General features: G+C 42.7%; 5 protein-coding genes and 1 non-coding gene across 30 annotated transcripts; 3 read left to right on the top strand and 3 right to left on the bottom strand.

The window, feature by feature from the left end:
• The first annotated feature begins 23,571 nt into the window (after positions 1-23,571).
• On the top strand, positions 23,572-124,527 carry REEP1 (receptor accessory protein 1). Of its 6 annotated transcripts, none has more exons than XM_072767107.1 (9): positions 23,666-23,827; positions 70,237-70,309; positions 82,556-82,632; positions 89,891-90,011; positions 92,888-93,001; positions 109,688-109,865; positions 113,926-113,961; positions 119,047-119,198; positions 121,459-124,527. In XM_072767107.1, the coding sequence occupies exons 1-9, from the start codon at positions 23,784-23,786 to the stop codon at positions 121,528-121,530; spliced, it is 867 nt and encodes a 288-aa protein (XP_072623208.1). In that variant the 5' UTR covers positions 23,666-23,783; the 3' UTR covers positions 121,531-124,527. The 6 variants fall into 6 exon arrangements, 5 of the variants coding, with proteins under 5 accessions (XP_072623211.1, XP_072623208.1, XP_072623209.1 ...); XM_072767108.1 differs by lacking the exon at positions 23,666-23,827 and adding an exon at positions 24,183-24,348; XR_012003134.1 differs by lacking the exon at positions 23,666-23,827 and adding an exon at positions 24,196-24,348 and having other exon boundaries at positions 113,926-116,896; positions 119,028-119,198.
• A 4,540-nt stretch (positions 124,528-129,067) lies between these two features.
• Positions 129,068-139,564, bottom strand: MRPL35 (mitochondrial ribosomal protein L35). Its single transcript, XM_025994402.2, has 4 exons — positions 139,476-139,564; positions 133,569-133,749; positions 132,775-132,919; positions 129,068-129,409 (listed from the first exon to the last, which is right to left on the bottom strand). The coding sequence occupies exons 1-4, from the start codon at positions 139,516-139,518 to the stop codon at positions 129,221-129,223; spliced, it is 558 nt and encodes a 185-aa protein (XP_025850187.1). The 5' UTR covers positions 139,519-139,564; the 3' UTR covers positions 129,068-129,220.
• A 3,319-nt stretch (positions 139,565-142,883) lies between these two features.
• On the top strand, positions 142,884-180,302 carry IMMT (inner membrane mitochondrial protein). Of its 15 annotated transcripts, none has more exons than XM_072767091.1 (15): positions 142,934-143,137; positions 152,273-152,346; positions 153,307-153,496; positions 158,114-158,228; positions 160,050-160,154; positions 160,507-160,602; positions 163,832-163,968; positions 166,950-167,053; positions 168,500-168,635; positions 169,375-169,504; positions 173,192-173,206; positions 174,647-174,870; positions 176,935-177,066; positions 178,013-178,142; positions 179,357-180,302. In XM_072767091.1, the coding sequence occupies exons 1-15, from the start codon at positions 143,093-143,095 to the stop codon at positions 179,968-179,970; spliced, it is 2,247 nt and encodes a 748-aa protein (XP_072623192.1). In that variant the 5' UTR covers positions 142,934-143,092; the 3' UTR covers positions 179,971-180,302. The 15 variants fall into 15 exon arrangements, with proteins under 15 accessions (XP_072623191.1, XP_072623197.1, XP_072623202.1 ...); XM_072767089.1 differs by having other exon boundaries at positions 160,017-160,154; XM_072767099.1 differs by having other exon boundaries at positions 142,962-143,137; positions 160,017-160,154; positions 166,950-167,077.
• Positions 180,303-185,916: 5,614 nt separating this feature from the next.
• On the bottom strand, positions 185,917-216,487 carry PTCD3 (pentatricopeptide repeat domain 3). 6 transcript variants are annotated; one of them, XM_072767104.1, is made up of 24 exons: positions 216,358-216,487; positions 213,900-213,952; positions 213,749-213,785; positions 208,971-209,016; positions 204,715-204,783; positions 203,894-203,998; positions 202,179-202,302; positions 200,225-200,340; positions 199,181-199,245; positions 197,937-198,024; positions 197,482-197,542; positions 197,109-197,194; positions 196,081-196,225; positions 195,334-195,384; positions 193,372-193,461; positions 193,051-193,079; positions 192,089-192,195; positions 191,040-191,118; positions 190,859-190,949; positions 189,655-189,740; positions 189,017-189,165; positions 187,505-187,546; positions 186,794-186,952; positions 185,917-186,518 (listed from the first exon to the last, which is right to left on the bottom strand). In XM_072767104.1, exons 5-24 carry the CDS (start codon positions 204,721-204,723, stop codon positions 186,440-186,442), a joined length of 1,761 nt encoding a protein of 586 aa, XP_072623205.1. In that variant the 5' UTR covers positions 204,724-204,783; positions 208,971-209,016; positions 213,749-213,785; positions 213,900-213,952; positions 216,358-216,487; the 3' UTR covers positions 185,917-186,439. The 6 variants fall into 6 exon arrangements, with proteins under 6 accessions (XP_072623205.1, XP_025850189.2, XP_025850191.2 ...); XM_025994404.2 differs by lacking the exon at positions 216,358-216,487 and adding an exon at positions 215,809-216,000; XM_025994406.2 differs by lacking the exon at positions 216,358-216,487 and adding an exon at positions 215,720-215,937.
• LOC112916917 (small nucleolar RNA SNORD94) lies at positions 187,841-187,977 on the bottom strand. Its single transcript, XR_003234375.1, has one exon. It is a non-coding gene; the product is annotated as a small nucleolar RNA SNORD94 (small nucleolar RNA).
• Positions 216,241-287,844, top strand: POLR1A (RNA polymerase I subunit A). The gene is made up of 34 exons (XM_025994403.2): positions 216,241-216,441; positions 219,096-219,300; positions 220,613-220,762; positions 223,659-223,766; positions 224,740-224,825; positions 224,946-225,049; positions 231,128-231,214; positions 232,355-232,460; positions 232,752-232,914; positions 235,966-236,136; positions 236,276-236,398; positions 238,683-238,913; positions 244,425-244,679; positions 248,398-248,589; positions 259,885-260,034; positions 261,219-261,402; positions 263,883-263,965; positions 264,082-264,240; positions 265,860-265,958; positions 266,842-266,994; positions 268,336-268,418; positions 269,572-269,737; positions 270,630-270,851; positions 271,711-271,925; positions 274,207-274,374; positions 275,317-275,452; positions 275,921-276,078; positions 280,819-280,945; positions 282,299-282,409; positions 283,271-283,567; positions 284,467-284,667; positions 285,850-285,967; positions 286,498-286,662; positions 287,001-287,844. The coding sequence occupies exons 1-34, from the start codon at positions 216,365-216,367 to the stop codon at positions 287,099-287,101; spliced, it is 5,154 nt and encodes a 1,717-aa protein (XP_025850188.2). The 5' UTR covers positions 216,241-216,364; the 3' UTR covers positions 287,102-287,844.
• The last annotated feature ends 514 nt before the right edge of the window (positions 287,845-288,358 follow it).

Here is a 288,358-nt window from a genome sequence, read left to right as displayed (position 1 = left end):
AATGCTTTCTCTCAACTTATCAGTAAGAAGGAATCCCCTTTCTCCTTGGTGCCCTTATTATGTTTATCTCTTGGCTATAGAGCAGATCACAGTTTGTCTGGGCTACATTCAAGTTTCTCATCAGATTGTAAATTCCTACTAAGAAAGTACCATGTCTTGTTCGTTTTTGTGTTGACTCACCAGCGCCTAATTAAGGAATACTATATTCTTATAGTACTAGTAATAAAATTAATACCATATGATAAATATGCAGAAAACAAAAACAACCCAAATAAGATGAACTCAGAGAAGTGGTTCTCAAACTTACATCAGAATTTGGAGGTGGGGGCAGGTAGGGGGTGCTGGGAGAGGAGTGCTTGTTAAAACAGATTCCTGAGCCCCATCCATAGAGTTTCTAATGTAGCAGGTCTGGGGTGGGATCCCCAAATCTGCACTTTTGAACAAGTTCCCAGGTGATGCTGCAGCTCCGGCCAGGGACAACGTTTTGAGAACCACTAAGCTAGTTCACCCTCCTCTTTCTCAATATTTCCTCCAAATGTGCTTCTGAAATCCTCAGATTCCCCCCCCCCCCCAGGGGGAAAGGTTCCCAAGGTGCACTTTTCTCTAGAGAGGTGTCCGTCAGAGAATCACTGATTCTTGGCACAGAAACTTTAATCAGAGAATCTTCAGAGTTTTCTCGTAATTCCAACTTTGTGTCCAAAGTAGAAATCCCTTTGATCATCAAGTGGTCCTCTACACCTGCAATTTCCTCCTCTCCAATAGTCCATTGTCCTATGCCTCTCATTGACACCCCCTGACTTGGACATGAACAGCTTTCAGCTCACCTGGCTGCTTCCGATCAGCCCAGGACTGAAGGTGGGGTCATGGGATGAACGCCTGGAACTGCCTGCGGCCTGTGAAGCGGGCTCCTCAGAGAAACTCTCTGGTGTTGAAATTCTCATCCACCTGTTCCTGATTCATGCTAGCCCCCACCCGCACGCACCCCCTGGGCCTAAGTATACTAAAAGTCCGGGTTTGAACTTGGGATTAATTTAGGGACCTCACTCAATTGCCGTCTCTCGCGAAGAGCCGAACCCTACTGACCACTGTGGGGTGGGGTGGGGTGGGGGGGCTTCCAAGACTCCGCTTCCTCCACCTGCCCTTGCTCTTCTCGGGCTCTCCCCGCCGGCTCCCCCAGGGGGCGCACCAGCCCCAGGCCAGTCCCCCGGGGGAGTCCGCTCCCCTGGGCCGCGCACCGCCGGCCTCTTGGCTACAGTGTCCTAGTAGGAGGAGCAATCTGGGCGCCAGGGCTCGCTTCTCAGTGGGACGGACCATGGGGCGCAGGCCCTGGGGAGGGACCTTCCGCCTGGGTTGGGGGTCGGATTGCTGGGTCCTGCTCTGACCCTATATTCCTGCATGACCTCAGGCAAGTTACTCACGACTCTGAAACCTCGGGAAATTGCAGAATTCGGGTGACGATTTAACCAGAAAATGCATTTAAAGCACTCACCACCAGCTTGGTACCTAACAGTATTCTAAATGTTAGTTGCTGTTACTAAGTTTGGATCCATTAACTTCCATTTGAGTTGAGTATTTTCTCATCTGATGGAGAGATGTTTGCAGGAAAGAGCCCGGGCACAGGATTCTGCAATTAGAAGGAAGGTGTAGGTGGATGAGGAGGGGCTTAGCAGGATGAGGCTAGGGGAGAAGCAACAAGAATTCGGGGAATACTATATGCCACTTGCTTTAGACACTTTTGTCTGTAAGCAATAAAGGAAAAGAAAAGAAAAGAGGAAAAGAAAAGAAAAGAAAAGAAGAAAAGAAAAAAAGAAAAGAAAAGAAGAAAAGAAAGAAAAGAAAAGAAAGAAAAGAAAAGAAAAGAAAAGAAAAGAAAAAGAAAAGAAAAGAAAAGAAAAGAAAAGGAGCCATCCCTATTTTAGAGATAGTGAGTGGGGTGTAGGGAGGTTAAATAACCTGCCCACAGCACGCAGAGCTTGGGTTTGGACTCAGGAGTCGAAAAGCCGTGCTTATCTTCATCCCGCGGAAGCCAGGACACCCAGAGAAGGGCAAAGGAGTCTCAGCACAGCATGTGGGTCTCAGAGGACCCTGTCCTCCGTGGGCTGCTTCACGAAGACAGCCCCAAGTCAGCCTGTGCCACAAACAGCCCAGCAAGCCACATCCCTCTGCCCTGAATTTATATTTTAGCCCTCCTAATAACAAATAGCTGCATCCCATTTGATTGAGGCAAAGTTTAACAGTCTGGTACCAGCCTGCCTCAGTTTGCATCCCACCAACCCACTCTGATCCCTCCCGCAAGTGACTTAATTGTTCTGGGCTTCAGTATCCTTGTCTGTAAAACGGGAGAATAACAATCCTCCCTTCTTCCAACTGCCAGGAGCATAAGTGAATTCTTTTTTTTTTTTTTATGATAGTCACAGACAGAGAGAGAGAGGCAAAGACACAGGCGGAGGAAGAAGCAGGCTCCCTGCACCGGGAGCCCGATGTGGGATTCGATCCCGGGTCTCCAGGATCGCGCCCTGGGCCAAAGGCAGGCGCCAAACCGCTGCGCCACCCAGGGATCCCGCATAAGTGAATTCTATTTGTCAGGCCCTTAGCACAGTGTCTGGCATAGAGGAAGTGTGGGTCGACGTTTATGGGAGTGGATCTGACTTGTCAAAGATTGATTTGGCTTGGCTTTGCTAGAGCCAGCATGGCAACCTCAAGGAGTCATCTCCTGTCTCTGATCAGCAGCTTCCTCTGTAAGGTGGCAGCAGAATCCTTTTGCTAGTACTAGGTGTCAGTAGTGTTGTACCCTCTTGACATGTTGAATCACTCACTGCTCCTGACTACCCTGGGAGATGATCACTAATATTATCCCCATCTCACAATGGGGACACTGGGGCTCAGAGAAGTGGTACGCCCAACATCACGGGGCTAGGACAGCCAAAGCTAGGAATCAGAGTCCTGTTTTTCAGACATAATTCCATAATGAAGTCCTGTGGGTGAAACAGCTCAGTACAGTTTGGCCTAGAGAGGGAGGAGTCGAGAAGGGCCTAGAACATTCACCTCCTACCTACCTCTCTCCCAGCAACTCTGCAGACCCCCTGGCTCAGAACATCACAAATCACTTTCCCAGTGCCTGTTATTTAACCACACATGTCTGCTTTCCTCATCTCCATGCAAAGTGTAGACCTCTGGCTCCAGAATAAAATATACCCACTCTAGAATCTGCTTTTCTTGAGATAGTTTTTCCATCTGGAAGGCTCTGGCTCTCTGCTTCATCTATATGACTAATAATTAGATTATCTAATACTCATTGAGATCTTACTGTCTGCTAGACACTCAAGGAAAAAAACCTTTGAAACATTAGCTCATTTAGGCTTCAGGACAACTCTATGAGGTTGGAACTATTTTTGTCTGTATTTTACAGATTTTTCTCCTGCTAAGCCATGTCCTAAGTATATACTATCTCCAGTTCTGTTATTTCTTCTTTTTCAAAAAGATTTTATTTATTTATTCATGAGAGACACAGATAGAGGCAGAGACATAGAAAGAGGGAGGAGAAGCAGTCTCCATGCAGCGAGCCCGAAGTGGGACTTGATCCCGGAAGCCCGGGATCACACCCTGAGCCAAAGGCAGATGCTCAACCACTGAGCCACCCAGGTATCCTTATTTCTTCTTTCTTTTAACGTGCACGTGTCTTATCTGCCCTTTTCTGTTATGTACTAACTTTCTGAACTTGGACACATTATTTATGTCAAAAGGCCTGAAGTGCTGCTAAACTGAGACCTGTAAAGTCATGGTGCTTGTCATGCTACATGCCCAATAAATGCTATAATTCTTATCATTACATTATTAATAAGAAACTGGATCATAACCTCCAAATGCTTTTGCTTCCTTGTTCTCTCCCTAGCACCCAGCCTTGCCTATTGTTTAGTAAAATCCTGCTCATTCACTGAAATCACCTGTACACTGAGGCCATATTATCATCTCTCCTGTAGAGAGGGGGCAACTGAGGTGTACAGTGCATCCTGTCCCTAGGCCTATGATTGGACTTTGGATAGAGTTATTTTCAGAGGGTTGCCCTGTGGCTAGCTGTCATAAACCCATGGCCCTGTATGCTTTGCTTATATGACTGTGATTCCCACCCTGGGCCCGGCAGGTGGTGCAGGCAGAGCCCAGACCACAGAGAACATGGAGACACCAAGGCAGTTCCCCAGGGATTCTCAAGGCAACTACTCATATTAGTTTCCTAGAGCTGCTATAAAAAATTAGCACAAACTGGGTAGCTTTAAAAAACAGAAATCTGGAGCCCCTGGGTGGCTCAGTGGTTGAGTATCTGCCTTGGCTCAGGTAGTGATCCCGGGGTCCCTGTGGGGAGCCCGCTTCTCCCTCTGCCTATGTCTTTGCCTCTCTCTGTGTGTGTCTCATGAATAAATGAATAAACTCTTAAAAAAAAAAAACAGAAACTAATTCTCTTACAGTTCTGGAGACCAGAAGTCTGAAATAAGGTGTTGGCTGAGTTGGTTCCTTCTGGAAACTCTTCAAGGAGAACCTGTCCTAGTTTCTGGTGGTGGTAGGCAGTTCTTGATGTTCCTTGGCTTCTGGGTGCCTCACTCCAATCCCTGTCTCCATCATCACCTGAACCTTCTTCCTGTGTGTCCCTATGTGTCTTATCTTCTTCTAAGGACAGCAGTCATTGGTCCTAAGTCCTAAGAATGGCCTAATCTAGTATGACCTCATCCTAACTACTTATATCTATAAGACTCTATTTCCAAGTAATGCTGCATTCTGAAATCTGGATATATATGAATTCTGGGGGACATTGTTCATGCCACTCCCCATCCCTACCTCCCCATCCCACCGGTGGGGTGGCTACCAGTTCTACAAGGTGGTCCTGGTCTCTCACAGAGAGAGAGATACATGATTTGCAAAGCTGAGACTATGCTTAGATTCAAAGACACACACAGAGATGCTCTTTTAATCGGGGAATCTTTGTTAGGCTAGAATATTTGAATTGATCTAATTCTATCATTCACTGATGGATTGGAGAGTGGTATTAGGGATGAAATGGAAAAAACAAACAGTATAGTGTGACAAATTTGGCTCTCATTTCAGATATTTCTGCACAAATCTCACACACTGACAGAAAGGTCTTCCAATGACCTTTAAGAAAATGCCAGATAGTGTTTAGGGATATTTGTAGAAGTTTGCCAAAGTCAGAGATAGAGGGAATTTGGATAAGATGTAAAGAGGGCTGTCTTGGCTTGAAAGATTTTCAAATGCTGGGTGTTTGAGTTGCTGCTAAATGCTTGTGGTTTATAACTAATGCCTCGTTGCCTTCTGTATTCTCTGAGACAATCCCCTTTTTAAATATTCTTCTCGTTATCCAAAACAATATATATACATTTGTCAGACTGCTGTCCCATTTTGGGGGCATGAAAAGAAAAGTTTCTCAGCCCTTAGCACATAGTCAGTCTTTCATTCAACAAATGGCCACTTACTGTGTGCAGGCACCAGAGAGCCAGTGCAGCTGTTTGGAATACAAAGTGTCGCCACCCCCGGGAGCTCATGAATATCACAGAAGCATAATCATCAGTGGGGGGTAGTGGGCAATGAAGGAAACTTCTGGGAGCTCAGAGGATGTATGAGGGACAGGAGCACTATTCTCATCTGGAGGTCGGGAGAAGCTTTCCTAAAAAGAAAAGATTCTGTCCACGAAGAAGAAACAACATGAATGGACATGGTATGTGGACAGTCCTACAGACTAACACAGCTCCTCACTAACCATGAACTGGCAGGAGTGTGGCACAGTTAACTCTACAACATTCCACGATGAAGGTGGGGGCAGGTAGGGGCTGGTGGAGTTATCAATGGCATCTCTGACTCACAAGCAAGTTTTGAATCCACTCTCTGGAACAATGTCAATATGCACACATAAACCAATGTTTACACAAACTTTTTGAGGTCCACAAAGTGTTTGTGGGTCCCAGGTTAACACTCTGTTCCAGGGTAGCAACCTGTACTCTGGAAAAGAACAGCCATGTCCTAGGACCATCTCCCGTCCACACCACAGACTCCCTGCTCCTGGCTTCCAGAATTCAGGCTGGAAACACTCAGCAGCTTTGTGGGTTAATCAGAAGGCGGTGCTGATCCGAACCCAACCACTTACTGGGCAGCACAGTTTCCATGGGGAAATGCAAGCTTGCTTCCACAACAGACTCTAAAGGGCTCTTGCAGCACAACAGAGTTTGTGATTTGGGGGTTGGTTGTCCTGATGGTAATCCACTTTAATGAGCTCAACAGTAAGAACAGACAAAGCAGCCTTTTCTGGGCCTTTTCTTGTGGCCCTGGCTTTGAGTTTAAATGCTTCCCACCGCCAAATCCAAGTGTTCTGCAAGCACTGCTCTCGTGTACCATGGCTAGCCAGCGCTCATCACAATAACTGGACTCCGGGTGGATTAATTAGAGTTTATGGTAGTAATTCACCCAGCTTCCACAGAACCTGCTTTTGCCTGGAAAGAAAAAGAAATGGCTTTAATTAATTCTGAATTAAAATAACTAGAAAAAAGTCTCTCCAGGCTACCAATCAGAAAAAGCAAACTGAAAATGAAGCTAGCCATAGAAGCCAGAATTTCAAGTTTTACACACTCAGCTGGCTCAAATGATTAATGTTGATCTTATACTTGAGTTAACCATTTTAAACTAAATCAATTAAAATAAAAAGGCAAAAGATTATGTTAAAATAATAGTACCTGATCATTGAATGAAAAAAATATAAATATACAGAATAAATATGTTTATATTCATTTCAACTACTGTTCATGAACTTCTCTTCCCCACTGTGGTGGGATAGAGGCTGATTATGCAGCAAAGTAGCTGAAATTTAGAGAATGTCTCCTGTGTGTCACTCTGATACTTGCTACTTGATTCTATATGTTATTTTATTTAATTTTATTTTATGTTATAAACAACTCTGTGAGAGATATCCATCTTTTGGGCAAGAAACTGGGGTTTCCAAAAGCTGTAGTTTATTATTATGATTTCTAGTGTGACTCTTCTTTCCTGGATCGCCTAAATTTTTTTACTGGTTCCTGAAGGTGGGGGATGAACCAGGTTTCTTTCGGTCTAGCAATTTTCCACTTGTATATAATCCACATAGTTCTCACGTTTGCAATGAGAACTACTTGTTTTTCCGGACTTGTCAGCCAGGTCTTCTGGAACAATAGCTTTGCGGGGAAGCATGAACTTCCTTCACATTTCTCAGTGGGACATTACCATGAAATCTAATCAACTGTCTCTAGGCCCTCACCCAGAGGACCTTGGCCATTGGGAAAGGAAGTATGTGCAGCGAGCTCTGCTCAGTATTTGTTCACCCAGCAGTCTTAGTCTGCTCAGGCTGCCATGACAAAATGTCATGGACTGGATGGCTTAAAAGACAAAACTTTAATTCTCACAGTTCTGGAGGTTGGGAAGCCTAAGATCAAGAGGCAGGCAGATTCCATGTCTAGTGAGAGCCCACTTCCTAGTTCACAGTAGGCTGTCTTTTTGTTATGGCTCCAATGGCAGAAGGTGTGGGGAATCTGTCTGGGGTTTCTTTTATAAAGGCAATAATCCTATTTATGAGGGCTCCACTCTCTTGACCCACTCACCTCCAAAAGATCCCATTTCAAGTACCATCACATTGAGGATTAGGTATCGACATGAATTTGGCGGAGGGTGGGGACCCACAAACATTCAATCTGTAGCATCAATTTTGTGGAATAATAAATGAACTCCTTAGGTGGTTACCCATGAGAGTGTAGACACAGGTAAAAGACATCAGAAAGCTGAAAGAGGTTGGGTAGAAGGTGGACATGGGAAGAGAAGATCAATAAGCTTCTCCTCTGTGTTCAATATGTGTACCTGGAGGAATAGATGTTCTTTCTTCTGGGACTGCCAGTCTGGGGGGATGTAAGACTGGGGCTGCTAGGGCCATCTGTCTTTGGCTGTTTTTTGTGGCCACCACTTCCATGCAGGCACAGATATCAGAGAGGCAGAGGAAGACAGAGCTCTATAGGGATGATCTGAGTAGAGAAATCCCGCTCTGGTAAAGAAGGCATAGTTTGGGAGTTTGTTTTTTTTCATGCATTTGTTAATTCATTCATACAACACATGTATATATAACAACTGCCACATACTTACCATAGGTCCATGAACCAAGGAACCAAAATTTAGAGATGAATAAGCCATGCCCATGCTTTCTTAGATCTTCCCACCTACTGGGATTGAAAGGTATGTAATAAAATACAAACCATCTCAATACCACCTGATAGGTGTGCAAAGTAGGAAGTAATTAGATTTATTCCAGACAGGATTGTACAAGATACATAAGAGGTCAGGGAGATGAGGAAAGGCTCTTTCTGACACTAAGCACAGCCAGGATAAATACTAGGCAGCTGCTGCTGTTGTGTGTGTCATTGGGAGAAAGCCAGTGACAGGGAAAGCAGTAATAAAATCTACTCACCGGAGGGATGTGCTGTAGATTTGAGTCCCACTTCTTCCTTCCCACTTACTCATTCCACAAGTATTCACCGAGTACCTGCTCTGTGCTTGGTACAAGTACCAGGGGCGTGCAGCTAGGCGCATAGCAGATTGAATAGAAGAAGACATGAGATCCCTGGGTGGTGCAGCGGTTTAGTGCCTGCCTTTGGCCCAGGGTGCAATCCTGGAGACCTGGGATCGAGTCCCATGTCGGGCTCCCGGTGCATGGAGCCTGCTTCTCCCTCTGCCTGTGTCTCTGCCTCTCTCTCTCTCTCTCTGTGTGTGTGACTATCATAAATGAATAAACATTTTTTAAAAAAAAGAAGAAGAAGACAAAAATCTCTGTCCTCATGGGTTTATAGTTAGTAGGGAAGACAGCAAATAAGTTAACAAAGTATAATCTGTTTTCTTTATTTGTGGTAGTTCTATAAAGTCACCACAAACACTGAATTAGCAAATACTGAACAGCTGCTTCTAGGGGAAATATGGGCTAGGTTCTTGGGAGTCCTTTCACAACACTTTCATCCACCAATCAATATATACCTTGTTTTATGTGTATTTCTGTTGAAAGACATCCTTTTTAATATATATTACTGATTTGTTGACCTTGAATGCACAGCCAACAACATTAGAATTTATGCCCTAATTAAGCTTATCCAACACACATATCTTCTCTGCAAAGCTCATCACAGCCTCTTGCATTTAGGAACACCAGGAAACACTTTAGCACTACTCTTGGGGCCATTTTAAACAATGAAATCACCAACACAAATCACAAAAACTCAGTAAATAAAACAGCACTAAGTAGATCACAGAGGGAAACTTGTATATAGAAGGAGGACAAAAACAAGGGCAAAGCATTGCTTTGCTTGACCTCAGTTGGTGATGTGTGCTCTGGGTGACTCAATTTTTCAGAACTCTGTGCATGTCCACAAATGACTTGTAACCACCAAATCAATGCTGCATGTGTTGATTGGGGAGCTACAAATTTTTAGCAAGTAGGCGAATTTGCAAATACGGGATCTGCAAATAATGAGAATCAACTGTGTAGTATACTAAAAGGTGATAAATTATGAAGGCAGGGGATCCCTGGGTGGCTCAGTGGTTTGGCGCGTGCCTTTGGCCCAGGGCACGATCCTGGAGTCCTGGAATCAAGTCCCGCGTCAGGATCCCGGCATGGAGCCTGCTTCTCCCTCCTCCTGTCTCTCTCTCTCTCTCATGAATAAATTTTTAAAAATGAAGGCAAATAAAGTCCTTTTGTAGGGCTGTCTGAGCTGGGGTGAGTTGGGGGGTGCCTAGGCTGAGGGTGTGGGCATCAGTGTTCCAGTCCCAGAGAACTGGCACTACAGGCTTGTTATGCCTATAGTCGACTGTTGGTGAATATCCCTTAGCCTCCAGGGGTCCCCAGTGGTCAGAAAACCTTTGATGGGAATAATTGGCCCCTTGCATGTCCACCTGCGATCCTGTTTATGTCCATCTGTGATCCAGTTTTCTTTTCTATTCCCAGAATGAATAAACATCATACGGGAATAATGAGGTTCTATTCAGGACTTTTCAAAACATCTCATTTGAGCCTCCCAATTACCTCACAGGAAAGCAGGGCAAAGGCAATTTTCCCTACTTTACAGGTGGGTAATAAAAACCTGAAGCTCAGGCAGGTTGTGATCTGTTCCCAGGTCAACAGCTCTATTGTGGAGGTAGAAATCTAAAAATGCTGATTCCCAGGACAACCTCCACTGCTTAATCCTTATTGCTTCTCTGGCGTATAACTTTCCATGCATGCATTAGTAGCCGAGCTTGTTTGGGATGAGTTCTGAGGCCTCAGAGGACCCATGGACCCTGAGGTTATCCCCAAAGAGCTTCCCTCCATGGCTGAGTTGAAGTTTTTGTCTCCAAATAGCCCTTCTTAAAGTTTAGGGTTTCTACCCTAGAGACCCTGAAGCTTGGACTGCTATAATAAAAGTACCATAAATGGGGTGCTTAAACAACAAGAACTTATTTCTCACAGTTCTGGAGGCTGGGAAGTCCAAGATTGAGGTGCCAGCCCATTTGGTTCCTGGTGAGGGCTCTCTTCTTGGTTTGCACTGGCCACCTTGTCATTGTGCCCTCACAATGTGGAAAGAAAGAGGGAGCAAGGTCTCTGGTGTCTCTTCGTATTAATTCCATATGATGATCTCATGTAAACCTAACTATCTCTTAGCCCATCTCCAAATACCATCACATTGAGGGTTTGGACTTCAACATATTAATTTGGGGGGAACACAATTCAGGCCACAGCAACCTAATCTGTGAAATACTAGCACTTACTAACACAACCTGAATTAGTGGATCAATTTAGTCAAATGTCACTATGGAGAGTAGAGCAGAGGATCCTGAGAGAATGGACACACGGCAGGTCAGTTTTGCCTTTTAATAGATAAGAGGAGAATAGGAGAAGCCTGGACATTATCAGGGAGGGGGAAATGAAATAGGTTATGGTAGGTGGAGAGTCCTGATATGGTGGTGATTATTATTTCTGGCTTCTTGCTTGGACCATATGATAGGATTGTACTTCTTAGCTCCTCCGTGGTAAGGTGGAAGTATATGAGTTGGTCTGTTCAATGAGATATGAGCTCAATGGTCACCAGTGTGAGACTCTTTAGAGTACTCTTTCCTGAGCAATATTCCAGTGGTGGCTGTTTTGTCAGCCTCACTCCCAGAGAAAGACACATGGAGCAGAGCCCCCAGCCAACCTGTAATTGTCATATAGTGACCAGTGAGAAGTAAATTTGTGTGACTAGCCATGGAGAGTTTTGAGTTGTTAGATACTGTGGCAAAATCTAACCTCTCTTGATGTACATCTGGATCCATAAAAGGGTAGGAGGCTGCTCTAGGTGTCCTAGTGGAAGGAGGCAATAGGGGCTGTATCATGCTCAGTAGTTGAGCGCCACTGGAATCACATCATTCAGGCATACAACTTAGTCCTGCTGACTCAGTCTTCAGGATATGGGGCCATTCTCAGTGATGCTAGTGAATTCCTTAGGCTCTGTTCTTCTTTTATGAAAAGGACCAGAATTCAAGATTTCCATACAGCACTTGCCATTTCCTTTACTTCCTGTTCCAAACACCTGAGGGAGTATCACCATGGCCACTGCTAATGGTGACCCTGGAGACCACGAGCATCCTACCAAAAATGCTGCCTCCCTGGCTCCCTGCTCATTCATCCATATGCCAAAGCAGATTTGGGCTCTGTCTGAAGAGGTCAAGGATGCCCTTTCTTCCCTCTTAGTACCACACAATCTTTACCTTGGTCCCAAAGCAGTCCAGCTGTGTCTAGTGTCCCACATTAAATAGTCTCATTAAATCAGGCCCTTTCTCTTGTCCCACCCATCCCTCAGATCCTGGAAGGAACATTCTTTCCCTCACAAAACCAAAACTAGACTCCACCATCATCACCACAGCAAGAGGCAACTTCTCAAGGAGAGTGTCTTACATTCATTCACAGTCAAATAACATTTACCCACACCCATACCTTAAAATAAAAGATGTACAGAGAGATGGAGAGAAGGGTAGATACTTCCCACAGTTACAGGGTATAAGGGCACACTATTTCACATTCCTAGCCAGCATATGGATCCTAAAAGCCTCGATCCATATGACAGTAGTGCCTGCATCTTTCCCAAGAATAGTGTGTGCACACTTGCTATACCTTTAGGAAATTTAAAAGTCTATCTTGGTCTTTTATCAAGTCAAAGAAACAATATGTCACAAAGGTTTGTTTATTCAATACATGTTAATAGAGTTCATACTAATTGATGGGTGCTTAGGTTCCATTGCAGAGAAAAACCAACCAGGAGCCCTGCCTTTGTGTGGTTTCCATTCTAGAATAGAGCTCTAGAGACAGACAACTTCTTGCACATATTAAATGGTAGTTCATTCTTCCGCCACATTTGTGTTTTCCCTTCCAAATTCCAGATATGTTTTTTAGCTTAGAAGGTTTTTTTTTTTTTTTTGAGATTCATGCATGTAGTTGCATGTATCAATAGTTTGGCCCTTCTTAGTACTAAATAGTATTCCACTGCTGAATCCACCACATTTTGTTTACCCGTTCACCTGTTGATGACCATTTGAGTTGTTTACTTTTTTAGCTGTTACAAATAATGCTGATACAAACATTTGTGTACAAGTCTTCTGTGATCATATATTTTTATCTCTCTTAGTAGCATTGTTGGGCCACACAGTAAGTACACATTTCTTTTTTGTAAAGATGTGTATTTTTCATACTTATGCATGTTGTGTATATATGTCATTTTATGAGAAATTACCAGCCTGTTTTCCAAAGTGTTATATCATTCTGCATTCCCATCAATGATGTATAAGAGTACCAGTTGTTCCTCATGCTTGTTTGCCTTGATATGATCAGTCTGTTAAAATTTAGCCATTCTCGGGCAGCCCCGGGTGGCTCAGCGGTTTAGCGCCACCTTCAGCCCAGGGTGTGATCTTGGAGACCCAGGATCAAGTCCCAAGTTGGATTCCCTGCATGAAGCCTGCTTCTCCCTCTGCCTGTGTCTCTGCCTCTCTCTCTCTCTCCCTCTCTCTCTCTCTCTCTCTCTCTCTGTGTGTGTGTGTGTGTGTGTGTGTGTGTGTGTGTCTCATGAATAAATAAATAAAATCTTTTAAAAAATTTAGCCATTCTCATTGGTGGGAATATCCAATGATGGTTTTAAGGCACCGAGGCATTGTTTTAAGTGCTTCATTAACCTACTTATCACAACAACCTTATAAAATATGTGCTATTATTATTATGATTATGATTATCCCCATTTTACATATGGGGAGACAGAGGCACAGAAAGGTAAAATAGTTTGCCCAAGGTCACGACATACCTAGTACGTAGCAGAGCCAGAATTCAAAGCAGGCACTCTTAAGGTCAGACTCTTAACTTTTCTGCTGCACTAACCTACCCAAGAAGTTCTTGGTCTCTACCATGGGTGGTCTTTCATAAGAAGGCCTGGAAACAGCAGCCAGTCACCTGAAGAAAAGAGGTGTTGCCTAAGATAAAGCTTTATAGCCTAAAGGTATATGTCTGAAGAGCCACACAACAGGAAACAGAAGAAACTGCCCCTACCAGCCCACATGTGGGGGTTGGGCCAGAATAAGGGTCAAGAGCCCCTGGTCTCAATCTCTTGCCTTTCCCTGCTGAGCCCTGCCAAAGGGCAACATGGCAGCTCTGCCTTCAACAGATAGTATAGTATAGTATAGTATAGTATAGTATAGTATAGTATAGTATATCCTCCATCCACCCCCCTCTGCTGTTTGAATCCTGTTGGTGCCTGGGGAAGGGCCCTGTCTGACTCCGTAACAGTTATAGGGATCTGGGGTATGACAGAGGAAAGATTATCCTACTGCTTTGAATCCTTTCTGGAAACATGTGGAGTATAAATTATAAATGAACACATGTGCTATTCCTATAAGGGAATAGGGAACAGCCAAAAAAAGATAAAACCTGTAGCACCTGGGTGACTCAGTCGGTCAAGCATCTGCCTTTAGTTCAGGTCATGATCTCAGGGTCCTGGAACCAAGCCCTGCATTGGGCTCTGCACTCAGCTGGGAGTCTGCCTGTCCCTCTCCCTCTGTCCCTTCCCATCAGTCTGTCTGTCTGTCTGTCTGTCTCTCTCTCTCTCAAATAAATAAATAAAATCTTAAAAAAAAGAAAAACAAAACAAAATTCGACAAGTTTCCAGCGTATCTACCTCTGATTCTCTGACACTCAAGGAATAGGACAGAGCATTGGCTCCTGGACTTTTGAATTTCAAATACCAGCGAGGCTTAAAAAAAAACCCAAAAACCCAAACTGAAAGGAGTGACATAAGTTTAGTAGCTTTTTACTTTGCCAAGAAAGACATTAATAAAACAACAATCACTAATCACTATCACCGTTATAAAAGAAAGGACATATTAATCACCCCCAAAGGTTTCTAGAAAGGCTGATCTCTGAATAAAAGATGGTCTTTTAAATGGGATACATTAGCTTTATGGAAAATTCACTACATCCTCCTGATTTTTCTTAATGAAAATGCTATCACTGCCAGGTGCTTGTTCTCAAGATCTACTAGTGAAAAAAAAAAAAAAAAAGATCCACTAGTGAAGTAGAAAGTCCATGGTCTGAAGAAATCAGAGAGATAAGTTCAAATCCCAACTCTGTTACTCTATCTGGAACTTTACATAGCATTCCGGTTAGCTGTCTATTGCTGTGTAACAAACTATCTCAAAACTTAGTGGCAAAAAACAACCATCATTTTATTACACTTATATATTCTGTGAGTCAGGAATTTAGACAGGGCACAGGATGGCTTACCTCTGCTCCATTACATACAGAAACTCAGCTGGGAAGACTCAAATTGCTGAGGTGATCTAATAACTAGGGGCTAGAATCATCTGGAGGCTTCTTCACTCACATCTCTGGTGACTGGGCTGGGATGACTTGAAGGACTGCCAATTGGAGCACCTACATATGGCGTCTTCATGTGACTTGGGCTTCCTCACAGCATGGTGACTTCAGGATAGTCACACTTCTTTTATGAGGCCAGTACCTCAGTGCCCCAAGAATGAGTAGTAGTAAAGCAAAAAACAAATGGACTTTTATGACCTGGACTTGGAAGTCATATGTTGTCATTTCCTCTGTAAAATATCGGTCAAATCATTCACATCATCACTCAAATCCAACAGGATTGGACACAGACCTCACTTCTTGATGATAGACATGCCAAATAATTTGTAAGTAGTTTTTGAAACCAACTCATGGAAGTTACTGCATTTAATTTTCATAACAACATAAGTTATGTATCATTATCCCCATTTTATAGATGAAAAAAAATGAGGATCATAAGAGCCAAGAAACTCACCCCAAATTGGTAAAGTACTGAAGTAATATCTGATTCCCTGACCTTTCTTGTTCTCATGGCCTCTCAACCTGAACCTTTAACCAATAGACACACTCTTTCACCTAGCAGGTAAAGGAGCTGTTGGTGCCCAACATTGCTTAAAGAAAGGCCAGAGACCCACCTTTAGTCTTCATTGATCTATTCCCATAAATTGGCTTCCCAGGCTCCCAGCTCTGCCTCCCATTCTTGGGCTCCAATGCAGCTCTTTGGGCTTGGTATTGGGTTTTGCCCCTCTGAGTTTTCACTAACTGTTTGCCTTCAGAGACTTTCTGCTGACTTGTCCATCTACCTTCAGTAGGTTGGTGCATGGGATTGACCCACTTTTCTGGGTCACCCACTTATGCTGGCCTGGCCTGTAACCAGGGGATTTGAATAATTGAGACATTCAATAGCCATGACACAGGTATGATTAGAGTTAGCAGTGACTTCTGGGCCATTCTTCATGGAGATCCCTGAGGAGGTGGACTGGCCTGGGACCTGAGGCCTTAGAGTCGGGATAATACATTTATTTCTCAAGACTTACCTGCAGGTGCCAAGAGCCCACCCTGTGCCCAAAATGAGATTTGTGGTAAGGATGCTTACATAACATATGAAGGGCAGGGATAAATCTGGGCTCAGAGCTCTAGAACCAAGGTTTTAAATGATGCAGACATTTCTTCTTTACTCTTGTTTCTATATGTCAGGTTAAATTCCTCCTAATTCTGATGGTTTTCTTCCATGCAAAGAGAAAAATGAGGAGAGTAGTTCCTGATGCATCATTTGTCAGAGCAGGATTATTACATTTCCCTTATTCCAGCTTGAAAAATCTCAAGGAAATGTTCTGATTGGCCTGTCTTCAGTCAAGTATCCACCTCTAGACCAATCAGCTATAACCAGAGAGGAGGGCTCAACAGCCCAGAGTTGACCTCTTGGACCTTACTCTCCCATATTTGACTATTTCCCCATGAGTCAGATAGCCACCTATGTGCTGTGTGCTTCATTATTATATGACTAAAATCTGTGGGTGTCCTTAGGCACAGACCGCTGACCTTGACTAATAATATCAGGCTGAGCACTAAAGAAATGTTGACCATTTCTCAATTCATACTATAGTCATCTTCTTCGTGTCCAGGGCTCCTAGATACAACCTCAGAACAGTGTAAATGGAATGTGAATGTAGTTAGTGACCCTATGGTCTGCACCTTACATGGGCCTCTGTTCTACTCAGTCATTTCAGCAGAAATCCATTAATAGAATGGAGAAAAAGTCCCACAGTGTTTTTGGTGTGATAGAGACAGCTCCATCTATTGGCTGCTTTGAGATATTCCCACTTTCTAATCCACTAGAAAGAGACTCCAAATTGTCTGAAGTGCTGAAAGGAACTTGTTGCCCACATTCACAAGGGTGACCTGTAAGCAACTGTTTTATTGTTGTGGCTGCCTCATTCTCTGAGCTCAGTATCAAGGAGGGTCCATATGCTAGATAGTGCTGAACTTGCTACAGTCTCCTGGACCCAGTGGGTCCATATTTTCCCCTGTTAGAACATGATGACAAAGGCTAGTATTGACTCTGAGGGTAACTGAGGCACATTCAAGACTGAGCTCTTTATATACTCAGTCAGGATACTGGGAAGATGAGATGTGGATCAAGTAGGCCAGGTGGATTTCAGGGATGTCTCAGCCAGACTAGGGCTCAGGATTAAGTTTGTTTCGCCTTTCCTTTCCCACCACACTCCTGCGATTGCCCCTGTGGTCAGTGCTTTGATGTGGGTCCTTTTAGGTATATCTAAGAATCCCATTGTTGGAAACCATTGACAATCTCCTTTGGCGTCACTCCCTTTTTATTATATCTTTCTTCCATTTTTCTTTCTTTCTTTCTTTTTCTTTCATCTCTTTCTTCCTTCCTTCCTTCTCTTCTTCATGCTCACCCAAGCCATTTATTTTTTTTAATTTTTATTTATTTTTTATTTTTTATGATAGTCACAGAGAGAGAGAGAGAGAGAGAGAGAGGCAGAGACATAGGCAGAGGGAGAAGCAGGCTCCATGCAGGGAGCCCGACGTGGGATTCGATCCCGGGTCTCCAGGATCGCGCCCTGGGCCAAAGGCAGGCGCCAAACTGCTGCGCCACCCAGGGATCCCTCACCCAAGCCATTTAATTTGCCCTTCTTCCTTTCCCTCCTAACCTCCTTCCTTCATTTCTTCTGTCTAAAGGTGCCAGTAGCTCTTAAAGAATTTACTTTAATGTAGTAGGTTTTCTGAACTTGGAGGTGTGAATTGACAGATAAGAGTGGGGTTGTTATTTCAAGAAAATTTAAGAATTGCCATTGGGTGAGGAAGTTGACAGGAGCTAAGCTATGTAACACATGGGTGATTCAAATGCTCTAGAGTGGGCTCCAGGAGAGGCTGGAGGCGAGAAGACTGGCAATAGCAGAGCTTCTTTTGGGAAGCAGGGAGAGTTTTTAGAACTTAAATTATTAAGACTGCCATAATGTGGATTAAGGTACCTGACTGTTAAAGCTGAGGTCACTGGCAGTGTGTGCTGAGGTGTATCCTACAGTTCTCTTAGCATTGTGTCAGAGATTTGGATATAAGCATAGAGATAGTGATTGTTGGGGTTTGAACTATGTTCCCCAAAAGATGTTTTGAAGTTCTAACCTTCAGTTCCTAAGAATGTGACCTGATTTGAAAATAAGGTCTTTGCAGATATAATTAGTTAAGTTAAAATGAGATCATACTAGATCAGAGTGGGCCTTAAATTCAATAACTGGTTTCCTTGTAAGAAGGCCATATGAAGACAATCATGAAGGGAAGATGATCACATAAAGATAGAAGAAGAAATTGGAATGATACAGTGACAAGCCAAGAAATAGCAGAGACTGCCAGCAACCATCAGAAGCTAGGAAGAGGTAAGGGAGGATTGTGCCCTGCAAAGAAGGTATATGGCCTTGCAAACACCCTGGTTTTGGACTTTCAGCTTCCATAACTGTGAGAGAGTAAAACTTTGTTGTTTTAGGCCATCTAGTCTGTGGTAATTTGTTATGGCAGTTCAAGCAAACTAATATAGTAATCTTATTAATCGTGTAGATAAGACATTGTTGGTTGCCCACCCAAATGCCAGTTCACCATTTTTTCTAACTATCCTAACCCCAATTTTGCTTAATATCGGAGAGCAAGGTACTCAAGGAAGATGGCCAAACTCTGGAGAAAAAGATCATGAATGAGTCAAAGCAGAGTACATTCATTCCCCTTTTGCCAGGGACTGGATGGAGTGACCAGTTGGCCCTGTTCTGGCCTCTGAAATATAAGGGGAATTCAGGGTCGGCAGGGCTCCTTCTATGAAATATTTCCTCCTTATTAAAGATGTGAGAAACCTCTGTACTTTCTTTCCTGCTTTTGGGCATGTTTGCCTGAGGGCATATTACTTGATGCTGCTTGTAGCCCTCTCCTAGCCATGAGAGAAAGCCAAGTGTATTGCAGAGAAGCTGACCTAAGGCTCTCATGTCACTGAGCTGTTAAATCCCTAATCTCTGCTGTACTTCTTGTTATGTGAGAAAAATGAACTCCTATTGTTTGGTTGGGTGTTCTATTTGCAGTTGAAAACAAACTAATAGATACCCTAGGAATAATAGTGAGCACCACTGATAACAGGATTAAAAATAATTTGATTTGACTGGAACACTTGCCCCAAATAAAAAAAGACAAAATAAAACAAAGATACAGTTTCTGCATTAGCGATAAAGATTAATTGTTGTATTAGCATAAAATAAAAATGAATACATATGTTAAAAATTACATTTGTCAGAGATATAATAGATTTACTTTTTAAAATTTATTTATGATAGTGACACAGAGAGAGAGAGAGAGAGGCAGAGACATAGGCAGAGGGAGAAGCAGGCTCCATGCACCAGGAGCCCGACGTGGGACTCGATTCCGGGTCTCCAGGATCGCGCCCTGGGCGAAAGGCAGGCGCTAAACCGCTGCACTACCCAGGGATCCCGATGTAATAGATTTAAAAGGCAATTGGTAGAGTGGGAAAATTCTAGCATACATGACAGACAAGAGGTTGGTATACTCATACAAATAACTTTTACAAATGAGTAAGAAAATGGCAAAAGCACTCCAATAGAAAAATGGCCAGGAATAAGAAAAGGCAATTCTCAAAAGAAGAAACATAAATAGCTGACTAATAGATAAAATTCAATCTCACTGTCCACACTAGGGAATGCAAATTAAATACAATAAAACATTCAGGGGCATATTCAAGCCTAAAACTTAAAGAATTTGGGTCCTTAAAACTATACATGCAAAATTAAGTATGAATGTGAATTATAAATAAAGCTACAATGAACAAGTCTTTATATGGGCACATGTATGCAGTACTCTTGGCTGAATAAAAAGTGGAATCTCTGAGTCATATATAAAGTACATGTTTAACTTTGAGACTACCAAATCATTCTGGAAAAACCATTTGACATTCTCACTGTCAGTGTATGAGAGTTCTAGTTTCTCCACATCCTCATCAGAAGTGGGTATGGTCAGTCTTTAATTTTAGTCATTGTTGTAGATGGGTAGTGGTATCTCATTGTGGTTTCAAGTTGTATTTCCCTAATGATCTTAAGCATATTTTCATGTCTTTGTTTTTCCTTTTTCTGTCATTTGTATATTTTCTTTGGTGAATGTCTCTTCAATATTACATATATTTGAAGATCTTGGCCAATTCCATCATTTTTGTCATTTCTTGGTCTGTTTCTAATGATCTTTTTTCCCCTGCTAATTAGTCATGTTTTTTCTTTTTTTTTTTTTTTTTAAGATTTTATTTGTTAATCTGAAAGAGTGAGAGAGAGCACAAGCAATGGGTGGGGGATGAGCCAGGAGCCTGATGTGGGGCTGGATCCCAGGACCCTGAGATCACGACCTGAGCCCAAGGCAGACGCTTAACCAACTGAGCCACCTAAGTGCCCCAGTCATGTTCTTTTTCAAGCCTGATAATTTTTGTTTGTATGTTGGGCATTATACATTTTACTGTACTGAGTATTGGATTTTTCTATTTTTCTCTAGTGTTGAACTCTGTTTTTCTGGGGAACAGTTAAGTTACTTGGGATAAATTTGATATTTTTGCTCTTGCTTTTAAGCTGTGTTAGGGAAGATCCAGCTCAGTTTTTAGTCTAGAGCTAATTTTCTCCCAATATCAAGTTCCCTTCTGAGAGCTCTAGCCAGTGCTTCATGTATTAAGAGGTCTCTCCATTTTGGCTTGTATGAAGATAAAATATTCCCAGCTCTGTGTGAGCTCCAGGAATTGTTTGGCACACTGTTTTCTGGTGGTTCTTCACCTGGCCTCCTGAAATTTCACCCGTGTGTGATCTGAACAGTATTCAGCTAAAGACTTGAGGGGCTCCCTCTGCAGATCTCTGGAATATTCTCTCTCTCTCTCTCTCTCTCTCTCTCTCTCTCTCTCTCTCTCCCCCCCCCTCTCTCTCTCCCTCTCTCTCTCTTTCTCTCTGCAGCTCCCTCCTCTGATCCTCTGCTCCACAAACTCTAGCTGCTACAGCCTTCTTGAACTCCAATCTCTGTCTTCTGAACTCTTTGAGGTTACTGGGCTCTGTTTCGGTTCCCACTCCTGCAACAATACCTGGAAACTACCTTGAGACAGCCAACAACTGGGGTAGTTGCAGGACTCATTGAAGGTTCCGTTTTCATAGCTGTCACAATCCGTGGCTGCCTGGGATTAAACTGTCCAATTTGTAAACAGTTGCTTACAAACAGTTGCTTGATATATTTTTTTTTCTAGTTTTCTAGGTGTTTACAATATAAGAACCATTCCCATGACAGTTAATGCTTCATGGATGAGAGTGGAAGTCCCTTTTTTCTATTTTCAACTTTAAAAATCCTGGGGAAGTGATGTCTGGGTGGCTCAGTGGTTGAGCATCTGCCTTTGGCTCAGGTAGTGATCCCAGGGTCCTGGGATCCAGTACCGCATCAGGCTCCCCGCAGAGAGCCTGTTTCTCCCTCTGCCTGTGTCTCTGCCTCTCTCTTTGTGTCTCTCATGAATAAATAAATAAAATCTTTTTAAAACATCCTGAGGGAGAACTTTGGACCAGCTTACATTCAGTGATCACCCATGAACCAATCATAGTAGTAAGGACGTGTGAGAAAATGATGCTTTTTAAGACTGGAGCATGGGAAAAATCATTTTTCAATCCAAAAAGGAGAGGTCTTCTCAGAAGAAAGGGCAAGGGTGTGGGGCAAAGACAGAGAATAAGCATCCACTATAACAGCTGTTCATGTGAAAAAGTACATAAAGTGAAATGACTGATAAGGCTGTAAGAGTTCCAACGTTGAGAAGGCTGTGTCCATTCCCTGGCCTCGTGTTTTCCGGGGCAAGGACAAACTGGAGGGAGTCTAAGGTGGAGAGATATAGTACGCGTTAACAGTTGCCCTGAGATAGAACGAAGTAAAAATGCAACTTTCTTCTTTCTCTAATCTTTTCCCTTCTCTGCCTGTTGAAATTTGCTGCGTGGAACATTTTTTCCCAAACCTTGACTGAAATCTCAGGTTTGTCCCATTACTTTTCTGGTGTTCTTCAGACAATAGAGGGATCTCCAGATATTTTAACACCGTGAATGGTCTCATTTCATGAATTAAACTGTCCAGTTCTGGGTAATAGTAAAATTCCATTCATAGGAGAATTCCATTTATAGGAATAGGGGACATGCTCCAGGGGAGAAACAATATGCAGAAAGATTCTTCTGTTTTTCCATCAAAAGGACATCTTTGAGCCATAGTATTCCACTCCCCAAGATTGCTAATAGTATATTCTGACCTCTCCAGGGAGTGGCGATAGGGGGCAGGAGGGCATGGATGGAAGGAGGTGGGTCTCAGGAAGAGATTGCTTAGTACTGTTCTGATCTACCTAGTAGGTATTCTCCAAGCTTTTTCTTGTGGGGTATTATTTTAACGGTGTTACCTTGGGTAAGGCATCACGAAGCTAGACACAGATCAAGAGAGAAACTAGAAAGTTTTACAGTTTTGTTACACTCACAGTTCCCCGAACAGAACACAGCATGCCTTTAGGGCCTCACAGGGCCAACATGGGAGTTGGTTACAAGGCAGAGGGAGAGAGAGAGAGGAACAGTGGCTTCTGCAGGAAGGAAAGAGCAAGGAAGAACAAGCAGGTTTAGCATTGGCTTATTTGAATAATTTCAGTGGGCTCTAGGGCAAAGTTGCTGTCTGGGGTTGTCTGGTACCTGACCCTGGAGCGATTAAGTCTAAAGTGTGAGAGCCTGATAAGGAGGTGGTTGGGGGAGGGGTGTGGGCTTAATTGGCTGCCCAAGAAGGGGAACTGACCAGCTTTTAGCCAGGGCCTCAAAACTGGGTCAAGACAGCACTAAACAACAATAACCAAACTAAGCTAAATTACGAATATTTTATGGTCCTTTGGAGGCCCGTTGTCATAGATGTCTCACCTCTGTCCCCTTATTGTGGGCAAGGTCTTTCTTCTTCCTGTATCTTTTCCTGCCTCTCTCTCTCTCTCTCTCTCTCTCACACACACACACACACACACACACACACACACATTGCTAGTACATTTCCAGCCTCCTGTCAAGGCCTGAGGTCTCCTTGCCTCTGCAAGGAAGCAAGCCATGTTGGGCAGGGCTCCTTTAAAGAAAGCTTCAAGCTAGCTCCTCTCTGGTGCCTCTCACATCTGACATTGAATTACACATGACATGAGCGTCAGTAAGGGGAGAGGCTGGGAGAGTACCATGGAGGGGGGTGAGGGAAGCCGAGGCAGAACAGAGGAACAGTGGACAAAGGTTTTCTAAGCACAAGGGAATACTGTATCGGAACTTATATAATAAAGGCCAGAATCAGGGTGAGGAAGGTGAGGCATTTGTCACAGGGGCAATATTTAAGGGGGTACCATCAAATGCAGTTATCAAGATAAAAAATACTTAATGCAATTAAAAAATATATGTTAGGATGTGTGTATAGTATACACATTTTTCCTTTTGCTTAAGGCACCAAACTGGTTCAGCAGGGCAGTGGTGTTATGCCCTAGGAGCTCCTAGGTTCCTCCTGGCCAGATTGTACCCCTGAACCAATTCCACACAGAAATGCTGGAGCAGCCCCCTGGGAAAGGCCTTCCTCAGGAGATAAGCTTTTATCTGAGCCTTGAAGAAGGAGGTGAGGCATGGAGTGTATGACCCCGAGAGACGGAACGGCTCACATGTACATCCAAAATGCCTGAGTTGGAAAGAGCTAGACGGCTAATTGGGGAAGGGTGGTGGCACTGAGTTTGCAGGCGGGGACCAGATCCTGCAGAAACCCTTCCGTCCTTTAACTAGGGGAGGCGCAGGGCCCAGACTTGGTTCTCACGTAGATAATGCCCTGTGGGCGACAGATTGGAGGGGTCAGGCCTGGATGCAGGTAAGTCCCTCGGGGGCCGGCCCGGGGTCCAAGCGAGGGATGACCGCACCCCAACCCGAGCAGGTGGAGGAGACCAACACACCTCCAAGGGCCGGGGCGGCACCGAGGGGGCGCGGCACCCGGGTCTCCGCCCCGCCAACCGGTCCGCCTCAGGGTTCCCCCGGAGCAGCGGGTGCCAGGGCGCGCGGAGGCGCCGCCCGAATGCGGCCGCGGGCTGGGGCGACGCGGCCGGGGCGGGTCCCGCTGGTGCCCGACCGACTCGCCGCCCAATCGCCGCGGGCCCGCCGAGCCCCGGGGGGCTGGGGCCGCCGCCGCCGCCGCCGCCGCGGGAACGTGCCGCGGCTGCGCTGACGCGCGAGCGCCGGGCAGGGCGGCGGGCGCGCTCAGTCTGCTGGCGGCGGCGGCCGTGCGCGGACGGACGTGCCCGGAGCGCCGCAGCCGCCCGCGCCGCCCGCAGCCGAGCCGCGCCCGCCCGCCCGCGCGCCCGCCATGGTGTCATGGATCATCTCCAGGCTGGTGGTGTAAGTGGCCTTCCCCGCGCCCCTTCCCTCCCCTCCTCCGCCCCTCGCCCCGGGCTGCGCGCGCCGCGGCAGCGCCCGGCCGGGCTCGCTCCGGCTATTAATACGCGGCGGCCGCTAAATTTAGCAGGTACAGTAGCTGCCGAGGACGCCTGCGGGCGGGCGGCGGGGCCGGGCGCTCGGGGGCCGCGCGCCGGCCGCTTTGTTCCCCGGGCTGGGGGGCGGTTTGCGAAGGCCCCGATCGGGCGCCGCGGAGCCACGCGTCTCCTCGGGGAGCGCCGCGGGCGGGGGTCTCGCGTCCTCGCGCCGCCGCCGCGCTTTTGTCGGGGGAAGGCGGCGAGCCCGGCCGAGCCTGGGCGCCGCCCGGAGGGGTCGGCGCGGAGACGGCGGCGCGCCGGGGGGGCTGCTGGTGGCCGCGGAGGAGCACGCCTCGTCCTGGGTGCGCAAACTGACAGGTTAAGGCGGGTAGGGCACAACGGGACGTGTCCGAATCGTGGGTGGGCACCTCGCGGCCCCCGCGTCGGGTTCCTTGGGCGGGGGCTTGGGACAGATCGGGGTGGGCGTCTCCAGGAACTCACGGGAGATTTCGAAGTGACAGCCGGCCACCCGGGGTGGGGGTGGGGTGGGGTGGGGTGGGGGTGGGGGTGGGGGTGGCGGTGACACCTCCCAGGCCTCGTAGGAGAGCGCACAGTCATCTGGGGTGAGGCCTGCGTGAAGTCATGGGGGGGGTGGGGGGCACTTTGCTCTGTCAAGCCCCAGGGCCGAGTAGACGTTTGAGGAGCTCCTTCCCTCGTGGATTCATTTCTCTTTGGAGATGCACGAGGCTGGTGTTTGCCTGAGTCAGGACAGACTTGCCACCTGCTCAGGGGAGCTGGGGCTGAAATTGGGCTGGAGGGGAAGGTGGGAGGTGCAGCTCGGGCTTTTTCTTTGTCTGGGAAAGCGGGGCCTCGGGACTCTGCTTGATTGTGCGCGGTCACTCCCATCTCCTGCCCTTCTCTACTGATTCCCAAAGAAGCAGCCAGAAGCAGCCTTCTGAGGTCATTCTCAGCATTCTGTCTATCGTATCGACACTCGGCCACCATTCTGGGCTTTCTTCCCAAAGCCAGAAGGCCGGAGTGGATGTGCCTCTCGGACCCCCCTCCCCCCCCCCAAGTCATCCCTTCCCTGCAGGCCTCTCCACAGCTGTTGCGGACTGCTGGGGCTTGGTGCTGTACCTCGAGGCGGCATGTTAAATATTTAGAAGATTTCTGAGGGCAGAGCTGGCATGAATAATACAGGGAAGCGACTGGAACGCCTTGCCCCACCTCATGCCTTACCAAGGCCTGTCTTGCCTTCAGGGTGGTATTTTTTTCTCCTGAACTAATGTGTGATCTTCCTATTTGGCAGTGGCTTGTTGGGGGGGGCGGTGGGGGAGGCAGGGAAGGGCAGGGTGTGGCCGGAGACTTTCATGGGCCTGCCTGGAGAGCTCATTTTCTTTAGGTCCTACTGGGCTGGGGCTGGCCCACCGGAGAGTGAAGGCTTCCAGTCTGGGGTCCATGTGACCATCTTTAATTTTATTAGCATTCCCCCTCCTCAACTACACAAGGTAGCTGAGGGAGAGGTAGAGAAAAGACGTGTATATTTGGAAGGGGTCTCGGTGTTGCTGTTACTTTCTAAAACCACACTCCCCAGAAGTGAAGCTTCGGAGTACTGAAATGACCATGAGAACTGCCATGTCATCCAGGACCCTCTGCCCCAAGGGAGAATTTGTAGGATTTGGGGTTGTTATTTCCATGGTCAACTCCACCTATCCCTGATCACTGTCTGTACCCAACATGGAAGTGTCAGTTGTCAATTATTAAAACCAATTTAATAAGCAGTACCAGTTTCACATAAATAATAATCTCATAATAGGAAATTCAGGAAGTATAGGTAAATAGATTGAAAATCATCCACATTATTACCGCACAGAGATAGCTAACGGTAATCTTGAAAAGTATGTTCTTCAAGATGTTTTTTCCAATGCATATACACACATATATTTATAATTCAATGAATTTATTGATTCAGCCCAAATTTCCACATACCTCTTAGCAAGTAGTAGGAATACCAAATTTAGAATCAGAAAACCCTTGGTTCAGATCTGTTGGGCGATCAGATTCCAGCTCACAAGAGATCCTAGTTCAGGAACTAGTTAACCTCATGTTGCTGTTGCAAAGATTTCAGGAACACGTGATACATGAATTGCCGAGCATCTTCTGCTCTCCCCATCCCCGCCCCAGGTTAGGGAACTAAGGGAGGGTGCAGTTAGAGCTCTGGAAGAGGCTCTTAATCTACTCCTGTGTTTTGCAAACTGGCTTCCCGGAGGGTCACCCAGCCTGATCAATAAGGAGTAACTCCCTTTTGTTTGGTTTGTATATTCGGGTTCTAAATAAAAAATAATTTGGAAAATACATGGGTTTTAGCATTAATAAAAACTACTCATCAGTTCTCCTCTCTCATCTGTAAAACACTGCAAGAGGAAATATGCCTTGCCCAAGGACACAAGGTAAGCTTGTGAAGAAAGCAGGCTCTGGATTTTTGGTCCAATGCCCTTTCCACCTCTGCTTGTCCTTAACAGTTGTCTGAAATTGATCTCTTTCAAGCTCCCAAGACCTCTGCTATGGCATCCTGTGATTTTGTTCATCAGTCCCGTTTCCTATAAGAAACTTTTTCAAGGCTATGTAAGCCTCTGTGACATCAAAGAACATTTAAGGAAGACCTATCACTGTGTTCTGAGGATGGAGAGGGAGTGTCTTCCTTCCACCCAGAGGCCTCAGAACAATCTGATGGCATCCAGGCGGATGGTGCTTGTAGATATCTGTCCTGCCATTGGCTCTGAGTGTTTCTAGGACAGTAACCATGGCTTATTTCCCTCTCTGACCCCTCCCAAACCTCTTTTTTGAAGTACCTGGTATTTGAGTACGCTCAGTAAAGGCTGGTTATGTGGAAGGAGATCAAGGCCTTGGGATAAGCAGGGGAGCCAGCCAGTATTATCTCCTAGGAATGCTGGTTAATGGGCATCAGGACAGGCTTGTGCCCAAAGTTCTTAGAGTGAGGACCGATTTGAGATGCTGCTTTTGTGCTAGTTGTCTTTCTTCCAACTCTATTGACTCAGCCTAAGAAGAGGTAAAGAAGAAATAATCAGTGTAGTGTCAGGGTTGGCCTTGTTAGAACCTAGTTGATATCTGCATGGAACACAGGAGTTCTTTTATGCCTGGCTTGCTTGCCTCCTTTACAATATTTTCTTTTCTTTACAAAGAACTCAAGTTGGGGATCCCTGGGTGGCTCAGAGGTTTAGTGCCTGCCTTCGGCCCAGGGCGTGATCCTGGAGTCCCAGGATCGAGTCCCACATCAGGCTCCCTGCATGGAGCCTGCTTCTCCCTCTGCCTGTGTCTCTGCCTCTCTCTCTCTCTCTCTCTCTCTCTCTCTCTCTCTCTGTCTCTAATGAGTAAATAAATAAATATAAAAAAAACCAAAAACAAACCCCCCCCAAAACAACCCCCAAAGAACTCAAGTCTTAGGCATCAATGAATTTTAAACTGGGGAGAGTATGTTTATGTGCCTTGGAGGATTCACACAGAGATTGCTCATAGCCTTCTTGGGAGAATGCACTATCTTGAAGCATTTATTCCAAGGAGCAGGGGTTGCCTCATTGTCTTTGGACAGAATTTTGGCTAAGGTCTAGAATGTTGGCTAAATAAATCCAGAGCTTCTTCCCCTTTGGTTATTAGACCCAAACTCCAATTACTGTGTGGGGGAAAAGAGAGTTCTAATTTAAAAATTTTTTCAAATAACTAAAAGCTGTACAGAAGAAACCCTTATTTCCACATTGCACATGTTTTAAAAAAAAAAGTTAGTTTTTAGGAGGTCAAGTCTGATATTTAAGACAGTCTTAGTTTAATGGCTGTAGATCTGGCTATGTCCCAGGATTGTGATTTGGAGCATGAAGTCTATTTGTCCCGGTGAAGGATGTACAAATAGAGAAGACTGGAAGGAATGTGAGTTGTCCCCAAGATATTCTCCAACTGTTGCAAAACAAATGGAAATAAATGAAAAGGATCCTTAAACATAGGCTTGCCTTTCTTTGAGGGTTGCTTTTAAAAAACAGAATGCAGAAAAAATCCCATTAATTGGAGGTTTAGATCGGTTGAAGATTTATTTCCTGGCACTCTGGGATGGTATAGGGTAGGAGCTGGGTAAATCTTTCAATTGTATGAGGGGAAATATTGAACTGGAAGTCAGAGGATTTGGGATCTAGTCCTAGCACTGGGCTGACCCACTGTTACAGTCCTAAGGGCACCTGCCACCACCATAGAGCCCTGCCCCTGGTCTGTGAGACAAGGCTGTTGACCAGCATCACCTAGGGGGGTCCTGGCACAACTCTAGACCCCTTGGTTGTCCCCTTCTCCCCCAGCAGGCCCACATGCACCATGTTTATTTATAAACAAGAGGAATATCCTCAAGGAAGCGAAAAATACCAGCTTTGATTTCACTGCTGCTCTGCTGCCTTGTTCTTTATTAATCCTGCCTGCCTGCTGGGAAGTCACTTCTGTGTACTTTTCCCAACCGTGTCTTCTTTGAAGGTTAGCTGACTAGTGAAGGTCTTACCTGGTTATTACTGGCTCAGTTTTCCTCTTCCTTTTCAAGTGAGCTATCTTTTTTGGAGGATGTATTATTTGGAGGAGGCAGAGCCCTGGGAAGAATGACAAAAGAGGGAGTCAGGCCCTCAGTGGTCACCTAGTGAGGCTGTTGTTTTGTAGTGTGTGTGTGTGTGTGTGTGTGTTCTGAGGAGGTTCCAGAGGCTGGGAGGATAGGAAGACAATAGTCACAGTATATGGCACATTTGGATTTTCATTGTCAGAGATGAGCCATGCCCATGTCCAACTGGTTACCAGGATTCTTGGTGTCTGTGAGAATTTTTCCAAGGATGAAGCCCAGGGGATTTGCATTTGGACTCTGAGGGTGTTTTCCTCTCACTTCTGGGCCTTGGGTGGATTGGCCCTGATGGATTGGAAGATGGATAGTTCTGTATGTTTGTTTTGAAATTTTAGATCTCATCTGTCTTCACATAGAAGCACATTGTTTTCCTTTTGGGTTTTTCTTTAGTTGCACCCAGGGGCTTTTCTGGGATTACAGAAAAAAAAAAAAGGAAATATTGATAAAGAACCAAGTATTTGGCACCCAGTAGGGATGTCTAAAGGAATCTTGACAGGTAATCTGATACAGGTTTTCAAGTATGAGTATGGCACATGTACCTAGACCAGGGATTGCAAGTGAGTTTCATCTCATGGTCGATAGGAAGTTGCCTGGGACACTATCTTGACAAGTACGACTCTGGGTTGGACTCCATGGGAAAGGGATCCCATGAATGTTTCATGCAGGGAAGAGGATAATGGGAGCACAGCTGTTGGTTCAGTATTTTCTCTCCCAGACCTAACCCATTCCGGATCAGAGAACTCCACCATCAGAATTTTATACACTTCCCTCAATTAGTGGACAGAAAGCTGCATTCTTTACCTAAGTTAACACCTCCTCCCATGCCCCCCAGCATCCCACCTACAGTAGGCCTTGTTAGTCACCTGGCAATTCTAAGCCAAAGGTGCCTCCTTCTTGCCAGGATAGGGGCAGTCCAGCCTTGTGGCTCTCTCGTCTGCCTCTTTCCTGTAAGGACCATCACTCCTATACCTACATTTTCCCTTTTTCAATTTGTATTTCACCAATCATAGCTTAGTTAAATTCGACCTTGGGCTTCTCTGGTGTGGTTACGCATTCACATCCTTTCTACCTCCTTGTAGGGTCTATGGATGATACTCCGAGCTTCAAAATGAATTTTCCCTTGCCTTCTTGGCAACGTACCCCATCCCACTTCCCTCCACTCAGCCGCAGGATTGGGCATGTGAGTGGGCCCAGCTACACATTTCCCTGGGCACAGAGATTGATCCAGAGGTGGGTATGTGATCTAAAGTGAGCCATCATATCCTTCCCCAGGGCTTGTTGATTTTGGAGCTAAACGAAAGCAACCTTGCCTATAAGGTCCAGAGCTATTAAGATGTAAAGTTGGGGCTGTTGGCAGTTAAATTCCCTGGCACATGGAGAAGGCCTGTAGGCAAAAGGGGAGAATATGGCAATGCAGAGGTAAATGGAGATGAGCTTTGGTTTGTGCATTTACTTCTCCTTAAGGATCACATGTGTTTTTTTGTCTGCCTCACAGCTCTTCATGTGTAGAGTGAGTTAGGACCTTGCTACTCAAAGAGTAATCTGTGTACCAGCAACATTGGCACCACTGGGAACTAGTTAGGAATGCAGAATCCCAGGCCCCACAACAGCTAGTGAATCTGCATTTCAGCAAGATTCCCATGGAGCTTGAGAAGCGCTGAGTCAGATATCATCATCTCCCCTGTGAAATGAAGAGAAATTGACTTGTCTAAGGTTCCTGTCATTGGCTGTAGAATCAGAAATGAGCCATTTGTGCTGAACTGGTTCATCCTTCCTGGTGCTAAGAGGTCACAACCCTGACTTTTTATGTGTTCTGAATGGCATTACTGGATTCCTTTAACCCAGTGCCCAACCATGAACCTTTTACGATGGGCTGCCTAGTTGTGACCTGTGTAAAATTTAGTTTTGCCCTACTTGGGGTTTAGATTGCCAAGACAATGTCTGTCAGACATAGTGTTATGCTGAGAAGATCATGCTACTCAGAGGAGAGTGGGATACAGCCTACCTTGAGAAAGAGGTATGGTAAAATACAATCAGCTGATGGTGGGGACTTGCAGTGGGTTTTCAGGAACATCCAGGGGCTTTTTCTCCTTATGAGAAAAAAAAATCACTGGTCCCCATGTGTCCCTCTTGAGGAAGTTGAAAGAATCCAGAGAAATCTGTAACCTCTTCAGCCAGGCCCTGTGTGCTGTGGAATCCAGTTTTATCAGGGAGTCCTCTTGGCTCTATCTTCAGAATATTCCCCCATCCAACTGACTCCTAACTCCACTGCCACCATCATGTTCCAACCCCATTATTGCTCTCCCAGACTATTTCAGAACTATCCTAATTGTTTTTCCTGTTTCTACTGCTGTCCCTCCAATGATTTGTTTAAAATTTAAGAAAGGTCATAGCTTTCCTCTGCTGTTTAAAAGTTGTCCAAAGAACATGAATTTGCGCTCCAAAATTACAAAACACTTTAGGTAAAAAACAACTTTAAGCAGGATTTATATACCACCAGGAGCAGGCTTAGCCCTCTAGATATAAATAAATAATACAATATATTACTTTTATGTATTATTTATCTACAGTAACTATTACTTAGAGTCCTTAGAATAAGTCTAAGTGAAAAAATGAAGAATTGAAAATACAAGGAAACAACAGATCTTGGGGCTGAGTGGGGAGAAGAATGGGCCCATTGGAAAAGAAGCAGTTCTAAAAGTAGAAAATGAAGGATTGAAATAAAAACTCAATGGAGTTTAAAATGAGAGATCTTAGAGGTAGAATGCATTTTAGTTATATTAGGCTCTTGTTTGATTGAGAAAGAAGACAGGACCAGAGGGGTTAGGTCATTTATCAAGGTCAGTAGCCTGATTGGCTAGGCCAAGACTTGAGGCCAGGTCTTAGTTTCTCAAAGTGCTTAGTTTTAGTTGTTGACAGGGATTGAACTAGGACTAGTGGTGACTAGAAGAAAAACTTTTGACTTGAGAGAAGGACGGGATTTCTAGTAATTGGTGCTAATGTAAGATAGTGAGTTCTTTTTGGCTTCCAACTCAAAAACTATGATTTTAATATTTCCCCTTACAGCGTTCGAGGAAGAGATAAGAGTTATTGGAAAGATTCTCTTTTTCAGTGGGTAGGCCTTCTGTCCTTGTATGAGATTGACTGATTCATTCATTGATTCACTGACTATTTATTGACCATTTGCTTTGTGCCAAGCACTACTCTGGGTACCAGGAATATAAAGATGAATGTATTTCATTTTCATCTTTGAGAAGTTGATAATGTCGCATAGCCAGTCAGTGGGGAACTTGGACTTGGATTCAGTTGTCCCTCCTTCCCAGCCAGTGCTCTTTCCACCTAGGGGGCGGGGAGGTTTGTGGGCATATGTGAATGACTTTTCTGGCTTTGGTTGGGAATTATAGTGAGCAGCCCTTTGAGCAGAAAAAGTGGTGCATCTGATATGTGAAGGCATTGAACCACTGCTGCATCTGTCTGACTGAGGAACACTGTGGCATCCAGAGTTGGGAGAGGAGAGGCAGATGAGAGGGTGCACTGAGTGAAAATGGTCTGGGACAAACAGATAGGTGAGGTTGAGCATCCTCACCCACTATATTAGTCTATAATTGCTGCTGTAAAAGCTGTAAACTTGGTGGCTTAAAACAGCATAAATAAGTCTCTGATAGTTTTGGAGGCCTGAATTCTGAAATGAGTCTTTTGGCACTAAAATCCAGATGTTGGCAGGACTTCTAGAAGCTCCAGGGGAAAATCCATTCCTTGCTTCTTTCAGCTTCTGGTGGCTGTTGGCATTCTTTGTGACCACATCACTCCAGTCTCTGCTTCCGTCATCGCTTTGCCTTCTCTCTGTCTTCATACCCCCTACAAGGACCCTTGTGATTACATTTAGAGCCCACTTGGGCAATCCAGGATACTCTCCCCATCTCAAAATCCTTAACTTAACCACACTTGCAATGTCTCGTTTGGCTTATAAGGTCACATTCATAGGTTCCAGGGACTAAGCTCTGGATATTCTTTGGGTGAGAGGATTAGTCATTATTCAGCCTCCCATAGCTTCTGGTTCTGCTGCAGAAAGGTCCTAAGCTGAAGAAAGTTCATCTAAAAACAGACTAAAGAAAGGTGAGTACTGTGGTGTTCTAATATCTTATTTTGTCTCAATTTACAGACTTTTCTTGATTTGGTAAAACTCAACAAAAAAGACTACAAATAAATGGTGAGGGTATAATGGATAATGACACAATAAACACTCCTTTACTCATTGCCTGTTTAAGAAATAGAACATTACCTTCATTGTATCAGTATACCGCCACTGTTGATGGACATTAGGGTTCTTTCTAGATTTTTGTTTTTCTCTTTCATTCTTGCAAAGAACTCTGCAATGAACTTTCTCTCTTTCTTTTTTTGCAATGAACTTTCTGGTATGTGTTTCCAGGTACACCTGTTTCTTTAGGAACAGAATAGCTGAGGCATAGGATATAGGCTTTTTTCACTTGGCCCAATAAACATAAATTAAGTTTTCTATAGATGTTTAGGTCTATTTCTGGGCTCTTGGTTGTGTCCCATTAACCAATTTGTCTGACCCTGCACCAGGACCACACTGTATTAATTGTCATAACTTTATGAAAATTCTTGATATCTGGCCTGGCAAGGCCCCTTCCACATCTTGTTTTTCAGAAAAGGTTTTCCAAAATGGTTTCCTTTCAGCGGTATGTATATAATTTCAGTTGCACCAAGGTTTTACTGTCACTTGATATTGTCACACGTTAGAATTTTTGCCAGTCTGGTGGGTACCAAATGGAATCTCATTATGGTTTTAATTTGCATTTCCCTGAATACTAATGAGATTGAACATCCTTTCATATGTTTATTGCCCATTCATGTTCTCTCTCCTGTGAAGGGTCTGTTCAAGTCTTGCCAAATTTTCTCTTGTCCTTACCATTTTAATTTGTAGGAGTTCTTTAAATATTCTGGACACTAATCCTCTTTCATTTAGGTGAGCCACCCGGACTGCCCTGCTCCCAGCAGTTTCATTGTTTTGCCATTCACATTTAATTTCTTACTCCAGGGCAGCCCAGTGGCCCAGCAGTTTAGTATCTGCCTTCAGCCCAAGGCATGAGCCTGGAGACCCGGGAGTCCCAAGTTGGGCTCCCTGCATGGAGCCTGCTTCTCCCTCTGCCTGTGTCTCTGCCTCTCTCTCTCTCTCTCTCTCTCTCTGTGCCTCTCATGAATAAATAAATAAAATCTTAAGAAAATAATAATAATTTCTTACTCCATCTTGAGTTGATTTTTATGTATGAAGTAGAACTCTAGAATTTTTTCTTTTTTTTTTAATAAACAAAATGTTATCCGAGCACCATTTATTTTAAAGTTCATCCTTTCTCTTCAGATCTGCAACGCCCAGCCGTGTTATAAATCAAGTTCTCGTAGATGTATAGATTTGTTTCTGGGCCCTTTCTTTTGTTGCATTGAACAGTTTTGACCCTCCAGCAGTACCGCTGTCTTAATGACCACAGCTTTGTGAAAAGTCTTAATGTCTGGAATGGCAAGACCCCCACCTTCAAGGGTATCTTAGCATTTTCCTCTTTTATATACGTGGTTAGAATTATCTTAGAATTATGTGTTATAAAAAAAAAGAATTATTACACACACATATACACTCACAGTCACTCAAAAATCTGTTGGGAGTTTGATTGGAGTACCGTTGAATATATGGGCGAATGGAAAACTGATGTTCTTAAGATAATGAGTGTTCCAATCCATAAACATGGTATCTAGTTCTTTACTTAGGTTTTGAATTATTTTCAATAAAATTTTGTGAGCTTTGCTGTTTTGCATGTCACTTGTTAGATTTATTCCCAGGTATCTGATATTTGTTGATGCCAATATATTTAGTATTTTAATAAAATTTTCATCTTGCAGCTACTTGTTAGAAGAATGAAATCTTGCTAAACTGTAGATTCTTTCGGGATTTCCATATAAATAGTCATGTTATCTGAGAATATAACACAATGTTGTGTCTTTCCAGGAATTAGTACTTTTTTCTCTTCCCCTTACTGCAGGGGTAAAAATCTCTAATTGAAAATGACTAAAAGTAGTGAAGGCAGGCATACTTGCTTTTTTGTTCCTGATTTTAAAAGGAATGCTTCAACATTTTCCCAAAAAGTACTGTGCTTGCTGTAGGAGTTTCAGAAATAAACTTTATCACCCTAAGATTCTTTCTATTCCTAGTTTTGCTCAGAGTTTTTGTAATGAGTGATACTATATTTTCTCTAATGCTTCCATTAAGATAATATATTTTTCTGGCCCTTAATCTGTTAAGTGACTTGTTAATATTTAGTTTAGTTTTTTTTGAGTTAGGTTTGTGAGTGGTGTTGGCTATATTGTCCTTGTCTGATTTTGGTGTTAATATTGTGTTAACCTCATAAATGAAGTTGAGGGTGTATCCTCTTTTTCTATACTCTGGAATACCCTATGTAATTTTGGATTTCTTTTTGGAATAATAGGTGGAATGTGCCAGTGAAACCACTGGGGCTGGGTGCTTTTTATGTACGAAGATTTTAAACTAGTTATTTCATTTCTTTAATGGTTATAGATTCTCTCTATTTTCTTGAATCAATTTTAGGTGAGGACTTCATTCATTTAAAATTTTTTTCTGGGGATCCCTGGGTGGCGCAGCGGTTTGGCGCCTGCCTTTGGCCCAGGGCGCGATCCTGGAGACCCGGGATTGAATCCCACGTCGGGCTCCCGGTGCATGGAGCCTGCTTCTCCCTCTGCCTGTGTCTCTGCCTCTCTCTCTCTCTCTGTGTGACTATCATTTAAAAAAAAAAAAATTTTTTTTTTAAAATTTAAAATTTTTTTCCAAGTTATTGTTAACATTGCCTCTCCATCCCATTACTTTTGACCTTTCCTTCTAGCACACTTCATTAGACCTAGTTAGATATTCTTACTCTATCCCCATAACTGTTAATTTCTTATTTCTGATTCCCTTTTCTGTTACTGTTGCATTATGAGTAACTTCCTTCATGTCTGCCTCTTCAGCCATACACTCAGCTGCTGGATATTCATTGATTGTTAAATTTCAGTTATTGTATTTTCAAAATGTTACTTGGTTGTTTCAGAATGGTTTGGACATGTTTCATGGTCTGTTTCTTCCATCTTTTAAATTCAAGTTTATTCCTTTAAACATATTTATTTTATGTTCTAAGCCTGATAATTCTGGCATCGAAATTCTTTCTGAAGGTCTAACTCAACTTTTGTTTCTGTTGACTACGTTGTATGAGGTACATTGTATGTTTTCCAATTTAAAATCTTTCTTTCTTTCTCTTTTTCTTTTCTTTTCTTTTCTTTTCTTTTCTTTTCTTTTCTTTTCTTTTCTTTTCTTTCTTTTCTTTTCTTTCTTTTTTCTTTTCTTCCATAAGCTTGTATTCTTTGTCTATAGGAATACTTTGAGGCCTGGGTTAACAGTAGGTTCCTCCAGAGATTTGCATTTGCTTCTGCTGGGTGTCTAGAGGCACTACCAATATTAGACCCCTAGAAAGTAAATCCTTGAGACTTTTGTATTTGACCACTTGGTTGGTGTAAATTTGGGCTGCAAATGGGTGAGGGCAAGCTGTGGTTACAGATTCCCAGGGGGAAATCCTGTTTTCTCTCCCCCTACTATCAGGAGTAAACAGTGGGCATTTTGCTTCTGTGTACCATCAGACTTGGTAGCAGGCCGTCTCTGGTCTACTCTTTCACTGATGGTGTACTTCTTTGGGGTCTTTGTTTCCCAGGACTGCTGTACCAAAGTACCACAAACTGGATAGCTTAAAACAGCAGAAATGTATTCTTTCACAATTTCGGAGGCTAAAAGTCTGACCTCAATGCAATGTCAGGGTCATGTTGTCACAGGGGGCTCCACAGGAGAATCTGGTTCATGCCTTTCTCTTAGCTTTGGGCAGTTATTAGTGGTCCTTGGCCTTCCTCTGCCTCAGTTGTCTCACATGATTTTCTACCTGTGTGTCTCTTTTCTTCTTTTTGTAAGGACACTAGTCATATTACATTAGGGCCCACACTGATGATCTCATCTTAGCTTGATTTCAGATGCAAAAACTACTTCCAAGTAAGGTCTCATACACAGGCACTGGGGTTAGCGCTTCCTTATATCTTCTCCAGGGACACAATTCAATCCATAACAGAGTCCACACTTCATAGAGGGATGTCCTGGGGCAGTGTTACTCAAAATGTGATCTGATGGTCCTAGCGTCACCTCATCTGGAATTTATTAGAACCATATATTTTTTGGGCCCCTCCAGACCTACTGAATGAAAATACCTGTAGGGCAGGGCCCAGGAATCTGTATATTCATAAGCTCTCCAGGCTTTATTATGCAGGCTGAAGTTTCACAAGCATTGCCCTAGAGTTTGTCTGTAATCTATAATCTTTTATAATCTAACACTCAATGCCTTAGTTCAACAAGTGCCCTGAATTTACCTTTTTGGGGCACTCATTTGGCTTGGTGTTTGGCCTATAAGACATCCTTACATTGATATAGTATGTCAGTATGTTTTAATAGATTCTTTAAATTGATTACTTTTTTATTTCTAAAGCTGGGAAACCCGTAGAAAAGTTGAAAGAACAACACAATGAATACCTATGTTAGTTTGACCTTGGCATACCCACTCCATCTCTTTCTCCATAAATACACATATTTCCCAATGCTTAACCATCTGAAAACAGGCTGTGGACATCATGCCACTTCATTCCCTAATACTTCAGTGTGTCACTTAAGGACAAGATTATTCTCCTACACTAGTGGTTCTCAAACTTGTTGGTTTCAGGACCCCTTTACACTCAAGAAAACTGGGGAACCCAAAAAACTTTTCTGTGCCTTACATTTTTCAATATTTATCCTATTATAAACTTCAATAGATACATTTTGAAATATGTATTCATTACTTTTAAAAGAACAATAAAACCCATTACATGTTAAAATAAATAACATATTTTTTACTAGAAATAACTCCATTTTCCAGAACAAAAACAAATGCTGAGAAGAGGGCATTGTACATTTTTGCAAGTCTCTTTCATGTCAAAGTTAATTGCAATGTGTAAGCGGTAGCCTTATTAATAAAGGTTGATGATCTGTCTTACACTTTGAATGGATCTCTTTTTCATGCATGATTTGTAACATCATGCATTTGTTTTGGAAACTCTTGGTTTACCAAATTAAATGCAGATCTTCTAAATGATGACACATTGCATTTATACAGTATTCAGAAATCACTTTAATTAATAATACCATCAAGCTCATTAGAAAAGTCCTTAAATGTTGCGATGCTTGTGATGGTGGATACAAATTCCAAAATTCTAATTTTAGCTTGAATTTCAAATTTTTTCATTGGCAACAAACACTATTTGTTTTTCTTGAAATAGTACGCTCATTTTATTCATTTTCTAGAAAATGCTTGCCAGATACCCAAGTCTAAAAAACCATCATTTGTCCATCTTTCAAGTAGCAGTGGTGTTTCATGAACAAAAGTAGACAGTTGGCACACAACTCAACAATACATGTCCTTTTTCTTCAGTTGTCATACTTTGCAGCAGTACTTTATGTGTACTTCTCATTTTACCATAAAACATTAAAAATACCTGTACTTGAGTCAAGGTTTAATAAGACTGATGATTTTTACTGCATTATCAATGACATTCTTAAATGAAATGAGCATTTTTCCCCCTATTGTGAGTCATGGTGACTGCTGGTAGAGATTGGTGTTTCTGCCTTGATTTATCCAAAGGTGGACCTTATAGACCCTCTGGAAAGGTCCTAGAAACCCCCTGAAAGGGTTCTGGAGTCTCCCAGGAGTCTGTGGATTATACGTGGAGCACCACTCACTGTGTGTACAAGCAAAAACCATTACCATGCCTAAGAAAATCAACTCTAATTTTGCGGCGGCATCCAACATGTATGTGGTCCATACTCAAACTAACCCTAATTTTAAAAACTCCTTTATGTATTTTTTTTCTTGTTACTATTTGGATCCAGTTAAAGTTCACACATTGAATTTGGCTAGTATGTCTTTTGACCAATCTAGAACAGTTCTCTCTGCCCGGCTCCCACCGACTTTATGAAGAGTCTAGGCCAGCTATGGTATGGAGTGTTCTGGATTTGTCAGACTTGCCCTCTTGATGAGATTCAGGTCAAACATTGTGCAGATGATGAGGTACACCTCCCACTGCCTTCTATCAGGAGGACAGAATGTCAGACTGTCCCATAATTAGTGGATCCTAAACTTGACCACGTGGTAAAAAGATTTACAACTTATTTAAATCCAGAATTTTTAGTTCTTTTCAGTGGGAGGGTATGTCAGAATATCTTGTCTGATACTGTTATATTTCCTCTTGGCTCTTCATTTTTGAAGTTTGAAGGTTCTATCAGAATTCTTTTGGTTCTAAGGGGAAAAATACAATTCATGCTGGCTTATATAACTTAAAGTCTAGAGTGGCACTGACTTCAAGGTAGATTTGATCCAGTGGCACAAGATTAGCACCAGGGCAGCAGGTTCTCTTGGTCTCTTGCCTGCACCCATGGTTAAGGCTGGCTCCTCTCATGGACCCACGCTTGTTGCCAACAGCTTCCAGGGGCTTTGAGTTTCTCATTGATGTTCAGTGGAGGAGAGCATCTTCTGTGGGACACAAGGAAGTTTCTTCCCCAGAAACTCCTAACAAGCATCTTGCTCTCCTGCTTTTGGTCACACGACTGAGCCAGTCCCTGTGGCAAGAGGATGCGATGTGCTGACGTACTGAAACCAGCCAGGACCCACCCTGGACCTCGGGCTGTGGTCAGCTTCTCCAAAGCATAGGGGCTGCAAAGAACTGGGGAAAGGACACAGGCAAATATCCTCCAATGTTTAGTTGATAATGTAAGGCTTTACTGAGTACCTGCTTTGTGACAGATATTGTGCCAAACCATTCTTCATTCATTCAGCAAGTGGGCTCAGTCACCTGGTATTTAATGAGATGCTACTGTGGGCTGAATGTTGGGCCACCACAAGGGAAAATAGAGTCATTGCCATCACAGCATTTTCACATAAAGTTTGTGATATCATTAACACAGCAGTCATATAAGGTGAGCATTGCTATCTCTTTTCCAAATGATAAAATTGAAGCCCAGAGAGTGAAATAGGCTGCCCCAGGTTCCCCAGCAAATTAGTGGTGGAGCTGCATCTGGAGAAACATGGTATGGCCAGCAGCACTGCCTGGCCCAGGCCTGGATGGGACTCAAGGTATAGATTCTGGTCCTGGTTCTACTTGGATGGGTTGTATGATCATGGATCATTCTGTTTCTCTTTGTGGCATTGGGTTGAACCTCCCGGCATGTAGGTTCCCTGGTTGTTCACACTACCCCACCATCTGCATCTCCTAAAAGTGTCGACTGCTCAAAGCAAGGTAGACTTTCGAACACCCATTCACTTTCTCCCCAGAGTTTCAGGAGCCCTGCAGGATCTTTGATGTTATGATGAGGAATTGTTGGATAAAAAACTAAGGAGGACCTTTAGGACCTGCTTCCTCCCACTCCTGTGTGGAGGGGGGGGGTGGTAGGAAGTGGAGTTGAGCAGTGGATTGGCTGGTGAGTTGTTAGTGTGGCTTCTGCCCATCAAGACCCAAGAGAATCAATTTAAGGAGCTGCTGGTTATGCTTTTGTCCTTGCTAGCAGATTAGCCTAGTTGCTGTGTTTCCTGGCCAGGCTGGCATGGCCCTGCCTGCCTGCTCACCACACCTGTGCCTGCCTCATCTCAGGAGAGGCTGGGATCCAAACTCTGAGGTCAGCCTGGGCTAGTCCAGCCCCGCAGTGTCCTCTTAGGCATGATAGAGGCTCAGCACTTCCCCGGAGATAGCTCATCCAGATTAATGAGGCTCTGGGCGGGCAGGTGGTTTCCCTCCAGGGCATGGGCACATTCCCTGGCTAACAAGGATGCCTAGGTAGCCGAGCTGCCACTGCTGGGCTTGCAAGCTGGCAGCAAGATGAGGTCAGCTGTGGTTGCAGCATGCCTGTTACCAGGCAAGGGGCTCTGGGGCTGGGTGAAGTCACTTGGGGTGGGAGCTCTGATCTCAGGGTTGAGGGGTACAATGGGAGAATTTGAAGACAGCTTCCTGTGTAGAGGAGCTATACCAGTCACTGAGGGTCAGTCCTTCCTTTACATGAGTGTGCTACTTGATGGTTTTCAAACTGCTTTCATGTCTGTTGTTAAATACAGACAGATATGGTGGCTTCCAAGTTGAGAGCAGCCTGCATGTGCTTGTTTGATTTGTAGTGTTTTGTTTTATTTTTTGCCTTGCAATGTTTTATATTTGAATCCATTACCAACATTCAACATTGAGAGATGTGTCACTTAAATCTAGATTTTTGTCTTCTGTTGGAAGAATCAGAAGATCTAGCACCCCAGCATGATTCCAGCAAGGCAACATCAGCTGAGCTGAACAGTAGGGGTACCCATAGGGTACATGCTTCCAGATCTGTTCAGCCTTCCACCTGGCTCCGTCGCTGCAGGCTCCTGGTGGTTACCATTTCTCATCTTACACCTGGTTATTTCCATCACCAGTATTTCCAGAGCCTAAGCTGGGGAAGTGGGCATTAGGATCCCCATTTTGCCAGTGAGGTAACCAAGGCCCAAACTGGTTTCAACATGTGATGCGGGAAAATAGTCATGACCCATTTCAGTCATGCCTCTAACACTTAATAGTTCTGTGACCTTGAGTGAATCACTTGCCCTGCCTGGGTCTCAGTCTCTCCATTCATAAAATGCAGTATATGAGAGGGAGGGGAGCAGGTAGCTAAATGCTCAAGAGGGTCCTACCTGCATTGACATCTGTAACTCAGAGTAGTCATTGACAGTGTGTTGCTGAGTGCTGGAGGGACAAAGATCTGTGCCTTGTTCCCTGAATCTAAAGGCAACACTTAAATCCCTTTTACCATAATACAAATAAGCCTATATATTTTTTTATTGAAATGCCTATACTCTATATCAGCTGTTGCATTAGCAGTGTGCATACACTGTTTCACTTACTCCTGACAGTAGTCCTGCAGGGTAGGGAGTATTGTTTCCATTTTACAGATGAGCCATCTGAGGTTCTGAAAGGAATTAAGGAATTTGCCCAGCTCTTAAATGTTAGAGCCTTGGATCTGTCATATATTACAGCCTTTGCTTTGTCTTGGCCTGAGTGTTGCTGTATCCCTGTATGTGTGAAAGGATCATGAATAGTGGAAGGCAGTGAGAGTTAAGGGTCCAGTGCTTTTGTAAGCAGTAAGACTCAGGGAAATTCTTAGGTCCTATGGGCTGGACTGGCTGGTCTGGGGAGGCTGTGTGAAAGAGGAGTAAATGGTCATCCAAATGTACTTTGGATATCCTTCTGCAAGGAGGGAGGCATGGTTCAGGTGGTATGAGGTTAGGTGTAGGGGTGAGAATGTGCTAGTTGTGTTTAAAGGACCAGACTGGCTTGAGTTGAGAATTAGCATAGTGACATCTTGGGAGCTCAAATCGGAAAGGTATATACGAGGCCAAAATACAAAATTTTGCCTTTAAGCAGTTGTGAGCCAAGGAGGGTTTTTGTAAGGGGGAGTGATGTGAGAGCAATGTCAAGCTTGAAGCAACAAGGTTTGAACCAGGGTCTTGGCAGTGGGAATGGAAAGAAGAGGGCTGAATCTATGAGTCAGGAGAACAGAAGTAATTGACAGGACCTTGAACTATGTAGAATCAGAAGGAGTTTTGGAAGCCAGCTAGTCCTATCTTGTTCTGGTGCAAGGACTACTTTGGTGACATCTGTGACAGCTGTACAGCAAGTCACTTCCAGTGCATGATGGTAGGACAGTTTCTTACGTGGCTGTTAGCTTCTAGAGCCAGCACATAAGGGTGAGGGTTGCTCACTGTCTGCACTGGGGTAAATTGTGTCCCTCCCAAAATTCATGTCCACCTGAGACCTCAAAATAGGACTTTATTTGGGAATAGGGCCTTTGCCAATATAATCAAGTTCAGATGAGTTCATACTGGCTTAGGATTGGCTTTAATCCAATGACTGGTGTCCTTTTAAGGAGAAGAAAATTTGGACACAGACTGAAATGCAGGCAGAATTCCATATGACAATTGAAGCATTTTGGAGTGATGTCTCCACAGGCCAAGGGATACCAGGGATTGCTGGCAATTGCTGGAAACTGGGAGAAGGCAAGGATTCTCCCTCAGAGCCTTTGGAGGAAGCCTGGCTGTACCAACACTTTGGTTTTAGACTTCTAGTCTCCAGAACTGTGAGAGAATAAATTTCTGTTGTTTTAAGCCATCAAGTTTGGGGAACTTCGTTACAGCAGCCCTAGGACACTAATGCAGTGCTCCTTACCTTGGAAAACCCTATAGTCCCTTGCTGGCCTCCCTATCATAAGAGGAAACAATAGCTACCCAGCATGATTTGTCCTTAGAAAACCCATGCCGTCTCCAGGTTCTCCTCTCTTTTTTTCTAGTACTCACCATCGTTTTTAATAATCTAGTGTAGAATTTTGCTCTGATGTTTGGGCCCTCCATAATGTAGTTCTAAATGACCTTATTTTTCACTGCTCCCCATGATGATCCCTGCCTGTGCCATGAACTTTCCATGCTCTGACTTGAGTCATTGCTACCTCTCTTCTGAGTGGTACTCCCCCAGCCCCCAGCTGTATCCTGTCTGTCTTTAAGGCCCACTTTTTCTTTCTAGACCCATTCTAAAGTAGATCCTTGGCCCTGCAAGCTCAAAGCACACACCACTAGCTATCACCAGTCATTGGACAACATCCTACCCAGCTGTCCTGAGACATGTTTTAGTATTGCTTAGCTCATAAATTTGTTTTTTTTAGCATCACCAGTATTGATGGCTTGTTTCTTGGGCCCAAGTCTCAGTCCCTTGAAGGCAGACAGCCTGTCTTTTGCTTCCTTTTCTCCTCTATACTCTTTGTACATTTTTTAAACTCAAGATACATATAGTGGAGTTTCTAAACAATGATAGATGACAACTTTGTTTGGGAAAGCTTAAAAAGAAGGAAGGTTGACTTGAAGGGGAATCTTGACCTTTAGAGTAGAAAGCCTAATGCGGCTCCTAGAAGGTGATGATATGTCTGTGTATATCCCTGGAGCACAAATTCTTTATCCTTCTCTCAGCAAGTCCAGCCTCATGTAGCCAAAAAGCAACAACAGAGTCATTGAACCTCTCCTGTGTGCCTGGTTATGTGATAAGCCATGGCAAGGTGGCAGTGAATAAGACAGATATAACCTTTATATTCAACGGCTGTTTAGGTTTTTTGTTTTGTGGGAATACTGACAAAAAGGCAAAGAATATTTCTTAACCTGCTGTTAGGAGCTTTTCAGTGGGTGGCAAGGTACAGTTAGGCATGGAGGTCATGCTAGGCTCTGGCAGCCATGTTTGTTTTGCGTGACCTGCCCCTCTCCACTTAGCTATGGCTGATTGAACCAAAGTGGACATCTGACTCAGACTGAGCCAATTATATTTTTCCTTCCCTGGCAACCCAGAAGTCAGATTTCCACTCAGTCCATAGTCAGTTGCTATAGACTGAGTCGCATTCCCCTAAAATTCATGTTAAAACTTTAACCCCAATGTGATAGTATTTGGACGTGTGGCCTTTGGGAGGTTTAGATGAGCTCATGAGGGTAGAGCCTTCCATGATGGGAGCAGTGCCTTTACAAGAAGAGATACCACAGAGCTCTCTCTCTGCCACATGAGGACATAGGGAGAAGGCAGGTATTCATAAGTCCTCACCAGAACCAAGCCATGCCAGCACCCCAGTCTTGACTTCCAGCTCTAGAATTGTGGAAGAATGAATTTCCCATGTTTAAGCCACATAATCTGTAGTATTTTATTATGGTAGCCTGAGCTAAGACACCAGTTATTCAAGAGGCAGAAGTGGTAAGAGTAAGAGTGAGGAGGTCTAGAGGCTTTGTCCTGCCATGAAGGCCATGTGGAAGGTGGGCCAGCAGAGGAGGAAAAAGACAGAGATGTTCAGAGAACTGAGGTGGCAGAGATGCTGCATGGCTTCCCGGGACTCTGTAGTCCCCGGTTCCAGACACTTGCAAGGCCCAGCTGCCCTGGGGGTCTTGCAATACCCCAGGGCCCTCCCCACAAATTCCGTTTATTGCTTAGGCCAGATTGAGTCAGTTCCTGTTAGTTACAACCAAAAGAACCTCTACCTTCTCATTTTGCAGATGAGCTAAACGAGAGCTCAGAGCCCAGGGCTACACTGGTGAGTGACAAGAGTTTAGGCTGCAGTTGAGGTCTTCAGACCAGTTGTCTGCCTCTCGCCTTCTCCCAGGCTAACAGTGACCTTGTGAGACAGACCCTGGGAGGTTCTGAAACGATAAGGAGAGATGCTGTTATTCCTCTGCTATCAACCTTCTAAAATGAGGCCTGTGTTCTGTCATATTGGAAAGTGTCTTTCCAACATCACATGTGTTTGGCCTTTTTTTTCTGTAATTCCAAAGGGCTGTCACCACTTGCATGTTTGCCTTTGAACCTTGCATCTAGGAGATTCTTAGTAGTGTATATTGGCTGACAACAGGGGTCTTCCCAGTCCTTTGTGTGTTCGTTACATTTGTCTTCCTTGTGTTCTTGTAATCTGACACACATGTATATCACAAGCTGGTGATCTTCTCTGAGCTGTATGACAGGGAATGCCTGATACCTGTGCCCTGTTTGGTTTCTATATTTATTTTATGATATAATTTTAAAATGAGCTCACCATTAATTGAGAAATAGGTACAAATAGAAAGAACAAGTTACTACTCTCTGTACCATTTTAGCACAACTGCCAAGAACTAATAGTTTTCTACTTATGCACTTAATTTGGAAAGCTATATAGCTGCAGTTATAGATATTAACAATTTTGTATTCACCTTTTCCCCTGTGATAACGTAAACAGTTTTGTACTGTTTCACACATTTTATAAGTGTCATTTTTATTGGCTGTGTCTTTTCTAGTTAGTTGAACACAATTCATTTTAGTGTATAGCAAATACTTTTTGGCACAAACATAATAAATGCAAGATGCCTCTTTGTGAGACACTTCGTTTGTTTCTGATTTGGTGTGTGTGTGTATGTGTGTGTGTGTGTGACCATAGGTAATAGTATAGTCTTTACTTTTGTTTTCCAGATGTTTTCCTTATGCTAGATGTCATACAGTGGAATTATGGATAAACAGGTGCAACTCTTTGAAAGGCAATCTTGGGAGTGTCTCAGCGAGACTCCTTTGTTGAAAGTAACAGAAATCCACTTCAGATTAGCTTAAGCAAGAAAGGACATTTATGGGAACGATACTGGGGCAGGTCCTGGAATATGAGGGTACAGAGTCCATTAGGACTCATGAAGGACCAAAACCAAGATCTGAACAGTAGCAAGAACGTGGACTCTCTTAATTCATAGAACCAGTGTCTATCCAACTCCTACCTATGTGCGGGTTTTAAGTTCTAATGATGAACCAACCAAACAAACAAGCAAACAAAAACAAAGATGCAGCTCATGCCCTCATAGAGCATGTATGTCTGTCTATCTGTCTGTCTCTCTTAGAATGAAATGTTGTCTCTGCTTCTCTGTGTTCTGTTCCTCTCTCTGTCTCTGCAGACTTCCATTTTTGCTTTGGTGAGCATTTGGCCAGCTGTGGCCACCTGGCAGCTGTGCCTTTATAGTCTTCATTTTAAGTAACCTAGAAACCTCTCAGCCCTGGTTATAAATTCCTGGGGGAAAAGTCTGAGAGGTCCAGCTTGGGCCCAGTGTTGGGGGAATCCACTCTGGCTGGAGGCAAGGTCCTTGGTATATGCCCTGGTAGGGGCTGAGTGATCCTTATAAGAGGGGGGAAGAGGCAGCACAGCTGTGCCAAACAGTATCTGTTCCACAGTGCCCTGTTTTCATCTTAACTAATGTGACCTATGGGGGGGGGTGGTTTTTGTTTTCTTTCATAATGAACTTCTTAACAGAGCACTTTGGTGATGATGTGGCTGCTTCCAGAGGGATGATGGGAAGGCCCATTGTGGATTTGTTTGCAATAATTATCAGAAACCTTTTTGGGGGAGGAGTTTGTTGGTACAGAGGGCATTGAGATACTGCTTTTGTTCTTTTGGAGGTGGGTCGATAGTGAGTCTCTGATTTGGTGGGTCTGAGTTAGGGCCTGGGAGGGAGCCTGCATTTCTAACAATTTCTCAGGTGGTGCTGTTGCTGCTGGCCCAGAGACTGTGCTTTGAAGACTGCTGCCCTATTTCCTTCCATGATACCACCATCTGCCACTCATTCAGATTTCTCTTTCTCCCTTGACACCTACATTGAGCAGGCTCCAAGTATTGTATTATCCTCTAAAGTGTCCTATTCGGTCCTTCCTTTTAAAAAAATAAAATATGTATTTGAGAGAGTGAACACACTGGAGAGACAGAGCAAGCACAAGTGCGGGCAGAGAGAGAGGGAGGAGCAGTCTCCCAACTGAGCAGGAAGCCTGATTTAGGGCTCCATCCCAGGACTCTGGGATTATGACCTGAGCCGAAGGCAGACACTTAACCAACTGAGCCACCAAATGCCCCCTGTTAAGCCCTTTCTTATTCCTCTGTCCACACTAGCTCTCCTCATCACATCTGAGGGACTTTGGGAACCTTCTAACCATCTCTTCTTCCCTCTGCTGTGACCACAGCAGCCCACCTTGTACATCACAATCTGACTTATTTGCCTGGGGCACAGTTCTCCTCAGGCTATTTTCCTGCTCCTAATCTCTGGCTATTATGAATAAAGCTGCTGTAAATGGTCAAGTAAAGTCTTTGTATGGACATAAGTTTTCATTTCTCCTGGGTAAACGCTTAGGAATGGAACTGCTATGGGGGTGGGTACATAGCCTGTACTTGTTCCTCCCACCCTGAGAGTCTGTGTTTGAAACAATAGAGTTTGGACATCCATATCTGATGGACGGGTTCTTGGCTCAGAGAGTAGAGAAGGGCATCACAGTGGCTTCTGTGTTCCTTCCTCTTAGCCAGAGTGAACTTATCTTTCATCTAGTTAGTGCTGTCGGTGGTGAGCTTGAATGCATTCATCTTTCTTTGCCATGAGATCTAGGGCTTGGTTGCTGATGGTTTTACAGAAATCATCCCTTTGTTATATTGGAATCTATTATATATTTATGACCCAGAGCATATGTGTGAATAGATCCTTACTCACTTTCCTTAGAAGGAGAACTTCTACTCACTGGTTTCTTTCCATCTTATAAACTACTTCTCTAACCTCCTGTCTGCCCCTGAGCCATTCAATCATTCATTCATTCATATTTAGTGTACATGCATTCTGTGCCAAGCACTGTACTAGGAGGTGGAGTTCTTCCTACTTTGCATGTTCAATCACTCAGGCTTGCCACTGCTCATTTTAGTTTTCCCTCCTCTCATCCCCCAGCCTTTGGATAGATGCTGACAGAATGTGCTCTGGAGAGAGATAGCTCCCCTAGCTGTACTGAGACATTTATAGCCCCCAACCCATGTCTCCTGTTTCTGGGATTTGCTCATGCGGCTCTCCCTTTCTGGAATGCCTCCCCACCCCACCTCCCTTCCCCATCTCCTTTTTCAGGATCTGCTGGAGCATCCCCTACCTGGGGACGTTGCTGATTTAAAAGCTAAGCCTTGGCTCATAGAGCATCATTGTGGGTGTTATAGTCTGCTTGTGAGTTGTCCAGCTATACTTGAACTTGGTGATGTTTAGGACCGTCCCAGTCGTCTTTATATGATGACACTAATGGATAAGGGATCAAATGCTACTGTGGGCAGTAGGATGGGAGAGAAAAGGAAAAGATAAAGAAGAGAATAAAAACCACTCATAATTCCACTACCAGAGATACATTCTGGAGGGATCCTTAAGACTTTTAGAATGCAAAGATTGTAAGTGAGGGGTGCCAGGGCAACTCAATTGGTTAATCATCTGACTCTTGATTTTGGCTCAGGTTGTGATCCCAGGATCTTGAGATTGAGCCCCCCCCCCCCCCGCCGTCAGGCTCTGCACTTAGCAGGGAGTTTGCTTGGATTTCTCCCTCTCACTGCTCCTCCTCCCACCATGCTCAGTCTCTTTCTAAAATAAATAAATAAACCTTAAAAAAAGATTTTATGCAGTTACTATGTATCTTGCTTTTCCATGAACATTAGTATGTTAATATTTTCTTGTGTCCAGAAGATTTCTAAACAGGATTTTAATGACCTTTTAAAATCTTATAATCAATTCCCCTTTTTTATTGTTGGACATTTATATTATTATCATTTTTTGACATAATAAAAAAAAACATGTAATGCATTTGTGCCTTAATCTGTTTGCCTCTGATGATTTCTTCTGGGTGGATTCCCAGGAGTACAATTACTGGGTCAGAGGGTAGCAATAGCTGTTACAATTTGAGCAATGATGGCAACTTGCCTCCCAGAAAGATTGTAGCAATCTCTGCTCCCATCCACAGTTTTTGATGGCTAGGCTTTAAATTCTTAAAGAAGATGGAGGCAAAACACAGGGCCCTGATGGCCTTGTAATTGTCTGTGGCTTCAGTTTGGAAGGAGTGGCAGCTTTTCCTGCGTCAGGAGCCACGCTGGTGGAGAAAGGCCTGTTGCTCAGCAGCCCTTGGCTGGGAGCTTGGCCTTTTGTGTTAAGGACCAATGCTGTCAGCACAACTGCTCCTTGCCAGGTGGGATGCTGGCATCAAGGAGCCTCCTAGGAGGGACTGCACAGGTTTCTGAAACAGAGGGGGGAAAAGCTGCTTGATGACCTTTGGGTGTGAGGCTCCAGGCAGCACTCCATTAGCTGCACATCCATTAATGAGCAGCTGAAGCTTCGGGAAGCACATCAGGTTTTATAAAGTCTATCAGGAATGAAAGGACAGTGGAGTGTGGATGAAGCATTTCTTGCCCATCACAGTGTAGAGAGGTGACTGTTTCATGTTCATCTGCAGGGAGCCCCCCCCTGGCCAGTGAAGCCAAGCAGCAAATGTGGGTTCTAAGAGATCAGTCACTTGCCTGACAGGAAACTGGGCCCACCTGGAAACTGAACTTGCAAGCCTCTTGGATGTGTACATCTGTTGAAGTATGACACATGCTCTGTTAGTATCGCTTATTTCTGCTGACATACTTCTGGCATTGATGCCATGTAGAGAGCACTTAGAAATAAAGCCAAATGAACCCTAATCAAGTTCGTATTTTTCCAGCTGATTGTATATAATGAGGATGATCTCTCATAAATTATGTTTTAAGATTGTATGTTGTAAAACTAAATGACATTATATTGTCACTTAGTAAATTGAAAAATGAATAAAGATACTTAATGAGACAAAATGGGAGATAGTAAACTAGTACCTGATAAGTATAAAACTCTCTTGTGTTAATCCTCTGGGCTCTTTAAAACTCTCTTGTTCATTTAATCCCTAAAGTGGAAACTTTTATTTTGTACTTCTGTAGATAAGGAAATGGAAGACTTCGAAAAGTTAAGTAACTAGATCAAAATCATACATTCAGTAAATGGTAGGAATGAGATGAGAATCTCTCTCTGATCCAGAGCCCCTGCCCTTCTTAGTATTAGGGGGGGTTATTGTACATCTGGCTTCAATGGGAACTGGAAGAAAGGGCAGTGTAAGCCAGCTACTGTTATACACCCCCAGGGAAGGTAGGGCTACACACCCCTGGGAAACCCAGCATAGCTTCTGCTGGGGCTGGGATGTCCTCTGAGAGGTGCTTAGAGCCTGCTGCAAAGGGAAGACAGATGGAGAAGTGGAACGGCTCTCAGCTTCTCTGGCCTTAGACCCTCCCTGTGCGTGCTGGCATTTCACTGGGGTGATGTGAATTTTCGCACAAACATATGCTTTTGGGCCACCATATTCAGTCCTGAATACTGTGGGATGGGATTTCTGGCTTCCTCAACTCAGTAATTATATCCTCACCTTTTGGTACCATTGTAAATTGGGTTTGTTGGCGGTCCTGAGGTATGAAGGGCTTTGTGCACATAGATACATAGTCAGCCAACAGAGAGGTCATGGTCAGTTCCAGGGGAGGTGCATTCAGGCTGGAGGAGTGAGCTTTCTGGGCATCAGTTGTCAGAGGTCTCATAGGTTGTGTGTTAGTCAAAGCCTCTTTCCATTTTTGTTTTTGTTACATGAACTGGATAAGACAACGCCAAGTGGACTAAGGGGAATTCTTCATTATGAAGAGTCAGAGTTGTGGCTGAACTACATAGTGTCCTAGAACCCAGGCTGGGTGTTCTTACTTCCTCTCCCTGCCCCTGGACCCTTGGTCCCAGACCCCAGACCCACCACTCTACCTCTCTAGCCACATTGGCTTTATTTTCCGTGCATGTGTGCCTATGTGTGTGTGTGTTGCTTTCACTGACTCTCTTTCTCCAGACTTCTACTTTTCTTGCACACCCACTGTGGCAGTCAGTCCCCCCTCCAAGTATCTAGCAACTACTAAGTCAAGTTTTTCAGCCCTAATGCCAACCCATGGGAGATAGCACCTGACCGCTCAGGATCAGAGGAGGCAGATACTGTGGACCTGGGTGCCAGAGCCCATGCCAGCAGTTGGGAGGGGAAGTTCTTAGAGGGAGAAGAAGGCAGGCTAGATGACACCCTGTCAATGGAAAATAGACTGAGTAGACCAGTTTGGCTAAAGAGGTAGAATTTGGATTGGATCAAGGAATGGATGCTTCTGGGTAACAGATTTCAGGTCAGTAGGTGAAAGAGCTCTAGAGTGGTCCCAGGTGGACCAGGCTGCTTTGGGTGATAGCAAGTCAGGAGTAGCATCCTGAAGGGGATCTAAGTGCATGCTAGGGGTGGGCCAGAAGGCCCTCAGGCTCCCCTGTGGTTACGACAGTCTGGCTCTGAGCTGTCATCTCTACTTCAGGTACTTACTTCCCTTGTACACTCTGTGCACAGAAGATTGGAGGGACACACACACAAGTATTTTTTTTTTTTAACACACAAGTATTTTATCTGTATACAGGTATTGGAGAGACTTACCCAGTAAAGCAGTATTTTGGCTACTGTGACTGCTAGTGGTAGGATTGTGGGTGATTTTGGTTTTGATTTTATTCTTTTCTGTAGTTAATTTTTTTTCTACAGTAGACATAAACAAGTAGCACAAGCAAGTTAAGTTTATGTTAACGGTAAGCGAGTTAAACCCAGTGGTTGAATTTCCTTAGACCAGTATGTATTATCTACTCTAAATGACATCGTTGCTTGTGTAAGGTGAACAAAACGTGCTCCTTGCCCTTAAGAAATTTATGGTTTGATGGGGAAAGACTAATATAAGCACATACAAATCCAGCTGACAGGAGACCAGGTTAAATGCTGGTAGAATATAACAATGTGAAGTGATAGAACTCTCCTTCTAAAAAGCTCAGAGGAGGATTTCTTGAAAAGAGTAGCACTGGATCTGGGTGTAGAGCAGTGGTTCTCAACCAGAGGCTGAGACTGCGGGACATTTGGCAGGATCTGGCGACATTTTTGATGGTCACATCTGGGATGGAGGGAATGTTACTGGTATCTAGAGCTACTGGCATTCAGAGCCTAGGGATACTGTTGTACATCCCACAGTGCTCAGGACAACTCCCCACCACAAAGAGTTACCTGGCCCCAAAGGTCAGTAGTGCTAAGGCTTCCGATCCAATGTGTCAGAAACATGTATAGGATTTTGGCAGACAGAGACGGGAAGAGCATTCCAGGCAAAGATGATGATGGCAGAGCTCGGTGGCAGGAGCTCACGAGGTGTGCACAGAAATTAGCGGAGGATAGTGAAGCTGGTGGCTTGGCTGTGGCCCTCAGTTCCAAGGTAAGCAGTTGGAGGTTTTCCTGAGGGCAGCAGGGAGCCATGTGATGGAATTGATCCGTCAAGGATGGAGTCAGTTCTTGTCACCCCCACCTTGTTTCTTTGTTTCATTGCTTGCTCGTCTGCATATTTAGTTTTAGACACTAAAACACACCTCTATTTTCCTGTTTTCCACCCCATTCCATCCATTTTTTGTTTTCCTCCCATCTGAAGCAGAGCTCTGTCAGCACTCTGCCTTGATGACCATTGATTCCCATCTGCTGGTGACAAAGGGATTAAAAAAAATCCCCCTTGGACTACACTACTTCTTACTGCAATTTCCAGGAATATACCACAGTGAGAGGTGACTGTCCAGGTCTGTCCTGGTGGCCTTGTAGCTGCTTTGGTTTTTGGCTTATCAGCATGATTTGGGTGTTTGCTAACCTCCTCACACTATCTCAGGATGCAGAGTTGGGGTGCAGGAGACCGTTCATGCTCAACGGTGTCTGTACTGTGCAACCAGCCAAGCAGAGGCCAGGACTTGGACCTGGGTCAGACTGCAGTCATGGGATGAAAGAATGCCTGATCTGGGGGAGGGGGCGCCCCAGAACTCAACAGCATGCTCTCCCCATCTGTTCACTGCTGGCTTGCCAGCAATAGAACAGTGCTGGACATCTATTGTACTAGGTCAGTATGATGTGTACCAGGGCAGTAGGTCAGTGTTTTCTGAATGAAAGAATGAGGAGCCTGAGGTCTGGGAGACAGGGGTAGGGAATTGTGATGGCTCCAGATTACTCTGCCATTTAGGATCAGAGCTGAACTTAGAACCAGGGTTCCTGACCCCTAGTTGGGAGCCCTTATCCTATGCCACTTCTCCTTTCAGTGCACAGGGACCCAACTGTCATCCTGAGGCCTACTGGATATGGGTGTATGCTCCAAACCCCTCCTATTCCTTGAGTTCCAAACCTCCCCAAACTAACCAACTAGCCAACTAACCCACCCTAAGAAACAATCGTCTTCTCTACCCACTGCGCGGCAAAGAAGCTGGGGAACTATTCTATGCTGAAGGGCCAGAGACTGCCAGTTACTTAGTTATACCTCCAGGGACACCTCTGTCCAGGCATTTCTTTACAGTCCAGTTGGGGTGGGGGTCTGAGGTAATACCCTGTAAGTGCTGAAGTTCTGGCCATCTGTACCATTTACAGTAAAGCCTTCTTGGTTCTCCCTTGGGAAAGGAAATGGGGTGGATTTGTGAATTATTTTCTCTCTTTATTCTGGGAGGGACCCAGACTGGTGTCCTCTGAGATCCCCCAGAACCTTTTGGGAAGAGGCTTCCCTGATGTCACGCACCGAGAACCAAGCAATGAATTGAGGAGTAGGATACGCTAAGGATATACAGCCTCTAAAAATATCTGTGTTGAAGTGTCAGTGTTCTTTTCCCCACACCAACCCTAGGGAGAATCTGCCTTGTGGGCAGTGTCTATCCTTGGCCTTCCAAAACTGGGCATTCCTGGATCTCATAGTTAAATATAGGGATTAGTTAAATAACTCACATCTTTGTGGGCAGGTTAGGGTGCAGGCAGATTTACAGCCAGGCCACATCTCCTGGTCAGCACCTTCAGAGGTGCTGACCAGCTCTGTGGTCAGGGAGAGTCACTGGGTATTATTAGTATGGAAGAACAAGTGAGTGGTTTGTAGCACAGTGCACAGCCTAGAGTAGGCACTAGAGCTGCATGTCCAACAGGCTCCGGCATAGACCCCCATGGGACATCCTGAGGGAGATGTGGCTGTCCCTGACACAGCCCCTCACTGTTGTTTGTTTGCAGCAAAAACCAAGTCATGTTACAGTTGGCACGAGCCTTGGTACGTGGGCCTCTGCATTGGATGATCTCATTTAATTTAATTAAATTCATTCATTCATTTGAGACACAGAGGCAGAGACATAGAGAGGGAGAAGCAGGCTCCCTGAGGGGAGCCCAGTGTGGGACTCAATCCCGGGACCCCAGGACCATGACCTGAGCCAAAGGCAGACACTCAACCACTGAGTCACCCAAGTGCCCCTGGACGATCGCATTTTAAAATGTTATTTTAGTCCTCATGATAACTTAAAAAGATTTCCTCAGCAAAGCTCACAAATCATGTGATACAAGTAATATGTGAACTAAATATTTCATTGATTTTTGTGCCATCAAAAAAGTGGGGACATCAGTGGCTTCAGCACCCAAGCTTTGAAATCGCACACTTACTGTCCAGCCCTATCACAGCCTCACTGGTGACCTCAGCCCAATTATGATTTAACTTCTTTGATCCTTATTTCCAGTCTGTGGGGATTGTCAGCATGCCTGCCTCATGAGTTTTTGTACAGTGCCTAAACCAATGCCCAGCACACTGCCAGCATTCAGTAGGGCCCTGGTTACTCTGTGAGGTTAACTTTTTTCTTCTAACTGTGAAGCCTTCCTGCTCAGTGTTGGTTTCCTGGATAACAAGATTTCCGTCACTAGAAGCTCCCGTATGCCCATCCTATGATTGGGGGCTCACAAATGGAAAGAGCACACATTTTTTTCATTCTGAAGCAAACAAGATTTCTTGTATTTCCAGCCTCAAAGCCAATTCTTTCTATCTGGGAATCTTTCTCTCCTTCTCAGTGACCTAGTTTTATCCATTCTTTTCAAATCTGTAGAGACAAATGGCACTGTCGTTGAATAGTAGTTCTCAGGGCACCTGGCTGGCTCCGTCGGTGGATCAGGCGACTCTTGATCTCAGTGTTGTGGGTTCAGGCCCCACCTTGGGCATGGATCTTACTTATAAACAAAACAACAAAACAACAGTAGTTCTCATTCTTTGGTTAGGAGGAATATCTTTATTTTCTAAACAAAGCAAACTGTTTCTTATATTTCAACTTTTTTTTTTAAGATTTTATTTATTTATTCATGAGAGACACAGAGAGAGAGGCAGAGAAAGAAGCAGAGAGAGAGAAGCAGGCTCCATGCAATGTGGGACTCGACCCCGGGACTCCAGGATCATGTCCTGAGCCAAAGGCAGATGCTCAACCGCTGAGCCACCCAGGTGTCCCTCCACCTTTTGGAGCTGTACCAAGGATTATCTTTAGAAGTATCAAAAACAGTTATTACCCAGACAGGGACCTTCCTCTCTCAGGGCTGGTTTATGCTTAGTGGTGGCCAGAGCCCCTCGAACTGTGTAGCCACAGTGCACACAGTGAGGTCCACAGTTGCTGGCGATCTCCCAGGGAAGCAGTAGTGCTGAACTTCTGGCTTACATCATCTGCAGGGCATGTGTTCCCTGTGTGGGGTGCAGGCTGGCCAGCTCTGGAGGTACTCCAGGAGAACGCCCAGGTGGGACCTTTCTTTAGCAGCCATCAGTTGTGTTTGTTCCCTACCTGTCCCTCATATTAACATAACTCCTTCATAATTAAGACACTTGTTGGAGATTCTCCCCTTAAAACTTAAATTTCTCTCCCCAAAGGAAACCTGGCTGTTTTCCACCTTGCTTTCTTTTCTTGGACTGTTGAGGTCTAATCAGGGAAGGCATTTTGGGCATGAGCCAAACATCCCTGTTTCAGTCCATTTTTGTTCTTCCATGAGCAAAGGAGTCAGGTGTAGACAATGACTTCCTCTAGTTCCTCCCTTCCCTTTGGGTGGGGTGACAGCAGTGACTGTATTAGCTGCCCCCAACCTTTCTGGAGACCAGCCCAGGGGCCTGGAATTGTAGTTTCTTATGAGCCACACGATTATTTATAACTGAGCCTCCTCAGATCCTTTCTGGAACTAATTAAGGTATAAAAAAATAAATATTTAAAATATCAACAGGAGGAACATGTTTAGTGGTGTAACTTCTGGATAGAACATAAGATATAGCATTTTCTTTCTTTCTCTACAACCAGACCATTTTAAAAAGATATTTGCATTGCTTGTTAATTTTTACTCATTTTATGTCATGATATCCTCTGTAATGAATTGAAATGGCAGTGCCTTCTAGAATTGGTGAATTTTCTTTTGTTTGGCAATTTCAGTAAATTAAATAAATAGCATTGTACCATGAAATAGAACAGGTGTAAACTGAAAGATTATATACTTTATTTTTTCTAAATTTGTTAGAATTTGTTAGGATGAACCATTTGCAGATTAAATGAACTAATGATTTATACAAAGTAAATTCTTTTATTTTAAATTTTCAAGTATGTATCATTTTAACAAATATTCATGTCAAAATGTTTTTGGTTCATAAACATTTTACATTTATTTTATTTTAATTGTGGTAAAAAAATAACAAAATTTATCATCTTAACCACTTTTAAGTGTATTGTTTAGTGGTGTTAGGTATATTTGCATTATGGTGCAACCAATCTTCAGAATTTTTTAATCTTATAAAATTAAAAATTGATACTCTATACCTGTTAAACACCTCCCTATTTCTTTTCCCCCCACTAACTCCTGGCAAGTACCATTTTACTTTCTGTTTCTATGAATTTCTACTACGTAAATATGTAATAGTAGATTTATCAGAGATAGTCTACTCATATAAATGAAATCTAGAATATTTGTCTTTTTAATGGTTGGCTTATTTTACTTAGTATAATGTCCTCAAAATTCATCCATCTTGTAGTATGTGTCATGATTTCCTTTATTTTTAAGGCTGAATAATATTCCATCATATATATAGTTATATTTATTTATATCACACATGAAATCACATTTTGTTTCCTTTGCATTTCTTGGCTGTTGTAAATAATGCTATGAACATGGGTGTGCAAATAACTCTTAGAGACAGGACCATTTTTAAATCTTAGCTACATTCTACTCTGTTGACTTATTTTAACCATCAAAAACTCAGTAACTTGACATACAGGACCAGCCTTTTTCGACAGTCTGTGTTCACTTGGTACCACGGGATTGTAAGCTTGAGGAATGCAGCTTCAGTATAGCTGAGTGAGAGAGTTGGAAGGACCTGGTTCATACCTGAGCAGGTGTGTCTGCCACAGGCCCACATCCCTGCTGCAGGGGAAGATAGAAAAGTGAGCATTAACCATTTTCAGCTTCAGGTATGTTAAGGCGAGAACCTCACTACAAGGGGGTCATTACTATTCAGGGAGCCAGAAGAATGCTTGTTACACCAGCTTACCAGTATCTAGAATTTTCACATCACAGTGAGCCACAACTTTCCTACTTGCCTAGAATGGCTTGATGTGATGATACATGGGTTTGGGGTAGTGAACATATGATGTAGGACCTCCAAACTCCAGCTGCTTGTGTGATCTCTGGAAACCCTGGAAAGCCTGTGCACTTTGGTCCTTGCTGGTTCCTGTCTATGGGATGTCTACCTCTGCTAGAACCATGTCATTCCTTTCTCTAGGGTTCCACTGGAGACCAGTGCCTTGGGAACCTGCCATTCTTCCTCTCTTGACCTTTTCTTGCACTTGTTTAAGGGGTGGATCAAGTTTTCTTGGGACCTGAAGCTTTTACATTGGAGGGCAGGAGCTTTTTCAGAAAAGGTAATAAAAAATTTGATGAACACATTGCTAGGGCCCCACCCAGAGCCCATGCAGTTGAGGAATTCTGAAGCTTTAACTTCATTAGCTTCACTTTAAGTCTACTTCTGTTTGTATTCATTCATTTTTTTTTTCCCTTTCTCTTTTTCTCCTATTTTAAAAATTAGAGGGGACACCTGGGTGGCTCAATCAGTAGAGCACACAGCTCTTGATCTCGAGGTCACGAGTTTGAGCCTCACATTGGGTTTAGAGATTGCTTAAATAAATAAACCTTTAAAAATTAGAGTATAATTTGCATACAGTAAAATACACCATTTTTATTGTATGGTTCTATGAGCTTTGACAAGTGCATATAGTTGTGTAGCCACTGCCACAACATAAATTTGGAACAATTACATCACCTCCAAAATATTACCCATGCCCTTTTGTAGTCATCTTCCCCTCCTTCTGCAGCCTCTGGCAACTCACATGTTTTCTATCTGTTTTATCTTTTTTCAGAGTGACGTATAAATGGAGTCATGTAGCATGTAGCCTTGTGAGTCTGGCTTCTTTCACTTAGGCTAGTGCATTTGAATGTCACCTGTGTTTTTGTGCCCACCACCAGAGATGCTTAAACAGGGAAGGCCCAGTCCTTGCCCTTCGAGAGCTCTTAGTCTAATGGAGGAGGCAGAGGCCCATCATCATAGGCTTTTCCTTTGATACTTAGTGTACACAGCTTTGCCCTACTACCTATCTTGTTCTGATATACCTGGCACCCCAGTCATTTTGTGATCATCCTGAGGATAAAATCTCTGACCTTCTTGAGGTATTCTATTGGATGGGGAAGAGCAAGGACTTTGAAGCTAGGTGGACTTTGAATCCAGTTCTCCCATTTAGCAGCTCTGGGACCTTGTGTTGGACTCAGAATATGACACAGAATATACTGAATAAACATTTGTTGAATGAATGAATGAATGAATGAATGAATGAATGACCTCCTTATTCCCGGTCCCTTCTGCATATAAAGGGAATAATAGTCGCAGCTTCACCTGATTGCTATGGGGATCAGTGCCTGGTACAGCACCTGGTGGGCCTCACTAAGGGCTTGTTACCCTTTCCTTCCTTAGAGCCCTATAATATCCTTCCCCAGACAGGCACACGCACATTGTACAGACCTCCAAGTGATTAGGCAGGATGATACCAGCATCTGCTGTGCAGGAGCCAAGAAGAGCATGAGTTGAGCATATAGAAACTTCACACAGGTACCAGCCCCACAAGTCTAGCTCAAAAAGCCCCTCCCACTAATTCCTGGACCCTGTCAGCCCTCTCCTCTCACCAAATATATTCCTTGTAAGGGGCTTCATAGGAAGGTCACTGCGAGGAGAAAACCATAACCCTTTCGCAGGGGACCCTCCAGCTGAGTCAGGTCTCTGGCTCTCAGACCCAGGGTGGGGAAGGGGCATAAGCTGGGAGATGAGTGGCCATAGAGTGGTCATTGTAAAGAAATCTGTTCTCTCCTTCAGAACACTCTCAGCAACACTCAACCCAATGATTATTATCAATCAGTTTTTTGTATAATTACCTGTGTGCTGGCTGCCTTCCCTACCGGAGGACTCAGGGCATGTACTAGGTGCTCAACAAATATTTAATATTGAATGAAAAATATTTTTGTTAAGAATTGGCATTTGAAGTTACTATTTCTATAGAAAGGAAGGGAATTAATATTTGTCATTCATCTGTGGTGTTTCTGGCATGTTAAATCTTTACCTACAGTCTCATTTCATCTGTATAGTGGCTGTTGAAAGTAGCTATTTTGATCTGTACACTCAAGGATTAACTGACTCAGAGTTATTAAGAAACACATCCACAGGGGCACCTGGATGGCTAAGCGGTTAAGCATCTGCCTTTGGCTCAGGTCATGATCCCAGAGTTCTGGGATCAAGTCCTGCATCAGGCTCCCTGCTTCTCCCTCTGCCTCTGCTTCTCTCCCTCTCTCCCTCCTTTTCTCCCTCCCTCTCTCATAATAAATAAATAAATAAGTAAGTAAGTAAATAAATAAATAAATAAATAAATAAATAAATAAATAAATATATTTTTAAAAAAAGAAAGAAAAAAAGAAATGCATCCAAGTCAGTGATGGAGCTGGATTCAATCTTAGGTCTGATGCCAAAGCTCAGCCTCTAGATTTCTTAAGAATGGAAATCTCTACAAGTTAGACTTAAAAAAAATATTCTGACTGATACTCGAGCAGGATTTGAGTGGGTTGGATTGCAAAGTTAAAGCTTAACAGCATGATTTGAAAATCTGCAGTGTTTGTTCCGTTTTGTGCTTTTCTAAATTGGTTTTGGGAGTATTTCTGTAATCCAATTTAAATTGGGGTTTTTATCATGCTGATTACAAACAGCTCCAAATAAGCAATAAAACCCACTCTCTGTGCTAAGAAAGGCAGTATGGGATGGGAAATGATTGTGGACTTGGAGGCAGGAAGCCTGGGTTTGAATCTTTTTGGATGGGGAGGGCCTTCTGCAGACCCTGAAGCACTTTAACCCTCAGTGTCATTGTTTTGTTGTCTTCATGTTCACTGGGAAAGTAACCCTGGTCATCCCAGAGAATCGTGGTGTGCATCAAATGAGCAATTAAGCAAATGAGATGTTTGTGAGGGCTATCACCCCAGGAGGAGTTTTGTGTGTGTCAGTTATTCCTAATCTGGACACAAGTAAAGGTATGGAGCACCATGGGAAAGAAAGAAGAGTGCAGAGAGAGGTCAGCAGAATCACATGTCAAGGTGAGAAAGATGTGGCTTGTTTCTGTTCTGCCTAGATCAGCTTGGGTTGAGAGAACCTCGTTTGTATGAACAGTTTATGCCCTTGGAACCCTGCAGTTATATTGTCACCTGTGTCAATAAATATATAATACAGGGCCAGAAAGCAAGAAACATTCTCTCTCTCTCTCTCTCTCTCTCTCTCTCTGGCCCTCATCTGTCCATCTGTTTATTCATTCATTCATTCATTCATTCATTCAGGGATCACTGTAGGCTTTGAGCTGTGCATTGTGGTCAAGTCAATAAAGCAGCAAATCATGAGCAGTGGAATCAGATAGACCTGATTTTGAGTCTGGCCTTCTCCCTTGACTAATGTTAAACTTAGTAATTCAATTTCACTAAACCTCAGTTTCCTCATCTACAATATAAGGAGAATATTACTTGGCTTGTAGGGTTATACAAAGATTAAAAGTGATAATACCTATAATGAAGTTTGCACAGTTCTTGGCACATAATGAACATTCAATAAGTAAATAGTAGCTTATACATCTTAATACTATAACTGCCAAGAAGCCAAAATGTATAATGGGCCAATTCTGCTGTTTTCGTATTTTCTCTTCTATCCTCTTAGAAGGTCACAGTGGGTAAGCAGAAACTGAGGCCCGAGGGTTGGGACCCATGGTAACCAAAGCCCAGGTGGTTTGTTGTGCTATGGGAACCTTGAGCTGTGTGCCCAGCCTGAGCAACTCTGCCCAAGGAGGCTTCTGGGTAATCACTGTGAGCGAGGATGTTCTTGCAGCAGCATGCTAAAGATCAGGCTTGCTCAGTTGTGTTTAGAACCCGGGCCCATGGTACATCTTTCAGGGCTACAGTACTAACAGTATTATGGTTTTTTCAAGTCCTTGTTTCATTCCATTTGGACCCTTGGCTATTAGGAAATTGTCTCAGAGCTTGGAGGCTGATGCCCAGGTTGACTTTATCCATTTTTAGAGACACACCAATACACTCACACTTATATGAGTGTGAATTCCTCCAAATGCTTTATTTTAGAGGCCATGTTTATTGAGATAAAATTAGTAAAAGTCACTCTTTAGTGTGATTTTTCTTTTAATCATAAGTTTGAATTCTGAAGTTTTAATAAATGCATGTAATTTGCAACCACCACCACGATTGAGATGTAGGACGGTTCCATCATTTCCCTCATTCCTTCACTCTCCTTTGTAGTCAACCCCTCCCACTCTTAGCCCCAACAACCACTGATCTGCTTTTTTGTCTCTATACATTTTCCTTTTTCAGAATAGCATATAAATGGAATCATATAACATGTTGATGTTTCCTGAGTTTGGCTGCCTTCACGTAGTGTAATGCATTTGAGATTCCAAGTGCTTTTGATTGCAGCAAGATTAGTGGTTCTGAGATCAACATGTAAAATCAATAACATTCCTGCATGCCATTAGTAACCAATAGAAAATCTAATTCAGAAATTCACAATAGCATCCAAAATCCCTGAAGGACTTAGGAATAGATAAAACAAAACACGTCCAAGATCTTTATGGAAAAATTTACAACATATCATGAAAAGACATTAAAGATGACATGAGTAGATGGAAAAGATGATGTTTATAAGAGGAAACCCTGATAACATAGACATGGTGCTTTTTTTTCCCGAGCAAATCTATAAATTCAGTGCAATTCCAACCAAAATCTGAGTAAAGTTTTTCATGGAATTTGCAAGCTGTCATGAAATTCATATAGAAAAAAAGCTCAGGATAGGCCAGACAGTTTTTAAGAATATCAGAATTTATTATCAAGCTCTGAGAATTAAGATACTGTGATATAGGTGCATAGTTAGATGGTAGGCTAATAGAAGAGAATGGAGAGCCAAAATAACACCTGAACACGTTGGAAAACTTCACATGTGATGGGTAGAACAAACCCAGTGGGAAAGGATTCAGTAAATGTTACTAGGACAATTGGTATTCATACAGAATAGAATAAAATTGAATCCTGAACTCACAGCATACATAAATATAAATCCATAAATTTATAAATACATAAAGGTAAATTAAAACCTAACAATGAAAAAGCAAAAGTTAAACACATTTGTGGGGGGAAAAAAATGTGACCAGGATTTCCTTAACAAGATATAAAATCAGGCTATAAAATAAAAGATTGATATATTTGTCCACATGAAATTTAAAACTTCTACAAAGAGGGTGCCACAAACCAAGTTAAAGGAGTTTTTTATTGGAGGAAGATGTTTGCAATGCCCATGTCCAAGGGAGGATATATACCCAGAAGTCACAAAGAAGTCCTAAAAATCAGTAAGAAAATGATGAGCTAATGGGGGATAGAAATAGGCTAGTTCAACAGGCCAAGGGGCCAGTAGGCATAAAATGCTGCTCTACCTCACTTGTAATTGAGGAAATACAAATTAAGCCAGGCATGAGATAACCATTTCTCATGTATCAGACTGGCAAAAATTTTGAATCTATATCAGTTTGGCAAGAATGGGGAGCATTGGAAATCTCCTATGCTACAAAAAGAAGTCAAAACTGGAAGAATCTCTATCGCTAGTAGATTTGCACTGTATAGTGGACAGTGCTGACCCCATGATTCACGCTATGTCTCTACCCTAGAGAAAATCTCACATGTGCACAGGAGACATGTATTAGAATGTTCATTACAGCCCTGTTTGAAATAGTAAAAAATTGGAAAGTACCTAAATATCCACGAATAGGTACATCTTTATATATGGATGGACAAATTGTGATATATTCACTTGGTGAAATACCACATAGTCTAGAAAGACTTCTATCAACATGGATCAAATTTCAAACACACAAAGTTGAATTTACATATTTCAGTGGACTGCATGGAGTGTGATTCCATTTATATAAATTTTAAGCAGGTATAATTTTTTTCATTTATGCATGGCTTATGTAGTTAATAAAAACATGGTAGGAATGATAAACACCAAATTCAAGACAATGGTTATTTTGGGGAAGGGGGGAGTGGAATGTATCAGGAAAGAATATATAGGAGACTTCACATATATGTTATGTCTTAAAGTTTTTTCATATTAAAAATTATATTTATTTGAATGCCAATAGGAGCTCAAAAATCAAGGAGCATCCTTTTATTAGAGTAGACAGCAAAAATGGTCTTGGGGATAAATTCTCATAGAGAGTAATAAAAATTGATCCATAAGCTTTTGAAAAAACCCTCAGGGAACAGCAATTAGAAATTATATTTTTTTCATAAGAACAGAAAACAAAGTATAATCAGTGTAAAATTTAATAGCCTTATAATACTCAAAGGAAACAGTGTATCTTCATAACTTGGAAGACTTTTTGTGCAAATTCATTTTTTTTGGATATGGGACACCACTTTTAAAAATTATAAAATGTAGGGGATCCTTGGGTGGCGCAGCGGTTTGGTGCCTGCCTTTGGTCCAGGGTGTGATCCTGGAGACCCGGGATCGAATCCCACATCGGGCTCCTGGTGCATGGAGCCTGCTTCTCCCTCTGCCTGTGTCTCTGCCTCTCTCTCTCTCTGTGACTATCATAAAATAAAATAAAAAATCTTTAAAAAAAATTATAAAATGTAACATTCACATATAGAAAAGTGCATAGAACACATGTGTATGTGTTTAATATACATTTGTAAGTACACAGCAAAACTCTGCATAACTGCTGGCCAGGTCAAGAGATTCAGCATTCCAGGAGCCCTGTGTGGTGTACCATTCCTTAAATTTAATTTAATTTGTTTTATCATAATACAAACAATTGTACAGTGGACCTGTTATTTTTCTTACATTAAAAATTAATTTTAGAAAAAATGTTTCTGACATTGATTTCTAAAATTTTCAACACAATTTGTGGGGGGCACCTGGGTGGTACAGTCAGTTGAGCATCTGACTCATGGTTTTGGCCTGGGTTGTGATCTCAGGGTCATGAGATAGAGCCCCATGTTGGACTCCATGCTGAGTATGGAGTTGGCTTCGGATTCTCTCTGCCTCTCCCTCTGCTTCTCCCGCTCATACTCTGTCTCTCTCTGTCTAAAATAAATAAATAAATAAATCTTAAAAAAATTTCATCATAATTTGGGATTGGAAAATGTCAGTCTAATACTAGGATGCCTGAGAAAATTGTGGAAAATACTGTGCTTCATTGTTTGCAGACATCTGGGCCAAAGTTAGCAACTGCCTGTGTCATAGCTTGTACTTGAGCTGCCTGCCAGTGGTTGCTCCCCTGTGGGCTCCGAGAATGGCAAGCCCTCCTTGGTGACTGTCACTGGCATCACAGTTATGATTTATTCATGTGAGGAATATCTCTCTTCTGTTGGCCAGAGCTCCAGGAAGTTGATAAGTAGCTTCAGAGTTGTATTTTCCCCTGAGCACTGACCAATGGGATAGGTATGTGGTCTTTGCCATTCTGAATTGTCTCCTATCTGAACCTCAGATGCTGGGCATTTAAAAAAAAAAAAAAAAAAAAAACTCTTGGGGGCAGATTGTCCTTGATGACTGAGTGAAGAATCCATGGACAAGGACTGGGGTTTTTCCACTCTAGCACTTTTGACTTTTGGGGGTAGATAATTCTTTGTTGCAATGTGTGTGTTTGGGGGGGAGGGGTGTCCTGTGCATTGTAGGATGTTTAGCTGCATCCCTGGCCTCCACCCACCACATGCCCGTGACACTCTCTCAGCGTGGCAAACAAAATATTTCCAGACATCACCCAGATGTCTGGGGAAATGAAATCACTCTGGTTGGGAAACATTGCCGTAGAAGATGAGACTCATGGTCCCTTGTAGATACTACAGCTGTGAAATGGGTAGTGGAGGCAACCCCTGGATGAAGGCTCCTAATTTGGAGCAAGAGAAAGAATGAAAGGCAAAGAAAGGAGAAATGTGTCAGGCAGATAAATGGAGCCATTAAGTTAGGGGAGGGAGCTTCAGGGTAGCTGTAAATGACAGTGGCGAGAAGTGGGGGGTGGGGGGGGTGCAGGGCTCTGAGGCTGTAGAGTACAGTGTGAGGTTTTGTCTAGTAATAACTGGGAGGAGTGTTAGCCAGAGCCTGGTGTCCTCTTCAGAGGGAGGCACTCACGCCTTCCACCTTCCCTCTGCTGAGGCCAGCCTTGAGCAATTAAGCACTTTAGATCCTCCTAAGTATTTTACTGCTTTCCTCCTGACCTTGTGGGGAGAGTTATGTGAATCTATCAAGTGGGTTAAGCTCCTTGGAGAGAGATTGCAATTCTTTGATCTTCATACACTCCAACAGACATTTCTCAGTCACCCACCTGGGCACAGGCTGTGCCAGGCACTGGGGACCCCACTCATCCAATTTTAGTATATGTGCTGCCGAAGCGAGCACAGGACCCTACTCATCCGACCAGAACTGCATGGTCTGGGCAGGGAGACGATTCAGCCGACACAGGCCACCCTGGGAGGAGAAAGAAGGCAGGCTCTGTTGTCAAGTGGCCCAGGTCCACGTCCCACTCTGCTCCTGGCCGTTCGGTCTCCTTTGGCCTCGGTGTCCTAGTCTGTAAAATGGAGTAGTGAGAATTCTTATCCCAAATGGGTGTGGAGAGGATTAAGTGAGAGAACGCGTGCAGCCTGTGCAGCAGTGCCTGGCATTAGTGAGCACTCGGTGATACTACTATCATTATTGTTAATGATTTATTAAAACTACTACATAAAGGCTGTAAATAGAGTGCCAAGAAAATTCTGAGGGACAAGTGATCAAAGATTCACAGAAGTGGCTTTTTTGAGATGGTCTTAAAGGATTAGTGGGACTTTATCAGGAAAAAGAGCTGTGGCGTTGTGGAAAGATCATGCACTAAAATGTGGGCAGGAAGTCACAGATTGTGAGCAAGTGAGCATGGCTTATAGGGGACAGCTGCTGGCTCTGAGATCCGGAGGCTCAGTCAGGGGTGGGCCATCAGGCTGGAAAGGAAGGCGGGTGGAGCTGCCAGAGAAGGGACTTGGTCTGAATCAACACGAGTACCCAAATCCTTCAGCTTGGATGTGCTTCATTTGTTATTTCATTTCTACAGAACAGAGTGGGAAGGACTTGCCATTTTAATCCCATTCTCCTTTCCCTGAGCAACGAAGTGCTAAGTTTGCTCCCTTACCTGGAGGCATTAGTGAGCCTTGGGAGACTGAAAAGCAAATCGTCTTGCTGTCCCTGTGCTGTCAAATATGGGGCAGGGTGGCATGCAGGGGGACACTGGCAGCCACTTTACACTGGAGTCCAGCAGATGGAGTATGCCTTCTCTTGTCTGGGTGCTCTTGAGGCTTATCCAGCTCTGTGACCACTCAGATGGTATTGGTATTGCTGCTCTACTTGCTGGAGTTCACAGAGGAGCAAATCAATCAACCAGTCATGGAGTTCTGATGCGTTTTCCACCTCTCTTTTTTCTGTGGCTCACACGCTGCCACAGGGCAGGGGCTGGAAGGCATCCTGGCAGACGTGGCTAATAACCCAGGGAATTTGTGCCAAAGGAGCGGTGTGTTTATTTCTCCGGAACCCTTGGCACTGTGCCCGAGGCTTTGCTGAATCAGCCTGGTGCTGTCTGGCATCCCCCCCTGAATGCTGAGACCTCAGTCCCAAGGTCATGAGTGTCCCCTGCATGGCTCTGGCTTTTGCTTCGCCACTCTCTGAAACTTCACACAGTGACACTGTATTTATTGAGCATGTGCCAGGCCCAGCGGGGAGTGGTTATGAATGAGAAAGATGCCATCCTTGCCTTTGGGAAACGTATAGTCTTATAGGAGAGACAGGTGGTGTGAGTATGGGTTAAGGAAGAGGAATGTCAGGATCCCTGGGTGGCGCAGCGGTTTGGTGCCTGCCTTTGGTCCAGGGCGCGATCCTGGAGACCCGGGATCGAATCCCACATCGGGTTCCCGGTACATGGAGCCTGCTTCTCCCTCTGCCTGTGTCTCTGCCTCTCTCTCTCTCTCTCTGTGACTATCATAAATAAATAAAAATTAAAAAAAAAAGAAAGAAAGAGGAATGTCTGGAGTCATGATGGTATGGGATGGTGAGAAAAACCTAATCTTGGGCATGGGGCTTGAGAAGTCCGGAATGCCACCCCCTTTCCCGAGAGAAAGTAGGACTCCCTGATATCTGAGAATGCTTGGGGGTGGGGCAGGGACCGCCCTCACCAAGCTGGCTCATGGTTGAACCCAGCAGGCTCCTCCAGGAGGCATCCTCCTCAGCCTGTCCAGCACCTTTGACACTGTTGCCTTCTTTCTCTTTCTTTAAATTCCTTTCCTCCCTCCTCCAGGCCTACTGTTTTCCCTTCCATTCAGGCTACTCTTAGGCCCCTTTGCTGGCTGCTCTTGCTCCCCATGTGCAATTCCAGCCTTCCCAGAGGATGGCCTTGCTCTCCAGAGAAGTAGACAGTGGTGGTGAGAAGCCAGGCCTGGGGGAGGCCAACCTGGCTGGGTCCTAGCCCCTGCTTTACTCCTATGGCCCTTCAACCCTAGACAAGCAAGTGACTAACTGCCTCATTAAAAGTGGTTCCTTTTACCAGGGCATTAATGATTACTTAATGATTACCAGGGCAGTCTGAGGACTGAGGTGATACCTTTAGAGCTCTTAGTGCTTAGTGTAAGACCCGTGTGAGTCAAGGTTACAACACCCTTTCTCTTTCAGCATCAGAAACTGACTCAGTTCCATTCACTTTCTATTTCTTCCTGAAAACCTGGTGAATATGGAAGGTCAAGGTGTTACCTGGCCACAGTGCTTACGGTAAAACTGACCCCTGCTTGGTACATTGAATCTGGACTGAAGTTCTCTGTGCAACCTCTAAGTAACCTGATGAAGAAGCCATGGTTTTGGGCTTTCTGAGTCTGGTGTCTCCTTCAGGGACCCTAGAAGCTCTGTGTGTGGGGCTGTTACAGGACATGTTGGCTCCTAAGGGGCCTGGGACCAAGGGGGCTCCAATCCCAGTCAGCTTACACCTGAATTGACCTTTGGAGGTGACCTCATCTGTCAGATGAAAGGATTAAACCCTTCCAGATCTAACATTCTGTCAGTTCATTCACTTAAAAATATCCATTGAGAGCCTTCTATTTGGTAGGTGCAGAGAACACATTGTTGATCAAAACAGATGCGTTCTGTGCTCTGAAGACCCTCATGGTTCAGTTGGGAGATGTCAATCAAAGCATCACAAATTGTAGTTAAAAGAGCATTTGATCATATATACATTGTGTAGTAGGAGATTTGACCTAGTTGGGGAGGTTAGAGAAGTCTTCCATGAAGAAGTCATGATGGAGTTGGGATCTGGTGGCTAAACAGGCATTTACCAGCAAAGAAGGGCAAAGAATGATTTCAGAAAGCGAGAACAGCAGAGGCAAAGGTTTTGAGAGGGGATGGGTGCAAGGTGGAGAGAACGAAGGCTGGGAGAGCTCGGGGACCGGGGGCTGAGAGTCAAATTATTTAATGATCTCATGCAGCCCTGGGTTTGGATCAGTGAGAGCTGATACCCAGCTAGTCATGCTGCTGTCATTATTTCTCTTTCTTCTTCTTAAGAGCAATGAGAAGCGGGTTAAGGCAGAGTGGGGATATATGTCTCGGGAAGATTGCATTTACAATTTGAAGAGCTGATTCTGGCTGCAGGATGCTGGAATCCTGTGTGTGTGTGTGTGTGTGTGTGTGTGTGTGACAGGGAGTGAAATTCGGAACTTTAAGTGATAAGGTTTTTTTGAAGAAGGAAGCCTCAGGTGTGGGTGGGCTTTGTAGAGCATCAGTGGGGATTAGCAGCAGGAGAGGAGAGTTTGACCTTTAATTTCAGGGGTCATGGCTGCTCAGCTTGGCTTCCCACCCCCACATTTTACTCCCAGTTTTGGCTTCTGTGATCCCGAAGCACTCTTTTATGTTGCCAAATCACAGACTGAAGGAAGGTGGGTGTGCAGCTGTAACAGGAGATGGAGGCTCCTAAGCACATCCCAGCCACGAGAAGAAGCCTTCAGGGCATTCATAAAACTAGATCAAGCCACACAGCAGCATTTTCTGTAGCTTGGAGAACTGCTTTTGGCATTGAAGACAGACATTTTCCATCAAATAGGATGAATGAAAATCACATTTCTCTCTTCTCTCTCTTTTTCCTCCAGGCTTATATTTGGCACCCTTTACCCTGCATATTATTCCTACAAGGCTGTGAAATCAAAGGACATTAAAGAATATGTAAGTAGCACTTTTTGATGGTTGTGGAGGAGTTGGGTGTAAAGTCGTGGGAGAAGGAGGATACCCTCTTTGGTGTAGGCACTGGTAGCAGGGCAAAGGAACCCCTCCTTTACTCTTCTTCTCATGAGGCTTGCCGGGTGTGGTCCAGGAGTCCTCCCCAAGTCTAGACCCCTGTAGAAACAGAGAATGGAATGGCAGTATGGCAAGGGGAAATGGAATCAGGGATCAGAGGTGACCCAGGCTGCCGCATATCACTGCCTTGGTCAAGTGACTTTACCTCTCTGAGCCTCAGTTTCCTTGTCTGGAAAACACTATAGACCAGCATTACTGGGAGATAGTCCACATTAAGAAGCAGGAGCTCAGGTCCTCCTGCCTCTGTGACTCTGGCTATGATCCTCATTCAAGTTGTGTGATTTGAGTACCCCACAATTTAAACCCCGTTGCTTTATAAGCTTTTTGAGAACAGGGTTTTTCATCTTACATCTGATTCCCCAGCACCTAGCAGAGGGCTGAGCATGTGGGAAGGGAATCCAGAGTACTTATTGGTTGGAGGATTGTATTATTGCTGGGTGGCACCATCACAGCCCTAAATGTGCTGGGCACCTCTAGGCAGGAGAATCCTGAGACCACCCCTGATTGACAAAGACCTACATCGGGTAGGTGATGAGGAAAGGGCACCCCATCCCACGTAGGACAGAAACCCAGATCAAGTTACAAAGAATGTGAATTTGGGCATCAAGAGTCTGAAGTCAGATCCTGGCTCTGACATTTGATTGATGCACTGCTGGACAAGAAGCTTAACTTCCAAGAGCCTTGGTTTTCTAATCTGAGGGGTGATATGAACAATCCTGGCCTGTAGTGTTCTGAGGAACAAAGGGTTTTTGCTCTACATCTTTTACTCAGATGTCACGTTGGAAGTTTGGCACAGATAAAGAAATAAAGTGGATTTGAAAGTCACTCTCCTTCTCAGATTTTCCAGGATGTCTTCATGATGAAAATCAGCCACTTCCAGGTGAACTGCAAGCAGGACCAACCCTCCTCCTTCCCACCACCGCCTGGCCCCGTTTCCTCAGTTTCCCTGAACTGCTTGCCTGGGCTTGTATCTGCTACTAAGCAGAGGATCCAGACAGGGGTGTGTTCCCTGGTGACTGGGTCGCTGGTATATTTGAGAGAATCTCAGAGTGTTAACTATAAATAGCTCTCCTAAGATCTGTCTCCGGACCCCTTCCAGCCACGGGTGCAGGGAAGCTGTGCTAGGTAAGGAGGCATAATTAGTGTCACTGTGGTTCAGGGTCTGATGCTCCGTTTTGCAGGGGCAGAAACTTAATTTTGCTAGCTCATCTGGGAGAGATCAGATCCTGTAAGTTGTTTTGCTCTGACCAAACTCACAGGAGCCTGGTTTATGACTAAAATGGCAATTCATTAATTTAGAGTAAAAAATATAACTGACAAACAGTGCAGCTGTTTGTGTTGGCTAGTGAGCATGAGGCTTTTCCCAGTAGGGAAAGCTTGGGAGTTAAGATTAGAAGGTTTCTTCATAAAAATGGAACTGAAAGAAAGGAGCTGAGTGTATTAGAAGAGATCTGCCTGCTTTTCCCGCACTTGCTCATGTGCACGCACTCTCTCATACATGCTCTCAGAGGTGCTCTTGTACATGCCCTCACACACACCCTCACACTCATACACACTTACATGTTCTCCAACACTTTCTCACACTCTCACACATGTTAACTCACTCTCACACACCCATACACTCACATGCACTCTCACACTCTCACACATGCTCTCTTGTGCTCTCACATACACTCTCACATGCTCTCACTCATACATTCTTCATACATGTTCTACTTACACACCCACACATCTCTCACACTTCCACACACTCACTCACACACACATACTCTCACATGTTCTCCCACTCATACCCACACACACTTCTTACACTCACATGCTCTCTCACTCACTCTTATATACTCTCATACAAATATGCTCTCTCACTCTCACTATCACACTCACATAGTCTTGTGCTCTCATACACTTCCACATGCTCACACTCACTCTCACACTTGTTCTCTCACTCTCATACCCTCACACTCTCACATGGTCTCTCTCACACTCTCACACACTCTCTCAATCACTTACACATGCTCTCTCTCACACTTTCACATGCATTCATACTCACCATTAGAAAGAGGGGACTCTTTCCTCTGTTTTGACCAATAAACCCATTTGTCCAAGAGAGAAACCTGGAATTGCTTTCAAGTTCTGCCTCCTCACCACCCGACCCTATCTACACACCTGGTTGGTGACTCTATCCTTCGTCTCTATCCCCCTAATGGTCCTTCAAACCAGGCCTCTCCTCCTGTGCTGCCACCCTCTTAAATGCAGTTCTCATCATGTTTTCTCTGGAATGTTACAGTGGCCTACTGTAGTCATTTTTTATTGCCACTGTAACAAATTACCATGAACTTCGTGCCCTAAAACAACACAAAGATGCTATCTCCCAGTTCTAGAGGTCAGAAGTCTAATGGGTCTTACTGGGCTAAAATCAAGCAGAGCTATATTCCTTTTGGAGACTCTAGGGGAGAATCCATGTCTTTGTTTTTTCCAGTTCCTAGAGGCCACCTGCGTTCCTTGGCTCATGCCCTTCCTCCATCTTCAGAGCCAGCAGGTAGCATCTCTGATCATTCTTTCAAAGTCACATTTCACTTAAATGACAGCCTCTTGGTGACAGCCAAGTTCACATCACAGGAAGGCTCTGGTTAGGAAGCTGCTGCTGATGTCACCACCAGGGACACTGACTGCCAGCTCTCTGTGCCTTTGGAACATTCCCTGAAGATTCAAAATTCTAAGTATGAGCATTTAACTTTTCTAAGCCTATGTAACAGGCCTTACCTCCTACCATGATCCTCATGTTGGGAGACTTTCCCCAAATTAGAGGACATTGGATGTTGGTTGTAAAAACAAATAAATATAGGTATTGATATAGATGTATCTCCATCAGTGTCACTTCTTTGGCTGCTCAACACCCATATTCACTCCTTTGTCCATATTTTGGCTTTAAAAAAGCTTTCCAACAAGAATTCTATATAATTTATGTACTTGGCAAACTTGGTATTTTTTAGCTGAGTCCAGCACCAATCCAGTATCTCTGGAAAAATCCTCTCCTCCTCTGGCTCTGACTTCAATATTCAGCACTCTAAAAATTAAATTGTCAAGTGAACCATCACTGATATATCCCATATACTATATTAGAGGGAGAAAGAGAATACATAAAAATAAAACTAGTTAAAATATTTAAATTTATACATAACTCAAAAATGAGAAAATATGGATAGGAGCCATAGTTCTTAGTCATGCAAATAGTCATGATTTCATAGCTGGTGTTCATGTCTTTTGTTATAAGTTAATTTTTTTAAACCATAAAATCATGACTTTTGTACAAAAATAAGTTGATCCATGTTTAAACTTTTACTTAACTCATTAATTAATAAGGGAACCAGGAAGATGTTTAAAAAAAAAAACAAAAACAGCTCAAAGGAGACTCCAGAGAACAGACATATATAAGGAATCAGGAATGATTAAATGAATGTGTTAATAGGTACTCAACTGATTTTGGAGGATGATGGGGAAATCAATTGTACCTCCACTGGACAAAATTTATTTGCACCTCTATAGACAAAATCATTTGCATTGCAGTCAGTTTTCTATAACTTAAAAAGTTGTAAAAGAGGTCAAAGATATTGAAAAACAAGATACATATAGAATCAAGGTAATTCAGAAGGATGCTCTGGAGAACATCTAGCATTCTGTAGAACACCCGTTCCAAACTCTTTCACATTTTTTCCTATTACTTCCCTCTTCTACTATCTAATTGCTGTTCACTTTGTCTTCAGGTAGAGCTTTAGTGAGTGGGGTTCCTTATTCAGGGGTGTGGCCTAAACCTTCATTCTTGGAGACACTCAGGCAAGTAATCTTGCCTCTATAAGGTTGTAATGATGATCCATTGATTCTTACCTCCAAACAAGGCAGTACTTGCTCAGACAAGTGATCACACTCAGATCCTTAACATCTATCCATCCTCCTACCTGTCACATTATGTAGCAGCGAACACTGGTTCCTCCTGGTAATCAAGATCAGCCACTCCATCAAAGCTTGTGAATCCCTCTACTGTCTATTTCCTAGAGGCATCATGGTCCTGAAATAGCCAGGTGAGAGTGTAGTTTCTGCTTCCACTTCTTTGGAATCATTTTGTATGCCTGGTGAAAGCACCCAACCCTCAGGTACCATAATATTAAAAAGCAGAATTCAGAGGTTTGAGAGTGAAAAGCATAAATATTGTGAATGAGTTAGAACGGTGATTCTCAAACGTCAATGTGCATATTGAATGAACAGAGAATTTTATTAAAATGCAGATGCTGATCTGTTAGGTCTGGGGCAGGTCCTTAGATCCTGCATCTCTAAAAAGCTCCCCGATGATTCTGATGATACCAGTCTATGAACTACAATTTGAGTTACAAGAAGCTGGCAAATGGCTGAATCATAAGAAACACCACTCTCATTTCCTTGGTCCCTGAATCTTTAGATTCTGGCTAAGCTGTAGAAGCATTTGTTGGTTACCGGTTCATGGAAGAATCTGCAGCCTCCAGGGCAGCACATCAACTGGACGGAATGCTGACTCTTACCTGATTCTCTTTCAGAACTCTCTTAAAGCTGTTGCAGCACTCTTTAAAGCTGGCTGCCTTAGGCAGTGTGGGGGGGGGGCATGGTAAGATCAGAGACTCCCCAAAGTGCCAGCTTATTGTCTTGGATTTCTTTTGCTATAAAAGAGGGTCCTTAGTTAGAATGAGTGTTGTACAGCATGCATTAAAATGAAAAGGGCTCTGAGTTCCCAGCTTACTCTATAGTTGCTAGAAACATGGCAGTAGGAAAAGCAAGTCCACATGCAGAAGAAATGCATACTCCAGAAAAGACTCTGCTGCCCTTTCTGTGAGGGAAGGGGCCTGGTACGAGGAGCCTGCTCCTAGAAGTTTGACTGGGGCCATGAGATATGGTACCATCACAGAGCTGCTGTGCTGCTGCTGGCAGCTTGGTCTCTGAGTGGTGGTTGTGGCCAGGTCAGCCTTGGGGAGCCCACATTGCCAAGCCCATCTGCTCCCTCTGTCACTTCCACAAGGTCATTGGTACATGAGTGCGTTCCTCATTATGAGGAAAGTGTCTAGCTGACATCCACATGTCTGGCTGGTCATCTCATCCACTTGATTACCAAAAGCTTCCTCTGCCATGGGGACCTTTTGGTGAGCAGGAGCAGGAGCCACAATTATCTAAATTCTGTGGGCCTATTTACATCATTCCTGAACCACTTCAACACTAGTCTCTCACTTAGTCTTGTCCTTTCCAAGTAATCCTTATACAGTTTTCCCAGAAGAAGGAGGCACAGCATGCCATGGGGGGCCCCATGGGGGAACACCAGGGTCTGTCAGGAGTCAGAAGGAGCAACACCCTTTATTGTGGTGTCTGTAGGAAAGTACTGAGTGTGAGCAGGTTTAGGATTGGCTCGTTTGAATAATTTCAGTAGGCTCTAGGGTAATTAGGGCTGGGGAATACTGGCTCAACCTGTGAGAGCTCTAGAAAAGAGGTAGTTTGGAGTATGGGCTCTGGACTGGTCAGTTTGCATTTGAAAGGTGTGCTCCAGGGCAAGTCCTTTGATATCTCTAAGACTTGGTTAGTCCTAGGAGGGGCAGTCTCTCCCCAGCCAGTGAAGCCACAGATGCCAGAGCATCAAGAATACAGAAAATAAGAAAGTATAGTCAATATACCTGATGACAGTGTAAAGACATTACCTCAGACATTTCTTCCAGCCTAAGTGTACTGTTCAAAGTTCTGCCTGCAGGGGACTGTCACTTTTGCTACTTTATCTGGGCTACCCCTGACTGTACAGCTCTCTACTGTGAGCTCATAGCAGCAGATGGCGCAGAGTCATCCATAAACCAGGCTCATATTTTTTTCTTTCCCAGTCAAAGGCATAGGTAATACTCTGAGGCTGAAGCAGGGCTCAGATATGAAAGAGAGTGTGTGGAGCTGGCATAAGAGAAGGTCCAAATAGGAGGTGAGGCTACAGAAGTGACTAAGCCTGCTACCTTCCCATACCACAGGGGAGGCTTTTTGCAGGCTGCTAGGAGCCCTCTGGGCAGAGTGTGATAAACTATGGGATTTCATCCTGTCTCTGTGGTTCGTGAAAAGTCTCCAGGCTCTGCTTCCGACCCTTTTGCCATGGTTTAGGATTTCACCTTCTCTCTATCTCCTCACTCCTGAATTCTGCCCCTGACTAGTTGAGAGGGACTTCCCAATCATGCTTTCAACTATCCACTCTGGAGTAGCTCCTTGACATTATTCCTCAAATCAGCCATAGCTTCCTTTATTCTGGATGCTGGCCTACTCGGGCTCCCTCTCATCTTATAGGAAGTATTACATAGAATCCCTCAAACATGGCAAGTTCTATCTATTTCAAACTTTGGAAAAAATAGGCATTATTTGGTTTCTCTGCAGCATGATGGGGAACACCATTTCCTGGTAATTTATTTATGATTTTCATTTCTGAGTCACATATTCCATTTGACCTGTTAGGCTCAAATCATTCTCTGATCTTTGTGCATTACAGTAAAGTAAAGGAGTGCAAAATAGAAACTTCTTTAGGTTAGCACTTCAAGCCTCCTCTACCATGGCTCCCTTATCTTTGTCCATAGTTTCAACCTCCTTTCTGCGATTTGGCCTTATCTTTTCAATGACCTGTTAGACATTCTTCATGGATGTCCTGAACCCTCAGACTCCCCTCAGCCTTATGGCACTCAGCCTCTTCTCCATAAATCACCTCTTTCTTTACTCTCTGGTATGAGTGGCTCCATATCACAGTATGCCTCAACTTGAGTAAGCCCCTTTCCTCCTGTGTATACCCAGTCATCCACTCAGCAGACACTTGTGGGAAACATCTATTGCCTTGCAAGCTGCCTAATTTTGTCTTTTCTTCTCACAAAGCCACCTAAACCAGTATTTCCCAAAGTATATTTTTTCTCAACATTTAAAAACCATCCTTTCTTTCCCATTCACAATGTCGACATTCTAATTGAGTCATTCAAAACATATCCTTTGAGTACCTACTGTGTGCCAATAATTGTTTTAGGTATTAGAGATATGGTGATGTGCAAGAATAACTTGTCTCCACTCTCAGGGAGCTTACAATATAGTGAGAAAAGCATAGAAATAAACAAGTACTGTCAAAGTAGATGGATAAGTATTATGACAGGGAGCATGTATGACATTGTGGGAGGAAAAAAAGAGATGATACTTACCCAAACTTTGTGTAAGAAGGAAATGACTTTTAGGCTGAGATCTGAGGCCTGAATTCTGGAGGCAAAAGATGTACTGTTTAGAAAACTAAAAAGCGTTCATTATAACTGGAATGAAAAATTCAAGAAAGTATTAGTGTCAAGGAGGGATTTTATGGAGATAATTAGAGTATCATTCATGCAAGGACTTGCAAGTCAATTTAAGGAATTTGGGCTTCATCTTAATAACAGTAAGGAACGGTTGAAGACTTTAAATTAGGAAGGAATATCATCAAATTTGGATTTAAGAAGATCATTCTGAATTGAATATGGAGGAAAGATTAGTAAGGGGTCAGAGGTTTAGAAACCAGGCAAAAGACTGTAGTTCTATTCTAGATGGGAGATGTTGGTGATCTGAAGTAAGCATATTGCAGAAGGGATGGAGAGAAGAAGATAGGTTCAACAGGAATAAGAGGGTGGAAGCAACAGAACTTGGTGATTATTGGCTGTGTTAGGTGAGGAATGCAGAGTTTTCCCAGGGAGAATGTCTTATATAGAGTTAGAAGAGAATGTCTAGAACAAACCCATGTGGAGGAATTGATAAACCTTAGAAGTAGACAAAGTCAAGAAGCAAACAGGACAGTTGTGTTGGGGGAGCTTTTCAGGAAGTGGATAGTTTCACATCCATCTGAAAGTCAAGCAAATCAAGGAAAAAATAAAAAGGGTCCATTACTCTCCCTTGAAGTATGTTACAAAGTGGAATCCCCAATGTGAGCAATGTTAATGTAATGAATGCAGTGCACTGAGCACGTGGAGGATGAGGAAGTAGACATTGCATGTATAGATGACTCACTAGAAAAGTTTATAGCTAAGGATTGTGTTAAGGAAAGGGATTTTTTTAAATTGTTGTCATTGTCTTTGTTTTTTTGTTTGTTTTAAAACTTTAAAAGATTTATTTATTAGAGAGAGCACACACTTGAGCACCTGAATGGGGGAGGGGCAAACGGAGAGAATCTTCAAGCAGAATCCCCACTGAGCACAGAGCCCAACCATCATGGAGCTCGATCTCCTGACCCATGAGATCATGCATGACCTGAGCTGAAACCAAGAGTCCAACACTCAACCAACTGAGCCACCTGAGCTCTCCATCATTTTCCTTGGTTTTTAATTGAAGATATTAGAGCATGGTTTAAATACTAAAAGGAAAAAGACAGTATACTGGGAATTTAGGCTCCTGGCTGTGTTTCTGGATACCAGTGTTGGGAATTCCTGGATTCTGGGCCCCAGAATGTCATGAAACATACAGTTGGAAAGACCTTCTTTGCCCTCTGCTGAGGAGCCTGTGCAGCATGTGGTCTCTCAGATAGCAGTTACTTTTGATGAATGAAGACAAGGTGGTTTGCAGGGGACAGTCTTGTTTTTCTGAATAAAGAAGACCTCTAAGTAATCTGTTGAGCCACATGTTTCAGAGTTACAAAGACAATGGGCATTCACCAGAACTGCCTTTATTTTTTGAAAGATATTTTTGCTGGGAATAGAATTCTAGGTTGACATTTTTTTTCTTTCAACATTTTAAATATGTTATCCATTTTCTTCTGGTATTCATCATTTCTGATAGAAAGTCATCTCTTGTCATTCCCTTGAATGTAATATGTCTATTCCCCCTTGCTCTTAAGATTTTCTTTCTTTTTTTTTTTTCCGGCAGTTTTACTGTGATGTGTCTGGGTATGGTTTTCTTTTTTCTTTTTTAAGATTTTATTTATTTATTCATGAGAATATACAGAGAGAGGCAGAGACACAGGCAGAGGGAGAAGCAGGCTCCACGCAGGGAACCCGACGTGGGACTCGATCCTGGGTCTACCAGGATCATGCTCTGGGCCAAAGGCTGAGCCACCCAGGCTGCCCTGGGTATGATTGTCTTGTATTTGTATTGTATTGATCTTGTTTGAGGTTTTCTGAGCCCCCTGGTTCTGTGGATTTGCTAATTTTGATAAATCCTGGAAAATTTCAGTCATTATTCAAATAATTTTTCTGTCCCATTCTTTTTCTTCTTCTCTGAAATTCCTATTCTGTATATGTTAGATTGCTTAATGTTATTCCACAGGTATTGAGTCTCCATTTTTTTCCAATATAGACTTCCATCTTATTGACTTTATTGTCTTGTCTTCAAGTTCACAGATTTTATTTTTCTTATTGTATCCAGTCTGCTCAAATCCATTCAATAATTTAAAATTTTTTAATATTTAAAATTTTTAAAATTTCAAATACTGTGTTTTTTAGTTTAGGATATCATTTGGTTCAAAAGAGTTTCCTTCTTCCTCTTGAAATCTCTAGTCTCTTCAACTCAATATGTCTACTTTTTCCTGTAGATTCTTTAACATGGTTTTACTTTTTCAAGAAAAATATCAAACATGCCGTTGTCTTCCTAGAATGTCTTAAGTGATAACAAAAGAAAAATTAGCTTTTGTAAAAAAAAAAAGCTTTGTTGATAAATTGTTAAATATCTGTATGTTTTTGGTGAGGGGTCTGTTTGGATCTTTTGCCAAGTTTTTAATTGGGTTGTTTATTTTTTATTACTGAGTTTAAGAGCTCTCTCTATATTTTGAGTATGAGTTATTTATTAGATATATATAAGTATTGAAATATTTTCTCTCATTCTGTAACTTACCTTTTCATTCTCTTAACAGTGTCTTATAGAGCAAAAGTTTTTCATTTTAATGAAGTCCAACTTACCAATTTTTTTCTTCCATGGGTCATGCTATTGCTGTTGTGTTAAAAAAAAAACTCACTGCCAAGTCCAAGGCCATGTTAATCCTCTAGAAGTTTTATAGTTTTGCATATTCTTTTAAGGCCTGTGATCATTTTGAGTTAATTTCTGTAAAGGATAAAAGAGCAGTGCCTGGATTCATTCATTCATTCACTCATTTTCTTATTCATTTATTGATTTACTTACTTATCTATGTACTTATTTATTTCACGTGATCTCCAGTTATTCTAGCACTGTTTGTTGAAAAACTATCCTTTCTCCATTGAATTGCCTTTGCTTCTTTGTCAGAGATCAGTTAACTGTACTTATGGGGTCTATTTCTGGGCTATGTATTCTATTTGTCTATTCTTCCTTTTTTATTTTTTATTTTTTATTTTTATTTTTTTTTTATTCTTCCTTTTTTAAAAGATGTATTTATTTAATAGAGCAGGGGGAGGGGCGGAGGAAGATGGAGAGAGAGAATCTGGAGCAGATTCCCCACTGAGTGCAGAGCCTAATGCAAGGCTTGATCCCTGGACCCTGATATCATAGCCTGAGCCAAAATCAAGAGTCATACACTTAAAATGACTGAGCCACACAGGCACCCCTTCTGTTCATCCATTCTAAGGATATATCTATTTATTCCCTTAGCATGAACTCTGTCTTAATTATTGTAGCTTTGTAGTAAGTCTTGAAGTCAGTGTCAGGCCTACAACTTTATTCTTCTTCAGTATTGTGTTGGCTTGGTCTTTCACCTTTTGATATAAACTTTAGAATCAGTTTGTTGGCATCCACAAAAGAATTTGCTTGCATTTTGATTTTGATTTTATCAAATCTATAGATTCATTTGGGAATAAATTACTGATATGTTGACAATATTGAATCTTCCTATCCATGAACATGGATTATCTATTTGTTTAGATCTTTTTTGATTTCTTTCATCAGAGTTTATAGTTTTCCTTACATAGACCTTTTACATGTTTTGTTAGATATATCCCAGAATAATTTTTTTTTACTGCTAATGTAAATGGTATTGTTTTTTTTTAATTTCAAGTTCCAATTGTCTAGAAACATAGGAAAGCAATTGACTTTTACATATATTTTTTAAAGATTTTATTTATTTATTTTAAAGATTTATTTTTTTGAGAGAGAGAGGTGAGGGATAGATGGTGAGGGACAGAAGGAGAAGGAGAGAGGGAGAGAATCCTAAGAAGACTCCTCCCTGAGCATGGGGCCCAACCCTGAGCTTAATCTCATGACCCTGGGGCTGGAGATCATGACCTGAGCAAAAACCAAGAGTTGGACACTCAACCAACTGAGCCGCTCAGGCACCCCAAGATTTTATATTTATTTATTTATTTATTCATTCATTAATATTTTATTTATTTATTCATGAGAGACACATTTTATTTATTTATTTATTTATTTATTTATTTATTTATTTTTAAACATTTTATTTATTTATTCATGAGAGACACAGAGAGAGAGAGAGGCAGAGGGAGAAGCAGGCTCCACACAGGGAGCCCTATGTGGGACTTGATCCTGGAACTCCAGGATCACGCCCTGAGTCGAAGGGAGGCACTCAACCACTGAGCCACCCAGGTGTCCCCCAAGATTTTATTTTTAAGTAATCTCTAACCCAGTGTGGGACTTAGATTCACAACCTCATGATCAAGAGTCATATGTTCTACAGACTGAGCCAGCCGGATCCAATTTCTGTGAGGGACTGTGAGACTTTTCTATAGGAAAGCATTCTTAAGTGACCACCATTTCATTCTTGAAAGTCTGATCTGGTTAAAGTTCATTCCAAGATATATCTCTGTTAAGACCTGAACAGTTTACTAACCTGGTATTAGTCTTGGTAAAATGACCTACCTGAATCCTGAGTCACTCCTGGTCTACAGTTTCACTTGAGGGCTAGAAGATCACCCAGGATCTACTTTGACATTGTATCTGGATCATTTGTGGAAACAGCGTATTTGCCTCTAGCCCCAAGGTCTGGAGTGGAAATGGACACGAGTAGTGGAAGGATAGGGAGGAAGGGTTACAAATGAAGGATATGCTGCCTGCACATGCCTCAGCATCCACTGTCTGAATCTCTTGTTCTTGGTGTTGAGCAGTCAGCCATTTATCCTTGACCTTTCCTATTAGCTTTGTTGCTTTCTCTTTCAACAGGTCAAATGGATGATGTACTGGATTATATTTGCCCTTTTCACCACAGCAGAGACATTCACCGACATCTTCCTTTGTTGGTAAGTACTCCAGGAATTGGGACTTTTCAAGGGAAGATGTTTCCTAGTGTCAGTGGAGAGGTGGAAAAGGTCTAGAAGCAGTTCCAAACCTTCAGAACAGAGAAGCAAGTTCAGAGATGTTAACTGGCATAGTTTTAATAAGTTAATCTATAAAATTGCTCTTCAAGTAAATATTTGTTCAATGACCTTATAAGAGCAGATATTGTTCTTATAGTATAATGATATAATGATGGACAAAATAAATGCAGTTCCTTGATTAATGTAGTTGGTAAGGAATCATTAATATATCAAAAAACAAAAAGGAAGGAAACAATACACACAAGGTTTCCTTTAACTAATAAGGTTAAGTTTCTCTGAAACACCATTCACTCTCATCATAACTACTATTCACAATTGTATGTACTTTAAAAATATTTATGTGTGTATATATACACACATTTTTATTTTTATTTTTTTAATTTATTCATGAGAGAGAGAGAGAATGAGAGAGAGAGAGAGAGAGAGAGAGAGAGAGGCAGAGACAGGCAGAGGGAGAAGCAAGCTCCATGTAGGGAGCCTGATGTGGGACCAGATCCCGGGACTCCAGGATCATGCCCCGGGCTGAAGGCAGGCGCCAAACCACCAAGCCAACCAGGGACCCCCTATACACACATTTTTAAAAAAGATTTTATTTATCAGAGGGAGAGAGAGAGCAAGCGAGCATGAGCAGAGTGGGGGAGCAGAGGGAGAAGCAGACTCCCTGCTGAGCAGGGAGCCTATTACAGGGCTCAGTCCCAGGATCCTGGGATCATGACCTGAGCCAAAGGTGACACTTAACCAACTGAACCACCCAAGTGCCCCTTTTTTCTTTCTTTTTTTAACAGTGGTATTATAGTATACATAACAGTTTGAATTTTGTTTATTAAATTTATGTTTTAAATACTTTCAGGTAAGAAAAAATAGATCTACCTATTTTTTCAGTGGCCACATGGAATTTCATGGTATAGATGGACCATAATTTATTTAATAAATCCCCTTTCAATGGAAATTTTTTTGCCTTACCAACGGTGCAGCTATTATAGCAATGGAGCAAGTAAAAATCATAAACTAGGTCTATGTATTGATATATTGCATTTTCTGTGTTGTATGAATGTTTTACCATGGTCAGTTATCATCAGAGACAATAACAAAAATATATGTATTTTGGAGAAAGTCCTTCTCCAAAGAGGATCAGTATGAACTTACCCTCCAGGGTGTCATAGGCCAAGGACCAGACCTGAACACCACTTCTGTGAATCCTGTTTTGTATCAGTGGTTTTAATGACCTTAGTATGTAGATTTCCCCCCTGAAGGGGCCTAGCTTTTATCTCCACTGGGAGAAATAGATGTCTCAGCCATTGTAGCCTCAAGCTGTAGGGAAGAAATGTGGGTTACCTAATTTAATGTATTTGTGCCATTCTGCACTTCCCTGTGCCCAAATAAACAATAGACTCAGGATGGGGCTAAGTCTCCAGATGCCTCCAGGAGTGGAGATGGAACTCTGTGGAGCCATCCCTCATTTAACCCATGCTGCAGGGGCTGGCACTAGGGGTCAGGCCCTGTATTGTGCAGAGCTGCATTGGGGAGGCTCTCGTGCCCCCACGGAGATGAGGGAAACAGGCCAGGTCCAGTAGGACTGTGTAATCAGTTAAATGTCATGGCCAGCACCACATGTCCTGCAGGTTCCTTCTGAACAATGTCCTGTGTGTGGTGCCGGGGCCTCCTCCTATCCCTCCTGTTTCTCCTATCCCTTCTAGAGAACGTCATGGGGGAATAGAGTTAGTCTTATGAGCTCTTTCCCAGGGATATCGGCATTTCTATCTCACTGCTTTTGGCTAAGTGGAAATCAGGTCTAATGATGGATGCACCCCTCCCTCGTAGCTGGAGTATGTTTTTACCCAGTCCTGGAACTTCAGAGTTTCATACTTAATAAGTGCTTATCAACTATTTCTGGAGTTTATTTGATTTTTATTTTTGGGACATGAATTAGCTTTCCATTGCTGCTGTAACAAATTGTCACAAATTTAGGTGCTTTAAAACAACAGAAATTTATTATTTCAGTCTCTGCAGGTCAGAAATCCAGGTAGAATCAACTGAGTCCTCTGCTTGGGGACCCATAAGGCCAAAATCAGAGCGTGGGCCAGGCTGGGCTCTTATCTGGAGACTCTGGGGGGAGACTCCACTTCAGGTTCCTTTAGATTGTTGGCAGAATTCAGTTCCTTGTGGCTGTAGGACTGAGGTCCCCATTTCCTTGATGTGAACTTCCTACTTCATCTTCAAGCCAACAATAGCATGTCAGATCCTTCTCATGCTTCAAATATCTGCTGTCTGCTACCAGCCAGAGAAAGATCTCTGCGTCTGCTTTTAAGGGATCCTGTTAGTAGTTTAGGTCTACCCCAATAATCCAATATAATTTCCCTGTTTTAAAGTTAGCTGATTGACCATCTCAATAATGTTCTCATAATCCCTTTTGCCATGTTAAGGGAACATATTTGTGGGAATAACATCAGGATGAGAATGAGAAGGTCATGGGATCAAAATTCTGCCCACCACAGGAGGGCCTCTGATACCTGATATTCTGGTGCTTGTGCACAGGGGCGGATAGAATCCTCCTTCTCCTAATCCACGTGGAGGCCTCTGCTGGCCAGTTTTAGTGGGAGCTGTCCAGGCGTTTTATGTATGGGAAGTGAGGGTCTTGTCCATCTTCTGCAGGGAAGAGGTTGGGAACCTTCCCTGCCTGCTTTAGCCCACAGTCTGGTCATGCCCTCAGCCTGCTTTCTCTCTCTCTCTCTCTCTCTCTCTCTCTCTCTTTTTTTTTTTTTTTTGCAAACCTGCAGGTATTACAGGGCAAAGTCTTCTCACTTCCTCTGGGAATGGCACAGAACAGGCTGATCAGACAGAGCCCTTTTTCCCTTGCAGGGACATGGACACCAGCTCAGCAGCTCTGCACTCTCTTTATATTGAGAAAGAGGGGAGAGAGACAGAGAGATTGAAGCTTTTGTTCTTCCTGGAAGCACGTCCTGGCTTCCTGGGAAGCATCCTTAATTCTGGTTCACTTCCAGGATTGGAGATTGCCCCTCACCTTTATATTCTCTTCCTAACTCCTCGATCATCCCCACTACCCTCTTTCCACCACTCTCCTAGGGCAGTTCTCTCTTCATAATTACCTTTTTTTTAATTTTAAGATTTTATTTATTTATTTGACAGAGAGAGAGAGAGAGAGCATGCACACAAGTAGGCAGAGCAGCAGGCAGAGGGAGAAGGAGAAGCAGATTCCTCACTGATGAGGGAGCCCAACTCAGAACTCAACCCCAGGACCCTGGAATCATGACCCAACCTGAAGGCAGATGTTTACGAACTGAGCCACCCAAATGCCCCTTAACTTTCTATCTTGATGTAAACAGCAATTGTCTGTGGTCGCAGGAGAGATAGGATGGTGTCCTGTTTCACAATTTCTGTAGGCAATTTCATTTAATTTTTTAACATATACAAAATAATGTATCACATGGCACAATGAAATTGAAGCAATACACTAATTAGTAAATCTCTCCTCTCTTGGGCCTTCATTCTCTCTCCCCAGAGATATGACTGTTAAAAGTTACTTGTGTTTTCTTCCAGAAATTTTCTGTACACATTAATTGCATGTATGTTGACAATTTAATCACTTGTCCGGTCCTCTTAGGAAACATTTACCCCTCAGGAATGTGAAGGTATAACATCAGAAGAGTGGGAGCCTGCACCTCCCCCATGTACCCCAGTGCTGTTTACTTGCACCTGGGGAGGCAAATACATGCTAGAGCTTATCATCAAGGAATGAGCAGGATCCTTCTCTGCTTCTTGGGTGAAGGCTGAGATGATGGTAGGTCAGATGGAAGATGAGTTGGTTGGTGGTAATTGTGTGGCCAAATGAGCCCAGTGACCCTTATGATACCTGACAAGGGCCTGGTCTTGGGGTGATGATTCCAGGGGCAGTTTGAGATAATCCCCAAAGTATACTGTTAAGTGTGTGTGTGAGAGTATGTATGTGTGTGTATGTGTGTGGTGGAGAAGTGTGGTGTGGGAAAGAAATTATAGAATATTACCATGTGTGTATGGGGGATTGCTAAAGGAGTCATGTATAACCACATGATTTTATATTCTAGGCATCGGAAGTCTACTACTGAAAATGTTTTTGCTTTTGAAAAGAGACTAAAGGTCTGGATGGGAGACTGTTATATACTCTTTTGGACATTTGAATTTTTAAAACCATATGCATGTACTACCTATTTAAAAAAAAAACACATCTTTTACATAAGCAACAAAAGTGCTGCTGTGTGACAGACCCCTTGGGATTCTGTGTGTATCCTGTGTTGATGCCTGAGCTTGCTACATTCATTTGCTTTCCCCTGGGGGCTGGCAAATAGTTGTTTTCAAGACAAAATTTCTTCCATTATTAACCACTGGAGGGTTCAAATGTGGAAGAATCACACCTCTCTTCCTTTGGCCTCTTCTCTCTTATGGCTGTGAAACATTAAACAATCTTGAAGTGACAGTATCCTGGAGTTGCTGAGGGAATATTCGGGAAAAGCCTGCCAGAGGCAGAAGGCAGCAGATCCAGGACCTCGATGAGGAAAGCAGAGTGGGTGGAGCTGCTGATTTTGGGAGTCTGTGTGAGAGTTGAAGTCAGTCTCTGAACTGACTTGCCGGAAATTGCTCTTTATTTTCAGCTGCTTTATGGCGGGGAGGCAGGTGCGTGGGAAGGATCTACTTGTTTGATTCTTCAGACTAGCACAGGTGTCCTTTTCCCTCAGGGCATCTTGTTTTAAGCGTACTCAGGATTTGTTTTCATCAAGTATGGTAATATTCATAGACTCAGAAATGACTGTCATGAAGGAAGAAGTTCATTAAAGTTGCAGATCCCACATAGAATAAATATTGCTAAAGAAAATATTTTAATTGCTTACTTATTATTCATTGGCAGTAAATTGAGCAGGAATCACTTTTTTTCTTTAAATGCTGCCCTGTTATTGAAATACAAAATAGTGGGATAAGCACTGGGTGTTATGCTATACGTTGGCAAATTGAACTCCAATAAGTAAATAAGTAAATAAGTAAGTAAGTAAGTAAGTAAATAAATAAATAAATAAAATGTAGCTCTAAAAAAAAAACGAAATACAAAATAAAACATTTAGAATTTGAAAAAAAAAGTTGCAGTCCCTAGAAACAGGAGACACTGCATGTGGTGAGGTCAGTCAAGAGGCAGAGGTTGAAAGCGTGGGCAAGAACCTATATTGTGGTTTCCATGGAACGAACAGGCAAGGTAGGGTAAACATGTTTAGGATTAGCTAGTCTGAATACTTTCCGTGGGCTCTGGGGTGTAGGGGCTGTCCCTTGGTGGCTGGTACCTGGCCCTGGGGTGATAAGAGCAGCTGGAGAATGGCCCAGACTGCAAGAGCTCCTAAAGGAGGTGATTGGTGTTAGGGCTGTGGATTGTTTGGTTTGTTTATGAGAGGCTTGCTTGTGGAGGAGTTGTTTTCCTACCTTTAGGAATGGGCTGACCCAGGAGGGGCAGGCTCTCCAGAGTCAGGAAGGTCCCAAGACATCAAAGCATCAGAATACAGAAAATTAAAAAACATAGTATTAGTACACATCAGGACAGCCAAATATTGTTCCACAGGTTGTATCTAGCACAAGATATCTGGCCAGGATGGTAAGTAGGGCTAAAATTCAAATGAAGCCCTGTTCACTAGTTGTGGACCTGCAGGACTGCATCCAGTTGAAGGGGCTGACTTTTTCTTATTCATACAAAGGCACCACGACAGAGGCCCATTATGGCATTTGTCTCAGGTTACTGTTCTGAATCATTTGTGATTATTTGATCAATCTCTGTTTTCGTGACTGAGCCATCAGTTCCAAGGATGCAAGATAGTCCTTATCTGTTACCCACTAGAGTGAAAGCTCCAAGAGAGCAAGGATCAGGTTTGCTTTGTTCACCACTGACACATCTTGGTGCTGGTAAATGTATATGTGATGACTAAATGGACAGTGTGCAGGATTTCCGACTCCAGATTTTTTTTTAATTTTATTTATTCATTCATGAGAGACAGAGAGAGAAAGAGAGGCAGAGACACAGGCAAAGACACAGGCAGAGGGAGAAGTAGGCTCCATGCAGGGAGCCTGACGTGGGACTGGATCCCTGGTCTCCAGGATCAGGCCCTGGGCCGAAGGTGGCGCTAAACTGTTGAGCCACCCGGGCTGCCCCCAACTCCAGAATTATATGTTACCTGTACCCTGAACTCTTCTTTTGACAACAAAAAGATCATCCTCTGTTCACCTGCCATAGAATTGATTAGGGTGAGTAGCATCCTCTTTGCTGGCTAGAGTTTGGCTCCTGTCCTTGACTCTTCTGGGGCCAAAAAGGCAGCCAAGCAGGGGAGGCTTTTTATTCTCAATCTGGAGATTCTTTGTCAGCTTCTCCCTGTTACAAATCCTCTAGTGGTTCATGCCTTCGCGGCTGCCAGTGAAAAATAAGCGACTGAATGTAGGGCACAGAGGGATATGGCTTTCTGAACCCACCAGCTGTGGCTGGAGCCCTGGCTCCAACCTAAAAAAATAAAACCCTGTAGGAAGACCCAGAGGCTGCTAGGCATGGCAGTAGGGTGATTGCTGAAGAGAACCTGGATTCCTGGCTTGCTTTGACAAAAAAAAAGAAAATAAGAACCAACTTTCTTTTTTTAATTTTTTTTAAGATTTTATTTATTTACTCATGAGAGAAAGAGAGAGAGAGGCAGAGACACAGGCAGAAGGAGAAGCAGGCTCTATGCAGGGAGCCCGATGTGGGACTTGATCCCGGGACTCCAGGATCACACCCTGAGCAGAAGGCAGAAGCTCAACCACTGAACCACCCAGGCATCCCAGCTTTCAAAAGAAGCCTTGTAGGGGGTGCCCCTAGCTGGCTCAGTCTGTAAAGCATATGACTCTTGATCTTGGGAATGTGATTTCAAGCCCTATGTTGGGTGTAAAGATTACTTAAAAAAATAAAATCTGAAAAGAAGAAGAAGAAGAAAAAAGGAGGCCCTGGGGTTTTGCTCTGTGTTTACAAGTGTACACATACACCATGGGTGGAAAGAGGAGGGATCCTGGGGCCTGCAGCCATGTGCAGGCAGGGGAGGTGTCTGTGTTGCTGGGTCTCATCCTTCATAGGCCCCGGGCAGTGTTGCTGAGACCCTAACAGAATGTGTATTTTCTCATCTCTCTCCAGGTTTCCATTCTATTATGAACTAAAAATAGCGTTTGTAGCCTGGCTGCTGTCTCCCTACACAAAAGGCTCCAGCCTCCTATACAGGAAGTTTGTACATCCCACACTGTCTTCAAAAGAAAAGGTAATTTATGCTGCTCAGCCTTTGACTCCTAGCAAGTAAAAAATCTAAAAAGCAGTAAGTAAAAAAGACAGAGTGTTTTATTGTAGGAGACCTTAGATCGTCTCTTATCTGGCTCCAACAATTTGTTCCTTCTAATCTTTTTTTTTAATCTATTTTTCTGACATGTTTAGGAATAGTGGTGAAATCCTCAAGAAGATATTATGTATCATTACTTATTGAAAAACATTTCCATAAATTGAAACAAAGGCAACAAAAGATTCACTCATAATTCAACTCGCCAAACTGAATTTTCTTCCTTTTGTCCTGCTCAGCCCCTGTCCTTTTATAGATAATGGGTTTTTTTCATAGACTATTAAAAAATACTTTTAAAACTTAACATAGGAAAGTGGAAGCATAAAGTGATTAAATGACTTGAACTTGTACCCAGATAGCTACAGATAGACACTGGAAGATATGACATCTCTTGTGCAGTGTTCGGTGATAAATACATGCCTACCAGTGGAATCCCTGCTATTTTGGTACTTATCAGTTGATAAGTACTAATGAGAGTAGTCATAATAATTTGTTTCCTACTATTTACCTTTTGTGTTTATTTTGCTTCAAAGTACTTCCCAAACATCTTTGCAATGAAAATAATAGATTTGTCTCATGTCATTGATGGGAAAAATCACAGGAAAGGGTCAGCAATAACTAAGCATTCAAGTAAGGATTACATCTCTTGAAAATAATTTTAATTGTAAGCTGCTTATAAGATAATAGAACTGTATAAAATGATTTTTTGTTTAACATCTCCGCTGAACTTAATTTGCTGTATTTACTTTCAATAGATTGTTCTATTGGGTTTTTTTTAAGATTTTGTACAATAATAAATGCATTACCTCTGTCTTACTGATTTGTTTTGATAACTTCTTTTCTATATGCATACCAGTCTATTTAAACCTTTCTTTGAAATAAAATCCTAAGTATACCAAAAAAAACCCTCAATACCAAAAAAATACTTAACATAAACACAATATTTAAATTCTAAGATCTTCAGCATGTGTGCACATAACCCATTTGTACTTGATCTTCATAGTGATTCATGAACACCACAGTACATAGAAATTCATTTCTTCTTTTTTGACTTATTGTCTTAAATTGCCAAAAGTGGGATTATTGAGTCCAAAATTATATAATCCATTAATCAGATTACATGATCTTCTAAACTGATTGGGATATGAACACTTAACAAAATAGGAGCACCAGAGGTGGCTTTTTATATAAATTTCTATTGTTTCTGAAAGTTGAGTACTTAGGACTTCTAGGGGGAGTCTTTAGGGGAAGGTATTAATTGGATGAGCAGATTACTACAGACATTTCCGAGAACTCTTTTAGGAACTAGGATACAGCACTGGCTGTCTCAGAAGGGTGGATTTTGAGGAATGGGATCTCTCTCTTGCCCTGGTTGTCACATCCCTACTCTTTGCACTTACCTTTCTCCAGATGCTGGGTTTACCCTGAAGCCATCAGTGTCATTTCCATTGAAGTGAAGGAGACTGGCTCTTAAGAGCTGCCAAGAATCCCACCAGAGTCAGTCACGGGTCACAATGAAAACTTAGTGTGGTGACTTCCTGTGGAAGCCTTAAACAAGGAATGCACGGGAGTCGACTGTCCCACTTGATTCCTCAAAAAGGAAATGCACTGATATGCCGAACTTCAAATGAGACCAAGACCAAGTGTCATTGTATTACTAAACTCTGAAATGAGCTACTATGATGTACAAAACAGCTATTCTTTAAAAGAGAGAGAGAGAGAACATGAACAGGGGGAGCGGCAGAGGGAGAGGGAGAAGCAGACTCCCTACTGATCAGGGAGCCTGATGTGGGACTTGATTCCAGGACCCTGGGATCATGACCTGAGCCAAAGGCAGATCCTTTACCAACTGAGCCACCCAGACACCCCAAAACAGCTGTTCCTAAAATGGTGACAACAAAACAAACCAAATCAGACAAATGAAAAAATAAGCCAGAGTTGATGCAAATTTGAAGTAAACCACTATTTTTGTCCCTGGGGGGGAGACTTCAACCCTCTTTCCAACCTTCCCCTGACCCTGGAGATGATTCTGGATGACTTCTCATTTTGCTTTTATTTCATTATCTGTAAAATGATCTTCCTTATCAACAAAAATAGCACTCATCTCTTTCTGTGTCCTCATTTCTCCCGCTTGATACCTACATGGGGAGGTATTTGGATATAGTATGAAAAAGCTACAGAATAGAAGAATTTCAGAGCTGCAAGGACCTGACCCCTTTGAGATAAGAAGGTGGCAGTGGTTCTCACTTATTGAAACTAGCCACTGTGTTAGATGCTTTACTGGAATGATCTCATGTAATCCTCACTGTGCTCCATGAGTTAAGTACTGTCACAGTCCTCATTTTGCAGAAGGCTAAACACTTGCCGAGACCTGACAGCCAGTCTGAGGTCTGAGGTTAGATGTTCCATTCTTGGCATTCTCTCCCCCTTCAGTTCCTTCATTGTCTTATAGAGTGGCTGTGTGTAGAATGGCAGGATGGTCCACATTCAGGACCCTTGGAGCCTTCCTGGAAGGCTAGAGGACTTTAGGAACAATCCTAGGGTATTGCTCGGAAAAACCTTCTTGGATCAGTAAGTTGCTGTTTTTTCAAAATTCCTCTTTCACTTCCGTCTATCTCTTCTGTTTTTTCCCCTCCTCCTGGCTACCTTCCCCTCAAACACACCCCCCAAAGTGCCTATGACTTTTCAGTCCCAGTGAGAATCCATGATTGGGCAAGCTGCCAAGCCCAGTGCTCTGGAGGGAGAAAGAACAGAGATTTATTTGAGCCTTCCAACTCAGTGTGTCTCTGTTTTACCTTCAACAGGAAATCGATGATTGCCTGGTCCAAGCAAAAGACCGAAGTTACGATGCCCTTGTGCACTTCGGGAAGCGGGGCTTGAATGTGGCAGCCACGGCAGCAGTGATGGCTGCTTCCAAGGTACTGTTCGGGACCCTGAGCACCACAGCCACTTGAGCATCTCCCCTTCAGCCTGCCCTGCTTCTTCGTCACCCATGCAACTAGCACAGGACAGTCTCAGGACCAGTCAGGGGTTCCTCATTTGGGGGAGGTTCCCTTTGAAAATTGGATGGAGAAATTGGTGACTCTTGCCCCCAGGAAATCGTGCACATGCACACACATGCATATATGCACAAACAATGTGTGCAATATTTAAAAGGTTCCCAGAGCTCCTGAAACTCATTATATATCCCAGATTAAGAACCTCTGAATTACTTGAAGCTTAAACTTGGGAGAAAGAGGAAAGAAAAGGGAGAAAGAATTGCTCTTCTCTGCAATTTCCCAGGGTGCACTGGGAAAGACACCAGAACTCAAAATAATCAGGTGGGGAGACTACCTGAGTGAGTGGGTGGCCCCACGCTCATGTGGTCCAGCAGACCCGGGTGGGGGAACCCAGGGTACCAGAAGAGGTGAGTGGTTCAGACACGGAGGAGGAGGATGTGTATAGCAGTGGCAACGAGACCTGGAGGAGGTTTGAAGTAAACACTGGTCGTGCAGGACATGGTGATGTAGACATCACTTCCTTCTCTTTTCCATCCAGCCCCATTCACGTCCTCTGTAGTCCTTCCTAGCTTCTTCTCACATCACATTCACCTTATTGCTTCAGTTTCTCATTATGTGCTCAGCCCTGAAATATTAAATTGGTAGTATTTCCCCCTGGAGTAAATTCAGCAAAAAACAGTAAATTGTGTTTCCTGCTTACATCCTTTGCCCTCAGCCCAAATGTAGAGGAGGGGTCTATATTCAGCAAGGGGTGGAGGAGAGGCAGTTATGCCAATGTTTGGGCAGATAAACTGTCTGGGAGGTGAGTTGTATGATCAAAGGGAAGCCTTATGTCCCTAGGTGATGACTGAGGGCAAGGGAGGCAGAGTTGTGAAAGGCTTTGGAAGAGGATACTGACCTTGGTGCTCCATGAGCTCTGAGTGGTTGGTGGGATGGAGCATGTTCACAGCCAGCTAGGTCAGGGGACCGAGCTGAGTTTCTGTGTCCTGAACCAAGAGAAGCACATTAGGAGCATTTCTGGAAGAAAGACTTACCACTTGGGGCTGAGTGTTTGTTTGAAAAGTACTGTCCACCAGAAGTCAAGGAGTTCTACATACAAAGGCTGGGAGAGAGAGAAGGAAAACCAAAAGGGAATGATTCCTAATCATATTATAGAAGGACCAGCTCCTTCTATAATACAGAACTGTAATGAGGTGTCCGCCTTAGTCCAATAGCTGCTGGCAAAATGATAGATCCCAGTGAGTATCTTTAGAGGAGACATTCCACTTTGGTATCCCAAGGAGATGTATCAGGATTTACAAAGAGCAGTGAATATCAAGATCCTTTTATTTGAGATGTAACCATTTTGTGCTTTTATTTTTAAGGTGAAAGATAGGAGAACTCAAACTTGCTAAATTGTTAATTCATCAGGTGAAGTTTGCAACATAGAGCTACAGAAACCTCCTCTCTGCCCCTCTCTCTACCCCATCTCCTCTGCTTCTGAAGCCTGAAGGAAGATGGGTATATATCAGGGTGGCTCAGTGTGGGTCTCCTGGCCATACAGCAGCATGTGTGTAAATGTTATTCTGACAGTAATTCTTTAGGGCCATCCTTTTCCAGGTCTGCCTCAAGCTGGAGCCTCCAGAGTCTTGATACCATCTTGGCCAGCCACCGCCAGCCCCTCAGACCACCCGGGGAAGCCTGTGAGCCTAGGCCTCTAGCCAGGCACCCTACAACAACCAAACATGAAGGAAGCTCTAGACAGTCTGAAACTTTGCCTCAGGAAATAACCGCTCATTAGTTCTTTCTAGTTGTGCTACAATAGTGAGGGGTGCCCGCTTCCTGTTGAATCTGGTTTCAAATGAGAAAACTTTTTGCCTTTTGGGGGCTTTGCTTTCCCTCTCTTGATATAAATATCTTGAGAGAGAAACACAGCTTCTCTTCCAAAAATAATGCCCTCTATTTTTGAAACAGATGTGTATTAAAAAAAAAAAAAAAAAAAAAAGGAAGAAGTAAAATCCAGTCTGGCTGAGGGGTAAATCAGTGGTTTCCACAGCAACAGCAGATCACTTCAGGCAGGGGTCAAGGGATAATGACTCACCAGTGAGTCCAAATCTGGCTTTCATGTCCAAACCACCTGGGAAGCTTTGTTTTCATTTTTTAATAGATTCTCAGATGTGCTGATTCAGAATCTCAGGCAGTAGGCCCAATCTCTATTTTTAACAAGTTCTCCAGATGATTCTTAAGCAGCCAGCTCTGTACAGGTCATTGCCTCAGGCCCCATCCAGAACCAGAAGTGCCCAGGTGATTAGGGTTAGAGCACTTCACTTACATTCCTGGGATGCAGACTTAGCTTCTTAGAAGCATTAACCTTGAGAATGAGAAAGTGAGGTGTGTGTGTGTGTTTCATTTCCTTAAAACTTCATGCCAGTTGGGGAATACTACGGTGGGAATACAAATTTTTCTCCCTCTCTGTAATGCTCCAAAGAACCTAGCACAGTGCACTGCACCCAGCCGAGCCCTGAACAACCTTGGTGATTCCCCCGGGGGAATAGAGCAGTTTTGTAGGGGGGAAAAAAACCCAGCATCCTGGCAAATCCCCCATGACTATACTTTAATGTCCAAACCAGAACATCTGAGAGTGAAAGGGGTGCTGGAATAATTATACCAGGAATAGGTATGAGGCCTGTCCCAAGCAAACCAGGAATTAGGATCACCCTACTCATAGCTCCATTTTACAACTCTTGTACCTTGCCTCTCTCCTCCCAAAAAACACCCTCAACTCACAAATTGGTTCTAACTCTAAATATCTACTGCATTTAGCTAAATGGACCCACAAGAGAGTGTGAGGCAACTGAGAGACTATCTCTTACTTCAGACATATTAGGGGTCAGGTGCTTGGATGAGGGGTCACTGCTCCCCTGTCTTCTGTTCTTTTTTCCATCCTTTAAAGCCTCCCAGAAGGGAAGTATAGAATTTAAGAGATCTCTTGGTTATATTTTTTCTTTTCTTTTTTTTTATTGAAGTATAATCGACATGTAAAATTATGTTAGTTTCAGGTGTACAACCTAATGCAGCCACACTTTGAGTTAATCCTTTATTTTCTTGTAATATTGAGTCCTGAGCCCTGTCCCTAAAAACAACACAAAACAAAAAAACAACAACCAAAATTGAAGGTTTGCAGGATTTTTGCATCATCAAGAAAAGTGAAGAAACTTTGTGCGCCATATTGTACCAATGTAAGTTGTTATTAATGTTAACGTTGTTTTATCTTAGAACTAGAGAAACAAAAACAACACAATTACACATGGGAAATTCCTCCCCAGGCCTACTAACCTCCATCCCACTCCCACTTTTCCCCAAGGTCTAATCCTTCTCTCTGGAAGTGTCGATGCATCTTTTCTTTCTATGAAAACTGCTCTGTCTCCTTCCTGAGGACACCCTTCTCTAGGACCATCTGTCTAAATGTCCCTTGTCTCCGAGTTGGCTCTGCGCCTGGATATTGGATGTTTCCTAGCCAGTAATTCCACCTAGCGGGAAAGTTTTTTGAAGACTAGAATTGGAAGTCTCTCTTTTTAAAAATAATGCTCTAGAATAAGTGAAGCACATCCTCACACAAAAGAAACCATGTGAGAAAAACAATTGATCAAAAGTTTGAAAACTGAAGTGTCCATGGCACCCTATGGCTCTTGAGCTTGGAAGCATGTATTAGGTCTCTTCCACCTGCCCAGTTCTTAGGCCTGGTAAACCAACCTTTTTACTTGTCTCATAATTTGGAAAATAATGTTATTTTACTCCCTCTAGAGATCCTATCCCTAGAACAGTTCCACTGGAACCAATATTATTGGTAAAGTCATCTGGTTAATACACTGCTCCAAGTAGTGTTGGCATTCTATGGATTTGGGATTCTTCTGCCCCAGATTGTGTATGGGCTTTTCTCCCTCAAATCTAATATTTCCTATTATATTGTTAGCTTCTGGAGGTGAGGGTCTCTAGATTCTTTTCCTTTGTTTCTTGCTTAGAAAAAAAAAAAACACAGAATAAAGAACCTAACAATACCTACTTGTTTAGTATTCTACACTCATAGCTACTCATCAAACCTTGTTGATTGATCCGAAGAATAAACTTTTTTGATTCTCTAGTCCTGCTCTGTTCAAGTGGTTATTTATATGAATTGGTTAAAAGTAAGTTAGTGTAAAATTCAGTTCCTCAGTCATACCAGTTGCATTTCCAGTACTCAGCAGCCATAGTATAGCAGGTGGCTAGCACAGATACAGAACATTTCCAACATCACAGAGGTTTTTTTTTTTTTTTTTTTGGCAGCACTGCCCAAGTCCTCTCTGAAACCTCTTGGGTTATCTTTGCCTTATTTTCACCCCTTCACCTGCAGTGCCCTAGCTTTGACAGGACCCCTCCTTTACCCACTCAGCACTTTGGGGCCTCTGTATGCGAGGTTGATCAGCAAAAATAGGGAAATAGAAATGCAGCTTATAGTGTTACCCATGGTGTCGCTTTCTTTTCTCCATCTTCTTCCCTGGTCCAGCCCCACTTTCACACCATGACTCCATTTCCCCAATTTGCCAGTCAAAACTCAGGCACTCTATCTTATGGTGTGGTCAGCACCCACCAGAGTATAGCCAAACCTTGGTTATAGCCCTAGCATTTTAACAGCTGGGAACAAGCCACAGAGAGACAAATCCTGGTGTTTTCCCACTCATTATTTAAATTCTCACTCAATTTTGCCTTAAAAATAAAACTCTACAAAACAGTTTGCATAGTTTTTAAAAAATTCCTCTGTCTTTAATTCCTTATCTTTATCTTTTATCCATCACTGCTTTATCTAAACTTCTTGCTTGAAATAAATTCTGCTTTCAAACCACTGTGAAACTATTTTTGGAATCAGAAGCTCATTCCCAGAAGTTTGTAAGACTAGTGACTTGGGGCTTCTGGCCAGACTGGAGTTGTTTGCCTTTGCCTTTGGTTTGTTGTTTTTCTAGCTGCCTATTGTGTACTGATTAGTTGTAAACAATGTGTTTATAATTCATCAGAGGGAAGGTATTAATTTCCCTTTTATAAAACTTCCCTGTATGGACTCATGCTCAGAAAGTATTTCTAAGGAAGAAGAAAAGACTGCTTTCCCTTCCACGTCCCTGTGTCTCACTTCACAGTCACACCTCATGTCTCCTCCATCCAAGTAGCTGAGGAACATTAACCAACCATTGTGCTAGGTTAGGTGAAGTTAGCCTTCTTTCTTCCATTTTAGCCAAGGAGCGTGTGACATAAAATTAATATTTAGAATTCACTACAGCAAACAGTTTTACACACCAAGATTATCTAAACTATTATGGACAACCTGCTGAAAAAGTTTGGAAGTATTGCCTACCCTCTACGTCTCCCAAACAAATCGACTTGCACCCAAGCTAAGCTTTCTGCAACTTGTTGATGCAGAATCACCCAAGACTTCCTGCCAGTGCAGGTCTGCCATGTTCACCTTTGTCTGCAACACTCCATCTTTCTGGATTCCTTTTCTCCTGTGTTTCTACCAGGACAGCTACCTCACCTCTGTGCACCTGGTAGATGTTTAGGCAGAGGAAAACAAACAAGCTGCAGAGCCACCAGTCAGCCGATAAAGAAGAACTGGGAGCTCACGCAGATGTCTCTTGCCCCTTCTGTTCCAAGTTTACCTGTGGAGGTTATATGTAGCTGGATGCATCAAGGGTCTAAGTGAGAAGAGAGAAGCCCACCTGCTTACCTGGTCTCTGAAAGGAGCCTGGTGGAACCTAGGAGGTTTGAGAAGGCATTTTTTAAGATTACCTGTGAGCAGAAAGAGCTGTTTCTTGGCTGTGGCAATGTGGCACCTTCTTGGTCACCTCCTCCTCCCTTACTCTCCTCTCCTGCTTGCTCCCTTCCTTCTCCCCTCACCCACCACCCTCCCTGCAGTGTTGGGTGGAATTTCTCCAGAGCCCCACCTCATTCCCCTTTCCTTCCCAGGATCATTTCATCCTTTCCTTCACCTTCAGCTGTCCTCTGATGCCCTGGTTCTCAGATCGGCTTCTCTGCCTTCCACTGAACTTCTCCTCCTCTTGTTTCCTTGGTACAGTTAATGTTTCCTAACTCTGAATCTGCCCCTCGTCTTGTGTCCCATCTGTCTGATGACAATGAAATCACCATTCACCCCCTCAGGCCTCCAGGCATCAGATCTCAGTCATCTTTGAGGTTCTTCCTCTTCTTGCTTACTCTTCAAGTTGTGCCCATTTGACATTCTTTCCCTTTTTCCAGGCCTTCTTCCCCACCCCCTTCCTTTCAGCTAGGACTAGTGCAGTAGCCACTCATGTATTCACTGCTCCTCTCTCATCCAGTTTGAGCTGTGTCCCAGCTTTTCAGCCTTGTCTTGTCTCTCCTTACCTTTCTGGCTCTTCTTGTACTACAGTCACAGCACCACCTTCTGTGCTGTTCTAGAAATAGCAACTCTGTGTGCTATTTCTAGACTTTTCTCTTTTCCTGCCTCAGCTTCTGTTGGTCCTTCATCTGCCCCTGTTGCCACCTGTTTGAAATCCTGTCCACCTTTCAATGTCAAATGCCACCTTCTCCATGGAAACCTCTTCTGATTCCAGGTGGAACTGTTCTCCTGCTTCTTGGGTCCCACATGGCAGTCTGCTGTGATCGTTATATTTCATGTCTTATCTGCATCCCTAGTAGGTGCTCAGTCAATATTAAAGGAATGAAGGACTGCCGTGCATATTTTTAGCTGTGTCAGCTAATAGAGCAACATTTAGCATCACAGGTGGGCTTTGGAGGTAAGCAGAGGTAGATTAAAAACCCCAGCTCTGGGGATCCATGGGTGGCTCAGCAGTTTAGCGCCTGCCTTTGGCCCAGGGCACGATCCTGGAGTCCTGGGATCAAGTCCCGTGTGGGGCTCCCAGCATGGAGCTTGCTTCTCCCTCTGCCTGTGTCTCTCCCTCTCTCTCTCTCTCTCATAAATAAAAAATATATAAATAATCTCCATTTAAAAAAAAAACGGCTCCCACACTTAACTGCTGCACCCCTGTGAACTTCAGCTTCTTCACCTGCAAAGTGGACATGACCATAGTGCCTGTCACAAAACACTCATGAGATGGTGTACCTAAAGACTACACAGAATGCAGAAGTCATACTAAATGCTTAATAAAGGTTGCCTATTACTCACTTCTCCTGTATGTTGGTTTGATCTCTGAGGCTGATCATTATTCTGTTGAGCAGAATAAAAGAAATGCCAGATGCTGACTTTGGGAAGCTATTTACAGTTCAGACTCTTCCGGATAGGAAGCTGAGTTTCCCTCTCACGTGGATCTAGACTCTCTTCTCTTCTTTTCTCTGTGATGTGGTAGTGTGAGGACAGTACCTAGTGCTGCCTGTGCTCTGGTCCCAGTCCGCTTTGCCTGTACTGGGTCTCCCTGGGAAGGCCACCCTCCAGCCCTCAGGTTCAGGTCCCTCATTGCTCTCTGCCTGACTTTCCATACAGTTGTTTCCTCCTCCTTTTCAGCCCCTGGGTGGGTGGATCCCTGGGGTCAGCTTGTAACTGTGAGCACCTGCCCTCCCCCAAGAGAGAAGGAATGTCAAACTTGTGGGTCCCAGAGCAGGCAGGAGCCTTAGAAGCCGTCTTTGTAACCCCTTACTTCACAGGAGTGGACACTGAGACCCAGAAGTTGAGTGGCTCACCCAGGGTTATGCAGCTGTTAGTTGTCAAGTTGGGTTCAGAGTGAACTTGCTGGTTCCCAGTCCTGTGTACCCTGCATCACTCCAAGCAACCCCAGGCCCTCTCCCCAAACCACCATCACCCCATGCTGGGCTGACACTTGACACTTCCTGACCATTATGTGCTTGGGTTACATCACCAGGCCCTGAGAAGCCAGGCCTAGTACCTGAGAGATGATTGTCTGCTTCAGAGAATTTTAGGGCCAGTCACAGCCCCAGGTACTTCTAAGGTTGTCTGCTTGCTCTTGTGACCATTTTACATCAGATGTCCCTTGGAATTAAGAAAGTGCATTAATATGCAAAAGGCAGCCAGCACAGGGCACCAAGGCAGGTTCCTTCTTTGCCCTGAGGCAAGGCTGGGCCAACACATAAATGCAGGATGTGGTACACACTAAGTTGAAGGAGTATGCATCACAAATACATGTTACCGTAAGATCTAGTTCCTTTAAAGCTTCATCACATGTGATAATGGGGGCATATTTGCAAATATAACTGTAGCTCCACTGCTCACTAACAGCAAAACAAATCTGTCTTGTGGATGCCTGCCCCCCCACCCTAGTCCTTTCTCCCTCTCACAGTCTGTTAGCAACGTCCCTCCCCACCCAGGAAGATGGATTCCCTACCATATTAACCTCCCCACAGGGCCTTTGCTCTCCACGGAGAAAGCTTGGACAAGGGGCAAAGTTTCACATCTGGGACTCGGTGGTGGACTTCTACATAAGAGGACAGAGACGACAGCTGTGTGTGGAGAGTCCTTCCTGGTGACCCCGAAACCCTATCCCCAGGGTGCAGGCTTGACTCAGAAGGCCAAGCCACAGTATTTTCCCTTTTCTATTTGATGATGCAGCCCTGGCTTCACTCAAGTTTGAGCTCTTGCATGATACCTCCCCCAGATGAGAGGGCAGCTGGCTGACGTCTCTCCCTCCTCTGAAGATCAGCCCCACGTTGTGTCATCTTTGTCATTTGCTGCCTTGTGTGCATTTGTGTCCAGATGCCGCTGACTGTGAGCTCCTTGGGAGTAGGAATTGGGTATCGTGTTTCATATTCATCTTTGTTCCCCTGTGAGGCTTCACACAGAGCTTTGTAAACACTCCCTCTGCACCCACTGCGAATGGAGGAAGGAAGAAAGGAGTGAGTGAGTGAGCAAGTGAGTGAGGAGTGTCCTAGGTAAAGACAGCATGGCTCCCTTCAACCCTGTTTTATAGGCTTGGTGCCCATGGCTTTTTTTTTTCTTTTCCCCTTTGTCAGGTGGCTCGACTCTTTCATTTTGTCTCCTCTTTGGACCTCAGAGAAGGGCAGGTAACCCCACTGAGAGGTGTGACTAACTCCAAACTGATCCAGTCGGGTAGAGAGGCCAGCCCCCATCTCTGCCCACCAGCCTGTGGTCTGGATCCGAACCAGGTGTTTCTCCTACCGACACCTGTGTGTGTACGTGTGTGTTAATCCCAGAGCCAGTCCCACTTCAGTGTCCTTCCAGAGCCTCTTTTTTGTGTTAATTCGGTAGCATCTAACATGTGATTAACTTACTTGAGTTTTTCTTTGTTTAATGCCTGGAGAATGAGTTGAATTTGATGATTGATGCTGTTTTGGGAGAAATCGTCTTTCTTTCTTCTTTGTTTGTTAATTTAATGTTATGTCAAAATCAAGGCCCCTCATCTTTATCCAGCATGATTATTATCCTGCTTGCCATTGATGTGGAGCATGTGTAGCTATAGAGGTTAACTTTGTTAGCGAGTGGGTACCCTTCTAGAAGGAAGCATTAACTCTTTTTGAATTACCAGTGGGAAATGTGGTTATGCTGGTGGCTTTGTTATCAATTGCTTGACTCACTAAAACCTGCTGTCTTTATTCTCTTTGTCATTAGTTATAGGCATTCGGTACCTGGGAAGGCTCTGCTGGAGCCTTCCCCTGTGACTTGGTGTGTTCCTCTGGAAAAGAGGACCTCATCAAGGGCTTGCAGCCAAGCTTAGCTGCTATGCTGAATCTGGGCTCTGTGGGCCCTAATGGCAGGCATCCTATTAGTGGTAAATTGTTTTGTTTGGAATACCAGATTATTAAAGGTCTGGATTTTCCAAGAACATACCCCCGCCCCTAAGAAAAACATCAAAAGGAGTACTTGGCTGGCTCAGTCAGTAGAGCATGTAACTCTTGATCTCAGAGTCGAGAGTTTGAGCCCCACCACGTTAGGGATAGAGTTTACTTAAACAAAGTAATAATTTTAGAAAAGAAAAACATCAAAACATACAGAATTTGGTGTGTGTTGGCTGAGTGGCTTTCTCATTTCTTACCAGTTGAGGGAGAAATTAAAGATCTCAGATTGATAGGTCAGTGATACAGCTTATTTCTTGAAGTCTAATTTTCTGAGTTTTAGCTAGAAAAAAAAAGGATTAAATAATCAGAAATGGATTACCCTCCCTTGTTCCAAGGCACTTCTGTGGGATTTCTGGGGCTTCTAGGAGCACCCCTGGAAGAACCACCAGGACATGTTGTGTTGATGTATACAGAAAGCAGCGAGGTGGGTTTGTTAAATAACATATAAACAAGCAACAATAACAAAACTAGACAGACATACTTATCACAGCATAGGGAATGAAGAGCTAAAGAGTACAACAGATTATAAGTAAGAGATTTGTTGTCATGGAAGGCCGAGTATATCTCCCTTTCCAATGCCATGATGATAGGCTATGGAGAGGGTCTTCCAGAGGTGGGCTGGTAAGAATGGTACTGACATGTGGTATGACAGGCCCAGGGACTGGCTCAGATGTACCTGAAGTAGGCTGACCTTGGTTCATGAAAGGGCCCCAGCATTTTTAGCTTTTCTTATGTCTCACATTCCAAGCTGAGTGTTGGCTGGGGAGGACATCAATGCAGGAATTTAAACACACACACACATGCTGGAAACTACTCCGTCAGAGTTACCATGGGAGACCCAACATTTATTCTAGAGATTTTCAAATAATTCTAGAAACCCTTATTTTGGTATTGTAGTCAGAGCCAGATAATGGGCCACAGAAAAGGGTCATAGATTCTTGAACTCAGAATTTTCCACTTGGAAGGGAATCTTGTTCAAATACTTTAATTTGCAAGGCTGAGAAAGACCAAGGCGACTTAGTCAAGGCCCTTCATAGCAGAGTTGAGACTAGGCTCTCTGAGTGGACAGTGACTAAATATGCTGCCTCTTCCTTCTCTTTTCTCATTTGTTTATTATTATTATTATTATTTTTAAGATTTTATTTATTCATGAGAGACACAGAGAGAGAGGCAGCAACATAGGCAGAGGGAGAAGCAGGCTCCTTGTGGGGAGCCCGATACAGGACTTGATCCCAGGACCCTGGGATCACGTCCTGAGCCAAAGGCAGATGTTCAACCACTGAGCCACCCAGGTGTCCCTATTATTATTATTTTTTTTAATTTTTTATTTATTTATGATAGTCACAGAGAGAGAGGCAGAGACACAGGCGGAGGGAGAAGCAGGCTCCATGCACCGGGAGCCTGATGTGGGATTCGATCCCGGGTCTCCAGGATCGCGCCCTGGGCCAAAGGCAGGCGCCAAACCGCTGCGCCACCCAGGGATCCCTATTATTATTATTTAAAATAGTTTCCATGTCATTCTTTTTTGATCTAGATGGCATTTTTCAGCATCATGCAAGCCCTGTATTTACAAAATGGGATCCTCAAGGTGATCTTGGGAAAGTGCTGTGTTTGTAAAAATGAAACGGTAATGATTTCTTAAAGGTAATATACGTTTATGGTATAAAATTCTAAAAGCACAAAAGAGAGCGTGCAGTGAAGAGTAGGTCTCACTCCTGTCCCTGTCCTCCATTGGTCCAGCTGATTTAAAAGAAACCTGTGACCTTCTGGCAGGCACTTTCAAAGATGTGTTCATTTGTCCATTAACATGGTATAATTGACACTCCCATCTCCTTAGCAGACAAAACTGCAAAGACCTCCTCTGTCATGGAATGAAGTGGCAGCTCTGAGTGACAGGTGACTAAGAAATACACTTCTTTTTCCACCTGGTCCCCATCTTCACCTACCCACGTCCTCCCAGGCTAGGTCATATGTAGTTTCCTGTGTATGCCTGGCCTCTCAGATGTGCACCCTCTGTCCTTGGCACCCTTCAACTCTCTGGCATTTCTCATACACTCCTTGAAGGCAGAGCTCAAGTTCCTGCTCAACAAGATACTCCTTCAGGTCTGGGCCCCTAGCCGGTACACTGGGGAGGAGGTACGGATTTCTGGTTGTGGCACTTTACTGAAGAGATTGCTCAGGAAATGGCCACCAGTTCATTTATTCAACTCCTTGACCCCCAGCATATATCAGATAGAGTGGCAGACACCAAGGCTGCACTAGTAAATAAAACAAGCAATCCAGGGGGAAAGACAAACCAACAAACAACATTAAAGTTAAATACAATCGTGTGAAGTGCTACAAAGAAATACAGACTGTACTGAGAGCATATGTCAGGGAGCAGAGATGGTCAGAGAAAACTTCCCTGGAAGTGCAAGCATATTCCATTGAATCTAAAGTGCTGTGGTTTCTAAGATACATTGTTATCCTCTATACCACTAAGGAAGAAAATATTGCCAATTAAATTAGAACATAATGCTTTTGCACTTAGAATGTTTACTTGTACTTATTGAAAGGACTCTTTTAGAATTGTGTAGACATAGAATCTTTATGCATCACTTTTGTACATACATTAAAGGGAACATATAAGTGCAATAAACTGAGGTCATCCTAACCTCAGTTCTTGACTTTCTGTGTCTGACTCTTCAGAATCACTTTGCAGTGGAGCTCATCAGTAGCCATTTGACCACGCTGTATCACTCTCTGCCTTCCAGAGCACTGGTGATACAGAGCTATTGTCTCTGGGATTTTCATCTGTGCTGCTGATACCCACTCAGAAATGCTGTCACTTTATTTATTTATTTATTTATTTATTTATTTATTTATTTATTTATTTATTTATTTATGATAGTCACACAGAGAGAGAGAGAGGCAGAGACACAGGCAGAGGGAGAAGCAGGCTCCATGCACCGGGAGCCCGACGTGGGATTCAATCCCGAGTCTCCAGGATCGCGCCCTGGGCCAAAGGCAGGTGCTAAACCGCTGCGCCAGCCAGGGATCCCCGAAATGCTGTCACTTTCTTGATCTTACCAGAGGTGTCAGTGGAATGTGTTTCAGACAACCTGGACTCACATTTCTTCTTCAGGTGGTTCCTAATGGTTTCTGAATGGAACACTCAGTTCAGCTAAGTTGTCCAGTCCATGCCATGGCAATAACAACTAAATGCATTCATATGTAGGCAGTAACAGTGATGTCAAGGCAACAATAATTGTAAAACACATCCCATTTCAGAGATGAAAAAATATATGTCTTGAAATTGATGAAAATCATTTACAAGGAATCTAGGTATGAGTGCTGTTGTTATTCTAGTGAGTGATGTCAAGGCTCTGGGTGGGTGTTTCTGTGAGTCTCCTAGTCATGAGAATGGCAGTTCCACCACACTCAGAGGCAGAAAACAGGGAGCAGGATCAGGCCTTTCTTCTCTTAAGAAGAGAAAAACACCTTTCCCAGAAATCCCTTAGCAGATTTCCCCTTATCTTCCATTGGGCAGAGTTGCATCCCATAGCTATCCATCACTACAAGGGAGATTGGGAAATTTGTTTTTTTCCTATCATGTCAAGAATGGGATTGGGATGACTTTTGGATGGCCAACTAACAGTATATACCCCTGTGGGAAAATTCTTTTGAGATATAGCAAATTAACCTGAAACACTGTAGGACTTCTCAAAGGCTTTAATATAGTAATGTGGCTCATTGAATTATGGAGAAGATGGTATTAAGCTTTAACAGACTTAGGGGATCTGAATTTATTTTCCCAAAACAGGGGACCCAACTTTGTGAGTACCAGTGAACAACTCTTGGTTGTACCCAGAATAATAAAATGGAGGTTCTCCAGAGCAGAGCCAAAGTGGCAGGGTGGATTTGGGGTTTGTGGAACATGAATGGGAATGAGGTTTTGAGAGGAGACTAAGCATGGGCTAAGAAGTTTACAAATGAGAGCCATATCAATTATAACCATCTCAGAATGTTTTGACAGATAAAGGCTAATTTGTTTTCAATATCCTTGTATCCATGCCACTATGATTACCCCTGAGTCAGGACTGTGTTGATACAGAGCTATTATTTTCCTTTTTTCTTTCCTAACCTCTGCCACTTCCAGCTTCATGATGCTAGTGATATTGGAGCTAGGCTGGCTAGCTTCTGTGAGTGGAATTGAGTGCTTTGCCGAAAAGCACATGTATGGTGCCTGCTGCTGCTTGCTCTCAGATACATTGCTGAGCATTTGCAAGGGCTGGCAGACACATTGATGGAATTAGTCCTTGACCATTTATTTGGGTTTGAGGTCATGAAGCCCCCTCCTTGTCCTGCTGGCCGGATGTGGTCTTATGATTTTTTATTTCAACAGCAACTGTGTGTCTCAGGCAGTAATATCATCACCACCATTATCACTATACGAATTCATCACCATCCTCATCATCCTCACCATCATCATAATTGGCATTTCTTGAATGCTTGCTACACACTGGGCTTTATAATGGATATTATATGGGCATAATCTCATGTAATTCTCACCTTAATCTTACCATGTGGATGCTCCTTGGCAGAGATGAATATTGAGGCAGAGAGAGGTTGAGGTCATCCAGCTATTAGTACTAGGACTGTAATTTGACTCTGGGTCTGACTCTAGAACCCTTAATCTTCACTTTCTGTAGTTTCTGATATGGCACCTTTGTGTGGTTATTTGTGCATTTGTCTATTTACATTCTGTCCAAAATTGAGCTGTATTTTTGGTGTTTCCTAATAACACCTAGCCCAGTGTCTTGCCCAGAGAATGTCCTTGATAAATAATTCTTAAAAGTGACCAAACGAGAGGTTGATGGAAAGCGAACCAGTAAGTGGTTTTCCTGGGTGTGAACCTAACACTGAATTACTTTTTTTCAGAATCCATTTTTGTTCTGTGGTCCTCTCATTTCTCTTAAGTCCCTATGAAATAATCGTGGGTCATTGGCTGATAGATTTTGGAGGGGATTATACTGGGCAGCTAGTCCCACCTGGCTTTGGTGGCACGACACCCCCCCACACACACACCACACACACACACAGTTGTTAATGTCTAGAAAGTAAGCTCTCCAACCCCTTGGCCACCATCGTGCAGAGTGGTGTCTGAGGCCACCAGGGCAATTATCTCTTACTTAAAATTCTAATTGTATATATTTGTTTATTTAAATAATTTTCTTTTTTGCTGTTAGTTTCCTAGAGATGTTCTTTATCTTTGGTGGGTTGAGCACTGATCTTTTTCATACTTTAATGCATCTTTGTTTTTATTCTGACATTTCTTCTAGACCTGTCTGCAAGCTCCTTTTGTTTTCCCCCTTCCCTCTAATGAACTCATTCTGCATTTACTCCTTTATCTAACTGGCTTTTTGACTAGTCACTTCTGTGAACTGCTGTGCTTTGCTTTGCTGGCCATTTTCGTTGCTTTTTTCCTCCCCCTTAAGTAAAATGAAAAAAGTCCTCCAAACCCTCTATCATGTCGAAGGCATCCTACTAAGCTGTTGTGCTCCTTGTTTGTTTCATCAATTCCACTCCTAACCCAGAGCCCTCCTGTTAGCTGTTCCCACTGATTTTGTGCTGCTTTGTCGGTTCTGTTCTATCTGTTGTGCCTTATTGTCCCTAAGACCTCCAGCCCTGTAGGACTACTCTTGCCTTCATTATCCAAATAAAATACCTCCTCCCTCATCCCATGTACCTGTGAGAAGTCTGCACACCCTCCAGTATTTCTGATGATGCCCAACTTCATCTATTTGCTTGGTGGTTATTTACTTGCCTGTCTCCTTGTGCTCAAATCCCAACCCAGTTCTCAGTAACCCCAGTCTATGACCAGCCCCTAGCCCCCTCTCAGAGTCCTTCTCCCCCAAACACTAGCTCCCTCTCTAGCCCCTGAGGCGCCCCTGAGGCGCCCCTGAGGCAATGCGGCTCTCCCTGAGCCTGCACTCTGATCCTTTTCACTCTGACACAGATTCTCTCATCCAGACAGCAAGGACCTTCCCTTTCATAAGTATAATGGATTGGTCTTGCTTTCCTAAACAAAAGAACAATTTTCCCCTGAGATGAATTCTGTGGCTCTCTCAGAATATGAAATGGTTATAGTCAGCAGGGTTTTTTTTTTTTTTCTTAGTATCATTTTTTTCCTTCCTGATTCATTACCTTTTGGGTATTTTATGAAGCTCAAATGTGAGAGTGGAAGTAAATGTGCCTCATAAACAGTAACATGAACAGATAAGAGAAATTGCTGTTGTCATACATTTTAAAATATACTGGCTGAATTTTATTTCTTTTGAAAAGAGTAAGGACTGAACACATAGATTATTAGGTTTTGATCTTTCTGACCAGATTCTTGTATACTGGGAATTGAGCAAAATGTGGCTATGTAGGGATTTTTATTTATGTAAAGCCAGAGAAGCAGCAAACAACCCCTCAAGAGCAGGAACTGCAGGCAGTAGTCATTTCCTTGGCCCTGGGTCTGTCTCTGGCTCTAGTTTATCATGTGATGTGGGCATCTGAAGGAGACGAAGGAACTAGGAGCCAGAGGAACAATTGTTGAGACCCACAGGAAGCCCTGGAATATTCCAGACCTTGACCCTCTCAGTGCTTCCAGCAAGTACACCAGGCATCTGCCCTTCTGCAGAGTCCTTCCAGGTCTTGAGTTCCACCTTGCTGACTGTAGAACCCCTCTTGGCCTTTGTTGTGTCTGTTGCCGACAACTGCCTGTGGTCTGTGGGGCAGGCCTCTGATGTGTGCCCCCTCCTGTGTTGTATCCAGGGACAGGGTGCCTTATCGGAGAGACTCCGGAGCTTCAGCATGCAGGACCTCACCACCATCAGGGGTGATGGTACCCCTGCCCCCTCCAGCCCCCCACCACCGGGGTCTGGGCGCGCCAGTGGCAAACACGGCCAGCCGAAGATGTCCAGAAGTGCTTCTGAGAGTGCTGGCAGCTCAGGTAGGTGTCATTTCACTTTTCCCCCTTTCCAGTTTCCAGGCCTTGCTTTTGCTGAGAGCGGCCCAGTCTACCACATGGCATGTCAACCTGGAGTTGCCCTCAACACAGATGTCCATCAGATCACGCCAGGCCAGCTAAGAAGCAGAGCACCACTCAGGCCCAGATGGGAGGCTTGGCCTGGGGACTCTGACCAAGGGCAGGATTAGGCCACCCACACCAAAGGGCCTTGTCTACTCCATCTGATTATCTGAGGGTTTGGGGATAGTTGGGGTGCCTGAACCAAGCCTGGAGGCAACAGGCACAGCTGGACCTGGACCAAGGCAGCTTTCTTTGTTCTCTTCTTGTCTGACCCTATACTCCCAGGAGGGCTTCCCTGTCTTGAGCACCTGAATGTCTCCTCCTACCCACCCAGGACTTATGGCTCTTGTGATCCCTGTGCCCTACATAAATGTTTCCTGTCCTCTCTCCCCACTCTACCATTTCTTCCCATCCTTGAGTCCCCATTCACCATGCTAACCCTCAGCTGCTATGTGCCATGGGCCATACTAGCTCTGAGGTCTGATTCCTGCGGAGGCCATGGCTTTATGGAAACCACACCTCTATCACCAATGTCTACCTCTGGTTGTCAAATGCCTTGCATAAGGTTGCTTGCATGAGGATCGGCCTGGGGACCCTGTTAAACATGCAGAGTCCTGAGCCCATCCCCAGAGGATCTGGTAAGTCTGGGATGAGACCCAGATATGTGGTGGTGTGGAGGTGCAGTCATGTTTGTGACCCACTGGTGTCTGATCCATTGGTGGGTTTCAGGCTTACAGAGGGCACGGGTATGGAATGGGGGGGTAGGGACCTGGGCTAGGACTCACATCTTCCCAGACCATTCCTTGGAAAGATTCGGAGACCTTGGCTCTCAGGAGCTGAGCACTGCTGGGTTCATGGTGAAGGGGGGAAGGAGATAGCTCTGGATTGCCACTTCTGTTGCTCACCCTTGGTGGAAAAGTGAGCCTCATGGATGGGAATTGGACCACCTTCTTGAAGCTTGTGGCTGTGATATGTGTCTGGTGGCTACCCTGCTCTTAAACATAGAAACAGGGCCATGCCAGCCACCTGGACTCTGACCCTGTGCCATGAGGTGTACCCTGCAGGGGGCATCTTGGCCCCAAGCCTCAAGGACCCCAGCTGAATTTGGGGGGTCATGGACAGGAGTGGGAAAGAAGAGGCCCCATGGCTGCCCTAGGAATGATGACTCACATGCCCCGCCAGGGAGAGAACAGCACACACCCAGGGCAGATGTCCATCAGTTTCCTCCCTTCTGACAAATATCCCACTTTATCCTGGCCCCAGGTTTGAATATCGTGGCTTTTTTTGTAGGAAGGGAAATGTTTTAACTCTGGCAGGGTTGGGAAGGTAGAAGTTTGGCTGTAGGGGTGAGGTTATCTCCTGAATGAACCCTCCCCCAGGTGAATTTAGAATGGACTCCCAGAAGGCCAGGCAGGAAGGAACCTCAGGGATCATTCAGTCTAACCCTCAGGTTTTACCAATGAAGAGACAGAGCCACAGCAAAGGGAATGGTCACCAGGGTCACCCACTGATTGGCATTCTCCTGGGGCCTCTTGACTCCTGGGCCAGTGCCCCCTGGGTCTCACCCATTGACCGACTAGGTTTCCTGGAGCATCTACAGCTTCTGACTTACTGGGCACTGTCTCAGAAATATGAATAGGAACTGGAATTAGGTATTACCTCTACCTTTGCCCGGCTTATTGGCTATAGAGCCTCAAATGAAAAATGTTATTTGGAAGAAAAACAGGTCCCAGTTCTGTGAGGCTCAGAGGCAGAGCGGGAACCAATGGGATAAAGTTGGGTAAAGTTCCAAGGGGGCAGCTGCTTACTAGCTGTGTGACCTGGGCTAGCTCTTACCCTCTCTGAACCTCAGATTCTGTATCTGTATACAAGGAATAATAATACCCTTTTGTAGGGTCATCTTAAGGATTTGAGTGTAAGCTAATCCTGTAAAAGTGCTTAGGATCATGTCTGGCACTCTATATAATAGCTGCTATTATTGTTCCTGTTATAATCTTATTCACCTTTGAAAGCACTTTGTAATAGGAAAATGTCCAAGAGGGAAATGGGCTGCCTTGCGAGGTGCCTGACACTGGAAAGGCCCAAACCAAAGTTGAATGATTCTATGTTGTCATAGATTCTATGTTGTCATTATAAAGTGAGCCAGGTGGAGGAAGTTATGAGAGACTCAGAGAGGTCGTGGACTGTGCTAAGTCCACACAGGACCAGATCCAGGCCTTCTGCCTAGACCCCTCCTTGGTGTATTATTTAGGGCAGCCTCAGAATTTGGGGAGGGGAGAATTCTGGTAAGGTCTGAAGGCAATGGGAAGCATCTCCTGGGCTTTGACCATTTTCCCAGACCAGCACTAGATAGAAATGGGTTTGGGATGCTTTGTTTTGGTGCTGGCCTGCTGCCTTACATTAGCAGCGATGCCCGCTGCCCTCCGCCACACCCCAGGAGGCAGGAGGGTCACTCTGGATGCCAGCTGGGGGAGTTCATGGAGAACCAGAGAACCCGCCACCGTGCTGCAACAGGCTGCAACCCACCTGTGCTCCCCACTGCTCGCCCTTGACCACAGCACCTGTGATTCTCAGGACTGGGAAGGGAGATGCTGACCCAGCAGGGAGGGCAGGGATTATGTGGCACTCCCTCCAGCTGTTCTGGGGCCTAAAATAAAAGTTTTCTCAGGAAAACAGATAGGTGAAAGATGACCCAGGGCCAGGGTTTGGGGCAGAAGCACTCAAAATAGAGGCTCTGGAGCATTTGGGGATCGAGGTGCCTGGAAGGAAGTCTGGCAAAGAGGCCCAGTTACAAAGGGCTCGTGTCCCCTCCCTCACTGGCTGTGTGGGCCTTAGACACTGGGCATGGTCAGGTGGGGCCCGAGTCTGGGCTTCCATCCTGGCAGGGTGACCGTGGGCCTCTGCAGAGCAGCAGATGCTGTGCTAGCAAGGCAGACATTGCCAGGCAGTTGCCAGATTTGCTCCCACTGGGTGTAGGTTCATCCTCTGACCCTCTCTCAGAATGATACCCCAGGTGATCACTACCAGAGAATTTGAGCTCGGCACAGAAGATGAGCACAGTTCCCTTCAGCTTTCTCCTCTGAGAAGAAGGTACGGTTATCCCTACTCAGCCTAGATCTTAGGGTTGTAAGGAGAGAAAACAAGAATTTGCAAACCCTGGACAGGTGGCAGTTGTTGAAGGCAGCCTGGCAGCGGACAGGTAAGAAGTGGTGGCTAGACCCCATGGAGTTGTATTCGTAGTTGGGCAGAGGCAACAGTTTCAATGTACATACAGGCAGATCTTGAGAACATGATGCCTAGTGAGAAAAGTACAAAGCCAACTGAGATATTATGTAACAGTGTATATAAAACAAAAAGACATGGCCTATGGTGTAAAATAACAATATGGAGTTTCCAGGAACACATTGCCCTCCCTCCCTCATAGAATTTTGTTAGACACCATTTATTGAAAGCTTGGCATTGAACCCAGGAACGGTGCAGAGGATGTTAAAAGAATGATCCTTGCCTTCCATGAATTTGGAGATACTCGGTCACCATGTATTTAGTAAGCACCTGCTGTATACCAAGGCCCAGTTGTTCACCCAGACCAGTGGAATTTGCAAGGCAACAGCCAATTAGGTCTTTGACCAAATGACTGACACTAAGCACTCTGGGGCGGCAGTGAGAAGGTTTCCTGGAGGTCATTTGGAACTGGAAGGCATAGAGAGGAGGGCTGTGTGGGCAGGTGTGGTTGGATTTATTTCTCAGAGGACACAAGGACTGACCTCTGTGGGCCAGGCAAGGGCATTTTCTAGCACCTGAGAGGAAGCTGAAGCTGGAATGATCTCATCCTCTACCTTGGTGTCTCTACAGAGACCCACATCCCTGGGACCCCTATATTGAACACACTGGAATCCCACACCTCACTGGGTCCTCCCTTTTTGTCTGGGGCTAGCTCCTGTCAAGTGAGGGATATCACTGATGATGTCCCCCATCCCCACAGTGTGTACCTGCTGCTCTACCTGCAGGACCCGGAAAGGTGAGTAAGCAGCCAGCCTCTGTGCGGTGCGCTGGACTCTTGCCTCAGGAGGAGGTTCTAACCATAAGCTGGTACCTGACCTTGGGGCTCCCTTTCGGCTGCATAGTCTGGGGGGAGTCAGGAGGTTAACCACCTAAAATGACAAACCTGTATTCTCTTACAGCATCTGCAGGCTAAGAATTCAGGAGCAGCTTAAATAGGTGGTTCTGGGTCAGAGTCTGCTAAGAGTTATAGTCAAGATGTCAGCCAGGGCTGTAGTCATCTGAAGGCTTGACTGAACCTTGAGGATCCACTCCTAAGATGCTTCTCTTGTGGCTACTGGCTGCAGGCTCAGGTTCTTCCCACATGGGTGTCTCTGGGGCTGCTTGAGAGTCCTTACAACATGGTGACTGGCTTCACCAAAAGTGGGTGATCCAATAGAGAGGACATGCAGGAAGCCACAGTGTGTTTTAGGATAGGACCTAGACTTTGAAGTCACACACCACCACTTCTGTCTTCTTCTGTTTGTTGGAAGTGAGCCATTAGGTTCACCCCACACTCAAGGGGAGGGGGATCCATCTCCACCTCTTGAAGAGAGGAATATCAAAGAACCACCACAGGGTCATATTTCCTTGTGCTCTGGTGATGAGGACGTGGGAACCTACCCAGGTCCTCTGAAGCGACAGAGGACGATAGTTCCTCCCTATAGTTCAGAGTTTTTGGTCCAGGTGCAGCCAAGGGAGCCCTGGTTCTGCTTTGCCACTCACTAGCTATGGAATTGTGTGTGAACCACCTAACCATGCTGAGCTTTGATTTCCTCATCTTAAAATAGACCTAAAGATCCCGCTTCCTCACCTCACTAAGTGGTTGTGAAAAATGTCTGTGAAAAGGCTTTTTATTATAGCCGGAAGCAGCCAGGAAACCTCAGGGAAAGGGGAGGAGCCTGGCATTTCCCAGGCCTGGATGGGGACTCCTGCTGCTGCCCTTCCTGAGAGGAAGGTGTAGCCATGGCCACCCCGCCTTGGCTATGTTCTCTCCTGACCTGCTCCTGCTGTTGCCCTAACCTTGACTAGGCACATTCTGACAGGGGGATGGTGCTGGACTGGCCCACCTCCCCTTTCACCTGCCATGGGGAGTGCCCCCCATGGCAGAGCTGCCTCTGACTCCAAGGGCAGAAGGACACCCCTCCAACTGCCAGTCGGCATGAGGGAAGGAGAGAGAGGGGGGAGGCAAGGTCCTCGCTACTGCGCTACTGCCCGTGTCCCCAGCACCCGGGCCACTGAGGCATGGCCGTCCATCTCTCCCACAGTGGTAAGAGCAGGGGGCATGAGCTGTGTTTTCAGAATTGTCCTGGTTTCCCTTCATTTCTTCATTTATGAGACTTCTCTAAGGCTTTTGAAAGTCTATATAAGACCTGGGGGTCTGGGAGACCATAAACCCAAAGTGAACTGACAGTCAAAAGAGTGAAGCAAGTGGACAGTGGGTGGGGGGTGTCTAACTGATCAGCCCTGTGTGCCTCAGAGGCCTCCCAGTCCACATGAGAGACAGATATACAGATACACATACTGGTCTATATAATGTGTGTGTGTGTGTATATATATCTCAAGTGATTCTGTTGTACACCTAAAACTAACATGTTACATGTCAATCATATCTCGATTTTAAAAAGAAAGGAATGGAGGGGTTGCATTGCTGCGCTAGAGGCTAGTATTTGGACTTGGTTCACAGGGACCAACCTTGAGCTCCCAGCCACCTCAGGCGACTGTGATTATTTCTCACAATTCACCAATTTTGAGTTTGTAAATTCTGTGAGCCATTCTGAAAGCCTCTAATTCTGTGATATTATCCCTTGGGGAACCAGGGAAAATAAAGCTGCCCTCTCCTCCATTCCTTCCTCATTCATTCCTGTGCTGTCTGGTGACCTCCGAGGGTTTCCAGATTAGAGGCTGCATTTCCAGTGCATTTCAATAGAATTGCAGTTGACTGTAGGGATTGAGTACACTTTGCCTCTCCCACGCCCCCAGGGAAGCTGTGGGGATGGAGACATTGGCGAGTGAGCAGCAGGCTGGTGGGGTGAGGCCTCCAGCTAGGGTGGCCTTGTTCAGAGCTGTGATCTGGGAGTCTTTGCCCCAGCCCTCCCTTTCTCGGGCCTTCTAACACCCAGTGTCCCAGAGTTCTCCCCATACTTCCCAGTTTCCCTCAGGTCTACTTGCAAGGAACTGGGTTCATCTATACTAGGTCCCTCTGTGATGGTGAGAAAGTCCCCAGGCCTCAGTCCCCTCCATAAAGTATGGCGATCTCTGCAAATGAAGGGTGCTGGGTGGGAGAGGATTTCAGGGGGTCACAGACACTTTGGTCAGAGGGTACTCCTGGTCCCTTGAGATGATTTTCATCTGTACATCTCAGACCCCAGAAGAACATTCTCTCCCCCTTCGGCTCCATTCCTGTCCCTCTGTCAGTGGATTCCCTGTTGTTTCAGGCATGGGTCTCTTTGTTATTCTCTCTCCTTCCTGCCCAGCTGCCCTTTCTCCTCCCTCTTCTCTCTACCTGCCTTGATGTAATGTAGAACTGAAGTCTGTATTACTGCTCAGAGTTAAGTCATAGAGATGCACATTTTTCCTTTTTAAAAAAAAGTGTGTGGGACATCATATTAAAAAGCAAAGTCATGCTTTTTACTCATCCCAGTGAAAGAGCGAGAGAGAGGGAGAGAGCGAGAGAGCGAGCGAGAGAGGCGGGGAGAATTGGCCTTGAGTGTGGTCCAGGGCAGCCCAAGTTTCCTCCAATAGCAGCAGGAGCCGTCCTAGCGTGAGGAGTGAGGGCGGTGTGTCTGGGTGTGGACCTGGGCGTGGTCCCACAAGCTCACACGTGCCTACAAGTTTCATCGTTTCATCCGGAAAGACCTTTCCCTAACAGAATATTGTTTTCTTTCTCCTCGGCGGCTGTCGGCGACGCGGACGTAAGTGTTCCAGATGGGCGTGCTCTCCTTCAACACGTTTGCTGACTTCCGTGAATGGCTCCCACTAATGTGTGCTGTGTGGGATGTGTTGGCTAACCTGGGGGTTTGTTTGGCACGACGGGGGTAGAGCGGCCTGGGCTCGGTGCAGACTCATCTACTCAGGCCTCCCAGGGCTCTGAGACTTGTCCAGTTTCTTCCTCCTGCCCTCCCCACCACACAGAGAAGAGGTAGAGCCACCTGCCAGCCTACTTTAGTCCTGCTGACACACTTGCTAATAGGAATGTCGGAATGTCGGCCAAGGCTGCGGCAGAGAGCAGGGACTCCTGCTTTCCTAGAGGCCACCCCACCTTGGGCACTAGGGTGGCAGCTCTGCAGGCCCAAGGCCTTGGCTGCCATCACCTGAGGCTTGGAGGTGATGGCTATGGCCATGAGCTTGCACGAGAGTTGTCTCTGGGAGTGATCAGAGTATTAAGGAGTGGATAGCAACAGCGCAGGGAAAACCCTGGACCAAGATTTGGAGGGAACCACGTGTGCAGAGGCACTCAAACCAGTCCCCGAGTCTGCTCCTAGGATGCAGTTTCGTGCTGGGGCAGAGCTGGCCAGGCTGCTTCTGTGGTTTCTGCCCTAGGCTGAGGCCTTTTGGCTCTACGCAGGCTTGTTTCTTTTTCCTCCTGTTAGGCAGGAGGTATCTGTGTCCAGAAGGAATTTCTCTGTGGACGGTGTCAAGGTCTGACTTGAGAACTAAACTCAACGATGATGTCAGTATTCTGCCTAGGACAGGGCCAGAGATAAGCTAACCTCATCCCACCACCCAGGTTGGGGGATGCACGGAGCAAAAATAAATAAAAATAAAAATAAAAAATAAAAAAATAAAAAATAAATAAAAAATCAAAGGAAGATTAATGGTCTAAGTCTTGGCCCTTACCCAGGCGCTGTCAGAGCCCGTGCTCCCAGACTACAAGTCAGCTTTGCAGTTTGTGGTTCAGACAACCTAGCGCTCGTGCTGCCTCCTGCTGGCTGTTGGGGAGTACAGCAGCAGTACCTGGAAAAGCTGCTCAAGATTAGAGGGTCTCCTGTTAGTTTACTTAACCTAACCCACACCTGGTTAAGTCTGGAGCTGTGTTATAGTCTAGCGAGTCCCCTGGTGGTGGAGGAAACACATTTGGTGACTGACTTTTTAGGAGCAGTAGCAGGGTGTTCCAGAAAGAGTTCTACTTTCTTTCTGCAGGCCTTGGGGTTGGTTAACCAGATGATCTGAGGGCCCCCTATAGTCTGTGATTCTAGGTAAACACAATTATATGAAACATAATGAAACATAGAATGCTATCTCTTTGAGTGTCAGATAAGCTGGGTACGTGCAGGAAATATTTTATATCTCGACTAAAATAGGACCACCTGGCCAGACGACATGGAATATACGCTTAAGCATGGAACGTTTTAAAAAATACCGTGCATTCAACGACATGAATTAATTCTGGAGTTTTCCCTGTGGATTTAATCAAGGTCTTGCTGTCATCTGGGGGAAAGGGTATTCCCAGATCCTCTTTCCACTAGGTTTCTTTGCTTCTCTGGGATTTGACCTTGGAAATGAAAAATCTACATAGCTTTGCTTAAGGTTCTCTCTTAAGGCTTCCTGGCATTTGACATCCTATCTCAAAAAGCACTTGGAGCTAAATATGCAAGTGTAAGGCACTGTCAACATAGCGTGTCTGTGGAATAGAGGAAACTGCCAGGCCCCTCTGAAATCACTGCATATCCATTCTAGAAGAGATTCTTTCCCTGAGCATTCTTGAGTGTGGTGTCACAGGTCTCAGCTGCAGGGCTTGACACCTCTCAGCTAAGACAGCGTCTTCCTTCTCCTGGGGCTGCAGTACCCCCACCTCCCTTGGTAGCTTATCAGTAGGTTCTGGAACCTCCTGTGCCCAGTGCCTGCCCACTTCCAGTTGCACCCTCACAGCCTGGGACCACCCTGCAGGGAGGCCCAGAGGATGCTGGCTGCTTCTTCAGATGCAGGGACCTTGGCTTTCCTAACAGGCTTGTGGTGCTGTGTACCTAACCTTGACCTTGCCTGCCCTTCCTTGCTCCTTTCTACATTGATCCCTCCCTGCTGTACTTTGTCTCCTTTGTATAGATTTTAAATGGACATTAAGTGGTTGAGGGAGATGTGAATGAGGGTGGTGTGAAGGCTTGGGAGACCCACCAGGTCCAAAACCCATTGGCATTTTCCGATGAGGAGGAGGAAGACCTGCTGGATTTCATGTACAAGTATAAGGCGCCTCGAAAGACGGAGTTTCCCCTGGAGGTACACAATGTCTGGGGCCACGGGTTGGAGTATGTGTTCCCACAAGGGCTTTGCACTGGAGATTTGGGGGTCCTAGGATTGGCAGCTCTTGGGACATCCAGCATCTCCCAAGGGCCTGGGGTAGGAAGACCTCTCTCCATCAAACAAACAGGACAGACCACTAGATAGCATCCAGATACCTGCCAAGAGGCAAAAAAGGACTCTGCTCATTTTATTTAGAAATAAGAGAGGTGATATAGTACCTAAAATAAAAATGAAAAATCTGCAACCACTAACCTGAGATGGTATGTGAATGAAAAGCACCCCAAATGTGTGTCTTAGGGGCAGGAAATGTGTTACTTGACAGGTTTCTATAAATAAAGCTGATTGTCACTATATCTCCAAGACACAGTGATGGTGTCTGGTACAAAGCAGATCCTGATGACATGTTAGTGAAAGGGCACAGCCCTCCAAAATGACCCGAACCAGTTATACTAGATACATGTACTCTGGCCAGTTGAGGATGTGGATGGGAGGCCCAAACCTAAAGCCTCTGGGGCCTTGCTTTGTGATGTGGACAGGGAGTCACCAGGCTCGGGTCCAGGTGTGGAGCTGGCTGAACTGGGGACCCCCGAGTCTTCCTCTCTGCCCCTCGCGTCTCCTCTCCTGTGGCCCATCTGCTGAATACTGTGGCCTGAGAGTCCATCTGAGGCAAGTTCCCCTATCCTCAACATAGAGACCTTTGGGAGACTTAGATGAGGGAATGCACCGAAATGTTTGCCTACTCAAGCACCATGGCCTATCGGTCCCTTTCAGACTCAGATCGTGGTTATCACCACTGAGTGTACGTGAGTTCATCAGATTCATTTCCAGGGTGGGGCCCCTATGGGTCAGTTTTGAAGTTAGAGGTTTTGGTAAAAGATGTTCTGGGTGTGCCCTGTCCATCACAGCCTGGAAGGCCTGTGCTGGGGGTAGGGGCTCAGCTCTCACAAGGAAAGTGCCCAAAACATCGTAGAGTCTGAGCCTTTGTACCATTCTGGTTTTGTTTTGTTAAAGCTGCACAACCTGCTTTACTGTTTCATTAGCCTGAGACAGGTTACCAAAAGTTAGATTTCTCTGATTCTTCTTTTACTGTATCCAGAGGTGGCTGGTAGACATTTCCTAATCAGAAAAGTGTCCTGAGGACTCAGGATGTGGAAGGCCAGAGCTTTGTATTTCCTGCTTTGTTCTCTCACTTTCCTCCTCCCTCCCGTCTGTGTGCCTTCCAGGCACTGAACTACTTACTGGGAAGCAGCAAAGGTGGGCCTGGCCCCTGGGGAGTTCACAGTGTAGAGGGAGAAACAGGGAGCAGATCAAGCACACTCCACCATGGGTGCAAAGTCCTGATGTCCTCTCATGTGCAAAACCCTATGAGAAGGTGACTCTGGGTATGTGTGTCAAGGCTGTGGCCAGAGGGGCTCAGGAGTGACTTTTGAGCTGGGTCCTAAATAGGAAGATGGAGAAGGGAGGGAAGGGCTTTGGGTCCAAAGGAACAGAGGTATAGAAGGGTACCACAGAAAAAGTTAGTGGAGAGAGACAGGGGTTGAGAGTAGTTTGGGGCCAGCTGTGTCACTGCCCCCACCCTGCCCTGCCCCTACCCCCAGCCTAGAGTGCTGTGCCAGGACAGAGGTTTCCTTTTCTTTCATTGCAGAAGTAACTTCTGTGATTTGTGTGTTCCCTGGAAGGAGGGCTCCCCATCCTTGGTAGCCATTTGTAGGGGAGATGGGGTGGAACCCTTTATACTTAAGGACAGTCAGTGTCTCCCTTTGCTGTGCAGCCTGCTGTACATTAAAGGATTTCACATCCAGGAAGAGGACTGGGAACTTGGTGATAGAAATTTCAGGCATGTACCTGGAAACAGAAGGCTGCTTTCCAAAGGAAATGATGAGAACAAGGGAAGAGATTGGGGGGTCAGGGGGATTTATCTGCTGAGTCACTTGTTAGGATCATTTTGCTCCCAAGGCAGAAACAAGAAAGTTGTGTCATCCTTCTGTGCAACCATTCACCAGGAAGACCCCGGAACTTGGGAGAGCATAAAGACAGAGGGAGGCACCTGTCTTCTCAGCTGGCTCAGCATGGGATGCTTGGGGTGTGACCCTGATTCCCAGCCAGCTGCCTCACACATATGTGGGTGTGGCCAAAGGAGCTGTGTGTCTCAACACAAACCCACACAGGTGCTCACCACAAAAGGCTCCATGCTTACACCAAATTGAGGAATGCCTTTTTCTATTTTCTCTGCCAGGCACCGCCTAGAGTTCTTCGATCCCGCTTTAGGAAGAAAAGTACCTCATCCTCAGCCACTGAAACCACGTGAGTGAGATGAGCCAACAGCACCGGACCCACAGAATGTTTCTTCTCTGCCTTAAAGAGCTAGTCACTAATAACATAGAAATCTGCAAGCTGGTGTGTTTTGAGTGTGCAGCCTCACAGACATAGCCTTTTCTCTCTCCCCTCTTACACTTTTAAGATCTTTATTTTCCTTTATTTTGCTGGGGAGAGGCTAAAGGGAAAGGTAGTGTGGGGGTGGGGAGGTGTGACCTTTAAGACTTCTAAGGTTAGTAATTTCCCACAATTGGATTGCCAGTAGTGTGTTTTTAGAAATAGAAGAGATCACCCTCACACTGCTGAGATGTACATTTGTAATTTATTTGTTGCATACTTCGTTTTTAGTCCTGTAAATGCAGACAAAGCAATTTTTTTAAACTTTTTTTTTGTTCTTGGTACTAATACTTTGGACTACGATGTACATATTTATGGCTTTTGGCTTAATCTGATGGACTTGCAAGGGCTGCCAGGGGTTCTGACATGTAAGAAAACTGCAAGATATGTAAAAAAATTATTTTGATTCTAGAGAATGTCTCAGATGTGCTTCTAAAGCTTCTAAATGCAACTCCAGTGGAACATCCCTTTCCCTGCAGGACGATGGTCCATCTTCTTCAGACAGATGTTTAGTCAATAGACCAGAGATGTTTGGAATGAAGAGACAAAATCGTAATGACAGAGATGAGTGTAATGAGACCAGGGGAGCAGCCCAGAATAAGAGAAATCACAAGAAGCTTGTCTCCCCCTGGATTCTGGATTAAGAGCTTCTGAATCTTTTCAAGGGATTTACCAAAGCCTGAGGCAGGTGGCTCACCCTTGGTAAAACTGCCTGGGGATGTGAATTCACAGGGCTGTTGAGAGGAATCATTTGAGTGTTCCAAAAGTGTTGGACGAATGACTGTTTCTCCTTCATAGTAACCAGTTCTGTGACTTGTTTCCCCAGGTAGAGGAGTCTATAATCTGAGCAACCTGATTAAGAGAATACTAAGCAAAAACCAATCAGTCAACCCAACCCAACCCAAACCTAAAACTATGTTTCAAATACATCATTAAATATTCTGAGACACTTGTCCAAACTCTGGGTTCTAGAAAGGTTTCAGAGGTTGAGATGTTTACTGACTGGCTTACTGCTCAGCTTCCTGGGCAGCTGTGGCTCACATCCTTCTGTTCCCTTCCTGGCTTGTGCAGAATGTGAGCGAGAGACGTCGCGCCCTCACAGGCACTCCATGTCTCACTGGACATCGTATGCAAGCAGGGATTGCTTGGTAGAATAGAGCGCTAGCTGAAGGGATTCTCTGTTTAGACCGAGAACTTTACCTGAAAAGAGGAATCTGGTTTAGATAGCATTGTGATCTGAGGTAGCTCCCCCCCTCTCGGAGAGCTGAGCCTAAATGTAGGACTTGTATATTCGTGCTTAAAGTTGGTGTTTTCTTTCAGTGTAATGCATGCAGTGGTCACAACCCAGTCACTTATAATAATTCGATTGTGTTTGTTCATAGATATGCCCTGAAGATTAGAGAATTAGTGTTATGTACCACTTAGAACTTACTGTCAACCAGATTTAAACTGGCCCAGTTAAAGACCGTTTCATGACTGAGCTGCATGAACATATATAAGTAGTCTTTGCTGATGACACACTGGCTGGATCTCTGCCACCTGAGAAAGGGTTTTACCTGAAGTTGATTGTTGCCAGATATGCATATTTAAGTCCCTTCTTCCCACAATTCCTCTGAGGGTGACTTTGTGATTTACAACAGGATTTAGGAAAATAAACCTAAGAGCAAATTTGTGGTTCAGAGGGCTCTTCACTGTCTGTGCCCCACACCCACCAATACCTAAACCCTTTAGAGAAGACAGAACATCTGTTTCTTCACGCTCACTGAATGGTTTCAGAGGAAATATATCTGCTTTAAATGTATTTACCTGTTAGTTGGGAGTACCCAGAATTACCAGAAGCAGCTTAACTTTAAGCAATTTTTTTTTTTTTTGCCAAAAAAACAAATGCCTTTAGCAGCAGAGATCCTTTGTGAACAAACTATATTTTCACCATTTTACGATGTAAAGTTTTAACAAGTACAAGCTATCAAGTTTGCACTCAACTATGCCAAAAACAAGTTTGAAGCACTCTACTCTCAGACATGCTGTATTACTTCTCATTTAAGATTTAAAAAAATATAAAGGTATCCAAACTGCTGTCTTAATGTAAATGTAACTATTGTTCCTTCAAGTGTTGATTAGGGAGTTGGTTTCTCTCTTAAAAACACTCACTGTACAAATGAGAGCAGCTGTCATATTTCTGGCAAAATGTGTTTACTTATCCAACAAGCTGTATATTTGTGTATGGACTGATATAAAATGTGAATGCCTCAAAGTGTACATGTAGTGGTGTGGTGTTCTGTCTAGAGGATATAACTGAACATTTTTAATTTGCTGATTTACAGACACAGGCTGTTTACAAAATGCTAGCTCAAAAGTCTGTAATTTTCATGTAATAACTTTTAGTTATTTGCCATTGGGCACCTGTTGTGTTTCTGAGGAGGGGAGATGTGGTGGTGTACTTAGACACTGGGGAACTTCGTCATAATCCCTCCTGGCTTTGTGTGAATAGCTTGCTCACTTCACTGGCCTCTGAAATGTGTGTTCTCTACAGTAAACTGTCTGTGTGTTTGTGATAACAGTGCTCGTCCACCATGATCACTGCTGAGTATCTCCTAGTCCTCACCTTGCACAGTATTTGACATGGCAGAGGATGGGCTTCATTCTCCAACAGCACACACTCAGAGAGTTGACCTTCTGGATGGTGACCGTGCAATTTCTCTAGTTTATTTCCTGTAGTCCCTATAGAATGATCTGTAATAAAATAGTATACTGGACTGTGCATCAAAGGGTGTAAAATTACAGTATTCCAAAGGTTGAAGTTCTGCTGTTTTGTTATAATGCCTGATATATATCTTGAATAAAGTCTTAACATTTTTCTTTTAAAAAAAAATCTTTGTAATGTTGATCTTACGAGAAAAGAGAAAATACTTTTTTTTAAAAAATGTGGAAGGTAGCTAGAATTAGAAGCTGAGTAGTCAGTCCCTAACTTGCCTGGTACCTTGGCCCCGTGTCTACTGCATAGAAATGTTGCACGGGGTAGGGGGAATCAAATGAGTGTTTTGAAAACCAGTTGATTACATAAGTTTAAACCTGGTACTATGTTTTACACTTGAAAAGTCCCCAGAGGAAACTGTAGCTGAAAAAAAAAAAAAAAAAAGTTCATGAGGTAGGCAGTTTTAATTCTGCAAACAGAAAATTAGGTCTGTTTTCCCTTCATGGTAAGAGGGTGGTAGGTATAGAGGCACACTGGGGGGTGTGGATGTCCTTTACATCACTGCAACCCTTGACTACAGACTGAGTGCCTGGCTGGTTCAGTTGGTAGAGCATGCGATTCTTGATCTCCCCGGGTGCAGAATTTACTTGAAAAATACATATATGGGGGTGCCTGGCTGGCTCAGTCAGTTAAGCGTCTGCAGCTCAGGTCATGATCTCAGGCTCCTGGGATGGAGCTCCACATTGGGGTCCCTGCTCAGCAGAGAATCTACTTCTCCCTCTCCCTCCTCTACCCCCTGCTCATGTGCTCTCTCTCTCTAAAATAGAATCTTAAAAAAAAAAAAAAAATATATATATATATATATATATATATATATATATATACACACACACACATATATAAACAGGCACATATAATATATATATATATACACACACATATATATAAACAGGCACATATAATCTTCATTGGGTGGCCACAAAGACTTGGGCATTTAAAATTTGAAACATCAAAACGAAACCCTCATTTTCTTTGCCTTTATAGTCATATTCTGTATGCTTGACATGAGGGCTATAAAATACAGCAGCAGCTGGTAAGGAAGCACATTCAGAAGGCTGAAAGGAAGATGAAGAGATGGAAAGGCTGAAAATCCATTCATTTATTCATTTACTGAGCCAAGTCCAATGGCAACAGAACTGAGACTACCAAGTTAAGAGCTGAGAACAGAAAAGCAAAGCTATGATTTAAAGGCTGACTTGGTATAGTGTCATGAAAAAGTATTTAGTATTATGGTGCTAGATTATAGTCACTTATTGATTTAGATATTAATTTTCATGTGGAAAGGCTCTGGGAAATGCACAGGATTCCAAGATGTTAGACTTAGGTTCTGTGACTTATTAGCTATATTTCGGGTAATTTATTTAACCCTGTATAAACTGCAGTTTCCTTAAATATAAAACAGGGATAAATAGTATCTTCCTGGGCATCTGACAGGCTTAGTTGGAAGAGTGAGACTCTTGATCTCGGGATCATGGGTCTGAGCCCCATGTTGAGTATATAGATTACTAAAAAATAAATAAATTCAAAAATATAGTATCTCCCCTGCAAGGCTGATATGAGGATAAGTTATATATATATATATATATATATATATATCCATCCTCATGCTGGGACATGGTTGATACTCAATAAATTAGACTTTTACATAAATTTCAATGTAATTTAGGTAGACTCTTTAATGATGTTTGGTTGTCAAACTATAAAATCAGTGTCGATGGTAAGCCGTGCTACCCATAAGACAAAAATTATATATATGAAAAGTCCCTTTCTCCGAAATCATTTCCTGTCAGCCCTTCCACTTTAGTCCATGTCTGGATGCTGAGGCCTGGTTGCCAGTCCTTGTGTCTACGTCTCCTACCCCTGGCCTCCAGGAGAAACCAAGGTGCTCTGAGGCCCCTGTAACAGAGATCTTTGTTGTCCATATTTGCACTGCCAGTCATGGAGGCAGTGGAAAGTGGCTTCCTCCTCAACTTCACGCACCAGTTCCATTCCACTGGGGGTGGGTAGGAGAGGCAGGGACCAGGCAGGTAAGAAATGTGGGAGCACCTGGGTGGCGGCTCAATTGGTTAAGCATCCGACTCTTGGTTTTAGCTCAGGTCATGGTCTCAGGGTCATGAGATGGAGCCCCACAACGGGCTCCGTGCTCAGCACGGAGTCTGTTTGTCCCTCTCTCTTTGCTCCTCCCACTACTTGCTCTCTCAAATAAATAAATAAATAAATTAATTAATTAAAAAAATCTTTAAGAATGATATAGAAACCTTGTAAGTGATTGGCTTCTGCCATCTCAGAAGTTATGAGGAAATGAAAACCAATCAAAACAGAATGCAAATGCATACTTCACTCTTACCTCATCTCAAATCCGATGACTGTTGTTTATTCATTGGTCGCATACAGAGACATACAGATGGCCTTCTAGTTTTAGAACCCTCTATAGTCACCTCTTTTCCTTTTAAGGAACATGCACTGCACTGGTTCCTCTAAGAAAATCCTCTAATGATCCTAGCCTGACTTGCCACAGAATTTCAATTTGGTTATCTTTAACTTATCCTATTAACAACAGAACTTCATCTTATCATCACCAAATACTTTATTAAAGAAAGGGTTTGAAGTAGCAAGTGAGGGATAATTCTATTTAATACAGATAGTCCTCAACTCAGGATGGTTTGACTTAGGTTTTCCGACTTTACAATGGTGTGAAAGTGACATACATTGGTAGAAACTGTACTTTAAATTTTGATCTTTTCCTGGGCTAGCAATATGCAGTAGAGTACTGTCTCCTGATGCTGGGCAGTGGCAACGAGCTGAGGCTCCCAGTTAGCCACGTAATCACAAGGGTAAACCACTGACTTAACAATCATTCTGCACACATACAACCTTTCTGGTTTTCACTTTTGGTATAGTATTCAATGAACACGATAGCCAACACTTTATGATAAAACAGGCTTTGTGTTAATTTTGCCCAACTGTAAGCTAATGTAAACATTCTGAGCATATTTAAGGTAGGCTAGGCTCAGCTATGATGTTAGATAGCTTAGGTGTATTAAATGCATTTTCGACTTAATGATATTTTCAACTTACAACAGGTTTACTGGGATGTAACCCCGTTGTAATTTGGTTAAGGACTGTAATGGTTTTTCAACCAGGCAAAATGCTGTTGTTTGAAAATGCTTCCTACAGGACTCTGATGGGATAGCTGAGAACTACCACCCTAGACTTTAACCACACTGCGAACAGAATTTTCTTCAATGCCTCTTACCCAACCCTCTTCAAGTGAACAATGCTTAACTCTTGCATCATTTCCAAAATGACTGATTTGCCTTAGTTTTTACAATGTGTCTTTGGAAAATGTTTATTTTCACAATTAAAAATATGAAATCTCAGGTGGGTAAACGAACATTTAGAAAATAATGCCTTGGGGTGCCTGGGTGGCATAGTGGGTTAAGTGTCTGACTCTTGATTTCAGCTCTGGTCATGATCTCAGGGTTGAGATGGAGCCCCACATCAGGTTCTGTGCTCAGCATGGAGTCTGCTTGTCCCTCTCCCTCTGTTCCTCCCCACTTCTTGCACACTCTCTTAAATAAATAGATAAATAAATAAATAAATAAATAAATAAATAAATAAATAAATAAATCTTAAAAAAAAAAAAAAACAGTGCGTTTCAACTCTTGGATAATTAATGTTTGTCTTCACCTATAAAGCCTCTTCTGTTTCATGAATAGGACATACTGAAAGGCTGTTTCATTTACTCTTCTCTCCATAAAAATCCTGTCTCAATATACTGAGAACTGTTATGAACACAATAAATCTAGAATACTAGACCTGTGTTGCCACCCCATGCTCATCTCTAAGTGAAACTGCCCACATAACTATTTTTTGCTCCATGTGAACCTGCTTATTAACACAGCCAAGTGAGCCAGGGTGGGCTCCTGACTTCTGAGCCAGGGTGGGTCAGTGACTTCTGAGGAGACCTGGTATAAAGAGACAGCTGGCCCAGTTAGTCTGTTAGACTGGAGATAGGGGCTGAGGGTTAGGATGCAGAAAACAACCTGAGAGAGGTACAAGCCAGAGTTATTATGGGGGCAGAAATTGAGTCACACACAAAGGCAGACCCCAAGCCTAAGTCTACCATTGTCCGCTGCTGAGGCCTTAAGAGGTGCCTTGGATTCGGGAATGCCCTATAATTTCTATTCTTTCTGAGGCCTGGGGGTTAAGATGTGGGTGGGGAGTGCGGTTGGTGAGGTGGCTCCTGAGTTTCCAGGCATGCATACTTAAAATAATGTCAGGGACGCCTGGGTGGCTCAGTGGTTGAGTGTCTGCCTTTGGCTTAGATTGTGGTCCTGGAAACCCAGATCAAGTCCTGCATCAGGCTCCCTGCATGGAGCCTGCTTCTCCCTCTGCCTATGTCTCTGCCTCTCTCTCCTCCTGTCTCTCATGAATAAATAAATAAAATCTTTAAAATAACAGTAGTAATAATAATAATGTCACACTGCTGGAGCTCACTTGTTAGCTTTATAGTCTTCTTATGCCTGCCTTAACCTGAAATTCCTTGCAACAAAATAAGCCTAATTGGAAACAGTTAAACCATTACCATTTGTTTAAAATAATCAACAATTTTAAATTGTTATTTCCCTGAACAAATTTGAAAATGTTTAATACATTAAATGTTGAAACTTTAGTAAGTTTAATGTTGGAGCTCTGTGTTTCCATACCAATTGGCACAACTTCAAGTTTTGTATTTATTCCATTTTGCAAAGACATCATATACATAAAGATGCATATTCAATAACTGGGAAGTCATAAAACTTCTGATCTATACTTTCAGGTTTGTCCGATCATGATACTTCTGATAAGGATCGTCAGCATACCAGTTTCGCCTCTTCCAGAAGGACGTTGTCATTTTATCTAAGAGCTTACTCTGGGTTTTATTGCAGAACACAAATTCTCTCAAGCGCCTTTTTCTTGCAGTCGTCTTTTTCCATAATTTTTTCTTGTAACCGGCCTGTTAGATATTATAAAGACATTCAAAACATGGTGTTATATAGGAAACAGCAGATAACTTCACGGTTTATGGCTTATAGGCCCAATGGGAACAAAGATGAGACTTTCACTGGGGCTGGTACATTTTTCAGAAAGATGTAATTCTCAGTGAGGGGTGTGCAATTTGAAAAAGTATTAAAATTTAATACTTTGAAAAAAGATTAAATTAAAAAAAGATTAAATTAAAACAACAGAAAATAAAGCTAAATGACTGTGGTAGGCAAAGTACAGAATAATGATATATAAATATAATCACTAACTTTATATGCATACCTTATTATCTATCTCTTCAACAATTTTTTTTTCCTCTTCAACAATCTTTAACAACAAACTTATTATTCTTATTTTGCAGATTAAAGAGAAACAACCACTGATTAGAGAAGTTTTCCTAGCAGACTGAGGTCACAGAACTAGTAAGAGTTCTTAACCACTATTCTACTATTTTCCAATGTGGAGGATGAACAAGGGCATTACTGGCTAGTTGATAACATTTGTGCTCATTTAGGGGACTAAGTATTACAAAAGCTGACAAAACACAGTTCTCAAGTATATTGTTTGGTTTCTTCCTTTCACACTAAGACCAATTTCTGTAGCAAGTACTTTTCTAAGGAATAACAAATGAATACAGTCAAACTACTATTGGGAGTGGTGAAGGAATGGTTAACTCGTATGTTTGACCCAGAACTACCATATACACTATCCAAGCATTATTAATTTTGAAGAATTTTTGAATTAGAAAGAAAAAAATTAATTTTTAAAGAAAAATTAAATTGAATATAAAATCTACAATCATAGTCTGTTTAGACTAGAAGAGACCTTAGGTGCCACCCAGGTTAATATGTGGCTAAAACCACACAGAAAGTTACAGGGGAAGAGAGATTAGAACTTAAGGTATTGCTAAGAGCCCTTCACCCTTTCAAGCCAAGGGGTCCCTAGGGCACTACACTAATGGGTTTCCGACATGTCTTGGTGTCATCACTGTGACCAGCAACTTCTACAGTACAGTTAAACTCAGAAATAAGGAAACATTATTTAAGAGTTCTGGTTTTAAAATTCCAAGGATTAGATTTTTTTCTACTCATTGCTTACAATTTAATTCAAAAGATTTGGGGATCCCTGGGTGGCTCAGTGGTTTAACACCTGCCTTTGGCCTAGGGCATGGTCCTGGAGTCCCAGGATGGAGTCTTGCATCGGGCTTCCTGCAGGGGAGCCTGCTTCTCCCTCTGCCTATGTCTCTGCCTCTCTCTCTCTCTCTGTGTCTCTCATGAATAAATAAAAGTCTTAAAAAATAAAAGATTCAAACCCAAATCCCTCTATTTGTGTAATAATTTTCTAATTTGTAAGCCGAGCTGGGTTACTGTGGAACTCTTACAGCTAATTTGCTCTTCTGCCTATTACCACTAGTATCCTCTGATCATTACTCTATGGAATGCAACTACTGTGAAAATGCTTCAAGCTTTTTAGATACTCTCTAGGTTCAGAAATGGAAGGGAAATGCGTAAGTATGTTTTCCTCACATGAATTCATTTACTTTCTACTGCTGCAGAAAGTATTTTCAGTTTTTATACACTGGTATAAATTAACCCACTCAGCTTTTTTGTTTTCCTCTTAATATTACATTTTGATGAAGAAGGGCATTCCACACATAGAATACTTTTTGGGGCCATGAATGGGGACTAGGTATTATGATTAGAAAATTTGATTAGGGGATCCCTGGGTGGCGCAGCGGTTTGGCGCCTGCCTTTGGCCCAGGGCGTGATCCTGGAGACCCGGGATCGAATCCCACATCGGGCTCCCGGTGCATGGAGCCTGCTTCTTCCTCCGCCTGTGTCTCTGCCTCTCTCTCTCTCTCTGTGACTATCATAAATAAATAAAAATTAAAAAAAAAAAAAAGAAAATTTGATTAGGTCTTTTATATTAACAGGAGGGTTAACAGGGCCCAACAAAAGGGATGTAGAAGGAAGGCAAAAAACAAAACAAAACAAAAATCCACCTAGCTTATTTTATCTAGGGCCAGATGAAGACCTGGAAGTAATCAGTATGACAACAAAGGGGAGGAAATTGTCCAATGGTCCAAAATTCACAAAACTTAAAACTATTATGTGAATGACGGAGTTCAGCTACTTAGGGATTACATGAGCTTCTATTTATTAATGTAACAAATGAACTACCACAGTATTGTTCTGAAGGGGAAATGAGCCGAGAGTTCCAATTAACCCATTTACCTTAAACTTAGGATTTTTTAAAAGATAGGAGACAATCCTTTCAACCTTTCACCTAGTGAAAATCCTACCAATTAAGTATTTTATTTTTAGGGGGAAACAAATTTTGATCTTTAAAGAATTGTTAACTTCTGAGTAGTGAAAGGGAATTAAAATTTGAATAGTTATCAAAACTCAAAGGTGGTTTTGCAAAACTCTAGTCTTCAGAATCTTTCTAATTATCAGCTATCTGCTTCTGAGAATAAAGACACTAGTGAAAAAGCCCACATGCATGCTCTTGACGTGCTGTGGGAGAGGACAGAATAGGAATAATTTGTCAGAGGCCCTCTGAGAGGCAGTGGTCCCAAGTCAGAGGAGGCATTAGGGTTCGTCTGCTATGAACCTCAATCATACACACTGCCAGAGAGAAAAACATAGTTAAAAAAGTGTATGTGGGGTTAATGTTCTGCCAAAAAGACCAAACCATGGGACGCCTGGATGGCTCAGCGGTTGAGTGCCTGCCTTCCGCCCAGCGCATGGTCCTGAAGACCCAGGATCGAGTCCCACATCGGGCTCCTTGCATGGAGCCTGCTTCTCCCATTGCCTGTGTCTCTACCTCTCTCTCTCTCTCTGTCTCTCATGAATAAATAAATAAATCTTAAAAAATGTATATTAAAAAAAAAAAAAGACCAAGCCCTAGAGAATCTAATCCAAAGGAGGTGGAAAAGCTCTTTAGCCCCCAATCTGAGCCACACCACGAAGTCCCTGCTGAAGGCGACTCTGCTGCTCTAACACTCTAGGCTTAAAGATGGTCTCTCCACAGGCTATTACACCTGGGGGCTATCATAGAGCTTCTGGTGATCACTAGATACACCAGACATGTGGAAGACCGGAGATGAACCCATCCTACAGTGAAGACTTTTACCATTATGAATGCGTAAATATGTTTTCCTCACATGGATTCATTTACATTAAGGGATGCCTGCCAAGCTGGTACTTAAGCACAGCACTATAAAAGCTACTGGTAAATGGGAGGAAGATATGTCAATGAATAGGCTCACTGAATTCCGCTTTATTTTCATGTGCTCCCACTCCTTTTCAATCAAATAACAGTGTGAGGACTCACCTTCCTCCTTAGCCAAAGGCCAGAGTGAAGTCGAAGAAACCTATAGATGACAGCTTTCACAGTTTTTCTCTTCCCTTTCCTTGAACTGAAGTATGTTACAGTTCTCACTGGTAACTTCAGGACATTTGAAAGCAAGGGGGCCACTCTAAAATATATTTTTAAAAATTATAACTTATCAATAAGACTCATTAAAGGATAACATCCATTTCTATACTCAAAAATGAGCAAAGGAGTTTCACTGGATAAAGCTGACTTTAATAGACACTGTTACTTCAAATGATCCATGGCACTAAGCATAAATAAGAATAGCATCTATTGTCAGCTTGTAAGTCTTCCATCAACTACCCCCTCAATCCCTATGAGAGAATTTATCCATATATTTTAGTCACCTGACTTCTTATCTGCTTGCTAGATTATAAAGTCTTTGAGGACTTCAGTGTATCTTAGTATCCTTTCTGCTGAGAACTGGGTACCCAGGGGTCCTTAGCTGAATATTTGTTGACTAAATGAATGCCAGCCTTGCATGCTGAGCATCTCATTCACCCTCTGCTTTGGCTGACAGATTCCATCTAGGAAATTACATCTAGAACACTGGAGGTGTGCTCTGTTCAGTAGTCCCAGCTGCTGCCACGTAGGTATATGGCTATCAATCATGTTCTCCCCACTCCAGCAGCCAAAGGCTACAAAATAAACTGCAGGTAGGCAAAGAGTACCATCTGCTTTGAAATGTCTTTGCAGACATGAATGTTTTACAATTTTTGTCTAAGCATAACGTTTACTGAGACATACTCCACCTGCTGAGGATTGCTGCAGTATGCCCACATGTCAGGTTTCCAACACATGTGCTAAGTCTGGGAGCAGAGGAAACAATTGGTGTCTGAAGAGAACTAAAATGTCGGGTGGACTGTGCAGAACTAAGACAGGCATTCTTGACATAGTTTTGATAGGCTGAAGACACCAGGGGCCGTAAGACTCCTATAAAGAGAGAGGAGTATACTTGTTTAATACGATACTCCAAAAATATGCATCCAGATATTTAAATTAAAACAAGGTAAGCATCAGATTCAACTTTACTAAGGTAAGACTTACATACCACAAATTTACCCATTTGTGTAATTCAGTGGTTTTTAATAAATTTACAAAGTTGTACAACCATCACTACAATCTACTCTGATATGTCCTAGTTCTGTGTTCAGCAACAGAGGGCAAAAATGTTTGTAACATGAAGTCCCACCTGCCAGATCTTATACTCCGATGAGACAGGGCTCCCTAGCACACAGTGCAATGGTGAGGCAGAGATGAGAAAGCCTGGCCATTCCCTGGAGAGGCAACAGAGTGGCAAAAGGGGTCATAAAGAAAACAAAAGAGGTGCTTGAGCGCTCCTCTAGAAAATGAATAGGCCACAAGAGGAGGAGGTAGAGAGTCCAGGTAGGATGAACATACACAAAGGCAAGGGGGCTGAAACATGACTCATGCGGGGACTGGACCTGCCAGAGGCTGAGCGCTGCTTGCCTGACAGTATGGCTATGCCTGGGTGCAGATCAGAAGGCACTTCATGGGGTAGGGGTTGGGGAGGCTAGATGCATGGAGTGAATGTAGTCCTCCTTACCTATTCTTCACGCCGTTGCCAAAGTAAGAGTCCAGGGCTACAAAGCAGAATCACTCACAGGGCACTGACTCCACTCAGATTCTGAGTCTAGTGTGGGGCTCATGAATGTGTACACTGGAAAAGCTCACAGGATGATGGAAATGCCCCCAAAACTGGATTGTGGTGATGGTTGCACATCCTATTAAATATATTAAAAATCATCAAATTGTGTTCATAGAACAGGTAATTTTATGGTCTGTAAAGTATACCTCAACAGTTGATTAAACAATAAAGTTCCCCAAACTGCTATTCAGCCAGGACTTAGAACCACTCACTGCCTTTTTGTCCACTACACTGATTTTACCTAACAAATGAGAGGCAGTATAGTGTGGACCTGGAGTGCTGGTGTTGGAGTCAGATGATTTGTATTCATATTCTAGCTCTACTACTAACTAGCTTTGTGACCAAGGGCAAGTTACTTAACCCTTCTACACCCCAGTTTCCCCAAATTTAAGTAAGGTTAGTCATGGGGGGGCAGCCCAGGTGGCTTAGCAGTTTAGCGCCTGCCTTCAGCCCAGGGTGTGATCCTGGAGACCTGGGATCGAGTCCCACGTGGGGCTCCCTACATGGAGCCTGTTTCTCCCTCTGCCTTGGTCTCTGCCTCTCTCTCTTTCTCTGTGTCTCTCATGAATAAATAAATAAAATCTTTAAAAAAAAAAAAAAAGGTTAGTCATGGGGAGGTAATTAAATGAGATAAAACATGAAAAGTGCTAGGAAGAGCACTTGGCACAGAGATTTAATGAATGATAATAGCAGATAATAAGCAGGAAAATGCTTAGCAAAAATGGTATAATATTAACAGATGGCAGGAGAAGGATTGAATACTTACAACTCATTATTTTGCTATTCTGTTTTCCATCTAAGATAGCAATTTTCAAACTAAAAAGGGTAGCATAAACATTAATGAGTTAGCTGAAATCCACGATTCAGGAGACTGAGAGAGCCCCTCTGGGAACTTAGAAGTGAAATTCTCTACTCAGTGCAAGGCATTCAAGTCTCCAGGTATAATGACTTATATTTCAAAGAACTGTAAATATTTGCAGGCATGACTATAAGCTAAGAGGTAATCTTTGAAATATTAAGTGAATTGAAGAGGAGGACTGCAGACAAGAAAAGGTCCCAATTTTCACAGGTCATCAGAACTTGGGTGTCTTGGTTAAAACAAAACAAAACAAAAACTCTCAGAAATTCTTAGAAACCACCTCTGAAGAAAGTGAGCAGGTAAGAGTCTAGATCATATAAATGTGTAAATGGGTAAATTACAGACACATTCGTAAGAAAAAAAAAGTTAGAATGGATAAACAGAAAGTGCACAGAAAAAACAAAACTACATTGTGAACTAGAAGTGAACTGTTCCTTAAAAAGAACTTCATTTTTTTAAAAAAGATTTTATTTATTTATTCATGAGAGAGAGAGAGGCAGAGACATAGGCATAGGGAGAAGGCTCCCTGCAAGGAGCCCGATGTGGGACTCGATCCCAGGTCCTGGGATCAAGCTCTGAGCCAAAGGCAGATGCTCAACCGCTGAGCCACCCAAGCATCCCTCATTTCATTTTGTGATGTAGTCACTAACCTGGGAAATCATGAGAATGTCTAGACACAGTGTATCCTGATTTTAGGAAGGCATGTGAAAAGGTTTCTTTATATTCTAAAGAAATAAATGTGGGCTGGATAACAGTACAGTTAGGTAAATTCCAAGCTGACCAGAAACTATCTCCAAATTAGCTGATTGCTGTTCTGATGAACATCTTTTCCTATATCCCTAATTGACTGTATTTTCCTCAATTTTTATGGAGGCCCTAAAGCTGCATAAAATATGTTCGTCAAATCTGCGTAAAAGCAAAGTCCCAAGACTATCAGGACTCAAAGTGATCTTGGTAAAATGGATCAAAATTAACAAGACAAAATCTGTGATAAATACATTGAAATTAGAAAAAATTAAGGAAGGGTGAACCTTGCTTGATAGCAGTTCCTGGGAAAATTACTTGGGGGGCCTTATCCATCATACCATTGGGTGGACCAACACCATGATTTAGCTTGTAAAAACTGAATACAGTCTAACAGAATGTGTTAACAAAAGGGTAGCACACAAATCAATGGCAGTAATTAACTGTTCCTCCAGTTTTCTGCCCTGTTTGAACATTTTAATTAATTAATTTATTTATTATTATTATTTTTTAAATTTGAGCATTTTAATACACACTGGCTTTCTCTAAACACATTCTTATATGGAGAACACAGACACTTTAACAAAGAAGGTGACACAAAACCAGAGTTCTGAAGGAATAAGAAAAGGCAGAGGGAACAGGGAGTGCACCGGTGAAGAGTCAAAAAACAGTGTGGTAGGTTTGGGGACTTACAAATAGCCCTGTGTGGCAGGAATCAAAACAATGGAGAGTGGGGAGTGAAGTGAGTATGACTGTCTAAAGTAGTGGTCTTCAAGATTTTTTGACCCTATAACTTTTGAAAGAATTCTGAAAAATTATGTACCCTTTCACAAAATTTTAAGGAACATCTAAAATTTTAAATAGTTTAAGTTGTTATAAAGGATATAATTTCCAGAATATTTAGAATACTGACATTTAAAAATAAGCTGTTAAATCACTTTTAATGAAATCTTTCAATGAAATCTAAATATCATAGTGAGTCGATACCCACCCACATAATCTATCTAAAAAACACAAGGAAAATAAATTCCAGTCACTGAAGATAAGAACTTCTTTTCATCAAAAGATACTTTAAATAAACTAAAAGGGCTGGCCAGAATGGGAAGAGATACTGGAAACACACTCAAGTGAGAAAAGATACATATTCAGAATACATAAAGAACTAGTATGGGGATGCCTATGTGGCTCAGTGGTTGAGCGTCTGCCTTTGGCTTAGAGTGTGATCCCGGGGTTCTGGGATTGAGTCCCACATCGGGCTCCCTACGTGGAGCCTGCTTCTCCCTCTGCCTGTATCTCTGCCTCTCTATGTCTCTCATGAATAAATAAATAAAATCTTTAAAAAAAAAAAAAAAAAAGAACTACTATGGATCAATAAGACAACTCAATAGAAGAATGGGCAAAATATTTAAGTAGATATTTCATAAAATTCATATGTAGCCAATATACATGTAAAAGTATTCAAGCTCATTACTAAGCAGGAGAATGCTAGTTAAATCACAATGAGACATCACTAAATACCCACAAGACTGACAAAAATTTGCTTGTCTAACAATACCAACTGTTGGTGAGGATGTGGCACATGCAGTGCTGGGGTGACTTTATTATTTTTTAAAGGTTTATTTATTTATTTATTTGGAAAGAGGACTGCACAAGTTGGGGGTGGGGCAGAGGGAGCCAGAGAATGCAGAGCTCCACGAGGGGCTCAATCCCATCATCCTGAGATCATGATCTGAGCTAAAATCAAGAATTGGCTGCTTAATCAAATAGGCCACACAGGCGCCCTATTTTTTTTTTTTTTAAGATTTATTTATTATCTTAGAGAGGGAGAAGGAGAGAATCTCAAGCAGTCTTCTCACTGAACTTAGAGCCCCACTCGGACTTAATCCTACAACCCTGAGATCATGACCTGAGCCGAAATCTAGTCTGATGCTTAACCGTCTGAGCCAGGCAGGTGAGCCTGGGGTGACTTTAAAGAAGCACATCACTTTCACAGTATCAGGCAATGTTGAATATACACATATTCTGATTCAGCAATTCCACAGCCCGTTTTATAAGTGTACACACACACACACACACACACACACACAATAGAGAAACGTTTGCCCTCATGTACCTGGACACAAGGAAAATCAGCTTTGGATCTCTAATCACCCCAAACTGAAAACACTGAAATGCCCAGCGTTCGTAAAATGGAGAATTGTAGGGTGGTTGAATAAGAAACTATTATATAGGAACAAGAAACCACTACAGCTACACCCAAAATGAACGAATTTCACAAATTAAAAGACACAAGAGTACATACTGTATGATTCCATTCATGTAAAGTACAAAAAAACAGGAAAAACTAAACAATACTAAAACTAAAACTAAACAAAACTAAACTTAGAGATGCATATATAGATGTTAAAACTATTAACAGAAAAAAAAAAAGGCAAGGTTAACAATCAAATGAGGTTACTATTTACAATTAGCAGAAAGAGGGAATTTTGATGAGGAGAAGCACAGAGATGGAGAAGAGGTTCCTGGTAGTGTTCTGTGTCCTGCCTTGGGTGTTTGCTTTAGAATTATTTGTTAAGCCACTTGTGTATGTCACATACATTTTTCTTTATATGTTATTTTCACAACTTAAAAATACCCCACATAAACATACTCTTCCGTAACAGGTGGAAATTTTTACATTGTAGTGTTTTCCTTTATTTCTATTCTTCTTCCACAGGATTTTATCCTAATTTATTTTGCCTTTAAGTGATTTACTGACAATCTTACCATACTTAAATAATATTTTTGCAAAACTCCTTAGAGCGAAGACAATTTAATTGCCTTCACTCCGGAAGTTAAGAAAGAAATCCTCCGGACCGACTGCCCCTGTGCCGGGGGCTGAGAGGCCAAACAATCGCCGGTTTCCCGCACCTCGTGTGAATCTCCCACACGCCCGCTTGCGGTGTGCCAGGCACTACGCAGAGCTCTCTACACGCTCCAGCTCGTTTAGTTCTCAGGTACACGGTATCGTCCTCACTGTAGAGCTGCAGAACCTGAGATTGAGAAATTACTTCGAGGCCAAAGGTCATGAGTGGCGACTCCTAGCCTCTCAATCACTCACCCCCCTCCGCCCCAGTCCGTCGGGTCCTTTTTCTGGCTAAGGCAGAAGGACCAGGAGCCACTAAAAAAGCGGAAACCTGGGGACACACGTAGGTCCGCGAGGGTCCAAGAGCGTCCGCAATGTCCGATGCGACCGGCCGAACACGGGCAGCCCTGTAGAAAATTCATTACAATCCTCTGGCCTTTATTCCCCGGTTAACCTCCACGCTCACGCTAAACGCCTACTCCATCCTACACCAGTCCCGCCTTCTGTGAGGGGCTAAATCGAGGGCGCATCTTTCTACTGACCTGAGGCGGCCTTCACGGCACGAGCAAAGACAGGGGCCGCCATCTTGCCACCCCGCCCTACGGCAGCCGCATTGGGTCTAAAACTCCAGGGCGAAAGGAAATTAAGGAAAAGGTATGGGTGGAGTCGAAGACAAAAAGGAAAAAAAAAAAAAAAAAAAAAACCCGAAAAAGTAACGGTCAAGGCAACTTTTATTGAATGTCTTCTATATGCCAAGCAGTTCTTCACCGCCTATGAAGAACAAGTACCTATGTACTGTGTCTGGCATTGGGTAGGCTCTTAAATTTTCAGTGAGCATTTGACATCTAAAGTACACAATTTCAAAAAATAAATAAATAAATAAATAAAGGTTACACAATTTCATTTTGCTCATTTTATTAACTTTCAAAAAATAACTTATATTCCTTTCAAAGCTGCTAGATGTTAGGCTGCATGAATGGGACATAGCAATATTATTAAAATTTTTTTAAAAATTGAATGCCAATCATAATTAAATGAATGTACATGTCCTAAGGATATCACACACACATAGTTTCTTCTAATCATTAACACTGTCATTTGGTAGAACAGCATCTCAATCCTTCCTAAACAATTCTGTTCCTTATTTTATTGATAATTAGTGATCATACATTTTTCCAATGTTCACTCAAACAGAAAACAAATCTCTAACCTATCCTTGTTGGTTAAGATTCCATGCATATACAATAAATGACACCATATACTGATTGAAATAAATAAGGATCAACACTGGTCTCAAGGAGTTCACCTTTAATGAGACAAGTGCAGAACATAAATACAAGACAGATGATTCACAGGAGCAGTTCGAAGTTAAGGAGAGAAGGCATTCTGATTGAGATGATGAGGGAAGAGAATGTAACACAAGTCTTAAAGAATGGGATGGATTTTAACAAGAGCAAGGTCATTCTTGGCAATAAGAACAGGAAGAGCTAAGATGAGAAGACAGGGAGCCAGGACAGAAAGATACAGGATTTTATATAGCAGTGATTCTCAAACCTTTTGGTCTTAGTACCTCTTTACATACCTAAAAACTGAGGACTCCAAAGAGCTTTTAATTATATTTCCAATTGCTGCTATAACAAAGTACCCCAAACCTAGTGGCTTAACACAACACAAATTATCTTACAGTTCTGTAGGTCATAAATCTAAAATGAGTTTCACAAGGCTAAATCAAAATATCCAGGGCTCTGTTCCTTCTGGAAGCTGTAGAGAAGAACCTGTTTCCTTGCCTTGTCTAGCTTCTAGAGGCTGCCTGTATTCCTTGGCTTATGCCTCCTTCAATCTTCAGAGTCAGTAATCACATTCCTCTGACTTCTGCTTCCATTGTCACATGTCCTTTTCTGACTCTGCCTCTCCTGTCCTCATCTTTTACTCAAAAGGACCCTTGTCATTACATTGGCCCTGTGCAGATAATCCAGGATCATCTCCTCGTTGCAAGAGGCTTAATTACATCTGCAAGGTTCTTTTGTCATGTGAGGTAACATTTATAGGTTCCAGGGATTAGGAAAATATGCTATGTTCAGGGATAATTATTCTGCCTACCATACTTAGTAAAAAACTATGATTTTCATAACAAAAATACACTCATGAAAAGTAACTCTCCCAAAATAAAAAAAATACTGAGAACAGTATCATTTCTTAACTTTTTCTGCAAATCTCTTTAAAGTATGGTTTAATAGCTGGATTCTGAAATTTGCTTATGCATTGTCTGTTGTAATTTCACTTGTCACCTAGCTTCTGGAAAAATTCTACTGTAAAATTATGAGAAATGAGTGAAAACAGCTAATAATATCTTAATATTATGAAGGTAGTTTTGATTTTTATGGATGTTCTGAAAAGGTCTCAGACTCCCTAGTGGTCCCCGTTCACATTCTGAGAACCAACTGAGGAGTGTCATATCCTTTAATTCTTCTGGGTTTTAGGATATGTAAGTGGGTGATGAGCTTTGATTACTATCATTGCTTTATTTATATTTATTATCTCCCACCTAAGATGGCTAAATTGAGCCTTAAACATATTCTCGTGTACTGAAAAAGTACTGAGACATTTCACAAATACTCTTTGAATTGATAATGGAAGTCCTTGCACATTTTTGAACAGAGGAATGATTTAAATTTGTATGTTACTTTGGGGGAGTCCACTTCAAAGCAAAAAAAAAAAAATCCATAAATTGCACATGGAGGATGAAGATTAAGGATTTGGTTAAATGGGAGATGAGGAAACAACAAAAATTAATTTTGGAGTTTGAGATTTGGAAGCTGAAGTTGGTAATGATGTTCAGGCCCAGGATGTGGCTGGGCCACACACAGTTAGGGTAGATTTAAATTGCTTATTTGGTATTGAGAGGTTTATGGCCAAGATATTAGAAAACTCATTACACTGGCATCACCCCGTATAACAGCAGAGGGCAGGGACGGGGGTGGGGGGTGGGAGGGGTTGGGGAGACTGCAATTTAATTGCTAAAACTACTTTTAAAAATGGGAGACTGCTTTGGGGGCTGTTAGGTGATGGGGATATGAAATTAGAGAGAGTAATGTAATTTTTAAAGTACCCTGAAAAGCAATGAATATATACGGACTTAAGTATTTGATTTTAGGTAATTTTCAAATTCCTTTCTCCATTTTACAAGTGGGATTAGTATCATACTGTGATACCACCATATTGTAAAACACCGTATCTCTAGGAACACCATGCTGTGATAAATAGCCTAGTTAAGACCTAAAAGCACTTTGCAAATGCAACGGATATACACGTTATTCAGTTTCTTTTGATATTGTGATGGTGAGTTCATTATTAGTAGTAACAGTATTGAATACTGTGTTCAATATTTAACATACTAAATATTGGTTACAGACTCCGTGGAATACTTTGAAGAGTTCTTCTACACTGATCTCCTTAACTTCCGACCCATTCCATCAAAATTATCTTTGTAAAAGGAAAAAGTAGTGGGAAAATAAGTGTGGTTTAAATCTAGGAGTAGAAGCGGTGGAACCCGAAGGATGTGGGTTTCTATCCCTGCTCTGCCATTTATTAGATGAGCGAACAACGCGTTCCGCACAAAGGTCTCTCCAGTGTTCTTCCTCCCAATCTCCCATAATCAGGATGACTCCCTGAAGAAAGGCTGTCAAAGCAAATAAACACGCAAACCAAAACACCATTGTTTACGTAACTTTCGCCAAACCGTCTGCTTTCTACGAAATACCCAGCTGACAAATGCGGCTGGGATGTTTTTTTCCTTGAATTCTTCGACGAATAACATCTTCTTTCCGCACTGATCAAAGCCCGAGTTTCGCGCTTCCTCTCACCCTCCCGGTTCACCTACTAACCCCTTCTAGCGGATACAGACCAGAACTCCGAAAGCGACCCGGAAGGAGAAAAAGCCTTTTCCGCCCGGGGTCGGGGGAGGGGGGGGCGCCTCTCAGGGCGGCCTGGGCGGGGTCGAGAAAGGAGGCTGCGCGTGCGCAGCGGCGTTTGTTGCCCTTCCGGTACGACCGGCGCGGAGAGGCGGCACGGACGCAGGGACGCACTCACGCACGCTCTCCCTTACTAACGCCTCCGCGGCAGCTCCCTCGTACACCAGCTGTGCCCAAGCCCGGCCGAAATGCTGCGGGCCTGTCAGTTATCGGGTGTGACCGCCGCCGCCCAGGTGAGCGCGGGGGCGCTGGGAGAGCGCGTGGTGAGGCGGACTCCGGCCAACCAACGGAAAATGGGAGAGGCTCTCGCTCTGACTAGGCCCCGGGAGAGAGGCGTGTTTCGCGGCCGCCCTCATCGCGGGAGTCCTGGGCCGACCCGTGAAGCAGTTAATCAGGGGGTTCGCCCGACTGGGATGATTTGAGGGTTATTGCTCTAAGCGGGATGGGGTGTGGAGAGAAGGTGGTGGGGAGGCGGGCGCAGGACGGTCAGCACGGCTTCGGGGACGCGTCGTCCAATCAGCGGCGCGCTGCCCCAGGCAGGGACCAATAGTGGCTGCTGGCGCTCGGGTTGCCGGTTGGGCTCGTGATAGGTTTCGCGCAGCCAGTGGTTGAAGGTCGCGGGGAGAACTACAGTTCCCAGCAGGAAACGCCTATAGCCTTGGCTTGTTGCATCTTTAATAAGGAGGCGTTGGGACTGTTAGAGTCCACATTTTTAGGGGTCAAGGTTGTAATTACTCGGGAAGGACCTTCTTTTTTGTAGCTTAGAGAGCCTCTGAGGTATTCTTACTCTAAACAAAAACGAGAGATTGTAGTTTATGAAGTAAAAACTCTGGGTACTGTGGAAGAACAGGAGTCATGACCTTGTGCTCATTTCTGAGGTTAGCTTGGGGATGTATTTCTCCAGGTGCTGGGACAACTTTGGCAGACATCCAGTGACTTATATCTGCATGCTTGTCAAAGTACTTTTCTAAAGTTGGAAATAAACTTCTATTTCTATTGTTCACAGTTTTCAGAATTACTGATATGTTGGAAGATGTATTGCACACCAAGCAGCAATTGAACAAAATCTCTAGTCAGAGTGAGTGAGAAATCATGTCAGGCTTTTTTTTTTTTTTTCCCCTTCAAGTTTGCCTGTCTCCCTACTTGTTGCCAGGATAGAAGCAGCTTTTGTAGGCAAGTAGGGTCTGTATTAGTTCTTTTTTGATGCATAACAGGTGTCACAAACTTAACAGCTTAAAACCGCACCCATTTATTCTTAGACTTTCTGGTTATAAATGGTCTGGATTCTTTGTTCAGTGTCACACAAGGTTGCAGTTGAGGCATTGACTGTGCTGTGGTTCTCATCTGGACCTCAGAGTCCTCTTCCAAGTTCATTTTGGCAGAATTCAGTCCCTTGCACCTGAGGAACCGAAGTCCCTGTTTTCTTTCCTGCTGTCACCTAACTCTCTTAGAGTCTGCTCCAAGTGTGTTGCTCAGTGACATGGATGTTTGCTTTCTTGTAGGGTACCAGGAACTTATCTCTTTGACTTCAGAAGTCTCTCTTAACTTTCCTGTTTTTGATCTCTAGATCAGCATGTAAAAGGCTTTAAGATTAGCCTGGCCCACCTGGAAAACCTCCCTCTTGATTAACTCAGAGTTACCTGATGAGTTACACACCTGCACAATCCCTTTTGTCTTGCAACCCTAATCATGGGCTTAACAGGGTGGAAATTGTGTGGGCCATCTTAGAATCCCTCCTAATGTAGTACCCAAGTGGGACTAGAAGAACTCTTTGAGTGCAGAACTCTTGGTTTGTCTTCAGAGCTCTTCTTTCATGGAACACTCTTGTTCTGCCCTCAGATTATGTCATGGCTGTCACCAATCTCCTTGTCTGCCATAAAGTCTAAAATTTTTCTTTTTCCTTCCTTGTCTTGATGAAAATGCTTTCTACTTATTGGGATTCCAATTAGGAAGTTAGAAGAAAACAGATTAAAGCTTCACACTAAAATATGAACCCTTTTCTAGCTTGCATCCGCATTTTCTTAGGGTCTCGAAATTGCGATCTTGTAAAAATTCATTGGTTTCTTCTCATTTTGTAGCATTTGATATTGTTGCTTTGTGAAGCTGTTTTTGCTTTCTGGCTTTTCTTATGTAGTATCTAGGGGCTCTTTATCTTTCTCCTTTTTCCTTTGTTGAATCTGCTACTTGTACCTCGAAATATATCCCCAAGGTCCGACCTCTCTACCCATCTCTCTTTTTTAAATTAAGACTTTTTATTTTTTGAAGATTTTATTTATTCATGAGAGACAGAGAGAGAGAGAGGGGCAGAACCTAGGCAGAGGGAGAAGCAGGCTCCATGCAGGGAGCCCAATGTGGGACTCGGTCCCGGGACTCCAGGATCAGGCCCTGGGCCGAGGGCAGGCGCTAAACCGCTGAGCCCCCTAGAGAGCAGTTTTAGCTTTGCTGCAAAATTTGGGGGGAAGGTAGAGATGTTCTGCCCCCACACATGCTTGCTTACCTTCCACCATTATCAACATCCCCCACCAGAGTGGTGCATTTATTACAGTTGATGAACTTACATGGGCATGTCATAATCACCCAAAGCCCATAGTTTACATTGGGGCTCACTTTTGGTGTACATTGTCTGGGTTTGGACAAATGTATGATGACATATGTCAGTCGTTACTGGTATCTTACAGAGTATTTTCACTGCCTTAAAAATCCTCTATTCTCCACTTATCACTTTCTTTCCTCTCCTCGCAACCACTGATCTTTTTATTAACTCTTTAGTTTTGCCTTTCCAAAACATCATATAGATGGAATCATACAGTGTGTAGCCTTCTCACATTGGCTTCAGTCGCTTCATAATGTGCATTTAACTTTCTTCCACGTCTCTTCGTGGCTTGACAGCCTTCTTTTTTTTCTTTTCTTTAAGCATTGACTAATATTCCATTGTCTGGATGTACCACAATTTACCCGTTCACCTACTGAAGGATGTCTTTGTTGCTTCCAAGTTTTAGCAGTTATGAGTGAAGCTGGTCTAAATATTCATGTGTAGGGTTTTGTGTGAACATGTTTTCAGCTCTTGGGTAAATACTGAGGTGCATGATTGCTGTATTATATGTTTAGTTTTTGTAAAAAAGTGTCAAACTGTCTTTCAGAGTGGCTGTACCTTTTGCATTCCTAGCAGTGATGAATGGGAGTTCTTGTTGTTCTACATCCTCATCAGCATTTGGTGTTGTCAGTTTTAAGGATTTTGGCCATTCTGATGTATGTGATAATCTCATTGTTGCCCCATCTCTTTATATACTGTTACTTGGGATTATATCAATTCTCAGAACTTTCATTCCCAGCAGATGGTTCTTTAGATTCTTTTGAGCTTTCTAGTCAAATTTTCTTTTCCTTGTTTGATTTTGTCAACTTTATCCAGAATATTCTACTTGCCAAAATCTTTTCCATTCTGTCAAGCTTCATCTTCTTTGATGTTTTCCTGCTTTGCTATTGCCCTTTTAGAGTCTTCTGGACTTTTTTTTCATTAGGATTGTAAAAACTATGTTACTCAGCAGTAATGTCTGCCAAGTATACATGGTAGAAAGTACTTTAATATATCATTGCTCTTTGCTTTTATTGGTGTTAGATCATTTTTTATTCCTTATTTTCATCTTTTTAGGCCAGTGGCTTTCAAGCCATTTTGGAATATTTACATCGTAACTTAAGACCTGCAAGTGGGAATATATGAGTAATATATATTCATACATGTATGGAGGGAAAACTAAAGTATTAAGTTCCTTCTTTTGCCGTATTTTTTTTTAAAGATTATTATTTTTTTTAATTTTTATTTATTTATGATAGTCACAGAGAGAGAGAGAGAGGCAGAGATACAGGCAGAGGGAGAAGCAGGCTCCATGCACCGGGAGCCTGACGTGGGAGTCGATCCCGGGTCTCCAGGATCGCGCCCTGGGCCAAAGGCAGGCGCCAAACCGCTGCGCCACCCAGGGATCCCTCTTTTGCCGTATTTAATACTTGCCATTTGCTTGTTGTAACTGAAGGGTACGTTTTCTAAGATAGAGATCTGTGTCTTTCTTAAGAGATAATACTGCTTCAATGCCAAACTTCCTGGATTTTTTTTTTTTGTGTGTGTGTATGTGTGTGTGTATATATATATATTGTTTTTTAAAGACTTATTTATTCATGAGAGACACAGAGAAAGAGAGAGAGAGGCAGAGACACAGGCAGACGGAGAAGCAGGCTCCATGCAGGGAGCCCGACGTGGGACTCGATCCTGGCTCTCCAGGATCACGCCCTGGGTCAAAGGCGGCGCTAAACCACTAAGCCACCCGGGCTGCCCTTTGTGATATATTTTTAACTTTAATTCATAATTCTTTTATTTTCTTTTATTTTTTAAAAAAGATTTTGAGAGAGAGCGTGCACTTGCACACATAAGTGGTGGGGAGGCGCAGACTCCCCACTGAGCAGGGGGCCTGACTCCCGTCTTCATCCCAGGACTCTGAGATCATGACCTTAGCCAAAGGCAGACGCTTAACTGACTGAGCCACCCAAGTGTCCTTTAATTCATGATTCTTATATTTTAAATTAGCCTTTGAAAAAGTTGCTATGTGTATTTCATGCATGCTAATGTGTATTTCAAATGTAGAAGTAGGTGTTAACTTCTAGGTGTCTTTTGTTTGTGTGGGAGGAGTCCTTGTGTCAAAACCCACCAAAACATGGTCAGTTATAGTCATTGGCAAAGTCTATAGGGGAAACCTGGAACCTCCAGAATGGGGTTCATGTGAGGAGATATTTATTATAGTCTCTTGTTTCCAGGTTGTAATGCTAGAGTTTGCTTGCTTGCTTGCTTGCTTGCTTCCTAAAGATTTTATTTATTTATTTGACGAGAGAGAGAACTGGGGGAGTGGCAGGCAGAGGGAGAGAGAGAAGCAGGTGCACGCCCCACCCCCCCCCCCCGCCCCGAGCCGGGAACTTGATGTGGGGTTCAGTCTCAGGACTCTGGGATCATGGTCTGAGCCAAAGGCAGACACTTAACCATCTTAGCCACCCAGGCACCCCTAGAATTTGGTTTCTTTTTGTATGTTTACCTTAGTTTGGAGCTAAGGAATAGATGGTTTGTGCAAGAACATAACATGGGTGTTGTATTTTTATCTTTTTTGTTTTTATTTTTATTTATTTTAAAAAATATTTGATAGAGAAAGCACAAGTGAGGGAAGGGACAGAGGTATAGAGAGAGGGATAAGCTGACTCCTTGCCCAGTAGGTAGCCTGACGTGGGGCTCTATCCCAGCACCATGACATGAACCGAAGGTAGACCCTTAACCAACTGAGCCACCCAGGCACCCTCTTTTTTTTTCAAAAATCATGTTTCTATAGGTTAGAAGCAGTAATCCTAACCTTGCAACATTGATTATAAAGTTATGTCAAGGCAAATTGCTTTGAAACAGTATAGTTCTTTCTACATGATAGGTTATTATTAATTAAAAGGTATTCCAGAATGAAGAAGTATGTTAAAGTAGGATATTTAGTTTATATAAACAAAGAGATTAGCTTGGTGCATAAGAAAGAGAGCTCTAGGGGACGACTTAGATTTGGCAGTGGTTTCTTAGATATGACTCCAAAAGAAGTAAAAGATAAATTGGATTTCATCAAAATTAAAATTTTTTTGTTCTATCAAAGGACACTGAAGTGAGTGAAAAGAATGGGAGAAAATATTTTCATATCATATATCTGATAAGGATCTAGAGTCAGAATATGTAAAGAACTATAGCTTAACAATAAAAAGACAACCTTAATAAGACATGGGCAAAGGACTTGAATAGACGTTTATCCAAAGAAGATGTAAAAGTGGTCAGAAAGCACATGAAAACATAATAAACATCCATTGGCATTAGGGAGATGCAAATCAGAACCACAATAAAATAGCTATTTCATATTAAGATGCCTATAATGAAAACATAAAATTATAGGTGATAGGATGTGGAGAAAATGGAACCCTCATTCATTACCAGTGGGAACGTAAAATAATGCAAAGTTAAACATAGAATTACCATGTGACCCTACAATTCCACCCCCAAAAATTGAAAACAGGTGTTTAAACAAAGTTTCCCGAGGAATATAGCACTATTTACAATAGCCAAACGATGGAGACATCCCAAATGTCCATCAACTAATGTTTGGATAAACAAAATATAGTATATCCATAGATGAAATATTCTGGTCAGCCCCCAAAAGAAACCACATAATACGTACATGATACATGCTACAACATGGATGAACTTTGAAAACATCATACCAAGTGAAAGAAGCTGGGCTCAAAAGACCACATATTGTAGAATTTCATTTGTATCAGATATCCAGAATAGACAAGTCTGTAGAGCCAGAAAGTAGATAGTGTTTGCAGGGACTGGGGGGAGGGGAGAACGGAGAGACTGCCTAGTTGGTACAGGGATCTCCTTTTGTAGTGATGAAAATGTTCTAGAACTAAATAGTGGTGACGGTTGTTGTACAGCACTGAAGATGTACTAATGTCACTGAATTGTACACTTTAACATGGTTGAATTTTATTACAGACAGGAAAAAAAAATTTGAAAACTTGACACCAGGTATTTGAGATGGCCTGAAGTATAGAGACAGATTATATATACACACAGACACATAGACACACAAACAATGTAACAAAATGATATGCTATAAATTTGAAGTCAGGTCCATTGGCCAAGTATTAGAGAAAAAAACCTATAGATTAAGAGACTTAGAAGATATCCTCTTTTTTTTTTTTTTTTTTTATAAATAAAACTGCACTATGGTGTCTGGGGACTCATACTTGGGTGATAAAACCATAAAAACCCATAAATTTCTGACTTTTAAAATTACTTAGGATATTATGTGCAATGTAGAATATGAGAGTAGGCTAATGAATGGGATACTTAAATTTTTAAAAATCTAGAGCCACTTGTTCAGATAAAAACCCTATAAATTTGAGTCATGCTACAATCCTTATTTCTACTTTTTTCTCATACAGAAGTAGGAAACTTTACTGCTATCAATTTTTCGCCATGATTCCCCCCACACACACATTTTATTCTCTCTTAAATTAGGGTCTGTCTTTTTTTTTTTAAGATTTCATTTATTTGAGAGACAGTGAAAGCGAGCATGAGAGGGGTGGCAGAAGGGCAGAGGGAGAAGGAAAAGCAGACTCCTCCCCACTGATCAGGGAGCCTGAGGTGGGGCTTGATCCCAGGACCCTGAGATCTTGTTCTTGACCTGAGCCAAAAGCAGATGCTTAACTGACTGAGCCACCCAGGTATCCCCAGAGTGCATTTTATAATTAATGGTATGTTGTTTAATTGAAAGCATTTTGATAACTCAGCTTAAAAAAAAAAAAAAACCAAAAAAATTGTGAAAAATAATAGTTCTCAGAGAGGACAAGTCCTACCAGATTAAAAGCTATTTCTAAGATGCGGTAGTTAAAACACTGCAGTATTAGTATAGATCATTGGAGCAAAGTAGGAAATCTAAATGCATCAAGGCATTTGATGTATTTTAAAGGTAGCATTTCAAGTCACTAGAAAAAATTGTTGGGTCTATGATTTAGGGACACCTGAGTAGATATTTGGAAAAAAATAAAGTTGGATCTGTATCTCAGACTAATTTCAAAGAATTATACGTAAAAGGAAGAAAACTATGATAGTAGAAGGCACGTGGAAGAATTACTTTATAACCTGATGGGGACTTTCTAAGAATATGAGAAAACCCAGGCGCCATAAAATATTGACAGTTTGGACTACAAAAAAAAAGTAATTGCATCATATATATTCTGTTGAGGGAGGATAGAGGGTCAAGATAAAGTATAAGGTGGAAAAAGATACAGGTTCAAAAATAAATATTGATGTGAAATGAGGCATTCATTCTAGTGTTAATTTGGTTTTGTACTCCCCAGATTCAGATTTTCACTATTATGTTTGCTGCTTGATGTTCCAGTTAGCTAATTATCCACTGTGACCAGTGTCTTAGTTTTTGACCTGAATACTTCTTTGTATCTATGAAAGTATAGAATCTTAAATACAACTTTAATGGTTTCCTAATATTTCTTTTGGCATAGAAGTAGATGTGGTTTTTTTAAAAATGTCGTATAACCCACTTTACAGGACAATAGGAAAACATGTTTTTCTGTTAAAAGCAGTTGAACGATATTGAGAATTCTACAAGTTAGATAATAATTGAAATGCTTTTAAAATACCAACTATGACTTCTTTACATGTTGTAAAACATCTAGCTTGTTGTCTTATGTTTTTTTTTTCCTAAATGTATTAAGACATTAATGCTTACTTTTAGGTTTAGAGCATAAATTGCAGCTGTAATTGTGGAGTTATTTTATGTGGCATTTAATCATGTGATCGAGTTTTTTTGAACTTAGGATATTTCTAAAAGGAAATTTGTGTTTTTCTGATATTTGAATGCAGTTTCATCACGGAACCCAGAGAATTCATTTTTTCCCCCTTGACTTGTTACAGTTTGATTTTCTGCTTGATGTAAGGAAAGATGATATTGATGCAATAAATTTGAAATTACAGATTGATTGCTATGAATAACTAAGTTTATCAAAACCTTCCCCAAAAGTATTTTGATAAGTATTCTTTTGTTTTATTTAAGATATCCACATATTGTTAAGAAACATTTGCTTTACTCTGATTAAAACAAATTTCAGAGGTTGGCCTGACCATTTGCTTTTGAATAAAGATAGGTTACGTGGAGATAAGTATTTACTTAAGCATTTATAATATTAAAATTTTCTTTAAAAAATTTTTGACTTTAAGTTTAAGGCAAACCAAGATGAACTTTCAGATTTAAATGACTGCCTCTAGGAAATGACCAGTCCCATAGTTATCTTACAGATGGGAAATTTGGTGTCCTACATAAATTAAGCTAAGATTGGATCTCTCCCTAGTAGAGTCATATACATCCTACAATGCAATGTTTTCTGTGGGTGATTTTTCAGATGTCTGAATTAATCTTACTAAGTAAAAGTAGATATTTTATGCTATTTTATTTTTTCTTGCCAATTAAAAAAAGCATATGGCAAATTCCAGTCATATCCAAGAAATAATTAATGTACATAACACTTAAGAGTGCTCATTGATCATAATCTGATAATAATTTTTTTAATCTTAAAAATAATCTTATATGAGTCTTAGGTTACTGGAAGCATCACTGTTATAAAGGGTTTATAAGAGTTTTATGGTAAATTCATTTCTGAAAGTAAAATAATTTTTTGTTTAACAAAGACATTTGTAATAAAAATATTAATCTGAGTTACCACCCTAAAAGCTTTCCAGATTCCTTCTGCATTGACTGTGATGTTTTCTTCTTCCTCTCTAGAGTTGTCTCTGTGGGAAATTTGTCCTCCGTCCAATACGACCATGCCGTAGATATTCTACTTCAGGCAGTTCTAGGTATGTGATATGTCTCCCTGTAAACAGGCTTTTAACTGTGTGTTAAAAGGTGTGTGTATCTCTTTTCCATGAATATGGGAATAGCTGCTTAAAATATTTTTTGTTAAGGGATACAAACATTGGAGCTTTGCTGTAATATTTGGCACATTATTTATTTATAGGTGAAAATTTGTTATGATGTCTCTTTGGTTCTACTGTAGTTGGATAGCATCCAAGTAGATAGCCTCCCTCCCTCATGTGCTGTCTTCCATTCTGTAGCAAATAGATTTATATCCAGAACTTAGCATATTGTAACTTTAAAAATATTTGTTTTATTTGATATTTGTATTGTCTTTCTTCTGTAAAGGGTTTACTTTATTGTGTTTACAGAAATGTTGGGATGCCTGGGTGTCTCAGTGGTTGACTATCTGCCTTTGGCTCAGGGCATGATCCCAGAGTTCCAGGATCAAGTCCCACATTGGGCTCCCTTCATGGAGCCTGCTTCTCCCTCTGCCTGTGTCTCTGCCTCTCTCTGTGTGTATCTCTCATGAATAAATAGAACCTTTAAAAAGAAAAAAGAAAAAGAAATGTTATATTAAGGAGAGAGGAGCTTTGAAAGTTAGTGATAATTCTTTTTTGGGTTCAAAGCAAATCTCATTATTATGAACATCTTACATTTTTTTTTAACATCTTGAGGTTTAAGTGTTACAGGATAGATTACTTCATTCTTCCTATTCTAGATATTACTATACTTAAGTATAGTTATCCTTAAGTAAATGTTATTTCCTATTGCAGACATGTTTTACAGCAAATCAGGAAAGGGTGATGTGCAGCTGTAGTAATAAACTTGGCTGCTGTGATCTGAATCATCAGTAGAGAGGTAGAAGTTAGAGATTTTTGAGACTTTTACATTGGTCTAAGTAAGTGTCTTTGGGGGAAAGCCAAGAAATATAAATGTGTTTTCCTATTTCTTTCACTTAGGTTGTCCCCTGGCAAAATTGTTGGAGCTGGCCTCTTGTTTGTTGGTGGAGGTATTGGTGGTACTATCCTGTATGCCAAATGGGATTCCCATTTCCGGGAAAGTGTAGAGAAAACCATACCTTACTCAGACAAACTCTTTGAGATGGTTCTTGGTTCCCCACCTTATTCTGTTCCATTGCCAAAGAAGCCGGTAAGAGTTTTAAACAATATTTCAGTTTTATCCTCTGGAATACTTGTAAAAGCAGGTTGTTTTCATCTTGAAAATATAATTCAGTAGAACCTGCTAGATGTGTGTTTGCTAGTTTTTTTTTAACATTAATCTGTAGAGTTGGATTTTTATTCATTTGGAGTTAAGTGTTCTCATTTAGTACCCATTATATAGAAAATAATTGCATGACACACAAGAGTAGATGGAGGAGGGTGCTTGAGCAGAGGTAACCGTTGCTGCCCTGTGGATGGAGGGTGGTCTGTGACAGCCTACATTGTTGGAGCTATCAAGCCATGACTTAAAACACTAAAAGCATAAACATAGAATGAATGGTCATGGCACAGAACCCAAGTGGTTATAGTTAGTAGTGGCTCTTTTTAGACCATAAAACAAAAGTCACAGAATTTTCAGCTACTTACTGATTGGTTGACAGGAATATCTTCTGGTATTTCTGGAACTTTGTATATGTTCAGAGTTTGAAACTTCCCCTCCTCCTCTAGGTTTAAATTTTTTTTAAACATCTTAAATATTTCTTTACCCAAACAACTGCCTGAAAAAAAAATTCACAAAGGAGGTCATCAATTTTTTTTTTCCTGATTTGGTTGTGGGTGTTTCTTTGTACTGTAATGCTGAACAATACTGATCAGTATTTTCTTAGAAAGTGAGTGGACCTCTATTCTCTAGTATCTAGCATAGCCTAGAGATAAATCTTATAACAGCATTATTATTTGAGAAAGCAAATGTCTTCTGATAGCTTCCCCCAACCTTATCATGCTTTTTCAAAATATTCTTAGTCTTCTACATCATATATTCTTTCACATGAACTTCAAAATGTGTATGTTGGCCAAGAGAGTTTTATAGCTTCAGTAGTCAGGGAACAGAATTCTGTAGATTCATTTTAAAATCTATTTTAACCTACACGATCCAGGAGAAATAGCTGAGAGCAATTCTAGGAGAATGGAGTAAGCTGAAGAGTTGAGAATAGTGTTCTTTTCTTGCTTGACAGGACTTCAGGTGTCATTCTTCGTAGATTGTTTAGTCATGGCCTCTTCTCATTCCACTCTAGCAGTCTTTCTGAACATTCCCATTTGGATAACTTGGCAGGTCCATTCTGCCCTACCTCAGAAGTTACACTTTTCCTAATTTGCTTTATTTTTTATTTTTTTTCAAAGATTTTATTTCTTAGAGACACACACACACAGAGAGAGAGAGAGAGAGAGAGGCAGAGACACAGGCAGAGGTAGAAGCAGGCTCCACGTAGGGAGCCGGACGTGTGACTTGATCCCCGTCTCCAGGATCATGCCCCGGGCCAAAGGCAGCGCTAAACCCCTGAGCCACCCGGGCTGCCCCCTAATTTGCTTTTTTATGTTAAAGATAGCACTATGCCACTGGGTTAGAATTCTTGGATTCATCTTCATAGTTGCCTATATTTTGTTAGCTATCTTGTTTAATCTCTGATATTTATTTTTTTCTTGGATTACAGCTGTCCTTACCCTACTTCTAACCTTTATGACTTTATCATCAAACTTAATACTTTATCACCAAACTAGACCTGTTTCTCTTCCCCGCCCAAGACTTTCCTCCCTCTCTCCACTGCTGAGATCTCCCCTCCTAACATAATCTAGTCTATGCTCATATCAGTACCAGAGAATTATCTAAAATAAGTGCTATCACATTTTCATGATATTTTTATATCACTTACCAGTAAATTTTTTACGTTTCTTATCATTTGAAAGACAGGAGACCACAGAATATAAAAACTAGAGAGACTTTAGAGATTGTTTCATGTTCAGTATAAGGAGAGTAAAGCAAGGAATGGTTAAAAAGTTAGCCTGGGAGCTAGCCATTTGTTCCTTTATTCTGTAGTTTATGGTTTTTGTTGGTTTTTAGGGTGACATTTAATACACATTGCAGTCTGGCTCTTATTTATCTTTCCAGCCTTATCTCTGAGTGGTCCTGCACATAAATCCTTAGCTTCATGCCAGTTAACCTTACAAAAAAATATGCCTTGTGCTTTCCATTCATTTATTCAGCAAATATCGATCAAGTGAGTATTATGTACCAGACACTGTTTCAAGGGCCTTTGTTAAAGCAGAGAGCTAAACAAAGATCACTTCTACTTGTACTTTTTTTTCTCTTGGTGGTCTTGTACCCAGAGTGACCTTTTCTTTTCCTACTAATGTTCTCTTCAAAACCTACATCCTTCACTACATATACCAAAGTATATTTTCTCATCTCTGAATTACAGTAGCAGTTAGGGTTTTAGTTTTTAATTTTTACCATTTATTCATTCTCTACTCCTGTGCGTTATTACCAACTTGTTGCTTTTAGAAACTATGCATTTTATTTTATGATAATTCCTTTGGTGCCAACATGATTATTTATGCATAGGTATAAATATTAAGAGAAGATACATTTAAAACCTTTTTGATGGACATGGAGTAAGACCTGCCTAAATGGAGACAAATATTATGTTCCTCGATGGGACTTAATATCATAAAAATGTCCTTTTTCTCAAATATGCATTTCTCTCAAATTTCCCCTAAACTTGTATATATTTGAGAGACATGGCATTTGTATACACACACAAATACCTAATAAGAATTCTAATGGATTTTTCTAGAGGTTGAAGAATCAGATAAGATGATTTTAAAATTCCCATGAAAGGATAAGTAATGTAGCCAAGAATATTTCAAAACAGTATTGGGTTGGGGAAGGGTCAGAAGACACTTGTTTTTCCAGGTATTTGACTTTGTTATAATCCTACTTTAATAGAAAAATAAGATTTTGACACAGGATTAGAAATTAGAGAAATAGAACAACTAAATCTGGAAATAGGTCTTATTTATACACACACACAGATACACACAAGTTCATTGTGAGAATGTAAGTTGCTAGAACCTTATGTGAAAGTAATCTATTAAAAAAAAAAAAAAAGAAAGTAATCTATTAATGTTAAAAATACACAACCTTCAGATGCCTGGGTGGCTCAGTAGTTGAGTGCCTTTGGCTCAGGTCATGATCATGGGGTCCTAGGATTGAGTCCCATGTCAGGCTCACTGCAGGGAGCCTGCTTCTTCCTCTACCTGTGTCTCTGCCTCTGTGTGTCTCTCATGAATAAATAAAATCTTTTAAAAAAAAGTGTGTGTGTGTCTGTGTGTGTGTGTGTGTGTGTGTGTGTGTGTGTGTGTATAAAACCTCTTTGACCCAGCACTTCTTTTGGAAACTGTCCAAACTACAGTGCTTTTCAGTTACCTGGACAAGGATTTTTTTTTTTTTTTTAAGATTTTATTTATTTATTCATGAGAATCAGAGGGAGGCAGAGGGAGAAGCAGACTCCATGCAGGGAGCCCAACTCAATCCCGGGTCTACAGGATCATGCCCTGGGCCGAAGGCGGTGCTAAACTGCTGAGCCACCCAGACTCCCCGACAAGGATGTTTTAATAAAAAAGGCAGGAACCAACTTGAATGTCCAAAAAATAGGAGAATAATTGACCAAGTTGTGGGTTTTGCAGTTACATTAAAATATTGAGGGACCCCTGAGTAGCTCAGTGGTTAAGTGTCTGCCATCAGCTCTGGGGTGGAAAGATAGATTTCAGGCTATTGGCTGTGGTTGCCTAAGAGTGCTGTAAGGGGAAAAGAACAGTAAAAGGGGCAAAATAAAACCATTAATATGTCTTGATATTATTTTGTTATAGTGAGTGTGTATTTTATGATTTAAATGATAAAATTTTAATAAAAAATGCGTATATTTCTAATTTCTGGTAGTGACAAAGTTCAGAACCATTTCTGTTATATTTGAGTACTCTTTTGATATATCTGAGTTCCGTTGCCAAATTCTGGCAAAATGGCATACCATACGTGGTAAATGAAAATATTTCAGTTACTCAGTAATTTTTGCCAGCAAATTTTGCCAGGCAGTCCTGTTAATGAACAGGGTCTTAAACTTAAGGCATGGTAAGTGAGAAAGAGAAAAGCGGACATTGCAATTATTGTGTTTTTTAATGTGCAATTGCATGAATCGACAGATTAAAGAAACAAAATACTTGGAGTTTTACTCAGAGCCTCTGAAAGTTATTTGTTTCTAATTGAATGTAGAAGACAATGGAATTTGATTTAGAAAGCAGATGGAAATGGTCTTCTCAATGTTGTATACATAAAAGAAACTTTATTTTTTAAAATATTTTATTTGAGAGAGTGAGAGAGCAGCAGAGGGAGAGAGAGAAGCAGGACCTTGGGATCATGGTCTGAGCTGAAGGCAGATGCTTATCTAATTGAACCACCCAGGTACCCTAAGAAATGGTATTTTTAAAGGGAAGGCTCTGTATTGTGTACTTTATTATTTGTCCTAAGAGCGGGCCTTGTTACTATGAAAATATGGGCCAGTCATTTGGAGTGAAATTTTTCGGCTGCATTTTTCTAGAATGATGGCTTCTCTTGCCTTACTGTGGTTAATAAGATAATATTGTGAAGTGTTAACTTTATATGAAAAACCTGAAAGACTTGACTTTTGAAATAATACAAGTTATTGTATATTGCCTTTTTTTTTTTTTTTAAACAGTATTACATCTGAAATGTTACATGTCTTTTATTTCCAAGATTCAGTCTGGTCCACTAAAAATCTCTAGTGTATCAGAGGTAATGAAAGAATCTAAACAGCCTGCCTCACAACTCCAAAAACAGAAGGGAGAAGGTACTCCAGCTTCAACACCAGGTACCTATACTTAGAATCAGTTTTTAAAAAATTATTGGTAATTGAATTGTTTCAATGTATTTGTACCCAGGGTTAAGAGTGAGCCCTTACCCAATGAAGCATTCTTCTGGGGCCTAGTTCTCACCAGGGAATAAATGTTTATACCAGTCATACCTATCATTTGACATTCATTTTAGGAATTGAGTGGGATTGCACTTTATTGTGAATAGCTATTGAGTGAGGATAATGGCAAGAATTGTCATGCCTGCAACACTTTTTCTTTACATTTTTCCTCTCTCTTAGCCTGTTTCCCCTCTTAGTGATCTAGCTGTGGTCTGGGTTTTTGGTTTGGTTTGGTTTTTTTTTTTTTTTTTTTTTTTTTTTTTTTTTTTTTTTTTCACTTCATGGTTTGCCAGTTACTCTGTCCTAATTTACGGCACTTATCTAACTCTAACCTGCTTAGTATTTATTTGATCTGTATTCCTCCTTAGTCATGTCTGTCCTCAATTTAACCTCTTGGCTTGCTTTCATTCAGCGAATATTCACTGATTGTCTGCTATGTGCCAAACATTCTTCTAGGTACTGGGGCTGTTGCAGTGAACAAAAGAATAAAAGCAAACACAAACTCTGCAAATATTTCTTAGTGGGATGAAGGAGACGAAGATCATATATAAATATACATGTAAAGTGAATAGGATGTCCGAAGTGATGTGTTGGGGGGAATATTGCAATTTGAAATGGAGTAGGTAAGGAAAGCCTCACCTGGAAGGTGTCATTTGAGCAAAGACTAGAAAGAGATGAGAGAGTAAGGCATGTATAATAGGCTAATAGGTGAAAAGCATCCTAAGGAGAGGATTAGTGCTAAGGCTTGGTATATTTAACTAGTAAGGAACATAGGAAACTGGAGTGGAAGAAAAGAGAGAAAATGAGGAAGCAGGAAGCCTATTGAGGCAGTCTTTGGAGGCCATTATAAAATGTTTGCTTCATATTCTGAGTGAGATGGGAAGGTGTTTGGAGAGTTCTGAGCGTAGGGATTGATCTCTGACTTTTATTTGAGTAAGATCATTGGCTGTTGTGCAGAATAGATAAAGGGACCAAGGGCAGGGCAAGGAGAACAGTTAATAAGCTTGTGATAATCCAGCTTTATCTTTTAAATGGGACTTTCAGTTTTAAATTTATTTTCTCTATTATGTTGCTCTTTTTTTCCTCTTCTGTTTTACCTCTAGAATTGTTCATTTTCTTTTCCAACACTTGTTTATAAACTCTTGATTTTGTTTTCAGCCTTCGTTTCTTCTTTTGTGTTTTAAACTGTCATACTGTTCTTGCTCACACCTCTTCTTTCATCTCTACCACCGTTCAAAGCAGTTAAAAAATATTTTTTTTTGGTTACCTTTTTTGTCTACCTTCTTCATGACAGACTCTGATTTCCTTTGTTGCTACTTTCCCTTGTTATGAAAATCTTTTTATTTTGTTTTGTTTTGTTACAAAAATCTTATGCCCACTTCTCATACATTAGGATTTAATACCATTTAGTACGGTTACTAGAAGCCCTGCCTGAGAATGCTGATGGTTAAAATGCAATGTGTGCTGATGAGACTCCTTTCTCTGTACATTTCCCACCATTGTCCATCTTGTGTGGGTTTATGTCTATGGGGGAGAGGGCCATCGTCTATTTGAGTGTTTGAGTAGAGGCAGTATGTGTATTTGTAAGGAGTCAGATGTGAAGTGGGTGCTAATAGTAGTAGATTCCTGTGTGCTCCTGTGTTAAATCAGGAAACTATAAATATCGTGAGTAACATATATTTGTAGGACCTACAGAGGCAGCTCGAGTTATTTCTGCAGCAGGTGATACACCATCAGTCCCAGCCCCTGCGGTTCAGCATGAGGAATCTATAAAAACTGGGCACCCTGGAATTGGTGAAGGGCAACCCAAGCCTGCAGCTTCAGGTAGTTTATTTATAATTGTAGTTTTATAAATGATTTGCTCATCAGAACTGTTTAATGCCTCAGTAACCTCTACACAGTTTTTAAGTACCCATTTATACTGGTTTTTATTTGCAGACTTGCTTAGGGAATTTTCTAAATTTCAGAGTCTGAATAAATCCCTGAAAGCACGAGGTTTAAGAGCTGATCTTTTATTCATGTTGAATCATTGATGATGTGGTTTTAGAATCCTAATGACAAAAATGCCCTCAGTTGATAGAACTGGCAAGTACAAACAATGGTGTTTTTCTATCCCTCTGAGCTATTGAAATTTTGTGCTGAAATGTGATTTCCTCTTATTTACTTTTGCTGCAAGAGGAAGCATCCTCAACTTCTGTACGGGAGCGACCACCCGAAGAAGTTGCAGCTCGCCTTGCACAACAGGAAAAACAAGAACAAGTTAAGATTGAGTGTATGTAAACCAGACTGCTTCTTAAACAGTTCGGGTCATCTCCGTCAGTTGCTGTCTTCCGAAGCCATTGGCACATGTTACTCATCTGTCAGTGACTTTGGTTTCTTTAGTAGCATTTCTCTCTGCACCACTTTTATGTCATCATTTATATTCTTTCCATTTAATCTTCTTTTACCTGGGTAAAAGTGTACAGTTGGAGAAAACTCCGAATGATACCTGCCCTTAATCCATTTGTGTTTATTAGGGTTTGTGCTAGAGAGCCTTTGTATTCTGTGGAACAGAAATTGTTTATATTTTGGCAACTTCCCTGAGTGTCTTTTAATTGTTTAACTCATAGATTTATTTGTGAGGTCAAAATAGCTCCTGCTCTGTTTTATTACCAGCCTTTGTATCTAGTGGGCCCCTTAAGTGACATTGGCAGGGGATGGAATGTTCTACACATTGCTGGTTTCCAGCTAACTGAAGCATATTCCTTTTTAAGTTTCGATTTTATGTTAAACTTTTTGATAGTTTTGAAAAAGATTAGATACATACCAATGTATTTTTCTGTCTTAAGGCAGAGGGAATGTCATTGTACTGTGCTGCAGTATAATGACATCTCTGCAGGTGGGAGTATGCAGCTTTTTGCTGGACTGGGAAATGTTTAAGTCTTTTTTTTTTTTTTTTTTTTAAAGATTTTATTTATTTATTCGTGAGAGATACTGAGAGAGGTAGAGACATAGGCAGAGGGAGAAGCAGGCTCCTCACAGGGAGCCTGATGCGGGACTCGATTCCCAGACTGGGATCATGTCCTGAACCAAAGGCAGATGCTCAACCACTGAACCACTCAGGTATCCCGAAATGTTTAAGTCTTACAGCAGCTGTTTATACTTCCAGGTTTTCATTTTTGTTTTTTGTCTCTCCCCATGACTTCCTTCTGCTGTCTGTCTTGAATGATTCCTGTTTCCCTTCTAATAGCTTTGGTTCTGCCCTACTTGGGGGTTGGGGGGGGGGGGGGCAGGTTTGTTAGAATTGTGTAGAGTAGAAGGAGCATAGGTGCAGGGCTTTAGTTTGGCTCCTTGGATTTTGTTTTTGTTTTTGTTGCATTCTTCTGAGTTATTGACCATGGTTACAAATAATTGAGAATGTTGAGTGAAGACTTCTAAATATGTGAAATATTTCTATACTTTTCTCTCCACTACCTAATTTTTCCTGAGTTCTCTACTATATCTAATCAAGATCAATTTTTTCTTTTATTCTTTTTTTTTTTTTTTTACTTTTCACTTTTTCCTTTTTATTATGTAGATTCTTTGAAGTAAGTTGTGCATTTAAGATAGTGATGTCTATTTCATCATGCTCCTTTTTCTGTGTGTGTGTGTGTCTAGTTCTTCTCTTTTGTTTTGGGCAAAATGAATTTTAAGGATTCTGTCACCTCTTAGTTTTTTCCCAAGCTTTATTTTTAAAATGAGTGTGTTTGTAATTTTTATCAAGAATCAAAGCACATAAAATCAGCAAATGGAACTACATTGAAAAGCTTCTGGTACAGCAAGAGAAACAACTAGCAAAACAAAAAGGGAACTAGTGGAATAGGAGAGACTATTTGCAAACCATATGTCTGAAAAGGGGTTAATGCCCAAAATATATATGGAACTCCTACAACTCAATAGCAAAAACAAAACAAAACAAAACAAAGAAGAAAATGCGGGGGAGAGGAATCAAAGTACAGTGAATAGACCTGAAGAAGGCTTTGCGTCTGTGAGCCACTGTGAAGTGGTTTACTGTTATCTGTGGTCTCGTGTGCCCCTGTTAACTCACGCCTCCCTGCCTCTTTTTCTCTTTATTATACCTCTCTCTTCATATATGCTGTGTCTTCAAGTGGACCCCAGTCTCACATTCATGACTTAGTCTTTTGTCATCATTACCTTTCTTCTTTTATGTTTGTTGCACAAGTACCTCAGGTGGTTCATAAGTTCTGTTTATCTCTAGCTTAAGCTGCTTTTGCTTAAAATCTTTTGTTTTTGTCTTACCTGCCAAATACATTTTCCCTTTTTTTAATCATCTGATAATCTGATAAATTAGTCTTCTCACTGGCGCTTTTTCATTTGACCATTTTTTAAAAAATATTTTATTTATTTATTCATGAGAGACAGAGAGAGAGAGAGAAGCAGAGACACAGGCAGAGGGAGAAGCAGGCTCCATGCAGGGAGCCTGATGTGGGACTTGATCCCGGGACTCCAGGATCATGCCGTGCACGGAAGGCAGGTGCTAAACCACGGAGCCACCCAGGGATTCCCTTCATTTGACCATTTTAATATTATATCTAGAATCACCCCTTACATTATTTTTTTAATTGGATTTTTAAAAAATTCCTGAAGCAGCATATAGAAATATGATCTTAGAGGTCATAGTTTCTTGCACACTGGTATCTATCTGGCTGTTTCTGGAGTTCTTTTATGGAAAAAACACTGTCCATTCCCAAACCAGTTTTTCTTTTTTGTTGACGTGTTTCCTTATCTTTTTCTTTCTCATATCAGTTATCTACTCGTATTTTGGTTATATAAGTTGCTATGAGTATCCCTTCCTGCTGAGGAGATGAAATGGGCACCTCTTTTTCCCTGTGGATCTGTAGGATCATTATTTAAACTGAAAAATGCTGGTGGTTATGCTGAATTTATAGCCTCTAATAACTATAAGGAGCTAACAGTGATTAAAACCTTGTTCTTCTATTTGAAGTATATGCTAGCCTTCTTTAAGCATTTTTTTGTCTTAAAAAAACCCAAAACAGGGATCCCTGGGTGGCGCAGCGGTTTGGCGCCTGCCTTTGACCCAGGGCGCGATCCTGCAGACCCGGGATCGAATCCCATGTCGGGCTCCCGGTGCATGGAGCCTGCTTCTCCCTCTGCCTGTGTCTCTGCCTCTCTCTCTCTCTCTCTCTCTCTCTGCATGTGACTATCATAAATAAATTTTAAAAAAAAATTAAAAAAAAAACCCCAAACACTATTTTGAAAAAATTCAGTTATATATAAAAGTAAAAATAGTATAATGAATCCCCATAGATATGTCCACCAGATTTAATAATCTACTAGCATTTTACCATACCTTCAAATGAAACTGATTTTCTAAATCTGTATATTTTTTGTTCTTACATTTTTGAGGAAATGCAATGGAGGACTCAGTAGGAGAAGAAGGGAAATTTAAAGTTATGTACAATGGAAGGATTTGTTTTTTAACTCTTCTGTATGTATTTCAGCTGTAGCCAAGAGCTTAGAAGATGCTCTGAGCCAAACTGCTCACATCACTCAACAGGCCATTGTAGCTCAGAATGCTGCGGTTCAGGCTGTCAACGCACACTCCAACATCTTGAAAGCAGCAATGGACAATTCGGAGGTCAGCCAAAGAATGGGTATTGATGTAGTATTTAGGACTGGTTTCTTCCTTCTAGTAGGGGCTTTCTCTCAGTAAGTGAAGACTACCTAGAGTGATTGTTTTTTTAAATAAGCAAGGCAGGAAAAATCTTTAAATGTTATTTTTAATGAGTTATATATACTGTTTTATCTCACAACAATGATATGGTACAAGAATTAGTTCATATTTGCTTTCATATCTTAATAGTGCTTGAATATTACTTGTCATTTGCTTTGTTTTTTTAAAAAAAAGATTTATTTATTCATGAGAGAGAGAGAGAGAGACAGGCGGCAGAGGGAGAAGCAGGCCTGCAAGGAGCCCGATGTGGGACTCGATACCGAATCCCAGGATCACACCCTAAGCCAAAGGCAGACGCTCAACCACTGAGCCACTCAGGCGTCCCTTGTCATTTGCTTTTTTTCACTTTAAAATTTCCAACCATTTTTAATTAAAATTAAAAAAAAATTATTTATATTATTTTTGCCATTTTTTTAAAATAAACTTTTTACTTTGAGATACATTTATTTATTTATTTATTTATTTATTTATTTATTTATTATTTGAGATACTTTTAGATTGATACACAGTTACAAGAAATAATACAGAGGGATGCCTGGATGGCTCAGTCGGTTAAGTATCCTACTTGATTTTGGATCAGATCATGATCTCAGGGTCATGAGATCAAGCATTGAGCCCTGTGTCTGCTCTGAGCTGGGCATAGTGCCAGCCTGATTCTCCCTCTCCCTTTGCCCCCACCCTTGCTTCTCACACTCTCTCTCTCAAAAAAAAAGAAAAAAATAGAGATCCCATGTACCCCGATACCAGTTATTTTAGTATTTTCATTTATTTGTTTGTTGAGTGTGGAGCCCAATATGGGGCTTGAATTCATGACCCTGAGATCAAGACTTAAGCAAGAGTCAGACACTTGACTGAGCCACCCAGGTGCCCCTGACACCAGCCATTTTAAATGCTTAAAGATGATTAATTAACTTATATTGAGCACTTTAGAGAATAAAGTAATTACATTGATTTAAAACTGTTAATACCTGGAGTTAATTTTTGTATAGTTACATTCAGTTATTCAGTGTATAAAAATGTTTCTCGATACTAGGTGATTTAAAGAGTAAAAATAAGTACATAAACTATGAATCTCAGGGATCAGGATCTTGCATGATTAGTAAAGTTACTTTGCCACACTGTGTACTTTTTACAAAATTGAAACACACTGCATTGTTTTAGTCCTGTGCATATAAATCACAAAAAAGTTAAATTAGGGCTTTGATGTAAAGAGCTGGAAATTGTAGCCTTTAAAAAAACTTAAATTTTGGTTTATTCAAAGTACAAGAAAGAAGAAATTTAAATTTCAGAGTTCAGTCAGGAAAGTGGAAACCACGCAGAGAATACTTAATATTTTGGTTATGCAGATGTGGGAAGGCAGGGAGTTGGGTTCAAATGCAAGTAGATTGGTATGTTTCAGGACACTGAATAGAAGCTTTATTATTTATTTTTATTTATTTATTTATTTATTTTTTAAAATTTTTATTTATTTATGATAGTCACAGAGAGAGAGAGAGAGAGAGAGAGAGAGAGGCAGAGACACAGGCAGAGGGAGAAGCAGGCTCCATGCACCAGGAGCCCGACGTGGGATTCGATCCCGGGTCTCCAGGATCGTGCCCTGGGCCAAAGGCAGGCGCCAAACCGCTGCACCACCCAGGGATCCCTATTATTTATTTTTATTTTTAAAAAATATTTTATTTTTATTTGAGAGAGAGCATGAGCAGGATGGGGAGAGGGAGAAGCAGGCTCCCCGCCGAGCAGGGAGCCTCATGTGAGGCTCCATCCCCAGGACCTTTTTGGGATCATGACTTGAGTTGAAGGCAGATGCTTAACTAACTGAGCCACCCAGGCGCCTTATTAGAAGATTTCTTTTTTTATTAGAAGATTTAAATGTCCATAGTGTTTACTTTGGCAGAGGACTATGTAAGAGGGTATTTCCTCTTCCCAGTGAACACACAATATGTAATGCGTGTGGATTTAGATCGTATGAAATCTGTTGAGATAAGATTTTACAACTAAAGGACATCTTATAGTAGTGGTTAATTAGATTAGAGGGTATTAGCTAGTGTTACAAAATAACCAGAAATATGAATGAACAGAAGGTTTGAAATGTTAAAAATGGATTCCAACTTCTTGTTTATTCTAGTAAAAAAAAACAAAAAACAAAACAAAAAAAACTGCACAAGGGCTCTTAAAATAGATACAGAATTACTTTCTCAAAGCAGTGTTTTGGAATAGTTGGATTTGGCTTAATAGTAGGATTCTGTTTATTCTACAAAATAGCTTATCCTTGGACCTCTATAAGGATTTTTAAGGAACCCTTTTGTGTGTGTGTGTGTATGTATGTGTATAACATTTTACAAAATTCAGCTCCAGGTGGGGCAGTGGGTTTGATAATAGTTGATTTTTACTTTACCGGTTAGAGAGGGTCATTCTTGAAGATGATGTTTTGGAGGAGTAAGGACTGTATGAATGTATAAACTTTCTACTTATCCTTAAACTGATTTTGGTTGACAGACCTGCAATTCAAATTTTAAATTTTGGTGCTTCATTGAAGAGTGATCAACAAACAATTCATAAAGTTCTTGTTCTTATTAACCTTTTCTGCTTCATAATCTCCTTTTGTGAATCTCATAAAAAAATAATCTCTCCTTAGAAAATATTTATATGTGCTAGACCACAATCTTTCATAGTTCTGTTCGTTGGTATTGAGGGGGGTGTTGATGAGGTTCGTGAACTTTGGTCCTAAGCATGAACCTTAGATTAAGGGACCCTACTCTGAAGAAATACTGGAAGTTTTTACCTTTGAATTTAATGCCCTTGTTTCTAAATTTAACCATGTTGGCTTATCCTATAAACGGTAATGGTAGTTATTCATGTTTACATAAATAAAGCCTTTTGTTTAGATTGCAGGTGAGAAGAAGTCGGCTCAGTGGCGCACAGTGGAGGGTGCATTGAAGGAACGCAGAAAGGCAGTTGATGAGGCTGCTGATGCCCTTCTCAAAGCCAAGTAATTACTCATGGACTTTAACAAGTAATTAGGGCCTCCTGGTGACTTTCTTTGGGCTGGGTTTTCTTTGTACTGTCTGTATAGAAAGAGAAGGCAGAGAAACCCTTCCCTTCACCTCTACTTGATCTGTATTGGTTTCAGGAACACAGGTTTAAGAAAGGGAGAGGGAATAAAATATAATTAGGCCTAAATATATTTGGCAGAATGTATATAAAGGATCTTGTATAAAAAGCAGTTTTTCTTTGGATTGTTGCATAGGTGATGTATCTCTACAGATTTACTGAGATTCTGCCATAATTTCAAGATTTTTCAGGGATGGCCTGGACAGTTTTATCAGAATTTTGAGAGTATGTCATAATATCTTTGCCTTAACTATAGTTATTAATAGGTCTATTTTTATGCCATTGAGACCTTGATTCCTGGAATTTAGCTAAAACTAGGTAGGACTGAGCAAGCCAAGTTTAAAATTGACTTCTGATGATGGAAACCTACATTTGACTAAAGGTTCTCATCAACATTTTGGAATCACTGTCATTCAAAATTTTGTTGTCATTTTTAATAAAATATATTTTTTTAAAGATTATTTACTTATTTGACAGAGAAAGAGAGAGTGTGAGCACAAGCAGGGGGAGCGGCAGAGGGAGATGGAGAAGCTGACTCCCTGCTAAGCAGAGAGCCTAACACTTTGCTCAATCCCAGGATCCTGGGATCATGACCTGAGCCAAAGGCAGATGCTTAACTGACTGAGCCACCCAGGTGCCCCAATAAAATATCTATTATTGATAGAGAAAGAGAAGTCTTCTCCTGAAGTCATCGTGTCTTTTAGGAGATTTAAGATGTTATGCTCACATCACTAGACCTTGAATCAGGTCTTTTGAGTTCTGTGTTTTGTGGTGAGTAGGCCATAATTCATCCAGTTTGTGAAACACTAAATGAGGACTCTTTGAGGCCCAGCTATGTTTGCTTAGTGAGCTCTTCAGTATCCTCCCTTGCTTTCCCTTCCTTAAGGTCTTATTGGCAGGGGGAGTCAGCCTAATCAATGCAAAAAGTGCCATTTATTAAGTTCGCTTGTTGTGGTAGGGACTATTCCAGGTTCTTTTCATTAAGTACTTCTAATCCCCACGCAAGGGTGAACAACAAAGGAGAGGTTGATTTTGGAGTTGAATCCAAGTTTGCCTGGTTCTGAAGCCTGTATATTTCCTATACATCACGCTACTCCTTTGGTCTATGTTAGTAATAAATCTAGCCTTCTGACCAAGCTGTTTTCAGTTGTTGTAAGGAAAGCTTCTCTACCTGTATTTACTGTGAAGAAACAATGAGGAATTTTTTTTCAAATTATATTTTTTCATAGATTCTAAGCAATTACATGCAGTACTGACATCAAACTCTTTCCTAAGATTGATAAAGAATAATAGTAAATATTTGTTTTGCTTTATTGGTTTCCAGAGAAGAGCTAGAGAAGATGAAAAGTGTAATTGAAAATGCAAAAAAAGAAGAGGTTCCTGGGGCCAAATCTCATATAACTGCTGCAGAGGGGAAACTTCACAACATGATAGTTGATCTGGATAATGTGGTCCAAAAGGTGCGTTTCCTAGGTCTTTTATAGCACTTAAAAAATTTAAAAATATAATCCTTTAGTCAAAGGATTTGAAGAATTCAAGAAAATAATAGATTCCTTTCTTTCTCCCATTTCTCCTGCAAGGAATAGTAGTTGTTACTAATTTTAAAAACTTGGGCGCAAAGTGGATTATCCATTATTGTCAATACTTTTTATAATAGGTAACATTTTTGGTCATGGTTATTAAATGGAAATTTTCATTTTGTAGCAGATCTTCTTTGTGTACTTATCTAGTCTGTATGAGTAGTTTCCTTTTTTTTTTTTTTTTTTTTTTTGAGTAGTTTCCTGAGACCAGAGAGAGGGACAGGGGGATAGTAAGATGGCAAGGGGCTTGTCTGAATTACAAGGCTTATATTATGTTCCTTTTCTGAGCTTTAGCTTTTTCTCTATTTTTTTTTTTTTTAATTTTTTATTTATTTATGATGGTCACAGAGAGAGAGAGAGAGAGGCAGAGACACAGTCAGAGGGAGAAGCAGGCTCCCTGCAGGGAGCCCGACGTGGGATTCGATCCCGGATCTCCAGGATCGCGCCCTGGGCCAAAGGCAGGCACCAAACTGCTGCGCCACCCAGGGATCCCAGCTTTTTCTCTATTTTTTATGTATTTCCCAGCCAACATATAAATATATGAATATAATTTCTCTTTTTTTGGAAGGTTATGGTAATTCCTGTTCACTTTAACCACATTCCCCTTGTATTTGTTCAGGTCAAAGCAGCTCAGTCTGAGGCTAAGGTTGTGTCTCAGTATCATGAGCTGGTGGTCCAAGCCCGGGATGACTTTAAACGAGAACTGGACAGTATTACTCCAGAAGTCCTGCCAGGATGGAAAGGGATGAGTAAGTGTAACTCAGCTGTTGGTACTTTTCTGTTTGTGTTTTAACAAGAGGTTGGCTAAACTTGCTTCAACCCCATTCATCTAATCCAAACCCCTCTGGTATGCATCTCTCATTTGGTGTACAATACAGTGTTTTCCACATTTTATTTCAATCACAACCATGATAGGTGACACACTTGCGGTTTTAGTCATGGTGGACACAAGTTCCAGCCAATGTTTAGTTCCATAACTCATGATTCTGTTCAGATCTTTGCTAGTCAAGAAAAAAAAAAGTTTAGAATCCAAGTGAGAGTGACAATCTGTTAGAATATTATATATATGTAAAATTATTCAATTTAAAAACACTCGTAATGAGTTAGGGCACGCCTTTAGGACTTCTCAGTGACAGTAGGTTAAAAACTCACATGATAAAGAAATCTGTATGACTGTTGACTTGCAGATAGCTCAGACTGCAGGGAACTCCGATTGTGAATTTTAGAGTGTAACTGCAGAGAATAGTCACATTTTACTGAAGTGCTCTGAGAGTACTAACAGTCACATAAATTACCAGTCGTGGTAAATTCAAAATACTCATTAAATGCTAGTTTCTATTTTTAAGTAATGACTATACCCAGCATGGGGCTTAAACTCACAACCCCAAGATTGACCCACTGAGCCAGTCTAGCGTCCCCATTATCGTTATTCTTATTCATTGGTTTTTGTGTGTGTATCTCTGTCCCTGAGGTTTAGCTGCTTGGCATAAATGGGACATTGGTAAGATAGTTGGGGTCCCCCTTGGCCAAAATAGGTGAAATAAAGTCTAAAGAGCAGTACAGACTCTGCTTATGGAGAGTTGGTTGTGAGCTCCATCCCTAGGAATTTGCCTTCTCTCCTCTAAAGTACTTGTCTATGGTCTTTCCACTAGGTTAAATTCTCATTTTTCTGTGCCAGCCTCTGAAGTTATTAACTTTAAAAAATCTTTCACTGATTTTGAAAATGCCTTTGGGAAGATATGAAAACCCTAAAGTCATCATTCTCAACCTAGGGCATTTTTGCCTGCCGTATTAGGGAGGTGCTACTGGCATTCAGTAGATAGAGGCCAGAGATGCTGCCAATCACCCTGCAATGCACAGAATAGCTCCTCACAACAAAGAATTACGTGGTCCAGAATGTCATTACTACCAAGGTTGAGAAACTTGACACTAACGAGAATGTATCCTGTGGAAAGTGAAAGTCCCCTGCAGTAGTCTCTGACCTTGTTTATGTGCATGTGTGTGAGATGTGTGCTCATGTGTGCAATCTCCATTTTAATTTTTTACTAATTGAAAAAATTGATTATACATTTACATGGTATAGAATTTGAAAAGTACATGACATCTGATAAAGTTTCCCTTCCACCTCTGCCTACAGCCACAAATTTTCCTTTCAGTGTTACTGGTATCTTATGTTGCGCTGGAGGTAGTTAATTATTCCACATTTACCCCAGCCCTTGATAAATATCCTCGCCTCTGAAATCTGAACTCATTTAAGACTTCTGCCAGACTTCAGTCTTATTTCACTAAGTTATAAATGTCCTGGTGATACTCATTTGTCTGGTATCTTTTCTGTGTTCTCAATAACTGAGCAGTGTCAAACATAAAACAGCCAACATTATTTAGCATGATCTCGTATGTAGCACTGTGTTCTGAGTGCTTCATGTGTATTATTTCAGATTCATAACAGCCCTGGGTGCTTGGGTGGCTCAGTTTAGTGTCTTGAGTCTTGATTTTGGCTCAGGTCATGATCTCAGGGTGAGTGAAGTTGAGCCCTGCGTTGGGCTCCATGATGGAGGAGCCCAGGTGTGGAGCCTGTTTAAGATTTTATCCTTCTCTAACTCTGTTCCTCCCTGCCACACTCCTGTTGCACATGCTTGCTCACTTGCTTAAAAAAAATTAAAATTCATAACAGCTCTATGCGATAAAGTTTTGTTATTCTCATTTTACAGATAGGAATATCAAAACACAAAGAGGTTTAAAATAATTTGCCCAAGGTTGGAAATAGAGCCAAGATTTCATTCTTACCCACTACTAGCCTCATTTCTCTTCCTGATTGATTTGTATTGGCAATATAGGAACCCTTTTAGGCTTTTGAGAAGAGGAATGATCTGATTGTAATGAGGAAAATTAATTTTCATGAGATTGAACATGCAGGGAAGGGATGTCTAAGGGCAAGGAAGCTAGTTAAAAGCTGCTGAAGTAATCTGAGGGCAGAGTGATAGGGATCACCTGGTGTGTGTGCCAGGGGCACTGAAGATGAAGAATAGAAAGAAACTTAGAAGTGATCATTTAGCCATTGATTTGTTGAACCATAACTTATGGTATCTAGTGAAGTTCAGAATGTATATGCTCCCTGATCCAACTGGTGAGCTCCTAGGTATGTGCTTAAGATGACATACAGGTGTTCAAGGTGACATAAAAATATTCATAGCAGACTTATATTTGTAAGAGCAGAAAAATCTGAAACTGCTAAATGTGCTTTCCATTTGGCAGTATAAAAGAATGAACTAAAACTATATCTCTCAAACATAAATGTTAAGAAAAAAAAGTTGGAGAAGAATACATAGAATAGGATACCGCTTACATGAAGCTTAATTAAGAACATGCAAAGCAAAATAGTGTATTGTTTTAGGATGTATACACATGTAAAGCGTAACAAACTGAATGATAAACACTATATGCGGGGAGGGAGAAGGAGCCTTTAAGGGGGAGCGTTGGTGGATGTTGCAAGGATGGGAAAATGAAGTGTGCAGGGCGTAGATTTTCATTATTTCCAGGGGACAGTTCTTTTATTGTTATAGACTGTATAGTAATATTTTTTACCTTGTTGAGACTGACATCTTATTTTGTTCATCTTGCCCATTTTTCTTGCAACATTGGGACCAACAACTGGTTGCAACATTGGCAACAAGATTCCTGTTTTTTTTTTGGGGGGGGGGGGGGGTTAATACCAGATGAAGTAGTTGACTTTTAGAACCATTTTGGATGAAAAATACCAGTCATTGAACTTTCTGAATCCAAGAGTCATGCCCATGATGTGAGAAGAAGCTTATGCTGAGAGGCAGGAGACTTGCTCTGGTTGCCTTCTCCTGTCACTGTGTCCTCAGGGTGGTGCTTCATCCAAATTATTTATTTTTTTATCCTGTACCATCAAATCAGTCATAGTTCTTAATTTAATTTGCCCAGGTTAAATGGAGATTTAATGTTGAGTTCACTGCTTTTAAGTTTCCAAAGAGGAAATATTAATTATTTGAAATGTTAGGAGAGGTCTAGTACTGAGAACAGAATCCAGACTGAGACTTAGTGAGTTATGCTATGAACTAATGCATAAATGGGTGGGGGCAGGTGGGCCAGTGTTAGTAAATGAGAATTGCAGTTTCTGTGTAAAAACTAAGTTGATTGCTCTAGCAAAAATACTGATGAGCCCCTGGAAACCAAAGCTACTTTCAGTATGAATGACACTCTTACTTTGCAAAATGTTAGAATTTACCTTGATTTATATTGTTCTATGTTCTTTTAAGTTTTAGGAAATAAACTATTGTTTTGCTTTCTAATATTAAATACACTTTTTCTGTTACTAGTTTCTGATTCCTTATTTCTTTTTGGATTTTCCTATTTAATGATTAATAACAAATATGTATGATTTTTTTTCAAACTGTTCTTTTCCTTTCTAGGTATTTCTGATCTAGGTGAGTAAATTACATGTGTTTTGATTCTTAAAATACTGAAGCCTTTTTGTTTGCCTATGATTCTTAAACTAAAGAATCTTAAATAATTTATAACATAGAATTATGTTGCATGTGATAAATCTGATTTAGATTTTTTTGGTATTCATGTGCTAAAGCTTTTATTTTGTAAAATTTCAAACAGTAAAAAGTAGGAGGAAAACTATAATAATCTCATGGATCTGTCATCCAACTTCAGCAATTATCAACACATGGCTAGTTTTTTGTCATTCATTTCCCCAGCTTATATTGAAGCAGATCCCAAATATCATATATCCTTTTCAGTTGTAAATAATTTCTGTATGTTTTTAAAAAGCACTGTGCCATTATCACAACTAAAACAATAATTCTTTAATGTCATCATGTGTCTATTTAGTGTTCAAATATCCCCAAACTTTATAGAGTGAGTTTTTTTAGTTGTTTTATTTGAATCAGTATCCAAAGGAGCTACACATGTTGAATTTGGTAAGTCTCTTATTGCCACTTTGTTTTTTACTTCTCAGCTCTTTTTTTCTTCTCAGCTCTTTGTGGAATTGGGCCATTTATCATGTAGTATTTCACACATTGATTTTGTTAAAAAAATTTTTTTTAAAAGATTTTATTTATTATTCATGAGAAACACAGAGAGAGAGGCAGAGACCTAGGCGGAGGGAAAAGCAGGCTCCTCTAGGGAGCCTGATGCGGGACTTGATCCCCAGACCCCAGGATCATGACCTGAACCAAAGGCAGACGCTCAAACACTGAACCACCCAGGCACCCCTGATTTTGTTAAAATTCTTAACCTATAGTAATAAGTCAGAATACTTTTGGAATGTGAGATTTGAAAACAACACACATGCTTAAGCCTAAATCAGAATCTTTGGGCATGTATATTTTAAAAAGCTTGACAAGTGATTCTCATGAACTGCTCAAGTTGCCGATCACTGTCCTAGGTAATACCATCTGTTTAAGAAAAGGAATAAAAACTCTTACCAGGGAAAAGTTAGAGAATCTGAATTTGAGTTTTAGCAGAAAAGAATATTAGGATACTTGTTACGACTAATCACAGTTAATGCATGAATGAAAATATAGACTAGTATGTAAACTGTCTTTAGAGGTAAAGTTATGATGAATTATAGAGTCTATTTATAATTCAGATCGGAAGTACTAAATTGGGTTCCTGGAAAAGAACTGATTATATACTTGAAGGCCTATCTAAATTACTTTACTTGGGACTGAAAATGCCTTAGTTAGTTGGACACAGGCTATGCATGATGGCAGTGAGAATCTAAATCTGTCTTCAAAGGGTTAGCCACCCTTTGCTTTTCTTTACAGCGGTTTAAATTAACATTCATTTGAAATAAGTACCTTGTAGATGTATAATTTCGTGAAATCGTTAACATTTTAATGTCATTTTCTGTTTAGCTGACAAGCTGTCTACTGATGATCTGAATTCCCTGATTGCTCACGCACATCGCCGCATTGACCAACTAAACAGAGAGCTAGCAGAACAGAAAGCCACAGAGAAGCAGCACATTGCACTAGCCTTGGAAAAACAAAAGCTGGAAGAAAAGCGGGCATTTGACTCTGCAGTGGCAAAAGCATTAGAACATCACAGAAGTGAGATACAGGCCGAACAGGACAAAAAGGTAGAGGAAATGAGAAATTTAAAGTGAATCCTCTTGAGTAGTAGCCTTGTTGGCTACTTCTTTGCCCCCTTGCTCAGCCTCCCAAGTTTATCCATCTAAACTATCACCAAGACTCTTACCTAGTCCTGTGACTTAGTGAAATCCTGTCTATCATGGGGAAATTTATGTTGCTATCTCTGGCCTCTGCCTCACCTTTAGGTTCCTCCTTCGAGCAGCTTTCTGGATGTCTCTAGCTGAATTTTCAGTAGTTGTTTCAGACTCCACTTATTCAAAACAAATTTCTTCACTCTCCCCAACGTGTCCCTCAGCCCCTCAGCTTCTTTCTCTCAGTGAAGAGTGAATTTCTTCACTCTCCTCAACGTGTCCCTCAGCCCCTCTCTTCTTTCTTCTTTCTCTCTACATCTCTATTTACCCAGTTGCTCAAGCCAGAAATCATGCTTTGTCATTCTTCCCTCAACTCTCACACCTGGTCCATTGACACATCCCACCAGTTCTGCATCCAAAGAAAATCCTGCTTGTCCACTTTCCCCTAAGTCCAGATTATCACCATAAGAGGTTCCCTGTTTTCTTTTTTCCCCCTTTTAAAAAAATGATTTATTAGTGTGAGCTGGGGGAGGGGAAGAGTGAGAGAGAAAGAATCCTCAAGCAGACTCCCTGCTGTACATGGAGCCCGAGTGGTGCTTGACCCCGGACCCTGAGATCATGCATGACCTGAGCTGAAACTAAGAATCAGATGTTCAACCAACTGAGCCACCCAGGTGTCCCCCGGTTCTGTTTTCATACCCATCTTTCTCTGTTTACATGGTAGTTGATCTTTCTAAAACCTCTTCTGATCAGTTACTAGGCTGCTGAAAATCTTCCACTGACTGTACACTGCATTTAATACAAAATCCAAACTCTTCACCCCTACTGAAAGGGCCTCTTGATTTCATTCTTTTTTGCTGTGAGTCAGACTTTCCTTACTTCCCTTATTGCCTGTATTTGCCAAGTGCCCTGGTTTTTTGTTTGGTTTTGTACCTTCACTTCATAATTTGCCCTGGGGTGTTTGCTCTGCCTTATACATTGTTACGGTTCCTCTCTTTAAACCTTAATTACAAGTTTGGATGTCACCTTTTCCTGCAAGGTTTTTCCTGTTCCTTCATTGTAGAGTTTCTGTATTACTTTCTCTCATACTGCCTTATGTATTTTTTAAAAATAAGTATCACAGTCTGAGATGTCCAGTTTATTTACTGTCCAATTCCTCCAGTGAATTGTACATTATGTGAGAACAAAAAAGTTTGTGTGCCTTGAGTACCATTCCATCCAGGCATATGGTAGGCACTGCCTGGCAAAGGATTAGCACTTTATAAATATTTATGCACTAACTGAATGGGTTTATTCATTACTTACGTTATTTCTGAGAAAAAGTAAGTTATGAATTCCAGATAATCAGTACTAACTAATTTGTAATATGACCTATGGGCAATTGTTAGGCAAGACATGATAGGCTTTTCATATTTTTGGTTGGGTCTGGGCCATGTTGTGAATCTAAATACATATTAAAGTAAGCAGTTTCCGAGCAGTTTTCTTTGTTTAGAAGAAATTGTGTAAAGTAACTACCAGATACTAATTTTCTTAATAGTTCTTTACAGTAGGTATTATTATTCATAGGTCACACAGTTGGTTGTGGTGAAGCTGTGTTTGATCCCAAGTCTCTGTAGTTATTTTTTTCCAAGAGTTGTGATTTGTTAATTCCCAGGGAGTGTGTGATTCAGGAAATGACAGTGTTCACCTTGCATATGACGTAGCCTGGTGATAAGGGAGAAACAGAATTTGGGGCCAGAGAGACTCCTAGACCTCTGTTTAAAATCTGATTTTTTGCCTCAGCTTTGTGACCTTGTTTTTGAGTCACCTTCCAACGTTCAGCTTTCTGAATGATGTACGAGAAGTCAGGAATATGTACACATGTATGGTACATCATAGAGGTTTAGGACATGGAAGCTGTTATCATTTCTACTAGTCTTTCTCTTTTTTCTAAAAGCAAATGTGGAGAATTGAGAACTAATCATTCCTGTGGTTTCACAGGTAGAAGAAGTCAGAGATGCCATGGAGAATGAAATGAGAACCCAGCTTCGCCGACAGGCTGCTGCCCACACTGATCACTTACGTGATGTCCTTAGGGTACAAGAGCAGGAACTGAAATACGAATTTGAACAGGTGAGGACCTTTTCCTTTTCACGTGCTTTACGTTAATAGTCTTTCCTTTCCTTTTCATATGCTCTGTATGTCATTCTCTCTGAGGATATGGAAGAGTGGGGAAAGATTGCTAATGGCACCCAGTCTTGGTACAATGGGGCCTTTGTATATTTTTACATAAAGATGTATCTATGTGTTATTGATCACATGTGTTTTGTATCTGTGTCCTAGTCATTTGGAGCCTTCAAAGCTTTAAGGTGGGTTGGTACAGGGGGTTTCAAAAATACAGATATATTTGACATGTGTAACTCCTGCTTTATCACCACAAATTCCTATGGATTATGTGGTAATGCTCAGATTTTTATATCTGAGGAAACATCCTAGAGAAGTTAATTTGGAAATGACAGCAAGTCAGGATATCTTTAATCATAATTAGTTTCTATTCAAGCCATTTATAATATATTAACTTATTTTGTCTCACAAGAAGAGAATGAGGTTTTCCACGTAAAGAAATCTCCCAGAAAATTGAAATTTATGCCACAATGAAAAGGTATTTTACTTTAAATTCTATTTGATGGGTATTTTTCTAAGAAAAAAAGATGAATATATAAGTTCTTGAATTGAGGATATCAAATACAGTTTATCATGTTGGGGTGACTGTACAGTTACTTCCTAAAGTTGGCATTTTTTCCATTTTTAATAGCTTGCATTCTTCTCCTGGCCTGTTTCCTCTAAAACTTGGTTCTATCAGTAAAGTTGTAGGAATCACATACATCAACTATGGGTTTTAGGAAATTTTTGAAACCTTAACACATAGCAGAAGATTTTGATGACAAATGTTTGGAGATTTTAAAGGGCCTCTTTGCTTGTGGAAGTGGCAGTTGCTGGAAGATTGTAATGTCCCAATAAATGCCATGTGTTGAAGTAGCACTACTCTTTTCTGGACACTATTTATGTTTTATTTCAGGACCTTTCTGAGAAACTCGCTGAACAAGAGTTACAGTTTCGTCGGCTCAGTCAAGAGCAAGTTGACAACTTTACTCTGGATATAAACACGGCCTATGCCAGACTGAGAGGAATCGAACAGGCTGTTCAGAGTGAGCACATGGGCCTCTTATGATTTTATTCATTCCAACTTTTTAGGGTAATTTCTTATTAGGAGAATGGAATACGTGCATCAACACTAGGACCTAGAGATGCTGAACTCATCCTATTAAATTTCATTCATTTCTAAGAAAATTAGCCCAGACTTGATAAGTTTGGAACATAGTTTGTGAGAGGAAATTAAAAAGAACCTAAAAATTAGATCTAAATACTTGAAGTTTTACTCTGTGTGATAGACTGAAGATCACTATTTATGAGATAGGATACCCAACACACTTTGGTTATGTCTTCGGTGCCCTGAGTGGAGCAAAGGTAGTGTATCCCTATGCTCTCTCTCTAGCTCTGCTGATGTGTCTCCAACCCTGTTCTGGAAGTGATTTACTGATTCAACCCACCAAATGGACAGTAGTTAATCTGAAACTTTCATGTACCACATTAAAAGGGAAATGTCCTGATGGGATGTTAAAATGAATTCTTTGAGGGTATTATAGAGCCATCTTTGTCAGATAAGTATAAAAATAAACTACTCATGAAATTTCAAGATCCAGTAGTCCATTAAGTTTACTTCAAGTCCTCCATTCCTTTGCAGGAAGTTTCTGATGGCATTAACATAAGTCTTAGCCTAATTTAAATATGTTCCTTTCTCAAACATTCTAAAATAAGTATCTCTGAATTAGATACCATGTGTTGTCCTAGATGTCACAGAAGGAGGGGAAAAGAGACATAATTAATGCTTGTGCACATATATCCTTCCAGTTTTCTCCATGGTTTTATTAAAATCAAGTCCTCCCTGGGCCACCTGGGTGCCCCAGGTGGTGGAGCATCCAACTCTTGATTTTGGCTCAGGTCATGATCCCAGCGGTCATGAGATCAAGCTCTGCTTTGGGCTCCACACTGGGCATGGGGCTTGCTCAAGATTCTCTCTCCCTCTGTCTTTCCCCTGTTCGCTTTCTCTAAAAAAACAAACAAAAAAGTCCTCATCAAATTAGGCTTCCCATGTTGCCTCATGAAGAGGCTAGCTTCCTAAGAAAGAACATGCTGGAAATAATGGTAGGGAAGGTTGGAAGAGGCTCTCTGGCCCCATCATTTACATGTGTGGCTTTAGCCTTTTTAGGGTATGGGGTGCATCAGATCTCTGGAGGTATTGAGAAGGACTTGTAGTTAGATGGTGAGAAAATGTTTTTCTTTGCCGTTTTTTTCTTTATAGGTCATGCAGTTGCTGAAGAGGAGGCCAGAAAAGCCCACCAACTCTGGCTCTCAGTGGAGGCATTAAAGTATAGCATGAAGACCGCATCTGCAGACCTGCCCACTGTCCCGCTGGGTAGTGCGGTTGAGGCCATCAGAGTCAACTGTGCTGATAGTGAATTTGCCCAAGCTCTAACCGCAGCTATCCCTCCAGAGTCCCTGACCCGTGGGGTGTACAGTGAAGAGACCCTTAGAGCCCGTTTCTATGCTGTTCAAAAACTGGCCCGAAGGGTAGCGATGATTGACGAAACCAGAAATAGCTTATATCAGTACTTCCTCTCCTACTTGCAGTCGTTGCTCTTATTCACGCCTCAGCAACTGAAGCCACCAGCGGAGCTCAGCCCTGAGGATATAAACACTTTTAAGTTACTGTCCTATGCCTCCTATTGCATTGAGCATGGTGATCTGGAGCTGGCAGCAAAGTTTGTCAATCAGTTGAAAGGGGAGTCCAGACGAGTGGCACAGGACTGGCTGAAGGAAGCCCGAATGACCCTAGAAACTAAACAGATAGTAGAAATCCTGACGGCATATGCCAGCGCTGTAGGAATAGGAACCACTCAAGTGCAGCAAGAGTAAGGTCTAGGAAGAGTTTTGTAAAGTCCTATTTTATGTGAAAGGGAATCAGCAGCGATATATGAAGAGTTTGCAACAGGGTCCCAGAATTGTCTAAGAAGGAGCAGGTTACAAGTACTGTTCTAAATGTTAACACCTGTTGCATTTATATTATTTCCACTTGCTATCATGTCAGTGAACTCCAGGAGTACTTTCTTTGCAACTTGTGTAACATTATCCGTTTTTCAGGTTTTACTGATCAGGCTTGTGAGCCAATCAAAATAATGTTTGTGATCGCTATTACTATTGATTTTGCCCTTGGAGCAAACTGAATAAAACAAAAAGATGAAAACTGAGTAGTTGATATCCCTTTTCAAAAAGTGCCATTTCTGGTTTGTTGTATGTGTAGACAGTCTCTTTGAGAAGCAGCAACAGAAGTAGGAAGTCCTGGGCACTGAGTTTCCAGGTAGTGAATTGTGTTCCAGAAGTGCAAGGTCTATTTTTGGTTTTGAAGGTTCTGGTGAATTGATTCCAACTAGTCAAACTCGAGTGATATACAAGCCACAATGCCAAAATATTTATTTTTTTAAAAAGATTTTATTCATGAGAGACACAGAGAGAGGTTGAGAACAGGCAGAGGGAGAAGCAGGCTCCACACAGGGATCCCAATGCAGGACTTGGCCCCAGGATCCCAGGACCATGCCCTGGGCCGAAGGCAGGCACCAAACCACCGAGCCATCCAGGGATCTTTTTTCTTTTACCCATAAATTAATTCAACAGTCCTCAAAACAGATCACAACTCTCAGTTCTGAAACCCTGGTAATCGACCTTGCTCCTTTCTGGTACTCAGACTGGAATCTCTTCATTGAAGTATGGGGGTAGTGAGCCTGGAATCTTAACAGTATCGAATAATTTTGTGGTATACTCTGGATTGCCCTGAAACCTAGAGAACTTTTTTTCTCTGAAGGTTAGGACAGTTGCCATATTGGGTAAACATAAAAAAATCCTGCCTTTGAGGTTTATTTTTTTATTCCATGAAAATACTGTCAACATTTTTTCATAATTTTTTGTTGGGGTTTATGTGTTCACAAAGTGACTGAGGAGGCACTTTTATCTGAGCAAAGCATCTGCAAATCCTGGAGGTGAAAGGAATTCTATTTCCAGAGGTATATGCCAGACCCTGAATTTGGATTATTACATGAAGTTTGCATGACACTTGCCCTTTGATTTGGGGATCTTTTGGTCCTATTTTGGTCTTGGCTGGTACTACTAATATTCTATATGTTCCTCCTAAGTAGATTTTTTTTTTTTTTTTAAGATTTTGAGAGTGCACCAGTTGTAGTGGTGGGGGGAGGTAGGAACAGAGGGAGAGTGAGGAGCAGATTCCCCACTGAGCAGGGAGCTAGATGTAGGGCTAGATCCCAGGACCCGGGATATGAGCTAAAGGCAGGCAGATACTTAGCTGACTGAGCCACCCAGGAGCCCCCTAAGTAGATTCTTAAATTAACAAATGTAGGTAGTGTCTCTGATGGAACACATGCTTTGTGTAATGTCCTTAATTTCTGCAGTTAGAGTGGGCTATTTTTTTTTTTTTTTTTATGGAGTGGGCTATTTTTATCAGAAGATAATGAGGCTGTTCTAAATTCAGCCTTTCTTCCCCTCTGGAATGGCATGAAATTGCAAAAATTCATTAACTTGCAAAGCTGTGTACCTGTTTGTCATAGTGAAGGTGCTTATTACTTGTTTGACTTATGTAGCATGTAAAATATTACCATGTATAAGGAAATCTAAATTTCTCCAGGAGCTGGGAAATAATTCTTATCAGATGTGATTGGGCTCATGTAAGTAAGCAATATTGAACAATTTATTTTAGCTCTATAAATCAAAATAAGGAAGACCCACTGGCTTTCAAATTTTAGTAGTTCCATTAACTAACCACCTCACCCCCATTGCATATTGGGAAATGGGATGATGCTGAAAGGGGTTGCTTGGCCAAGCCTTGAATTTCTCTCCATGCCTAGTAATACTCCTATCTTCCTGAGATGTCACTCACCAACGCTTCAAGTGAACAGGGCCTTTACATGGGTTCTCAGTTCTTGATGAAAGTGGAATCCAAAGAGGCAGAGTTGGGGAAAGATGGATACATCCCAGGGCATATAGAGCCAGGCAGCTTCACTCACCAGGTTTTCACTTAAAATATAAGATAAGTTCTATCTCTGCCACTTCTGACTTGATCGTGTGAAGCAAATCATTGTCCTGCTTTCATTGTCTCAATCTATTTTAGCCTTAAATTGGGTTACACCTTGTCTCCCTCTTGAGTACTGTAGGAAGTGTTCAACATTTTTAAACTCATGCCTCCAGATAGAACTTTGAAACTGTGATCTTTGCTTTACTGTTGGAGTTTCAAAATCAATAATATAATTAAAATGCAGTGTTAGTCTTTTTTAAGGCCCATGGTCTTTCTCTTCCTTAGTATTAACTCCTCTGTTCTTTCTTAGCAGGTTCTGGATAAAAGCAGTCTCCAAGTCCCAAATGATTTGTCCCAACAGTTTTAAAGTAACTTCCTTGAACTCAGTGAAGAACAGATAATGAGTTAACATACACGGGAAATAAAACGGATTCAATATCAGGCAAATCACTCTTCCATCAGGTCTAGTGGTCACCGTTATCCCAAACCAAAGTTGAACCTTCCCGGTTTTCTTCTCCCTAATGCATTTAGGGACTGTGAGGTCAGCAGGAAAGTGTAAGAAAGGACAGGGGTTGAAGAGAAAGAGGATAGCTGGCCACTCTGTCCTTTTCTACATGGGGAGGTCATGTGGTTTCACTGGCTCATTAGTTCATGCTAGTTGTATGGACACTGCCCTTGGTCACCAGAAGAGGAAGGGGTTCTAGAGGGATTAAGAGGCCAGAGCCAGGGTTGCCTGGGTGACTCCATGATTGAGCCTTTGGCTCAGGTCATGATCCTGGATTGCAGAATCTAGTCCCACATCGGGCTTTCTGCTGGGAGCCTGCTTCTCCTTTTGCCTAGGTCTCCAATTCTGTGCGTTTCACAAATAATCTTTTTTTAAAAAAACAGCCTACAGTAGTACCATCATTGTAGGAACAGATTTCACTGGTACTGATGGCAAAATTTAGGTTTCCCTGGGAATAAATGCTCACATAACCTTTATTCCTCTTGGACATTTAGTTTTCAAGAGTCTGAAATCCTACTAAGCTCTGTAAACTGTTCATGGGCTTTATCTCCAGCAGTCCTGAATTCTCTGAAGTCCATGGCTGTGTGGATTGGATGGACTGGGTTTTTACAGTTTAGGCTCCTTCCTGGGCCAGGGTGGATGTTCCTCCACTGCCTAGATCCTGTGTATCTTACTTACATTTCTGTCATTCCATTAGCACATTGCCTATTATCAACCAAATCAAATACTTTTCTCTGTAAATTACAACTCTGCCTCTAAAGATCTGCTAAATGACTCCATAAACTTGCCCTGACACATCCTTGCTCCAGTGACTGCCATGTCAGAGCATATCCTATTTGAATGTTCTTAAACTTGAACTTTACCAGCAGGAAAATAATTTACATCATGACCAGGTACACTTTTATACACGTGTGTATCTATATGCATATATCTATTGCACTATAAAATACATCACAAAACAGCTTTATTGCATATGGTGTACTTTCTCTAACCCATTTCAGTATTCTAATCATCCACATTTGACTTCCAAATCCTACAGTTTAAAGACCAACGTAAGACTACATTTTATTGCTAGAGTCCTCAAATGCTCTCTTGAACCTCAGATCTGCCAGTTTGTAATTTCCACGCACTGGTGATCTGAGGCATTTTGAACAAATTTATTCACATTTAGCAGGACTCCTCCCTTCACCCTTTCCATTCTATGGGTCGTGACTACACAATTTGTTTTTGATTCTCTGATTTCTCCTGGTCCTTTTTGGTAAGTTTCTAAAAAATATTTAAAACTACCCTCAGTTCCCAATGCCCCAAAATACTGTTTTCAGATTATTTTAACAGGGTTGCTTTATGTCATTAATGCTCCAGAGCTTTTCAAAACTGGATTCTGGTCCTAACTGGATTGATTTATAACTCAAATCTTTGTCATACCATTTTGTTGGAAATGCTGAGCTGACTTTATAAGTTTTTCCTATATTAACATCTGTGAAATGTTAAGAGCTGTTAAAAGTGGTCTTAAAAATGACTAGTACATGACCAAAAAGCCACTCATTTTAGTAAATGCCTTTCAGGCATGTAGTGCTTGAATTGTATCAGCAACTATTGTAAGGAAAGACAGCAAACTGAGGGGAGAGCCAGGGACCAACAGAAGAGATGTGCAGTTTCCATACTCGGCCCAGAAAATTGTCAACAGGTGCTCTTATGTACTCTGCCAGCTGGAAGACCTCATGAAAGTTCTAGAGAAAGTAAGGCCTCAAGATAGAAGATTCCTGAGTAGAAGAGAACCTCTGCTCCATTGACCTATATATCCACCCAGGACTGTTGAGGAAAAAATAAACCTTTATTATTTTGGGAAAAAAAAAATGGATAGGTTGACTTTTGGCACAAAGTAGAGAAACAGAACATCTTTTACTATTAGAGGCTAATATTTCACTAGTCAGTGAATAAATATTTAAAAATGAGGATGGAGGGGCACCTGGCTGGCTCAATTGGTAGAGCACGTGACTTTTGATCTCAGAGTTGTTAGGTTTTGGTAGAGCACGTGACTTTTGATCTCAGAGTTGTTAGGTTTGAGCCCCATGTTGAATGTAGAGATTAAAACTTTAAAAACGAGAATGGAGACCAATCACATAGGGCGAATTTTCTGAAAGTCTGAAGCAGTTCTTTGCCTAGAGTGGGCACTATAGCAGTTAAAACTGAACTACATTGAAGTCCATTATAAATTACCATGGTCCAGATGGGGTCCCATCAACTCTATAGCTGCCAAGCACTATGGTGAGGATTCAGTTGGGGGCTGACAAGGGGAAAAGTGTACCACACATTTGTAGGGATTGCAGTGAGTGAGTACTTCGCCAAGAGAGCGAGGCATGTATAGGTGAGATGGGAAGGAGCACAGTGAAGAGAAGCCTCCAGGAAGCCAGGTTCTCCCTGGAAGTTGTAAACCAAAATCAAAGGCTAATCTTTCTTTTATTTATTAAAAGATTTTTATTTAATCATGAGAGATCCACAGAGAGAGAGGGAGAGAGGCACAGGCAGAGGGAGAAGCAGGCTCCATGCAGGGAGCCCAATGCAGGACTCGATCCCGGGTCCCCAGGGTCTGACCCTGGGCTGAAGGCGGCTCTAAACCGCTGAGCCACAGGGCTGCCCAAAGGTAACCTTTCTTAATGGTCCTTTTGTTCACTTTGATATGTCAAGGAATAATGCACATGAATGCTTAAGTAGTTATTTGCTGTCATTTCCCTGCCCCCTTTGTCCTTGAATTAAATGTCTTAAACACAATCTAGGAACAACATGAACCAATACTTAGATTTCTGAAGATGCACGAATGGGTCTAGGCCTAGATAGAATGGATGGAAAATGTAAATGGAACAGACAACAGTACAAAATAGCTCATAAATGCCAACCCTGGCAGAGTAAGGTTGAAGCTGTTCATCTGTGGGGAACTCATGGGGTCTCTCAGTAAATCTGGGACCAGGTATGAGCAAAAGCAGCTTGTGGAAGCCCTGGTGAAGGGTTAAGAATGGTCCTATAAACCATGCAGGTTCCTGTTAACTTCCAATACTGTTTCAAAGTTCTGGTGGTAAGAGAAATGCCAGACTAGAGATTCTTGATTAGCAGTCCTCACTTTAGACCACTTTGAGTAGAGCACAACTAAAGGTGATGGCAAAAAAGGGGGAAGCAAGGGAGATGAAGCACTTGTAGAAGTCCCAGGGCTCAGAGGAAACGGGCTATGTCAAAGTAATAGAAGTGCGCTCAAAAAAAAAAAAAAAAGAAATGCGCTCAATGCACGTTAACTAGTGTTTATTTACAGCCCTCATTTTCCCATACATGTAGCTTAAAACTCCGCATCCTAGAAATGATTAAACAATGGCAAATTTCTCACCTCTAAATATTCCTAAAATTGGTATACTGATCTAGTATCAATGGAGATACATGTGCAAACCTCCTTTAGACACATCCTTCTCTAAGGTTGCGAATCAGCCAATGAAGGCCAAGTCCATGATGGGAGGGCAAACCACAAAGGGCAACAGTGAAGTTGGCCAACAAACACTGTAGGTACAAAGCTTATGCTGAAACCAGGAGCTGTGTCCAAAGAAATGAAAATGGTAGGTCTGCTTCTGTTTAAATGGCTGGCTTAGTAAGTATCAAATTCGGAATTTAAGTAGTCCCTCTGGTATCTATTGTTCTTAAAAGTTGAAGTCTGAATTCTCTTGTTGTTTTCACAATATGGTTGAACAGAGATGTCAATTCTCAAGTGTAATTACAATAGCTATGCTAGGCCATAGCTGCTCCTGATTCACCCACTTTTATATGCCTTCACTGATGTCGCTGTCACTGTCGCTGTCGCTGTCACTGGTCGGTGAGGTTAGATTTCCCAGGGCTTCCCTGTAAGGAAAATAAACTGGAGGGTTACACTGCATTTCAGTCTTGTGGGAGGGGACTCTGCAGCTGCACTGAACTATAATGAAAGGAGAAAAGGTTTCAAAAGCCAAAACTATAGGCCTCTCTGATGTATGTGACAAATGAAATAACTAACTAAATTAATGCATCCTGATTTTTCGCAAAGAAAAAAATTCAGGAGGCAAAAAGCTGTAAACATTGAATGGGTAGACAAACGGTCTACTCCATTTTTATCACTTTGTTATCCATTCAGGACTTACTTTTGTTCCTGGCTGATTGCAAAGTCAGCCATCACTCTCTGGGTGAGGGCTTCACAAATAGGCAAGCTGAAGGCACCTGCCAGCTTCACTACCTCAATGGCCTGGGCAGGACTATTGGATGCTTTTGCAGAATCCATAAACTCATTCAGCAACTTATTTCTGTAAAATAAAGACAAAAAGTCAACATTCCCCAACAACCCCTGAATCCCTTCAAAGATTTACTTATTTATTTTTAAAAGATTTTATTTATTTATTCCTGAGAGACAGAGGGGGGTGGGGGGCAGAGACACAGGCAGAGGGAGAAGCAGGCTTCATGCAGGGAGCCCGATGAGGGACTCGATCCCGGGTCTCTAGGATCAGGCCCTGGGCTGAAAGCGGCGCTAAACCACTGAGCAACCTGGACTGCCCAGACTAACTTTAATGGGCCAAAGAAATATAAGGAACACTGGTTCAGTATGCCTTCACTAAGGATCTGTTGAATGTATCCCCAGTGTGCTGCAATCACCAAGCAGATTAAACACAGTGCTTGCTTAATCTAGGATACCCTAGATGGTGGAAGCAACTGTCCATTTGCCTAGCAGAAGAATGCTCAATCACTGTGACTAAAGTATGTAAAAAAAAAAAAAAAATCCCAATCACCCCATGGTAAGAGTTAAGACCATGCAGCTAATTCCTGGATATACCGAGGCAGATCTGTTAACTTCAACTTACCCAGGGATCTTATTATGCTTCCTGAAAAGCCCCAACATTTTCCTGTTCAAGACGAGATACAAGAAAGATAATAAACAGAAGGTGAGCAGATAGTAGCGGTTCAGTTCCCTCTTTCCTAACTTCATGTAGGTACATTTCAAATTTCCCAAGCAAATCTGTTGAGAATTATTGGGGGTGGGGGGTATATCCTCTTCTAGAGGATCACTTCAGTCCTCCCAGGAACAAAAGACAACACCCTGTGGGTAGCTGGAAGAGAGGGATGCAACTGAGTGGGATCTCTTTCCTCTCTCACAATCCCAGAATAAGATCAGTATCCTAGAATTACGTTGTGAAGAGCAGGCTCAGATTGAGGCAACAGTCTCCTGTAAGTGCTCCCCAGCATCCTGCCACATGCAAGACAAAGGAGAAACACATACATTCAGCTCCCATGACTCAGCTGAGGTCCGTACCCCTGCGCCAATCATCACAGCCTGATTCATAACAAGTGTGTGTCAACCGGAGTTTAAAAATTTGAGCATCAAAGGTTTTTGTCACCAGCAGTGCAGCAGGCTATGTGTGTGATTCACACTCCTAAGACAAGTTTAGGTGGCAATGCCTTCATTCACCAGCTTTTTCCTCAAGATAGTGAATAGCCACATTTTGGGCTGACAATCCTCTGTTCAAATCAACACTTTGTGTTGAAAAAGCCATATACAAGTACCCCACTTACTGTCAGAACACATATTTCTACCCAGAACAAAATACAGCCATACCACTTTATGAGGACTACTCCTACAAAGTATTCTTTTGTTAACTTCTCTGCTTTTGGAAAAAGGAATGCATGTAAGGGCTCCATTCACAAACACATTCTTAAGAATTAGTATGTGAATGGGGTGATGAAAACACCTAACATAGCTATACAGTGACACAAGTTTTAGTCAAGGCCATGTTTGTAAAAGCCAATTTTCACAAGTCCCAAGGGCACAGCCTGCATTTTAAGCATTGAGTGAAATACATGGATAAGTCAAATGCCCAAAACATTTTTTTTTTTTTTTTAATTTTTATTTATTTATGATAGTCATACAGAGAGAGAGAAACAGGCAGAGACACAGGCAGAGGGAGAAGCAGGCTCCATGCACCGGGAGCCCGATGTGGGATTCGATCCCGGCTCTCCAGGATCGCGCCCTGGGCCAAAGGCAGGCGCCAAACCGCTGTGCCACCCAGGGATCCCCCCAAAACATTTTCAAAAATAACTTTCTTTGAATATTCCAGTTAAGTGAACAGGTAAGTGACTATTTGGCCATGGATATATAAAACAGGTCAGAAAGAGAATTAGCTCACTAGATGAAGTCATCTCTTAAATACAATGTATATACCGTACTGGTCTTCTAAAAGTTTCCTTTTCAGTTGGCACTCGCAGTTCCCACAGAAAACTCACTATATAGTCAAATTAGAAAACTTGTGACCAGACAAAATGTTCTCTGAGATTCAAGTACAAATGCTTCTAATTTACACTTGTGGTTTTGTACTCACCAGGCTTCCTGGGTTCTCCCAGCCCTTAAAAAGAGAACAGCTATACAGTTCAGAGAGTTGGCTGGCCAATCAGGAGCAGTCTTTCTGGCATCCTGGCTCTCGTAAGTGGATTTGATATCTGCGGCACAGTCTGCAAACGCCACCTGAAGCTGAGAGGCTCTGAGAGTCAGCAGAACTGCCTGGTTGGTTTTATGAGAATCAGGTTCAGGAGACTCCAAAGAAGCACTGACATCTTAGAGCAATGCAGTTTGCCACTCGAGCCCCTCACATGTGGAGTGACAAGTAATCAAGGAAGAATGCGCCCTGGCCTGGGGTAAGTGATTTGCAAACTGGCCACATCTTTCAAATACAAGATGGGTTTTCCTTTTAAATAGGATTTTTTTTCAAAAAGCGATTACTGTCAAGCCAAAAAGAAACTTGCTTTGGACCTGAGGAATGAAAGGGACTTTAGAAACAGGATTCTGCTACTTGCTATGTATGTTTAGATACAGAATTTAAATCTGGGTTTAGGTGGCAGGATTCAGTTTCCCTAGAAGAAACCAAGGGGAATTACCCTCACCAGGTCCGCAATGTTGGAGAAAATACTGACTAGCACACATCTCACACTATAACAGGACTTGAATCTGGATATACCCTACCTCTGGTGGGTGCTGATCCCTCGCCATGAGCATCAGAATCTCTTCTTTGAGGTCACTGCGAAAAGTGTGACCATATTCTTTACTATCTTGAAACAGAAAAAGAACAAAGAAATGATCACTGTCACATAAAACCAAAACTCTTTCACTGACCTTGTCCACTGTCATAGTTTTTGGTGGGTGAAAGGAAGTTGCTGACATTATTTATTCCAGACTCCAAGAAAACCAGCAGGATAATTCATGTTAAGAATGGATGGAGGGGCACCTGGGTGGCTCAGTAGTTGAGTGTCTGCCTTTGGCTCAGGAAGTGATCTTGGGGGTCCTGGAATCAAGTTCCACTTCGGGCTCCCCGCAAGGAGCCTGCTTCTCCCTCTACCTGTGTCTCTCTCATGAGTAAGTAATTAAAAAAAAAAAAAAAAAAAGGATGAAGGAGCAATGAAAGGCAGTGAAAGCTGCTCCCAGTCAACTACTCTCGGGCAGCTACCAGGCTCGATATGACAAGACACCTGTCATATGGATGAAGGAACAATGAAAGGCAATGAAAGCTGCTCCCAGTCAACTACTCTCGGGCAGCTACCAGGCTCGATATTACAAGACACCTGCTCTATGGCACTTGGTAATTGTCAATGACATTGTATGTTAATAGTCACTAGAGCAATCTCATGAGATAGTAGATCAGGGTGCTTGTCTCATTGTTCAGACATGGAAACTTGAAGCTGACAGAAACTCAAGTCGTGCTCAGTCTTATAGAAAAAGAGATAACAGCATCTTCTGTAGCCAGTTTATACACAGAAACCCATAATCATGCCTATTTCTTAGAGACCTAAGTATCACTGACTGGTTAACAACTGAGTCATGATGAGCAGCATGATGTAGAGGACTAACAAAGACTTCAGGGATGGAGACCAGAATTGATTTAGGGTGTGTATGTAATTAGCACTGATCTTCCCTTTGTCATATCATACAACAAATGCATAAAAGTCTACCTTTTCCTGTCACAAAGGAACTAATTTAGGTCATGTTCAATGCATTTTTACTCACATAGTCCAATATGCACTGTGAGCCAGCAACCATGAAACAAACCTTAACTAATATATTCAATTTAGTGAAAATTAGAAATTTCCATCCCTAACAATGTTAACGTGTTTGTTAACCAAATGTAGGACAATGAAGTGAGATGGGCCTGAACAAACAAGCTGAAACCAACCTTTCCAAATTTGAGGAATCACTTCTAGTCGGTTGGCCACATCCAATGCTTGGAGAAGATCTATCAAAGTTTGGGAACGGGGAAAGAATACCTGATTAAGAGAAATACAAACATATTTTTAAAGTGTTAATCAGTAAAGACAACAAACACATTTACAATGATAAGTAATGAATCATCTTACTGAAGGTACCAGGTCCTTATACCACTTCAAGGTGACGTCAATTTGTTCCATGAGACAAAGCAAACTGAAAAACTTAGAACTGTAACAGAGAGAAAAGGTAGCTTTAGTCTCAGATACCTAACAATAGAATGTTACAGCACAGCTTATATAATGATATGTTACACAGAATTTAAAATCAATTTGTAAGTTACAAACAATGTCAAGTTATGTGGGCCAATGCCTGACCTGGGAGGTGCTAACTATGCTCTCTGGAATTCCCAATTAAATAACTTCTTATCCACAACTAGCGATTCATGACTGCCTCCTCAGTATGCTCTCAGGCCATGGCAAGCAGTGACAACACCTTCATTTTAAAAGCATGCAATGTGAAGCAAGAATATGGACACACAATAGACAATCATCACATGCCTATTAATAGGCTGCCTCCTTAAGTTCTTATTTGTTTTTAATTACCTAAAGTCAGACTCATTAAAGGAGTCTCTTTGGGCTTCATCTCTGTATTTTCATCTTTAAAAACAAGAGGCTGGAGTGCCTGTGTGGCTTATTTGATTCAGTGTCTGCCTTTGGCTTGGGTCATGATCCTGGAGTCCCAGTACTGAGCCCCACATTGGGTTCCCTGCTCAGCAGGGAGTCTGCTTTTCCCTCTCCCTCTGCTACTCCCCCTGCCCCTTTCTCTATCCCTCACTCTCAAATAAACAAAACCTTACAAAGACAAAAAACAAAGAGGTTATACTGAAATTGTTAGGGATCCACCCTGTTATACATTCAATAATATAATATAAGGCGCAGAGGAAAAAGATATGTACATTTAAAGTGTTACAAAGAAAAAGAGCCTAAAAGATACACATCAGACATCTCAGTCTGGCAAATCTGTTTTACCACTGCTTGAATTTCCAAGTGCTCAATTAACATGTACTGCAAGTTAGGGACATGCTGCCTGCAAAGGTGACATGGGAGTGCTACCCATAGTCTCTCACTTGCAGAATTGACTAAGCGATTGCTTAAAGAGGTTCCAATAATGCAAAAGGATACATTTCTAGCACACTTACTAATAGAAATTACGCCGATGATCTGGTCCAATGAATTTCCAGTTGTCTCCAGTGTTTAAAAGGCCATGTACTTGATAAGCAAGTTCTAGATCTCTGAGAAATGAGCACTGAAAATTTGCAAGCAGTAATAAGCATCATTCAAGTTTATCAGCCAAACAGTGGCTTGATCATTAAAAAAAGATAGTTATTTGTGGAAATATTCATGCTGATTCAATGTATTACTGGTTGACAGCAAATGAGTTGTAATATTGAGGGGAAAACAAACCCACCCCAATTTAAAATTTGAAATGAAATTTAAAATAAAGTGATTTTGATGCCTGTAGAAATCAATCCTATGAAAACACCTGGTCATGTGCATAAAAGACAGATGGAGTGCTCACTTCAGCAACACTGTTCTACAAAACCCAGGAAGTAATTCCAAAATGCACTCACAGACTTTTAAGTAAATTGTAGCCCCTCCCTCCCATGAAATACTATGTTGTCAACAAACAAAATATCATGGAAATGTGTCTGGCTGTGTGTGTTTGAATACTAGAAGAAAAAACCTGCAAGGATATAGACTAAACTTTTGGAAAGCAATTATCCTTAGGGAACAATATGCTGATCCATCCTAAAACGGTTTTAAATTACTTCTGGTTAGCACAAAATGAAAAACCAAAATTCAAAACAGCCCTTTGCCATTTCAAAAAGTCATTAATAAGCAAATACGAAATACTCTAAAACCTTATTGAACAAAAGTGTGAAAAAAGACAATGTACAGAATAAACAAACAAAGGGTAAGGGATGCTATGTGAGTTAGTATAAAGTTTAAGAGAAAAAAAGAAAATTTGTAGTAAAAACATAAATAAAAGAAAAAGTGAGAGAATCAGGGAACCCCACCCACCCTGGCTCCAGTTACAGATTAATTTAAGTGGATAAAAGGAAAAAGAAAAACAAAAGTCAAGCAAGAAAATAGTACTTACAACTCTCATGGCTGACTGAAAAAACATATCTGAAAATAAAAGTTCACAAAGTCTCAGTTACAATGGATAAAATATATTTTCAAGTGACCAGCATTAATAAAAATCCTAGCAATAGAATTGTTAATGGTAAGTTAAACCTAAAGGAATAAAAATTCTAGAGGAGAGGAAGCATACAGCAATGTGCTACACATATTTTGACTTCCTCAGAATAATCACCCATAAGACAAGCTACATTAAACTCTGTCCTCATCATAAAGCCTCTAATAACTGGCAATCAGGAAAGCAGGCTCATTGTTTCACACAAGCAATTTCTGTGCATACCATCATCTGGGTCCTTTGGGGTAAATTTCTGTCCTGTTATTTCATTCATAATATCATAGATGATGCGGGATGATCCTTTTGAAGGGTTTTCTGCAGAATGAGAGAGCAATGAGGTTTTATCAGTCGTCCCCTTCTGTAACACCACCCACCCACATGGCACGTAGTCCAAGGCTCCACACTTCTCCCTCCATCCTTGGCATACTACCCAGTAGAGAGCCAGCAGGGATGCATGCTCTCTAAAGGAGCAGAGGCACAGTACACAGCACAACTGTGCATACGATCTGGAGCAGTTATGGCTCTTTGTCTATGTGCTCCCAGGGGACTTTCCCTCCCTCCCAAGTCTTGTCTTAAGCTTGACTTTCACCAAAGTGGGAGACAAGCACACAACCAAACCTGCATACTTAGAAAAACAAACATGTTTTTTGCGAATCATTTGTGTTGCTTTGAAGTATAATCAGGATGAAAAGGCCAGAAAAAGAAAACTGTAGGATTAATGGATATAGGCAAGCCTCTTAAAATCACATGAAGTGGGTACTAATAGGTAGAAAATGCACCTATACAATTCCTTACACCTTATTCATCCAAATCCGTTCTGTATCTTATCCACTTTTCAAGTGATTAGTTTTAATGACAGTATAGATGTATTCCTAGAATTTCCTTAAATGTATTCCCATTTGCTAGCATTCCTAATCATTTTATTAGTTACATAATAATTTACTTTATATGTATCCTTTCAATCTTTAGGCTTTCTTTTGAATAAACACCTAGATGTTGTCACTGCAGGTAGCTAGCTCACATACCTGTAAGGCAAACTGACACTACTCCTCTGAGCCTGCCCCCATGTTTCCGAGTGTTATTTAGGAAACAGGACCACAGACTTTGGTTAGAAACGGAACCAAAGTGATGTGTGACAATAGAGAAAAATGCAACAGGCTTTGGGGTCAGAAGCACTAGTTTCACTACAACGTCAAGACTGAGTAAAATTTCAGAAGATCCAATTACTGTGGAAATTGTTTACCTCTTTTCCCCTACCCTAAAAGATAAAACTCTTCCCTATAGATAAGGATGTGGATTTTGTAAAATTAGCCTACCAAAACACGGACAATCAAGTTTTTCTGTTTTATATCTATAAAGTCTACTGCAGTAGAAAAGGACTGGAGCAGTCATTTCTGAACCCACCACTGGTTCTTTCTCAGGTTGGGCCAAATGGATAAGAACTGATAGACTATGAGTGCTTACTATATGTCTTCCAAGACACTGGACACAGTTCATTTAATCATTACAGTCCAACGGTATTTACTCAGGTAAGGTATCGAGGCCCTTTTGGCATAGCTGGTAAATGACAGAGGTGAAATTTCAACTCAGATGTGCCTTGCTCCAAAGTCTGTTCAACAGAGCACAGCTCCAATAGGATCTGGCTGACCTAAAGTAGGTGACAAACAGAGCTAAAAAGTTCTCCCACAAGGCTTCAAAATAAGGTTAAGGTTACCATGGAGCAGCACTGTCCAGTAATTTCCTTAAAAATGGAAATGTTCTGTTGCTGTATCACTAAATACAGTAGCCAGTAGCCACACGTGGCCACCTAGCGCTAATGCAATGAAGGAGTCTTAAATACCATTTAATTTTAATTAAATAGGCATGTGTGACTAATGGCTATTTTAGTGGAAAGCACAGCTCTGGAGAGGCAAAAGAACTCCAAAATAACATACCTTCTGACCATTTGTAATCTTATACCAACAGTACATTTAATGGCCCCGTCCCCTCCAGCTGAAGTTTTCCATAACAAACAAGGTTACTACCTTCAAGGGTAACTTTCTGCCCAGGCTACAGGATAACGTTAATTTGTGAGTTCTCTATTCTGAAAATCATATAGAGCAAAAGAAGCCTACAACAATTACTCACATAAACATAAGAGAGCTGGGTCAGCTTTCTACATAAGTTAATACACAATGTCATACATACCATGGTGATAAAACAACTGGATAACATGGTGGTATGTTGCCAGCGAGGGTTCTAAATTACCAGGTGGATAGAAAAAAATAAGAAACAAGTCAAACCCGGCTATCCAAAAACAGTTTACTGAGGCACACTGACTTAAAAAAACACACTGAACATGCTATTTAAGTAAGAGAATACATTACTATTCCTCTGAACAAAGACCTTTCCTAGCTCATTTTGATTAATGTTAAGTGGAAAAATATAAAGAATCTCTTATAGAAAGCCTTGACACACATGCAAGCAAGCCTTGACACATCATTACTAAATATTATAAAGTACTATGATCCTTCACTCAAGAACACTAAGTATACTGAAATGAACTGATTCCCAAACAAGTTTTAATAATTACCGAAAACTATAAACACAGTAGCACAGTTGGGTTCAAATACCTAATTATGCTAGGAAATGTCATGGGATTTAAAACTAACTCTTAAGTAAATAGTTCTCCCCAGGATGAAGAAATCCACAGGAAAGTACCTAAAATATTAAAAGAACATTGTAATTTGCTATAAACACATGACGATAAAGGAGCTCCCATCTTTAGTAAATGCACGTAATTAAGTGTGCCAAATGGCAGATCAGGAATTCTCAACACATTACTTAAAAAGCAAAAAGAGTTCACCATTTCTTTTTTGCTCGTCTGGATCTAAGTAAGCCCTTGGTTCAGCAGTGTCTGAGACTCCAGTGAGGGACACCAGGATACATACTCACCTATTCCGATGGCTTTCATTTCACGAAAGGTCTGTAAGCCTGGCAATCTTCCAAATGCATGAAATCTTCGGAGGCATTTCAGAATATTATTAAATGTTTGCAGATTTGGTTTCACCTTCTGTGCAGCCATTTGTTTTAGGAGCTCCTAGTTGAATCAAAAGAAGTAGGTCTTATTTACACTTGGGTGGGTAAATTAACTAATATTACACACTAAAAAATAATTTGGCACTCTGGCTAAGTCTAAAGTTAATAAATATATCCCTAATTTAAGAATTATCTGGCAGCCTGGGCAGCCCAGCGGTTTAGCGCTGCCTTTGGCCCAGGGCATGATCCTGGGGACCTGGGATCGAGTCCCATATCAGGTTCCTTGCATGGAGCCTGCTTCTCCCTCTGCCTGTGTCTCTGCCTCTCTCTCTCTGTGTGTGTCTCTCATGAATAAATAAACAAAAGCTTAAAAAAAAAAAAATTATCAGCAGGACCAGTGACTTTGCCTTTTACAGAAGTCACTCCATTCAGTCACCCCACCTCACTTGATCAAGGTGTCTGTCTGTCTTCACTCCCTGCCTAGTAAAGCAGAAGAACAGATTAGAATGAAGGGGGTGTTTTCCTCTTTAAAATGAGCAGTATGGTACAAAAACACACAAACTGTACAGTGTAAAAACATAAAAACATTTCTATTCTTTAATTATCTCAATCCACTGAATATAATTTTTTTTCAAACTTTACTTGATATAAAGGTTTCAGGAAATATGCATTATTTTTGTAATAAAAAAACTATGAGAAATAAACAGAGCAACCGAAGTCTTTTTGAATTTTAGTCATAGACTCTGGTCAAGAAACTTTTTCTTCTCACATGCAGATAGTTTAACTATAGGGTTGCTAGGAGGGTGTAAACATGCAACTGCTGAGTGTCCAGTGTCATAGTATCTGCCATGAAAATGCTCAATAAGTGTGGTCTCCATCCCCTGTATTTCTAGGAAAAGATATTTTAGACCCACTAGAAAACAAAAATGAGGGTTCCTCCTTACCAGTATATTATTCCATTTGTCCTCCGATTTCTCATTCATATTCAATGCTGTTGCTTCAATCAGTGCATTGAAGGTATACACATCAGCTGTAAGAGGAAAAAACCTTAACAAAATTTGGGCTGAATTCCTAAATGGCTCAGTTTAAGGAAGCAGTAATGCACATGTGGCTCCTAGCTCATTAATATATGTTCACAAAACTAGACAATCACTCCCTGCTCTGATCTCTCCTCCAGCTTCTACCACCAATACCACAAGAAAAGATTAAAAGTGAGCCCAAAGGTGAGGAAGATCCAAATATTCTGTGGATTCAAAGATGTTACAGATTCTTAAGGAAAGAAAAGGAAGGAGGGGAATTCTCTACAAACACACTTACCCTGGAGTCTGTTGTTTAATAATTCAGCATACAAGTTTAATGCCTGCACAAGAGCTCGGTGCTGGAAGAGAGAAAATACAAAAACTCAGCATTGTCAAACATGTTCACTTAAGAAATATTTGTACATCTACTGTTTTAGGGGTTAGGGTTTCGGAATACAATAGCAAACGAAACAGACAAGGTCCCAGTTCTCATGAAATTTATACTCTACTGCGGCAATTCTGCATGCCAGGTGACATTTGGTAACTCCTGGAGCTATTTCTAGTTGTCACAACTGGGGGTTGGAGAAGATGTAGTACTGACATGCAGTAGGTAGAGGACAGGGAGCTACTAAACATTCTACAATACAATGGAGAGCCCTCATGACAACAAATTATCTGGCCCAATTGTCAATCAATCTAAGGGTGAAAAATCCTGATTTAGTGGAAATTAAAGATAAAAATATAAAACGTTACCTTCACCATTCCTCGGATCATTGTGCAGTAGGAATAGGAGTTTTTTTCTGGGATTAGAGCAAAGATTCTCTCAGCATTGTTTTTTGCCCTAGACACAGTAAGAATAAATGTGAACCAGGGGTAATAGGAAAAACCAACAGCTACCACAATCTACTGAGAGTTCATAATGTGCCAAGCACTTCATATACACAACTCTCACAATCCAGAGAGAGGAAGAGAGACATGTTTATCGTTCTGAAAAGTGAGAAAAACCAAGGCTCGAAAACCTCAAGTGGTTCAGAGCCTGGCAGTTAAGTGACAGAATCAGGACTGAAAATTTTTACAAAAACATTAACATATACTCACAATACAGAACAAAAAGCAAAGTGTACACCGGGCACACAGTGGAGTTTCCCCACCCTCTCTCAACCATATACAACTCCCCAGAGGCCACCACGGACAAGTAGTTTCTCTAGCGTCTCTCTTTCATAATCTAGTGTGTGTATACATCACACTCTGGTGCATCTTCTTTCAATCAATCAACCAGTCAATAAACATAACGATGTTATACAGACTATGCTGTATCTTGATTCTGCCTCTTATAAAGAGGTCTCAGAAATCAGAACTGGGATTTGAGTCAGGATGATATGCCAAAGTCCACATTCTTAACCAACATGCGAAATTATGAAAATCTACAAGAAATTTAATCTTTGATTCTACTCAATTTTTCACTTCACAAAAGACTTCAGATCTTAATGGTAGCTTTCCTTCTCCATACATCCACGTGAAATATCTTTTACCAGACGTTTCTATTCAGTTAAATTCTCAAATGTTAAACGTTATTCACCTTTTGTCTGGAAATGCTGGGCATTTCTGCCTGCTGGCCAGCAGCCTTAATTTAGAACTATATTCTAGGGCATGTGTGTTCTCACAAAAATATCCAGACTTTCAGAAAGGGAGGTATAAATTGCAGAGTAGGACCACTGGTCAAACTACCCAAGGAATCAATACTATGTGAAGATGACATGAAATGGGTGGTAGGGAGGAAAAGAGTGAAGTGTCAACCCTGTACTGCTGGTTGGAAGTAAACTTATGAAATGAGCTCTAAATGCAGAGGAATACCAATGGTGACATTTGTACTGTACACTAGAAACAAATTCAATTTTAGAAAACTTCAGGAGCGTATCTTCTTAAGGGGGTGATGGGGAGCATGCCACGCCCCATAAAAAAACAGTACTACCAGGTTCTAATGATTTATAACCTACCTCCATGTGACTCCAAACTGATCATCAGCCTTAGATTTCTTATCATTTTCTCCTGTGTCCTCTTCCTGAAATGAATCATCATCAACAAAAAATGACAACAGAATGCACCCTCCTAGTTAGAATACTTGAAATCAGAAAGGCAAAGGAAACCTCGAAAAAATAAAAGAAATACAGAGCCAATAGAAGATGAAGAAAAAACCCAGGAAATGTTCACCTAAAAAAAAGGATACTTTTTTCAGCAGACATCAGCTTAGAGATGAAAGTAAAGCTAGCACTTAAAGCAAGAACTGACAGGCTGGAAAAGAGATGAAGCCAGTCCCCTGCACAGCCTACCTAGCCCAGAGGGAGGAACTGGAAACTCAAACACAGCCTGGCTTGAGCTGACTGTGCTTGATCCACACAGAAACAACATATATGCCTATACATTTGAAAAGACTTAATGATTTCATATATAAACAATCCACATTTAGTGGAGGAAAATCAGACAAAAATGGAAGAAAAAGCACTTAATTTTTCATTTTCCCTTATGCATATGAAAATATTTTATGATGGAATATTATCATCTGGCCTATCTTCTCACTTAGCAATATATGATGCATCTTTCCACAGATGAATAGACCTATGCTAGTCCTCTCCATCACCACACAGCATAATTCAATTACATGACACTGGACATCCAGTCTGTCTTTCAAATTTTTACAAGTATGAATATATTATGAAAATGATGTACATAACCTTTGTTCACATGATCCAAAGATGTATGTGAGATCTTTTTCTACAACTCCTGGGTTGAGTAATTAAGATAGGATTCCTTATCTACAGGCCAGCTCTTGGCACAGTACTGTTCTAGAGCCCCAACAGTGTGCTCACTACTTGCTGCCCACATATGTATGCATTTTTGAGGGGGCTGGGGCCATGGAATCTTTCCCTGTTCCTTACCCATCATCTGGTCACTCTGAGTAACAACAGAGGGGCTTGCCTAATGTTTCTGCTCAACGTTTTGACTGCATGTGGTAGGCAAAGTCAAAATATTTTTAAGCTTACCAGCTCCTCTGATTTTTCACTTTGCTGAAAATGATTATCAGTTGAGGGCTCCCGGTCACCATAATAACACAGTAAGTCCAAGAGACTGTTACTTGTTTCCAAAGATACAGTGGTTCCTGTGGGTAGGAGAAGAAAGGGAAAGAATCCTTGAAACATTAAAGAACGGAAGCTTACTGGATTAAAATTCTTCACTTTTTCTACGAGCTACAGCTTTCTTGGCTACATATTTTGTATCCTTCAGCACTCTAAGAATGGTTGAGCATACACTCCATGTCAACAGAAACATCTGGAGAGATGCAAACACAATACCTAGCAACCATGTGGCCTGACATGAGGGACTAAAACACAAGACAAAGCCTGACCCTGTTCTCACTTTGTTTACATACTCATAACCCCCAAGAAACTCAAGGTTTTAACTATTGTCTCCAAACCCAACACTCTGAGTGCAAATTACTGCCACTTAGTTTCCCTGGCCCAGTTCCAATTTTACATATGCAAGCAGAATTATTCCACTTGGATCTGGGCCCTCACTGGAATACTTGCCTAGAAATACTAGCACAAGTGTCTAATTATAGTAGCTCTTAAAAACTGTTACTCAAAAACATTGTGCTCCCATCTTGATACTAAGAAAATAAGGAAACAGGAAGTATGAGATACAGTATTTGCAAAGTAAAGTACCTGCATTTTTCTGAAAATATATTGACATTAAAAATGCGCATCAGGAAATTTAAAACCGCTGAAAAGAGCACAGCAGAATGGAGAGAAGAGAAGCTCCGGAGGGTAACTGGACTGCATCATACTATCTTAAAACTGGAAACTTAAATCAGTTTCCTTTATAAAATGATTATAAAACACAGCAATTCCTAAGGTACTGCAGAATCAAAGTATGTGAAATGCCATGCAAAGGTTTTGGTACTTATTGAGGTCTTGAAGGTAAAACTTCTTCTAACCTCCCCCATGGCATGTTGTCTTCTTCTGTTACTCTGAGCTGTGGGTCTGACACACGGTCTTCAGAACCGCTTACTGAATGTCTGCACATGCATAAGCACAGTGTGTAAAACCAGAGGAAGACAGGGCTGAGCACTAAGAACCTGAATGCAGATTTATCATATTCAACAAGCAGAGGGAAAGGCATCCGTAAATTATTACACACATCAGCAATTCATTAGTACATCCAATACCAGAGCAGACCACATACTAAAATTCCCAAGTCAAACACAGCTTGCTGTAAAGGCTTCTTGTGTTCAAGAATGTATTGACTCAGTCCAGTTCCTATCTCTTTTATGTCTGGTTGATTGTTATCCTAAATCACTGAAGAGCATTCTGGGGTCCACGAACTTACAGTCCTGCTGCCTTTGATGCTACTATAGGTATATTCCTCTCCTGGTAGTTTACAAGCCATGCAATTTAGATCTATACCACTAGATGTTCACCCAGATTAAATTCAGAGAGCCAGAGAATTTGAGAGACAGAAGTGCTGCAGAACTGTGATCTTTCCAAGGCTACAGAGCTAATTCACATTAGACTCAGAATCAGTATCTCAGTAACTCAGGTTAGTGTTCTTTCCTTTTTAAATATTCCTTTTTTACCTGTTTATGCCTCCAAACACAAGGAGTACAAGAAATGTGAATACAGTATGTATATGCCTAGGGTTAAAAATGGAAGCCAAGGAAGAATGGTTCTATAATTTCTCTATCTGCGGCACAATACAGCCCAGGAGCACAGGAAACTAAGGTCCAACTCCATCTAGCTTATAATTCAAAAGTAAGGCTGAAGCAGAACTTGAAATACTATTAAACTTTTTTTTTTTTTTTAACTATTAAACTCTTAAAAGTAGGAACGCAACATTAGGCAGAGATCCTTCTAACTTTTACTCATGACCAGCAGGATCACGCATCCACAGCCCACTTCCAAAGCCCATGTTCCCAGAGGAGCTTTAAATGAACTGAGTCACCTGCTTGCAAGAGTTGATCAAACATGTCCACAGAGGCTTTGACTTTTTTGAGCTTGATTCTTTCCTTCAAGGCTGCTTCGCTTATATCTTCAATCTGAGGTTCAAAGTACTCAGGCATTAAACACTAAGAAAAGAAGATGGCTAGTTACCACAAACAGGTAAAGGGACAATAGCTGAGCAGGACTAAACTCTATCCAACAACACACCAAAACAAAACTTCACTGTCCCAATTCCTGTTTCATGCGCCACGTGTACATCTTTGTAGGGAATACAATTTAAAACAAAAAAGAGACCGCCTCCAGTATCTGAGACAAGACCATTTAGCTATTTCCTAATTTGGGGGGACAGGGGAAGGGGGACTGAAAAGCACATATATAAAAATAAATAAATAAATACATACTTAATCCATATCTAAAGAATCCAGTTTCCAACTAACTCCCCCAACTTCAAGTTGAACTTAACTTTGTCGCCTGTCAAAACTATCCCTTCTCCTTTTGTCCCTATCTTGTTTCATGTCAGAGTATACCTGGTTGTAAGGGCAGAAACCTTTCATCGCTCATACTTTTTTTACTCTCTGAACATTTACCATCACCAGGGTACACTGATTTTACCTAACCAGTTTATTTTAATATTTATTGAATGCCGGCCATTTTCTGCCAGACACAGAGCAAGGCATGGGAGACACAGAGATGAAAATCATCCTCTACCTTCAGGGTTCTCCCCATTTATCAGACAGGAAAAGAAGAAAAGATTTACAGTGCAGTGTGAACATCAATAATAGGAGATCTGGGATGTGTGACATCGCTGTCTGCCAAGGGACCCACGGGAGGCTTCAAGCAGAAGCGAGCTAATAAGCACCGAAGAGTAACGGCTAGTTAGAAACATCCAGGGGTGTGGGTGGGCCAGCAAATGACCATTCCATCACTGCCATTGTCCTGCAGAGGACACCGGCACTGTCACCTGAACAATCGCAGACCTCCTATTTTGTCACTGGGAGTTGCCGCTTGAGAAGCAGGAGGCTGTGCTTGGCTGCAGGCATTTCGGAAAGAAAGGAGTCTGGGATACGAGCCTGAGGCTACTATTTTTACTAATAAACCCCAGAGGGCAAGGGTGCCTCTGTTCCACTTGCCACTATAATGACAGCACCAAGCACAATGGGTAACACTCAGCATGTGCGGCATGACACTCACACCTCAAGACTACATGACACAGAGGTGGCTGGAAATAGAGTCTGGAATTCAAAGTCAAAGGCAGAAGGGTTGACAGGCTCTGAAGGGAAACCAGGACATTGGACTATCAAAGCAGAGGGATAGTGGGCCAGATATAGAAGAATGCCAAATGGAACATGAGGGCTGCTGAAACAGGAAGACTGCAGACAGGAACGAGACAATGACTGAGCACGGAAACCTCTGGAAACACCAACATAAGGGATGGACAGAAAAGCTACTCAAAGAAACTAAAAAGAACAATCACAGAGGTAAAGATGGAAGATTCTGGTGTTACAGAAGTCAAATGGGGAAAACAGGATGAGGACCAAATACGTACAGCAGTAAAAAAAAAAGCTACTACTGTAAGCAAAGATAACTATACACATCAGCAGACTTCAAACAAATACTGAGGACATTCAACTGGCTACTCAAATATTAGCCATGAAAACTTGGTTGAATATACATTTACATAGTAATACCTGAAAAATCACAATTACCTCTCCTTACCGGTATATGAGGTTCAGCTATGTCCTTCTGAAAATATTTGGGATGTAAATTAATAATAAACTTTGCTGCATTCTCTCCAGACTTCTTTGCCAGTAAAAACAAACGCTATATAAAGAAAAGGATTTAGATATAAACTGACTCAAAAGATCAGAATTACACCCTCAGCAAGTATTATCCACCCCCTCAAAAAGAATGCAATATTACACAGAAACCCAATTAGAAGCTAAATTACACACCACCGCATGACCACCTCTGCTACTGAGTGTGACACTTTTGGTCATACACAGCTTGTGGTACACAGAACCAGTGCACTGAAACCGAGTGGACTGCTTCAGTGTGAAAGAGCCCTAAGAATTAAATCCCAAATCTTTTCCACAGCCTAGCTCTAAAACTGTGAAAAAAGTAGCAAAGGATTCAGAGTCTAAAGAGTTATCTCTAACAGTTAACAGCATCTGTTAACTTTTCAAAAGTTTTTACACCTAAGTAAAATTCTATATCCATCCATTCTTGTACCCAAACAACCAATATAAAACATAATGCTAGAAAAGCTACATGAGGGATCCCTGGGTGGCGCAGCGGTTTGGCGCCTGCTTTTGGCCCAGGGCACGATCCGGGAGACCCTGGATCGAATCCCACGTCGGGCTCCCGGTGCATGGAGCCTGCTTCTCCCTCTGCCTGTGTCTCTGCCTCTCTCTCTCTCTCTCTCTCTCTCTCTCTCTGTGTGTGACTATCATAAATAAATAAAAATTAAAAAAAAAAAAAAAGAATTGCTAAACCTATTAAAAAAAAAAAAAAAAGAAAAGCTACATGATAACACTCACAGATTCCATAGAGGATGCTGGTATGAGGTAAGGATCATCCTGAAATGCGTAAGGGGCAGCTGTCGGGTCCTGTGAAGACAAAGAAATCTCTTTATATTCTAATTAAGACCTTGAGTTTTGATAACTAAAAACTCTATAAAAGAAATTTTAATTAAATATGTAACACTTGCAGAAGTGTGTGTCTGTGGTGAGAGAAACACCTGTACTGTACTCTCAGCTCTCTAAGACTGCTGTCATTACACACAACTTAAAGCAAACAAGGGCTCAAACCCCTATTACTGCTTCTTAAGATATGAGGGTGCTACCAGGAACTACTGCTTATTTAAATGAAAGATTGTCTAATTATCCAGTCTGGGCACCAGTGTCCTGAACTAGGGTTTCCTTCAAAGCCTGGCCACTACCCATCCAAGAGTCCCTCCTCCAAATGGAGGACCCTACTGTGCCCTCTTGGAAGGAGCAAACAGTAGCAGCTTCTCCTGCGTCCTGATGTTGGAGGTTTGATACACTTCTTCACATTGTTCTAGGGAGAACTCTGAGCAAAATCAACTCTTCAGTACCACTCACTGAAAAATGTCCCCAAATTACTTTCTCTATTCCTCTCCTCTCTCCCTTGGAACCTCCTTTCCTGGGCCTTCTGGGACCTTTGTTCCATAGGAAAAACGCACCCTATATCCAGAATCTCTCCTACCCCCTTGATGCCCTGTCTGATTTGGACTCTCCAAGGGATTGTTTCCCTACAGCTCTCAAGGGATAGCTGCTCATACCTAAGGCCTGGAGGTAGGATTTTTTTGGGGTCTCAGCCTCCTGCTGCCCTTTCAAAACCTCTATCCCTTCATACTCATTGGAGGCTCATTTTATCTGGTTATACCACTTCACTAAGATGCAGCAGTCATGTAATGACAAACCACAGGTAGCAGTTCTAGGTTAGCTGCCCTGGACTACCTGCTCCCTGATTACACTTGAACTAGTGCCTGGCTCTGATCCTCTGTACCACCCTTGTTAGATACCTGTTTAGGGCCTCTTCCATTCCACTTACCTATCATCAGATGCAACCAATGCTAGTTCCTTATCTTCCCCTACCAACTCCACTGTCCCTATCGCAACTGCCACATCCATAGTTCAGTGTCTTCCTTATTTTTCACAAAGCACTTCCTATGTGCCAGGCATTCATTATTCTAGTTACCAGGGAGACAACTGAATTATCCCCTCCCTATAAAGCTTGCAGTCTAGTAGGGGAGAAAAAAACCTCCAGAAAGTAAAAATAAACAATACACAATGAATTAAAAAGATGTAACTGCTATGCAGCAAAATGAAGTAGAAAAAGGGACAGGAAAGTGTCAAAGAGATCTACGACCCAAATGGGGTAGTCAGGGAAGGCCTCACTGAAAAAGTGATACTGAAGCAAAGATTCAAGCAGATGAGGGAGTAAATAATGTTGAGTATCTCAGGGGAAGCAGTCCAGGCAGAAGAACAGCAAACATTAGAGCCCTGAAGCAGAGGTCTACCTGCGGGGAAACAGAATTAGGCAGGAGGCTCGGGTAGGGCACCCAGAAGGTTGACAAGAGATGCCATCAGAGAGGTAACGTGGGAGTGGGGAGATCATCGGAGGGCTTTAGGAGCTCTCACCTAGTTTTTATCCCAATTATGACAAATGAGAAGCCACTCGAGTTCTGAGCAAAAGAGTGATGTGATCCAACATTTTATTAGGATCACTTGGGCTGCTGAACTGCGAGCTGTCTGTAGGGAGCTAGGGCAGTGAAGAGACAGGGCCTGCTGTGTTTAATCCAGGGTAGTAAGAGATAATGGTGACTTAGATGACTACAGTGATCATGTTGTGATGACAAGAGTGCAGAGTCTGATACTGTGCAGTTATCAGGCCTGAGACTGCTATCCTTAGAAAGGCCTACTTCCCTTGTCCAACTTTGCTTTGTGTCCTTTTCCTATACTAAATAGTAGCTGTAGGACTGTATGTTGAGTACTGGGAGTTGTCCTAGCAAATCACTGCACCTGGGAGTGGTCTTGGGATTCCACGCACATCTATCTTGAAGGAAGAAACAAAGGATTTACTAATATGCAGCAGAGAGAAAAAACGAGTCACAGATAACTCCTTAGGTTTTGATTTGAGCAACTAGAACAGAGGTGCCACTGAGGAGATAGCGAGGTTTGGGTTTGGACATGGTAGTTTTAACATCTTTACTCTACATTAAAGTTCCAACGTTTCCCATCTCCACATGGCTGTCTTTTCTAAAATCTGATTTTCATAACACTGCTTAAAATTCTTTGGAGGACCTGAGTCCCCAGCATTGTGTTTAATCATCTTGCCTCATATTTCTCATTTCTCCACCCACCAAATCCTTGATTCCTACCATACCAACTACTCATTCTATGCCTTTGTACCTTTGCTCATGGTGCTGCCTCTAACAGGAATGCTCCTTCCCACCATAGTATCCTTGCCGCTCACATTCCTAGAAGCAATCCAATTATCAGCTCCTCTGGGAAGTCCTTTCCCAGCCTGGGTTATGTACCCTCTTCCCAGTGCTCCTCCATGCTCCCTCTCTAGGAACTGTGCATAGATTGTCTTTACATCCATCACAGTGCCTGGTAAGCATCAGAAAGGTAGAATATGTGGTTACTGAACGAATAAATTACTATACCTTGGGTTTTAAAGGCCCAAACCCAGACGAATCAGACAAATGCACACATAAATCTACAACTTCTCTGACTTGAATGCCATTCTCATTAAAAAAAAAAAAAAGAAAAAGAAAAACAAAACAAAACAAAAACAAAAACAACCTGAGAAAGTCTCAGAGGGCCATTACTCTAGTTTACATTTCAGATGCATAGTTAGAAGTAAGTGAACTGCTGAAGATCTCAATGTATTACTAGCATGGAGATGCAGTATTTTAAAAACCCCTTCTGAGAAACTGCTAGGATATACCAGGGCATATTTGACCCAATACTCCTTAAGTTTAACATCTACAATAGAAAACAGTTCTGGAAATCTGTGATAATGGCCTTAAAGAAGATTAGTATCCACACAGATATTGTGGCAGTTAACGTCTTAATTATTTTAGACATTATCCTTGTAGTTGAAATTAAAAATATAGCTTTCAGGTAGCCTGGGTGGCTCAGGGGTTTAGCGCCACCTTCAGCCCTGGGTGTGATCCTGGAGTCCCTGGATAAAGTGCCACATCAGGTTCCCTGCTTGGAGCCTGCTTCTCCCTCTGCGTACATGTCTGCCTCTCTCTGTGTCTCTAATGAATAAATAAATCTTAAAAAAAAAAAAAAAAAAAAAAAGAAAAGAAAAGAAAGAAATAGCTTTCACATGATGAAAAATATAATCAGCCAGAAGTTCCCTTTTCCAGGGCACTTGGCTGGCTCAGTTGGTACAGCATGTGACTCTTAATCTTGGGGTTGTGAGTTTGAGCCCCATGTTGGACGTAAAGATTACTTAACATAAGAAAAAAAGAAAAAGTTCCATTTCTGAGGCATTTACCAAGGTTTCAGTTTATCTGTCAGATTACAAACTCCGTTCTTAAATTGTCAAGACAGCAAATTATTGACAAATATTTCACTAAAATAGTTGTAATAATAATTAATCCCTATTTTATAGATAAACATACAGAAGCATCCAGAGATAAAATAACTTTTTGATGCAGGTCACAAAGCTAGTTACTCAGATATGAAACAAAACACTGGCTCCAGGACCCACATTCTAAATCACTATATTATTTACAGCATGGCAGATACACTATTTCTCAAAGTTGGTCTACACATCACTTGCATCACAGTACTGGATCTAAACCATACTCCAGGGCCATGCATTTCAACAAGCTCTTCAGGGGATTAAGTTTAAAGATTACGGATTTAAGATAAAAACACAGAGTTTGGAGATAAAAAGACATAGGGCTAAAACAAGGAGTTAACTTCCTAACTAGCCTAAAGCCAGTTCCTTTAAAAGCTTTAGTTTCTCCATTTGTCTCATGAAGGGACTGGATTACATTATTTCCAAGAAACTGGCAAGATCTGCAACAAAAACCTGAAATTCTGGGGATCCCTGGGTGGCTCAGCGGGTTAGCACCTGCCTTTGGCCCAGGGCATGGTCCTGGAGTCCCTGGATCAAGTCCCACATCGGGCTCCCTGCGTGGAGCCTGCTTCTCCCTCTGCCTATGTCTCTGCCTCTCTCTGTGTGTCTGTCTCTCATGAATGAATAAATGAAATCTTAAAAAAAAAAACAAACTGAAATTCCTACTTACCCTACTCACTGTGGATGCAAGTGCTTGAAGAACAGCCACTTTATCCCTAAGAACAAGAATCATTCGTTAACCCATGTAAGGGATTTCTCGTTCCAATTTTTAGTATATGTGCTGCCGAAGAGGGCATAGGGATTTTTTTTATACCCCCAAAATGAACAAGTGATTCTACTCTCAGTATGGATCAGCCAATAAAAAAAGTTTAGCTCTTAACTAAAGCCAATTCTTATTTCTCAAGATCACTAGAACAAGAAGCTAGAAAATGAGCAAACAGTCCCATTCTTTTGCCTAAAGGTGGGTCGTATATGTTCCTACTATACTTTGCCCATCCTCTCTGGCATGGTCCCTCATACTACCTCCAAAGGCCTAGCAATTTCCATTCCTATCTTATAAAGATGTCTGTGTCTATCCTGAATCTTAACTTGCCCTATCCATTTTCCTATGCATTCTTTTTTTTTAAGATTTTTAGATAATCTCTATACTCAGTGTGGGGCTTAAACAGACACCCCATTTTCCTATGCATTCCTTATTGCACTTTCTGGGCTCTTCTGTTATGTGAAGTGGCGACTTTTTTTGTTTAAAGCAGTGACTCTTAACTCAGCTATATAGAAGAATAAATCACCGGCTGCACTCTGGACTTTCTGAATCAAATCCTCCAAGTTCCACGGATAACTGTCACATACTTTCTTACTGAATTCCCAGATGATTCTGATGAACTCTTCTCATTTAGACCTCTCAACTATATAGCCTTTATAAAAATTCCAGGCCAGCTGGCCACTATGCTATGGGTAGAGACTTGAACTGCTGGAAAAGGAGATTTCACTGAATAGACAAATCAAGATAATTTGGTTCCAAATAGTTTTATTCTTGCTACATTTTATGTGTTTCATTTCCAAAAGAGAAGTAAACTTAATAAACCAAAAGTATTTTTCTAAACAAATTTTAACAGAACACTCAACAATATAAATCATCTCAAAAGGACAAAAGAACATACACGGGATTTTATATTACATCATGACTGAATAATTTCCTGATGTGTATAAAATCCATGATGTTTTCTATCCACTTTTAAAGTCACATTTATGTAATTTAATCAGGACAAAGAAATCCTCATCTCTGGACATTCTCTCACTAAAGCTTACATTAGCATGTAAGTCTTATCAAGTAAACATATCTTCTTAACCTACTGAACTGACAAAAAAAATTATGACATTCACATTACTTGCTAGTTCTTTTATTTTAAAAATCAACATCAATGGATATATTATCCCTAAAAAATAAACTAGAATACTACAGATTATGGTGTCATCCGGTGACCCCCCTTCCCCCCTAATTGTGAGTGAGCCATAAAAAAACACATACTGCAATTCTGTTCATCTGCTTACATAAGTTTGATTGTATTACCCATGTTACTACATATAAATCTAATCAGTTTCTTTAAATGATAACCACTTATTATCGACTTATTTACCTATGGGCACTCAGACTGTTTCAATTTGTTAGTATTTCCAAGTGGTAAAACACATTCTCATTCATGTCTCTTTGGATTTATGCTAGTGTTCCTCCAGAATGACTAACCAACAAGGTATACACATTTTATTTTTATTTTTAAAGATTTTATTTATTCATGAGAGACACAGAGACAGAGACATAGGCAGAAAGAGAAGCAGGCTCCCCATAGGGAGCCTGATGCAGAACTCCATCCTGGGACCATGCCCTGAGCCAAAGGCAGATGCTCAACCACTGAGCCATCCAGGTGCCCCAGTATACACATTTTAAATTATGATTCTGCAAACTTTCCTCTAAAGTATTATTCCAATTGACTGCTCTATCAACAAATGTTATTTGAGGTGTCCATTTCTCCACATCTTCTCTGTACCAATCTAGTAAGTTTTTTTTTTGTGGGGCTTGAACTCCGGACCCTGAGATTAATAGTCAGATGCTTATCCAACTGAGCCACTCAGGTGCCCCTCTATCAAGTTTTAGATCTCCTTCTTTTGGGAACCCAGTTACCTATGCATTGATTATAACTAGATTTCCTATCACCCCTAACATTACTACATAGATTCATGCTTTCACAACACTGCCTTTAATATATTACGTTCATTTATGAAAACTCACGAGGAACCTGTGTAATTTGCTAACATCTTCTTTGGCACCTGAGTGATCTAGGAAATCACATCCTTAAATGGTGATACATGTTTAAAATTAGGCAACAGGAATTTGTAGCCCTAATGGCTTCTGCCAGGTCTAAAAGCCTCAATTCCAGAGCATAGAAATTATCACTTTCTCTATAAAGAAATGAATAGTGTCACAGGAACTCTGTTGTATGTTACACTAGTGTAGCATAAAAGTAGACACAGATGGGGCACCTGGGTGGCTCAGTTAAGCATTTGCCGTCAGCTCAGGCCATGATCCCAAGGTCCTGGGATCAAGACCCACATCGGGCTCTCTGTTCAGCTGAGGGCTTGCTTCTCCCTCTCCCTCTGTCTGCCTACGACCTCTGCTTGTGTTCTGTCAAATAAATAAATAAAACCTTAAAAAAAAAAAAAAGTAGCCACAATGTTAACAAATGAGGCCAAGCTCCAAAAGATTTTGAATTTCATGTGATTTTCTCATGGCCATGAATGTCTTTTGGCCTTTTTCAAAAATGTAAAAACCATTCTTGGCTCCTGGGCTATAAATAAGCAGGCCTCGGGATCCCTGGGTGGCGCAGCGGTTTGACGCCAGCCTTTGGCCCAGGGCGTGATCCTGGAGACCCGGGATCGAATCCCACGTCGGGCTCCTGGTGCATGGAGCCTGCTTCTCCCTCTGCCTATGTCTCTGCCTCTGTGTGTGTGTGTGTGACTATCATAAATAAATAAATTAAAAAAAAAAAAAAAAAAAGCAGGCCTCAGTTTAATGGCCAATGCTCTGTATCAGCCATCTTATTTCCCTATTCTAAGAGAATAGGGATATTCTCTATATTTTTTGTGAGCCATATTTTTATGGCTCACAGAACTGCCTGCTTGGCCTCTTCCTACCAGCAGATATTTCATGGTGATGTGCCACTCTACCTTACTGTTCCTTTATCTGGTCTCATACTTTAGGGTTCACAAGAATTACCTACAGGGAAATGCATTTTAAACAAAATTCCTAGGTGATTCTGATGCTAATAAAATAATCTTACTCATTTAAGGCACAGGTCATTTTCCACATTTTCAATAAAACTCCCTTGATTTGTGTAATACAACCATTACTGACTATATCATATCCTCTATGCCTCTAGCTGTGTGTATAAGATTTGTACACATGTAAGTATAAGATATAAAATATAAAATATGCACATGACTCAAGTATATCATAAGCCACCTGACCACAACCTCCAGATATTCCATTTTCCCTGTAGTACCGTCCTCAGGGACAGATGCACAGTGGGTTGGTAAAGTGCTCTGGACATGAATGCCATTCATAGATACAAATCAGTTCTCCCAAACTATATGTATACAGCTGACCCTTGAACAAGGGGTTCCAAACAGCCCCCAGTCCCCTGCACAGTCAAAAATCCATGTATAACTTTTTTTAAGATTTGAGAGAGAGAGAAATTATGCACACACACACATACACACAAAGGCAGGCAGAAGCACAGGCAGAGGGAGAAAAGAGAAGCAGGCTCCCTGTCAAGCAGAAAGCCCAACTCGACTCGGGACCTGATCCCAAGACCCTGAGAGCATGACCTGAGCCAAGGACAGCTGCCTAATTGAGCCACTCAGGCACCCCTCTATATGCAACTTTTTAACTCTTCCCAAATTCAATAGCCTACTGTTGACTAAAGCCTTTCTGATAACCTACAAAATATGCATTAATCAATTGCTCCTCTTAAGCATTACACACTGTATTCTTAAAGTAAAAAAAAAAAAAAAATGTTTTTAAGAATACACTCATAATACTCTACAGTGTTCATGGAAAAACATAATGGATCCAAGCAGTTCAAGTCTGTTATTCAAGGGTCAACTGTAATTTATGCAGAAAAAAGTTAAACCCCAAAACCTTAAAATAGTGATCTTCTGAGAACTATGTGGAAGACACTGTTCAAATGCTCCTTTAATCCTCTGAGGCTGGTGCTGTCATTGTCCACATTTTACTACGGAATAGACTAAGAAGCTTGGCTCTAATTAGAGTAATTGTTGGCAATTTTATTTTCTTCTTGTATTTTGCATACTCCCCCACAATAATTAATTCTGTAATTTAAAATTTTTCTTTTTTAAAATAACCTGAAGTCTTTGGGTCCTACTTAGAAAAGCCCTGGCTTTTTGAGGGTCTTCAAAATCAGTACTATAAGAATTCTAGAGAGAAGTTTCACTTCTCACATATTCAACAACTCCCAAATAAGACAATTTATTCAAGGATGTATCTAGTGAGCTAAAAAGAAGCTAAACTCTGTCCACACTGTTTTGTTTTACTTTATTAAAGACCGTAAGGATAATACTATGTCTGGTCTTCCAACCTTGTAAGAACATTCTTAAAAAAAAAAAAAAAATCCTTCTAATAAGGATGTTCATAATTAACCATTATCATTTAACTACTTATCCAAACTTAATTCAGATCTTTTAACCCTATGTAAATCTCATGCCCTATTCACTCACTACTCTTCACCCTCCTCTATGTTTTCAACTCCCAAGTTTTTCTCCCATAAGCTGTTCTGTTCCATGGAATGTTCTCTACTGCTCTTCATGTCTTTGGCTCCTTACCTACAAATGTTTTGCACCCAACCACTTGCTGAATGAACACTGAATACTCACCAAGTTTTCTTTCTTGGAATGACCACTTCTTCAATCCCTTAATTTGAAAAATAAAACAAAAGTAAATCAGTTTCCCAATACTACCACTACTACAAGTAAGTGAAAATGTATTAACACAAAAACGAAATTGTTTCAATATATTTTTATATACCTGTTATATTAGTTCCTTCAACCTTTGGGAGGGTTGCACTTCCAGAATAAAATCTGCAAAAAATAAAAGTCCTAAAATTATACTCATTAATGAAGTTCCCACCTCATCTCCACCTATGTGCATTTTGAACCCTAATTTTCCAATTGTCATGGATCAAAATGACTGAATAATTCATGCCAATATACACTGAGAAGACATGGCCTGAAGAGAAAGTTCAAAACCATTACAAAATAGATAGAAGATATGGACACAATACAGTGAACATTTTTTTTTTAAAGATTTTATTTATTTATTCATGAAAGACACAGACAGAGAGAGGCAGACACAGGCAGAGGGAGAAGCAGGCTCCATGCTGGGAGCCCGATGAGGGACTCGATCCCCAGACTCCAGGATCACGGCCTGGGCTGAAGGCAGACACTTAACTGCTGAGCCACCCAAGTGTCCCCGGTCAATATTTTTAAATCAGGCAATCTCATTAAATAAAATCAGGGGAAAATTTTCAATAGCATGTGAACCACTGAAGCAGCTGATTTGAAATGAGACTTTCAACCTTGGTAATCTAAAATATTGAGGTCAAGAGGGGCAATTTAATGAGCTCCTCATTCCGTATGAATAACATCCTAATAAGACTAACCCACTTATAACAATTACGATGAATTAAGCTAAGATAACCAGGGCCTTTTATCCCACTTCATTCAACAATCAGGAATTTGCCAAATATATACATCCAAGTAATTGAAACTTGAAATTGCTGACCTTATTTTTCATCCAAAATACAGACCCACTGACCCATGACTGAATTTTTAAATGTTTTGATCGTACTAAGGAACACAGTAAATATCAGTCACGTACACTATTATCTTGTGCATTTCCTTCCTACACGGCATTAGTACCATTCCTAAAATCACCAAAATGCAATTAGAAAAAAATGTACTTCCTTTACTGGTATTTGGTCTCAAACATCATTTTTAAAACAGTATTTCTCTCCTAAGTATCAACCTGAGAGGGATCCATTGTTTCAAATTATTTTGTTTCTCCCAACATTAGGACCACTGTAGTCTTGTGGGTGAAAGCAGAGGAAGAGATACCGCTGTCAGGCAAAGGAAATGAGTAGAAAAATGTCAACAGCGGCACTACCAGGAAAAAGCCTGGGATAGACAGCAGCGTTAAGGCTGGAGCATTTCCTCCTTTTTTTGAGGACTTGAGTGAAGGGATTGCACACTAAATGTATACAATAAGTCATACGGTTTACTTACTCCTCACCATTTTTTTGTTTGTTTGGATGATTACTAGCTCCAGTCTACAAAAGAGAAAACCTATTATCCAATTAAAGAAACGTGACAATCAACAGCAACCCAAAGGCTATGCTCCAAACTTTTAGACTTCCTTGTTTTTATGAAGACCTGGATAATTTCTTTGGCCAACCATCCCCACAACATCCAGCACGCAGTGGCCCTCATAAAATGCCTTTAATTTGGGAAATCTTCCGAGTTCCCCCTGCTTGGTGAAAATGAAGGGCACCTATTCTTCTTTAAGATTTTATTTATTTATTCATGAGACAGAAAGAGAGGCAGAGACACAGAGGGAGCTATTTTTCTATTTTTAAAACTTGAGACGGGGTTGCTAATAGCCACTAAAACGCAAGCTCCACGAGAGCAGGATCTTAATCCTGCTGACAGTTCTTAACTCTAGGATAAGCAAGCCACCCAATAAACAACTCCCTAACCGAGGAGCCTCAAGCCCTTATTTCCAAGACTCCAGCGGTGCGGTGAGAAGCACGCGGTCGCGGAATTGCGCGTGCGCATCTGCCTCCATCGTACCTAGTTCCCCAGCTCCCAGAGAAAAGCGGACACATTGGAGGAAGTCGGCCAGGGGCCTCTTTCTCAGGGATTCTCCAAGCATCTCGTACCTGCAGCTGGAAATCTGTCCACACGGACTTGCCCGCTGACCCCTCAGCTTCAGGCAAAGCCTGCAGCGGAACCCCAGGCAGCGACTAGTCGCTGCTGCCGCCATTTTTGGCTTCTTCGCGTAGCATCCTGGGAAAGCCTGACCTCGACCTTCAAGATTACCCAGAGGGGGCGGGGAACAGCTCGGCTATTGGCTGAGACGGAACAAGACAAAAGCAATCAAGAATTAGGTGAAAAGCTCGTGGCTTGAAAGACTTTTTTACGGAAGTTAAAGGCTCAAAAAGCCTCGTTTTCCTCTCAGAAATTTTCAGAAACTCTTATTTTAATGACATATATCCTCACTATTTTCAAAATAAGAGGGCAAGCGAAAGTCATCAAATTACTTCCCCCCCCCACGGTGGAAGTGGTCTCGTCCACGTAAATCTCATCCCGGCGAGCTTTTCTCGCGCGCAAGCGCATTATAAATCACATGGTGGCTGCGTGCTTGAATTTGAGTTAAGCTGCCGGTGCTGATTAGAACCTCTCTCTGGGTGTCAGAACTCGAAACCTACCTGTAAGATGTTGGGCTCAAAGAACATGCCCTGGCGGAGGCTGCAGGGCATTTCCTTCGGGATGTATTCGGCCGAGGAACTCAAGTAAGGAGTTGGTGGGAAGCATGCTGAGTCGGTCTGTTCAGGCGGCGCCGTAAACTACTGTTCCCGAAAGGTCTTGCGCTCAGTTTATCCTCTGAGTCGCTGATGGTCGGGCGCGTTGCCTCTTGGGACCCGTAGTTCCAGGAACGTCTTGAGTCGGCGTGCCCTGCCTAGGACCCTTTGGTGCCAGGTTAGAGGTTGCATTGGGGAGAAGGAGGTTCCTAGGTTGCAGCGTTAGGGTTCATCGATTTCTTTGGTAATTAACCAGCGTTTGTGGCGTTGTAACGTCCCTGATGTAGTTAAAACACATATTTAGTCAAAATGGTTATCCTTCAAGACTCTGAAAGCGACAACTTCTTTTTGCTAGGACCCTCTATATTCTCTGCCTACTTACTAAATCAAGGAGACTCTCCTAAGTCCTCATTTTGATCATCATAGCATTTGGCAGTCTTGACCACATCCTCAGAACTTTATTCGTAGGACCTTACTGTTTTCAGGCTTTTTTACTTCTGTGGCAAAGAGAATGACATGTAACGGGTACAGGGTTTCTCTTCCTGGGCTGAAAGTATTCTGAATAGATTGATGATGATTGTGCAACTCTAGATATGCTGAAAACCATGGAGTGTACACTTTAAAAGGATGAATTGTGTAGTATGTGAGCTATATCTCAACGAAGCTCTTATAAAAAAATTTTTTTTAAGATTTTCTTTATCCATGAGAGACACAGAGAGGCAGAGACACAGGCAGAGGAAGAAGCAGGCTCCCCACAGGGAGCCTGATGTGGGACTGGATCCCAGGACCCCCGGATCACGCCCCGAGCCAAAGGCAGACTCTCAACCACTGAGCCATCCAGGAGTCCCGTGTTACAGAATTTCTAAACCCTTCACATGAAAAATAACAAAAGGAAAATTATAAACTGGGAGAAATACTTGCCACCGTTATAATAAAAGATTAATGATCTCGTGTGTGAAGAACTTATGTAGCACAATAATGAGGACATTAGGATTTCAACTCAAAGGACTAAACTTGAAAGAAAGATCATAATAAAAAATGAATTAACGTGACAGTGGAGTAGCATTTTTCCACCCGAAATTTGGAAAGGTTTTTTTTTTTTTTTTCTTCAAAAAAGAATTTTTTTAAAGTAGATTTCATGCCCAACATGGGGCTTGAACTCAAGACCCTGAGATCAGGAACCCATGCTGTACTAACTGAGCCAGCCAGGAGCTCCGGAAAGATTTTCAGGTGCTTAGGTTCAGTCCTGGTGAAGACAATCTATTCTTAGCCTACCTTTTCTAGAATGCAAGGTAGCAGAATATATCAGGACTTTCAAACAATTTGCACTCTTTGATTCAGGGATTCTACTCCACTGAGGAAATAATTATATTTTTAGGACATAATTTGAAGTATTCTGTGCAAAAATCTTCATGCAGATAGGTTTCATAAGCTAACATATAAAATTATTACTTATAATAGTTTGGTTAAATGAACTATTAATTGCACGTTCAATGAAAGATTTTACAACTCTTAAATTATGTTTGCAAAGAATTTTAGTGACATAAAAATACTAATTTAATACTAAATGAAAATGGACACAGTGCTAGAAGTACCAAATGATCCCAGTTATTTTTTTTTTATTTTTATTTATTTATGATAGTCACACACAGAGAGAGAGAGGCAGAGACACAGGCAGAGAGAGAAGCAGGCTCCATGCACCAGGAGCCCGACGGGGGATTCGATCCTGGGTCTCCAGGATCGCGCCCTGGGCCAAAGGCAGGCGCTAAACCACTGCACCACCCAGGGATCCCTGATCCCAGTTATGTTTCTAAATATACATCAAGATGTATTTACACATATATATAATATATATATTAACTGAATGTTAACAGTGGTTTCTCCTAGGTTGTGAGATTCGGATAATTGTCTTTATTTTCAAAGTTTAAAAAAGCTTAAAAAGCAAAATTGGCATGAATGTACTTTAGTAAAAGTAGTTAGGTGTCCTATGTGAGCCCCCTTTAAACCAAACATGAAATACTGTGATGAAACTTTTAGTAAAACGGGTTATACTTCTCAAAGTTTTGCGTGTTTGTATTTGACTTCAATTTACTGCTTCTGCATACAGGGGTTATTGAATTATCTTCTCTCTATTGAACTATGTGGGCCTTGGAGTTAAGTGTGGTCCATATCCTGCCTCTGTCCTCCCCCCATCCTGGCTGTGTTACCTGGATTAAAAATCATCTAACTATTCTGAAGCGTTAGATGCGTTTCCTCCTTGGAAAAATACGTATCGTGATACCTCTCAGAGGGTTAAAGGCAGACTAAATGCTGCTTGTAAAGCGTTTAGTGTGTGGTAGGTACTTAACTATTTGTACACAGTCTCCATTGTATTGAGTGCAAGATTTGTACTAAATCTGTTTTTTACATATTTTACCACTCTTAATCTGTTAAGCACATACTTTTTGAGCAGCTATTGTGTGCAGGCGCTGTGCTAAGTGTTGAGCTGTAGTGGTTAGCAAGGCATACACAGATTCTATACCCTGAAGCAGTCAGCATGGCTGAGGAAACAAACATGAAATCATCATTTACGAAGCACCAAAGAAGAAACATCCTGGAAGTTGGGTAACCTTAGTTTTCCCTTGGTCTCTTTTTTATCTCCTTAGGAAATTAAGTGTTAAGTCCATTACGAATCCTCGTTACCTGGACAGCCTGGGGAACCCATCAGCGAATGGCCTGTACGATTTAGCTTTGGGCCCTGCGGATTCCAAAGAGGTGTGCTCCACCTGCGTTCAAGACTTCAACAACTGCTCTGGCCACCTGGGCCACATTGAGCTTCCACTCACGGTGTACAACCCTCTCCTCTTTGATGTACGTTCTGCCCTGGACTGCACTGTGTGTGTGTGTATTTCAGGGTTGCTGGTGGGATTTGTGAGGCCATCCCTGGCCTCAGGAGGTGTCCAAGGAAGTTAGCTCTAGACATGGAGTTAAAGTGCTCTTTACCATAAGATTTAAAATCTTGAGAGCCAAATCCAGGAAATTCAACTTGGGCTACAGCCTTAGCTAAATGAATTTCAATTTGATTCCAGTTAAGAAAAGCCACAGCTTGGTTCTGTACATGTAGAAGGAAAAAAGCATTCGAATTCATCCCCTATGCTTTAGGTTTCAGGGACTTCATGCCCTTTAGAAATCTAAGTAAAGCCTCCTTGACAATAGGACTTTTGGAGTTCTCCAAACCTCCATAAGGTCTTCTAGTGGATTTGTGGGCTTTTACTTGGTTGCAAGAGGAGCAAAGCCCAGAAGGCCAGACAGTGAACTAAGAATGAGGATCCTGTCTAGAGTCTACTTGTGTATTTTCAGCTTTTTATGTCAGTTAACCTAGCCTCCAGGATCTGTTTTAAACTCCACAGACGACAGTGTTTGTGATTTTTGTCTGTTAATCGTATTCAGGAAACAGTTGTTTTAGTTAAATCAGTATTGAGTTAACTACTAAATATTTAACTAAGCTTAAGTTTGGCATTTATTTAAATACTAAATATATTAAATATATTAAATACCTCACTTATTGATTTAAGGATTTTATTTTTGAGTAATCTTAATCTCTATATCAAACAAGGGGCTGGAACTCATAACCCCCAGATCAAGAATTGCGTGCTCCACTGACTGAGCCAGCCAGGCGCTTCTTAAATATTAAATGTTGTAAGTTAAATATTTAAATACTAAAATGAGTATCTGGTACTTAGTCAAATAAAATGAAAGTAGTTCCCTATCTCAGACCCAAAGTAAATTTCAACTTTTAAAGGCTTAAAATGAAACGATAAAAAAAATAGAATAGTATTTATCTAGTTCATAGGGTCACAGAGGCTTTAAGGTATATCAGGAAGTGGTCTTTTTTTTTTTTCAGGTTTTATTTATTTAGAGTGCAGGCATGCGAGCCAGGGGAGGGGCAGAGGAAGAGCAGGCTTCCTGCCTAGCACAGAACCCTGCATGGGCTCGATCGCATGACCCTGAGATCCCATTACCAGGAGATCGTGACCTGAGCCACTGAACCACCCAGGTGCCCTGGAAATGGAATTCTTCAAGGAATAAACTGGCTACATAAAAAACTTAAATACATTGAAAATTACCTTGACTATTATGTCTCTTTCTAATTTTCCTGCTTCTTTTTATTCCCTCTCTTTAGAAACTCTACCTACTGCTCCGGGGTTCCTGTTTAAACTGTCACATGCTGACCTGCCCCCGGGCTGTGATTCACCTCTTAGTCTGCCAGCTGCGAGTTCTGGAAGTGGGGGCTCTACAAGCTGTCTACGAGCTCGAGAGAATCCTGAATAGGGTAGGTGGGTGGTGGTTGTCATGGCAATCAGGGGAGCCAAAGCAGGAATAGACCTGTGTTTGTATGTTATCCCTAGATTTGTCATCCTAATAGTCACCAGAATGTTTGATCTTTACATCTTACAACTAGGTACCAATAGGTAGGTGTGAAAACATGAAGCAATAAGAAAATTAAAGACATGCTAATAAAATAATTGAAATACCATTTTACCTATCAATGAGGTTTTCTTTTTTCTGGATCTAGGAGCCAGTGGAGCCTTGTGCATTGCTTTGGATTGTTATATTTCTTTGATCTGTTTCAGTGCAGAAAATTGCTTTTCATGGTACTGACTTTTTTGAAGACTCAAAGCTATTTATCTTGTAGGGCTTCTCACATTCTGGATTTGTCTGATTGTTTCCTCACTAGATTCAGATTTTGGTAAGAATACAACCTACACCATGTGAAATACATTTTACTGTATCATTTCAGGAGGCACTTGATGCCAAGTTGTTATGTTATTGGTAAGGCTGAATTTGTTACTTGGATAAGATGGAGACCACCAAGTCTATCATAGAGACATTTTTCTTTTTGCGATACAAAATTCCTTCAGGTTTTCTGGTGTTGTTATTAAGTATCTTATGTAAAACCCATTTTCTATTTGTAAATTGAAATATAACTCATTTTTGTGTATTGATTTTTGTATGAAACAACCCAGCAAAAGTATATCATTAATTCTTTTTTTATATCATTAATTCTAATGCTTTACCTATAGATTGTTTTCAACACAATCTTACCATCTGTGAATAATGGCAGTTTTGTTTCTTTCCAGCTATGTTTTGTTTCTTTTTCTTACCTTATTTTGGTGGCTAGGATCTACATTACTGTGTTGAAGAGGTAGCGAACATCCTTGTCTTATTTCTTGCCCCAAGGGGAACTTTCACCTTTCCTTTCGACTTCCCATTCCTCAATAATTTAGTTTTAAAGACATTAGGTCAGCAGAGCACATAGGATTTTACATAGAGGTGTGGCCTTAGGTGAGTTGTCAGAGCCCAAACAAGATAGGAAAAGCATGCAAGAGGAGAACATCCCTGTATATGTGGGCAGCCCAACATGGAATGTCAGAGCTCACATAGGGTGAGGAAGATATACATTTAGGGATATGAGCTCAGCATAGGGTGTGAGTGCCCAAGTCAAGTGAGAAAGTACTCATGCTAGATGGCTCAGTGAGGGATGTGGGTGCCCAAATGGGATGAGGAGGGGTTCCACAAGGAGGGTTGCCTAGAAAGGAGTGTGACCCCAAGTTGAGTGAGAGGGATCCATGCGTGGGAGGGGTGGCAGCAGTGTGATGGGAGAGGGGTTGCAGACAGGGAGGGGGATTGATCCAATAAGTACATATTTTAAGGATAAGGCAGGCCAGATCTCACACTATTAGAGAACGGAGTTAGAAATACATGAAAAAGAAAAGACCTAGAGTTAATCCTATGGCTTTGGACTGGAATCAGAAATTTGGTCTAGTGTATAGTGTGTGTGTGCATATGCATGTGCACATATAAGCACATGTGATTCCAGAGACTAGAGCCAAAAAATTAACCCAAAGCCAAATTTGTCTGAGAGAGTAAGAAGAATCTTAAAACTTTACTCAGAGTAAATTATGGTTTTCTAGATACTTGTTTCAGATTTGTTGGTGTAAAATTATTCATGATACTTATTACTACCTTAAAAAATTTATTTTGTGGGATCCCTGGGTGGCTCAGTGGTTTAGCACCTGCCTTTGGCCCGGGGAGCGATTCTGGAGTCCCAGGACCGAGTCCCACGTTGGGCTCCCAGCATGGAGCCTGCTTCTCCCTCCTCCTGTGTCTGCCTCTCTCTCTCTCTCTATGTCTATCATGAATAAATAAATAAATCTTTTAAAAAAATTATTTTGTAAAATTCATACACAGAAGTGCCTTAATAACATAGTTTAACAAATAGTTAAAACGTAACCATCACCCATATAGTCACCTTCGTTGTCAAGAGATTGTCCAAGACCCCAGAAACCCTGTCTCTTTCCCCTGTCCTCATGTTTATTTTTGACCAGTGTTTTGGGGTTTTTTAAATCATTGTACTTAGAAAGTTCTTGTTAGGACTAATTGGAGGCCTGGGATAATATTGCCTTCCTTCAGAGAGGATTCCTATTTTTTCTGCCACGTGCATGGTGACCTTGGATCATTGTAGGCCTGGTTCAAAGCTGAGGGCTCCCTAGACTGCCCAGCCATTTGGAATCCAGGCTGCAGTCTGTCAGGCCCAGTCTGGTTCCTAAGAGTGTAACCCTTTGTGTTCCCAGCTTCCTGTGTTTGTGGGTTGGGAGAGTAGAGTTCTGTCCTGGAACTGACTCTAGACCCTGATTTCTGTCCTCTTTATCATTTGAGGTCTTCAAAATGAAAAGTTCAAAATGAATCAGTTGGAAAACGCACCCAAGGTCAGGACTGCTGTGTTGTGCAGCTCCAGGAAGCATCATGGAAGTTGGTCAGTGCCTCCTGCAGGGGGACGTAACTGCACCTCAGGTCACTCCGGAGCTATGCTGTGCCTCAGCCCTGTATCAGAGCCAACACGGCCCTCGTGCCATTTGACCTCTTAGCTGCTTGGCTACTCTTCAGTCTGCCTATTCCTCATTGTCCTGTCAGCTCTTCAGAGCTTTAAATATTTTTTAGTATTGTATCCTATCTTAGTTATTTTTAGTGTTAGGTTTGGTCTGAATAATGTAGCTCACCATTGTTGGAAACAAGATATTTGGTTTTGTTTTTTGTTTTTTAACAGTGGTGTTGCCTCACTTCTCTTGAACTAAATTCTCCCACCCTGGGAGGGGCTGGCCCATATGATGCTGCCAATCATATGCTTGCTTTACTTTGGTAGTATGGTTTTTTTCTTTGTTTTTCAGTTTCTGGAAGAAAATGCTGATCCTACTGCCTTCAAAATTCAGGAAGAGTTAGAACAATATACAGCCAAAATAGTACAGAATAATCTGTTGGGACCCCACGGTGCACATGTGAGTTATCTTGTATCTCTCTTTTCCTGTACCACTTGGTTTTTAGTGCAGTTATCACGGATCCCTGTATGCTGTCATTTCTGTATACCCTTCGGCTTCCCTAAGGCAAACCTGGCTTTGAATCTCAGTTCTGCCTCTTAGAGGCCTGTGACATCACAAGTTACATGCTGTCCCTGAGTCTCTGTGTCCTCTTCTTTAATGGGGGCCTACAGGACTGATGAGAGGAATAGAGGAAATTAAGTGGTGCAGGTACAGCGTCCAGCAAGGTTGAGGTATACTGTCTCACTTTGAGATTGGTATCTGGGTCCTTTTCCTCTGTTTCTCTCCAATGCTGTAAACCATTGTTACCTCCTTAGCTTCCCCACCCCCACAGCACCTGTGTATTTGTCCAGTGGATGAACGAATAGCATAGCTAATCAACCTGTACTAATCTTTCAAGTATTAATCTTAAAATTGAATTCACCTTATGCCCAAGTTTCATACCCAAGATTCTGAGTTAATGGGTCTGGCGGTAGAGTCCGATGGAAGTTACAGAAGCTCCCAGGAATGTTTCATTTGCAGCCAGGCTCAGACCCATTTGAGTAGCTTCACTGTGGATGTGCCTTTCTTAGGACCCTGAAGGCCATCCAAGGGAGATAGCAGGGAGGACATACTAGCTGCATAGGGAAAGATTTGTTTTACATTAACTAGCGTTTATTGATTGAGGACTTACTATATTCTAAGCGCCCCGTCCCACTGCACTCATGAGCTCTTAGTAACAGCTTGGTGAGGTAGTTCCTCTTATTCCCATGTTTAAGCTTAAAGAAGTCACTAATTTGCAGAATTTGGCTGTATTAGGGTTCTGTGAAGAATGTTTAAGGAAGAGGAGGCTCCTTTGTGTTTTGTTTTGTTTTTAAAGGTAAAAACTATAAAATGGAACATGTACAAGGGTTCTTCAAATGGTCCTGCAAGATTCTTTGCTTTTTCTCAACAGGTGAAAAATGTTTGTGATAGCAGGAGCAAGCTCATTGCTTACTTCTGGAAGGCACATATGACTGCCAAGCGGTGTCCCCACTGCAAGTGAGTATCAGGCCCTTGCCTTTCCCTTTCCCCAGAAGCCGCTGTCCAGTCACTCATGGCTGTTACTCAATGTCTTGTGGAAGTTTTTTTGTCCTCAGTCACAATTGTTCTCATATATAGAACTGGGCGGTCAGTTGTCCGAAAGGAGCACAATAGCAAGCTGACAGTCACATATCCAGCCATGGTGCACAAGAAGGCTGACCAGAAGGACACAGAGCCTCTAGGTAAGCAGGTTGGGCCCCGGGTGGTCCCTGGCCACGTTTCACATATGTGGCCAACAGATATGTCTTGAACCTTGGGAATACCTGCTCGTTAATCACCTGTCGCACCTCTGTGTTTGTGGTGGGCCAGCAGTGGGGCAGGGTCCAAGCCTCTGATGGTCAGAGGGGACCCTGTTTGAGTGTGTGGCCCTGGCCTCTCACGTAGAACTGATGAGCTGAGCTACCTTATGAGAGTGCTAGTGGGCTGAATGAGATACATCTTGCCTCAGGCAGTAATTTTTCTGGAAGATTTTTGAAGAATAAATTAAGAATCTACTTGGTATATACTTAGAACCATTTTATTATCAGATGAGTGTGGATTTATTTTGAGGTGAAGTATAAAATGGTAGGTGAGTTTTAAAGGAAAACACTGAACATTCAGAGAACATCAGCACCTCCCACAGGCTGCTCTTGGCTGTCCACTCAGATTCCTGAAGTCAGTTCTGCTCTGCCACTGGGGTACTTGGGAAAAAATTTGATAGACTTAGTACTTCTACTTTCAAATTTATTATTTAAAATTTTTTATTTTATCATAGTTGACACACAACGTTACATTAGTTTCAGCTGTACCACATGGTGCTTTGATATGTTTATATATTATGCTCTGCTCACCACAAGTGTAGCTCCCATCTGTCACAATACAATCCTATTATGATATCATTGACCATATTCCCTATGCTATGCCTTTTATTCCTGTAAACTTACTCATTCCTTACCTGGAAGCCTATATCTCCTTCACCCATTTTTCTCAACTCCCCCTTTCTTCTCCTCTGGCAACCATCAGTTCTCTGTATCCATAGTTTTGATTGCACTTTTTGTTTATTCATGTCTTTTTTAGGTTCCGCTTATGAATGGCATCGTATGGTATTTGTCTTTTTCAGTCTGACTTATTTCACTTAGCATAATAATCTCTGGGTCCATCCATGTTGTTGCAAATGACTCAATCTCATCCTTTTTATGGCTGCATGATATTCTATCATATATACATATGATATATTTCTATATCTATCATATATATTTCTTGCATTTTATCTATTCATTTTTTTTTTAAGATTTTATTTATTTATTCATGAGAGACACACACAGAGAGAGAGAGGCAGAGACACAGGCAGAGGGAGAAGTAGGCTCCATGCAGGGAGCCTGATGCAGGGACTCGATCCCAGGACTCCAGGATCATGCCCTGGGCCGAAGGCAGGCACTAAACCGCTGAGCCACCCAGGGATCCCCTATCTATTCATCTGTTGGTGGACACTTGTTGCTTTCCTATCTTGGCTATTATAAATAATGATGTAATCATAGTAGGAGTGTGTATATCTTTTCAAGTTAGTGTTTCTATTTCCTTTGGCTAAATACCCAGTAGTAGAATTATTAGGTCATATGGTATTTTTATTAATTTCTTAAGGAACCTCCATGCTGTTTACCACAGTGACTACAATCATTTATATCCCCACGAACAGTGTAGAAAGGTTTTTTTCCTTTACATCCTTGCCAACACTTGTTATTTCTTGTCTTTTTGATTCTAGCCATTCTGACAGGCATAAAGTGATATCTCATTGTGGTTTTAATATGCATTTCCTTGATGTGTGATGTTGAGTATCTTTTCATGTGACTGTTGGCCATCTGTATGTCTTTTGCTTTTTTATTTTTGTAGTTATACAATTGTTTAAACATATTTTTTTTTTCTTTTTGAAGTGAAAGTTAAGATATTCCATTTTAAATACTGACGCCGGTGCCTGACACGTATAGTATATACATGGTGCAGTCCGTGTGCTACCATGGAAATATAACTTTTCCATATTATATATCTGTGACTGACCCCTCACTCTGTTGTTTATTCTGAGTAGCTTAGGGGAAGGTCATTGGAGTTTTGTTTCCAACTCTGTATACTGGCAATAACAAAACTTCTTGCCCAGAGTTGAGATTTCATGAGTGAAGGTCTTTAGTGTATTGTTACTAAACCTTATTCAAGAGCTTGAAAATGTGGAATAGACAGGGAAATAAGTTCTGTTCCTAGCAAAGCATAATCTATTACATTGAGGACCTTGACAAAGCCTGGAGTAAATAACTTAATCTATTTGGGTGCCATAACAAAAATATCATGGAGTGGGTGACATCTAAATGACAAACATTTATTTTTCACAGTTCTTGAGGCTAGGACTTCGGTGCTGACAAATTTGGTGTCTGGTGAGGCTCTGCTTCCTCATTGACAGTTGTCTTCTCCCTATAGCCTCATGTGGCAGAAAGGGACAAGGGAACTTTCTAGAGTCTTTTTATTTTTATTTTTTTTAGAGATTTTTTTAAAAATTTATTCATGGGGGCGGGGCGCAGAGACATAGGCAGAGGGAGAAGCAGGTTCCATGCAGGGAGCCCAATGTGGGACTTGATCCCAGAACTCCAGGATCACGCCCTGAGCTGAAGGCAGATGCGCTTAACCGCTGAGCCACCCAGGAGTTCCTGGAGTCTTTTCATAAGGGCACCAGTCCTGATCTTAAGAGTTCTGGTCTCATGACCAAATCACCTCCCAAAGACCCCATCTCTAATAGCATCACGTGGTGGGTAGGATTTTAACACATGAAACTGGAGGGAACACAGACTTTCAGACCTTTTATTTTAGACTAATTCTAGGCTTATAGAAGAGTTGCAAAGATAGTACAGAGAGTTCCCATGTACTCTTTATTCAGTGTTTCCTAATGTAATATTTCATTACCCTAGTGAATTTGTCCAAACTAAGAAATTAACTTACCCTGCTGCTATTAACTGAACTACAGACTTTATTTGAATTTCCCCGGTTTTTCCAGTGATGTCCTTTTTATGTTCCAGGATCTAATCGTGGATAACGCATTGCATTTAGAAAGCCTATTTAATTTTAATTGTTAACAGTTAACCACAAAGGTGGATTTTTCTACACTTACCTATAAATAGCGCCTAAAACAATTTTTCAGGTTGAGAATTGCTATTCTGGCCCCTAGTACACCTTAGAAAATGTTCATAGATTGAGAACAAAGATGGTCAGAATTCTAAAAGATAAACTATTTCTTTGGGGCAAATGTCTAGCAGTTAAGTAGCCTTCCAGTGCCTTTGCCAAATGCATTCTTCTAAAATCTTTCACTGCAGCTATGAGAGTATGATAGTGCCACCCAAAATTCTGTGGATTTGGAACAAGATGACTGTAGTCTTCAGCGGTTCCAGGATTTTATTTAGCAAACATTTATTTGTTGGGCACTCAACCTCAAGCCAACAATCACGCCTGTGGCTGAGTACAGAACCAAGGTGGAGACCATGTGGCCTCTGCTGTCAGAAGAGGCTGCAGGTGACAAAAGTCAGTAACTTCAGGGAGCAGGTGACATGGGAATAGATGAGTGTTCTGAACAAGGGCTGGCCATGTTCCTGGCCAAAGGGAGCCTAGCAGTGAGGCCTGTGCCTCTATGGTTGCTACATACTAGTGATCCCACGAGGAACACCATAAGTTTGTGAAATTCTCTGTGTGCTCCAGAGTGCCCTCAAGCCCCACAATGCACATTAGCATTTTAAAATTAGGAGTGTGGGTGGCTGCATCTGCTTTCAGCACAGGTCATGATTCTGGAGTCTTGGGATTGAGTCCCACATCGGGCTTCCTGCTCAGCAGGGAGTTTGCTTCTCCCTCTCCTCTACCCCTCCCATCTGCTTGTGGTCTTTCTCTCAAATAAGTAAATACAATCTTGAAAAAGAAACAAAATGAGGATCCTTATAGCCAAGACACTCTCCACTGTGATCCAGTCTTCCCCAAGTTGTGTGACCTCCCAACTGACCCCTTTGTCATGTAGCAGCTCTTAAAGCTGAAATGAAACCCACATTAGGGATGTTCTGAAACCCTATCTAGGGAGAATTCATTTTTGTAGGTTGTACAACTGTCTTGTTAAGGATGGTGTAGCCCATGCAAGGTAGTGGCTTCCTACACATTTCTCCTGACTTTAAAATCCTGTGATCAAACAACTCGAGTCTGCCTTCATTGTGATGAAACTGCAGTGGGGCACTTCATGTATGGGGAGCTACTGGGATGGGAGCTGGGGAGGATTGCTAGATTCAACTGATCTTCCTCAGCCCTTCAAACATGTTTTAGTAGGTGAGGAAGTCCAAATAGTCATTTTCAGAAATGCCCACAAATTGTTGTTTAGCTTAATGGAATCTGTGTTTTCCCACTGAATATACATAGCTTTCTGATGCTGTGGTTATTCCTGAAGGTCAACGCCTCTTTTCATTGCTTACCCATACTTCCTTCAGTTGCACTAATTGAAATGTTTTGCTTTTATAGGAATCAAAATTTTAAATGTGTATACTCCTTGACCTAGCAATTCCACTTTTATGACCAAGAATTAGACATACCCAGACCACAGCACACCACATAGTATTGTTTAAATAGTTTAAAATAGGAAGTCACTTAAGTGCCAATCAATAATAGACTAAATTGTGGTACATCTATTAATTATTATCCAAGTTTCATATTTCTCTCTAAAATCTTGTGATGACAAATCCTCTACAGATGGTAAAGAAACTTAATTGAAGAAACACAGATGCAATTTGAAGCTGGATTTTAGAAGTGTAGAAAAAGGCAAGAGTGAGTGGGGTCTGGGGCACCTGGGTGGCTCAGTTGGTTAAGCATCTGCCTTGAGCTCAGGTCATGATCTCAGGGTCCTGGGATCGAGCCCCATATTGCACTCCCTGCCCAGAGAGGAGTCTACTTCTCTCTCTTCTCCCCCACACCACCGTGCTCACTCTCTTTCTCAGATAAAAGGGTGAGGTCTGTAAGAATAGGTTACTGTAGGTTGTTGTGAATATGTATTTTTGAGCCAGTGACTTTATTATCTGCTGTGTGCCAAACACTGTCAGATGCTAGGAACGCAGACAAGACAGAGTTTCTGTGGTAAGTACATAACATGGGAACATTGAGTAATACCTGATTTCAGTGAGTTTATCCCAGAAGTTAGTTAATTTTGAAACTACAGAATCACATTCTTTTTTTCGTTAATCATCTAAGTACCTAGAGCCCTGAGCACCTGGTGCAGGGTTGCCTGAGTGGCAAACCCAAGTTTGATTTTCTGACTTAGTCTTGGTGTAGCTGATAGTGCAGTGCGCCAGAGTGCTCTTGCTTAATCTGAGAAACCAAAATTATTCTCCTCCTCACATCCTTGCATGATATTTATAAAAGGAAACTGAATATACTTCTACCTATAAAAATGTTCGTACTTCTTTATCGCTAATTCTGCTTTTGTGTATCTTTCTGATAAAATAAAGTGTATTATTTTAGTGTATAATTAAAGTTTTAATACAATAATAAACACTTCATGTGCATGAAGTTTGTTTTTTGTTTCGTCATAGTGTAACTTAGAAAATTGGGATCCACCCTGATGTCCATATACTATAAAAGTATGGTTTAGGTCACTAGGAAACATTCTTTCAGTGGACTATCATGCAGTCATTAAAAATGTTATGTGGCAACATGAAGAAATGCTCACTAAATGAGCAACGCACTGTACAGAATAAATCCACACTTAAGATTACAGTTATAGATGGTTAAGCATCTGACTTTTGGTTTTGGCTTGGGTGGTGATCTCTGGGTTGTGAGATCAAGCCCCTCATTGGACTCCACACTCTGCAGAGAGTCTATTTGGGATTCTTTCTCTTTCCCTCTCCTCCCATCCCCTGTACGCACAGGCACTCTTAGTATCCCTAAAATAAATATTTTTAAGAAGGTTATAGTTTTTTTAGATACTGTATAAACCAGAGGGTTGGAATATAAAGTATGTAGAATGGTAATGGAATGATGTGTGATTTATTTTTCTTTTGCTCTGTTGGTGTTATGCAATAGTTATATTGTTTCCCTTACTTTAGAAATTAGTTTAAGGGGGAAATAAATCCAGAGCTGAGACTAAGCTGTTCTAGAGATTGATTTTTGTGGTTATATTGCAGGCTTGGCAGGGTGGGGAGAAAGCATTGATAAATCCCATTACAGAAGGAGTGCCTATTATTGATTTATTGTGCTTTGATTTCCCCTCCTGGCTCTAGGAATTGAGGAAACTCAATTGGGAAAACGAGGGTACCTAACACCCACCACTGCCCGAGAACATCTTACTGCGCTTTGGAAGAACGAAGGTGCTATACCAACCCAGATAAATCGAAATGAATCTCATTTCAATCAATGGACTCATTTATCCTGCCTTATTATTTAATGTTTTCAGAGTTGTGGTAATTATAGATGTCTCCCGAATTTAGTTCATAGGTTTGGGGCTAGCTTCTGAGTACATTGTCAAGAAATAGGCAAGAACCATGAACTTGACAACTATTGTAACAAAACCTGGTCATTAAATGACAGCTATGGGTGGGCCTCGCTTAATATAGTTTGAGATCTTTCCAGAAGGTACAGTGTAACTCACATTATTTTAAATACTCATAAATTTTTTAGAAAAGAATTCTAAGGCAGTTCCTCCTATGACCCAAAAAGTGAACTCTAACGTGTCTTTTTTTAAAATTAGGATATTTCCATGTTTTAATTCCCTACAAAAAGGAAAGTCTTCCATTCCTCTTGCATGTATAACAAAAGCTAGGCAGTATATTCAAGCCCTCATGTCACCACCCTCTGAGAGTGCTTTCGTTCTGGAACACTGAATGCAGCTGCTGTGTAATGATAAGCACTTAAAAATGAAAATGTTGCTGAAGGGATAAGTGATGTCGGAAAAACACTCAAGTTAGTGTGATCATTTCTGTGGCGGGCCCTACCACTTCTATTCATTCTCTCTGTAGCTTTTTTTTGTTTTTAAGTTCACTAGAAACTTAAAATAGAGCTTTGAGCCACAAAAACGATCTCTTCTTAGTAGTGTCTACATGGAGAGTTTTGTTTTATTTTTAAGAAGGCTAAATTTTTTTTTATTTTTTTTTCCATATTTCAGATACATTTTTTATAGATACAAAAGCTCTGTGTGTGTGTTTGTGTAAGTCTAATCGTCCAGGAGAGTGATGAGAAACAAGGGGAGGTTTTCATTCCCCATCCTTGTCCATCTCGCCCTTGGGCTAATAAGTAGAGGGGGGCCATGCGCGGTACCCATCCTTAAACCACCATCTCACCTCTGCGCAGGTTCTCAACATGCAAAGACTATTTTTAGAAAGGAAAATGTGATTTTACTTTACATATTGTCTCATATTCTGTCCCCCCCCCCCCAGTGGAATTTTTGTGATCATTCATCCCTGCCCTACCACATAAATGTAAATGATCATTTTGGTTTATTTCACATACAGGATTCTTTCTGAATTACCTTTTTTCTGGACTAGAAGATGTTGACATGGAGTCTAGATTCAATCCCAGTGTGTTCTTTTTGGATTTCCTGGTGGTGCCACCCTCAAGGTAATGCCCTTTAATTGGGTTTATTTCACCTGGAAAAGGTGTATTGAACAATAGAATAATGACCTCTGGGAGAGGCTTGAAGGGCCTAGCACCCTGAAAAGTAAAACAGCAGTTCCACACCCAGGTTGCAGGTGGTTGGGAATATTTGTCCTGACAGTAGTAGCAATATTTATTGGTTTTTGAGTGTGGTGGGTTGTGAGTGGCTCATACCAGGGATGAGCAAGAGGCTGAAGAACATGATCCTTCTTTCCTCACACTAAACAGTCCCTGATTCCATGTGTCCCCCTACAGGTATCGCCCTGTCAGTCGACTGGGGGACCAGATGTTTACCAATGGCCAGACAGTGAACTTGCAGGCTGTCATGAAGGACATGGTTCTGATCCGGAAACTTCTAGCATTGATGGCCCAAGAACAGGAGCTGCCATGTGAGGTGTCAGGACCTGCCAAGGATGAGGTCAGGGCTGCCTTGAAGCTGATGTCATCAGTATATCTGCTTAGTTCTAATGCCTGCAGTGCAGATGCAAAACACTGGCGGTGCAGGGAGATGCTGGTTGTGTATGAGCTATCATTTGAGGGAACCTAAGTAATGTTGGGGGAAAGCATGATATGAGCATGGAAGGATCTATGTTCTTTGTTGAGTTGCTTTAATTTCGTGAGCCCATCTCCACTGTAAAATGTGTATGGTTAATGGTAAGATTTTACATATAGGTTGTTCTGGGCCATCTGCCCTCATTGGCAGTGACTGGCAGCTCTAGAAAGAAGAGTCTGCATCCTGTGGGCTCTAAGAATGTCCCTTTTGGGTTATGGTACCAGAGCCTGAGCCATCCAGCTCTTTTTTTGGCTTATTAAGATTTCTAGCATTGGATTCAGGAGAGCATTATTGTCAATTGTAGGGATTTCCCAGAATAGGACTATCATGCTTGAGGCTTCTGCTTCCCCCTCAGTAAATGATAGAGCTGGATTCAGTTTTCCTGTTTCAGCCGACTTTCCAAGCTACTTCAGTGAGCCAAGTCTTCAGTGGGCATAAAGATGAATCAGGCACTCAGAAAAGTTGCTGAGATGACTGGGGTCCTTCCCAGCTCTGAGATGCTCTCTGGATGGAAGCAAGAAGGGCAGTCTCAGCCTTAAGTGGACAGGGCTCTCAGGCTCCCTTCCAGCTGCTGGCAACAATTCTTCTGAGTCAGGCCCATCACCAGGTGGCGCCACTCTCTGCCTGGACACATGTGCTGTGGGTTACTCCTACTTAGCTCTGAACTGTCCTTGGTCTTGCTTAAGTTTTCTGATCTGTCAGGGTAGGTGTGCTTTCAGAAACCTTCAGTCTAAGAGAAATGTGCCATCTGCAGGCCCTGGTCCAGTTTGGGTGGAAGGCCAGAGGATAGCCAGGACCCTTGACCAGAGCTGAGAACTTTTATTTTGATGCCCTTTGAAAATAGAGCTGCCCTTTGTTAAGAAAGAAAGGAAAGAAGAAAGGAAGGAAGGAAAAAGAAAAAAAAAGCCAAGTGTCTGCAGAAATAAACAATATCTTCTCTGATTCTTAAGGTCCTTGCTACCTGAAGTCATAGTGCCTTCTTTCTTTGTGATTAACAGGATATGTTCTTATTTATTTCCCCATAAGCTCCCCACATACCATTCCTATGGTAGCCCTCTCATGGGTCTCATTAAAAGAGTAATCATATAGTCCTGAGCCAGGTAATGTCATAAACAGTGAGTTAGGCTGACAGGGCCCCTGTCATCATCTAGGTGATCATCTCTCCCTGTGAGGCTCCCTTAGCTAGATCAGAAAATATATCTGTTCTCCCTATAACTAAAGAAGACGCATCTATTTCTTACGGTTGAGGACAAACCCACTACACTGGTGGTTTTCATGGCACTTTTATTTACTATATATTCACACTGCCCCCCTCATACTTTTACCAATATGCTGACAGGTTTCTTCTCTCAGCTCACTCACTCTGCACACTGGGGGACATCCATCTATCTCTTGTGTCTTACTTAGCCAGGGGACAGGTGGTCAGACAGTGTCAGTAGGTGGTGCTGTAAAGCAGATTAAGAGCCTGTTTCCTGGACAGGTAGGGAGAGAAGGAGGCAGAGCCAGGGGCAGAAAAATTAAAAAGAATTGGTTAAATATTCCAGTGAGGCTTGGATTTCAGCCAGTCCCTTGACATATTTAAGTTGGGGGCTCATATTTTATCTATCTTTATTTATTTAACTTATTTTAAAAAAGGTTTTATGTGTTTATTCATACACACACAGACATATATGTACACAGAGAGAGAGAGAGAGAGTGTGTGTGTGTGTGTGCGGCAAAGACCTAGGTAGAGGGAGAAACAGGCTCCATGCAGGAAGCCAGGATGTGGGACTCAGTCCTGGGACTCCAGGATCATGCCCTGAGCCAGAGGCAGACGTTCAACCATTGAGCCACCCAGGCGTCTCTGGGGACCCACATTTTAATTGATAACGTAGAGAATAGTGTGGTGAACATTTTTCCTTTTTGGAAATTATTCCACTTGTATTTTCATAAGTGCTTTTTTTTTTTAAAGGTTTTATTTATTTATTCATGAGAGACACACAGAGAGAGAGGCAGAGACACAGGCAGAGGGAGAAGCCCCATGCAGGGAGCCTGATGTGGTACTCGATCCCAGGACTCCAAGACCACAACCTGGGCCAAAGGCAGGTGCTAAACCACTGAGCCACCCAGGGATCCCCTCATAAGTGCTTTGGATTAAGTTTATTTGAAACCATAAATAATGGTGAAAATCCATATGAGAATCAGTTATCTGGTGGGATAATAGAACTTCATGGAGAGTATGGATGGGGGAAGAATTTCTAGGGTGGCCTGAAGAATTAGATAGTAAAGGACTTCAGGAGCTGCTGCTAGCAGACCCTTCCATTACTTTTTTGACTTACACACTTCAGTGAAACAAGCTACCATGTTGGAGAAGCCCACAAGGCACATAATTGCAGGTAGCTTCTGACCAGTAGCCTCCTAGGAACTGAGGTCCCCAGCCCAGCAGCATTTAGGGAGTGGCACCCCGCCAACAACCATGTGAGCTTAGAGATGGATCCTTCCCCAGTTGAACCTTCGGATGAGACACTAGCTCTGGTGGATTCCTTCATTGCAACCTAGGAGAGACTCTGAAGCAGAGAACCTGGTTGAACTGTACCCAGATTCCTAACTTACAGAAACTGTGAGATAAACCAACTCTGTGTTGGTTTAAAAAAACAAAAAAACAAAAAAAAACTTGCTTATAAACTTGAGTGCATTTTACTATCAGAAAAAGGCTGGGGTATACGGCCCATTATACATTGGGTCTGATGTTTTGTTGATACAAACTGACAAGATTTATTAGCACTTTTGCCGATGATCTGTTGGGTTCAAAAGACATAAAGGTAAACTCCAGAGCTCATCATTTGTCAGAGCGAGAGTAAGAAAGAAAAGCAAAACCCAGCTTGGCCTTTTTGAGGTTTTTCCATCATGCCTGTTTTCTTGGTCATGTCTTGCCAGGAAAAAGACTCTTCGATTGTTCTGGACCGATCCTTTTTGAGCATGCTTCCAGGCCAGTCCCTCACAGACAAACTTTACAACATTTGGATTCGTCTCCAGAGCCACGTCAATATTGTGTTTGATAGTGAGATGGACAAATTAATGATGGAGAAGTACCCTGGCATTAGACAGGTGAGGAGTACATTGGATCCCCAATGCTAGCTGAGGGAGTTAAATAATAAATGCACATGTATTGAAACAAATAATAAGTATACTTGACTTTTTCTTTTTTTTTTAATGTTGCTTTCTGTGGACTTTTTCCCTCCTAAAGATCCTGGAGAAAAAGGATGGTTTATTCCGAAAGCACATGATGGGAAAGCGAGTGGACTACGCCGCCCGCTCAGTCATCTGCCCAGACATGTACATTAACACCAACGAGATTGGAATTCCCATGGTATGTGTGGAGGGGCCTCACTGGCTACTGTCGGGTGGCTGGCGGGGATGTTGAAGGCTGGGGAGGTATGCAGCCGACTGTGGTGGCTTGAGTGAGGACAGCTTCTGCTTCTTCCTGAACAAGCTATTTGGAGGGGACTTGAGGCTGTATAATGGTGTTGCTTTCACTCCTTGTCAAATCTCCATACACCCACCAACAAGGAAGACCCATGTCCTGGGCAACCAGGGAGCCATCCAAAGGGTGTTCCACATCTCCACATCTATGTCTTCCCCCTGCCTCTCAGAGCCTAGTCTCTACACCTTCCCAGTCAAATTGATCTCATGACAGAAATGAGGAAGATACCAAAGGGGACTTCCACTCCAGGCACTTGCCTGGCGTTAGCAATCAGGAATGTGTGCCCATAGTTGCCAAGCACAGGAAGGGGAGAGAGCCCCGCAGAGAGGGCTGTGTGCATGTCATCCATCCTCCCGGTTCCTTCGGGGTAAGTGGTTTGCCCCATCCACCCATTAGTGTTTCCTCAGGGAGCCAGCCTCCTCTCACTTCCCCACCCATTCAAGCTGTGTTGCTCATTAGCAGCGCTTTAATCAGCTTCCTTCTTAATGGGCCATAAGGTCAGTAATATGAAGATGGTTTAATTCCCTTTGTGGAGAGTCTCAGTTCCTCGCACACTGCCCCCTCAGCTGCTCTCAGGGGAATGCTGGTAATGAGCGGAGCTCAAGTGTTCTGATGGCCTCCTGCATGCTCACTGCCTCATCTCTCTTAGGCACCCTTGGCTCCCTAGGCAAGGACACACGGGTGAGAAGACAGGAGTCAGAGAAGGCTAAGTCCTGTCCCCACCAGCTCCTAGAACCATAGGTCTTTCCATCCAGAAGCTGGGTCAGGTGGCAGGGAAAGGCATTGTGAAGCCCAGTGGAGACCTTCCTGAGTCTGAGACCCTGGGAGAAGGGGCCCATTTATTGTTTGTTGCTTTCTTTGGACGGAAGACATGGGCTACCCCTATAGGCTTTGGTCTCACAATGCCTTAGAGCATCCCAGCTTTGAGAGAGACCTTTAGTGCTTCCTCTTTCTACCTTCAGGGGTACCAAGCCTCCCTTTCTTGGTTCTGGGTTCATTTCATAATGCCTTCTCCTAAGGAAGACTCTGAAGTTATCCATCTGCCCACCTCTGACCTGTTCCAGGTCTCAGGGCCATGGTGGCCAGGGGGTGAGGGGGTGGGGTGGTGTTACAGGATGGCTGTGAGGAACTGACTATGGAGACTATCTCTTGGTCCCTTGTGGCACACACTTCCCACAGAGCACTGTGGAGGAGAGGAGCTGAAATAAGTTTGGGGAATAAGCTAGAGGTTAGCAGTGAACCAGACAGACTACAGTGTCCCCTGAGAAACTTTCATTCCAGTGGTGAAGATGAATAAATAAATACCTAGGAGCATAAACACTCTGCCAGGCAGTGGTCAGTGCATTGACAAAAGTGGAACAGGTGATAGGGAAAGGGAGCGCCTGCTGGCTGGGGTTGCAGATAAGGCCCTTCTCAGTGTCATCCAGGCAGAGACCTAGATAAAGAACCTGGACAGAATCCAACCAGGTTCTTTATGTAGGACTCCTCAGAGGCTCTGATATAGTTAAGTGCATTTGGAAGCATCAGAGGGTTTATGATATTCAGCAGCTTATAAACTCACTTAACCAGGGAACTCGTTTTTCTTGGAGTATATTGCAGGTCTAGCGTTAAGTGGAACACTGCATTTTCTCATGTATCAAGAGACCAAATCCATTTCATCTCAAGCTCCACCTTGATTGTAGTGGCAGCTAAAACTGCTGGGTAGAGGCTCCAATACCATGTCTGGGCTCAGGGCAAAGGCCACGATCACTTAGTGATGTCTGCTAAAGTGGAGGGGGCTGTGGTATGGTACTTAAGAGCAGGTATTGGCACTTCTCTCAAGCTAGTGTCCCATTCCACATTCCCTTTGGGGACTACGAATTGATCAGTGTGTGGGGAAATGATAAAATTTTAGAATGGGTTAAAAAATTCTAATGTATCAACCACAACACGCAGATTATTCTCTTCAGACAGACAGCTAGGAAGGGAGGCCCAATCTATTCCCTTAAGGCTTCAAGGCTAGAAAAATGCCTCTGTGGAGAAGATAGGAGGTTGCTTACTCCCTAAAGGACCTTTGTGGCAAAGCATCTCCTTGTCTTGGGGAAGAAGTCACGCAGCCTGTTGAGTCAGATTTTGAATTGGTACCATCTTTTCTGCCTATGCTGAATTTTCATACCTACTCCATTTCCAGGTGTTTGCCACAAAACTGACCTATCCTCAGCCAGTCACCCCCTGGAATGTTCAGGAACTGAGGCAAGCAGTCATCAATGGCCCCAACGTGCACCCGGGAGCCTCCATGGTCATCAATGAAGATGGCAGCCGCACAGCTTTGAGTGCTATCGACCTGACACAGCGGGAGGCCGTGGCCAAACAGCTCCTGACACCAGCCACGGGGGCACCTAAGCCCCAGGGGACAAAAATCGTGAGTTGTGGGCAGATTTGCTCAGCGGCTTGGCCAGCCCCTATCCAACTCCCTTGTGACTGCGAATCATGAGTAGCTGACACAGGAATCTAGGAGCTGTTCTGCCTCCCCCTATGTGTGCGTATTACTTAGGGGCTTCACGGTGCTTACTTGCTCTCCCCAGCTGGAGCTGGAGTTCCTAGGATCTTGACACCACGATTAAAGCTTCATTTGGCTGTCCCATGTCATGCAGCACAGTGCTGGGCACACATCCAAGGCTCAAGAAATGCCCTCTAATAATAACTCAGTTGTGGTCCGGAAGCAAACGAATTTGCTGTCCTTAAGCGGGGCGACTCAGAGTGTCCTCAGATCAGCAGAGGCAGTAGCATCCCTAGAGCTGGCGAGAAATGCACATTCACCCTCTCCTCCCCACCTCCACAAAAGGGATTAGAATCTCTGGGGATGGGGCCCAGGAATCTACATTTTAACAAGCACTTTAGAGGGTTCCTCTACATGCTAATGTTTGAGAACTGCTCTAAGGGAGGAAATGTCCTGTGTGATATGTCCCTAATAACTGATAACCCCTGGATTCCATCTGATGCTTCATTTTCTGACAGTTGCTCATGGCTGCCCATAGTACAGTGTTAAAGGTTCCTAAGGCTTACTTGGGCTCCACCAGAAAGAATACATGATTGATTAGCTGGGGGGCATGAAGTCAGTGGGTGACATCATTTGTGTCCTGTTAAAAATAGCCACTTCTACTTGGGGGAGCATAACAAGTGACCCCTAACCAGGCAGTAGTGGCAGAAGTTGTTGAGATGTCAAAAAGTATACGTTTAAAACAAAACAAAACAAAACAAAACCTTAGTTTGGGTTTGCCCAGGATGACTGTCAAATAGGTGAAGGTGGTCTCTGGGTTCCCCTTTCTTGGGGCCAAGTCCTATTTTCTATTCACCAGCAGAAACCCTTGACCAGACTCAAAAGATATCTCAAAAAATCCATAAGATGGATTCTTATTCAGGTTTAGTTTTTGTGCCTGGTGTTTTGGAAGGAGCTTTGTTACAGATGGTGGAGAATTCAAGGTGTATTTCACGTAACTTAATGGTGAAGCAAAATAAACATGAAGCTGTCTTCATATCAGCTCAAGCCAAACGTGCCAAAGTCTCATGGTCAGAAAACGTGAGGAGAGCAGAGTGGGGTCAGGCTGTACAGAGGACCCACTGCTCTCTCCTCCACTGCACTTTGCCAGCCATCGCAGACAAAGTCCTACTACTCTGGAGTTCACAATGGGTGGGGGCACCACCAGGGAATGTGTGGTACCATGGCTCTGGTGTGGTGGATACAGTAGGAAATTAGCAATGGAGGCCTGTGGCTTTATGTGCTTCATGTTCAGAAAGAAAGGCAGCTGAGAGGAATATGCAGGGTGGGAGGGCAGGTGAGGGCCAGCCAGAGGGCTACAGGGAATGCACATGGCCCCTGTGAAGTGAGGTGATGGTGGGGAATCTAAAGGCCCATCTCCTGTGACAGGTGGGTATGTGGGACTTAAATAAAGGGCCATAGAGTTAGAAAAGAAGATTTTCAGAGTGTTAACCTCTGAGCACAAAGTACAGTGTGGGAGCAGGAGGAAGACAGGGTGGACCAGGGAAACTGAGGGAACAGAGATTGAAGGACTGGGCCACCTCGTTTGGCATCTGCATCTGTTTCCCACATGTTCATATGGCTCCTCCAGATCAAGACCAGCCCCTGGGTATCTTCGGCTCTCCCAAGGGCACTTGTTAGATGCTCCGGAAGTTAAATATGATGATTGAGAAGAATGAGGAAACCACGGGAAGGCGCATCTGATTTATACAAATGAAGGTCACTTGTGACGCAGGAGAGCAGTTTGAACAGTGGGAGGACCCAGGCTTCAGAGCTCTTGTGAGGCAGCGAAGCCAGCAGCTAAGAGCATTTGAGAGCTAAGTAGAAGGATACCAGATTTCTGACATGACAGGAATGTGAGGATGAGGCAAACGCATGGAGAACTTACATGGCTTTAGCTATGTCTGTAGGGTCAGAGGTGAGCGGGTATCCAGAGCTGAGGAAAGGGAAGGTTGGCCTGCTGCCACATGCTGCTCAGTTCCTGGGAAGTGACTGAAAGGAGTTCTGAGCAGTGACTAGGTTGAATGGGATTGGCCTGGTCACTAGTCTTTCAACTTAGATTCCAGTCCTGAGTGCAGAGTCACTGCTTCCTCTTCTAGCCTCACTTCTCATCTTACCCTCCACACTCCTGCTGGCTACTACCCCCACCATCACCACCACCACTGGCAATGCAGAGTCCTTCCCCTTTGGGCCTCGCATGTGTGCCCCCTCCTGGATCACTTTGCTCCCTACCCCTATCCCCCAGCCTCCCTGGCAACTCTTTCTAATCCTCCCGGTCTCGACACCAAAGCCCTCATCCTCTTGGGACGGGGTCTGTAAACTTCTCCGGCGAAGGACCAGATAGTAAATATTTTAGGCTGTGTAAACCATACAGTCTCTGTGCAGCTGGCCAAACATGCCTTTTAGTGTCAGAGCCGCCATAGGCAGTACACAAATGAATGGGCCTGGCCATGCTCCCAGAAGACTTTTTACAAAAGCCAAGTGTCCTGCTTATGTGCCATAGTTTGCCACCCTTGAAACTTGTATGAGGTCCATCCCCCATTGTGTTCCCACTACACCCTCATCCCTCTCCACCTCTTGTTCTCATTGTGTTGTGTTGTCACCACATGTGTACCCATTCATCCATCCTCCCTCCAATTCCTAAATACCATGAAAGTGTGGGCAGGGTGTTCTGCTCACCACTCTGTCCTCACACCCAGTGTGTAGGAGGTACTCAGGAAACCCCTGTGGGATCCAGGCTGAGATGTGGGAGGCTCTGAGGTAGGAGGGCCCTCGTTAGACCTGATAACCCAGGGGCAGAGACGGGAACAGACTATGAAGGAAAAGTCCTTACATCAGGACATGGGGACTTAAGATGATTATTTTTATTTTCCAAGATCTTAATAGCGCTACACACGCTGCTTACTTATGTAATCACATACACATGTACTTCTAATTTTTTGGTATTTTTAAAAGTTAATGCGTCACATGTAGATCGGGACTGGGCTCAGAGGCTGGGGGATGTGACCAGGAAGGAGAGAGCCAGGTCCACAAAAGGAGGAGAAGGGAAAGGATGACTGACAGGAGCCGTTTCCCCTGGGAGGTGTGAAACCTCTGTCCCTTCCTCTGGGCCTTGTAAGTCAGGAGGAGGTGGCCAGGACAGCTGAGTCTCATTTCCCAGCACAGCAGCCTGCCAGAAGCCGCTCTTTGGCTCTGAGTCGCCTCTGAAAACTCTGACCCGGGCACTGGGGCATGCTAATTTTCACTGCAGTATTTATTTAGAGACAAGAGAAAGGAAGGGCCTCAGGTTTGGGTTGGCGAGGGGAGCTCCCTGTGCTCCAGGACTTCTGTTTGGATTGGCCAGCGCCTGCCAGACTGGCCTGCGTGCCTTCCCAGCTGTGGGGTTTGCTTATGCTGGAGGATGTCTTGAATTTACAAGACTCAAATCAGAGGCCCATCCTGGGGTTTTGGGCCTGGGCCACAGGTCTGGGCAGTTTCTCCCTGGAGAGGCTAAAGAAATAAGACCTTGAAGGTCAGCTCAGGCTCTGTGACGTGCCCTGGGCAGACCCTCATGGGAATCCGCAGGAGTTTGGGTCTCCTTGGAAACATGGATGTGGGGGCAGAGAGGGGAAGGTTTGAATTCCTTGGAGAACAGAAAGACTGCCTCCTTGCTAAGTGCTTTTAGGACTTCCTTTTAGAATTGCAGGGTTTTGCTCCCTGCTTGTCTGATGTGGAGGAAACTCAGCTCGGCTGAAAATTTGCAGTGGGCTGGTAGGTGGGGAGGGTCTTTTGTTTACTTCTAGCCTGTCTCTGTACCCACATTTCCGGTTCAGCTTCATAAACATGGATAACACAAGAAGAGACTAGACTTGGAGTAATGTGTTACCCCCAGCCTGCTGCCTGCTGTAATTTAGGGGTACTTGAGGGGCAGGGGTCTGACCCAGTCTCTATAAGCTGCAGAACAGTTGGGGCATAAGCTCCTTCATGCATTCACTTCTTGAAATAGCATTTATGTCCATCATTTAGGATGCCCAGTAGTTGATCTAAGGGGAGATGAAGGGCAGCATGAGGCTTAATGAGCCCTCCACTGAAGTCAGCTTTGTAGGCAGTAGCATTCTCTTAGGAGGACATGACCAATGGTGTAGCGGTAAGGGGGGAACATGTGAATGGTGGCTATCTCTAAGGAGTAAGGTTACTTGTGGTGTTTATTCTGTTCTCTAAGTTTGTCTGTATTTTCTACTTCTTCCCCCACAATGAGCATATCACTTGGGCAGTAGTTCTTGCTTTCCTTAAAAATAGTGGAAGATCTTAAAAAAAAAAAAAAAGTATGGAAATGATCTATGCTCATCATCACAGGAACTAAGATGGGTGGTGGTAAAGGTGGTACTCTGTGCCTTACTCCTTTCCCACTTGCCCTGGCCCCTGTGGAGTCAGTGGTAACAGCTAGGTAAGGATCTAAGAAGCCTTTTCCCCCGTTTATATAAATGCATACAGAATTAAGTTGGGTTTTAAATTGCCTCCTCCTGTCACCATAGATGACATATGGATTTTTTTTTTAATTGGAATACATTAGTCCCATTACTTCAGGACTAGCATAGATTTATTTCAGCTTTTTTCATCATTGCGTAATATTCCATGTATACCCGTGCTGCTTCTGTGGGGCAGTTCGAGTTACTCCAGGTTTTTCCACTGTAAACACGGCTGCTTCAACATATGTGTTTATATGACCTTACATTGGTGCTTTTTTTCCTTGTGAAACACCAAAAGGAAATGAGTTTTAAATGTTCTTAAATCTACTGTCAGATTGCTTTCCCCAAAGACTATGGCAATTTAAATTTCTTATTACTGTTTTAAGTGCAAAAGAATGTTTTCGGAAAACATTGAACTGGGAATCAAAACCCTGTGTTCCAGTCCTGACTCTACCTTTTGAGGTTGGGTGAAGTGGTTCTAAACATGGGATTCACTTTTAGAATAACATACTCCCATGTGACCGCAGCAGAGGGGGATGCCAGAGGTCTGTCAGGTCCTTTCAAGCCCAGGGTGTCACAGTTATGTGCAGGTGTGCTGTCCTCAGATGCATGCATTTTCTTTCCCTAGACCAATTGCCAGAGGAATCCAAGACTCTGGAAAGGCCATGCCTCTCTGAAGAAGACAGAGATTACTGAAAGGGGCCTGGAGCCTCATCTGTGTGTGTCTCTGAGCCCAGAGCCAGGATCAGGGCTATGCTGAGCTAGTAGCTATTTCTCAGAGATTTCTAGGGTTTCACTCCAGACTAAAAATTCCCCTTTGATCCGGATGAGTAAAACACAGGATGGACAGAAGCCACACACAGACCGGGCTTAAGTGAGCCCAGGGAATAGTAGTGATGATGCTAAAGTTATCCCTACACCCCCTTTTCTCCACTCTTCCCCCCAGGTGTGCAGGCATGTGAAGAATGGGGACATCCTCCTGCTGAACCGGCAGCCCACCCTACACAGACCCTCTATCCAGGCACACCACGCCCGCATCCTGCCTGAAGAGAAAGTCCTGCGGCTCCACTATGCCAACTGCAAGGCATATAACGCTGATTTTGATGGAGACGAGATGAATGCCCACTTCCCCCAGAGTGAACTGGGCCGGGCTGAGGCCTATGTCCTGGCCTGCACAGATCAGCAGTACCTTGTTCCCAAGGTAAGTCTGACCTTGAGGCTGTTGTATGGTCATCGCTGGTACAACTTGACACTTTAGGTCTGGGCTCTTGCCAGCTCCTAGGATCAGTCATCTGCCACCCAGGGCAGCAGGCAGTGGCCAGAGGCTCCAGGGGCCCAGCACTTCAGCCTCTTGCACACCAGCACTCTATTGTGGCTCATGCTGGATCAACTGTTTGAGTTTAACTTTCATTCCCTTCTCTGCCCATTTCAGCCAGTGCTGGATTAGTGAAGGTGCTAAATGTAGGAAGAAGGGATTAAAGGTCCACTGAGGACCCTTGGAAGTTAGAATCATAATTTTACTAACTTGATAATGGACTTTTTCTCTTTTCATGTAAATAACAGTCAAGACTGCCATTATGGCAGCGGTAAAAGCAGTAAAACCACCTATTGAGCACTCCCTGTGCAGCAGGCACTGCGCTAAGCTATTGGCAGACATTCTCTTATTTCGTCCTCACAATAGCCTTTTGAAATAGATGCGATTTTCAGATGAGGAAACACGAATGAGTGGCTTGCCAGGCAGGACTTGAACTCAGCACCTTTGACTCCCAACCCCATGTGCTCAGCATCATGTGTTAATAGCCTCACTTAACAGAGGCAAAGCTGGGGCTGGACGAGGCCACATAGCAGTAAGTGGATCCCAGAACTAAACTGGCTCTCTGACTCTAGAGGCAGTGTCACATTTCATCACAGGTGACACTAGCAGGGAGCAAAAACAGATGGTTCTCTTTAGGCTGGCAGAGTGACCTGTGGACATTGGGGCATTGGAATAGGGAGTTGGGGTGTTCTGAAGTTCTCAGACCAATGAAACTTGAATGTTCCATATTTCATCTTGATTGAATAAAGTGAAGCAAGGACTTCATGCTTACACTATGTCCTTAAAAGGGCTGATTTGTTTAAATCCTAATGTGCCTCATTATGTGCTCGCATGCCCACGAATTTTAGATCAGGAGACGGAACACAGATAAATAAGCTTACGTTAATAAATTAAGTTCCTGGAGGGAAGAAATTTCTAAGGGATGACCCAAGGGTTCACTTCTACTTTCCATCAGTTTCTTTAGTCAGAAGTACAGAGATTTTGATTCTTGGTAAATTTCATTTAGTCCTTAGTGTAAAATGCTAAGAAGTGGAATCTATTTTTACTAATGGTTATAAAAATGCAGCATGTTCTAAACTACTTTGGTGGTAAAGTCCTAAGAGAACAGGAGCTGGCTTTGTTAAACTAGGAAAGTCATTTTGTGGGGCAGAGGGGGTAACTTTTTTTTTGATGTATCTTTATTTCCTTATTGCCATTTGCTTTCATTCATTATCTGATTTCTTGTTTCCAGATTCTGTTCCTGGATTATCCATAGTACCCGATTAAAGTACATTTTATTTTATTGTTTGTGTATTTAGTAGAGTTGCATGTTGTTTTCTTAAAATAGGAGGTGAATGGAGCTTGAGCTCTTTCTTTCCTGAGAAAATAGTTAAACTTTTCATTGATGTGTTTCTTTGTGGATTTTTTTCTTCTTCTGTTTATGGTATTTTTTGGGGGCCAGTGTCTTGTGGAAAGTTTTTTTTTTCTTTTTTCTTTTTTTCTTAAGATTTTATTTCTTTATTCATGAGAGACAGAGACAGAGAGAGAGAGACAGAGAGAGAGAGAGAGAGGCAGAGACACAGGCAGAGGGAGAAGCAGGCTCCATGCAGGAAGCCCGACGTGGGACTCAATCCTGGGTCTCCAGGATCAGGCCCTGGGCTGAAGGCTGCACTAAACCACTGAGCCACCCAGGCTGCCTGAAAGTTTTTTTTTTTAAACAAAGTTTAAGAGTCTCCTGACTCTACTTAGCTAGAAAATTCAAATCACAGAATACCCTAATTCTCAAAGCATACTGACCAAAGGCATTAATTGTGATGTCATTTTGCTATGATATTAAGTGGAATAGGATAGCTAACATTTATCTGGGTTTTTGATTGAGAGATGGTCTTTCTGATCCTAAGTGGGATTTGGGAAATCCAGAATTATAAGTAGGCCCTTAGTAAGTTGCTTTAATCAGCATTCTTTCCTACAATTTATGATTATTGCACTGAAAGCAATTTAGCCATTAAGGTAATTTTCTAGTCATAGAAAAATCTGGGTGGAGAGAGGAGAAGGCACTGAATAGATCACATAACTTGTAATTGTGTTCTTTAAGGGAAGAAAACAGAAGGAAAAATTTTTATCTGCCCCCAAAGACTGTGGGATGAGGCAAATGCATAATACTGGTTTGGGTTTTCCCAGCAAAATAAGACCTTGTCTTTGGAATAAGATGCAGAGTATAATTTTTTATTAATGTTTTTAGCTCAAAGCCTTTGTAAGGGGCTGTGTGCACCATCTGACCTTGCCTAGTCTATTCAGCCCGTCTGTAATAATTGTCTCTGAGTTTATATAGAGCTCATTGCCACAGTATGTACACTATTTGACAAGCATCCTTTTTATCCTTTGAATTAGTACATGTGGTTAAATTCCTGGCACTTCTCCATGGCTGCATTTGTAAGTTCCTTTAGCCTTAGTTATGAAACCTGCCATAATATTGGATAGTATTTAACAAGTAACCAATTGATAACAATCTTTAGATCCAGGGCACAGATTTTCTCAAGTTCTCATAAACACCAAAAAGTTTGCAAACACTGCTTCTTAGAATATGTCAGTGGGCATAGCTATTTTTACATTGGTGTGCCTTGTGTTGCCATAAACACAGACCTCCAGATAAGTTGCAGGAGACTAGGGCTTAGAAAGTCTGTGAAAAGTTTTAAATTTTTTTAAAAAGTTTTAAATTATATGAATGCACTGGGGTTTACATAAAACCATCTGATAGACAACTGCCCTTATTAGAGGACCTGCCATGAACATGTGCAACGTTGTGAGGGGACACTTGTAAGTGAGCATTCTTCTCTTATATGGTCATGCACATTAGGACACCCTCAACCCTCTCGAGGTTCCTCTGCCCGAACCCCCACCCTTTAGAGAGTGGACTCTAAGTCACTAATACTCAGGGCTTTATAATACTGCCCCTGAAAGATAATTTCTGACCATCCTCCTACCTCTAGTCTGTATGATAACCCTTCTGTTTTTTCTTCCATATTTAAAACTCTTTGTGATAATGTATTCATCCAGTCATTTGTTGGCTGTCTAGTTCTTCCTCACCATAAAGAATCAATGTCTGTTGGGTGCACTAGAGTAGACTGGAGGGCTAACCCAGTGCCTGGGCATATAGTATTCTCTCAATAAATATTTATTGACTGGATGACTAGTTTAGAGGAGAAATAGGCCAGAAATGTGTGAAAAAATACTAAAGCATAAAACCAAAATATAAAAGCAAGAATGTAACAAACTGTAGCCAGACTGGATTTATGTGAAGATGCCAAAAATATGCTGGAGTAACTAGAACCAGATGAGATTATGGAGAGGAGGTATAGGGAACTGGATAAGTTTGGAGCTGTCTTGATCTAGAACAGTGGGCAAATGATAAAGGTGGAAGCCAGCCAGGAAGCCTAAGTCATGTGCTTTAGGAGGCAGTTTGCTCTCCAGCTGGGAGGCCCAAGCACAGGCCTAGTGAAACTGGGGCAGGACAATACAGGGGTATAAGGGAGGGCTCTTGCTAGTATGTGGCTTCCAAGCAGATGATTAGGAATTAGAATGTGTTTTCATATTTGCCTTCTTTCTTACCTCATTTGGTTTGTAGGATGGCCAGCCTTTGGCGGGGTTGATCCAAGATCACATGGTATCGGGTGCGAACATGACCATTCGAGGTTGCTTTTTCACTCGGGAGCAATATATGGAGCTGCTATACCGAGGGCTCACAGACAAAGTGGGGCGTGTGAAGCTCTTTCCTCCTGCCATCCTGAAGCCCTTTCCACTGTGGACAGGAAAACAGGTAATTGGGAGAAGAAAAAAAAGGAAACAGACCACTCGTGTAAAAGATTTCACCCCCGGTAGAGTCCAGGCCAGACATAGAGAAACAGCAGATCAGATGATCTGGAACTGAACCCACAGAATTGCTGAGATATGCCTGTGTGATCTATATGACTTTCTCTTTGGTGGGGTTCCTGGGTCTGGTGGGTTTTACAGGAATGTCTACTAAGAGTGGACTGCACAGTGTCTGTCCTCAATGTCCTCATAATGCAAATGTGGTGGGTTTAGGCAGTGATACCCGTGATGGTGGTGGTGGTAGTAGTATTTTTGTTGGTAGGGGCCAAGTGCTTTACATCTGTTATTTTACTTAATCCTCACAACCAACCTGCAGAGACCATTATTATTATCACCATTTAGCAGACAAGGATACTGAGGCTTTAGAGAACTTAAATGACATGCCCAAAAGTCTATAGGAGACAGATTTGTAATTCAAACCCAAGATTCTTAACCCCTAAGACATCATGCTATGCTTCCTGTCGAAGTAATGAAATAATGATGTAGGTGTTGATCAAATAATGAGGGCTCAGTAGAGTGTGTTTCTGCTGTTGTCTGGGTCTCCAGGTTCAGCCTTGAGGCCCAACTCCTAATCAGCTGTGTGACCTTGGCTCTGTGGGCCTCCTTTCTTCATCTAAAATACAAAGGATTCAGGGTGATGATCTCTAAGGTCTCTTCCCACTCAGTAGTTGTTGAAGTCTGAGCACCTGTGACCTGACTGATTTTTAGTTGTTAAACCAACCTTACATTCTGGAATAACCCTTGTTATAAGATATTACCTTGTCTATATATTTTTTAATTCAGTTTACTCAAGTTTTGTGTAGAATATTTTTGCATTTGTGTTTGTGAGGAATACAAGCAAACCTCATTTTATTGCACTTTGCTTTATTATACTTTGCAAATACTGTGTTTTTTACTCATTGAAGGTTTGTGGCCACCCTGTGTTCAGGCAGTTTTGATGTTTATGTTCATTTTTCATTGCATTTATTGGTGCCATTTTTCCAGTAGCATTTGCTTACTTCATGTCTCTGTCACGTTTTGGTGATTCTCACAAAATTTCAAACTATTTCTTTACTATATTTGTTATGGTGATCCGTGATTAGTGATTACAACTCAAAGCTCAGGTGATGGTTAGCATATTTAGCAATAAAGTAATTCAATTTAGTTAACATATAGTGTATTACTAGTTCCAGAGGTAGAGTTTAGTGATTCATCAGTTGCATATAACACCCAGTGCTCATTATGTCCCGTGCCCTCCTTAATGTCCATCACTCAGTTACCCCATCCCCCCATGCGCCTCCCCTACAGCAACCCTGTTTGTTTCGTATGGTTAAGAGTCTTTTACGGTTTCTCTCCCTCTCTGTTTTTATCTTATTTTATTTTTCTTTTCCTTCCCCTATGTTCATCTGTCTTGTTTCTTAACTTCCACATATGAGTGAAGCAATAAAGTATTTTTTAATTAAGGTATATATATAGGGTTTTTAGATGTAATACTAGTTAGTGTTGACGTCATAAACTACAGTACAGTGTAAACATAACTTCTATATGTGCTGGGAAACTAGAAATTCATTTGACTCACTTTTTGTTACAGTTGCTTTATTGTGGTGGTCTGGAACTCGACCCACAGTATCTCTAAGATATGCTTGCGTTGATCTGTAGTTTTCTTCTCTTGTAATATCTTTGCCTGGTTTTGGTATTGGGGTAATGCAGACTTTATAGAATGAGTTGGGAAATACTTCCTCTTTGGTTTTCTGTAAGTTTGTGTATATTGGTACTATTTCTTTTTTTCTTAAATGTATGGTCAAATTAGCCAATGAATCCATTTGGAACTGAACTTTTCTTCATAGAAAGATTCTTTAAAAAAAAAAAAAAGAAAGAAAAGAAAGATTCTTTAATTAAAATTTCTAGTTTTCTAACACATCTATAGGGCTCTCGAGGTTGTCTGTTTCTTCTTGAATGAGCCTCAGTACTTTGTTTTTAAAGGAATTTGTCCCATCTCGTAAGTCATTGAATTTATAGGCATAAAATAATTCATAATATTCTTTTACTGTTCTGTTCTATCTAGAGACTCTATAGGTGTGTCAGCTCTGTCATTTCTGATATTGGTGATTTGTGTCCTTTTTTTTTTTTTTTTAATTTCTATACTCAAACTCATGACCCTGAGATCGAGTCTCATGCTTCACTGACTAAGCCAACCAGGCTCCCTGATTTGTGTCTTTTTTGTGTGTGTCTTGATCAGTTTGCTTAGAGATTTATTAGTTTTGCTCTCTGTCAGGTTCATTGACTTTCTCTATTTTTCTTGTTTTCTATCATTGATTTCACTTTGATCTTAATTTTTCTTATTTTCTGTTTACTTTGGATTTGATTTGCCCTTCTTTGTCTTGTCATTTAAGGTTGAAGCTGGAATCATTGATATGAGACTGTTTTTTTCTCTTTTTTCAATGTAGGCATTTCATAAATTTTCCCCCTAAATTCTGCTTAAGTAACATCATATAAGTTACTTTGTTGTATTTTCACTTTCATTCATTTCAAATCCTTTCTAATTTTCCTTTTGATTTCTTTTTGACCCATGAGTTCATTAAAAGTCCATTTTTTAATTTCTATATATTTAGAGATTTTCCAGATATCTTTCTTGTGGATTTCTAACCAAATTCCATTGAGAGAATATACGTTGAATGACTAGACTCCTTTTAAATTTATTGACATTTATTTATGAGATTATTTTACAGTGATGTATGTTGGTAAATATTGTGTATGCCCGTAAATATATAATCAGATGTTTTTAAATGGAGTGCTCTAAAAATGTCAGGTTTAGTTAATAAATGGTTCAAGTCTACTCTATCTTTGTTTGATCATCGTCCTTCATTGCTTGGTGTTCATTGTCTTGAAAACCATTGTTTCATGTTCATGTCTGCTCTTGTTTTTTGTGAAAGAGTCATCCAGTCATTATTGCTCTATCCTAGCCAGAAATGGAAGTCAGTTTAACAAAATAGATGGGGATTTTGCCATTTAGGATTAAAATCTAGAAGTGGTTTAGTTCAAGGAGTGGTGAACATTATCTATAAAAGCCAGACAGTAAATATTTTAGGCTTTGCAGGTCATATAGTCTCTGTTGCAACTACTCAGTTTTGCCATTGTAACATGAAAGCAGCCATGCTTAGACAACACATAATGAGCATGACTGCGATCTGATTAACTTTATTTATAAAAGCAGGTAGTAAGCCAGGTTAGGCCTACAGGCTACAGTTTGCTGACCCCTGATTTAGTTGGCTGTATGTATTTGTCTACTTTATTATTTCTATTTCTGTTATTTTTATTATTCTATTTAGATGTCTTTATTTTGTAAGCCATCTGAAGTTATCTTAGAAGTGAATGATTATGTTTTAAGTAATTAAGTGTCCACAATTTATTAGAATTTTGTTTAAATGTAAACAGTATGCTCAAAATAGAACTAAGTAGTAGACAAAGAACATATATCTAGAGCCATAAATATCTTGATTCCTTTCAGTCTGGGAATCCAGCCAAAGGAAACCATATGAAATGTAGAAAAAGCTACTTAAAAAAAACAGTCTGTTACACCATGGTTTATAGTGGTGGAAAATTAGAAAAACCTAGATACTTAACATTGGCGCTAAGTAAATTGTGGAACATCCATTTATGAAGATGCTGTGTAGCTGTTTAAAATATTGATTTTTAAAAGACCATGTAGTGAGAGGTCTGGGAAATTTTCTGACCTAATGTTGAAAGCAGGAATAGACTACAACATTCTATGTGTGATCACAGTGGTAGTGATGTTAAGCGTCTCTGTGAGAAAAAGTATGGCATGAAAAAGATCAGAATGATAGAATAACTTGGTTTCTGTTAGAAAGAATTTATTTTTCATTTTATAATGTTTCTGGGTTAAGACTACTACTATTAAATAAAACTAGAAAATAGGCCCAGATTTTACTTGTGTCACAGTTATTTTTCAGTATTTCTTATGAGATTACCACAGGCTGTTATTTCTTTGCAAACAGGTGTAAAAGAGAAGAGGGACTGTCCTGCACAAGAATTTGTTAGTGGCTCAGTCTGGATTCTGCAGAGAAAAGCCACATTTAGAATCAGGAGATAAGGAGCTTAGCTGGGGCAGTTTATTTGGACTGCCCCGGAAAATGAAGTCTTAGGCTCCTTCTCCAGGGCATTTCATGCAGCCTCTTGAGTGCTTTTCTTTCCCTTTAAGAATCTGAGGTCTCAGCATTTGTTCAAAGAGCATATAAATAAAAAGGATTTTCCTGTCATTGCACGTCTCAAGTGTACAGCTCAATGAATGTTCACAAAGTGAGTACACTTTTGTGTCACCCAGATCAGAAAGTAGAATCTTACCAGCACTCTCAGAAGACCCCTCCCCAAAGGTAGCCCCTAACCTGACTTCTAACACTGTCTCTTTTTTTGAACTTCATATAAATGGACTCCTTTGGTAAATCATATCTCTGTGTAAGTTACTCGTGGTATCACATATAGCAGGAGTTCATTCGTTTTCATTGCTGTGTAGTATTCCATTATGTAACCATACCGTCATATATTTATCCTTTTTCTCTTGAATGACATGTGGCTTGTCTTCATTTGGCTATTACAAATGGGGCTACGATCATCATTCTTATATATATCTTGTTGAAAATATATGTGGATTTTGGTGGCTAGATGCCAAGGAATCAAATTGCTGAATCATAAGGTCTATGTTTAACATTAATAGCTTTATTAATAGACATTTTTCCAAAGTGCTTATAGCACTTTACAGTTCTACCAGTAGGGCTTAAAAACCTAGTTACTTCTTGGGATGCCTGAGTGGCTCAGCGGTTGAGTATCTGTCTTCGGCTCAGGGTATGCCCTGAGCCTGGAGTCCAAGGATCAAGTCCCACATAGGGCTCCCTGCAGGGAGCCTGCTTCTCTCCCTCTGCCAGTGTCTCTGCCTCTCTCTTTCTGTGTCTCATGGATAAATGAATAAATAATCTTTAAAAAAAAGAAAAAAAATCTAGTTACTTCTTATGCTCAGTGGAACTTGATATTATTGTACCATGTGTTTGTTTCTATTAGTTTAATTTTAGCTATTCAGATGGATGTGTAGTAGTACCTTATTATGGTTTTAATTTGCATTTTCTTAATAAGTGAGGTTGAGTACCTCTTCATATGCTTATTGGCCCTTAGAACATCATCATTTGTGAAGGGCTTGTTCAAGTCTTTTGCTTGTTTTCTATTCCACACCATTTTCTTATGAATAGGTAAGAGTTTTTTTTACATATTGTGTTGGTCCATTGCCAAATTTTTGCCTTTTTACCTAGTGCTGTTTTCTTTTTTTTTTTTTTTAAGATTTAATTTAATATTCAGGAGAGACACAGAGAGAGAGAGAGAGGCAGAGACACAGGCAGAGGGAGAAGCAGGCTCCATGCAGGGAACCTGATGTGGGACTTGATCCCAGGTCTCCAGGATCATGCCCTGGGCCAAAGGCAGGCACTAAACCGCTGAGCCACCCAGGGATCCCCCTAGTGCTGTTTTCTAGTGATCAGAGCTATTTTATTAATGTAATTCACCAAATTTGCCTTTCATAGCTAGTCCAATATAAGTATCCCTGTCTTGAGGGCACAAAGTTATTCCCCTGTGTTATTGTCTAGTAGCTTTACCGTTTTACTTTCACACTTAGGTCTACTTGTCTGCCTGGAGTTGATATTTGTGGGTGTGTATGACATGAGGTAGAGGATTCCTTTTTGTCCCATATGGCCCCAGGTGCCCCAGGGATATACATTTCAAAACTTTTCTTTTTAAGGAATCTTTTTAACTTTTTAAAACATGTTTGGGGTGTCAGGGTGGCTCAGTCACTTAAGCATCTGCTTTTGGCTCAGCATGATCCTGGTGTCCTGGGATAGAATCCTGCCTCTGACTCCCTGCTCAGCAGAGTCTGCTTCTTCCTCAGCTCATGCCCCTGCTCCTGATCAGGCTCTCTCTCTCTCTCACATAAATAAAATATTTTTAAAAAAATAAAAGATTTTTAAAGTTCAGTACAGTCTTAGTATTAAAAAAATTCATTTATAATTTTTATAAATACTGCTACCCTTCACAGTCTAAGAGAACATTGCAGATGGTCTTTTCTCCCTAGCATAATAAGTTTATGACCAGAAAGTAAATTAAACACTTCTAGAATGTTATTGCAGGAAGAAGGTTAAAATCATCTTGTCTGACTCCTATGTTTTTCTTATTGATGTAATTCGTATTTAACATTAAATTTATCATCTTTTTAAAGGGTATAAATCAGTGATTTTTCGTATGTCTGCTGTGTTGTACAACAATCACCACTAGCTAATTCCAGAACATTTCCATCATCACTGAACAAAACCTTGTACCTATTATCATTGGTCCCAATTCCTTCCTCCCTCATTCCCTGACAGTCACTTTCTGTCTCTGTGAATTTATCTATTTTGGACATTTCTTGTAAGCGATATCATACAAAATGTAGCCTTTTGTGACTGACTTACTTAGTATAATACTTTCAAAATACATTCATGTTGTAGCATGAATAGTACTTCATTCTTTTTTATGGCTAGGTGATATCCCATTGTATGGGAATACATCATTTTGTTTGTTAGTTAATAAATGGACAATTTAGGTTGTTCCCCTCTTTATTATTATAAATAAAGCTGCAGTGTATATTCATGTACCAGTTTTTGTGTGAATATGTACTTCAGTTCTCTTGGCTATATAACTAAGAGTAGACTTGCTGGGTCATATCGTAATGCTATTTTTTAACGTTTTGAGGAACTACCAAACTGTTTTCCAAAACAGCTGTTACCATTTTACATTTGTACCAGCATGAGCATTCTAATTACTCCGCATGCATACCAATGCTTGCTTCTTGCTTGCTTGCTTGTTATCTTAGTGGGTATGAAATGGTATCTCATTGTGGTTTTGATTTGCATTTACCTAACGACTAATGATATTGAGCATCTTTTCATGTGCTTTTACTGGCCATTAATCATACCTTCTTTGGAGAAGTGTTATTCAAGCCTTCGTCCATACGGTTTAACTGGACTGCTCGTCTTCTTATTGTTGAGTTCTAGGAGTTCCCTATATATCCTAGCTATTAGATCTGTATTACATATTTATTTTTGCAGATATTTTCTCCCATTCTGTGGGTTGTCTTTTCACTTTTTTAATAGTGTCCTTTGACACTAAAATTTTAATTTTGAAAAATTTATCTTTTTCTTTTGTTGCTTGTGCTTTTGGTGTCATATCTAAGAAACTGTTGCCTAATCCAGGATCACACAGATTTATAGCTATTTTGCCACCTAAGAGTTGACAGGGTTGTAACCATTACATTTAGATCTTTGATTCACTTTGAGTCCATTTTTGTATATGGTACGAAGTGGGAGTTCATCTTCATCTTTTTGCACATGGATATGCAGTTGTCTTGGCACCATTTATTGAACATTCTTAGCACTCTTGTCAAAATCAATGAACTATATATGTAAGGGTTTATTTAAGGACTCTTCCATTGATCAGTATGTCTAATATATCTACCATTATGCCATTATTGTGTCCTAATAACTGTAACTTTGTTGTTTTAAAGTCTGGAAGTATGAGTCTAATAGCTTTGTTCTTCTTTTTGAAGATTGTTTTGGCTTATTCAGAGTCTTGCATTTCCTTGTGAATTTTAGAATCAGCTTATTCATTTATATAGAATTGACAGTTGGAATTTCAGTAGGGATTGCATTGAACCTGTAGATCGATTTGGGGACTGCTGCCATCTTAACAATATTAAGTCTTCTGATCCATGATATCTTTCTATTTATTTAGATTTTCTTTAATTTCTTTCAACATTGTATTAGACTTTAAGCATTATGACTTTTACACTTATTGGATTATATTTATTCCTGAATATTTTATTTTTGATGCTTTTATAAATGGAATTATTTTGTTAATTTCATTTTCAAATTGTCATTGTTAATGTATAGATATAGTCAATTTTTTCTATTGACCTTGTATTGTTAAGCTTTGCTTAAAGTCATTTACTAGCTCTAATAATTTTTTTGTGGATTCTAGGGTTTTACATATAAAAGATCATGTCATCTACAAATAGAGGTAGTTTTACTTCTCTCCAGTCTGGATGCCTTTTATTTCTTTTCTTGCCCAATTGCCCTGGTCAATACTTCTAGTACATTGTTGACTAGAAATGGGAAGAGCATGCATCTTTTTTGTTCCTGATCTTAGGCAAAAAGTGTCTATGTCTAGTCTTAGACCATTGAGTGTGTGTGTGTGTAAGATTTATTTATTTTGAGAGAGAGAGTGAGGGAGCATGCATGGGATGGGGGAGGGGAATATGCAGAGGGAGAGAGAATTCCAAGCAGACTCCCTACTGAACATGGAGTCTGACATAGGGTTTGATCCCACAACCGTGAGATCATGAGCCAAAATCAAGAGTCAGCTGCTTAACCAACTGAGCTACCCAGGCACCCCTACCATTGAGTGTATCAGCTGTGAGTTTTTCATAGGTGCCTCCCCTTTATTAGGTTGATGGCATTCCCTTCTCTTGCTCTTCTGCTGAGTGTTTTTTCATGAAAGGGTATTGTTGGAGTTTGTCAAATGCTTTTCTTTTTCTGCCCTTTTGATTTTATAGATGAGGTGGTAGGTCCTATTTCCTTGTCCTCAGAAGGTTGGATCTGTGTGCTATTACCTTATACACAGACTTCCTCTCCTGACTCTGCCCAGCTAGGCAGTCCACACTGTGGTGGTTTAGTTGAGGTGTAGCTTGTGATCAGCACTGTAGGGAAACCTCACCCTCCTGCCTTTACTTCCTTACCCTTGCCTGGCAGTGCTAGTAGCCTTCTGGAGAGAGTGAGTCATGACCCTTCGGGTCATCTTTTGTTGAGATAGAGTGTTGTCTGCTTTCTTTAAAGATGCTACTGCCAATTGTCCTCCTGCTTCTGGTATGCATGCATGAAAGACAACTGTCTTTGTAAGTGTTCTGACCCCATTGTGTGCATATAAAGATACTACTTCTTGGGGCCTGGTACAGGCATACAGAGAGCTGTTTATTAATGCCTGCTGATGGCTCCCTGCCCCTCCTTAACGGTCATGCCTGTGGACTGGCCCATTTGCACCTTGCCTGCTACATCTTTGGGAATGCATGCTTTTGCCCCCTCTAGAGTCATGGTTCTACCCATGTACAGCTGCCCTTGTTTGGGTTTTCAGTGGAGCAGCTGCTTGAGAAGTTGTCTCTCCTCGCCTGCAGTTAGCAACTACTTGTTGAGTGGATGGCCACTGTGATGCATCCAACTGGGGCAAAGGAAGGACTCCCCAGGCTCTCAGTAGCCATAATTAATTTCAGTCAAATTAATTTATTCCTGGTGTTAGTTCTATAAAAGCTAATTGGGTGGGAGCCGTTGGCTTGCCAGTCACATAACCAGTGGGTCCCGTGATGTTCCTCACATGGGGACTTTATCACCTGGTGCTCCTCACTCAACTTTAGTAACCACTTCTAAAGTACTGGTCCTTCTTGTCAGTGTTACTTACTCTCTAAGGCGCTTATATAGCCTCAGTGTCTAGACCAGGAATGTATTTGGAACGAGTGAGCCTGTTAAAAGTAAAATCAGAGCTTGTCACTCCTGTGATCAAAACCTCCCAAATAGGGACCCCTGGGTGGCACAGCGGTTTGGCGCCTGCCTTTGGCCCAGGGCGCGATTCTGGAGACCCGGGATCGAATCCCACATCGGGCTCCCGGTGCATGGAGCCTGCTTCTCCCTCTGCTTGTGACTCTGCCTCTCTCTCTCTCTCTCTCTCTCTCTCTCTCTCTGTGACTATCATAAATAAATAAATTAATTAATTAAAAAAAAAAAAAACCTCCCAAATAGGTTTCCTTCTCACTCAGACTAAAGCCTTCTGCCTGAAATGCATGCTCTGATCTCTGCATGGTTCCCTTCCTCACCACCTTATTGGTGAGGCCTTCCCTGCCCATCTTATTTAAAATTGTGAATGTTCCCACCACTCCCCCCCACCCCGGTTCTACTTGGGGTTCTCCTTCCCTGTTTTATTTTCCTCCAAGGACACTCCCCTTTGGGAATGAAGGTTCTACCAAAAACAGACTGTTTCATACATGACTCTTCCCAGCACCAGGCCCATTGTAAGCACTCAATATAGCGTTGCTGAATGAACAAGTGGATTTTATCTATTCTACAAATGAGTAGTGCTAAGCTGAAGAGCAGTCATTTTGCCCCCACAGTATATTACCAGTCAGTCAGTGGCAGACCAGACACTGGAACAGCCTCTCATCCCTGAAGTTTCTCAGTGAGGTTTCTCAGGCCTCCTCTGTGAAGCTCTTCAGTGGAAGAACCCTCAGTTGTTAGTCTTTGTAGGCTTTCCTTCCTTGGTGCTCCCCGGAAAGTCAAAACTATTCTGTGGGGGGATGTTACTGACTGTATATAATAATTGTCTTTTACTTTGATGCAGCCTGAAAATGAGAGAAGAATGTTCTTCAACCTTTGCCTCGGTCCTGGAACTGACATCGTGTTAGGGCTGACTTCTGATAGAGGGCGCACCACAACCCCCACCACGGGGGGGGGGTTTAAACCCACCCACTGTCATGGCTTTTACTTTTTTAACACATACTCAAATCCTTCATTACTATGACCCCACAGCAGTTTTTTTTTTTCTTCTCCTTCATTTGGTCTATTCAGGGACTTAATTTTTCAGGTCTAGAAGACTGTTCACTTTAAGAACTATTTTAGGAGGGGCACCTAGATGGCTCAGTCAGTTAAGCATCTGCCTTCAGCTCAGGTCATGATCCCAGAATCTTGGGATCGAGCCCCGTGTCAGGCTCCCTGCTCCTCAGGGAGCCCTACTTCTCCCTCTCGCTCTGCTCCTCCCCCACCTTTGTGAGTGCTATGTGTGTGTGCACGCATGCGCGCACAAGTGTGTACTCTCAAAAAAAAGCAGGGGGATTTCAAAAAAAAAAAAAAAAAAAAAAAAGCAGGGGGAGGGTATTTTAGGAAATAATCCCAGTAAAGTTCTTAATGGTATATGTTTGTTTCTGTTCCTAAGCCCTCTCCTAAGCCATGTAAGTGGAAAACTGAGATCAGCTTTATCCTACAAAGGTGGAAATGCCTGTTTTTCTTGCTTCATCTATAGATCATCAGAATGGAGTGGTCTGGCTTTTCAGGATGGACAGGGACAGGAGGTCCTAAAAGGGAATTTCTCAACTTTTCTCCCCACGATCAGCATTATCTTTTTTTTTTTCCAGGTTGTGTCAACACTGCTTATAAACATAATCCCAGAGGACCACATCCCACTGAGCTTATCTGGAAAAGCGAAGATCAGTGGCAAAGCCTGGGTGCAGGAATCTCCTCGGCCTGTCCCCGGCTTTAACCCTGACTCTATGTGCGAGTCCCAGGTGTGGTTGCCTAGATGTGCAGGTTGGAGTCATTTCATCCCAGGTTTAGACACATCGATTTAAAACAGAGAAAGGGAGGCAGATACATAGAATCAGGTGTCGTGGTTCATAAGACAGGGAGGTGTGCCCAAGTTGGTGTCACTTTTCATTTTAGAAAGAGTCAGAGTTGATTGGTAGCATTGACCCTCAGTGTAAACCTCACAACCCATAGGGGAGCAGGAGGCCTCTGGATTCAATTCTGCAAAACTTGGAAATCCGGAATGTACTGTTATCCCTTGAGACCCTTGCATGGCTCAAAATCATAGAGCTGCTGTGAGGTTCTAGGCCGTGGGGATTAGGCCTAGGGTAGTCAAACCTGGGCACAGCACTCTTGCAAGTGAGCAAGGCAGTGGCCCCACACTAAAGATTTCCAAGGCCTTAAGTCCCTAGCTCACAAGTGCTTTGTCACAGCATCTAGCAACATTCCATTTAGAACTGAAGCTGATGCTTTTCTTTCTCTTTATAGATTATATGCTTAATGTGTGCTACATTATGCGGCTAGCAATCCTTCCTTTAATTAGCTTCTGATGCTTTAACCCAACTTTAGAAAATACAAACGCCTTAAAAGATGTTAGAAAGGTTATGTTGTTCTTGCTTCTAGGGTCAAGGGAGGGAGCGTGTAGGCCAAGGTTGTGGTTACAGAGTTTATACTCTAGATGTTCTCATTTCTAGTCATAAGGTCCTTGTAAAGGGTACTTGACCTCAAGTTGGTAAGAGGGGGTTGTGCATGCAGGAGGACATGTAAATACACCGAAATCTCTCTTTCTATGTGTGTGTGTGTGTGTGTGTGTGTGTGTGTGTGGTATAGTCCCTAGAAAAAAATAATTTAAAAATATTGGTCTCTATGTCCTCCTCTCCTTTATTTAGGAAAAAAATATATTCCATTTATACCCTACATCTTTCTTTTTTGTTGTTTTATGTGTTATAAGTTTTTACTAAATTCTAGTTAGTATAGTGTAATATTAGTTTCCAGAGTAGAATTTAGTGATTCATCACTCCCTGCAACTTTCCATCAAGGACTTGAGGCAGGTTACAGTGGAGGAACCTACACAGTAAGGTTAATAAAACACAGAGAAAGGAGGGGGTAGCTCACACACACTGGAGGTGTCCCCTCCATTCAGCATTGGTGACTGTCCTCTCCACAGGTGATCATCAGAGAAGGGGAACTGCTCTGTGGTGTGCTGGACAAAGCGCACTATGGGAGCTCTGCCTATGGCCTGGTCCACTGCTGCTATGAGATCTATGGCGGGGAAACCAGCGGCAAGGTTCTTACCTGCCTGGCACGCCTCTTCACCGCCTACCTACAACTCTATAGAGGTTTCACCTTGGGTGAGTGCTGGGCAAGTGGCCCTGGGGCCCCCTTTCTCCTGGCCAGCGCACTCATTAGGATGTCTCCCTCACTCTACTAGCAGCTTCCTGGGGAATGGCCAGACTTCTTGTATACCTCTGTCCTCTCTTGGCTGCCAGCAACACATCACAGACCTGGTCCTTCTCCGTGTTCTCCACCCCTCCCCCACAGCCAGCATTTCTTCACGCATTTTGGTCCCCACCCTCTTCTCCACCCCAGCCTCTATGGTTTTCTGTCCCTGAGCCTGATTTTTCACACTCAAACCTACCTCCATCGTCTCCTATAAGTGTGCTTCCGGAATTCCTTGAGTAGTCTGCGCTCCACAAAGGGCCTTCCCTATCGTCAGAACTGGCCATACGTCCCCCATGTCAGAAACACAGTGTTGGAGCAGACCTGTTGGGGTGACCTAATGTAGGAAGAGGAACTACCTTGTTTCCTCCCTGGAAATGAACACACACCATTTTAGCAAGGTGGCCTTGATAGAGATTGCAAGTGTACTGTTACTTCCTGAGCCCTTCTGCAGTGTTCCTATGAGGAGCAAGTGACATGCTTCATGTTGAACATGAGCCACTGTGAGTGTTGGAATTGTCTAGTTCATGGTACCCTTAGTACCTTGAACCTTAGTGGTGGAAGTAGGACTCTGCTTTGCAGACTTGCAAAGACATGGTCAGAATCTCATCATTGGGATTGTGCGCAGACATGGTCAGAATCTCATCATTGGGATTCTAGCTGAGGGCCTGCCTCAGACATGGTCAGAATCTCATCATTGGGATTCTAGCTGAGGGCCTGCCTCAGCTAGAGCTTGTTCACTTGCCTGCAGTGGGACCTATGTAGTTATAGGATAGATATTAATTGTGGAAAAGTAAAAATAAATACAAACATGATAGTAATTGAAAGCCACCCAGTATTCAATCATCAGAAATGATGACTAATACTGATTTGATGTATGTCTTTCTAGACTTGCCAGTATAAATGCATTCAGAAAACAGTGAGATCCTACACTACACAGTTTGGTAATCTTTTCCTTCCCATTATGGAATGTATTTATAAATCTCCTAAAATAAGCCTACAGCCTCAGGTCTAGGGCTATAGTTTATTCCAGTTGTGTAGTTGTACCACAGTTTATTTAACCAGTTGCTATAATTAAACATTTAGGCAGTTTCCTGGTCTACACTTTATTGCCAGGAAGAGGGCCCTGGAACAAACATTTTTAAAAATGAAAAGTAGAGACGGTTCAGTCTGTTAAGTGTCTTTTCGGCCCAGGTCATGATCCCAGGGTCCTAGGATCGAGTCCCACATTGGGCTCCTTGCTCAGTGAGGAGCCTGCTTCTCCCTCTGCCTGCCACTCCCTGTGTGTGCTCTCTGTCTCTAACAAATAAATAAAATATTAAAAGAAAGAAAAGAAGAGGAAGATGCCACACCCTAATCACAGTGGAGGACCACACCCAACAAACCATGCCTACAGCTCTGCTCGCACATGTCCCTGAGTGCAAAGGCCTTCTAGAAACCACGAGACTGAGAAAGGGAGCTGGGCCAAGCTGGGCACAACTCTGGGGGAAGGGCGGGTTAGAGAAGTCACCTCTGCTCCAGCCTTTACAGCCAGGAGTCAGTGGAGGGACAGCAAGGTGGCCTGGAGCCAACCCCTTAGAAGGACTCACTTTCGTGATCACGGCTTCCTCACAGAGGGACTCTTTCTTTCCCTTCCTGCTCATATATGTTCTTTAGAGCCTTTTAAGCTTCAAAGATGTGGCACTGGGAATTCCAGATATTTTAGCTTAGCTTCTGCACAGTGCAGCCATTGATTTTTTTTTTTTTCCTCCTATTTGGATCTTGGCTGAGGGATTTCTGAGTCCAATAGCACTCACACATAAAGACGGGAAATAGTTGATTGAAGGATGAAGTAGAAAGATGCCCTGCCCAAGGTGAGGAATTCCTCAAACTTCTGGAGCCAGAGGACAGGTTTAACTGCAGTGACAGGCTCAAGTGTGTGCCTGCATACACATACAACTATGTAGGGTAGGCCTTGTGATGTGTGATTTCTGGTGATGAATCGAAACCAGGATGTTCTTTCCCTCTCTGTCTTCCTTCTCAGTTTTTCATCTAAAACCTCATCTTCATCCCTAGCCCATTCATCCAGTGCTTGTTTATTGAGTGGAGGCAGTATAGCTGGTGGCTAAAAGCACAAGTGTGTAACTTGGTCCTGGGTGTACTTTCTACCTATGTAACATCTGACAGGTAGATCAAGTTTGAGCCTTAGTTTGACCATGTGTAAAATGGGGATTAGAATGCTTGCCCTGTGGGAAGCATTTAAGAGATGGTGACAAGCTCTCCATATTGATGTTTGTATCCTCATTGCTGTTCTGGTGCTTCCTGTGTTTGTGGCACTGGGCGCTGTGCCCTGACCTCTCACAGTGAGAGGTCAGGCCCGGTCCCACACAAGCCTGTCTGTCTTACCTCATAGGTGTGGAAGACATTCTGGTTAAGCGGAAGGCAGATATGAAGAGACACCTGGTCATTGAAGAGTCCACCCACTGTGGGCCGCGGGTAAGGAGGGTCTGGGAGGCTACAGCCTGCTGCAGAGGGTCAGGTCTCCCATGGGACAAAACTCACACCCTCCTTCCTTGGCTGCTGCCTCTAACATGTTCCTTATCCCATCATAGGCTGTCAGGGCTGCGTTAAACCTGCCAGAAGCCGCATCATGTGATGAAGTCCGAGGGAAATGGCAGGATGCCCATTTGGGCAAAGACCAGAGGGATTTTAACATGATTGATCTGAAGTTCAAGGAGGAAGTGAACCATTACAGCAATGAGATTAACAAGGTTAGTCCAGCAATGTGTGCACTTATCACCACCATTTTAAATGCTGGTTTTTAAAAAAATTACATTTTGCTTCTCAACTGGGGCCCTGTGGAGCCATTTGGCCATTTAACAGCTAACTAGGTGAGATGTGAGGTGGGATGTGTGGAATTCATCATTTGGAAGAGCCAAGAGCTTCATTCTCTTACCCAATTAATGCTGAAAGGGAATGCTTTGCATTTTTTTTTTTTTTAAATGTATATGTGTTGGGGTGACTGCATCAAAGGGGAGTGAAGAATCCCCTGAGGCCACTGTGGGATGGAGAACAAAATGGAGGACCAAAAACACTGCTGCTTGCTATACAACAGAGCCAGGGGTGAAGGTGGGGGCTCTAATCCTCACTGCTATGTACTTGCTGTGTGACTTTGGGCAAGTGATAGAACCAGTCTGTGTCTTGGTTTCCTCACCTAGAGGTAGGGAGCACCTACCTCACAGGGTTGCTGAGAGGATTAAGGAGCTAATCTACAGCATGCTCTTGGCATGGTGGAAGCACTCTGAAAGTTCCCCAAAGCCCCTGTCTGCTTTTCTGCCAGTTCTTGTACAACTCAGAAAAGAGAGGGAAGTCCCCGGACAGGACAGCATTATAGACTGGGCTCTCCACTTTCTTGTCCTAGAGCTGGGGCTTCCAGTCCTGCAGCTTGAAGGAGCCAGCCTGGCCCTTACCCTGCCTCCTGGGCCTTGAGTCCCAGCCTGAGAAGGAGAGGGGGAGCCAACGTGAGTGCTCAACAAAAGTCAGTGTTTGCTGGATGTCTTCTTAAATGGCTCTTGGCATCCCTTAGACTGCCAAGAATGCAGACATCCTATTAGTACAAGGTTGTCCTTGAGAGGTTTTCTTGAGAGGAGCCTTCCTGGTACCTCTCGGAGAACCAGGAGGCTCAGTTTCCAGGTTTGACTGAGAATGCTGGGGCATTGTTTCAGAAGCATCTCAGGATTGCTTCTTGTCCCTCCAGCTCCTCTTTTCCATCCGTATCCCCCTCCACCTCTCCTGTGTTGGTCATGGATTCTGCAGCCCTAGGCAGAGGCTTAAATAAACTGGGAGCCCCTCCTGGCATCTCAGGTTCCACGTAGAGGGCTTTGCTCCTGTCTGCTGGCTCTGGAGCCAAGGCCAGGCTCCCACATGGTGCTAGGGCAGCATATTGGTAAATGTGAGTGTGACAGTGGACATTGGTCCTCACTGTTAGGTGTGCAGGAACCAAGGCTGTGTCTGCTGGGCAGATTCACAAGGGTATCCCCTCAGATTTTCTTTTTAACCAGCTCTTTTTTAGAATCACAAACTGGATATGCAGGCCCCTCTGGTTCTCCCTTTCTGTTCTCATTTGCCAGTGATAAGAGCCTCAGGCTTCTTGGCAGAGGGTATCAGAAGAGTGCGGGCCATCATTTGTTAGACTTCTCTCTAGGAGTTCTAGCAAAAGGATCCTAGCCAAATGAGACCTCTTACTTTGAGTGGGCTATGGCACTCATCTCTGGATAAATAGTCTAAGTTCATTGCTTCCGTATCCTGGGTTTACCTTGTGATTTGGGATTACCTTGGGATTTCAAAAGAGAGTGAAGTCACTGACTTGATGTGTTTATTTAATCTGCAGGCATGCATGCCATTTGGCCTGCACAGACAGTTCCCAGACAACAACTTGCAGATGATGGTGCAGTCTGGAGCCAAAGGTTCAACTGTGAACACCATGCAGGTGTGAGCAAAGGCGGGCCGGCTGGTTTGCCAGAAGGGTGGGGTGATGGCAGGAGGCAATTTGTAGATTTTTTTCAGTTTTAAAAGGATCATGTTCCATATAAAATGTAACAAGCACTAAAAAACAGAAAGCATATGGAAATCAGTACAGGAGGTAACCACTGCTAACACATTAATATTATAAACAAACACAGGCATAAGTGCATGTGTGTGTGTAATCAGGCTTAGCTGAGATCCTGTCATGGCCTGCTTTTTTTCATTTATCATTATAAGCATTGTCCTAGAGGACCTCTGATTGAAGGCCTATTACCTCTTTGGGTGGCTGCAGTGCTCTTGCAGTATGTTCACAAATGTTAACATTTCTTCTTAAAGTCCTGAGGACCTTGGCAAGTGCAGAGCACTATAGAGTGGGCTTCTGAGGCCAAAGGCCATCAGGAAGCCCTCTTGACTGAAGTGAAATCCAGACATACTGCTCTCCCCTCACCTGCATGAATATTAAGAGGTGCTTTTATTCTCTTTTGGCCTTAGAATTTAAGGATCACAATAAATTACTTCTCTTCAGGTAATTGCAGGCCTCAATTTCTCCATTAGGGCCTTTTGGTTCCTTCCAGGTATAATGTGATGATTCTGAAATATGGCTTCTTTTACCAACATAGCCCACTTACAAGTGACCCCAAATGTATGAAATCTTGATAAGTCAGCAAAAGGAAAACACAGCTCTTTCCTTGAAACACAAGCTCCTCTAATTTATTTGAAAATCTAGGTTGGCCTTTTAAAACCAGTTTTCATACAACTTTTCTTCCATAGCAGGCTTTCCCTCTGCTAGGACAAAGCTTTAACACATGTGTGGATCTTGAGTTTCCTTTGGGTTTCTTTTCCTCCAGATTTCGTGCCTGCTAGGCCAAATCGAATTGGAAGGTCGGAGACCCCCCCTGATGGCGTCTGGCAAATCACTGCCCTGCTTTGAGCCTTATGAGTTCACCCCAAGGGCTGGTGGTTTCGTCACTGGCAGATTCCTCACTGGCATCAGGCCTCCTGTATGTATTTGGTTTTTGCTCTTGGCTCTTCTCATTGCTAGGCTCAGTGGTAGGAGGCCCATGACCTGTACCAACAACTTTGAACTTTGAGCAAGGACAATCAAGTACTAAATACTGAGCTATTTATTGCTTACTCACTAGACCCTGTGGCCCATGAGGACCCTGTTGTGTTCACAAGAGCTTTTACAGGGCCTGGCACATAGTGACCTCAGCATTTGCTGAGAAGTGAAAAGATAAATAAGACCATTCCCAGCTCCAACTTTTCTTGCCCTATGCCCTCTCTAAACCATTTCTCACCTACTTTGAAGGCAGCTAGAGAAGAGGATGCCCCTCCCCGGGGTGCCCTCCACTGACAAAAGGAACATCACAGAGATTGATTTCATGAATCCCCACTAAAAGCACCTCCCATAGCCCCTTCACAGTGGGAGACTTGAGTAGCTGTAGTAAAGGTCTAGTTCTTCCTTGGTCAACAACAGGCTTCTTCCCTAAGAAAAAGGCTTTCTCTTCATATTTGTCAGAAATGGTTTTGTGAATGTTAGTGCCTTTTGTTCCTTGGTTAGTGCATCTCTGCAAGATCAGACAACTAAGACCACGTTGTGATAAGGATCGGCCCTTTGTTTCAAGGCCACTGACTGCTCCAAGGGGTCTTGAGACCCACATGGATGGGCTCTCCAGTGATCACCCATGGCCTCTGGCAAAGGATGGAGGAGAGATGTTAGAGACCAGAACTTTTTAAACTCTGATTATGACCCCCTAGGAATCATGAAATCACTATAATAGGGACTGGCATTTCTTTGAAAACAGAACAGAGTGATGAAAAAAAGCATCTGAGTAAGGGATGGGTTAGTTTCATAAAGTTCTGTGAGTTTTCTGTCTTCTGTGCATGTGTGTGTGTCTATACATTTGCTGACTACTGTTGCAAGTGTGTTTCTTAGTATATATGAATTAAAATGTTTAGAAAACAATGTGTGTCTCTGGTGACACTGTTGGGGGCAGAATTCAGGGATGTGGGCTGAATGGAAGAGTGATGAGGCCCCAGCACTGTTTCCATTTGGAAAGTGGGATGTAGGGCATGGGGTAAAATGTTGCAGGTGGAACGCATGAGTGCTGGTAGGGTGCTCCTGGCTCTTGTACACAGAATCCACTTGCCCCTCTGGTCTCAGGCAAGGAAAGTCAAAGGTAACCCTGGGGGAGGGTGAAGTCAATGGACCATTGGGCCTGTCAGAGCCAAGGACCGTAGGAGATCAGACATGGCTGCTGGCAGGGTTAGCCTGTGCCACCCTTCAGGAAGCACCCTGTCCTCACTGCCACCTCTGGGTCTCGGCCCCATCTCTCCCACAGGAGTTCTTCTTTCACTGCATGGCAGGGCGAGAGGGTCTAGTGGACACTGCTGTGAAGACCAGTCGCTCCGGCTATCTCCAAAGGTAAAAAGCACCTTCTCTGTCACCTCTGTCATCTTTTATGCTGTCATTGACAGTTCACTTACAGTCCCTTTGGATGAAAAAACTTTTAAAAAACTGCCATGAGTGGCCTGAAACAGAAAATAGCAGATATTCTTCCCCTTCTAACAGATTGATAGAGCATGAGCTCAGAAGTTTCTGTGGAGAGCCCCTGTGTTCTGCAAACGCACCACTCCCCTCCCACCCCTGCCTCCCTGGGGTGGAGTTATGAATCCAGGGAAAGGCCTTGAGCAGTGAGGAGCTCATCTGCCTTGGGAAGGCTCAGCATCTGGGACAGTGCAGAGAGGATGCCAGGCCCAGACCTGCTGGTTTTCTGTCCTTGCTGAGAGGAAAGGGAAGAAGTAGCCCCTCTAATTGACCTGTTTGGGCAAGGGGGAGGGGAATGAAGCTTAAACCTGAACAAGGCCTGACTCCAGAGTGACCGGTAGGACAGGACGGCAGATCCCTGTGCCCCGGCCTCCCCTCCCTTGGAATGCAGCATTGAGAAGCTCTGCCTTGGGGGGTTTGGGTCATGCATGGATTTTTTTTTTTTTTTTTAAGATTTTATTTATTTGTTCATGAGAGACACAGAGAGAGGCAGAGACATAGGCAAAAGGAGAAGCAGGCTCCATGCAGGGAGCCCGATGCGGGACTCTATCTCGGGACTCCAGGATCATGCCCTCAGCCAAAGGCAGGTGCTCAACTGCTGAGCCACCCAGGCATCCTGTGGGTCGTGGTTCTTCATGAGCCCAGAGAACGTGTGCTGATAGAAGTGGTGGTAGGAAATGGAGAAGATGGCAAAAAGAAATACCCATGCCTTTCAGGCCTGCTTTTAAATCCCGTTCTCTGGGAACTTGGATAACATCTGCCCAGGGAGGCAGAGCTCTTTGAGGCAGCCAGCCAAAAGGCAGGCAGCAGTCCCAGCTGCTGGGGCTGGACGTGAGAGCAAGGGCCAAGCAGTGGCAACTAGGCTTTCGTTCACATGTCTGCAGCTTCCTCCTCCCAAAGAAGCATCAGGAAGTGCAGCTGCTGGCCCCAAGCTGCTGTAGCTTGGAGCCTGGGGCTTTGGAGCCTTGCTTGGCTGCCTGCAGAACAGCAGTTCCCCTTTCCACTGTCCACTGCCCTGGTCTCTGTACAGATGTATTATCAAGCACTTGGAGGGGCTGGTCGTCCAGTATGATTTGACAGTCCGCGACAGCGATGGCAGCGTGGTACAGTTTCTGTACGGGGAGGATGGCCTGGACATCCCGAAGACGCAGTTCCTGCAGCCCAAGCAGTTTCCCTTCCTCGCCAGCAACTATAAGGTAGTATGCCTAGCCCTGGTGCGTGGTGGGGAGTGGGGCCCGGAGCTGCGCCATGGGCCTCACACCCTGAGCTTTGCCATGCAGGAATAGAGCTGTTGAAAAGCCAAGTGGGAAAGGTTAGAAAGCACCATCCAGTGCTTTGACACACTTGACATTTCCACAACCGGTATGGGGACTTTGATTGCCCAAGACATCAGAAAGGCCCATGTGCCTCCAGAACAACAGCTGCCATCTGGGTCATTTGTCACATGCCGGGCCCTAAGCTAAGGTACATCGTGGACACTACTTCTGTCCTCACCACAACCTGAGGAAGTGGGTGTTCTTCTGTCCATCTTACAGCTGAGGGGAGCAGTAGCGTATCATGACTAGCTGGTGTATGGCAGAGCTTGTGTCTACACCCAGGCCTATCTGAAACAGACTGGTGGTGTTCATACCACCATACCTTACTGCCTCAGAAATGCCTGTCACCATTGACTGAGTAGTCAGCACGTTTTGCACTCAGATACCAAAGCCATCATGATCTGCCCATGGCCACATAGCAGATGGCAGAGTTGAAGATTGCACTGCAGTGCTGACTCCTTTGCATCCTTGCACCTGTCCCAGAGCTTTGACGTCACTTCCTCTCCTCCTCTCTCCCTAGAAGCCCCACTGGGTTCTGGAGGGGTGCTGAATGTGCTGGTCTCCCCTGTTATCCCTACAGCTCCTGAAACCCCTAGCTCCCAAATCCAGGATACACAGCGAGGGCCCTGGTCAGCAGTGGGTGCCCAGCCCTTCTAAGAGGCGTTATGAGGGGCCCATACCGACCATCTTGGTCCTGGGAGGTTGTGTGACATGGCTTTTGTGTCATGCCCTCATCTCTTTGGTCTTGTGTGTGTGTGGTTTGTTTGTTTAGGTGATAATGAAATCGAAGTATCTTCATGAAGTTTTATCCAGAGCAGATCCCCAAAAAGCTCTCCGTCACTTCAGAGCCATCAAAAAATGGCAAAACAAGCATTCCAATGCCTTGCAGAGAAAAGGCGCCTTCTTGAATTATTCACAGAAAATTCAGGCAGCTGTGAAAGCCTTGAATCTTGAGGATGGGAACCAGAATGGCCGCAGCCTTGGGACGCACCAGGTGACTTGAGGGGTGGCTGTGTCCCCAGTGCCTGGAGCATAGAGGTCTCAGTCAGGGTTGGGAGGAAACAGGTTAGTTTCCTAACAGTGGGTGTGATTGTATAATCTGGCTTTATTCGCTGTTAGGAAACAAATGGAAACAGATTTCTCAAATGAGAATTTAAGAAGGGGACTACTTTACAAAGGTGTGGGCAGGGTTTGGGGAAACTGAGTAGGGATGGTAACTTGTCCTTACAACTGCAGGTGGGCAGGAACAGGGAGAGCAGCCACCAGAAGTGGAGAGACTGGCTGTGGGCAGTAGGGAGGCTTCTTAGAGAGGGTGGTGGATAAATGCCCAGATTCACTCTCTCCCATCTCCCCCTCTGCTGCTGAGCCCTCCCATTCAGGAAGCACAGCTGGCAGCAAGGAGGCGCAGGGGAAGCACTTTGAAGCAGTTAGTGTGGGATAGCTTTGGGGCATCAAGTATGTGAAAGCCTGGATGAGGGGCAGGCAGGTCCTGGTTGGCCTAGGGAGGTCCTGGCTTTGCCTTTTATGCTAGCATTATTAATGACAGTTCCCCATTCGACTCTAAAAGAATTCCAGTGTGAATAGTAACTTTTGTGGTCGCCCCGCCTATGTTAGAATGTGCCAGAATGAGGAGCTTAGAAAGTCATGGTCAGGAAGTACTTGCTGCAATGGATTCTGTTCACCCCTGTCCTGAAGGTTGAGGTGGATTTCTTGTTGTGGTCTGGTTCTTTCTCCTTCCGTACTCTGATTTGGAGCCAGTGCCTGTGATCTTCCTTATCCTGCTGGATGTCCCCAGGAAGACAAGCCCCTTCCTGGTTTCCTCCCATGTGGCTGAGGCCTGTACTTCCTTTCAGATCTTGAAGATGTGGGGTGAGTTAGATGAGCAGAGTCGAAGGAAATACCAGAAGAAGGCAGCTCCCTGTCCTGACCCAACTCTGGCTGTCTGGCGCCCAGACATCTATTTTGCATCGGTGTCAGAAACATTTGAAAAAAAGGTGGATGACTACAGTCTCGAGTGGGCAGCTCAAGCAGAGAAGAGTTACAAGAAATCAGAGCTTTCTCTAGACAGGTAATGACACTGACTTGTTACAGGACATGCACAGAGGGAGGATCTGCCTCTCGGACCCTTCCTCACCCACTCCAGAAGGGAGGGCAGCCTCCTGGGTTTGAGCCTCCAGCAGGAGGGAGGGAAGTAAAACAAAAGACACCTTGCAGGCCCAGAGGGCTCTAGGACAGGCAAGAACAGGAGTGAACTCCCTGCCTAGGCCAAGACAGAAAACAATGCTCTGCTGGATGGGAACTGCAGAAATGACCTCTCTCAAGTTTGGCGTGACAGCCATGGCTAAGTGAGAAGCAGGGAATCTGCTCACTATTCAGTAGCTTCTAGCTCTGACCCAGGGCAAATCATTCATGGCCCTATAATACCATGGCTCAGCCACTCAGGAAGGGTTGGATCTAACTTCCTGGTGTTCTCCGAGCTTTGGATTCTGAAATCTTAGGAATGAAGGACCACGTGTAGTCCTCAGCTTGGACTTGTGACTTGCTCATCAATAAATAGGAAAATCCTGTAATCTGGGTAGATGGGAAGCCAGGCATGTACCAGCACCGAGCCACATTGGATTAAAACATCAAAAGTGTCTCCAAGGAATGGCTGTTGTGGGGTTTGTATTGGAGCAGTCCCCTAGTCACGGGATCCTTTGCACTCAGCTCACTGAGCCTGGCCTACAGAGCTGGAAGACCTCAAAAGTACGGATTTTTTTTTTTTTTTTTTGAGGGGTGGAACAGCTCACTCTTTATTAATGGAAGGCCCTGGGTCACTTAGAGCTGGTGTACTTGGTGACAGCCTTGGTGCCCTCAGATATGGTGTGCTTGGCCAGCTACCCAGGCGGCAGCAGACATACCGCTGTCTGGACCTCCCGGGATGTCATTGTGGTTCAGCCTGAGTACTGGGCCAGCCGGGCAGCCTTGCCAGCCATTCAGACACCTTGTTCACAAACGAGTTCATGATGCTCATGGCCTTGGAAGAGATACCGATGTCAGGGTGCACCTGCTTTAGCACCTTGTAATGAAACATTGAGTAGGTTTCCTTGCGCTGGCTAGGCTTTTTGGACTTATCGCCAGAACTATGGCCCCTTCGGCCCCTTCACCTGCCTCCCTGCAGCTCAGGACACTGGCTGTTTACCTTCAGAAGGATGGGCAGTGGCACTGCAGGAGGAGTGGGAGAGTTTAGCTCTGGGGAGTGTCACTTGGGTTTGCAGGGCCAAGTTGGGAGGCAGTGCTGCCTCAGTGGCTCTCCCAGGGGACTTGTTAACAAGCAACAAGCTCAGGGTGAAACTCCAAAGTTCTGGAGGTACTCCTCTGTCAGGAATACTGACAGGTACCCAGACCTCAGCGGTTTGAAGTAACTGGGAGAGATGACACAGCAGGTTAGAGAAAAGTCTGACTTTTTTTTTTCTTTCTGAGATTTAATTAATTTATTTAGAGAGAGTGCACATGAGCAGGGGAAGAGGCAGAGACAGGGAGAGAGTCTCAAGCAGACTCCCCTCTGAGCACAGAACCCGATGCAGGGCGTGATCTCATGACCCTGAGATCCATGACCTGAGCTGAAATCAAGAGTCAAGACGCTCAGCCAACTAAGCTTCCCAGGTGCCCCAGAGAAAAGTCTGACTTTTAAAAAGCACTTGCTTAGAAATGTAGCATTACCACTTTCTCTAGTACGTGCATTTTGTCTATGTGGGTTGAGCCCCTTCCTTGTTCCATGGCTGCTGCGATAATATGCAGTATTCCTGTGGCTGTTTTAAAAGAGCTAGCTTTCATAGGAAGAATGGTGAATAAATCACAAAACTGTAGAGCATGCATGCTACCCAAGTAACCTGCAGCCATTTGCACCAATTAAGAAAACAAATACTCCCCTTCCTCCCCAGCCCTATCCCCATAATTGCTTTGGTGAACCTCTTCCTAGTTTATACAGTGGGAGGTGGGGAAAAGGGAATTAACAAAGGAAAACATGAATAGCAGGCTCAGAATTTCTCACTGCTAAGGGCACTCATGGTGACTGGTGCAGAGTAGACATGTGACATTCTCTGGGCAAGTGTGAACAGTCTGAGCACGGACATCTAGAGCTTTAGCCACCTAGCTGGGATCTATACTGTGTAATTTAGGTCATCCTAGGGTCAGTAATGGGATTTTAAGGATTAGAAGAAGGACCATTTACCTAGAAATAACAAGCCCAGAAAGAAGGTGAGCTGATAGTGCCATGCACCCTGGTTTTGGGTGACGTTGACAGCTCCTAACAGATAGACAGGTGTTGTCTGCACTCCTAACCCCTGCCACCCTCTGCCCCATTTCAGGTTGAGGACTCTACTGCAGCTGAAGTGGCAGCGCTCGCTATGTGACCCGGGTGAGGCTGTGGGCCTGCTGGCTGCCCAGAGCATTGGAGAGCCCTCCACACAGATGACCCTGAACACCTTCCACTTTGCTGGCAGAGGCGAGATGAATGTCACCCTGGGCATTCCAAGGTGTGGGGCTGCAGGGGTGCATAGGGTGGGGTCTGTCCTAAGCCCACTCCTGGGGAGAAGTCATTTAATTGAGAGTAAGTGAGACAGAGAAATAGTGGGAAGGAAGGAAGTGGGCATCTCATCAAAAATGGAGATTAGGGTTGGACTTTCTGGAACCCAACTGGTTTCTGTGGCTCAATCAGTGCCTAGGCCTCTTAGAATCTCTGTTTATCCCTTTGCCAATTCCTCTATCAGTTACCTGGGATGTTTATGAAGTTGCACTCCTAGGGTCAGAACTCAGGAACAGATATGGTTAACAAGCCCCATGCACACTGGTTACCTAACTCGAGGGGCACCATTCACCTAGAATGTGAACCACAGTGGCCCTTCAGGTAAGTGTCTGCATCTACAGGATGATGGCCACAAAGAAAGAGTGGAGACCCACCTGCATTCAGTACCTGGCCCTGCCACTTTCTGGCAGAGAGACTTGGATTCCTCAGCTTCCCTAACCTCAGGATCCTCGACCTGTGGAAGGGAGGAGGCCAGGGCCTACCATGCACTTGGGCTCTGTGGGCTGACAGAGCTCACAGGCAAGGCTAGGAGCATGATGGTGCCTGCACACACTAGGAGCACTGCAGATGCTTTACCCATCCCCACCCATATCTCTCATGTATTCCGTAAGCTCTTAGTAAGCATCTAGTGTATGCAAGGCTGAGGTGATAGGAAACAAGAATACTAGTCTGTCCTTGAGGAAAGAACCCATGCTCCCCTGGAGAAAACTGACATGAGGGTCACTTCCTGTCATGCAGTGGGCCAGAGCTGGGACTTACTGATCCACCGTATTTCCTTGCAAGATCCCAAGGCTTCTCAGATCCTAGAAGAGCCCTGACATCTTGATAAGAAAGACCTCACACAAATAGGGAATCTGGATATCTCTTATGATGTGCCCTTGTTCTGTGATAGGTTGAGGGAGATTCTCATGGTGGCCAGTGCCAATATCAAGACCCCCATGATGAGCGTGCCTGTGTTCAACACCAAGAAAGCACTGAAGAGAGTGAAAAGTCTGAAGAAGCAACTCACCAGAGTATGCTTAGGGGAGGTAATTGTCTGTTGGGCCTGGCTGCACCCTGGGTGGAGGCATTTTCCTGCATCTCTCATCTGTGAAGAACAGAATTTGCTGACTGTTCAGACTCTGGGTTCAGACTCCCACAGATGAGGGAAAAGCTTCCTCTGCCAGGTGCTAAGCAGGGATGAACCAGTAAGCTTTAAAAGTAATCATCAGTTCTGCATCATTATCGAGTGCCTTAAAAATGCTTCCTGCAGTAGCTTACTGGTGCTGCTGGAGTCTGCTGCCTGCAGTCTTGCCATCCTCTGGAGGTGACCTACTAGCTGTGGGTCCCTGTCCCTTAAGGATTCACACTGGCAGAGCTCAGTGGGGTTTCTTTGGGGTTTTGGCCTGTGGCCCCTGCTCCTACCCCCTTAAACCCTTGGATTTCAAAACCCTCTTGGCATGTGCAGTCCTCTGGAACTGAGGCAAGTTGGGTTCTCTCTGTCCACCTGGTTCAAGGTGTTGGAAAAAATTGACGTCCAAGAGTCCTTCTGTATTGGAGAAAAACAGGACAAGTTTCAGGTGTACCAGTTGCGGTTTCAGTTCCTGCCACATGCATATTACCAGCAGGAGAAGTGCCTGAGACCTGAGGACATCCTGCACTTCATGGAAACAAGGTGAGGACTTGGGTACATTTATTGTTTAGTTTTGTCATGGGCCTTGAGTGTCCAGGCCGCAGGCCTCCTAGAGATTCAGTGCATTTGTCTAAATGGGTCCTTCAAGGGAAAGATCTGGGAAAACAGCAGGCCCTGTAGCCTAATTTAGACACCTCATTCCTAATCTGGCTTGTGGGTGTGACTACATTAACCATACACCATTCTCAAACTTTGCTTCTCTCTGGCTGAGGAATCTTGTCTTCTCGGCTGTGGAGGCTCTAAGATGCGGAAGTATGTGTGCCGGAAGGAGGATGGAGCTCTGTCACAGTGGTGCTACTATGAGGGCAGGCCAGCACGCGGTGATTTTTGACAAGATGTTCCAGGCTGCATTATGTGGTTACTAATACATTTATATTGTGTTTGAGTCCAATGGCATGCTGCTTTTAAACTAAACCCCTGTTCTGTAGCTGGGTTCCCTGCAGCTTCTTACAGAGAAATTCTGGTTCCCTTCTGGTAGGGAGAATGAACATCCTTTTCTCTCAAGTGTAAGTTTCTTATGGGCATTTAAAAAGTACAGGCTGGGATCCCTGGGTGGCTCAGCGGTTTCGCACCTGCCTTTGGCCCAGGGCGCGATCCTGGAGTCCCAGGATCGAGTCCCGCGTCAGGCTCCTGGCATGGAGCCTGCTTCTCCCTCTGCCTGTGTCTCTGCCTCTCTCTCTCTCTCTATGTCTATCATAAATAAATAAAAATAAGTCTTTAAAAAAAAAAAAAAAGTACAGGCCATGTGCTGAGTACACAGGAGTAGGGTGGTGGGCATACCAGTGCTGGGGTATGCCAGGAAGAGCCAGTGAAACTTCTGACTGACCAGCTGACCCTAGATCATGCCACACAAACTCAAATGGCTGCAGGGCCCTGCAGATAACTGGCCAGTGAAGCAAGTAAGGAGGCCCCCAACAGGCTGGAGAGTGCAGAATCTGCCTTAGGGGGACAGGAATGTGGGTCAAGGTGGCCAAATGTTCTGATTCAAAAATAAAAAAAAAAGAAAGCCTCTCCTCCCATTTTTTTTTCTTCTGTTTTTGGCTATTTGGTTGCTTGATTTTGCCTTTATGAATAAGAAGTTTCCTAATTTTTAAATACCAGCAACTAATTCATATATCTTCAGAAACTTGGTAACACCCAAATAGATCTTGTCTGTCAGCAGGAGCCTGTTTCACCAACCACTGCCTTTAATCTAGACTAGCTCTCAGGACTTCTCTGAGCCTCACTGAAATGGAGAACCAATGGGGCAGAGTAGAGGCAGAGCCCGCTGGTTCAGTCATCCCCCCAACCTTCACTGAGTGATACCCGTTCAAAGTTGAGTCATGGATGTAATGTGGCCAGAAAAGTCACCTGCTCTGCCATTGGCCCTCTTTTTCTCTCTCACCTGAATATGTGAGCTGGCTTCAGGCCAGCCCTCCTCCAAACACGTGGCGGTCAGGATGGTGGGTACTGTGGTGGGAGAGCGTGGTTGTGAACCCATCCCCTTGGAAAGGGACTACCTCTTGGCAGGTCCTGTCCCCAGTTTGTGTGAGCCTGGGTGAATTTGTTGCTGGCTGGGCCTTGGGGAACACATGCATTGCCATCTGCCTAGGTGGAGATGGTTCCTTTTACCAGGCAGATCCAGTGTTCTTGTGATGCTGGGCCATGTCATAAGAGACATGTTTCCAGCCTGCTGGCTCATTAATTAATGTGGAGGAACAGAACTCCTAAGAGCACTGCATATTTGTGCTGGCCAGGCAACCTTTTTTTGAGAAATGGGAATTAGGATCACATGGCCTCCTGAGAATTACCAAGAGCAGGCTAAGGTGCATGGTCTGCCCCGTTTCTAGTCACCTTGGGCTTTCACCTGCCAAGCAGGTAGGTCAGCATGAGGCATGTGCTAGGCTGTCCTGAGAGGTCTTTTTACTTACATTATCTCAGGGAATTGAAAAATCCATCACCTGTTAAAAATTTTTTCTTGAAAGGCCTGGCTTCTCAGACGTGAAATACTTTTTCAGCTCCTAGTTTGTGTTTTGCTTCTGTACTTGGAAAGCTGTGAGAAACAAAGCCATGTGCGGTGGCTCTTGGTGGAGCTACTCTGCGACTCAAGCAGATTGGGCCAAAAATGAGAGAAGGAGTAATGTGTGAACTGGGCTGTGGTTTGGGCTATCCTTGACAGGCTTGGGCAGCACAGCAGCCACATGAAGACCTCTTACAGACCATAGGGAAATGTCAGTGTGCTCCCTAAGAGTGACAGTACACCTCCTACCACGCCGCCCCACACCTTTTCTCCCTTCCTGTCCCTCACCTCCTCCCCTGCCTTTTCTCTTCTCCCCTGCCCTTTCTCTCTCCTCCTCTTTCTTCTCCCAGCTATTGGATCATGAGACTATTTTGACAGTAGATTGGAGAAGGAAAGAAAACACAGAGGCACTTCTCTAGATGGAGGTGTATAAGCCTTGAAGTTCTGTAAATATTTGTACTGAAATCTGTCACTTTGGATGTTTAAATCATCTGGAAGGTGGTTTGGGGTGGTGAAGTAGAAAGAGCACTGAGCTAGGAGTCAAGTGCTAAGCTCTGGCCTCCTGTCCCCAGACATGAAACAACCAAGCTGGCAGTGTGCAATTACAGCTTCTTTGAATCGACGTTGCAAGCAGCAGGTGGCGGAGCTGTTGCCAAGGCACTCTTGGAAACACCCAAGGGTCATAGTCTATTTGCAACTATTTATGTGGAATGGGAAGTTTCCCTGTAGCCTATCCCTCCTGTTCCTTTTTGGTTGCCACATTCTGATAAATAGCAAAACCTCACAGAGCAGCCATTGTGGGCCTTCAGTTCCCTTGTTCTTGGCAAAACCACAGAAGGGCAAACTGCCCTCGGGAGGACTCTGGCACACTAGTCACATGTCAGCTACTCAGTGGTCAGGGTTCATTCTGCTTTCTCACCTCTCATGTTCTCTAGCAATCTTGTTCACTAAAAGAGGCAGGCCAGGCAGAAGGGATTCCCAGCAAGGGGAGATTAGGGAAGGTCTCCTTGGGAAATTCCATCTGCACACAAATGCATCCTTGGGGGTTGGGTGCAGCTCCAACAGGTAGAGGAGCTGGGGAGATTGCTGGCAGAGCAAATGGCTTGGGCAAGAGCCCAGAGGATGCATCAGGGCAGGTAGGAGCAGGTGAGTATTTGGGGGTGGGGCCAGTTGTGGAGGGCTGCAGGGAGGAGCCTTGGAGAGGTGACACTGGCCAGCCGCAAAGCTACTAGCCTAGAGAGTGGAGTCAGAGCAGCAGCCCCAAAGTAGCTGGGGGGCAGAGAGGCAGCAGGCCTACGGCTTCCACATCCCCATCTATCCCATTTCCTCTCACTATGTGATAGGCTTGAGTCAGGGTGGGAATGTCCCATTGTACAGATGAGATTGAGGCCCTCCTCTCCAGTTTTGGCTGAAAGCAGATTTGAACCCGAGCCTGGCCTTCCAGAAACGTCTCGTTCACCCCCTCTTCTCAGTTTGTATCTTCTCAAGTCAAGGCTGGCCTTCCTTCATGTGGCCCTTGTCCCCATCCTCAGTGCTTGGTGACCAGGTTCTTCCCTGGATTGGTGGCTGAGGAGACTTTTCTGCCCAAGGCAGAAACCTCAGCAAACCATGCACAACTTTAAAAAGTTAAAAAAATAAAAACAAGGAGAGTGAACAGTAGTCTTTTGCTGTTAATAAGCAAAATAGTAAATATTTGACCTGCCTGCTTAAATTAAGACTGCACTCCTGTATTTTCATCCTTGCTTTGCTCCCAGGGCACATGATACACACATCATAGGCACTGAGACAGCACAAGATGGCTGGCTGGCTGAGGAACTGATACTTAATATAATTAAAAGCAATCCAAAAAAAAAAAAAGCAATCCATTTTGGCATGCTGTTCTGGCCTGAAGAAGAAGACAGGCAAGAGATTCTGTGAAAAAAGAAGCAGGGGGCAGAGGGCAGGGTGAGGCCTTAAAGGAGCTTAAAAATAGGAAAGTCAGAAGAAAGGTGAGGGGCCAGGAAAGGCCCCCTAGGCTCTGATGCAAGTTGGTTCTTTTAAATTGGTTTGGTTCCAACCTGTCAACATGATTTATGGCCACAAAGTAAGTCATCATTGCCCTTCAAAACTCTGATGAACTCTTGCACATCTTAGTTCTTCCATCAAATTATCGGGGCTCCTGCCCCAAGGAGACAGGAGTTGTCAGGCCCAAGCCGTGCTACTTTCTAGAGATGCTGCGAGGGCAGGCGGGGGAACAGTTCTAGTCCTGGACCAGACTCCCCTCTCCTGCTATAGAGTCTGTGGTCCTCGTCAGACATCAGCCACAGTTGTGCTAGCAACTTTGCTTACGGACCACCCACTTTGCCAGGCCTTGTGACAATTATTGGGCAGGGGGTCATTTCTAAGCCTTAAAACATGACTGCCTAGTACATATCCATACCTACATCTTACAGATGAGGGAGTTAAAGCTCAGGAGACTCTCATGCCGAAAGCCATACACTTGAGGAGTGGCAGGACATAGGTTCAGACCAGGCCTGCTGGGCTGTGAAGCAAGTGTGCCTTGCTCTGTGCCTTTCAGAAACAGCAAGAGGGTGAGGGAAGTGAGCTGAGAGGAGACGCTGTATCTATCTCATGTGTAAATCCCTGACACTGTCCTAGATGGCTGTGAGTCCCCTGGACAAAACATCCTAGAGAGTAGAGATGCTGGTCCTGAATGGGGCTGTGTGGTTTTCTTCTCACTTTAGGTTCTTTAAAATTCTGATGGAATCCCTCAGAAAGAAGAATAATAAAGCTTCAGCTTTCAGAAGTGTTAACACTCGGAGAGCTACCCAGCGGGATCTAGACAACTCTGGGGAGTCGGAGAGGAATCGGGTGAGTCCCCCAGGGGACAGCACAGGAGAGAGTCCCAGGGCTGGGAAGCCTATAGGGTGGCTACTTAGGGCCTTAGTCTTCTGTCCTAGGAAGGCTCTGAGATTATTTTCAGCACACCTCAAGCCCCTTCATGGTTTTGGCCCCTCTTTCCTTGTACCTTATCATTTATCTGCCATGCTGACAGAGCCACAATGGGGTTGCTAGATAACAAGTCTGACTGGCCTTGGGTAAGGGCCCAGGGTCATCCATCTGTCTGCTCTCAAGGACCACTCTGTAAGTGATTTTTATGCTGAGAATAGGCTCAAAGTATTGGTACCCACTGGGCTTTCTAATTCTTTTTCTGGTTTCATGTTGCTCTGCCCTTGACTTCCCTGGGCTGGGTGAAGTGAGGCTGTAGAGTACTGGCAGGAACTAAGAGAGGCATTTGGAAGCAGGAAATTTAGGCTATAGGAATAAAAATGGAAGGAACCGGGGAGAAGCCATTGGAGGGCAAAATAGTCCAGGAATGATGATACTTCACCTGCCAGGAGACAGAGGGGCAGTGTGGGAGCAGGTTGCCTAGTGTCATCTGAGCCAGCACTGGCTTGTAGGGCTACATAGCAATAGTTTAGCAAGTGCCAATGCAGACAGCCTGGTGGGGGGGCTGGGAGGGCTGTAGTGAGGACTTGGTACTGCCTCTACCTTGCTCTAGGGCCTCAGCTATGTCAGCTCCTGTCTCTGAGCCTTTCTCTTCACCCCTAAAATGACAGACTTTCCCAGGCCAGAGAGAATACTAGATCTTTGGCCCGGGAGGTCTACCAGTTGGCTAATTGAACACAGATGGGGATGGATGGTCTTTGAAAGGCTATTCAGTCTATCCTTAAGGCACCTGGAAGAAGTCTACAAGAAATTAGGAGCCAAGGCTAGAAGGTGTAAATAATTGGTTTTTAATATAGTAGTACCACCAGGCCAATCCTCTCTCTTCATCTCCACCTACAACAAAAATATTTGGAACAATATTTTATACCATTTTTTTAATGACTTGGAAAGCCTTGTCACTTTTTTTTAGTGTTTTTTAAAGCAAGATTTTACGAGTGATACGTGTGAAAATGAAGCTTGAAGAGAAGGAGGCAGGGAATGCAGGGCTGGCCCAGAGCATGGATTGAATGTATGGTTTGGCTAGGAGGATGGGTAGGGAGATGGGTGGTTAGGAGGGTGGCAGGTAGAAGTAAAATAAATAGATGGATAGTATAATAAATGGAGGCAGGCAGATAGGTTACTGATTGGATGAAAAGGAGGATGGATGGGTAGAGAGATGGATTCACCAAGCACTGGGTATTAGAACCAGTCTTCTTCCTCATCCTCAAATCACAGGGAGAACGGGAAGGCGATGAGGAAGAGGAGGGGCCCATTGTGGACGCTGAAGCTGAGGAGGGAGACGCTGATGCCTCTGATGCCAAACGCAAGGAGAAGCAAGAAGAGGAGGTGAGGGGACTGGCCGGGGTCAAGGGGCTGTGGTCACATCCCTCTGTCAACACATCCCTCTGGAACCCATTAGGAACCTTGAAGCAAATATGGCCTGCCCAGCACACTTCTCAGTGGGGAAGATAAAGCTCACAGGGCAGGAATTGGGCAGGGGCCATCCCAGGGCTGCCCTTTGGCTCTATACTGAATCACATTCAGGGACCTAGAGGCTTTTGCAAGGACATGAAGTCAGGCTGCCTCTTATTTTTACAATGAAAGTAAGTCACGTGGGGGCGGTGGGTGGATCAGTCAGGTAAGCTTCTGACTCTTGGTTTTGGCTCAGGTCATGATCTCATGGTTGTGAGATTGAGCCCCACGCCACACTCAGTGGGGATCTGCTTGAGATCTCTCTCTCCCTCTGCCTGCTTGCTCTGTCTCTCAAATCTTAAAAAAAAAAAAAAAAAAAAAAGCCAATCTCATGACTGCTGCTAGGACAGAGGGCAGTTTAGAGTAAATTGACAGGCAAGAGGGCGCTCGTGGAAAGTGGAAGGGTGTTGGGAGTTGGGACTGAGGGGCCAGCATAGCATTCATAGGGGAGGGGCTGCCAAGACAGAAGGCGGCCCAGGGAGTAGCAGCTTGGCTGGGGCCAGTCACATAAGGCCCCTGTTGGGCTCCTTGCTCAGTGGGGAGCCTGCTTCTCCCTCTGCCCCTTCCCCTGTTCGTGTGCACATGCTTGCTTGCTCTTTCTTTCTCTCTCTCTTTCTCTCTCTCAAATTTTTTAAAAAACACAGATAAGGTGTCTGCGGGGTGCTTGTTCTGCAGACTAAGTCCAGACACGTGTGGGGATTCAGGTGACACAGACTGTACTTCTTCCCCTGCCAGGTCGATTATGAGAGCGAGGAGGAGGAGGTTGAGGAGGAGAACGAGGATGAGGACATGCAGGAGGAAGAGCACATCTCTGGGAACAGTGCTCACAAGGCCCAGGAGCAAGATGAAGAGGTGGGCTCCGGCCCCGAGGACTCGCCACCTGCCGTCCCCCTCACACAGCCCCGGAAATCCACCCAGAACAGGGAGCCCCAGGGAGCTGAAGCCAAGGAGCGCCGGGTCCAGGCTGTGCGCGAGTCCCACCCATTCATTGAGGACTACCAGTACGACACTGAGGAGAGCCTGTGGTGCCAGGTCAGTGCCATACCACCCCAGCAGAGCCTCCAGCAAGGGGCCTGCTGCTGAGCTCCCCCAGTGCTGGCCCACTGGGGCCTGCTGGGCCTATGGTGGTGGGTTGCAGTTTCTCATAGTCCCACATCCCTTAAAGAATCTGGTGACAGCTGTGGACCCTCTGCCCATTTCCTTGCCGTACACATGTGACTCAAACCCCTAGTGGGCCAGTTCTTTCTGACTCTTCCAGAACAGTGTGTATATGTGAGTCTGATTGGCCGGGCCCTGTGGATACTTTTAAATCTCTCACCTCGTTTCGTTTCCAGTACCCCAGAGTTGTTGTGGAGGCCAGCGGGAGTGTGCTGGTTCCTCACACCCATGGCCTCTGGTCACCAACTTCAGAGTTGCAGTCACCACCTTTGGGGTTCCCTTAAAGGCGGGCCAGTTAGGATGCCTGCACAGCTACACACAGACTGATGTTTTTGTTCTTTGCTTTGATCAAGTCCAGTGGTTCCCAAAGGGCAACGTGGATAAGAGTCATTGAGCAGGTTACACATAATGAAATGACCAATGTGACACTTTGTGGTGATTGAAAGGCTATTGAGGGCACTGTTGAGTAGATAGGATTTTCACCAGCATCTGTGAAGGTGTCACTCCACTATTTGCACCTTCATCTGGGTGACTGGAGATGGCTGCTCTGTGTGCAGTCTGTTAGCCATCCAGTGTTCATGTGTACACACCCACCTACACACCCAGCCTGCCCCTACAGGGCCTCCTGCCCCCAGCCAAGCAAGCTTGTTTGCTAAGCAAACTTTGAAGGCATTGCCTGGGGAACCATTGGAGGTGGGGGGACAGGGCTCTGCCTCCCTCTTGGGGCTACAGGGTGGCCCCCGCCCCAGGCACAAATCTCCCTCCTCTTGCAGGTGACAGTGAAGCTCCCTCTGATGAAGATTAACTTTGACATGACCTCTCTGGTAATGTCCTTGGCCCAGAGTGCTGTTGTCTATGCAACTAAGGGCATCACAAGATGCCTCCTGAATGAAACCACCAACAAGAAGAATGAGAAGGAGCTTGTCTTAAACACAGAAGGAATCAACCTGCCAGAGCTGTTCAAATACGCTGAGGTACCTGTCCCACCTCCAGGTTGTCTGCTGGCTGAGAATGAGGTCCTTACTGGCTCAGGGCCTTGCAGCCATCCCTGGGCCTTCTTCTTGGGGATCCATCCACATGCACATTAGCCTAGTTATGACTTGAGGTAAAGAAACCAGCTTAATTTTATCTGTCCCAGGGTTTCTCAAACTAATTTGGCTGTATTTTTTTTCCTTAAAATTAAAACCTCCCCAAAGTAGATCTGTAAGAAACAGTTGCTGAGTTACTGGCTTGGGAGCTGCTCATTTCATCTGTTAAAGGAGACCCTGGGAGCAGAAGTGGCCCAGACCAGCCACCCAGTGTGCTGTGTCCCACCTGCTCCAGCAGCATGTCTGTCCATCCATCTAAGCTATTTCTTCATTCTCCCACATTGTGTCTCTCAGAACCTTCTGAGATGCTCTCAGCGCCCAGGCATTGGTGTTTCCCCAGAGAATACTGAAGTGCTAGGATCCCTATAGTTCACTCTCCTAGGTCTGCACCCCGCTGACAAAGTTCTCCCTTCCTGGAACATTTCTCCTCCCATAGCAGCTGCCTTACAAAGGTCCTTGCTGCCCTGGAGCCTTTCACTGATACTTCCCTGAGGACAGAGCAGGGTGGGCTTATACCTCCTAAGACTCAGCCCCTGGCAGGGTGAGCTCTGTCAGGCTCATGGGGTTTGTTTAAACAAGCCCAGGGTCTCCACCATGTCCTGTGGGGATGACCTGCCGTAGTGACCTGCCACCTCGGGGGCCCCAGAATAGGTGAACTGGAGCTTCAGGCCTCTGATGAGACCCGGCTTTCCCCCACGGAGCTCCCCAATCGCTGCCCCATGTGTCCTGGAGAGGGATTTAAGTGTCTACTAGAGAACCTCCCTCACCTACCAAAGAAAGTCTCAATCCTAGGAAACAAGTCTGTTAAATAAATATTTTTCTTCCTGTTAACCTGAAGCAGGTATCAAGTTATCTCTGGGCTCTGGTAGTGACAACGAGACAGACCTTGGGGCCTGGCTACCTGTAGCTCTGCCTACGCTTGTCCCCTTTGCTAATCCTGGGCCACCTCACCATGTCCTCATCAGCTGTGCTTGACTGCCAGACAAGGAGCTCAGCCAGGGTGGATCATGCCAAAGGAAGGGAGCAGAAGGCCAGGCCCTCCCACTCAGCCCTTCCTTCCTCCCTTAGGTTCTGGACTTGAGCCGCCTCTATTCCAATGACATCCATGCCATGGCCAGCACGTATGGCATTGAGGCCGCACTGCGGGTGATCGAGAAGGAAATCAGAGATGTGTTTGCCGTGTACGGTAAGAGGAGCTATGGAGACCTCTCAGAAGATGCCTGCATGGTGGGCCAGCCCTGTGGGGAACCAAAATGTTGGTACAGTGAGCATGTGGCCTGTGGGACACCATGAGAGCAACCTGGGAGGACAGGTTTTCAGTCCCATCACTGAGGGCCCTCCTGACTTTTGTTTTCTCATCTAGCCTCTGAAGAAGCTCCTGTCTGATGATGTGGCCCCAGCCTGCCTTCACGGTTTTGGCTCCCAAGTGAAACCATGCCATTAGGTTCTCATGTCTCACAAGTCTAGAGTTTGTTTCCTGGGCTAGTGGATAGAAATGGAGAGTGGGCTGTGCTGATGGTGGCCAGGGATGGGGGTGGGAGAGGGCTGCACAGCCCAGGTTGGGGGCTAAGTAGCCAAGCGAGCAGGTGACTGAGCTGGACATGGAGCCTGAAGGTCTGACCTCTGAGCCTCTGCCCTGGCTTGAGTCAGGTGATGCTGTCCCAACTGTCTCCTTGTCATTACATAATCCTTCCCGTGTTGCTGCCCGTGTGACAGGCATTGCGGTCGATCCCCGCCATCTCTCCCTGGTCGCTGACTATATGTGCTTCGAGGGCGTTTACAAGCCGTTGAATCGCTTTGGGATCCGATCAAACTCCTCCCCTCTGCAGCAGATGACATTTGAGACCAGCTTCCAGTTTCTGAAGCAGGCCACCATGATGGGTCAGTGCCCCTGGCTTCCGTCTCCTAAGTTTGCTCTGGGCAAACAGGTTCATCCCTTGGGCACCTTCCACACTCCTTCCACACAAATAAAATCCTAGAATCTCACGGAGGAAGAGCAAGCAGTAGATGGGAAAGCCACCTCTACCTTTTGAAGGAAAGGGAGGAGGGCCTTGCTCACTTTCTGCAAGCAGTGCTACCTCACAAAACCTCATTGGCCTCCAGGACACAGGACCTCCTGCTGGCCTCTGAGATGCCCCATCTTCCCAGCCTCTGTTGAGCCCCTGACATCACCCTAACTTCTCCCTCCCCAACTTAACAAGGGCTCTTGTGTCTCCCAGGATCGCATGATGAACTGAGGTCCCCTTCTGCCTGCCTCATGGTCGGGAAGGTCGTCAAGGGCGGGACAGGCCTATTCGAGCTCAAGCAGCCGCTGAGATAGTGGCTACCGTGTACCATCCGCCCAGCCTGGAGGATAACCTGGAGGACCTGGGGGAGGGCTGGGCCTGCCTGTCACATGAGAGGCCTGGGAGAACAGAGTCCCAGGTAGTTCAGAGTGGCTGTGCTAGGCACAGCAGTGATGTTGGGGGTTCAAAAAACAGCTGGCACCTGGGCTGGACCAGCTTCACCTGGAAAGTGACAGCATTCCTTGCCCTTCCCCGTCTCAGGATCTGAGCAGGGTTCACTGAGTCCCCTGAGTCCCTCTGAGGTGGCCCGCCCTTCCACTTTGTGACCTTCTGAAGCAAGGAGGTGAGGTCCTGTTGCTGTGAGCAGCCAGTGGCTACAAGCAGGATCCCTGGGGGCTCTCGAGTGGGAACCTGGAGCCTGTCGCCCCATGGCCTGCTTCTCCCAGCTACATCAGTTCCTAGGGGCAGAGTTCCCATAGAGTCTCCACCCAAGTCTTTTTGCCTGCTGAGCACACACCTCTACCCACCCAACTTCTGTACCTGGGCTGGGACCCCAGCAGCTCAGCCCCACACTTAGAACCCTGAGTCACCAGCTGGACTGTTTGAACAAGTGGCCTGGCTTATCTTCCCTGGCTCTTCTCTCAGCCCCCTGTTGAGGCCCACAACCCTCTCTGTGGGCCCTGCTTCATCTGGGCCTCCCTTGACCTCTGGCACCACAGCAGGGGACCCTGGCATGAACAGAAAATCAGAGGACTTGTATAAAGGCTTTGTAAAACTAGAGGCTGTTTCTATTTTTGTCTAATGTTATTCCAGCTCAGGCTGAGTAATAAACATCACTGGAACTAGCTATTTGGAGGGGAAAAAATTGAAGAGACTTGGGTTTTTTGTTTTTTTCCCTTGGTTTGTGGTTTTTGCGTTTGTGATTTGAGAGCCCAGGACTGTGATTTCTCAGCACAGTCACGTCTTGGGTCTCTTCTGTTCTTGTTAAAGGCTGTAGGGGAGAGCCTGGCCCCTGCAGCCTCCCCCTCCGACCCCAGCCAGCCCCTGCTGCATCCTTTTCCTGAGCCAGCTTCTGGCCCTGTGGCCAGGAGAGTAGAAGCCAGTGGGAAGGAGCCGTGTGTGGGGGGTGGGAAGGGAGGCGTGGCTTGGGGAGAATGACTATGCTGCTCCCTCCAGACACATGACAGGTCCACCCTATGCCTCCTATGCCCACATGGGGGAAGCAGCAGGAACAGTTGACTAGGGCTCAGATACAGGGGAATATGCGCAGCTTCTGAGGGGCACAGGCAGAA

This window comes from Vulpes vulpes, chromosome 8 (assembly GCF_048418805.1).
Source record: "Vulpes vulpes isolate BD-2025 chromosome 8, VulVul3, whole genome shotgun sequence".
NCBI classification, from domain to species: domain Eukaryota; kingdom Metazoa; phylum Chordata; class Mammalia; order Carnivora; family Canidae; genus Vulpes; species Vulpes vulpes.
This window is presented reverse-complemented; position numbering and strand designations above follow the sequence as displayed.

Bases quoted from the DNA above. Each gene is read 5' to 3' on its own strand.
- POLR1A (XM_025994403.2), top strand. From the start codon at position 216,365: ATGTTGGGCTCAAAGAACATGCCCTGGCGGAGGCTGCAGGGCATTTCC. The intron at 225,050-231,127 runs GTAAGCAGGTTG...TCCTGGCTCTAG, and splicing joins GAAGGACACAGAGCCTCTAG to GAATTGAGGAAACTCAATTG. The intron at 265,959-266,841 runs GTGTGAGCAAAG...CTTTTCCTCCAG, and splicing joins CAACTGTGAACACCATGCAG to ATTTCGTGCCTGCTAGGCCA.
- MRPL35 (XM_025994402.2), bottom strand. From the start codon at position 139,518: ATGGCGGCCCCTGTCTTTGCTCGTGCCGTGAAGGCCGCCTCAG. The intron at 133,750-139,475 runs GTCAGTAGAAAG...CTCTCTTTATAG, and splicing joins TGCCGTGAAGGCCGCCTCAG to GAGTCTTACGGCCCCTGGTG. The intron at 129,410-132,774 runs GTGAGTCCTCAC...AATATCTAACAG, and splicing joins GCCTTTGGCTAAGGAGGAAG to GCCGGTTACAAGAAAAAATT.
- PTCD3 (XM_025994404.2), bottom strand. From the start codon at position 215,912: ATGGCGGCAGCAGCGACTAGTCGCTGCCTGGGGTTCCGCTGCAGGCTT. The intron at 197,543-197,936 runs GTAACGTTTTAT...TCTCTCTTCCAG, and splicing joins TGATCCGAGGAATGGTGAAG to CACCGAGCTCTTGTGCAGGC. The intron at 193,462-195,333 runs GTATGTATGACA...CTCATTCTGCAG, and splicing joins CCAGTTGTTTTATCACCATG to AAAACCCTTCAAAAGGATCA.
- IMMT (XM_072767089.1), top strand. From the start codon at position 143,093: ATGCTGCGGGCCTGTCAGTTATCGGGTGTGACCGCCGCCGCCCAG. The intron at 143,138-152,272 runs GTGAGCGCGGGG...CTTCCTCTCTAG, and splicing joins GTGTGACCGCCGCCGCCCAG to AGTTGTCTCTGTGGGAAATT. The intron at 168,636-169,374 runs GTGCGTTTCCTA...GTATTTGTTCAG, and splicing joins TGGATAATGTGGTCCAAAAG to GTCAAAGCAGCTCAGTCTGA.
- REEP1 (XM_072767107.1), top strand. From the start codon at position 23,784: ATGCCCTGTGGGCGACAGATTGGAGGGGTCAGGCCTGGATGCAG. The intron at 23,828-70,236 runs GTAAGTCCCTCG...TTTTTCCTCCAG, and splicing joins GGGGTCAGGCCTGGATGCAG to GCTTATATTTGGCACCCTTT. The intron at 93,002-109,687 runs GTACTGTTCGGG...TGTTGTATCCAG, and splicing joins CAGTGATGGCTGCTTCCAAG to GGACAGGGTGCCTTATCGGA.